The 226,370-nt window shown below is 54.6% G+C and overlaps 4 protein-coding genes, 1 long non-coding RNA gene and 1 other non-coding gene across 21 annotated transcripts; 3 read left to right on the forward strand and 3 right to left on the reverse strand.

Moving 5' to 3' along the window:
• Positions 1-4,698: 4,698 nt before the first annotated feature.
• On the reverse strand, positions 4,699-8,480 carry LOC136792528 (uncharacterized). Of its 2 annotated transcripts, none has more exons than XR_010836447.1 (3): positions 8,380-8,480; positions 7,458-7,567; positions 4,699-4,996 (listed from the first exon to the last, which is right to left on the reverse strand). It is a non-coding gene; the product is annotated as an uncharacterized lncRNA (long non-coding RNA). The 2 variants fall into 2 exon arrangements; XR_010836446.1 differs by lacking the exon at positions 4,699-4,996 and adding an exon at positions 6,796-7,279.
• Positions 8,481-22,516: 14,036 nt separating this feature from the next.
• Positions 22,517-54,366, reverse strand: WIPI2 (WD repeat domain, phosphoinositide interacting 2). Of its 3 annotated transcripts, XM_059037354.2 has the most exons (12): positions 54,065-54,366; positions 47,349-47,431; positions 34,666-34,835; positions 33,216-33,312; positions 32,745-32,842; positions 32,233-32,325; positions 29,076-29,146; positions 26,765-26,872; positions 25,803-25,967; positions 24,891-24,998; positions 23,950-24,080; positions 22,517-23,109 (listed from the first exon to the last, which is right to left on the reverse strand). In XM_059037354.2, exons 1-12 carry the CDS (start codon positions 54,136-54,138, stop codon positions 23,000-23,002), a joined length of 1,308 nt encoding a protein of 435 aa, XP_058893337.1. In that variant the 5' UTR covers positions 54,139-54,366; the 3' UTR covers positions 22,517-22,999. The 3 variants fall into 3 exon arrangements, with proteins under 3 accessions (XP_058893337.1, XP_058893338.1, XP_066868676.1); XM_059037355.2 differs by lacking the exon at positions 47,349-47,431 and having other exon boundaries at positions 54,065-54,343; XM_067012575.1 differs by lacking the exons at positions 47,349-47,431; positions 54,065-54,366 and having other exon boundaries at positions 34,670-34,760.
• Positions 54,367-74,435: 20,069 nt separating this feature from the next.
• Positions 74,436-216,272, forward strand: LOC131740922 (monocyte to macrophage differentiation factor 2). 11 transcript variants are annotated; one of them, XR_010836426.1, is made up of 21 exons: positions 74,585-74,751; positions 105,684-105,765; positions 107,897-108,057; positions 109,718-109,792; positions 114,149-114,250; positions 115,070-115,139; positions 138,599-139,197; positions 171,093-171,340; positions 172,376-173,008; positions 174,998-175,035; positions 180,837-180,997; positions 184,543-184,655; positions 185,267-185,504; positions 186,206-186,378; positions 191,117-191,267; positions 192,162-192,352; positions 193,724-193,863; positions 194,261-194,400; positions 195,019-196,093; positions 196,417-196,563; positions 216,139-216,272. XR_010836426.1 is itself a non-coding variant. In XM_067012598.1 (20 exons), exons 5-20 carry the CDS (start codon positions 114,229-114,231, stop codon positions 195,122-195,124), a joined length of 3,375 nt encoding a protein of 1,124 aa, XP_066868699.1. In that variant the 5' UTR covers positions 74,586-74,751; positions 105,684-105,765; positions 107,897-108,057; positions 109,718-109,792; positions 114,149-114,228; the 3' UTR covers positions 195,125-195,213. The 11 variants fall into 11 exon arrangements, 9 of the variants coding, with proteins under 9 accessions (XP_066868705.1, XP_066868702.1, XP_066868704.1 ...); XR_010836425.1 differs by lacking the exon at positions 216,139-216,272 and adding an exon at positions 198,131-201,853; XM_067012598.1 differs by lacking the exons at positions 196,417-196,563; positions 216,139-216,272 and adding an exon at positions 192,444-192,795 and having other exon boundaries at positions 74,586-74,751; positions 195,019-195,213.
• PAPOLB (poly(A) polymerase beta) lies at positions 148,006-153,562 on the forward strand. Its single transcript, XM_059037349.2, has one exon. It carries the CDS (start codon positions 148,196-148,198, stop codon positions 150,107-150,109), a length of 1,914 nt encoding a protein of 637 aa, XP_058893332.1. The 5' UTR covers positions 148,006-148,195; the 3' UTR covers positions 150,110-153,562.
• LOC131741922 (U6 spliceosomal RNA) lies at positions 167,439-167,545 on the forward strand. Its single transcript, XR_009331275.1, has one exon. It is a non-coding gene; the product is annotated as a U6 spliceosomal RNA (small nuclear RNA).
• Positions 195,234-217,166, reverse strand: AP5Z1 (adaptor related protein complex 5 subunit zeta 1). 3 transcript variants are annotated; one of them, XM_067012605.1, is made up of 17 exons: positions 217,087-217,166; positions 205,087-205,224; positions 204,804-204,990; positions 204,385-204,526; positions 204,143-204,255; positions 203,578-203,746; positions 203,147-203,287; positions 202,923-202,960; positions 202,682-202,844; positions 202,076-202,254; positions 201,114-201,256; positions 200,609-200,749; positions 200,000-200,111; positions 199,644-199,741; positions 199,149-199,272; positions 198,859-199,073; positions 195,234-196,122 (listed from the first exon to the last, which is right to left on the reverse strand). In XM_067012605.1, exons 1-17 carry the CDS (start codon positions 217,125-217,127, stop codon positions 195,897-195,899), a joined length of 2,370 nt encoding a protein of 789 aa, XP_066868706.1. In that variant the 5' UTR covers positions 217,128-217,166; the 3' UTR covers positions 195,234-195,896. The 3 variants fall into 3 exon arrangements, with proteins under 3 accessions (XP_066868706.1, XP_058893310.1, XP_066868707.1); XM_059037327.2 differs by lacking the exon at positions 195,234-196,122 and adding an exon at positions 198,076-198,628; XM_067012606.1 differs by lacking the exons at positions 195,234-196,122; positions 217,087-217,166 and adding an exon at positions 198,076-198,628 and having other exon boundaries at positions 204,804-204,926; positions 205,087-205,162.
• Positions 217,167-226,370: the final 9,204 nt, after the last annotated feature.

Consider the following 226,370-nt stretch of genomic DNA (forward strand, 5'->3'; position numbering starts at 1 on the left):
AGGCTGGGAGGGGGCTGATGGCTTCCAGCCTATCCCGTCTCAGCCCAACTCAGTTTTCTTGGGCTTTGTTCTTTTTTGGGGGCGGGTACACGGGCCTCTCACTGCTGCGGCCTCTCCCGTCGCGGAGCACAGGCTCCGGACGCGCAGGCTCAGCGGCCATGGCTCACGGGCCCAGCCGCTCCGCGGCACGTGGGATCCTCCCGGACCGGGGCTCGAACCCGCGTCCCCTGCATCGGCAGGTGGACTCCCAACCACTGCGCCACCAGGGAAGCCCTTCTTGGGCTTTTAAGGGGTATTTAATAATTGATGGCACGGCTGCCTTTTGAGCCACAGGGAGCCCAGGGAGCTTTGAGTTTCTCCACTTTGACCCGTAAGAGGAGGAAAAGCTGCAGCCGCCCAGAAGCTCCTCTGGGACTCTGTCTCCCAACACCCCAGCCGTGTGACCTCGGGCAGGTCCCACCTCAGCCCCGGGCCTGGTCATCACGTCCCGTGAGATGGGCGTGTTGTCTGGCCAGGGCAGGTGGAGTCCTGATTCTCCGAACGACCGGCCAGCGACGACGTCTTACCGGCCAAATGCTGCTCGTGTGCCCATGTGCTTTCCACCCACGGCTCCCCGTCCCCAGACGCCTCCGCCAGGCCTGCCTGGGGCCCTCTTCTCTGCAAAGCGCTCGCCCTGCTGGGGGATTGGGACTTAGGGAGTTGCGGAGAACACAAGCCCAGCTCAGGTAGTCAAACTGGTGCCGGGGTGGGGCTGGGCCTCAGAAGCGGCTGGACTCAGGGATGAGAATGCTGGCAGCGGGGGTGAGGGTCTCTGTCTCTGGCCCCCCACAGCTCCTGGTCCACCACTACCACTGCCACCTCCCAAGATGCCTGACCCTTCTCTGTCGGGCCAGGAACTCTGGTTGGTCCAGTGCTGGTCACAGGGCCACCGGTGGCTACGAGTAGGACAGTCAGAGGGTCAGACACAAGGCTGGGAGTGCTGGAGGCTCTGCTCTAGAAGGGGTGCTCTTTCAGGACAGTGGAGGGTGCCGGCGTTCAGCACTATAGCATCTAGAATCTGCTGCGGAGGGAGGAGAGAAGAGGCTGAAGTTTAGGGCAGGAAAGCTTCTCAGAGTTAAGTGGGAAACAGAGCCCTTGAGTCTGTTCTGGTCCCTTTGATCCTTATCGGTATTGTCAGTTCCATGACAACGAGGACATGAAGGCTCTTAAGCCTCCAGTGATATTTTGTAAGCAACAAAGTTTATATTTTTATCTCTATGAATCCTCTCCAGTGGTTGTGTTCTCAAGAGCTGGGGTCGGGCACAGAAGGGTCTCGGGGCCCACGGTGCCCCTGGGGGTGGGGGACACTCTACCCAGGCTCTGACCAAGGGGGCTGCCTCGGACTCTGTCGCGTGACTTCATTTCTCGTTTCTGCCAGCCGCGAGCCTGGCCTCTGTCTGGCTCCGGCGCCCTTCCCCCTCCCCACCTCCTGGCTGCGGCCCAGCTGTGTGTCCTTTGTCTCTTCAGGGACATTTGCAAGCAAATTGGAGAGTGTCACCTACTCAATCAGACTGGATTTCACTTGAAACTGCAATCTTCAGCTTGAGAGGTGACACACGGTGACACGCACACAGTGACACACAGTGACACACACAGACATGTGACACTCACACACAGTGACACACAGAGACATGTGACACACAGTGACACACAGAGACATGTGACACACACACAGTGACACACAGTGACACACACAGACATGTGACACACACAGTGACACACAGACATACATGTATAAACACTCCCAACACACAGAGAAACGCATGTACACTCTGACACACACACAGATAACACACAGACACACACAGACATACACATGCACACATAGACACACACAGACATACGCACACACACACTCAGACACACTGACATGCATGAGCCACACACAGACACATGCACAGACACAAACCTACAAAGACACCCACGCACAAACACACACACACGAACACACACACTGTCAACAGTGGCCAGGTACACAGCCAACCAGCTCTCTGATTTGTAGCCATTGCCAATTGCTATGGTGTAAATGGTCCCACCATGGCTGGTGTCCAGCTACCCTTGTGATGTTGCTGGATGTGGAGCTGGGAAGACGGCACATAATCAGCTCCTGAGCTGGTAGGAGCTGCTCCTGTACCCCAGTGATGCTGATGGACCACCACACATGCACGTGCGTACACACACACACACACACACACACACACACACACACACACTCCCTTCCTTCCTCTCTCTGCTGGCCAGTCTCTCCCTGATGGTGTCAAGGCAGCCCTGGATTCAAACCTTGGCTCTGCTGTGTGTCTTTGATCACATATCTCAACCTCTCTGAGCCTCAGATTTCCTGTAAAATGGGAAAAACCCATCTGGTGCTGATGTAAGGACCAATGGTCGCTTGGGAAAGCCCCACACGGAGCCTGGTGCCTGGTGGGCGCTCAGCAAAAATGGAGCTCAGCCCTGCGAGGAAGAGAGAGCTCTCTGTGAGGTCTGCGTGCTCCTAGAGCCCACGGCCCTGGGCCAGTGCCAACCTCAGTCCAACCGCTACAGTCCCAGGGCCACACTGGGCGTGTACCTGCCAGCCCCTTCCTGGCTTGGGCTGTGGATCTCTGCTGCTTGTGAGCAGGACTCGGGGTACATCCAGGGCTGAAATTTGGGGTCCTACCAGCCCCCGCAGCCTGTCCCCTCCCGGGCTGTCCCCCACGCTGCCCAGAGCACCCCCCACACCAGTGATCTGTGCCTCGGGACCTTTGCACAGCTGGCCCTCTGCCTGCCCAGCCTCCCCTTTCTGGACCATCAAAGCCCAGCTGCCTGCTCCTCCTCGTGGGTGTTACTCCCTGACACCCGCCTGCTGGCCTCAAAGCAGGACCTGGGGCGACACTGACGTCGCAGACCGGGCTGGGGTCGTCTCTTTCGTGTGTGTCTTCCCGCGAAACTGCCAGCTCCGGGGCGCAGAGGCTGGGCCCGCTCCCATCGCAGAACCCGACACTCCGCATGGCAGGTAGCAGGCGATCAAGGTTCTCGGGCGGGACTGAACGGGGGTCCGAGACACGGTGACCCGAGCAGCTGCCCGCAGGCCGCTTCGGAGCTGGCGGAAATGATTTCTTCTGAGGTTTTAGACGTAAAAGAGATTTCTCACCTTCCCCACAGGGCGTCCCAGGCCTGCGAGGTGGCCCCAGCTGCCGCGGCCCAGGGGGCGGCACGGCCAGGCCCCCGGCCCCTGGGCAGGCGGGCATCCCCCGCGGCCTCTCCCGGGAGCCCCCGCGAAGCAGGAGCCGGAAACGCCCTCCCACCCCTCGGCTCCGGCCCGCCGAGTGGCTGAGAGGCGAATCCTTCTGCAAACACTTCACGCTTCCTGAGACTGTGAACCCTGAGCGCGGCTGGAGGCGCGGCTTCCCGGTAAGTGCCTCCGACAGACTCGCCAGGTGCCCCTGACCTCGGGAGAGGGCTCGTCAGCTCCGGCTCGGGAAGAAGACGAGCGTGTGCTGTGCAGCCAGAACGGCCTGCCGCGGGGGCGCGGGGGCGCGGGGTCACGGGGGCGCGGGGTCACGGGGTCACGCCCCGCCCCCTCCGGCTCGCCGACCTCGCCTCTGCGGCGGGGAGGGAATAACTCGGTTCGACTGGCCGTGATGAGGGGTAGCCAGCCTGCTGCAGGCGTCTGTCACGCCCTCCAGACACCTTGGCCCCGCCAGCCCTGGAGGCGGACACCGAGCAGAGGGCCTAGGACAGCAGCGGCAGCGGAGGGGACCGGGTGGCTGGGGGTCAGGCCGCCAGGAGACCGCTAATGCCCACAGACCCCGGGAAGCAGAACTTTGGTCTGGTGGACGGGCGACCAGGGATGACAGGACAGCAGGGTTCGGCGACCCGCGCCAGGGTCAACGCTGGGACTCGGAGGGTGCGTTTCGTTTGCTAGGGTGGCAACAGCTCACCCGCTTCTGTCTCTCGCCCCCTCGCCCCTTCGGTCTCCCCCATCTCTCCACCGGCAACCCCTACAGCTGGGGGTACGAGCCCCCTACATCTTAACTTACCTACCCACCTGCAAATGCCTGCACCCTCCACCTCAGGGCGCTCCTGGCCCAGACACACAGGAGAACATGCTGTCCCAGGAGCCGCCTGTCCTGGGAGGGGCCCCAGCCTGAGATGGGTGGCCGTTGGTGGATAAATCTCCCAGGTTCCTTGTCCCTGGGGTGGGAGAGCTCAGAGGGCCCCCCAGGCTGAGCCCTGTGGTGCTGACACCCTCTAGCCCCCAGGGACATTCTTCGCTCCGGTTCTGCCTCTAGAGCAGCCTAAGACAAGCCCCAAGTCACTCTTACAAAATGTTGAAAGAGGGAATTCCCTGGTGGTCCAGTGGTTAGGACTCTGAACTCCCAGGTTCAATCCCTGGTTGGGGAACCAAGATCCTGCATGCTGCGTGGTGCAAGAACAGGGCAGTGAAAACCTATAGACCCTTCCCCTCGAGTCACAACTTGTTAAGATCACCATCTTGCGTTATTGATGTCCAGTGTTTTATTATTGGGTGCACGTCAATTTTTTTTTTTTTTTTTTCCGCACCGCGAGGCTTTCAGGGTCTTAGCTCCCTGACCAGGGATTGAACCCAGGCCACAGCAGTGAAAGCGCGGAGTCCTAACCACTGGACCGCCAGGGAAGTCCCAGGTGTACATCATTTTTTAAATTTATTTATTTATTTATTTTTGGCTGTGGGTGGGTCTTCGCTGCTGCGTGCGGGTTTTCTCTAGATGTGGTGAGCAGGGGTTACTCTTCCTTGCGGTGTACGGGTTTCTCGTTGCGGTGGCTTCTCTTGTTGCGGAGCATGGGCTCTAGGCACGGGCTTCAGTAGTTGTGGCACGTGGGCTCAGTAGTTGTAGCTCATGTGCTCTACAGCGCAGGCTCAGTAGTTGTGGCTCACGGGCTTAGTTGCTCCGCGGCATGTGGGATCTTCCCAGACCAGGGATCGAACCGGTGTCCCCTGACAATTGGCAGGCAGATTCTTAACCACGGCGCCACCAGGGAAGCCCCCATTTTTTTCTTTTATTCTTGGTTTTTAAAAATATCTCTCTGGAGAAATATATAATTGTTCGCTCATTCAACAAGTATTTCTTGGGCAGCTCCAGACATTGTAGCCCTTTTCCTAGAAATCCCACTCATTTCTCATCACATTAAATTAATTACTCAGTGTTTTATATCTTTGCTGCTACTGTGAGTGACAGCCTATTGTAGTGGGTTTCTGTCACCGTTCTATTTTCTAACTAAGTATGCCCCGGACTGTAGAAAACCATTGACTTGTGAGTATTACTTTCATAACCACACACCGAGTTGAGCACCCTTATTGGTCTAACATTCCCATGGTTTTCCAGGTAGACAGTCACATTGTTTGAGGATAATGATAATTCTGTCTCCTCCTTTCCAATAATCTTTGGCTTTTTTTGTTTTTATATTTTATAGTAAAATATACATAACAAAATTTCCCATCTGAGCCATTTTTAAGTGCACCGATCCATGGCATTAAGCATATTCACACGCTGTGTAACCAGCACTGCGATCTATTTCCAGGACCTTGTTATCACTCCAGACAGAAACTCTGTCCCCCTTAAGCAGTCACTCCCCACCACCCCTGCCCCGGGCCCCGGCACCCACTCCAGGCCCCCCAGGCGACGCAAGCGTCCTGAGCCTTCTTCAGGGCTTGTGGCCGGGGCTGTCTTGTCCCTTTTCCCTGGGCAGCTCCTAGTGATTCATCTTTGGAAAAGCAGCCTCTTTTCCTGTCTCCAACCTCAAACGGATTCGAGGTCCAGCCCCGAGTGGGGGTCTGTACCCCAGGCCCCTGTCCCGGAAACCCACTCTCACTGCTTTGCCTTTGAATCTCTCAGCCTGAGAATTTCTCCTTCTTTCTTTGGAGCTCAGTTATGCATTTGCGTTTACAGCCGAGAGCAGGGGTGTGTGTGTCCACAAGTTTATTCCTGTTGCTAAAAGCCTCCACCAGACCACACAGCCTCCTGCTGCCGGCAGCCTTCCATTCACAGAGCAGGACCGACGGAGCCCACACCCCCGCCGTCCGTACACCCCCAGGACACGAGCTGAGGCTCTCAGGGCCTCTCTCTGGACAAGTGAATAGTGTATCTATTCAATGACCAGTCTAGAAACAAAGTAAGGCAAACCCTTGAGAGGATTTGAGGGCTGAACACGAATTCTAGATGATGCCGGCTGGGCAATCGCATCTCTTAACTGGCCTGTTCCTTTACCAGGTTTTATTTTAAGCGCTTCAGAGCATTTGTGTTGCTATTGCGAACATTGGCTGAGAGCTCGTTGGCGGCCCAGCCCTCCCCCGGCTTATGCAGCCATCAAACGCCACCCCCCCCAAGGCGGCTCCCACGAGACTGCAAAGGACAGAGCACGTTCCACAGAGCTCTGGGTCCTCAACCACCGGGGGGCCGTGGTGGTGGGGGTCGGGGCTTGGGGGCGGGGCACCCTCTCCGCCGCCCCCAGAGCCTCGAGGCAGCTCTCCTGCAATGGAGTCGGTGCAGCCTTCTGGACGCAGGGCTGCTGTGAAAGGCTCCTTTTCTTGTGTTTTAAAAACATGAATGTATCCCAGATGTTCAGCGTAGTACGGGGTTGGGGAACACACGTGAATCAATCAAAAGTCTCACATGCTGCAAGTGAGAACTGCTGCAATTCTGGGGTTTCTTCCAAAGACGGTGACCGTCACCCCTTCCTTCCTGCAGGTAACCGCTGGTCAAGGGAGTGGATTTCCCTCCCTTAAACCTGCCCTCATCTCCTGACTGGTTTTGGCCAAGAGAATGAAGTCAAAGTGACACTGCCACTTATTATATTATTATTATTATTAATTTATATTTTTGGCCGTGTGGCGTGGCATGCGGGATCTTTGTTCCCCCACCAGGGATCGAACCTGTCTGTGCCCCCTACAGTGGAAGCGTGGAGTCCTAACCACTGGACTGCCAGGGAAGTCCCTATTATTATTATTTTTAAAGAAACCTGGCAGCTTCCACTTCCACTCTTGGGAGGTCAGCCACGGGGTAAGAAGTCTGGTTCCTGGGGGCCGCCATGCTGTGAGGAAGCCCAGGCAGCCACGTGGAGGGGGAGGGGCTGGCATCTCAGGGCTATTCCAGCCAAGTGAGTGAAGATGCTTCCAGGATGTTCCGGAGAGTGGAGAGCAGCAGGGCCCAGCCAGATCGCAGAGAAACAAGAAATCGTTTAAAGCCAAGTCTGGGGTGACTGGTCATGCAGCAGGAGAGCTCTGCAACAACCGTTTTGGAGAACCGTTTGGCGCTGTCTTCTAAAGCTGGGCGTTTGCATACCTCATGCCCCAGACCCCCGACTCCTTGGCGTTAACCCCACAGGAATGCCCCAAAAGGTACACACAAGAACGTTCGCAGGGACAGAGTTCGTAACAGCCCAAACTGGAAAACACCCACCTGTCCGTCCACAGGACGAAGGCTGCTGCTTTCACACGACGGAGAAATACACAGCAAGGAGAACACACAGATTCCTGCCACGCGCCAGGATGGGCCTCACAGATGTAACGCTGAGTGAAAGAACCAGACACAAGAGCGTGGCGTTGGGTCTCAGTTTCTAGCAACCGGACGCAGTTCCTGAGGGACCAGGGGGCAGCACGGAGGCGGCCCCACAGGCCTCTGCAGCGCCAGGAGGGCGGAGAGGAAGGTTCGCCAGGACAAGCCTGTCTGTCACCGCCCCCTAGAGGACTTCCTGGCCACCGGGCCCCCACCCCACCCCGCACCGCGGAGCACCGGACACGAGGATGAAAGAGCCCGTCCTGAAGAGTCGGGGGGGGGGTGCGGGGGCAGCGGGCACCTCACCGGCGCCAAAGCCGGCCTGACCACTGACTGTGTCCAAAAGCTGCTCCCGCTCCCCGACTCTTTTGAGTTTAAGGCTCGCTCGCTCTCTGGCCCTCAGGACAGAGGTCCTCACCGTGGGCCGAGAGCCGCAGAATCAGCATCTCCTGGGAAATTAGCTAATGCACAGGCTTGGCCCCATGCCAGCCACTGCATCAGAATCTCTCGGGCGGGGTGGGGACGTCCCCGGCGGTCCAGCGGTTAAGACTCCGCGCTTCCACTGCAGGGGACGGGGGTTCGACCCCCGGTTGGGGAAGTAAGATCCCACATGCCGTGCGGCGAGGCCGAAACAAAAACCCCCCAACCCCCAAAACTCTGGAAGGGGTCCTGATGAGCCCTCCAGGCGGCTCTGGTCCATCCTCACCTTCCGAGGCCAGTCTGGGCGGGGGGATCCCACAGAGAGAAGGAAAAATGCAACAACCAGCTTCCCCGGGTACGTTGTCTCGGTTCAGGAAGCTTTGTGGGAAAGGAAAGGGACGCTTACCGAAAGCTGAGGGCCGAGGGCTGGACCAGGTGCTTTCAGTAAATTATTTCGCGTAATGGATGAGCTGCAGGTGTGAAGGAGGACGACCACGCTCGTATCACCTGGAGACCAACGCCATGGGTTTAATCACGTCCACGGCAACCTAGGGGAGGGGTTTGAATAGCTTCCTCCCCCAAATCCATGTCCATCTGGAACCCGAGTTTATTTGGAAAAAGGGTCATATTGCAGAGGTAACTAATTAAGGATCTGGAGGAGATCCTCGAGAAGATCTTGAGAAGGCGTGCTTGCACTCAAGCTGCCAGCCCTCCGACCCCGGCGAGGTGCCCCCCGAGCCCGACGAGGTGACCCCCCGCGCTGTCTTTTGCAGACTCAGAGCACAGATCAGCGGCCCTGCTCTGCCCGGCTCTAGGACAGTGCTCTCCAGGCGGGACCAAGCAGGGAAATGCATCCCTGCCCTTCTTCATTTAAAAAATTTAGTTATTTAATTTATTTATTATTTTTGGCTGCGTTGGGTCTTCATTGCCGCACGCGGGCTTTCTCCAGTTGTGGCGAGCGGGGGCTACTCTTCGTTGCGGTGCGCGGGCTTCTCGTTGCGGTGGCTTCTCTTGCTGCGGAGCACGGGCTCTAGGCGCACGGGCTGCAGTAGTTGCAGCACGCAGGCTCAGTAGTTGTGGCTCCCGGGCTCTAGAGTGAAGGCTCAGTAGTTGTGGCGCACGGGCTTAGCTGCTCTGCGGCATGTGGGATCTTCCCGGACCAGGGATCGAACCCGTCTCCCCTGCATTGGCAGGCGGGTTCTTAACCACGGTGCCACCAGGGAAGTCCCTTTTTCTCTCTTTTTAAGAAGAGCTTTATTGAGGTGGAATTCACACACCATGCAGTTTGGTGGGGGTTTTTTTTGGCGTATTCACAGATATCGGCAACCCTCGCCAGTTGACTTTAGAGCATTTTTATCATCGCAAGAAGAACCCCCCTCCCTTTAGCTGTCAAGCCCATCTCCCTGCTCCTAGGCAACCACGGGTGTACCTTCTGTCTCTGTGGATCTGCCCCTTCTGGACTTTTGCTATAAATGGGATCACACAGCACGTGGCCTCTGTGTCTGGCTTCTTTCACTTTGTAGCGTTTTCAAGGTTCACCCCCGCTGTCAGCACTGCCTGTCTTTTGACGGCTGGATGATACTCCTGGCTGCGGATGGACTGCATCTTGTCCGATCATCGCTGACCTCCCCCCCCACCCCGGCTGGGCCACTCACCGTCCTCCTCCCTCCCCCTCCATCCTCCCACGGCGCCAGAGGCTGGCCTGAAATTTACCTTGCGAGTCTCAGGCCACACCTGACTTTTCTGGCTCCTTTTTTTTTTTTTGTCAGTATGCGAGCCTCTCACTGCTGTGGCCTCTCCCGTTGCGGAGCACAGGCTCCGGACGCGCAGGCTCCGCGGTCGTGGCTCACGGGCCCAGACGCTCCGCGGCACGTGGGATCCTCCCGGACCGGGGCGCGAACCCGCGTCCCCTGCATCGTCAGGCGGACTCTCAACCGCTGCGCCACCAGGGAAGCCCTGGCTCCTTTTTGACATTTATGTATCTAAGGCTAGCAAGGCTCTGCTTTCCTGCAGGGAACATTATTGTGGGAGAAACAGGAAGTGGAAAAAGAAAGGGGAGGAACTGAGCATCTGTGGGAAGCTGCCTGGCAGGGCCGTGGACCAGCCACGGTGACCTTGAGTTTGGTCTTCAGAGTCGTACTGAGCATTGGCTGGTCTCCACTGGGATGAAAATGTAATCGAATCACCATTCACTCAACGATTACCTCCCCGTATGGGTGTCTCCAGGCTCAGAAAGGTCAAGGGGAGCTAAATATGGAAATAATGCAAAGAAACACAAATCAGGTGTGGTCCCTGATGATTTGCTATTAAACAGAGTGAGATCACAGGGCATGGGGGGGGCACCCATGGGGGTCAAGTGTCCCCTATTTTCTCAATAAGGAACGTTCAGCCCAAGCAGAAGATGCAGAAAATTCCCAGGGTTCCCGGGCAGTGACTGCGCTCCGTATAAAACAAACAACCCTGGTCAGAAAAGAGGAGAGAGGGCACTGGATAAGGCCGGGCTTTGAAAGGCAGTGAGGAAAGCAAGTTCAGAGTTTGCCTGAGCAAACGGACGTGAGAATTTATAGGCAAATTGAGTTCATCTGGTTCTATATGGCAGATTATAGGACTTTCCTGAAAAGCCCAAGAGAAAAATGTACTTAGGTGTCATTTTCCAAATTTATCCTCTGCAATAGCATGGCTGTGTCTGCAAAACCTAACAAAACCCTTTTAGTTCCTTTCATCCACTCTTGGAACCTATCGAATATTTACGGAGCGTAAAGGAAATAGCCTCTTCTCGAGGAAACTGCAGGCTGCAAGGGAAGCAGCAGGGCGCAGGGCGCGAGGCCTGAAACGGGACTGGAGGAAAAAGACGGCAAACGTGTCCCCACAGCCGGCCATTAGCCCTAAGGCTGCTAAGGGGACCCGCCTGACCTTGGGGACATTGACCAGGTGATGGAGGAGGTGGCCTGCCGGCTTGCACGTCCAACCGCCCACGGCCACACGGCCACTGAGAGCCCAGACCCGAGTCCCAGTGGCTGGGACACCACACACACAAACGCACACGTGTGCAGACGGACGCGCACGTCTACCCACCGCGTGTCCCAAATTCTCCTGCGTTCAGTCCTCACCCCAAGCAGGTGGGACTCTGGGAGGTGATTAGGTCACGTGGGCAGAGCCCTCATGACGGGATTGGTGTCCCTAACAAAAGAGACCCCAGGGAGCTCCCCACCCCCTCCGCTGCGTGAGAACACGGTGAGAACCAGGACAAGGGTCCTCGCCAGACACGGAGCCCCCGGCGCCTTCCAGCCTGCAGAACTCGGAGTAGTAAACGTCTGTTTTCGAGCCGCCCGGTGCCTGGTTATTTTTTTAACAGCAGCCTGAATGGACCGACCCACAGACACGCACACATGCACGCACACCCGACTCACACACACGCTACACACGTACACACAGGTGCCCAAACACGTCCCTCACAGACTTTAATCACGTACATCACAGACACACGCTACGCACGTGCGCGCACACTCACGGCTTCAGACCGCCCACCCCTGCTCTGAGGCCCTGTGCGCCCACCGCAGAGAAGGCACCGTTTCCAGACCTTGGTGTCCAACCCCCATGTCCGTTGTCAGAGAGCACGTTCCAGTTTGGGGAGGGCTGGAAAAATAAGACCCCCGCTACTAATGCGGGAGAGCACGGGGTTGCTGCAGAGCTGCACGGTCATGTGGAGAAATCAGCTTATAAAGTGACCTCTCTGTTGGAAGGAAACACACCACAATGTCAGCCCTGGGTTACCGGGGGGGATTGGAGGTGACCTTGATCCTCTTGCCGGCATAGCCCTATTTTTTCGGAATGTTCCACGTTGAGCCTCTACGTTTATCGTCAGAAAATGGTTACTGAAGTTTATGTTTGAACCAGGGATCAGCTGAAATGCGCTTGTCTTCAACCAAGACGACCCCTCGTGTTCCTTGTGAATCTGTCCCTACGTGGCCCTCCTGCCCCACGTGTTCCGTTGTGAACCTGCTTCAAATCAGGAGGCGGGCTGGAGAGGCACGGTGCTCCGGGACGCCAAGACCAGCACAAGCCGATCACGGTGGTCCGGAGGCAAACTGCCCCAGTGGAGGTGGGCGGACTGGGAGTCAGAGCCCTTAGAAGCCCTCACGGCGGCTTCCCTGGTGGCGCAGTGGTTAAGAATCCGCCTGCCAATGCAGGGCACACGGGTTCGATCCCTGGTCCGGGAAGATCCCACATGCCGCGGAGCAACTAAGCCCCTGCACCACAACTACTGAGCCTGCGCTTAGAGCCTGTGAGCCACAACTACCCGCGTGCCACAACTACTGAAGCCCACGCACCTGGAGCCCGTGCATCGCGACAAGAGAAGCCACCGCAATGAGAAGCCCGCGCACCGCAACGAGGGGTGGACCCCGCTCGCCGCAACTAGAGAAAGCCTGTGCGCAGCAACGAAGACCCAACACAGCCAAAAATTAAATAAACAAACAAACAAATAAATTTTAAAAATAAATTTAAAAAGAAAAAGAAACCCTCACGGCCTCAGATCTCGTCTAGTCCGGCTGGACCCGAGCCTCATGTTATGGACTGAACCGTGTCCCCTTCCTGCAAACTCGCACGTTGAAGCCCTAACCCCCACGTGGTAGTATTTGGATGTGGGGCCCTCGGGGTCGATCAGGTTCAGATCAGGTCAGGAGGGGCGGGCCCTGGTCTGATGCGATTAGTGCCCTTATCAGAGGAAGAAGACACCAGAGATCTCTGTCTTTGCCACGTGAGAACGTAATGAAGAGGCTGGTCTGCAAGCCAGAGTCCTCCCCAGCAACTGAGTCGGTGGGCATCTTGACCTTGGACTCCCAGCCTCCAGAGTTGCGAGAATAAACGTCTGTTGTTTAAGCCACCCCCGTCTGTGGTATCCAGTTGAGACAGCCCGAGCTGAGACAGCCCATAGCGAGTCATCCCCACCAGGGGTCACCCAGCCCTGCTTCACCTCACCAGCAGTGGGGCCTCACTGCCTCCCCAGCACTGGCTGTTACTTATTCACATCGAGGTGAAGTTCATGTAACACAAAATGAACAACATTAAAGTGCACGACGTAGAACGTTCACGATGTTGCGGAACCGCCATCTCTTTCTAGTTCCGAAATGCTTTCATCTCCCCGGAAGGAAATCCGTCCCCACCAGCAGTCGCTCCTTGCCCTCACCGCCCCCCCCCGCCCCACCCCGAGGCCCTGGCAACCTGCTGTCTGTCTCTGGGGGTTTCCTATAAATGGAATCACACGATATGCAGTCTTCGTGTCTGGCTTCTCTCACTAGCATCGTGTTTTCGAGGTCTTTTTTTATGGCTGAATAATATTCTATCCCGTGGATGTACCACCCTTTGTGTACCCATCCATCCGCCTGTGGACATGTGGGTTGCTTCACTTCTGGAACACTGAGAATAACGCTCCTGCAACCGTTGGTGTACGACCACCTGAGTACCGGTCTCCAGCGCGTGTTGAGGAACCTCCAGACTTTGCATGGTGGGGGCCCCGCCTGGCGCCGCCGCCAGCCCTGCACGAGGGGTCCCGTTTCTCTGCACCCTGGCCGGCACTGTCACCGCCCCTGGTTTTGATGACCGCCCTATCCCAACACGCACGAAGGGGTTGTTTTTAAACAGGTCAAACGATCAGGATTCCAGAACCGATGAGAAAAACAACGGCTTACCGAACCTCTTCCCGCCAGCGGGGTGACGGGGGAGCCTCACCCTCCCGGGACAGCCCTTTGGCTCTCGGACGGGAGGGCGCAGACGCCTCTCGGCCGCGTCTACCTTCCCGGCCAAGCGCCGGTTCCCTCATCACCTCCCGGGCTTTGCGTTCCGTGCGAGGGCGGCCCGTCCACACACAGGTATGACCGGCCCGGTAGCTCAGCCCCTCACTCGGCGGCCGGCATGGCTGAGTCACGTGCTGCCCTGCCGGGTTTCTCCTGGGTCTTGGCCAGCAGGCCCGCGACCACACTCGGGGATGCTGGCCCAGGACCCGGTCGGTCACAGGCTTCCCAGGGACCCCAGCTCGCGCTCTCCGCTCTCACCAGGCCCAGGAAATCTTGTCCCAGGAGTACCGCTCTGCTCCAGCCTCCACCCAGCCCCAGCCTCCCCGCCTCCCCGCGAGGCCGACTGAAGGACAGACTCAGGACAGAGGCGACCGTGGAGCCGGGCCGCAGAGCCACCTTCCTGGTCCCCGGGGGCACTGAGGCCCCTCCCCACCAGCAACGCCAGCTCCCTTCCACCCCCCCCGCCCCAGGGATCCTTCTGCCATGGGCTGTGAGCCGTGGTGACCAGCTGGAAGGCCGACGGGCCTCTTCCCTCCCCGTCCCCGCATCAGTCCTGCCAGCGGGACAGGAGGAGGGAGGACGGAGGCCGCGCACAGGCCTCTGAGTGCCCACTGCTGCCTCTCAGGGGCTAAATGGGGAGAGTGGAGGGATCTTCCAGGCAGAACCAGCCCCCCGAGGCAGCCGCCTGCTGCCTTTGGGGAGAGGGTGCGATTGGGTTCGGCCCTGGGCGGCGGGGTAAAGAGCAGCAGGGCTGGCAGGGAAGGAGAAGTGGTGCCCAGAGGAGGCCCGGCCTTACAGACGCGATCAGCAACCCCACCTGGCACTTACGGCTGTGTGTCCTCACACAGGTTGCTCTCTCGAGTCTGTTCCCACAGCAGGGACAGCAACGCCTCCCACTCGTGACAGCTGAACGAGGAAACATACCTAGTGCCAGCAAGTGTGCTGCACGCAGTAGATGCTCAGTTAGTGGAGGCTGGTGCCATCGGGGTGTCCCCGGTTGGTCCCTTCGGTCCGTGCTCAGTCCGAGGTCTTCTTGCTGGGGTGGTCGGGGCAGTGGCCCTGCGAAGGGCGGGGCGGGTCCTGGGCTGGGCTGCAGGGGCCTCTGAATTCAGGGTGGGGCAGCCCACGCCCCCTGCCCAGGCTGTGTCCGAGGAGCTCCTGCCGGAGGCCCTGCAGCGGTGCCCGCCCGCCAGCTGGGCTGACTCAGCCTCAAGGCGCGCGCACAGGCCCCTGGCCCGGGGACGGCGCTGCGCGTTCCCACCCTCTCTGTGCTCCCGGGGCAGATGGCGCTGGTCATCAGACCAGCCCTGAAGCAGGTGGACGGAGACGCCCACACCCCAATTCCTCACAACGAGGCCGAATCCTCATGGGCCTCTGGGATGGAAATTATCCAATTATCACGTCAAAAACGGCGTCATCATCTCCCCCAGCAGCCTGGTGGCTTTTACAGATTTAGGAACATTTCCTCCACCCCCGCCAAGCCCTCCCTCCTATGTGTGGGACCCCAGAACCTGGGAACTCATCCCGCCTGCTGGAGACGGGAGGGAGGGGGCTGACCGCACACTCTGATCGTGGGCAAAAGGAGCAGGAACTAACCTACGCTAACCAGAACTGAGCCGCGTGAAAGAAAGTGAACCAGAAAAGACTCCCCACACCCCTCCAGCAATGGGACTTGGAACGAAGCAAAGTTTCTCCCCTCAACGGGTGGGGCTCCGGCTCCGCCGCCTTCCCGGCCCACCCGCTGGGCCCGCTTCGCTGGCACTGCACTGCGACAGGTTGCACCTCAGAGCTGGCAGGATGCAGTGGAGTTTCCCAGGATGCATCCGCTCACAGAGCCCAAGATGTAAATGACCACCGAGCTGGCGAGAAGCCAGGATGCAGGGCTGGCGTCAGGCTCCGTGTGACCGAGCCGTCCCCTGGGGGCCTCTCATCAGCAGCCAGAGGCAGCACAGGGCTGGCTGGGAGGGGGGAGCCTGGACCTCGGCCACACGGAGGCCTCACCCTGGGAGAGGTCACCCTGGCTGTGGGTCCCCGGGAGGTGGGTGAGCTGGGCGAGCTGGGCTGGGGGCGGACAGCAGAGGATCTGCATCCTTTAAGGGGCTCAGGGAAGCCCGAGTGGGTGGGGAGTGGGGAGGGTGCCTCAACTAAGGCTCTGGCCTCCTTCTCCAGCCCCGCACCCCGCTTTCCCAGGGTGCCCGGCTCGGCCCCCTGCAGGGGACACTTCACACAGCAGTTCCTGGGGGGTTTGCACAGGGCAGGGGGTGCGCCGTCTGCCTCCAGTCTGAGGTCACAGCAGGCAGCCACGGGGACAACGGGAGGGGTCCTCCTTCATCCGAGGGGCTGGGACCCACGCACCACGTTGCATTTTTAAGTGGCAACAGATCAGGTCCTCTCCTGGGAAGGGCAGGACTGGAGACAGATCACGGTGATGTGAGGGCCGCCACGAGCTTCCACGTGGCCCCTGCCAGCTGCAGGGACAAGGGCGGGGGCGGGGCAACAGCCAGCGGAATGAGGTGACCCTCTCTCAGCGCCGCCAGGGAGGGGAGAGCCGCCTTCAGGAGCACAGTAACGCCGGGCGGCAAGCAGAACAAAGCCGGGTTTCCTCCTGCACTTTGGAAAGCCGGGCACCTCCCGTATCTCCCACTGTGAGTTCTCCCAAACGGGCACCCCACAGACGGGCCACCCCGTGTCCCGCGGCCTGGGGGCCGAGAGGAGGAGGAAGGTGGCGAGGCGGCCTCCCCCTGCGCTTCTCGCTTCTCGAGTTGGGATCTGCGCCGCGGAGGGTGTTAAGGGCGAGCGGCTGGGAGATCGCATCAGGCCCAGCCTCACCTGGGAGATCGCATCAGGCCCTGCCTCACCGAGGGGCTGGGGGTCCACGGGGTGGCGGGGGCGGTGGCTTCTGTTGCCGCCGCTGCCCAGAGGAAAAACCTGGCCCTGAATTCCAAGGAAGAGCCCTTAACTGTAGCCTAACTGTGAGCCAGAAGATTTTCAGTTTCAAAGATACTCACACTTGTTATTTGGAAAAGAGCACAGCAAACGCAGCACTAGAGAACTCAGCACGCGCTGCCCTCGCGGGTGGGCGGAGCCGGCCGAGGGGGGACTGCGCGGCTGCGGGACCCCTAAACACACGGGGCACAGCCGAGCCCCGAACCCGCGGGATAAGGGCGCGCTGCCCGGGCCTGGCGGAAGGGAAGGGACGCAGAAGCAGGTTCCCTTGGAAAGCACAGGTGGCGGGGACCTGCCCACAGCAGCATCGCTCCTTCCGTCTCCGGCACTGGCTGTTTCCCGCCCCCCTCCCCCACAAGAGGTCACAGCCTCCAGATCCCCGAGCCCTCGCCAAACCCAGCTGGTGACAACGCCCACCCGTCCTGGCACCGCCCCCCGGGAGGCCACGCGATGCGAGAACGAGCTGGGAGAGCCGGTGGCCAGCACCACCCGGGGCTGCATGTCGGCGGAGGCGCGGCTGTTTGAAAGCCGCCCGGTTGTTATTCCCCGTTGCTGCGGGGTCAGCGGTGATGACACGGGCAGGGGACCTGCCAAGGGCTTCTGGTTTACTTGATTTTACTGAAGGGCTTGCTCTAGGGCTCTCTGAAAGGATGGTTTGAACAGAGCACCCCAAGGGCACCATCTCAGAAGACGGTGGTTGGAGTTTATAACACCCTCTGCTTCGGACGCACTTTGCCTTCTCATGCCAGGTGCTCTATCCCCCACAAGCCCAGCTCCCAGCTGTGTGCAGATGGCAGTGTGCCCGTGCCCGCGGGGATGAGGCGCTAACTCTGTCGGGGAAGGTGGACGGTGGGGCCAACGGGACCTCCTCCGGGGAGGAAAAGGGCGCCCTTCTCCCCACCCCACCCCCCACCCCCGTCATCCGCCTTCACGCTCCCTTGAGGAAAACACCTGGCTGTTCTGAAGGAACTCGGGTACCTCTCTGTGTTAAGCCTCTAAGGAAAATAACTTAATACAGTAGGAAGAAAATCACAAATGCTCTCCCTTCGACAGGAACCAAAATCAGCACATCAGGAAATCAAGGAAGACTCATGGAGTCTCCTAAGAAGTAGAAGGCTGCCCCAGGCGTCTCCTCCAAGAGGATGGCGGCCACCAGGGGGCCGGCCTCGGAGATCTCAGGCATGGACGCGACTCCAGCAGCTACAGGCAGCTGGCCTGTCAATCTCCCCGGCTGGTGTCGCTGATGCCTGATTCGGCAGCGGACACAACACAGACGTTTCTCGGTTTTGATATAAAAGGAATGGATTCTCCAACCCGGAGGGAGACTTGTGACAGAGCAGTTCCGTGACAGAAGGATGTGCTCCAGGGACTTCCCTGGTCCAGTGGTCAGGACTCGGTGCTCCCACCGCCAGGGTCCGGGTTCAGTCCCCGGTCGGGGAACTAAGACCCTGCAAGACACACAGCACGGCCACAATAAAAAAAAAAAAAAAAAAAAAAAAAGGATGTGCTCCTAAAGGAAGCCACCAAACCAGCCCTTTTAGTCAGCACACGGACGTGAGCAGAGCAGGTTCACCTCGTCTCCGCCCCGTCACTCACAGGCTGATCATCTCCACCAACGAAGTCACACTGCCTCAGGGACGCCGGGAGCACATACCTGCTTAATCCCACCATCCGGTGAGACTCCGGGTTTTTTTTTTTTTTTTTTAATCATCTTTCAGATAAGGCCAAGAATTCCAGTAGAAAGAAGCATATAACCTATTTCACAAAGGACAAAAATCAATTCTGAATGAACAGCTTTACAAGATTTCAGTTGGGCTGCAGGATTCTGCTATTTTGCAATAATATTCTAAGTAGAATGACAGTGCATTTAAATATGGTACAAATGAGCTGTATGGCCTGTGAGTAGGCAATGAATCGATGAAAAAAAAAAAAACAACAACACAGGTTTTTTTTTTTTTTTTTGAAAGCCGAGAATGACAGTCAAGTCATTCTTGCCTTTTTTTAAAAAAAAATTATTTATTTACTTATTTGGTTGCACTGGGTCTTAGTTGCGGCGTGCGAACTCTTAGTTGTGGCATGCACGTGGGATCTAAAGTTCCCTGAGCAGGGACTGAACCCGGTCCCCCTGCATTGGGAGCGTGGGGTCTTAACCACTGTGCCACCAGGGGAGTCTAGGTTTTAATTTCTAAATGCAGTTATGAAATGCTACCAGCATTAATGGGCTTTCTGGGCCAACGTGGTATGGAATGTTACCAGTAAGCCCAACCATGGCTTAGACACGTACAATCACACACATACAAACACCCCCCTCCCCCCATACATACTGGCAGTGCACACAACAGGCTCACCGATAAAGGAAATGTAAGAAGGAATAATTAAATTACATCTCAGTAACGAAGGAAAAGACTGAGGGCTGAGGAATCAAAAGTCTCTTTAAACTCTGAGCTTCAAAAAGATTTAATTCTCCCAAATTAAAGACTTTTCTGGTCAGATACCTTAGGGGAGGCTAAGGGCTGGTCATGCTTCAAAATCCAATTTTTTTGTGTGCTTCACAAAATCCACAGAATAAAAAGGTACAACACGGGCCAAGGATTTTGACCTGGGTAAGAACTAGAATATACAGCAGTGACATCTGTCTGCTCGGCTATTAGTGGTCATTACATAGTTTCAGTAAGAAACAAGTTACTCACGAAGAGGATCCTATGTAAAGCGTCCCCCCAAACCGAATGCCGACGGCTCGCGTGCACTTTGTTTTCACATTTCTGACACCCAAACCCAAGCCCAAGTTTTCAGCCCGCCCGCCTTGAGTTTAAGAATGATTAAGTACACTTGTAAAATAACGTATTTGGATTTTCAGCTGTGCTACCTACGGTTTCACATGTACATTTAAAACCAGAGATCCCGTCATTCCCTGCATGCAAAAGAGGACCTACAGGGCTTCCCTGGTGGCGCAGTGGTTGAAGAGTCCGCCTGCCGATGCAGGGGACGCGGGTTCGTGCCCCGGTCCGGGAGGATCCCACGTGCTGCGGAGCGGCTGGGCCCGTGAGCCGTGGCCGCTGAGCCTGCGCGTCCGGAGCCTGTGCTCCGCAACGGGAGAGGCCACAGCAGTGAGAGGCCCGCGTACCGTAAAAAAAATAAAAACAAAAAAAGAGGACCTACGTTTCTCTTTGTGGGGAGGGACAAACACCACGGCCGAGCACGGCTCACGGGCAGCCCCGCGCCAGCGCGTCACTGGAGCAGCAGCGGCCGGCAGGCAACAGGCCAGGAAGGTGACCCCGTTGCTGGCCGTCCCGCGCTCCCTTGCCAAGCAGGGACCTGGGCTCTTCTCGTCTCCTCAGCACGTGCTCACCGCTGGCCGTGGCAGAGATGAGATTCTCTCTCTTCTCTCCTCCCCAAACGAACCCGTGAGCAGGCAGAGCTCAGTCGCCCACTGCTGGGCCGGGAGCCCTGACACAGGGGCAGGGCTGGAGGCTCCAGGTGACACCAGGAAGGCAGGAGTTCATGTCCCGTCTTGGCCGGAAGGGGGTTCGTGCTGGGACGAGAGCGCAGGCCCCAGGGTCTGGTGGCGAACTGTAGCCACAGGGGTGGAGCTGGCGTCCGAGACTCGGCAAGTCTCCAGACCGATGCCCGCGTCCACCCACTGCTCTGGGCGTCCAGGGGACGAAAGGGAACCACACAGAACCTGGTGTGTGAAAGTGGTTTATACTGATTCCCACCGGCTCTGTGCTCAGGAACCAGAGCTGAAGGAAACGATGCGTTCAGTTCCGAAAGACGGGTTTCTGTTTCAACGCTGGCTGGGTGCCCACGTCGAGTCACACTTCACGAGAGCTGTGAGGCAGGGAAGGCTCCCGCTGTCCAGTCCGGAGCCTAAAGCTCCAGGCGCCACCGCCAGCAGTGGTAGAATCGGGGGCTGAATTCAGTCCTAACTCCAGGTTCAAGCGGACGCCTGGCCCCATCATTCAGAAAGTACAGAAGATCTGGTCCCGATCCATGCAAGTCCGTTACGTTTCCCGGCAGTGACAAGTAATCTTAAGTTTGGAAAACTATGACATAAAAAATTAACACTGGTGTGTAGTTGAGGGGTTCAGCCAACCAGGACACCTGCTCTGCTGGGTCTGGCTGAGTCCCCCCTCGTCCTGGCAGAGTCCTGCCGTCGACCACTCAGCGGCCTCTGCCCCTCCTGTGCGAGCCTCCTGCAGGGGCCTCAGGCCGGTGGCGCTGGGACACGTGGAGCAGAGGAAGGGACCCTCGGGCAGTGGAACAGCCAAAGGGAAGTGCAGGGGCGCCCAGCCCTCCAAAGGCTGCTCAGCAAACACCCACCCATCCTTTCAGTTCTTCGCAACCAAGAATCCTCGGGCCCCCTCTCGGCGGCGCGGGGGTTACAGTGACCCGGACGCGCAAAGGGCTCTCACGGCCGAGAAGACAGCGCCTGGGCCGGCCGGGCCCCACGCCAGGGGGGAACTGACGCCGACCCCTCTGCTGGGGTGACTGACCCCAGAGAACGACGAAACCACGTGCCTTTCACAAGAGAACCCGGCGAAGCAGATCTCATTCCCCCCATCACCCCAAGCGTGGAGTCGACCAGCAGGGCCGGACCGGTTGACAGGGAGGCTGCCCTCTTCCTGGGCGTCACAGCAGCCACGGCGCTCCCGGCACGAAGGAGACGGACCCGAGCCTGCTTCAAGAGGCAGAGAGGGAGGGAGCTCCAGGCATGGCCGGGTGGACAGGGCTGCCGGGCCCCTCTGTCCTGTCCTCGCTCTGGGCTCAGCAGGGGGCCGGGTACCAGACCCATCGCCGGGGCTTCCCGTTTAGTCAGGGATCCAGGACAGATGCGCGGAGGCTTCGGGGGAAAGCTATGTTCCCACCTTCTCCTCTAACACAGCACTTCACATCGCTGCCACAGTGAGCGTTTCTGCAGATTTCTGCTGCAGTCACATGCGCCCCGGGCAGCCCTGGCACCGGGCCAGCCACTGGACAGGCAGCGTGAGGGTCGGGGACTGACCTTGGAGCTGGCCACCGGAAGGGGGCAGTCAGTCTGACAACTGCTTCCCCGTCACAAGCCACTCGACCGCCGCGACCCGGAACAGACACCACAGACCCTTCCCCCGTTCGAAGAAGAGGGAAGGCAGACACTGTCGCTTTTCCGCTTCCATCCTTAACCGTCACCATCCCCAAGAAGGCAGAACCAACTTTCATGCCACCAACTCCTCTTAAAATCCCTCAAAACCTTAACTGCTATGCTTCTTGGTTTGGAATGCAGAGTTCGAGGTATTTGAGGTTGCTTAAATTCTATGAGAATGAGAAGGGAAGCCAGGCAAACACTGAGCTTGTGACCACAATCTCTCATCACTTTTGCTGAACGATTTTGAAGAGGAAAAGAGACAGGCCCAGGTCACCCTGTAAGCAAGGTGTCTCCAGCCAGCTTCCTCTCTCCTCCTCCTGACACAGGTAAGAAGGACCCCCCCCACCCCCAGACAGTGGAGCTCAAGCTAAGAGCACAATTCAGGTGCCTGTCACATCTGAATTCTGTGCTTTATGGGCAAAGAAGCAACTACAAACGTTCCTTAAAAAAATAAGCACAAAAACACACACACACGGTTGTTCAACAGGAAGATCGCAGCAAAGACCAGATGATTTACCCACATGGCCCCCCTCACACTGCTGGGTCCTCGGCGGCCTCTCAAGCGCACATGCTATCAGAGAAAAAGGTTTTCAACGTCGGGAAGAACCTCTCTCTTCTAACACCCACATGGAAAACAAGACCAGAAACAAAAATCCACCGCAGAAGAAACCCCAGAAAAATCCAATTTGGAAAACATTTAATTAACAAAATAAAACGGGGCAAGTGGTCCCGGAGGGGCTCTAGGGAGAGAGGACGCCCCCTCCAGGCCGCCACCTGGCCCCGCCTGAGCCGCTCCGCTCCTCATCCTGCACGGACTGAAAACACAAACGCCTGCAGGTTGTTCGGAAGCGGCTCTAGCTCTCCCAGGCTGGATCGGCACATTGATACATGCAAAGCAAGGCGGTTTCAAGGGCTTCACCAAACAGTTAATTTTGGCAAAATGAGAAAACCAACAAAAAGCTGAAATTCATAAGCAGGACTGAAAGCCACTGAAGTGAAACCAATGTTATTTCTCGACAGTGTGGAAAGAGACTACAGCTACCATCTTGTTTTCCTTTTGAAGAGTCGCTGCCATTCTCTCCCCCACCTCCGGTCCAAGTTCACAGCAGCACATGCCGCACGGCCCTGTCAGCCTGGGGGCCTGGAGAGCTCACAGGTCACGGTCAGTCTGTCCGGAGAATCATGGGAGGGTGCTCGCTGTCCTCCAGCCGCAGGGCGCCGGCCTCGTCCTCCAGGCCCGCGCCGCCCACCGCGCCCAGCTCGTCCGCGTAGGCTGCGGAGAGAGCGGGCGCTTCAGGCCGGGCCGGGGCGGGCAGACCCCAAGGCCACACCCGAGGCGGGACCTGGGCCGGCAGGAAGCTCAGAGCCCACAAGCCTTGGAATTCTCGCCTCTCCCCTGACCAGCAAGCTCTCTGCAGCCTCAGGCACCTGAAGAGGAAGTCGCTGACTTTCCAAGACCCACGAAGGTCAGAAAGGAGCGGGCGTGCTAACAGGGCCCTGGAGGACAGGCTGCAAACCACCCTTGGTGAGTGGTGGGGGAGACGGGGGGACGGACGGACGGGCGCGACGGGACGCTGAGGACAGGGAGAGTGACACTCCGCCTCCTCTAACGGTGAGAGGCCTTCATCTCTAGAGCGCAACAGCGCGAGCAACAACTAAGCGTTATCCGGGTGAGGCCCCGCTGAGCCCGGGGGCAGACGGCTCACAGGGCGCCCCCGTCTCCGCTGTGCGTGTCTGCCCGAGGGCCTCCCCACGCCCTCCTGCCCCCCTCCCGGCAGGGCCTGCGTGCTGAATGACTCCACGGCCGGGAGGGTAAAGACTGAGGGTTTAGGGCAGCTTTCCAGCTGAGGGGCGGCAAGCGGGGAACAGTCCACGCGCACCCAGAACCACGAGGACGGCTGCCTCCTCAGCGATGAGGAAAACGAGCTCGGCCTCCAGAGGCCTTGAAAACCGCACTTGCCAGCAGCTGGCCTGTCTCAGCGGCCCCGGCCCCGCCCCCGCCCTGTCCCCGCGGCACGAGGCAGGCGGGCAGCCCTGGTGGGAGTGAGAGCACGAAGTAGGAGACCCACGGGCCTGGCCTGATCTGCCTTCCAGGCCCGTCCGCAGCCCTTACCCAGCGCCGTCGGGGACGAAGGCACGTGAGGACCCTTGGCCACAGCTGTGCTGTACGTCTGCGTCACCAAGGGGCAGTCGTGGGACGTGGAGTCTAGGATCTCGTTGGTCGTCTCCATGCTGCCGTCCAACCTGGAAGGGGGGAGGAAAAAGTGACAGCAGGGGCAGCAGGGGCAGCAGGACAACACAGCCCGTGGGCCAGCTGGGGTGGACCTGCAGCCACAAGGCAAAGGCCCCTCACGGGAGGGACACGCACGCGCTCGTCACACTGCCCTGCCCGCGGAGTGACCCCGCGAGGCTGTTCACAGGGGCTTCTACACGCTGAGTCTGATGAGAGAAGTTGTACCTAGGAAGGCAATCTCATCGCATTTTTAAAGACTGGACACAAACAGAATACGCTATGGAAAAACCAAAATCACCCCACGTTCACCCTGACTCTAAGAGTATTACGGTCTCGCTGTTTAAGAAAAAAAGCAAAAACAGAAAATCCAACTGCACTACCTTCCCATTGACTAATATTAATTCCTCTCTTCAAAGAGAAAAGCTGCATCTCAGCGAGACAGCCGGCTCTCAGAGAACGTGCCCTACGCTGTGGACAGCACCCTGGGGCCATCCCTTCCGTGCGCGATGCTGAGCTGCGTCCTTAGCGGAGCCGGCTCCAGGGAAGGGGGCCCAGAGGCCCCCCCACAGGGAGAGCAGTGCGCACCGGCCGCTCCTGTCTCTGCCCAGCGACTGAGCCGGAAACGGGCAGAGGCGTGGAGAGCGGGGTCCGCAGCCACGTGGGATTCTGCTTGGCAGAGAGGAGCTCCCACACAGCACAGGCGGCCGCGCTGGGACGCGTCCCTCTGCGTGCCTGGCTTCTGGGGAAGTGAGCAAGCCCCCAACAGGCGCCCGGCAGCAGCCTGACCACTTGGAGGTGTGGCCGGGGCGCAGCTGACTCACTTGTGCTGCTTCATCAAGGTGCACTCGCCTCCCTCCTGGGGGTCCAGGTTGTACATGTATAAGTACCCGTCCGAGGCTCCCACCAGCAATCGGGGAATCTTCTGGATTCTAGTGAGAACAAAAAGCAACCGAGTTCTAAGACGGAAACTTTCACAGAGTTCTTATTAAACTAGCAGCTTTTAGCCTGGCCAGGGAGGAACCCCCTGCCCCAAACGAGCAGCTGTAGTTTCATGGACTCGACATGCTGTCCGTGTGTAAGAGAATGAGGATCGCGCTTCTGCTGGGCTACCTGAGGCCGTTAACACCAACGCCAAGGGGAACTCGGTGTGAATAAACACTGAGGCCCACAGGACAACAGGTGGAAACAAAATCAGTCTCGTGGTTTCTGCGATTACTAACGGTAGATATTTTCATAAACTTTTCAACGATGCTAAGTGGATAAAAAGGATGTAGAAGAGTGTTCCTAAGATCCGTGGAACCGTGCAGATGTGCTCTCACTGAATTTTCAAGACAATCTTTGCTTGCGTGGCTGTACTTGGATTATCACAGTGAGGCTCAGAGAGGCCCCGTGCGTCCTGCAGCTGACTCGGCTACACGGGGGCCTCGTGAGGCTGCCGGCGTTGGGGGACCCAAGGGCTAAATACTGGCACTCTCACGTGGTCTTGACCCGATGATGTTTTTCTAAACGTTCTCAACAGGAACAGCAAGAGGAAGATGTGAGGGTCAGACACCGCAGAGACAGCGCCGGGCCCCACGAACAGCACGGGCCCGCCTCACGGCTCCCCCCGCGCCTGGGACTCCCGCCTAAACCCAAGGTCTACGTGTGCAGCTTACCCCGGCGCCCCGCGCCCCGGCTCACGCTGGATGCGTGGGGGGTGGGGTGGGCCCAGAGGCGGCGCCCACTCTACTCACGTGGCCAGCGCGCAGATGTTCTTGTGGCCGCAGAAAGGCAGGCGGACTGTGGCAAAGGCTCTGCCCTGGTTGAACATCTCTGTCACTTGGGAGGGCAGGTAGCTGGTGGACGCCATGAGCACCTTCCCGAAGTAGCCGGTCCAGGTGGTGGGCTCCTCCTGAGGCCTGCGAGGAGGAAGCGCTGTCAGACATACAAGGCTGGGCCCCTCACCGAGAACGACCACGTCCCACTCTCACCGAGGCGAGAATCAACCCCAAACTCAAGAGAAATTTTCCAGACTCCAGGGAAAAGGGGGCACAGGAAGAGATGACCTCTCAGGACCCTGAGGCCCCTCCCTAGTGGCCACCTTAGACGATGGCAAACGATTAACTCCCTGCTCTGTAGCCTATGTGAGGACACGAGGGCCAAATCCAGAATCCACGCCCCCCCCGCAATCTTTCAACAGGAAGTCTCCAAAAACCTCAGCAGCACAAACCCCGACTGCTACTTGCTTACAGCCCATCTTTGCTGTTATTCCTGTTGTATGTATGCTTGTGAGTCATCCTGAACGTTCCCGAGGGTAAGACACACTACAAACAATACTGATCCTAGTGGGCGCTCATCAAGTGTAGGAGAAAAGGCAGGGACCACGCCCTTTGCCGTGCACGCGCGCCCACCGCAGCAATACATAACTTAAGCCAACCGCTTCACAGATGGAAACGGCCTCTGTGCAGCAGGGGGCAGGCACCCCTCCCGGGGCAGCCCTCTGAGAAGGGCTGGGGAAGAGGCGCCGAGGGGACCGCCCTCGGGGCCTACGGGCCGCCGGTCCGCTCACCGCGCACCCCGTACTCCACCTGCCCCGCCGCTGAGCCCGGACGTGGCGCCGCTCGATCCGGAGCCAGCAGGACAGCACTCACGTGTCCACCCGGTCGGCGTACAAAGCGCTCTGCGTTACCTGGACAAATGCACCTCTGCAACTCACTTTTCTTTCACAGTCTCGAGCTTGAAGATGTGCACAGTCTCCGTGTTGCTGGAGGTGGACAGGAACACGCCGTCCGCGCTGAAGGCCAGGGAGCAGATGCTCACACACCTGGGCGAGGGCGAGGCCCGAGTCACACTGTTTTCTGGGCACCGAGGGCAACCAGCAGTGCCCCCCGGGACCTCACGAAAGTCACAGCGAAGGAAGGGCCCCGTGACAGGCGCGTGGGGGGCTACTGGTATCTTTCTTAGTCCTTTCTAGTCACCCCCTCAAAACGTGTTCAAGGAAGGAGAACGTCTGAAAGGTGACACCACGTACGAGTCACCCTTTAATAGATCCTATGTGGTTAACTCTGAGATTTCACGTACCTAAGGGAATCAGGACTTCACTAAACCATTTTTAGCGGAATGAGGCTGGCTTTATAGCCCTCAGCTTAGTAAAAGAACCCAATAATTGAGATCATAGCAATTCTTAACACGGAAGAGGGTAAACTGGCAACGCTGATAATGTTTAAAAGCAAACTTTCGATAAACTAAGACAGTACAGTTTACCTTAAAAATCACTGTTAAAATCCCAAAGCCACCAAACAAACCTACGTTTCCTCGTAACCCTAGACATACAAGATGTGTTCAGCCCTGTCAATGGTTAGGGGGCTTTACTCAATTCAATACATATTTACGGGAGCTCACGACGCACCGAGCGGCGTGCTAAAGCTCAGGGTATGATTTTTGCCTCAGCGGAGCCTGGAGGGGGGTGTGAGAAGGAACTGAATTCGCCGCAAGCAGGGGACTACGAAGTTGAGGGGAAGGCGCCACGGGAGCCCGGAGGGAAGTGCTGTTCCCGCGGGAGCTCGGAGGGAAATGCTGTTCCCGCGGGAGCCCGGAGGGAAGTGCTGTTCCCGCGGGAGCCCGGAGGGAAGTGCTGTTCCCGCGGGAGCTCGGAGGAAAATGCTGTTTCCGCGGGAGCTCGGAGGGAAATGCTGTTCCCGCGGGACGTGGGGAAAGGCCTCCCCAGGGTCACTCGACAGACTCAGAGGTTAAGGAGCCGGCGGGTCACAGCCAGGACCTCCATGGAGACAGAGGTTCCTCTCCTAAGGAGCCGGGAGCGACGCGGAAGGGAAACAAACCACAGCTGGAAAGGAAGGATGCTGGGAGGCCTTGAAATCCAAGGCCTTTCGGGGTCTGGAGACAATCCCAGGGGCAAGACGACGACCCTGAGAGGCTCCAAACAGGGCTGTGCTCCCATGATACTCCCATCTTCAAAGAACGACAGACGGGGCTCAAGCCTGAAGGACGGAGCCCAGGGAACACGAGCAGAGCCCAAGGTGAGCGCGAGGCTGGACGGTGACCCGGGTGGGGCCGCACGGGGGAGAGGCCGGCCCTGCTGCCTGACCGCCTGCGCCAGCCCGAGCCCCTCTGGCCGGGGCACCGGGTCAAAGGCCGGGATGTTCACTAGGACAAGATGTGTTCGGGATGGTGAGCGGTCGGGGCCACATCCCGGCCGGTGGCTGGAACGGCCAGCACCCAGCGGGCAGGAGCAACGCGGGGAACCTCGGCGGACGGCCTGGGCCACACGGGAGGGTCACCGGTGGCACGCAGACAGACGTCTAGGCTGAGATTGTGGGCTGCGCAGAGCGGGTGGGAGAGGATCCAGGGCAGAGACGCAGAGCCAGGAGGGAGGAGTGAGCAGGGAGCGGCGAGGGCTGCGGCGCGTGGCACTGGAGCCCAGGCATCACCGGTGGGAGGGGCCCTGAGAGGGGCAGGGCCCTGAGAGGGGCGGGGCCGGAGAGGGGCGGCCCCCGGTCCGAGGAGACAGGTACTGCAGATGCGGAAGCGGACGACGGAGCGCCGCACGGGGACTGTGGCTTGGTGTTTCTTTAGCAAGAAGGAAACTACTGTAAGGGCCAAAGCTATCCGCTGGAGTGCTGGCGTGCTGGGGAGCCGGGGGCGCTGGTTACAGGTTTCAGAGCAGAGCCTGAGGGGGAGGAGCTGCTGACCGCATCAGGAGCCCCCGGCTGCACGCGCCCCGCCCGCCTGGGCGAGCTCATCCTTCCACAACCGCGGGCCATCCGGCCACGGCTCTGTGTTCGGGGGAATCACGGACAAACAAAACCTAGTTTGCTCTGATAAAAATGTCTCTCTAACCTCCCACGACAAGACTTCCAACCCCCACCTGACCACTCAGCGGGGCTGAAGATGCTGGTCACTGAACTGGGACCCCCAGTGTTTGCGCTTCCACTGTTGGTCACAGAGAGTATAAAACTGAAAGCTGAACTGAAGCTCCAGAATCAATTTCGGAGATTTATGTACTTTACCTCTTCACTCCTCTCCGGAACTCGAAGAGTTTTTGTCCTTCTGGAATGGAAAATACCCTAATCACGGTCCCCTGTGATAGGGAAAGAAGGAAAGAAAAAGGAATTTTAGCTGGGTAGAATCAGGTTTGTATTTCCTGCACACCAGACCTTAGTGGACGGAGTGATGGCAGCTGCCCTGGGTTGGGTGGCCTCGGGGGCCCCTGCGCCCCCTTCACACCGGACAGGCACTCACTAGAACGCGCCCTGCTCCACCGCTCACACGGTAATACGACGTCAACCCGCTTTAACTCGCTCCTTCTTCTAAACACTACGGGCCTTGAAGTCAAAGCTGGAATACAATGGTTCTATCTTCCCTAAGCCATCTGAGGTTTAAACTAGTAAAAATCCACCCTGGGAATTCCCTGGCAGTCCAACAGTTAAGACTTGGCGCTTTCACTGCCGTGGACCTGAGTTCGATCCCTGTTCAGGGAACTAAGATCCCACAAGCTGCGTGGTGTGGCCAACCCCCCCCCAAAAAAAAAAACCAAAAAAACCGAAAACACCATTAAGCATGACTTGGAGGCCCCCCTGACGCCCCTTCCTCCCACTTTAAGCGGAGCCACTGATCAAGGGCTGAATAGCAACTGAATACCTGGAAATGTTACTTAATTGCCTAAAAAGGAATGAAGCAAACTTACAAAATGGAAGACGACCTACACGAAGAAAAAGGTCTACAGCCAGGACAAAAGGAAATCTGACTAAAGGGGGAGCCGCAGCACATCACACGGGGCGGGGGGATGAAGTGCTGTCAACATGCAGATCCCCCCACCCCTCCCCCCAGATGCCCAGGGCATGTGTGGGTGCAGGGCAGGACCTGGGCACCTGGGAGAGCTGATGAGACAGAAGAGCCAAGTACGTGAAAATGAGTGGTACTTTCAACATCTAGATATTAAAAGAAAACTACAAGCTACAGTAACAGACTAACACAAAGAGACACAGTCTGACAGAGCAGAATGGAAACCCCTTAAAACCGGCAGCATCTTGAATCTATGGGGTAGGAGGGTTACTAGACATTTAACCTCATACTGTACACATTTGAGAACGTTCAAGCTGTTAAATTTAAGAACCACTGAGATTACCTGACATGTTTATAATAAATAGGAAAACAAAAACCAAAACCCCAACCTACAAACAAGCCAAAGGTACAGCACCAAGAACTGTGAAATAAATCGTGGTAAATTCATACAACAGGACACTACACAGCCATTAGAAATCAAGCTGGAGATAAAATGGGTCCCTTTTGGAAAATACTAATAAAGACGATGATTCTCTGGAGAGAAGGACGCCAAGTTTGTAATTTCGGTTATCCAAAAATAACCATAGGGCTTCCCTGGTGGCGCAGTGGTTGGGAGTCCGCCTGCCGATGCAGGGGACGTGGGTTCGTGCCCCGGTCCGGGAGGATCCCGCGTGCCGCGGAGCGGCTGGGCCCGTGAGCCGTGGCCGCTGAGCCTGAGCGTCCGGAGCCTGTGCTCCGCAGCGGGAGAGGCCGCAGCAGTGAGAGGCCCGCATATGGCAAAACAAAAACAAAAACAAAAACAAAAATAACCATGGCAAAGGTTTTGTCCTTTGCAGCCTAAACTTTCAGATTTAGATATATTCTTTTTTTTTTTTTTTTTTTTTTTGCAGTATGCGGGCCTCTCACTGTTGTGGCCTCTCCCGTTGCGGAGCACAGGCTCCGGACGCGCAGGCCTAGCGGCCATGGCTCACGGGCTTAGGTGCTCCGCGGCATGTGGGATCTTCCCGGACCAGGGCACGAACCCGTGTCTCCTGCATCGGCAGGCGGATTCTCAACCACTGCGCCACCAGGGAAGCCCTAGATATATTCTTAACGGCATACCTACTGTGTAAAACTAATGAAGAGCTGTGGGGCACAGCTTGACTGCAGTCCCTCGAAAACAGGATTAAGCCACACACCTCGGTGAGGCCCCAGCACCTAGTACACAGCAGTGCCGAGAAAGCCACTGGTGGTCTAAGGTCACAAACTGAAATTTGTGAAATTAAGCCTTTGCTCTTTAAAGTTCAGAAAAAAAATGTTCTATTTTTACTAGCCTTGAAATCCCATGAAGTGCTTTAGGGCCTCTTAATACCTAATAAAAGGTCATAAAGATTAAGACTGATTAATCAAGGGATAACAGAGTTTCGTGGCTGTCGTGATCCTCCCAGGGGAGAAGAAAAGGACAAGGTGATGCTGTGATCACCCAGCACAGTGTTTAAAACAGTCAGGCTTGGAGTCCAGTTCCTTTGTCGCTGCCCAGCTGGGTGACCCTGGACTGACGACTTAACCTCTCTGAGCCCTCAATATGAAGTAGGGAAAGGTTTACCTCACCGAGGGGGTCAATGAGGTAAACGAACATCAAGGGTCTAGCGAGTGACCCATAAACGGTAGCGCCGTTATCACAGAAAGTGCGTGTGAGGGTCCAGACCCACACGGGAAAGGTAGAGAAGTGAGCCGACGTTTATGTGCCTCATCTGGGCGGCTGGTTCCAGGGAAGAGGTGACTTAGGAGGGGGCTCCTTTAGGTTTTCAGTGAGAAAGCATCAAAGTAAAGTAGGCAGTGGGCACTGAGAAGAGGGGAATGAGCCAGGAGAACGCCGAGCGGGCGGAGGAGGGAGGAGACACAGCAGCTGAGCTGGGAGAGGACAAGGGCCCAGCAGGGTCACGGGGCCAAGAGGAGCGGGCAAACGGAAGGGACGCCCAAGCCGTTCTGTCCTCCGTGCACGGAGCTTAAAAAGGGCCACATCCCCTTACCCCAAAATCCTCCTCACTGGAAACTCATGTCAGTGTTCAGAGATGACCATGGAAAGTTTATGTGTAAGACTTACATACACTATCTATATTCAAATTACTACTATAAATATACAGCTGAAATACTAGACACACTAAACCAACCCAGAAGGATGGCTAAATAAACGACAGCTGAACACGTACAGCCATGACACGTGCTCCACTGAGGCGAACGGCCGTGGAGCCCCGCCCTGTCTCTCCCCGCACCCGCCCTCCAGGCCATGGACTGTGCCTGGCCGTGAGCTAGCTGGTACAAAGCTGCTTTGCTGGTTAGCACAAACTAACTGTGTGAACAGAGGTGACCTAGTTTTCCACAGGGCCGCAGCAGCCTTACCTTCTCGGAAGCAGTGGCGAGCTTGGTTCCGCTGGCGTCGAAGGCCAGTGCGGCTAAAGGGCTGTCATGAGCCGGAATCATGTTTGCCGCTCTCTGGAAGGAAGGGTAAAGTGACACCATGCCCGCCGTGCCCTGCGCTGCCCACTGGCTGTTACCAGAACACCAGCACGGTTAACACAGACGCCAAATCCCCCTGATTAACCAGAGGTGAGGGGTCCAAGGAAATGCTGCTCAAAACGAAATGCTGCTCGAAACTGTTTAAAAAAAAGCAAAGCAGTGTCTCCATGGAGTTTTACGGTTTTCTCCACCGCTTCTAGCACTTGTGCCGCTAAGCGTGCAGCACCGCGGGGACAGGAACACGTCCGGAGGCAGGGTGACTCGGACCTGCTCGGCGACGGAGAGGGCGGCAGCGGAAACCATGCCCAGGAAACGAGGAGGGCAGAGGCTCCTCGGCCCTCCTTTTAGGAAGAAGGGGTGTTGTACAGAGCTCTCCAAGGACCAAAGAACCTCACCAGATTGATCGTGTCGAAGACCTGCACCTCCCCGATGGTCGCGCTGCCTGGATACGCCAGGTAACAGTTGTCGTTGTTGATCGACAGGGCACACAGGCCTGCGAACGACACACGGGGAACAAACGCGGTCAGATCCTCCACGTGTCACCAGAACTCGGCACTTCGCAAGTCCAGGGGACCTCTGATGCGACCCTGGTCGTCGTATCACTGGGTTTTAAGTTCCACACACCCCAAACCGCCACCGTAGGGGACAGCAGGATTGTAAAAACTGACTAAAGCCCTCTGATTGGAACTGGTTAGAAACCTCAAAATTGGAGGCTGACCGAACCAACGGTTTATGTGGTCACAAGACCAGTGTCAGAAGGGCGGTAGCTTGCTTTAAGATCAATCTGTGCAACCTAAAAGGAGAAGAAAATCTCTCTCACTGACAGCTCTTAGAAAGGCAGGCCTGTCCGCTCCCCGCGCACTCACCTGCGGGGTTTGGGGGCGTCTCCCGGATGGTGTGCAGCACCTTCATGTCGCGGATGTTGTGTATGTACAGAGACTCCTCCAGGCACACGATCAGCCTCTGGAAAAGACACGACAAAACGCGGAAAACCAAACGTAAGGCAGAGCCAGCATGACGCTCGCTCCCGACCTCCAGTTAGCGGACTCCTGCACTAAGACGCTATGCCCCTTCCGGAACGCCTGCACTGGGTGCTCATGGAACAGTCCCCGCTCGCCCAGGGTGGCGTCTGTACCCACAACCGCTTCCGCCGGCTCCACCAGGGACTTCTAACTGTACGAGTTAATTCAACCTCATAGAAACTGGTCTCCAGCTAAGAAAAACACGGTTTGCTTTTGTTGCGCTCTCGGCCCTCCCCTCACGAAAACCAGGTCTAGAGCCTGGGACAGGTTTGGTGAAGGTTTCAGAAACCGATGCTGCATGAGGCACGGCAGGATGAAAGTACAAACTAGGGCTTTTAAAAAAGTGTAAAATTCTGCACCCAGACTACTTGGCAGGTGGCGAAGTTCTCGCTCCATTTTAGGGAAGATGGATGTGTAGCTGATGCACCAAGGGGATGATCTCTGTAACAGAGACAACTGGCCGCCCTCGGCTCTGCATGAGCTGGTACGTGAACGGTCACTTGTATGTTACAAGTCCGAAAAAAGTTCAACGTGTTACACTTTCTAATTTACCATTTTAACCAACCTTTCTGTCAACAGACCCAGTTTCAACCATGTCAGGGGTGTCCACTTTAGTCACGCACGGGCCACCCGAGGCCACGTAACGAGCATTCCCTGCGCAGAACTGGCTGTTGACAGAACGTGGTGACAGCCCTTAAGGACAAGGCTGTGTTCTGTAAGCCGAAGCCACGTGACCATCTCATGGAATAAACTCAAGCGCCAGCCACCAGGTCTACACTCCGGGCCAGACATTCTTGTGGGTTTTGGGAGAGACACAAAAAAGTAATAAATCCTTCATCTTAAAAGTTAAATTAACAGTTAAAGGGATAGGGAATTCCCTGGCCGTCCAGTGGTTAGGACACGGTGCTTTCAAATGCCACGGCCCGGGTTCAGTCCCTGGTCAGGGGAACTAAGATCCTGCGAGTCACAAGGGGTGGCAAAAAAAAAAAAAAAAAGATAAAGATGCTCACAGATTTTTTTTTAAAAGTAACATTTATAAAAAGCAAAAGAAGGTTCATGTTGAGGGATGAGTAAAGCAGCTGGCAGAGGCCAGGGAGTCGTCAGGAATGGGGCTATCTCAGCAAAACCGCGGAGACGAGAGAACAGAGTTGAGTCCAGGTGGGGGGTCAGGTGAACAGAAGCACGGCCGGGGGACCAGGAGCACCGCCTGGGGACGGTCGGCTGTGCCCGAGGGGCGCCACTGAGGACTCGGAGACACAGGCGAGAGCCCCCAGCAGGCGAGAGCGCGGCCCACCTGCCTGTTCAGCCTCACGGCCAGGATGGTGTTGGAGTAGCTGTAGTTGCAGATCTCGGTCCCCTTCTTAAAGTGGCAAACCTTCAGCTTCCTGGGGGCCTTGAGGCTGACGATGGCCACCAAGCTGCTCGAGAACAGTCTTTCCACGATGCACACATCTTCAGTGTCAGCTGAAAGGAGGAAAAAAACCCGCATCTGTGTGTACCCCTGTCAACAGGCACAGCGCGCTCGTGTGTGCAAACACGTGTCTACGGGCGGGCTCCCCGCTGCGAGCTCTGGGGCCAACAGAGCGGGTCAAGTTCACTGCTTATGAGGCCTGGACAAGCCGCCGGCAGGCCGCCCTGCACTCGGCAAGGAGGACCCACTCCTCAGAGGCCCCCCCCATTCCACACGTGGCACCCTGTCACTGCCCCCCGGGGGGTCCACCCATAACCGCCTTCATCTGCTCCCTGGCTGCTACCCAAACTCACTGGAATGTGAGCCCCGCCCCGACAGAGGCCTCATTTTCCCCCAAGCGTTCCCTGAATGACTGCATCTCTGGAGGGCTTGCCTTCCTGCCTGTAAAGGGGCTCACGGCTACCCCGGCGTGAGGAGGGACTTACAGACTCCAGCACGCAGTCGGCCCTCGATCCCCTTCGCTCCCTGCTCCCCACCCCCGCTCAGAGGACAGTGGGTTATGAACTGTATGCACAGCAGCCCACACAGACAAGAACAGACACAGTGGGCCCTGCGCGGCTGTTACTTCACCCCCATCTCCCTGGGAGGCCCCCACACCCGCACTCTCCCCTTACCCCCCCCTTGGTTTCATTGGTAATTGCCTGGGGTAAGTTCAGCCGGAGGAGTAAAGAGAATTCTGGGATATGCAGGGAGGGTCCAGAGCCAAGAATCTAGATGATTTTCACGGGCAGCCCGTCTCGACCTGAGCTACGGGAAGTACCGCTGGGCCGGCGTTAAGCACAGACCCATTCACCACCTAACAATGATCTGCGGCCACGCTCCGTCTGGAGCTGAGCAGAGCACAGAGAACAGAGACACCCAGATGGACCACAGCCCAGGGGACCTGCGGGGCCTGACCAGCCGGAGCCTCGAGAGCAGCTCCACCGTGAACACAAGCGCGCGGTGAAAATCCACCCACCACACCAAGTGCGAGGCTACTCGAAGGGGCTGCGCCCACTCAGCTGCCGCCGACCCTAATGGTGTCACTTAAAAACACACGTAGGTTAGTTTCAAAACCAAACTACTACAGCGAGCAGGTGAGCTCCAAAGGCCGCCGCAGGAAGACACAAACTGCTCTAGGAAACGGCGTGGCGTCAGTCACCTCAGCGTGGGTTTGACAGGCCAACGCGCTCAGCACAGGGCCCAACTCCTGGGTGTCAGCCGAGAGGCATATCCGAAGTGACGCACCTCATATTTGTGGGAAAATTAAGACATCGCTACCACATAGACTGGAATAGGCAATGAAATCAAGTGCATGATTCCAAGCTCTTACAGTGGTTTCATCACAGCTGCTTTTACACAAGTGAGAATCACTTCTCTTGCCTGCGGCTACAAACTAACCTTCCTTCAAAAAGAACCACACAAGCCTGAAGCTTGTCTGCCCGGCAGCATCTCAGGGGAGCTGCCAACCCCTTCCAGGATCTGACCCTGGACGGAAGGGCACGGTCACGCGTGACCTCCAGCACAGGGGGACGTGGCCTCGGACTGTCGTCATCGGCTGACTCGACTCCAGCACCTGCACAGGCAGTGTTCCAACATCAGGCCGACCAGACTCGGGAGAGACCAACAGCCACCCAGAACGGCAGTGATGTGCAGTAAAGATTACCTCCCTCAGGCCCACATCCTCCCCTTCTCCCATCAGCCCCTTTCCCACAGGAAGCGGGCGGGGAGACGTAACGCAACCTGAGCAGGACCCGTGGGCTGGGAGGGGCCGGGCCGTGGCTGGGAGAGGCAGGGAGGGCCGTCTCCACAGCCACGCTTGCTCCCACGAGGCTCAGGTCCATCCTGCCCGGCGTCTCACCCTTCGGGCTCCCAGCCCCGAGTCACCTCACTCTCTCCTCAAGATGTGACGACGGTTTGGAGGCACACGGCCCTGATGGATCGCACCCTGCACGTCTCACGCAGCGCTGTCCTGTCATCCCTGGGAACCCGGAGGCCAGCTCAGCAGTGGTGACCCTCCCACCCCCGCCCGGGCCCAGTTTCCAAGGACAGGAGTCTGTCTGCCTGGGCGCACCGCCCCCATCGGGTCTCACGCTGGCGGGCACGCTGAATCTGGTAACACGGACGCCATCCGGAGACCCGACAGACTCTGACGGGGCAGAACAACACGTGAAAGGGAGGTGCGTGAGGAAGCGACCGAGAACCCCAGCAACTGCCAGGAGGGGCTGCGTAACGAGGGGATGCCGAGATGGGGGAAGGGATGGAGGGTCCCGTGTGGGACGCTATGGCCCAAGTGCCTGTCTTGAGATAAGTGAGCAACGAGAGGCACTGATGGAGAGACAGACAATGCGGAAGAGACAGGATGACGTCTGAGAAACCGGAAGGCGTGAGACCCAGCAGGACTGGTTTCAACAGACAGGTACCCCCTCTTCCCCATTTGAAAGGAGGGAGATGAGAAGGCGGCCCAGACCGGGGTGAGGGGGGCGGTCATCCGAGGGAGGAAATACCAGGGAGTTCCACGCTGGAAGCATCCGTTTCTCCTCGAGGCATGCCAGCGGTTATCAGCTCCGCGGGGCACAGAGGTGGGAGGTTTAACGAGGGAGGACAGATATATGAACAGTCACCTCACAGGGTAAGCAAACAGTTATTAGAAAAATGTCGGATCATCAGCAGGCACTGTCAGTCTCCCGCTGGGGCTGCGGTGATCAATTAAAATTCAACCAGTCAGAGGAAAATCCTATCAATGCCAGAGATGCAGAAGAAGCATGAGAAAACTCACCGCCCCTTCACAGTAAAAACTCAGAAACCTAAGGATCAGAAGAAACTTCTTCAATCAATAAAGGACTTCCGTGAAAAATGTCACAGCTAGCACCACACTTCATGGCGGACTTAATATTGAACTCTTTTCCTTTTAAGACTGGAAACAGGGCAGGGCTGCCCCTCTCCTCACCCTGGACTGGAAGCTGGCAGATGGCCACAGGCAAGAAGATGACATCAAAGGCACAAGGACCAGAAAGGAAGACAGCAAACGACTACTCTGCAAGCTCATGGGCTCTACTAAGCACCTATTAAAAGTAATGAATGAATTTAGCAAAGTCACAGGATACGAGGTTAGAATACAAGAATCAACCATATTTTTATACACTCTTAGCAAACAACTGGTAAGTAAAACGAAGAAATTCCATTTACAACAATCTCAAAAACAACCAAAACATCAGGACAAAATTGAACAGAAGATGTAAGACCTCCATACCAAAACCCACAGGATATTACTAAGAGAAATTAAAGAAGATCTTCATAAATGGAGAGATATACCACGTTCACAGACTGGAATACTCAACATTATACGTTAAGATACCAATTCTCACCCAACTGACGTCTAGGTCCAATGCAACCCCAATTACAATCCCAGCAGACTTCTTTTGTAGACACTGACAAGCTGATTTTTTTTTTTTTTCTGCGGTACGCGGGCCTCTCACTGCTGTGGCCTCTCCCGTTGCGGAGCACAGGCTCCGGACGCGCAGGCTCAGCGGCCATGGCTCACGGGCCCAGCCGCTCCGCGGCGCGTGGGATCCTCCCGGACCGGGGCTCGAACCCGTGTCCCCCGCATTGGCAGGCGGACTCTCAACCGCTGCGCCACCAGGGAAGCCCTGACAAGCTGATTTTAAAGTCAGAAAGGCAAAGGATCTAGAATATCCCAGGCTATCTTGAAAAAGAACAAAGTTGAAGGGCTTACACATCATGTGACTTCAAACCTCAGTATACAAACAAAGTGACAGGAAATAAGACAGTATGTTTCCGACATAAAGGCTAATAAACAGACCAACAGAAGAGAATAAAGAGCAGGAACGGACACACACTTATAGGACTGTTTTTAGGCACCAAAGCAATTCAGTGAGGGAAGAAAAATCTTTTTGACAAATGGTGGAGCAGGAATTCCTAAGGAGAAGCTTAAGGTGACTCATAGCTCATACCACACACCAGAATTAATCTGAGAAGGAACCACTGAGCTAAACATAAAAGCTGAAACTATAAAGCTTTCAAAGAAAACATAGGAAAAGATCTTCATGACTTGACAGTAGGCAAAGGTTTCTTAGAAAGGACAGAAAAGGCAAAAATCATAAATGAAAAAAATAAATCATGGGCTTCCCTGGTGGCGCCGTGGTTGTGAGTCTGCCTGCCAATGCGGGGGACGTGGGTTCATGCCCTGGTCCGGGAAGATCCCACATGCCGCGGAGCGGCTGGGCCCATGAGCCATGGCCGCTGAGCCTGCGCGTCCGGAGCCTGTGCTCCACAATGAGAGAGGCCACAACAGTGAGAGGCCCGCGTATCACAAAAAAAGAAAAAAAAAAAATCAGACTTCATCAAAATTCAAAATATTTGCTTAAAAGACAAGTCAAGCCACAGACTGGGAAAAAATATTTACAAAACGTATGTGACAAAGGTCTGGTATCCAGAATATCTAAAGAACTCTGACAACTGGACAGTAAAAAGACAAAACAATCAAATTTTAAAAGGGACGAAAGATCTGAACAGATATTTCACAAAAGATGCACAGAGGCCAACAAGGACATCGATGTGTCCAATATCATTAGCCATCGGGGGAATTTACACTAAAACCACAATGAGACATTATTAGATACACATCAGAACGCCCAAAATGAAAAAGCCCGATATTGCCAAATGCTGGTGAGAACGCAGAGCCACCAGACTGTCATACGGCACTGGTGGAAATGCACAACGGACAGCCACTGGCAGGACCTGAGAGTTTCCTGTAAAAGCGAAACACAGGTGCCGCTCCTATTTACCTAAGACAAATGAAAACATGCGTCCACAAAAAGATTTCTACAAGAATGTTCACAGCACCTTTATTCGTAATAAATAAGTAATAGCTAAAAACTGGAAAAAGCCCAGATGTCCCTCAATAGGAGAATGAACATACAGTCAGTAGTATATTCATATACTGGACAACGGAGATGCAATAATACGGACAAACCTCAAAAACATTCCTCTGAGCAAAAGAAACCTTACTAAGAGGGCATACGCTGCATGTATATGATGCAGAACAGGCAAAACTAACTGCTTGCCTCCTGGCAGGTGGAAGGGAGCTGGGAGTGATGGGGGAAGGGGTATGAGGGAACTTTCTGGAGTGATGGTAAACCTTGATAGGAGTTCAGGTTACACAGATGTCTGTGCATTTGTCAGAACACAGAATGTTGACTTAAGATCTGTGCATTCCACTGTATATAAATATTACCTCAAAAGGAAAAAATGAAAAAAGCACTAGTAACTAATATTCGTGGTATGGTATTTCAGGGAATGTGTACCGATGTCTGCAAGGTACTTAGAAATGCAGACACAAAAAACAGGATGGATGGATGGATGGAGAGATGGACGGATGGACGGAGAGATGGGTAAGTATGGTAAAGTGCTAACAATAGACTCTAAATGCTGGGTACATGGGTACTGGCTGTAAAATACTTACAACTTTTCTGTGTGTTTGAAAATTTCCATTAATAAAATGGTGGAAAAAGAAAAGGGGTGGATCATACATTTGCTTAAACCAGGTGTAGAGAAAGTAAAGAAAATGGGTTTAGGGTGTTGCCATCCAACTATAAGTTTGAAATTTCTTTTTTTTAACTTTAATGAAAACAAGCAGAAGAGACTCCTTTTAGAATTTTAACAACAGGGGAAGTGTGGTGTGGAGGCAGCAAAGCTGTTTTTAGCTGCAAACATTCATAGACGAGAACATTATAATGAACCTCCATAGACCTGCATCACCTGGATTTCACAAATGTTATCTTTCTACCATTTAGCTTCAGCTATCTTTTTCTTTGCTGAAGTTTCAAAGAGAGGCTCATCATCTTGACATTTCACCCCTAAATACTTCAGTAAGCCCCTCTAAATATATCAAGACATAGGAAAAATATCTTTTCCAGCTCATGAGTCAAGTGGAAAATTTCTCACATCAAAATCAACTGCAAGTAGGCAAGTATTTAACGTAAAACACAAACCCAAAGAACCAGAAGATGACATGAGAGGCTATTCATGCACCCCCTGAACAGGAAGAGCCTTCCTAGTACTCAGAAGCCTTACGAGACCAGATGGATATACATCTGAATCTACAGAAAGTCAAGACGTCAGAATGGCAGAGACCATAAGCAAGGTTAAAGAGCAGACAATCCAGAAGAAATATTAGCAACCCACACCAACCGGCTAATTTGCTTTAACTCTGTAAGAGACAAGTAATCCAACAGAAGAGCAGGCAAAGGGGCACAAAAAGCAATCAAGACCAAAAAAAAGCAAATGACTACCAGCAATTCCACTCCTACAGCATCTAGCTACTCAGAGAGAAATGAAAACACACGTCCACACGATAACACAAACACGCACCGCAGCACTATTTACAACAGCCAAAAAGGGGAAACAACCCAAGTGTCCACTGACAAAACACGGAATGTCCAACGAGCAACAAAACGAAAGGAAGAGCCCATCCACGCTCCAACACGGGTGAACCCTGAGAGAGAACATTCCAAGCGAAGGAAGCCAGTCCCCCGTGATTCCGTTTATCTGAAACGTCCAGAGCAGCGAACGGACAGCGGGAGGAAGGAGGTTAGTGGTGGCCAAGGGCTGAGGGGGTGGGGGTGGGAGGCAGTCACCCCCCCAATGGACTGAGGGGCTCTTCGGGGAGCGATACAATGTTTTACAATTAGCTCACGGTAGGCGGCACAACTCAGTCAATACCCGGGAACCCACCGAATTGTACTCTAAACCGGTGATTCTCATGGCGTCCAAATTACATCTCAAAAAAGCTATGAAAAAAAAAATAACCCCCACAGGCAGACAACTGAATAAATTTGAATTCTGGCCAATATATTGAGATCTGATGTATGCAGGGCCCTGAAACATCAAGCTGTGCTCCTATGGGCTTGTGAGTGACGGAGGGCCCTTCACCGCGATCCCCTCCTAGATCACAGGGCCCCGGACCCGGGAGCACACACAGGCTTCCAGGGGTCTCTCCAACTGCCGCAATCATACACTAAATATTGGGGTTTCTCTGGGAAATACCTGCACCTTCCATCAGATGTCCAAAGGAGACAGGAACCAGAAAACGGCTGAGGCTGCCTGCAGAAGGCAGGTGAACTGCTGGTCATCCCAGAGCTACCACATTTTTGTCACTACTTAAGGAAAAAACAACCAACAGGATTCACCTCAGAGACCCTTTAAGCCCTAGGAAGCAACGTGCTTAGATCGTTTCAGGAATACACCTTCAAAAAGCAACCTATTTTTACACACTGCTAGTGGTTTAGGTTGGTTATGTTCTGCGGCGTTGTTTCCAGCTCTTTAACGTTCTTATGTTACACCTCACTCCCAAGAGAACTTTTAAAAACAAGCATCCACAGAACCCACAGATCCAGAGCGGTCACTTTCCACTAACCCGAGGCACGCACAGCTCAGCCCTCCCATGAAATGCCAGCGCGCAGGAATCCGGCTGCTAACTGCGGAGCAGGGCGCCCAAATGAAAAGATGCAGGGCGGTCGGCACACAGCGCGACCACGGAGAAAGCCGGAGCGCAAACCCCAGCGGCCTCCAGCGTCTAAGGCCTTTGCTTCCACGGCCACCGTTTCTGCCACACTCTCTTCCTAGAGAGTGCCTATCCAAAATTTAATTTAAGAAACGACTTCATTTAGGAAAGAATGTTGTCGGGACTTCCCTGGTGGCGCAGTGGTTACGAATCCGCCTGCCGATGCAGGGCACATGGGTTCCAGCCCTGGTCCGGGAAGATCCCACATGCCGCGGAGTAAGCAAGCCCGTGCGCCACAACTATTGCGCCTGCGCTCTAGAGCCCACGAGCCACAACTACTGAGCCCGCGTGCCACAATTACTGAAGCCCATGTGCCTAGAGCCCGTGCTGTGCAACAAGAGAAGCCACCGCAATGAGAAGCCCACGCACCACCACAAAGAGTAGCCCCCGCTCGGTGCAACTAGAGAAAGCCCACACGCAGCACTGGAGACCCAACACAGACAAAAAAAAAAAAGAAAAAAAAAAAAAGAAAAAAAAAAAAAAGGAAAAAAGAAAATGTTGTTTTGCCTCCGCTGGTGCTGTTCGGAGCCGGCGATGATAAAATTTCCCGTGGTGGCAAGAGGGGAGGGACAAAGCCATGAACGAACACAGCACACTCCCCGACCAGGCGTGTCTGCGGATGCCCGGGGCTCTGAAGAGACGCACGTGTACAGCCCACCCGATCTTCCACCACAACAGGCTCAAGAGAGGCTACTGGATTTCTCCCCTGGAAGATCCATCAGTGTAAATCTCACTGCGGTGAACGTTCCAGCCAGTGCAAGGTCTGTCTGCCGAATCAGAACCTAGTCGGCCAGGCTGCTTATGCTGAGTTTCAGAACTAATGCTTTGTGAGGTATGATTTCCTAGCTCAGAACTACAAAATATAAAGATGACACACGATGTAGAATCTGAAAAGGCCAACTTTTCCTTCTGAACTTCTGTGATATTTTACAAGTAATAAAGCTACAACCTTTATTTATATTGTCTAACAGGGTAGGATTTCGTTTCAGTAATGTTTCAGGGAAGAGAGACCACATATTTGCACTTTACATACCTTCAAATACATTTAAAAGGACAGACAGAGAGGCAAAGAGAATGATAAAACAAACAGGGCACACACAGAGGGCAAAGCACACATGGGAGTTCCTGCTACTTTCCTTAAGTTTGAAACCGTGATGCAGAGAGTTGAAAAACAAAAATCTTCCAGTGCTGCTGGGAAAAGGTTTTTTGTTTAAGTAAATGAAACAGAACAAATAGCTGTCAATCTTGCTTCTCCCAAGACCAGCTCTGGCTCATTCTTTCTGCACCAGCAGCAGCCGCCGACAGCAAAGACCTGACGTGACAAGGGACAGTCAAGAGTCACGAGGGGGCAAGCCAACTGAGCCGGGCTGAACATGGAGGCGTTAAGTACTACTCTGCTCGAACCTACATGTAGGAAAATACCGGAAAGTGATCTTAACTCAGTAGCTAACCTGTTTTCTAAGAGACGTTCTTCTATCTACTTCATGATGTTCTAGGGGCAAAAGAATTTCGCAGCTTCAGTGTCACGTGCTAATCCTGAAAGAGCTCTCTGTCCATTCCCACCTATTTTTAGGGCCGAAGCTCACTAAGAACAGCAAAGAAATCTATGTACCACCTCAACACGCTGGTCAGTAAACACCCACTCTTTTATGATGCTATCAAGGCATCACATTTTGTTCCATCAAAAACCTCTGAAAAATGAGGCACCAAAAAACCCACTTGATAAACTCCAAGGAAACAAATTAGTCACCGAACTGATTCAAACTGAGAGGGTGTCAAGACAAGGTGTGGGTATTCTGACACCCTATCTAAGCACTGGGTCTCCATTCTGTGGGTGTCAAACCAGTTAACAGCAGGATCCGGGCGCTCACGGGCATGTAGATTCAATAAATGTTTCAGTCATTCATAAAAGCCCGAAGGAATCCGGTTTCCAGAGACCAGGCGACGCTTCTTCGAAGGAATCCCCGACAGGAAAGCATCCTGTGTGCAATCAAGAGACGGCAGCCAGTCTGGGGGCCCCAGAAGCGCCCTCCTGAGATGAGCCAGCACTCTAGTCCACAGCGGTGTTATCACCCCCATCACCCCTTCCAGCCACACACTAGGAGAAAGGCTTTTTGAGAAGATTTGTAAGATCAGGAGGCAAGTCTGAGGCCAAAAAAGGAGTAAAATCTAAGGCAGGAGCCGTGAGGTGGGGACACTCACTGCAAGAAGCGCTGCCAGCCACCGCCCCGTACAGGGCCCGGTGCCGGCCTCCAGGGGCAGCAACAGACAGGGGCCTTGCTGGGGAACGTCAGACACCATCTGCTGACGGAGGTGAGGGACACCAGAGGGCGGACCTGGAGAGGGGAGGCCAAGGCCTGGAGGGAGCCTGGCGAGCCTCTGAGCCCCAGTGGGCCACAAGAACTCTGCAACTGCAAGTACTGGGCACAGAGAAAGGACTTTCCAAAAGCCTGGGTCCTCCTCACCTTACGTTAATGCAGGAAGGGTGGGGGCCGGTATTTACATCTGTGTTCGCTCCACAGTGTCCCCAGCCTAACCTCCGACACAAATGTATTTCCTTGTTCTTTGTCTGCCTCCATTTAAACATAAGTGTCATGAGAGCAGAAACTTTGTCACCAATGTGTCTCCACAGCCAGAACAGGGCTGGCACATAGCAGGTCCTCAATGAATGTTTACAGAGTGAATGGAACCAGAAATGATTATGAGATGTCTCTTCATATCAACTCACTGAAACCTCCCCTTCTTAAGAGATATTAACAGGCAAAGGAGAATTCCAAAACGGAACACCAAACCACAGTGAAAGCAAAGTTGGTAAGTGTGGAACATTCAGGAAGGAGATACTGGCATCATTAATAAGGAGAAAACTCAATTCCCCCAAACTGCATGCTCACATAGATAATTAAAATGATAAATATTAAATCTCTCCTCGAATCCATACCCCAGTGTGACTAATTACAAGAATACTGACCTCCTCAATCTTATGTAACAAGAATTCTTAATTAGATCACGCCACGGGCCGGCTGCAGGGCTATCATTATGTACAGAGAAAATATTTACAAGCCACGTATGACAAAGGACTAGTATCTAGAATATATAAAGAACTCTCAAAACTCAACATTAAAAAACTCCAAGTAATCCAATTAAAAAGTGGACCAGGGCTTCCCTGGTGGCGCAGTGGTTGGGAGTCCGCCTGTTGATGCGGGGGGCGCGGGTTCGTGCCCCGGTCCGGGAGGATCCCGCGTGCCGTGGAGCGGCTGGGCCCGTGGGCTGTGGCCGCTGGGCCTGTGCATCCGGAGCCTGTGCTCCGCAGCGGGAGAGGCCGCAGCGGTGAGAGGCCCGCGTACCCCAAAAATAAAAAAAGTGGGCCAAAACATGAACAGACATTTCACTGAAGAGAATAGGCAAATAAGCACATGAAAAAATGTTCAACATCGTTAGCCATGAGGGAATTGCAAAGTAAAACCACGAGATAGCACTGCACAAATCCACAAGAACGGCTGAAGGAAAACCCACTGGTAACGCCGGCTGCCGGCAAGGCCCCTGAGGAACTGGCTCCACTCATACATCACTGGTGGGGACGTAAGATGGCGCGGCCGCCCCGTAAAACAGTCCAGGCCTTAAAAAGACAGAGGCAAAACACCACACGCACAACCCGGCAATTACACGGAGACACTAATCCCAGACGTGAAAAGTTACATCCACCCCAAACCCCATACACAGCAGCTATATTTTTAACAGCCCAGATCTGGAATCAGCCCAGACGTGCTTCGCCGGGTGAGGGTCAGACAGCTGGGCTGCGTCCGCACGTGGAACCAGCTTTAGCAACAGAGAAGACGGTGCTACTGACACTCGGCAACGTGGGTGAACTTCCAGGGAAAGATGCTGAGCGAAAAGAGCCAATCTCAAAACATTACGTACTTCCATTTATTCACATTTGTGAAAATATTCTGGAACCAGAGAACAGATCAGTGGCTGCCAGGGATTAGGGACGGTGGGGTGGCAGTGGGGGAGGGGAGGCAGGTGTGGGTACAAGGGCAACAGGGAGGACCCTGCGGTGTCAGACGGCCCAGTGTCTTCATTGTGGTGGGCACGGGAAGCTAGATGGGTGTTCAGACTGTACAGAACTTCATACACACAGGTGGGACTGCATCCACGCAGCCTTCCCGGCTGTGACACTGTACTGCACTTCCGCGAAGCGTTACCACGGGGGGAAACCGGGAGAAGGGTACAGGGATCTGCTCTGCTTCTTGCAACAATAGCAATGAAAACAAAAGATGTACGTGCAGAGTCAAAGCTTTCCATCCTATGCGCACTGGGGGAGGGTCTGTACCTACTACTTACTCTTTATTCAGCAAGTACTCGCGTGCGCTCTCTCTCTCTCTCTCTCTCTCTCTCACACACACACACACACACGAAAAACAAAGAAACTGAGGTCCATGAAGCGGTCTGTGTAAAGTCACAGAAGGTGACTTAGCAAGGTACCGAAGCTCACAGCCCTTCTGCAACCCCACAGGTATCTGACACACAGCCACTTAAACACCATAAAATGCCGAATGGAGAAAATAAATCACTCCTAGGGGGATGTAAACTTTTCAAATTCTGGAAGCCCTCTATGACAGAAATCTAAGTGGTTTAAACAGCATTAAAAAAGGGGAGAAACTATAGAATAATGCATATAGTATGGTATCATGTATTGGAAATGGCAACCCATACAGTATTTCTATGTGTACATTTAAAAGTACGCAAACGCACAGAAAAAGATCTGGGAGAACACATAATTGTTCAGTCATAGCCATCACCTCTCAGTGAGACTAAGGTGAAAGAAGATTACTGGTCAAGGGGCATTTGGATTTTAACCATAATGTGTGAATTTAAGAACGCAACCTAATTCAAGTACAACTTGTCTATTTTAAGAAGGGGGAAAAATAAAGCAAACACTTACTGCATTCATAGATCTGTTCCAGTTTATCCACAGAAGAAAGGGAGAAAAATTTATAACCGGATTTACTACCAACAGCTAGAGACCTGCAAAAAAGCCAAATTCAGAAATAAGAGCTGATACGTGTAGGCAGTGATAACGCACAAACTAGCTCCGCGTTACCAAACGGTCACCATCATCTCTACCCATAATTAGCACAAATAAGTTCACGGAGTTTGCAGCAGCGGAGTGGTGGAAGAGCAGAAAAGAGAGCGGCACGGAAGAAGCCACACCTCACAGCCGGGAAAAGGTGAATGTCAATAAAATAGAGACAGACAATGTTCTTACTGAAAATCTATACAACTTTAAAGGTAAGTCTGACATACAAATAAAAGTAATCAGCCCTAAATTAATGATCCCCTCAAAACACAGTGCGGTTTCTCAGCTAATCTGATATACGTGCCCGGTGTATGGTAGAGTCCAAAAGTTAGGATAACACTGTAAATGTTAAACAAAGATATTTACAGCTTTGGTGGATGATGGTGTCTTTCTGCACTGCAGTCAGGCCGTAACAAAGGCAGCTCAGTCACTTACGTTACGCTATGGCTCAGCCGCAGGACGGAAATCAAACAGACTGAGGAGCTAACTCAGAGCCTGGAATCGCAAGACTACATAACATAGTTGGCCTTGTGTGTGAGATTCCGCAGCCGGCACCCCGCACTGCTGCTGCTGCCCAGAGGCTCGGCGCGAGCTCTGAGCGCTCCAGACCCCTAGCGCAGGACAGCTGTGGCGCCAAAAGAGGTGCTTCCTCAGAGAAGATTACTGCTGCCCAGAGCGTGACTGACCGACAGGGGGAGTACAAAGAAGAAGCATGGCTTTCGGAAACAGAGAGGATGGAGAAGGAAGCACGAAGTGGCGGGACACGCGAAGAGTCAGCTCCTGGGATCACTCTGGAATGTAATGTCTGGGAGAACACGTGGAGACAGAAGGTAAACCAGAAGCCTAGAACTAGCGAAGACTGACGTTTCATATGACGAGCGTGTGTACGCCAAGATAAAAAATTAGGGCTATTTTTAATGACCATTTCATCTGTTAGAAACTCGAGCTTTCCAACCTCTTTCATACTTACGTAGAAGAAGAAACACATTCCAAGAACAGAGCTGCTATAAGCACTACTAAACACTGAAATTGCAACTGGTTCATCCCAGAAGTATAAACAGAAATGGAACTCCTACCAGTTTATATAATTTTTCTCTACAAAAATGCCTCACTGTATTGAATTAATCACATCAATGAAGTAATTAGGCATTGTTACCTGTAAATTTTTTGAAGAGCAATTAAGGAGCCAACAAAAACACAAGAATATCCAAGAAAGCTAAAAGTGAAACAAAATCTCAATAATTCACAACTTCTGGAAAACTGACGTTCAGGAAAATGTTTTCCAGATAACTAAGCGTTGCTGTCTTAAGCACCAAACCCTTATATCCCACCATGTCTGATTTTAAAAGTCGTCCCCATACAGGTTTCTGTGCGGGACGGCAAACCCTCACCGGTGATCTGACTGGACTCACATCGTGAAACGACCTCACTGCCACAGCGAAGTGCCCCCCTCAGACCCTAACAAGGAGGCGAGGGTCTTCCGTACCTCCACCAGGCAGCGGTCTGTTGTGCTGGGTGATCAAATACCCTCTACCCTCTGTTCTGCTGACAGCTGTCACTGTTTCCCAAGCATCCCACTAGCATTAACGGCCCCTCCCTCTTTCAAATTTGTTGACCTGGAAACCAAGTCACCAAGCTTATTAGTTTTATATATAAAATAAGCTTAGAGAGGGCTTTTTCTACAGGCAAAATTAATGAGTTTGAATTAATTAATGAGGACCTGGATTTTGATACACCCAGGATTTCGGCTGTGCTCCAAACGGGCAGAATTTGTTAAAACTGATCAAATATTAGCTCTCTGATGTTCTTCCAGATATTCAGAAACTGATTTAGGATATTAAATACCTCTGCTAGAGTTTTAATCGCATGGCTTCCTACTTGCACACCCCAATCAGTAGGAAATGTAAGCAAAAATACACCAAGTATTTTTTGATATGTACATGTGGTATAGTGTGAGCACAGACTTTATCAATAAAGGCAGACATTTTTAAAGGATGATATGAAATACAAATAGGTTTGATATTTACATCTCGAATATCAATGGTCAGGCTCACACACCCCTCTTTGGAGATTCTGCTTTTAATAACATCTCATGATTTGCCTGACCATATGCTGTATTAATGGGAGAAGTACACAAGCATGAGATTCCCCTAAGAATCTCACTCCCCATTAAGTGTTTACACGGTAAGGTAAGGAGAGCTTTCACTGGCAAAGGGAACGCCCAGCAATAACAGAAAAAAGCACATATCTACTTCATCCCTCACTTCGCTAGCAGGCCCCTGCCTTCAACTGTGCATGGTGCCAAAATCCAGAGGCCCTGCTGTTCCCTCTGGAGACAAGGCCCAAGTCCTTCACCAGCTAGGAACGGTGACTGCTTCTGAAGCATACTCTGGGCCGGTCCTCTGGATCTTCGCCACACGCGACTTTGCTCCGCTGCAGAGCCCCCGAGACCGCCCGTCCTGAGCCTTTGGGGGATTCCGCGGTTCCAAGTAGGTTGGTTCTCTGCTTTCGCCACTAGCAATGGAGGATCCACTTTCCTTTACCACTTGCTGGCTTCCAAAATTTTGTTGCTAGTGTCTCCTCGTTCTATGGGTTTAAGCTTCTTAAAGTATCTTTTTGATATTTCATTGACTGACATTTTATTAGGGTTCTGAGAGGGAGCCAAAATAAATGCTTGTATTTAATCCACCATCTTTAACTGCAAGTCTCTTGTCACTGAATTTAAACTTGAGTGCTCAGTATCTAAAAGACAGTGATTTCTATTAAAAAACAAAAAAAATTTTTTAAGAAAACATTTTATAAATGTTAACAACATTTAAAAAAAAAATCACTTTCTTAACTCCCTTTTTTTTTACCCTCTTACCCATGATCAGCCCACTTGTGTTCTCCCTTTTCATTATCTCCATCAAAGAGCCAAACTCGAGGACGGGGTGAAGCGGAAACAGTCACAGCCATAAAAGGGAGGCCACCCGAACTGCTGCCGAGACCCGGCCGGCCCTGCGGCCCTACTCAGTAAGCTCGCGGCCACCCCAGACCTCCACCTGGACATCCCTAAGGCCCCTCAAACTCCGTCAGATCCAAAGCAGAGTTCACCTTTCTCCCTAAACCGGGTCCCCCTCTGATCTTCCTCCCATGATGTGCTGTCACTGCGCATCTGGAATCTAGGCTGGAGGCTCGGGAGGAGCCTTAACTTCCCCCTTAAGCGCCTCATGCACGTCCCATGGGTCGCACCAAACCCTGACGGCTCAGCCGTCTGTCTACTGGCCACTGCCGCTGGGCAATACCCTCCCCAGTGACTGCCCTGCTGCCTCAAAACACATCCTCCACACGGCAGGCAGAACCACCTAGAACTTTAAGGTGGAAGAATCCTTACTCCCAAGCCCCTCGATTGACTGACGAGGGAAAAGGAGAGAAGTGACCTTCCAGGACAGCTGCTGTATGTAACCTTAGAAGAAACCCGGGTCAAGAAGGCAATCAATTCAGGCCAATGCCTTACTGTCCCTATGCCCGTAACTGTTAGACACTAACAACGTCAAAGCTACAGACAGAAGACTTCGGAAGTCGAGTCCCTGTCCTTATTCCATTTCTTTCAGAAATGTAGTTTCTAAACGATGTAGACATCGCCCAATCAATGACTTCCACAAGCTGGGTGGGGTCCCCTGCAAGTCCTTAGTCCCTGATATTTCCGTTGAAGATCCAAGTGATACTCTGCACTTCTATTAGTTTCTTAACTTCGATATCAAAACACCAAAAATTTGGGGCTTCCCTGGTGGCGCAGTGGTTGAGAGTCCGCCTGTCGAGGCAGGGCACGCGGGTTCGTGCCCCGGTCCGGGAGGATCCCACGTGCCGCGGAGCGGCTGGGCCCGTGAGCCGTGGCCGCTGCGCCTGCGCGTCCGGAGCCTGTGCTCCGCAACGGGAGAGGTCACAACAGTGAGAGGCCCGCGTACCGCAAAAAAAAAAAACCCACCAAAAATTCCTGAAGATAAGCCTTCCAAAGTGTTACTTTCAGAAACCAGGACCGGAACTAACCAGCCAAGAAGAAGGAGACGACGGGGACCAGCTTTTCTTGATGCCTTTTCCCCAATTCTAGTTAAAATAACAAAGAAACAAAAACAAACGGTAAAAACAAAACAAAACAAAAAAACCCCAAATAAACGTTCACACTTTTGGAATAAGAATCACAGAAAAAAATACTACAGTATTTGAAACCTTATTACCAGGAAAAACAGAAAGGACAGATATAGTTTGTTATGAAAGGAACACTGTTGTTCAAGCATTACTGTACAACGTAGAATATATATTCTATTAAGTGAAACGGCTTCCAGATTTTCTCACTGAATACCGTGAATGTGGATCCAATATTCTTTGCCTTGTGAAAAACTTGTGTTCCTCTATCAAAGTAAATGCTGGAGATGGACAAGGGAGGGAAAGGAGTGAACTGTCAAGCCTCTCCCCAGAACTTCTGTATTTCTTTCAGGTGTAGATTTAAAACAAATTAGTCACTTTAATCAATAAACTTTTAGTATAATCCTAACTTACTATTCATTACAATTTATGCTCATTCTATATCAAGGTCTCTTTAGCAAATCAAAATTATGACACACAAATCTTGTCTTGAACTAATAACCTCAGGACTCATGGAGGAATGGGAAAGCACGATTTCCAAGTACAAAAAGACCTTATTTCAGGCCAGAGTGACATTCCTCTATTATATGGGGAAAGTGGTATTTGAACGCCATTTAAAATAAGAGCAAAAGAGAATGCTTTCTCATATATGATTTCCTTTCAATAGAAATGATGAGCAATGAAAAACTTAAAGAATGGTAGGAAATGATTTGGAAATTCTCTAATTTATACAAGACATAAAAAACCATAAAGCTACCATTCTTACTGGTCTCAAAATACTAAGGCCTTAAAAACGGAATCACCGTTGGTTTGAAAGTGTCCTCTCCCCTACTTGGATTAGTATAACATAACCCATCTCAGTCATAACCTCCTGCAACAGGTGGTCCACATTGTTTTTGCTGGATTGGCTTTTGGTCATACAGAACACTAGCATTCGATAGTTTTCACCTTCAAAGATTGCTACGGTCTGCTTTCTACATCCACTGTCCTCCAGATCCTACTCTGTAGGTAGAAACAACAGCACGGCAGGTTGCAAAGGACACTGGAAGACAATTCAGGAAAGCTGCCCCCACCTCCACCGTCAACTGAGGGTAAAGATCCAGGCTCTGCTCCGAACCTTCCTCAGCTTCGGTTTCCTGTCCCTGTAGTTGGAGGAGGTGATCTGCTCCCTTCCAAGTCCCAACAGAGGCCCACTGTGGGGCTGTCCGCACTACTTCCCCAACTTTGTTTTTTTTAGTTTTGGTTTGGTTTTTTGCGGTACGCGGGCCTCTCACTGCTGTGGCCTCTCCCGTTGCGGAGCGCAGGCTCCGGACGCGCAGGCTCAGCGGCCGTGGCTCACGGGCCCAGCCGCTCTGTGGCACGTGGGATCCCCCCGGACCGGGGCACGAACCCGCGTGCCCAGCATTGGCAGGCGGACTCTCAACCGCTGCGCCACCAGGGAAGCCCTACTTTCCCAACTTTGCAAGGTGCTACCGAGCACCCACTGCACGCCACTGACGTGGTGGCTTGCCATTCTACAACTGATTTTTAACTTTTTAAAAAGATCTCATGTTCTACTTTGCTGATTCCATTCAGCCAGGGACAACTCAACCTACTACTTGATCCGAAGCCAATGACCCACTCCTCCTCCCCTCTGACATCACTTCCTCTTACTCACTTCCCAAGATGGCTTTCCTCCCTTCCAGTCCCACAACTTATCCTTCCTTCTCCAGAAACCTCATCTAGTCACTATCCTCACACGTCACAGGAGACAGCCTCCGAAGAATCGGCTTCAAACCCACGTGGGTTGGGACAAACAGCGTTCCAAATCCAAGGGCTGACGTCATGGGCCTCTCTTCCCCTATAAGGATGGCCCATGCCCCGAAGCACCAAGACCTCGGGGGGGGGGGGGGTGTTCTCTGTCACATCCCCCTTGGCTCAGTTTCTCCCCAGGTCAGAGACCACGTTTACTGCTAAGTTTGTTTTTTGCTCGAGAAGGACATCAAAGTTACCTGTCAAAAAGAACAGCGAGACGGGAAGAAAAGGAAATCAAAGGGACCCAAAGATGATGAGGAGATGAGGAGAAGGGCCTGAAGAGGGAAAGACTGGAGCAAGAGAGCTGAGGTACAAGAGGGAGGCGGGTTATAAGGGAGAAACCCACCCCCACCGCCCCAGAGGCGGCCGAGACAACAAGTCAGGCCACAAAGTTCTGCCCCAACTTTGTGAGAAGTGAGGTCCGAAAAGACAAAGCCTTCCCGTGGTGGGTAAAATACCTTCCCTACCTCCCTCGCTTTCCCGGCTCAGAGATCGCAGCTCCCGGGCAGAGCCAAGAGGATCCCCAGGGAGGGCGCCCCTCCCTCCCAGAACGCGCTGGGCCCGCCCCGAGGATGCCTCCGCCCTCCCCGGCCCCAGGCCCCCAGGCTCCGGCCCCCGCCCCGCGGCCCCCGGCTCCGACCCCGGCCCACGCCCGTCCTTACGTGACGTCCTGGTTGAAGTTGGCGAAGAGTAGCTGGCTGGCGCCAGCCTCGCCACTCTGACTCGCCAGGTTCATGGTGGGCGCGCGGCGGGTGGGCCCGGCCCGGAGCTCGCGCGCGGGAGGGCAGGTCGCGGTGAGCTCAGGGTCGGCCCCGGGCCCCGCTCGCCGCCACTCGCCGCTCGAACATCAACAGCCGCCTCATCCCGACCCCGCTCTTGTTTATGCTCCAGAGCCGGGCCGCCAGGCGCGCCTGCGCGGCCCCGCCTCCTCGGCGCACGACCTCCCACGGCGCAGGCGTACTGCGGAGGTCCGCCCCTTCACCTCCGGCCTGGCCCCAGGTTCCGGTCGAACACGCGCACGCGTGGGGACGCGCTGGGGGTTGCGATGGGCTGGCCTTGTGGGCGGATCAGGGGCCGCTCATGCGCGTTGTAAAGAGTAGGCGTTCCGTGTCCCCCGCCCCCATCTTTTTATTAATATTAAAAGGGTCCGCCGCGTGCCAATCATTGTGCCAGATACGTGCGTTATTTGGTGCTTATGGCAATGCTTTGTAAGGAATGTTGCATTCCCATTTTATGAATTTGAAAACTGAGGCTCAAAAATATTAACTTATTTGCTAAGTGTTAGATCTGAGAATGGAAACCCCGTTGCTTCTCCAAGGCCCACGCGTTTTGGGTCTCTGGGGAGGATTCTATTTTACACGTATTCATTCATTCAGTAATATTTAGGGAGTGCCTTCCATGTGAGCTAAACAGGCCTCCTCCTTTCCTTCAGCGAAGTTACAGTGGGAGAGGTAAACACAATTACAAAGCCGGGGTTCATTGAAAGCACATAATGAGGTCGCTTAATCTAGACTTAAGGGACAGGGACTGTGCAGCCCGGAAGGCTTCCTGGAGGAGATGAGGTGTAGTTTGAGTAGCAGGTAACCGACCTCAGGAACGGAAGCGTTCTGTATGGCAAAGGTCCACGGATGACAGACAGTGTGACCTGGCCAAAGAACTCTATGGTGTGTGTCTGAGCTTGGAGTGGGACGGTACACATGACAAAAGATTTGGCTTGAGAAACAGGAGGTGTCCGGATTAGGCTGGGTGTTAAGGTGAGGGACTTCCCTGGTGGTCCAATGACTAAGGCTTCACCTTCCAGTGCAGGGGGTGCTGGTTCCATCCCTGGCGGGGGAGCTAAGATCCCACATGTCTCCTGACCAAAAAACCAAACCAAACCAAAACAAACAGAAGCAGTATTGTAACAAATTCAGTAAAGACTTTTAAAATGGTAAAAAAAAAACAAAACAAAACACAAACCCCCCAAAAAATCTTTAAAAAAAAGGTACATTAGGCAAGAGACTGATCTTTGTACCAAGAACAATATTAAAAAGCATTAAAAATACAGAATGGTGTGATCAAGTTTGTTAATTCTAGCCATGGTGTCAAGAATGCATTGAAAGTCACTGAGGAAAGTAGATCAACTATTCTTCAATTTAAAACAAAACAAAACAAAACAGAACAAAAAAACCTTGGACTGAAAAAAAATATTTTAATCCAAAAAAAAGAAAAAAGAAAATCATTGAGGAAAGAATGGTCTTTTCCATAAAGTATGCAGACCCTCCTACCACATACCGTACTCAAGCATTCATTTGAGATGGATTGTAGACCTAAATGTTGAAAGGTAAAACAATAAAGCTGCTAGAAGAAAACACAGGAGAATGCCTTAATGTCTCTGGTGTAAACAAAGTCCCCTAAACAGGTACTTTAAAAAGTACTAACCACAGGGCTTCCCTGGTGGCACAGTGGTTAAGAATCTGCCTGCCAATGCAGGGGACCCGGGTTCGAGCCCTGATGCGGGAAGATCCCACGTGCCTCGGAGCAACTACGCGCGTTCACCACAACAACTCATCCTGCGCTCGAGAGCCCGCAAGCCACAATTACTGAACCCACGTGCCACAACCACTGAAGCCCGCATACCTAGAGTCCGTGCTGCGCAACAAGAGAAGCCACCGCAATGAGAAGTCCTCGCACCACAACGAAGAGGAGCCCCCACTCCCCTCAACTAGAAAAAGCCCGCGCACAGCAATGAAGACCCAACGCGGCCAAAATTTAAAAAAATATTTTTTCAGTACTAACCACAAAATAAAAGATTGGTCTGCATCAAAATTATGAACATCTGCTCATCAAAAGAGACCATTAAGAGAGGTTGGAATGGGACACATATATTTGTAATACATATTTTTTGACAAAGGACTTATTTCCAGAATATTTGAAGAACTTGTACAAATCACTGAGGAAAATACTGACAACTCATTTTTTTAGGGGGTAAGATACTTGAGCACAGACACTTCACAGAAGAGGATATCAAAAGGGTGAATGAGCACCTGCAAAAGTGGTCACATCGTCAATACTCATCAAGGAAATGCAAATTAAGAGCAAGCAAGATACTACCAAGAATCTGCTAAGTTGTACAAAATTAAAACGACGAATGTGGAGCAACTGGAACTCTGATACACTGTAAGTAGAAGTCTAAATTGTTAAAGCCACTTTGGAAAAGTGTTTGACAGTATCTACTAGTGTTAAACATGCATATTCCCTATGACTCAGCCATTTCACTTCTACGTACATATTCAAAGAAATGAGTGCATATTACCCCCAAAAGACAGGTGTAAGAATATTCATAGCTGCTTTATTCATAACCCCAAACTGGAAATAACCCAAACATTCATCTGCAACAGAATGAATAAGTAAAATGTGGTACCTTCATATAAAAGAATAGTATGCAGCAATGAAAAAGACATACACCCATGGATAATCTCACAGGTGTAATATTGAGTAAAAAAAGGTAGACACAAGAGAATATACACCATATGGGTCCGTTTATACAAAGTCAAAACAGGCGGCATAGTGGTTACTTCTGGTGGGGAATTGTTTGGGAGGGGACATGAGGGGGCTAGAGCTATTTTAGTGGTTGGCTGTGTGGGCATATACATATGCAAATGTATAAATATATGTATATGTGAATGCCTGTCAAGATATAGGCCAAGAGCAATGTCTTTAAGTGGTTCTCTATTAGTTGGCACCCTTTCCTTTGGACCATTATTATTGAACAAAGGCTCATAAAGGGGTCCCCAAGTGAATCCCCTGGGCTCTGGACACAGTCCTTGACTTCATTTTGAAATGCCACCCAGTTTCCCCTTGTCTGTCAGAATCTATCTGTCCATTCAGGATAGTATCTCCTTCTCTCTCTACTGGTTCAGCAAGTGAAGATCCCTGAATGGCCAGGGGTTTGACTGTTTCCAATTTACCAGAACCATGACTCTATTCCCTGGAGTAATAGGTGACGGGATCTCAAAATCTAGTGAACATAGGGTTGTGGGGATGGAACCAAAAATTTCTTAAGTGAATAATTAGATATAATATGCAAGAAAACACTACCCCTTCCACTCCTAGTATGCAGTCATGTACTGCGTATTGTAGGGTGACAATGACCTGGGAGGTCATTGTAGAATGACCTCTACTACTACAACTGAACTACAACTGAACATTCAATAAGCCATTCCATCCTCTACCGAGTAATAGGGGTGCATTCCAAGGGCAAGAGCTCATGGTCAAGCTTCCTTCACCTGTATGTAAATTACTTGGTCAGAAGACACGCAGTAGGGACACCTGAATATTCTTGAAAACAGTCACCTCCACCCTTCTACACATTCCTTATCTCTTTCCTTGCATTATATTTCTGTGTAGCATGTATCACATCCAATGTGTCATATAATGCCCCCTCCCAGTTAGAACATAAGCTCCATGAAGGCAGAATTTTTGTCAGTGTTGTTCACTCTGTGTTCCCAGAGAACTAAATTCTAGGCCCCCGTTCCTTTTGTAAAAAAATTTTTATTGGAGTGTAGTTGATTTACAGTGTTGTGTTAGTTTCTGCTGTACAGCAAAGTGAATCAGTTATACATGTACATATACCCACTCTTTTTCTTTTTTTAACAATTAGGTGTTAGATTTTTATTTTATTTATTTCTTTTGGCTGCACTGCACAACATGCAGGATCTTAGTTCCCCGACCAGGGATTGAACCTGTGCTCCCTGCAGTGGAAGCTTGGAGTCTTGACCACCGGACCACCAGGGAACTCCCCTAGCCACTCTCTTTTGGATTCTTTTCACATGTAAGTCATTACAGAGCACTGAGTAGGGTTCCCTGTGCTCTACAGTAGGTCCTTATATTAGTGATCTCTTTTATGTATAGTAGTGTGTGTACGTCAGTCCCAATCTCCCAAGTTATCCCTCCCCCCACCATCCCAGGCCTCCATTCCTGATGTCTGGGTTGCGCTGGAGCTGAGGGCAGCTGCCCACTCACCCAGCTTTCGTTTCACTGCTTTATTATCTGCTTGGTATTAGGAAACACCGACAAATGTTGTTGGAGAGCAGGCTGGATTTGTGCCAGAGAGCTTGACCTGGGTGTGACTCAGGCATACACCCTCGTGTTCTAGCTCATCGTGGGACAGTATGGGCTGACATTCCTGATGGCACGTAGGGCAGGAAGGATGCTAAGGAATTTCTGTCATCACTTCGGCATTCTTCTAGGTGACTGGCCTGATGCCAATCCCAGGGAGAGGCGCTTCCCTTCCTCTTCTCAACCGTAGAACAGAACCGTCACCTGCAAATGCTTAGAACATTCCTCAAGTAGTCTTCTTATGAGCAACGTTGAGAGATCAGCAATCCTCCCACAAGCAAGTTTCCTAAACAAACTCATAGGATAAGCACCTGGCATGGAGGAGGGAACAGAGGGCTGGAGAGAAAGGATGGTGGAGTGCACCTTGCATGAGGTGAGGCAGTGAGAGAGAGGTCAGGATGTACAGAACCCTGAAGTCAGAAAATGGCTCAGATTCTTACCAGCTTTGTGTCCTTAGGTAAGTCACCTAACCTCTCTGAGCATCAGCTTCCTCAATAATCACAAGGGCTAAAATAACTCACCTCCTGACAATGCTATGAAGAAAGAGCGAATGGATGGGAGAAGCACTTCCAGAATAATGGAGAGAATCTCTGAAAACCATTCCTCCATAAAAGCAAAGAGAACACTGACAAAAATTGTCAAAACCCAACTTTTTCAGAACTCTGGATATGAACTTAGGGCTTGCAACAAGCTAAGAAGCATTTATTCAAGTAACACAACTGAATGTCCGTAAAAAACAGGAAGCTGGGACTTCCCTGGTGACGCAGCGGTTAAGAATCCACCTGCCAAAGCAGGGGACACGGGTTCAAGCCCTTGTCCAGGAAGATCCCACGTGCCGCGGAGCAACTAAGCCCGCGTGCCACAACTACTGAAGCCCGTGCACCTAGAGCCCGTGCTCCACAACAAGAGAAGTTACCACATTGAGAAGCCCGCGCACTGCAACGAAGAGTAGCCCCCGCTCGCCACAACTAGAGAAAGCCTGTGCGCAGCAACAAAGACCCAACACAGCCAAAAAAACCCAAAAAACAAAAAAACCAAGAAAACACCAGTAAACTTTGTGGCATTGTGATTTACCCTAACCTCCTCTGTCTTACCTAGATCCACAGTAGCCTTGAAAACCATCAGCCATGCAACTATGATAGAAGTGAAAACAAGCAGCCTAGCAGCTGCTGGAAGGGTCAGGATGGGCTTGGGGCTCCCCCAAATCCCCATCCCCAGAGAATGGTCACTATATAACCTGTCTGGCAGTTTGCTGAAAAACTCACTTCTCAAAGCTTGTGTTTATTTCATTTGAGTAAGAGTTTACCAGTAGCTGCGTGGATAGCTTGATCTGCAAGATATTTGTCTAAAACAATCTGTGGCAATTGTTTAATAATTGCAACTGCCTGAGGTAGTGCTACAAACTGGGGCTAAAAAGAGACCCCCTCCCCCCAAAAAGAAAGACTACAACGTCAAGTTAAAGGAATAACTGGGAAATGAGATGTGCATGGGAGACATAGAAAGGCTCCTGGAATATTCCTGAGAATCTAGAGGGTTATGTGTATGTGCAGGACTGTGCACATGCCCAAGAAAGACCTGAGAAGGTCCTAGAATCTCACCTATGGCTGATCTTGAGGCCCTGCACAAGTAGGAAGTGAAGGCTGAGGCAGAATTGTAAAATGCCTGCAGCAGTGTTGAAGGCATACCCGGACATGCACACAGAGCCCCTTGGCAAAGGCTGGGAGACATATTGATTCAAGGCACTTAAAGAAATCTCCATTCAATTGTTATCTGACCACTAAGATAAACGAGCAGAGACTTCACTGGTTGCACACAACAAAGAATGCAGACTTTACCGAATTAGTGCAGAAAAGTCACTAAACAAACAAACAAAAACAAGAACCTGAAACCTTAGGTTGGGAAGGGGGATCTGATTTCCAGAGTTGCTGTATTATTTTAAATGTCTAATTTTCAACAAAAAAACTATGACATACAAACAAGAAAACATGGCCCCAAAACAGGGAAAAGCAATTGCCTATGAAGGGGCCCACATGGTATGTTTACTGGACAAGGACTTAAAAGCATTTATTATAGATACATTCAAAGAACTAAAGGAGACCATACCTACAGAATTGAAGGGTATATGATGACAATGCCTCAACAAAGAGAGAACCTCGTTAAAGAGGTAGAAATCGGGCTTCCCTGGTGGCGCAGCGGTTGAGAGTCCGCCTGCCGATGCAGGGGACGCGGGTTCATGCCCCGGTCCGGGAGGATCCCACGTGCCGCAGAGCGGCTGGGCCTGTGAGCCGTGGCCGCTGAGCCTGCGCGTCCGGAGCCTGTGCTCCGCAACGGGAAGAACCTAACAGAAAGCTGGAGTTGAAAATTACAAAAACCAAAAGGAAAAATTCACTAGAGGGGCTCAACAGCAGATTTGAGCAGGTAGAAGAAAGAATCAGCAAACTTCATGATGAATCAACTGAGAAAAATCTAGTTTGAGGAACAGAAAGAAAAAAGATTGAAGAAAAATGAACAGATCCTCAGAGAACTGTGGGACGCCATAAAAAATACAAACTTAGGGACTCCCCTGGTAGCACAATGGTTAAGAATCCGCCCGCCAATGCAGGGGACATGGGTTCAAGCCCTGGTCCGGGAAGATCCCACATGCCGCAGAGCAACTAAGCCTGTGCGCCACAACTACTGAGCCTGCGCCCTAGAGCCCGCGAACCACAACTACTGAGCCTGTGTGCTGCAACTACTGAAGCCCATGGGCTTAGAGCTCATGCAGATCCCTGGACCAGCCTTTCCTGGAGTGACATGACATGCGTGTCACTCCAAGCTCTTCAAGTGAGCACAGGAGGGGGCCGGTGGCAGCCCCTGGTTTCCTCCACATGCACCTCCAGGGGTGGAGAGTGGACCGGGGTTGGGGGGAAGGGTGCCTCAGTGTTCTCAGTCATGCCGTTCACGCAGCTTCCACCTGGTGAGCACTGGGTGGGGAAGAGAGATGGAGTCCTCTAGGCTGGTCACATCGGATGGGACTAGAGCTTCTGCAGCATGGGGTGATGAGAAACGCTGGCAGTCCTCCCCTCCCAGGGTGAAACCATAGCCCTAGACTGAGCTGGAAGGAGGAGGAGCCAGTTTTCTTGACGCCACCAGCCCTCGGTAGAGCTTCTGTCACGTGGCGCTGGGGGTGGGTGATATAGGGGTTCCTGGCTCAAAAGCCACAGACTGCTGCTTTTCCATAGATTTCGTAGACTTCCTTGAAAGAATGTTGCTCTATTTGCTGCATGCCCTGAGGACCATTCCCAGAGATGTTGAATGATTGCTCTGGAACAGTTTCACAGTTATATTGTTGCTTTCCTGGAGAAGGGGTCTGCTGAGTTCCCTACTCCATCGCTATGGAAGTACCACCTCTACCTCTTGCTTTTCCACTTAACCATGTACCCTGGGGACATTTCCAGGCCACTTCGGATTGAAGGCATTCTTTTCTACAAGTTGCTCCGGATTCCACTCTGCGGCTGTCCTACCATGTTTAACACAGCAGTGCCGAGTTGATGGGTGTCTAGGACGTTTCCAGTTCTTCACTATTTCAGGATATGTCATCCCTTCACTGGTACCATCCTATTTCTGACTCCCAGATTTACTCTTTCTGCCCTGACCTCTCTCCTGGGCTCTAGAACGTTGCAGCCAACTCTTCCCTTGACAGGGACTCCATGTGGAGCATCTCCAACTTAAAAACTCAAAGCACGTTCTGGGTTTACCTGAAGCCATTCCTCCCCTAGGCCTTTACCACCTCAGTCAGGGGGCCCTGTCTCTCTCTCGCACCTGTGGGAGTGACCAAAAACCCCCCAAATGAGAACAAGCAGAGGCTATTTATTCCGCACTTGCTATAGCAAGAGCGTGGCCCACCGTCACTTGGGTTTGGCAGAGACTCCAAGGCAGGCAGAGGCAGGGAAGCTTCATGGTGAAAAAAGAGAAGGTTTCAGGTGGGCCCTGCCTGGAGGCCATCACCTGGCAAGGCTGGAGCCGGGCTCACTGGAAGTGGGGCATCCCATGTCACTGGTTAGGGGAGCGTATTTGGTTTTCTCTGGTTGGTCCTAAGTTGGAAGTGGGGACAAAACTGAGGGCAGTCATCAGTTATTGATCGAGTCCCAGTGTTTGGGGCTGATGGCTGCAGGGGTGGTTGTTTGAGGTCTTGGACTTACTGGTCTGGCTATGGTATGTTTGTGTATCCAGTCTGCCACACCCTCAGGAAACAGGGCAGATTCTACTTCCAAAGTACAGTTAGAAACCAAACGCTTCTCCCTCTCCACCCCCCATCAATGTCCTGGGTACCATCATCTCTCACCTTGGGGTGAGAAAAGGCTTTCGTCTGGTTTCCACATTTCTACCCTCACCTCATTTCAAACTATCGGAAGCATCACTCAGAGGAATCCTAAAAGGCGACGGGATCATAGACACTCTCCCCACCCTACCTCCCAACAAAATCCAATTCCTCACCATGGTCTACAAGGGCCTGTTCTGGACAGTCTCTGCTTACCTCTTGCATCTCGCCTGGGGCTACCTGTCCCCTCCCACCACTCTCCAGACCCATCATTCTTCTTCCAAACCCTTTCTTCTCTCTTTCCCACCTTGAAGACTTTCCCTTTGCCTCCAATCTGCCCCACCCCCAACTCCCATCTTTCAAGTCTTGGCTTAAATGGAACCCCTTGGGACCAAGGCCAACCAACCTCCCTGACTGTAACTGAGCAGAACCCTATGAGGACTTTTCCAGAACAGGACCGGGCCCCCATCCCCCCAACCCCGTCCTCCGCCTGCCTCTTGTCTGTAGAAAAACTTTAGCTTCCTAGGCCTTCCCTGAGTTCCAAAGAGTAAATCTAATCAGAGAAATGAGAAAATGCAGAAAGAAAGGAAAACAGTCAAATAAGACAAAATAATATTAGTGTAGCCGTTAAACAAAGTCAAGGACATTTAGTTCCTCCTCAAGGGCTATCGGGTAATATTCTGAGCCGCGTCCGTGGAGCGGTTTTGCAGAGACTGAAGCCCCCGGCAGGTGGAAGAAGTTACCTGCACGCTGCCCACAAGCAGGAAGCCCCCGGAGCAGCTGGAACCACACGGCTGATGATGTCGAGTCCCCGTGACCTCACCACCAACCAATCAGAAGAATGTCCACGAGCTGATCACACACCCCACCACCCATCTGCCTCAGCTGGTCTTCAAAAACATTTCCCCGAAAGCCACTGGGGAATTCAGGCCTTTGAGCACTTAGCTACCTGGACTCCTTGCTTAGCACCCTGCAATAAACGTTGCACTTTCCTTCACCACGACCGAGTGTCGATAGATTGGCTTTACTTTGTGCGGGCGAGCGGACCCAAGTTTGATTTCGTAACGTGACCCTGTCCAGCTGTCTTCTCTGTTCTCCTTTTATTTATTTATTTATTTGGGCTGCACCACGCGGCTTACGGGATCTTAGTCCCCCGACCAGGGATGGAACCTGGGCCCGCGGCAGTGAGAGCGCGGAGTCCTAACCAACGGACCACCAGGGAATTCCTCTGTTCCCCTTTAAGGGCTTAAGTTTTAAAAAACGTATGGATATTTTCACATACACCAGAAGCAGAGAGGAAAGGACGATGCATTTCCACACACCCGTAACCCAGCCTCCATGGTGATCAACACTTCACCCCTGTTTCAGCTACACTCCCTGACATCTGGTAGAAATACTTGAGAAGTAAATCCCAGACATGATTTCATTTCACCCATAGGTGCCTCAGTATACACCTCAGAAAACCCCTTTTTTTCTTTAACATGGCCATAAAGCCATTGTCTCACCTCACAAAATGAACGCTTATTCCTTAATATCATCAAGCACGCTGGCCGGGCTCCATCTCTCCTGGCTGTCTCACAAAAGTCTTTTTTACAGTGGTTTCCTTAGAACCAGGATCCAAACAACGGCTCTGCGTTACATGCATGATGAGCCTGGAAGTCTCATTTTAATCAAAAGAATCCTCCCCCTCCCCGTTTTCATGCCAGGGATTTGTTGAAGAGACAGGATCACTTTTCCTGCTGGCACCCCACGTTCTGGGTTCTGTGGTTTCTTTGACCTCGACATTGAGAATGTTCCTCTTAACTTTTTACTGAGAACCAGAGGAAGTATGTTTCGGCAAGAAAATATCGTCGGTGACTCCCAGAGCTGGGGTCAATGGGTCAAAGGGTCTTCGTATTTCAAATTTCGAGGTGTACCGCTGAGAAGGTTTTCTCAATTTACGCTCCCCCCGTGGCCCCCTCACGCCCACTCTCTACCCCAACCCCGATCAGAGTAAACTCCCAGACTGTCACACTTTTTAATGTGTGATAATTCTACTGGCCACAAGAGGCCAGCAAGGCCCAGATTTTGGACCCAAGGGACCCTCCAAGTCTGGATCCTGGGCTTTGGATCCTCTTGAGGGGCCTGGGATCAGGGGTGTCCAGTAACCAGGAGATGGGTAAGTGGGGTGGATGGGGCAGGTATGGATGACGGGCTAAGCATGTCGGAGAGGCCCGGATGAGAGAAGGGCTGACCTGGCCATCAGGGCTGGCGGTCAGCTCCTGGATATTTGAGCACTGAACATTTCCGTGGTTAAAAACGCATGTAAGTTAAAGTTGATAACCGTCAATTACAGCAGCAAATGGGCGCAAGAGCACCACATATTTGCTCTCTACCTTTCACACACACACACACACACACACACACACACACACACACACACACCAGGTACAAAGATGTGGCTTTTTCCCCCCCTGTACCATTATATGTATTTTAAGTCTTTTCAGTTTAATTACAGTATAATTTACATACAGCAAAATTCACTTGCATGAAGTGTTCAGTTCTATGAGTTTTGACAGATTTATACAGTTGTGTAACCACCTTCACAAGTGAGATATAGAACAGCTCCATCGCCCCCCAAAATTCCCTTGTGTCCCTTCGTCATCAACTTTGGTCATCTACCCTTGCCCCCCAGCCCCTGGAAACCCCTGATGAGCTAATTTCTGTATACGATGTGAGATATGGAAGCAACAGCTTTTTCTGCATATGGATGTCCAATTTTTCCCAGCACCATTTGTTGAAGAGACCATCCTGTGTATCCATTAAATTGCCTTGACCTCTTTGTTAAAAATCGAAGGGTCTGTTTTATCCCATCGGTCTATATGTTTGTTCTTTCCTCGTATTCATGATGTCTTTAAAAAAAATATTTATTTATTTACTTTTGGCTGCGTTGGGTCTTTGTTGCTGTGTGTGGGCTTTTCTCTAGTTGCGGCGAGCGGGGGCTACTCTTCGTTGCGGTGCGCGGGCTTCTCATTGCGGTGGCTTCTCTTGTTGCAAAGCACGGGCTCTAGGCGCGCGGGCTTCAGTACTTGCGGTGCACGGGCTTAGTTGCTCCGCGGCACGTGGGATCTTCCCGGACCAGGGCTCGAACCCGTGTCCCCTGCATCGGCAGGTGGATTCTTAACCACTGTGCCACCAGGGAAGTCCTCTTAATGTTTTGATTACTGTAGCTTTACAGTAAATGGAAATCACATAGTATGATTACTGCAATTTTGTTCTTCTTTTGCTGTTGCTATATTTTAATTTTACAGTTTTAGAGCTGGAATACCTTCTCCTTCTCCCCCTGCTCCCCCTCTCCATCTCCCTGGCCCTCCTCCTCCTCCTCCTCCTCCATCTAAGCCCCCAGGTCATTGGAGAACATAGGTTTGCATTTGGCTTCATCCTCTCAGGAGGGCTCTCCAGCCCTAGTGCCCTCTTTGAAAATGAGACCGGTTTCACTTGAATTAGCGCCCTTGTGCACTTTGCAAACTGAGAGGTAATACTACCGAGCCTCTCCTCCTACAGTATTTGGGCTGTAACTCCTGGGCACAGGTACACTGGGCAGAGACAACAGGTGTCTGCAGGACAAAGACCAGACCCACGATGGGACCCAGACCCACGCACCTCCTCCCGTCCTGGTCTCTGCTGCTTGGGAAGTTTGGGGTTTGGATTCCCAGCTAAGTCAGGAGTGGAGCAGCTGTGTTTGGAGGAGGTGGGAGGCTGGGACGAGAGTCAAGGGGACTCAGGAAGAGCCGGACAGTTTGGAGCAGTTAGGTTCCCAATCAGAGGAAGCTCTCGGCACAAGGGGAGTTACCCTCCAGGCTGTCGGCCCTCCGAGGCTGCCTCGCCCACCCCTGCCCCTTCCCGCAGCTGCACCCGATGACTGATGGATAGGGTGTAAAGGCCCAACCCCCTCACTCCTGGAGGGTCGCCCCAGCTCCAGAACTCGCCTGAGATCTGCAGAAGCCACTGTCAAGAGTGCCCTGCAAGAGAGTGAGAGAGCGGCATGGACGTCTATACACCACCAAATGTAAAACAGATAGCTGGTGGGAAGCAGCCACCTAGCATAGGGAGATCAGCTCGGTGCTCTGGGTCCACCTAGAGGGGTGGGAGGGAGACACGAGAGGGAGGGGATACGCGGATATATGTATACCTACAGCCGATTCACTTTGCTCTACAGCAGAAACTAACACAACACTGTAAAGCAGTTATACTCCAATAAAGATGCCAAACAAATAGCCTGAGACGCGAAACAAACAAACAAGCAAACAAACAGCCCAGCCTCTCAGTCCGTCCCTTCCTGCCCTTTCACCCGACCCTGCTGCCCACCCCAAAAATAGTCCCTTAATAAATCTCCTCAGGCTAATCTCATCTCAGAGCCTGCTTCCGGGGAACCCAACCAGCGCTGAGCTGGCTCCTGGGAGCTGCTCTTTTCCTTTCGGGGAAGATCTGAAGCTGGCTGGTGGGGGAAGGGAGCCAAGGGTGTAAAGGAGGAAGACTCACCCCCCCGCCCCCCCCCCCCCGCCCCTGGCTGCCCTGGCCCAGCAGTTCCATCAGGCTCCGGGGCCCTGGCACGTGGTGGCTGTGGGCGATGACAGACGACGGAGGAGCCCGGTTAGGCTAATACTCCGGTAGTTAATACACACGTATAAGATGAAATCTGGAACATGTACGGGGTAAAGTCTGCAATACATTATAAAATCGGACAGATACATGTATATATAATATACTTGTATATATACATGTTTTATATATATATATAATATATATAATATACATGTATATATAATATACATGTATAAAAATAGTTTCATCCGTATGCATGTATATGCATACACACACATATATACACACGTGTATATACGCACACACACGCACACACTTATATACATAGACACATGCGTGTATACACACATGCACGCACATACATGTATATACACATATACACAATACATATAGAGAGATAAGATATGCGTGGCTCCCAGGGGGCACAAAAGGAAGAAGAAGCTATTTTCCCAAAAGCTCTGGCAGAGCCCTTTGCTCTCAGTCTAAATCTGGAAAAGCAAATAGAGGCCTTCCAGGCAGGCTGGGGTGAAAGAGCATTCCAGGCAGGGGACAGACAGCATCTGCAGAGTCCCCGAGTGGGAGAAAGCAGGGGTGTGTGGGGGAGTTTAGAGTCATCTACCCATTGTGATGGTGGGTGAGGCCCTTTTAGCCTGATTCCACCCTGAGGGCAATGGGGAGAGTATCTTGATCAGGTTTGCATTTTAGAGAGACTGCTCTGGTAGAGGTGGAGGGTCAGGTGGAGGGTCGTGGCCTGGCAGGGACTTTGCTGGGCCTTTGAAGCCCTGGTGGGGGAGGGACAGGTCCCGGGCCCCCTGTTCTTACCCCGTCTGTGTCCTGGGGCGCTGGGATGGGCCTGTGAATTCTGCTCCAGGAGGCTTCCGAGGCTTCCCTCCATGCTAGGGCCCACCTGGCCCACCTGGGGTCTGTAGCAGCCCTCACCAGGCCTGGATCATTGCAGGGCCCTGAGGAAACAAGTGATCAGCAGTGGTGGCCTCTTGGTTTAGGACACAGGCACACTAGGCCGCCCCACTCTCGCCTCCAGGGCGGCTGGCACAGAAGTTAAGCCCTGGACCCATCCTCCCCGGATGTGACTCCGGACTCCAGCTCTGTTTGCTGTTTGACTTTAGGCATGTGATTTAAGCTCTTTCTGCCTCAGTTTCCCCCTTTGTAAAACAGGGGGAGAAACCTCCCAAGGGATGTTGGCAGGATGAAATGAGCGAATGTGTGCAAAGCACGCACCTTGCAGGTAATAAATGCTCAGTTCACGGTGGCTCGAACTGTAATTCCCATCTTAGCCCTGAAATCAGGATGTGTCTTAACATTCGATGACCTCTTAGTGGCCATAACAGCCGAACACTGGAAACAGCCCAGGCGTCCATCAACAGTGGAATGGTTGTGCTAACCCTGGTACGCCCACACGCTGGGGAGCGACTCAGTGATAAAAGGAATGAATTACTGATCCACGAAACAACTTGGATGGATCTCAAAGGCATTATATGCTGAGGATCAAAGGATTACAAAAGACATCAAAGGCATTATGCTGAATACAGACTGTATGATTCCATTTATGGAAAGTTCTAGAACAGGCAAAAGTAACCAGAAGAGTGGTATTCTCTGGGAGCGGGGATGGGGGTTGACTGGCCCAGAAGGAACTTTCTGGGGTTCGATCTCTTTATAGGATTTTGCTTACATATGTGTATGCATTTGTCAAATCTTAGTGCATGTGTCTCTTTTTTTTTTTTTTTGAAGTATAGTTGATTTACAATGTTGTGTTAATTTTTGCTGTACAGCAGTGACTCAATTATACACATATGTACATTCTTTTTAATATTCTTCTCCGGGGAAATAACCTGCTGGTCACGTGGTTAAGAGTCCACACTTCCACTGCATGGAGCACGGGTTTAATACCTGGTTGGGGAACTAAGATCCCGCATATGCCGCGTGGCGTGGCCAAAAAAATAAGTTAAAAAAGAATTCTTTTCCCTGACGGTTTATCCCAGGATATGGAATACGTTTCCTGTGCTCTACAGTAGGGCCTTGTTGTTGATCCATTCTGTATATAAAAGCTGACATCTGCTCACCCCAGCCCCTCCCCCAACCCTCTCCCCCTCGGCAACCACAAGTCCGTTCTCTGTGTCTGTGAGTCTGTTTCTGTTTCATAGATAGGTTCATGTGTGTCATATTTTAGATTCCACATATAAGTGATATCATACGGTATTTTTCTTTCTCTTTTGAGTTACTTCACTTAGGATGAAATATCAGTGAATATTTGCTCAAGACTTGTATTTCACTCTTTGTAGATTTCCTCCTAAAAAAAGAGGACCGTAATAAGATGCGTATGCTAGTGTTTATTATGACGTCTCCAAGCTACTTTGAAATGCACTCAAAAAAAAAAAAAGAAGGTGGAATGATGGATGGATCAAGGCACAGATTCCTGATAGGACCAAATGTTAGCGGTAGATTCCGGGTGGTGTTTGTACGCGTGTTCGCTCTACAATTCTCTGAACTCCTCTGTGTGCTTGAAAAAGCTCACAATACCATGTCGGCGGAATTAATGGCCAGCGATTTATCTTTCTGAGTGGTACACAGAAGTGCACCTTACATGCATGGTGTCTTAGATTTGATGAAATGCGGTACTGTCGTTGAGAAGCTGGGCCCTGGCTGGGAATTGGGGGGGGGGCCACCTCCAATGCCTCCCTTCCCCCCATTTCCACTCGCAGACGTGTGGATTCTCTCCCAGCATCTCTAGTCTCTGCTCCTGCCCTAAATGTCAGCCCATCTTCCGTGAGCATCAGAGCTTCTGTAGCGCGGAGAGTGCCGCTTGCCTACCCCCTGGCTTAAAACCCTTTGCTTCTGCAACGCCTAGACGGTAGAGCCCAGACCCCTCGCTCAAGCTGCTCCATGCCGCTGAGCCTTTGCAGATGCTGTTCCCTCTGCCTGGAAGACGCGTCCGCCGCTGGCTGCCCCTCGTCCTCCTGGCTCCCTTGCAGCCGCCGTACAGCCTCAGCTGGGAAAGCTTCCCGACTTCCTCCCGGCCCTGAGCCCCCAGGCAAAGTTGCTCCCCGTTCTTGGTCCCCAATCCCCCGCCCCGAGACTTTGCCTGCCCCTGGGTTGTTGCTTTCACCACGCCTGCCCCCCATTCACCTGTGTGTCCCCAGCAGGGAGGCTGGGATACTGAAAGAGAAATTCCGCAAACAAGCAGGGCGTTTGCTGCAAGGTCAGCCTGGGTTTGAAACCCGGCTCCACCCTTCCTGCCTGTCACCAGCCACCTCTTCAAGCCTTAGTCGGTCCGCTGGATGGGAATCCTCGTCTGGCTGTTGAAAGGATTTATGAGGTGATGTATGTGAACCATCAGGCACGTGCTATTTAGTCAAATTCACCGACTGATCGAATGAACAGACGGTTTGCAATTGTCCCACGTCCCTTCTGTCACACCAGACCCCAAAGCTCTAGGCGGCCAGGACCGTGGCTCCTTCTAGCTCCCACACCCTGCTAGGCGCATAGTAGGTGCCCATGTCACACCTACTGTTGGAGATCAACGTCAGCGGATCAGGTCAGGGCTTGCTGTGGGGTCCCAGGGAGAGGTGGCCCTGTGAGGCAGGGAGAGCCTGCTGATGGGGTCGGGGCTCCAGGGAAGGGGACAGAAGCATGGGTGCTTGGGCAGCCTTCATCTCACCCACCTACTTCCCGCTCTGCACCTCCGAAGAGCCAGGAACGCGGTAAGTGCATAATCAACGTCTGTGCAATAGTGCAGGGGCTTCCGGCTTAGACAGACCCGGGTCTGATTTTCAGCCTAGCCGTGTGGCTTGCTGCGTGGCTTAACCTGGCTGAGCCTGTCTCCTCACCTGTATATCAGCAATGCCAACGCCCGCCACGTAGAGTTACAGAGAGGATTAAGGGGGAAGCAAACTTTCCATAACCACGTCAGGCCCAGGCCACCTGCGCTCCTCGGCGATCTTGCAAGGTGGGCGCTGTTACCCCGATTTTACAAGTGACGGGACGGAGGCTTGAGCGCTAGCACCTCGCCTTGAGTCCCAGGGAGGCCACTTCAGAGCTTCCTAACCCCTGTCCAATTTGGCCCAGTGGGGTGACGGAGAGGGGATCGCGAGTGGGGTTTTGGCCAGGTGAGGTCGAGGATCTGACCTCCTGTGCCCGAGAGCTGTCACTGTGGCAGGGCCGCAGGTGGAGATGAGGCATGTCACCCAGTCCCAGGATTGGTGAAGTCAGGCTCTGGGGACAAGGCTGAGCCGAGACTGGGACCACAGCGCTAGTAGGAGGTGGGCTTGCACCGAAGGGAGAAGATGTTAGAACCACCTGCCACGGTGAGGTGGGTCAGCGGCGAGCAGGGCTGGACTTCTGATCCGGGGGTCGGGTGGGGCAGACCTGGACCCCAGGCAGGCCCCAAGGTCAGGGGGCCTGAGGCTTGTCCCCCAGCCCCTGCTGCCCCCGGAGCCCACCTGTCTTCTCTCTCATACGCAGTCCAACCCCAACTCCCGTGCGGGAGTCAGGCCCTTGGTTGCTATAACAACTGGATCCCAGCCGTAAAAATAGTAACTTATTTTTTATTCAACTTCTATTGCTCTTGGAGGAAACGAAAATCCATTTCGAGGCTTGTGTTTCCTTTCAGGGGTCTCCTCCGGGGCCCTGCTGAGCCCACAGCCAAGACCTGCTTGAAGGTCGACCGCAGGTGGGGGCCAGGAGGAGACCAGTGGACCAGGAGCCCGGGGAGGCCCAGGAGCCGGGGGGGAGGCCCAGGAGCCGGGGGAGGCCCAGGCCCCCACTGTGTGTGTCTCTGCTCAGCCTCTGGGGAGCTGTGGTTACTGGCGGACCCCCCGAGCCTGGCCTGGCCACCCCAGAAAGTAGGGAGGCTCTCTCCTTTGAAAAGCCAGCAGGGCCCTGTTTTTGGAAGCTGGGGTTGAGGGCTTTGGAGGAGGTCTGGCTTGGGCCTGGGGACAGGTGTGTCCTCGTGCGGCTGACAGTGAGGCCGGGGGCAGAGTTTGGGGGTCAGAGCAATGGCGATGGAGGTCAAGGTCAGGAAAGAAGCCACGACATGCGGAGCTCGGCCTTACCTGACTCAGTTTGACTTCGGGCTCCTGGAGATCTAAGAACTTGTTAGAACAGGGCTTTTGCAGCGGACAATGAGCTCAGAGCCTGCAGGGCCGGGTTCTGGGGTGGGTCCTGCCCCTCGGGCTGTGCGGCCTTGGGAGGGTGCCCTGGCCCCTCAGCCTCCCTCTCCCTCCTCTGTATGAGGGGACAGGAGGTGCCATAGCCACCACAGCCGTGAGCCTCGCACTTCTTTTTTTTTCCCTTGTCCTTCTTAACCATGACTCCCAGTAAGAAACAGATCTTCCATCCCAGCCAGGACCCAGATGTATACAAACAAAAGTTTCTTGAACGTGACTTGTTCTCACTGCATCTTTTCTACTTCACTTTCTTTTGTTTTTTTTTGCAGTACGCGGGCCTCTCACTGCCGTGGCCTCTCCCGTTGCAGAGCACAGGCTCCGGACGCGCAGGCGCAGCGGCCACAGCTCACGGGCCCAGCCGCTCCGCAGCACATGGGATCCTCCCGGACCGGGGCACGAACCCGCGTCGCCTGCATGGGCAGGCGGACTCTCAACCGCTGCGCCACCAGGGAAGCCCTCTACTTCACTTTCGTTTTAAGTGCTGCTCACCATCCCCTAGGTTGACTCCGCAATCTCCTGGTGTCGTGCTGTCCCATGGAACTTTCCATGATGTTGGCAATGGTCCGATAAGGTAGCCCCTTGAAATACGGCTATTAACCAGGGCACTGAATTTTCAATTTTATTTCAATTAACTCAACGTAGACGTAAGTAGTTGCACGAGGCTGGTGGTTATTGTATTGGAAGTCACAGCCCTAGCAAGTCCAGAGAGCAATTCGAAACCCACGGCGCTAAGGGATCTTTCCAGCTTGACCCTGGCAGCCCCTCCTCACCAGCTGGGCTGGGACCCTGCCAGACCCTCGGGCCCACATGTCCATCCCTTGGCCTTCCACTCATGCCAACCTTGACCTCAAGCTCAACTGGCCAAAACCCGACTCATGGTCTCCCCTGCTCCAACTACTCCTGTCACCGCCCCCCTCCCTAGGTGGCACCAGTACCCACCCAGCAGGGCCAGCCAGAAACCCAGGGGTCTCCCCCCACTTCTAGACCTCCATCAACAGGGTCTGGTGGAGTTTTACCTCCTAAGCATCCCTGGATCGCTTCTCTTGACCATCCCACCCCTGAACGCATCTACCTTCAACCCTTCTGGTCCTCACCAATTCCAGGTGTGTGTGCCTAGCATCTGGAGTGCAGAAATGAATTTGATGGAGTCCTTTTGTCTTTCTCCTTCATCTTGTTCTAGCTACCCTGGGGCAGAGGACGTGGGTGGGATAGTTTTCTGACTGTGTAGTAGGATCTCAAATAAAGCTTGTTATAAAAAGTAGCAGGGAGCCGGGGCTTGGGAAGGGAGGGAGGAGAGGGAAGGAGGGGGAGGTGCGTGCGTGGGAAGGAGGGACCTGCCCTTCTACTTGGGGACCTGTCTTTCCACATCAAAGGCTGTCCTGCCTTCCAGCAGCCCCCAAGGTGTCCCCTCTTCCAGTAGATGGTTTCGCAGAGCCCATCACCCAGGCCAAGGTCCCCTAAAGGAGAAAGGCGAATTTTGTAAAGCTGCGGGGCAGGGTCCGGGGGCTGGGGTGGTGGTGGGCACATCCCGGGTACCTGGCGACCAAATGCCCAAATGCGTGTGCCCCTGTCTCAGGGTCGTGAGGGACCCCAGAGTCACAGCCTCTGGGAGTTAGGGGGTTCCCCAGAGACTGCGCCATCCTCTTGGGGCTGTCGCACCTCGCGGGGACGCGAGGCGGGGGCGGAGGGGCGAGCGAGAGCTACAGGTACGCTCTGGGGCTGGCCACGCGGGCAGGGTCCGTCCCCCCACCCCCCCGGCGTCCCAGCCCCCGCCGCGGGGGACAGCGGGGCTCCGTCCAACAGGCAGTCTTCTCGCAGGAGAAACTACGGGAGGAGGGGGCCCGGGGAGCAAAGAAGCAAGGCCTCCACCCCTCCCCCAGGGCTCCCTTCCGGCAGCGAGGCTGGGAGGGGTCGGCCCCGCGCGGACTCAGGCGATTGGCCCGGAGCCCCCCCCGCCCCGCCCGCCGCCAGCTGCTCGGGATTTGGCGTCGGCGGCTCCGGGCTCGGCTCCAGCTCGGCTCCGCGCGCCGCCGGCCGCCCCAGCCACGCGGCCGCCGACCTGCTGCTCCGGCCCCGCGGCCTCTTCAAGTTGCCGCGGTCGGAGTCCCGGGCTGGAGGCCGATGGAACCGCCGCGATGTTCGCCCCGCGGCTCCTGGATTTCCAGAAGACGAAGTACGCGAGGTGAGCGGGGGTGGGGAGCGCGGGCGGCGGGTCCGGCTCCCCCCCGCCGCCCCGAGAATTCAGGGTGATACATGGACCCTGGCCCCGGCCGGAAGAAACCGGACGCGAGACGTCGTGGTCTTTGTGAGTCTCCGCGCGCAGCTCTGCGCCCTGGACCCGGGAGGAGCGCGGGCTCCCCGCGCCTCGGACTTAGCGTGGTGCCCTGGGGCGAGTCGCTTCACCTCTCTGAGCCTCAATTTCCAGGTCTCTAAGGCGGGGATAATGAGAGTCGCCACCCCTGGGGTCCCCGCGAGGATTAAGTGAGATGATCCCTTGAAAGCACTTTGCACGGGCTCAATCGCTATTCGGCGCTTTTGTTAACGATAAAAGGTTTTGGCCCGCACCGCCCCGGCGAACCCCCGACCACCCCTGTCCCCCGCATCACCTCTGACCGCCCTCATAGCAAGCAGGAGGAATGGGTATGGAAACTGAGGTGCAGGACCAGGACCTATACATCTTGGTCTTTTCATAGTGTGAAGTCTGTGGTCCCACCTGAACCTCAGTTTCTTCTTCTAAAGTGATTTCAGATTGCCGAGTGGAAGCCAAGGTCTTGTCGCTTTGATTCCCAATTAAGGGGCTGGGGGGAGGGGAGGGAATATTAAGTTCCTCTAAGATGTTGGCTGGGTGGGCTTGCCTGAAAGCTGGATGGAAACCCTTTTCTAGGATTGCCCCTTCGCCCCTAGGAGTCTTGGGGGAGGACCCACTGCTCTGGGTGTGCAGCCTTAGGCGTCGGCCTCCTGCCTGGGGGAGGACGCCTTCGCCTTCTCTTACCCTCCGGCCAGGCCTCCTGCCTCCGTGGGTGGAGTGGGCAGGTGGTGAGTTGAGCTGGGTTGGTATCCTTTTTGCTGTCACACCTACACAGCTCATTGCCTCCTGGCAATTGCTGAGGGTCCCTGGTCCCATGAAGTCTCCACAAGTTGCTGTCAGCTGGAGCACAGCTTGACCCCAGAGGCCAGGCTGAGCTCGGCTTCAGGGTGGGAAAGTGGGGAGGTAGGACTGGGTCCTTTCCCTCTCAGTCTCATCTCTGTTTTCTCTGGGGGGGGGCGTTGTGTCTCCTTCATGAATTTGGGGCGTCCCGCTGGAAAGGAGTTGTTCGTGGCTACCTGTAAGGGAGGGAGGGAAAGGTACACAGGGTGCTTGTGGGTCCTTGTAATTCTTAACTTGGGAAGAAAAATAAACGGGGTTCGACGCGTCCTAGAAGGCAGCGAGGTCTCCCGTCTCCTGGGAGAGCCCCACGTGGCGCCACCTCACTGCGAGGAAGCTGGGGAGTGTAGCCACCTGTCTGTCTGCCCCCAGCGGCGTCCAGGTCCAGAACAGCACCTGGCTCCTGAGCAGTTACCAATCAGAATCCGTTGCATAATGCTGGCTGTGTGACTTTGGATGAGCGAATTAACCTCTGAAGACATAGGTGCCCTCTTTCGCTTAATGCAATGTGACCTCAAACGCGGGCCATTGTAAAATAACATTATGGTTATAAATGTAACACATGCTCCTTGGAGAAAAGTTTTTAAATCATGGGAAGTAAGTATAAAGATGAAAGCAAAAGACCTTTAATCCCATGGTCTGGAGATCGTCACTGCTAAATGTGTTGACTTCTCTTCCAGTCTTTTTCTGTAGATACTCTATAGCTAGCGTTGTATGTTCTAATTTTTAAAAATTGACCTGCCATCAACCTGTCTCCTTTTGTCTTTCATGATTGCTTGCAACCTCAGCTTAAAGGGGGCTTTTGCTTTTTTTTTTTTTTTTTCCGCGGGATGCGGGCCTCTCACTGCCGTGGCCCCTCCCGCTGCGGAGCGCAGGCTCTGGACGCGCAGGCTCAGCGGCCACGGCTCACGGGCCCAGCCGCTCCGCGGCACATGGGATCCTCCCGGACCGGGGCTCGAACCCGCGTCCCCTGCATCGGCAGGCGGACTCTCAGCCACTGCGTCACCAGGGAAGCCCGGGGCTTTTGCTTAATATTCCGTCTCGTCATCACACCCTGCTTTAGTTTATTATTTCCCACTCCGGGACACTCAGGTTGCTTTCTGGGTTCCGTTCTGTGCACAGCACTGCAGGAGCATCTCTGCAGCGCATACCTGATCCATTGTCAGTTCTGGGTGTTGGCCTGGTGCCGTGGGTCGCCAGGTCCACGTGAGGCTCACCCACGGCCAAGACTGCAATGACTTGGTTGGGGACCTGCCCTCTCCGCCCCCCAGAGCAGTTCCTGCCATGGTGTTTGGAGTTGCTCCTAAGGCCAAAGATCGGGTCCCACTCCTTCCATGGTGGGGTCCTTGGGAAATATAGAAGGAGCCAGGAGCCTGTGCTGTGATTCCGCCCTCCTCTTTGTTGGCTTCTCTTGTGCAGGGGACTTTTCCCCCGAGCCTTGCTTTCCTCCTTGTAAGCGAGGTTAACAGGTGGGGGTGATGGCAGTGGCCCTGGGGAGGCCTTCTGTAGGTTTAGTCCCCGTCCTACTATCTGAGGTCCCTTCACGGCCACTTAGGACCAGCCCTGCTCCAGCCGGGACCCTGAAATTCCGAAGGTCACCGGTTTCGTAAAACGTTTGCGGTTCTTGAGGTGATTAAGATAAGGTACGTGAAGCACGTGGCGAGATACTTGGTCTCCAGCTGGTGCTCCAGAGCGGTGGCTGCTTATGTCATAGTTATTGTCACCCGGTCTGCCTCTTTCCAGAGAGGATTCGAGGCAGTTTGTAGCTAGCACGTTTTCTCAAGATCCATATGGGGCTGTCGGAGAAACCCTTCCATCTTGGCAGAGCTTTCTCTGACGTCAGCAGGTGTCTGCATGGCTGGAGGAGGGGTGGGAGGGGAGATGGGGCTCATGGGCGCTTCTGCCTTGCTGGCCTCCCTGGGACACGGCGGCCCAGGGCTTCGTGGAGGAGGGGGAGATAGGTGACCCACACCTCCTGTACGTCGTCTCCTCTGATGCGTGGCCGCCTGGGAGTGGCTGCGGTTTCTAGTCCTGTCTGGCTTGCCCGAGGCCGTAGAGCAGTTGGTAGGACTCACACCTGGGCATGTCTGGGCCCTGGGGAAGAATCATCACCCGCAGCTGCAGGGTACGCGTCTCCCACGCCCAGTCTCTCCTCCCCACTGGACGCGGGGATTAGAATTCCGAGGCCTCCCTGCTGCCTGCACCCCTGCCGGGACTGGAGGGGCTCCGGCTGAGAACACCCCCTGTCCGTGCGCCCGGCCTCCTTCGTTCATTCACTGACGGCCCCTCCCCACACGCAGTCGGGCCAGAGCAGTGTCCCCGCGGAAGCCCACCTGCCGTATGTCTGGTTATTTCAAGTAAAAAATCAAGCTAACGAGCTTCCCAACAAAATGGGTTCTGTCCTCCTTCCGACAACTGTATTTCTGTGGTGACAGCGCTGAGCGCCGTAAAAGCGGTGGCCGCCGTCTGATTGAAGGCTGGCCAGCAGCAAAGACAGCTGAGGGGGCTTCCCTGGCGGCCCAGTGGTTAGGGCTCCGCGCTTCTGCTGCAGGGGCCACGGGTTCGGTCCCTGGTCAGGGAACTAACATCCCACATGCTGCGTGGCGAGGCCAAAAGAAAAAAAAAAAGAAGATAGAAAGGCAGCTGAGCGTAGTTAATTTTTACACGCGTCTGTGGCATTCGTTGCTGGGCAGCCTTGCTTGGATGAGTAATTAAGACATACATAGTTTATTAATTATTATGTATGTCATATGATTTATTTGATTGACTTCATTGCAGCAAAATCATTATTTATAGTCAAGATTTTCACTTATATTTGGGTTCTTTTAACAGTAACAATCTAAAGGTGTTCTGTCTGGGACTGTAGCCCTTGCCACCTGTAGCTGTTTAAAAGTAAATCTGAGACCTTCCCTGGAGATCCAGTGGTTAAGACTCTGCGCTCCCAATGCAGGCGGCATGGGTTTGATCCCTGGTCGGGGAATTAAGAGCCCATATGCCATACGGCCAAAAAAAAAAAAAAAAAAAGGTAAATCTAATAAAATAAAATTAAAAAGCTAGTTCCTCAGTCACACCAGCCACATTTCAAGTTCTCTGTAGTCACATGTATGGGACAGCACAGACATTTAACATTTCCATCACTGCAGACATTTCTCCGCAAGAGCACTAACGGATTCAAATGAAAAATGTAATTAAAAAACCCCCACAGGGCTTCCCTGGTGGCGCAGTGGTTGAGAATCCGCCTGCCGATGCAGGAGACACGGGTTCGTGCCCCGGTCCGGGAAGATCCCACATGCCGCGGAGCAACTAAGCCCGTGAGCCATGGCCGCTGAGCCTGTGCGTCCGGAGCCTGTGCTCCGCAACGGGAGAGGCCACAACAGTGAGAGGCCCGCATACCGCAAAAAAAAAAAACAAAAAACAAAAAACAAAAAACAAAAAAAAAAACCACCACAAATGTAAATTAAAGCAAGTGTCAGGAACTGAAAAAAGTTAAATCATTTTTAATTCTAAAATATTCAAACACTTCTATTAAATTGAAAAGGCAAAATACAAATTAAGATAATAAGTATAACATTTTAAAGTCAAACAGTATTTAAGTAAAGCTGAAATATTTTATTTGATTTTTTGGAAAATGTAATTGAAACCTATCATGAAAATGAAACTGCTCACATCTGGAGTTCAATGTCCACCTCGCTGCCAACATAAAGAATAGGTAGAAAAAGAAAAAAAAAAGAATAGGTAGAGAGCAGGTTTACGATTGCCAAGGGGTTGGGGGGAGGGAGAGGGATGGACTGAGAACTGGGGGTTGGTAGATGCAAACTATCAACATTTAGAATGGGTGACCAGCGAGGTCCTACTGTAGAGCACACGGGGCTGTATCCAGTGTCCTGGGCTAAACCATCATGGAAAAGGATATGAAAAAAAAGAATGTCCATATGTGTAAAACTGAGTCACTTTGCTGTACAGCAGAGACCGGCACACATTGTAAGTCAACTGCACCGTACTTCAATTAAAAAAAAAAAAGAACAGGAATTATGTCTTATGCAAGTTTCCTCTAGTCCTGCACATATACAAGTTCAGGAGTGATGTGAATTCCTTAATATTTCGCACGTTTCTCAGCTGCCACGTGCACGTAGTGGGAATTCCAAGGCAATTCATGAGCGTCTTTGAAACCTGGAAATGAAACAGGAAGAGAAACAAATCGATGCTTGAGGTTGCTGGACTGTGACTCTTTCTAGGGCATCAGCCTATGGCGTTCGTGCTGTCTTCAGAGCGGGGCTTTCGCGGACGAATGACAGTCGTCCCGTACCCGCGGGGGCGGGGATCCGGGAGCCGATTTCGTTCCAGGACTCCCGCGAATGCTGGGATGTCCGCGGATGCTCAGGTCTCTTGCAGGTGTTCCTCCGTATTCGCGGGTTCTGCGTCCTCGGATTCAATCAGCAGCGGATCACGCAGTAGTTTCCATCCCAGGTTGGTGGAGTCCCTGGGATGTGAAACCCACGGATGGGGAGAATGACTGCAGTTTGTCTTTTCTCTTACCCAAGGCTGCCCGCTGCTCACGTCTTCTGGTGGCACCGTCTGCCGGTGCCAGCAATGGCGTCACCCGCAAACCTTCACAGCATTTGGATGCGGTCAGTTTAAAAAAAATTATGGTAAAATATGCACAATGTAAAATTTACTATTTTGACCATTTTTCAGCGTACGCTTCGGTGGCATGAAGTACCCTCACCTTGTTGTGCAGCCGTCACCGCCATCCGTCTCCAGGAGTTTTTCATCTTCACAGACCGAGACTCTGTCCCCGTTAAACACTAACCGCCCCGTCCCCCTCCTCCGGCCCTTGGCACACACGCTTCTACTTTCTGTCCCGATGGATATGATTACTCTAGGGACCTTGTAGGAGTGGAGTCCTACAGTGCTTGTCCTTTTTCTGTCTGGCTCCTTTCACTCAGCATAATGTCTTCAAGGTTCGTCCATGTTGGAGCAAGTGTCAGAATTTCCTTCCTCTTTAAAAAAAATTAATTTTATTGAAGTATTTTTGATTTACAATGTTGTGTTATTTTCTGCTGTACAGCACAGTGATTCAGTTATACATATATATATATATTATACATACACACACATTCTTTTTCATATTCTTTTCCGTTATAGTTTATCACAGGACCTTGAATATAGTTCCGTGTGCTCGACAGTAGGACCTTGTTGTTTATCCATTCTATGTATACTAGTTTGCATCTGCTAATCCCAAACTCCCAGTCCATCCCTCCCCCACCTACTCTCCCCCTTGGCAACCCCAAGTCTGTTCTCTGTGTCTGTGAGTCTGTTCCTGTTTTGTAGATATGTTCACTTGTGTCATATTTTAGATTCCACATATGAGCGATATCATATTGTAAATGATAGGGTCTTTCTCTCTCTTTTCTCTTACTTCACTTAGTATGATCATCTCTAGGTCCATCCATGGTGCTGCAAATGGCGTTATTTCATTCTTTTTAATGGCTGAGTAATATTCCATTGTATGTATGTGCCATATCTTTATCCATTCATCTGTCAATGGCCATTTAGGTTGCTTCCGTGTCTTGGCTATTGTAAATAGTGCTGCTGTGAACATAGGGGTGCATGTGTCTCTTTGAATTATAGTTTTGTCCAGATACGCCAAGGAGTGGGATTGCTGGATCATATGGTAACTGTGTTTTTACTTTTTTGAGGAACCTCCATGCTGTTTTCCACGGTGGCTGCGCCAACTTACATTCCCACCCACAGTGCAGGAGGGTTCTCTTTTTTTCCGTGTCCTCTCCAGCATTTGTTATTTGTAGACTTTTTAATGGTGGCCATTCTGACCAGTGTGAGGTGATACCTCATTGTAGTACCTTCCTTTTTAAGGCTGAATGATGTTCCATTGTATGGATTTGCCCCCACCTTTTGTTCCACGGACACAGGACAGGAGATGTGAAGCAGTACTTGCCTGGTCCTGCCCGTGTTATTCACAAAGTGAACGTCCAGGGTGACAGCTCACACTGCCAGCGATGAGTGCCGGATCCCCCATGACCAAGGTGCTCAAAGTCTCCTTAACAAATTAGCCTGCGTTTGTGGGAGCAGGACCTCTAAACCCTGATTCACGCATACTCCACAGATCCATAACATTGGCATCAGTTAGCGCTTGTTAGAAATGCAGAATCTTGGGCTCCACCCAGACCTATGGAATCAGAATCTTTATTTTCATAAGATCCTTCAGTGATTCATGTGTGCATGAAAGTTGGAGAAGTAATGGATCTAAAGGGACAGGCTTAGGGACAGAGTCCCTCTTGTTTAAGGGTAGTACTGCCTGAACATTAATAGGATTAATAGTGTAGGATACATAGCACACCTACTGTCATCCTTCCCTTGTGCCCAGGGCAGACATCACTAATCGATCATGGGATTCAAAATCATTCTTCCCATTGAGCAGAGGGAGCCTCTGATGCCTCAACCCGGGACTCCTGGCCAACGGAGACGCAAATCAAGAACATGGCCAGGTAGGTGCAATAAGAAGTGTGGATCGAGATTTGGGTGGACTAATTCGCAGTGTCCCAGACTGCCTCTCTGCCACTAATTTTTTCTTGTTAATTGCCAGCCCAATAATGACATCCACCATTTCCTGAGCATTTGGTATGTTCCAGGCTTTGCTCTAGATGCCGTGTGCATTGATTCTAATCCATTCTGTACCCTGCCAGATAAGTGTTATTGGCCCCATGTTACAGATGAGGCTGACAGGGAGGCTGGTCTGATGGCAGGTGAGAGGGACAGCCAGCTCTAAACTCAGATCTGTCTGACCTCCAGTCTGAGCTTTTGCCGATTCCTCCCTGCAGGGAACCCAGCCCTCCCTGCAAGGACCCCCATGCTGTCAGAGCTCCCAGGCTGAGGTCCAGACCTCTTCAGACCCCTCCCTGGCAGTCCCGGGGGTCCGTAGCCAGATGAGTGGAAGGGCCACTGGAGTTGACCGCGGAGTGCTGGCTCAGCTCACAGAAAGTCTGAGTGTGGACAGTGCTCACCGTGACTAAGCGAAGTCGTTTCTTAAACAGCAGGGCACCTGAGCTTGTTACAGAGTTGAGTGCGTTTAGGGCTGCAAGGGAGCCGGAGCCGGAGGCCAGGTGCCCCCATAGATGCCTCAGGGGCTCCCTGGGTGTTTACCCCGCTCTCCGCCTTCACCATCTCCCTTCCTCACCCTTGTCTCTGTTGGTTTCCTTTGCCTCACAGTTTCTGCTTTCTCGTAACCTCAGTCCCTTCACCTCTGTTGCTTGCTGTCTCCATCCTCCCCCACATTTGAATTGCTCCCTTGGCTGTGTCCCCACGAACCTGGGGCAGAGGAGAGAGCAGGTGTGTCCTCTCCACGTTCCCCGGGAGTGGGTGGCACATAGTAAATACGGTAAGTCCCTTGCGGAAGACTGAGTCCCGTTCCGAGAGTGTGTTCGTAAGTCCAGTTTGTTCATAAGTCCAACGGAGGGAGCCTAGGTACCCAACTAACAATCGGCTACATAGTACCGTACTGTAATAGGTTTATAATACTTTTCCCACAGATAGTACATAAAAAAACAAACACAAAAAATAAAGAAAACTTAAAAAAATATTTATTTCTTTGGTTGTGCTGGGCCTTAGTTGCAGCAGGCGGGCTCCTTAGTTGTGGCATGGAGACCCTTAGTTGCGGCATGCATGTGGGATCTAGTTTCCTGAGCAGGGATCGAACCCAGGCCCCCTGCATTGGGAGCGCGGGGTCTTATCCACTGCGCCACCAGGAAAGTCCCAAGAGAACATTTTTAATCTTACAGCACAGTACCTTGAAAAGTACAGTAGTTCAGCACAGCAGCTGGCACACAGGGGCTGGCATCGCGGGAACAGGCAAGGAGGGTTACTGACTGGAGGAGGGGGAGGAGGTGGGCGATGGTAGAGCCGAAGGGTCGTCAGCAACGGGAGACGGAGGGCGAGCTGCAATTTCACTCACGCCTGCCGTTGATGGCACAGGTTCTGGTTCCTTGCTGGAGTCAATTCTATCTACCCCCTTGAAAAAACGATCCAGTGATGTCTGGGTAGTAGCACATTCGCATCTTTGGAAGCTCGCAGCTCGAAGGTTCGTGTGTAGGGGACTTACTGTACTTGAGGACTGGAAAGTAGAATTTCACCGCGGGTGACTTCTGTTGTTGGACCACCCGGGTCTGCCGCGGGGCCCCTCCCCTTAATGGCTGTGTGATCTCGGGCATGTTACATGGCCTCTCTGTGCCTTGGCTTCCTCTTCTAAAAGACGGGAAATAATAGTAGTACTAATCTCACAGGGTTGACTGAGTCTCCGAGCTTCCGTTTCCTCATCTGTAAAATGGACAAGATAATTGACCCTTATCAGAGAGTTGCTGGAGAACGAGATGCCGAGCATGGCAAGTTCTTGGCCCAGAGCCCAGCATGGACTGAGTGTTCTGGCGGTGTATCGTTCGTCTGGGCTGGTCACTTCGTTTCCCTGGGACTCGGGTCCTCCATCGCTGCAGGAGGGGTGGCCCAGGTGCATACGCTTATCAGGGTGTGGGGTGTGTCCCTCTGGCCGCAGAATGGACCGTGAACAACTCTGAAAGCAGCAGAGTCATTAGGGTTACACTAAGAGAATGACTCGTCTTGGGACCAGGTCCCTGCACCTTCAGTCCTGCCTTTCTGGGAAGCAGGAGCTGCGAGATGGCGAATGTCAGACCCGCGGGGTGGGGTCTGCCCTCGAGCTCCCTTCTTCCACCCGGTGATGAAGTTCCCGCTCCTCCCCAAATGTCCAGCTGAAGGAGTCACCAAGGGCACAAGGGCATCTGGGCTGGGGTTGTCTGGAAGTCGCCGCGGCTCTGCCACGGGGGCGGATCTCACCGACCAGAAGGCGGGAGCGCTGGAGGCCAAGAGGGGGGCTTGGAGGGGTCAGGAGCCCTGGGGTTGTGTGGCTCTGATTTCACTAATTACCGCGTGGGTGGAAGTCTGTATTGGAGGCAGGAGAGGGAGGGGAGGGAGGTTGGCTCTGTAGTGTGGGGCTGGGCCACGGTCAGGACACCGGGAACGCGTTCCCCGCCCTTGCCGAGGACACCTGGCTGCGCCACGTAGAAATCTGCTTCATTTGTTCGTGGATTAAGCAGTAGTTGCCGCGCGTGCTGTGGTGTGCTGGGCGCTGTCCTGGGTGCTGGGGATACAGGGCTGACCCTGTCCTCGCGGAGCTCACATTCTGGTGTGAGAAACAGACAGCAGACGGATGGCTGTATGATAGCATTTCAGGTGGGGACGTGGCCAGGAGAGGGTGTGAGGGGCAGGGTCGGGTGACGCGGGGATAATGATGCTTCCCTCATAGGATTGCTTGGAGGAAATGCATGTAAACTGGCACACGCTGGGTGCGGATTAAATGACAGGTTGGTACAGCGGGATTGGGGTGCTAGCAGCTGGGCTGGGCTCCCAGGGGAGCTGTCCTTTCAGCACCAGCAGATCTCGGTTTATTGCCCTATGCCTGGACTGCAAGCCTAAGCTGACAGATGTGCAGGGAGACTCAGGAAGTGACAGTTGTCCAGAAACCCCACTCCAGCAGCAGCGCAGACACACACCTTCAGATTCATCCAGACGCAGCCCCCACCCCTCCAGGTCTGTCCTAAGTCCCCGTCTCAAGCAGGGGAGAGTCGGGCAGGTCCCGTGTCGTTGATCACCTTTCCCCAGCCAGGCTGCCAGCTGCTTGGAGCAGGCGTGGGCTGGGCGCTGTTCGGGCCCCCCGTGTCCCCCGAGGGGCCAGCGTGTTCTGGCATGTGGTGGGCATGCCTGACGCGTGCACTGGTTGGGCGCCCACAGTTGGTTAGGTGGTTCACTGATTCACTCAGAAACCTTGTTGAGGGACTTCCCTGGTGGCTCAGTGGTTAAGAATCCACCTGCAAATGCAGGGGAAATGGGTTCGAGCCCTGGTCCGGGAAGATCCCACGTGCCGCGGAGCAGCTAAGTCCGTGAGCCACGACTACTGAGCCCGCGCTCTAGAGCCCGCGAGCCACAACTGCTGAGCCCATGTGCTGCAACTACTGAAGCCCGCGTGCCTAGAGCCCGTGCTTTGCAACAAGAGAAGCCACCGCAGTGAGAAGCCCTCACACTGCAACGAAGAGCAGCCCCCGCTCACGGCAACTAGCTTGCCCCCTCCCCTCCAGAAGCTCATGGTTTAGGGGAGGACAGAGTCTGCTAATAATATGTGAACAAGTGCATAATTGAGATATTGATAAATACGCTGGAAATGTAGGTATGGTTTCTGCTTGATTGCCTGGGTAAGAAAGGGTTTGAGGGCGACTTTGGGACTTTCAGTTATAAGTAACAGAAGCCTCAGTTTGAACTGGCTCAAAGCAAAGAGTGAGAGAAGGAGAAAGAGGAGGAAAAGGCAGCAGGGGAGTGAAAAGAAGGGAAAAAAGGTTGGTTCTCAGAAATGAAGAGTATGTGGGTTCAGGTACAGCTGGATCCAGGGTCTCAAAGACGACCGGGCTGTCTCTCTCCATCTCTAGGCTCCGTTTCCTCGGGTGGCCCCATTCTCTGGACTGCCCACAGTGCTTAGGAATGGAGAGTTTCCTGCGGGACCCTTCGGGATGACCGTAGCCCTGGAATTGAGTCTTCTTGTCCTGGCTTGGATTTCATGCCCATTCTCGGACCTGTTGCTGAGGTCAGGGGAAAGACTGTGCCAGATCTAGGTCACAGCCCCTCTTTTGGAGCTTGGAGATGAGGAGTCAGGCATGACTTGGGGTCGAGGTGGGGTGCAGCTCCACCTGAACCTGATGGAGTGAGAGCAGGGAAAGGATGGCTCCAGACGAAAGTGGGGCCATTGACTGCCTGAAGGATAGATGCTAGACAGGCAGAAGCCACCCGTACCCACCGTAGGACAGGAGAGGCTGCAGAGAGGTTGGGGTGTTTGGGTGGACCCTTCAGAATGAATAGGAGTTCTCCAGGGAGGCAGAGGAGGTGATGGAGGGGGAGGCCATTCCTGGAAGAGGGCAGAGCATGGAGGGGGAGATTCAGGGACACCAGGGGAGAGTCGGTGAGGCTGGCCCTCAGGCCATGTGTTGGGGAGGATGCCAGCTCTGGTCCCCAAGGGCCCTGGGGTGCGCCCAGCAGCTGGCCTTTCTCCAGTGGGCTCCGTGGCACCGTCGAGGCTGATTTATGCTGAGAGTGTCATGACTTGGGTTCCGGAAGGGGAAGAACTCAAGGGAGGGAGACTACTTCAGAGGCTGCCGTGGCGATAAAAGCGGGGAGCTTCCTGGGATTCCCAAGGGACTGGGCTGCCGGAGCTTACTGGGGAGGGCTGCTCGTCTCGTTTCCTGGCTACAGGCGGGTTACTCGCCCATAGGCCCCTTTACGCCTAAGGCTTGAGTGCGTCTTTCCTCAGTCCCAGGTACTCTCCTGCGGAATGAGGTTAAAAAATGAAATCTAACCTTAAGGGCATTCTTCCCGTTTAAAATTTGTTTATTTATTTTATTTTTGGCTGCACTGGGTCTGGTCTTCATTGCTGCACGCGGGCTTTCTCTAGTTGCGGCGAGCAGGGGCTACTCTTCGTTGCGGTGCACGGGCTTCTCACTGTGGTGGCTTCTCTTGTTGCGGAGCGTGGGCTCTAGGCGCGCGGGCTTCAGTAGTTGTGGCACGCAGGCTCAGTAGTTGTGGCACGCAGGCTCAGTAGTTGTGGCACGCCGGCTCAGTAACTGTGGCGCACGGGCCTAGTTGCTCCGCGGCATGTGGGATCTTCCCGGACCAGGGTTCGAACCTGTGTCCCCTGCATGGGCAGGCGGATTCTTAACCACTGCGCCACCAGGGAGGTCCCGGGAAGGGCATTCTGATACAGGCTGTAACATGAATGAACCTTGAGGACATTATGCTAGTGGGCATAATAAACAAAATGCGGTTACTGCCTCTGCTAATAAGCTAATAAGCAAAAGGACAAATCTTGTGTGATTCCATTTACATGAGGTCCCTGGAGTCAATTTCATGGAGACGGAAAGTAGAAGGCTGGGTGCCCGGGGCTGGGGGAGGGGGCGGGGGAGTCAGAGTTTAATGGGTACAGAGCCTCAGTTGGGGAAGATGGAAAGGTCTGGAGATGGAATGTGGTGACGTTTGCACAGCAGTGTGAACGTGCTTAATGCCACAAAAAGACACCCTGAAAAATGGTTAAAATGGTAAATTTTATGTTATGAGTATTTTACCACAATTAGAAAATTCATGAAAAATAAAAGCTAGTTGACAATGGTGGGCTTGGGGCTTCCCTGGTGGCGCAGTGGTTAAGAACCCGCCTGCCGATGCAGGGGACACGGGTTCGAGCCCTGGTCCGGGAAGATCCCACATGCCGCGGAGCAACTGAGCCCGTGCGCCACAACTACCGAGCCTGCGCTCTAGAGCCCGCGAGCCACAACTGCTGAGCCCACGTGCCACAACTACTGAAGCCCGTGCGCCTGGAGCCCGTGCTGCACAACAAGAGAAGCCACCGCAATGAGAAGCCCGCGCACCGCAACGAAGAGCAGCCCCCGCTCGCCGCAACTAGAGGAAGCCCGCGCGCGGCAACGAAGACCCAACGCAGCCAGAAATAAATAAATAAAAAAGAAAATGGTGACATAAGCGGGTCATTTATTAAGTGTGAGAGGAAACAAAAATATAAAGGAACATTAGCGTTGATGCAGTCTTATTGAATAAGTGTGCTGCAGACTTTACCAGTCTCCGTATCCCTGTTTCAGTGGCCGCTTGCCGGTAGCAGGATGACGGACCGACCTGTCACTGTGGTGTTTTAACCTTGACCCCTGGTTCAGTCGGCATCCACCGCGTTGCTCTCTGTAAAGTTACCGTTTCTTCTGGGGATGAAAATCATTGCGGGGAGGGGAGTGTTTTGAGATCAGGCACATATTGCATTCCTCCTATTGTGAAAACTTCCATTGGGAAAGTAGAGAGGCTATAGTGTGATGTACCCCATAGCCTAACAGTGACTAACAATTTCTAATCGACAGTTACGACCGTTTTGCCAACACCTGCTTCATCTCTTTGCTTTTTCTCTGCCGATAGTCGAAGGCAGATTGCAGATGATGTGTCAGTCCACGTCTCTGACTGGTGAGGGTTAATTCTTCCGTCGCCACCAGACCCCAGCGCACCTGACGACATGGGCGAAACTTCCTAGCGCCGTCGGGCGCTTGACACGTGGCTGTCGCGTGGCTGAGGAACCGAACTGTACGTTTTAGTTAGTTTTAGCGAGTTTCCGCTGACTTAGCCGCGTATGGCCCGTCACTGCCGGAGGACCGCGCGCAGCTGCAGAGCTTATCACGCGCAGGATCGACGAGCTTGGCAGGAGAGGCGAGAAACTTCGCGTTGCATCTCCCCGGCAGGCAGGAGACATCGGACTGTCCCATTTCTGGTGATGCTGAGGTTGGTCTTGGGCCCAAGAAAGCGATGCTGGGTACCCCGGATTCGCACCCCCCCCCCACCCAGCCTTCTCCGCACCCGTTGGATGCCCTTGTCTGAATCAGTGCTCTCACTAGTGGTTACAGTTTTGTGATTTTCAGGAGCCGCTCTCAAGGAAAAAGATCCTCACCCCAAGCACCTCTGCACTTGGTGTACCAAAGCGGTGGGATGTTCATTATTGTCTAAGACAAAGCCAAGGGGTTCATTTCTCACAAGGAAAGGCCTTGGGGGAAGGAATGGATCGGTCCCTGTTCGTAGTGGAGATACTCTTAGGATGTGTGGGTGGTATTTGCTCCAGAAAGGTGTAGGTCTCTGGGGGAATCCGTTTCTCCCTGAAGGCAGCTGCCTTGCTCAGGAGTTGGTGTCTGAATCCTGGTCACGGGAGATGGAGTTGGGCTGGGAACCAGCTCTGGGGGACCCCAGGGCCCTCTGCCTTGGAATTTGGCTCAGACCTGCCCCGTGATGGCACCCTGGATGCTTGGCCGTGGGCAGGGCTCGGCTATGCCAGGCTGTGTGTGACACTGTGTCGGCGGGGATGGGACATTCCCAGGCCTCTTGCACGTTCCACGAGCCCTCGAGCGGCCCCTCCTCTCACGGGGAACAGTGCTAGCGTGGAGAAAATGATTTCCTGGGCGAGGATCCGCCATTCCAGTCTGCCCTGTCGTGCCGGCCGCGGGCCGATGGAACGGTCTCTGGAGTTAGAGCTGCTTTGGGCTCCTTTTGCCGTGCGCCACGGGCTGAAGGTCCCTTGGGAGTGGTGGGGCTGGGTAGGGGAGGTATTTGCTGAGTTTCTTACAGTTCCTCCTGGTGGATTCGAGGTTCGGGGCGTGTCTCCTAGAAGGCGTGTTCTGGGTGTGGCCCCTGCAGGACGAGGAAGGTTGGGGAAAGCTGCAGACGTGAGATGTGGTGGTGGGGGGGGCCGCGGCACCCCCGGTTTAGGGGATCGTGGGTGGACGGGGCAGTGGCCTGTCCCTTTCCGAGGCGGTGGAAGCCAGCGGGTGTGAGTGAGCCTTGCAAACTGTGAAGTGCTATTCAGATAAGCCTCCTGGGCTTGGCAGCAGCCTCAGCGGGGACGGCGATCGTTCAGGAGCCACACTGTTTCTTGCCCGGAGCACTTGTGGCTGGTACCTTCGGGGTTACCTTCGGGGTTTTACTCTTAGCTGCCGAGAATCTGCCTTCGTGTGGGTTTGCCCAGAATCAGGCCCGGGGGCAAGGATGCAAGGACAAGGGGTGTATCTGGGAGCTGACCCTAGACGCAGCCAGAGGAGAGCGCGCGGCTGAGAACGGGGAAAGGCATGCAGCCGCTGAAGGGTTTGTAAGAAGCGGGTTGCACTGGAGGCACTCGGAGCTTAATTAAATCTGCTTGGGAGACGGTGGGGGACATGGCTTGGAGTCGCCTCGGCTGAGGGCAGAGGAGCGGGGGCACCCGTCAGCTCCTCCCCGAGTCACTGGTGGAGGCTGATTTCTCGGAGCGCTAGCTCCCAGGCTCCTGCAGCTGCAGCACGAACCCCCCAGGTCAGAGCTCTCGGGCTTGGGGTCTGCACGCTGGCGAGGGGGATGGGAATTCAGAGCATTGAGGTAGTGGGTCGAGCACCAGGCTTGCATCGGCCCCTGGTTACAAAGATTGTGGAGATGGAGCCCCCCCAAACCCCCGCCCCCCCCCCCAGGCTTCTGGTTCAGAAGGTCTGGGTTCCCGTGGCATCTCCTCGTCTTGTTATCTTCTGGGAGCTTCCGGTGAGGCAGGGAGGATGGGGCGGTCCCTGCTTCGGAGGCGTGGACCCTCATTATGCCAGAGGGGAAGAGATTCCCCAGGGAGCCCCGGGGAGGGTGCGGGGCTCAGGGTGTCTGGCCTCAGCTGTGTTGGGTCAGTACCACCAGGCACACACCTCCAGGGGGCGCCGTTCACGTGGAATACTGCGTGTCCTCTGCTCCCGGTCTGCCAGAGACCCTGGCCCTTTCCCCTCCTTCCTCAGCTTCCCCTCCTGTCTCCCCCCCCCCCCCGAGATTTTGATCTCACAACGATTCTGAGCTGGCCCCCGCCCACGGACTGTGTCTCCCCGACTCTGTTTCCCAAAGACGGAGCCAAGATGCTGTCTGCCATCCAGGAGGAGCTGTGAATTCATGAATGGACACAAAGAAGTATAGCCCGGGACCAAGCTGGAGAAAGGGAGAGGCTCAGAGGTCCGGGGCCAGCTCTGCCCTGGGCTGCCCTTGCCTCTGTGGGACAGACAGACCCCCCCTTTGTCTCCTGGACAAATCTCTTTAGTCCTCTGTCCTGGGGATTCAGGGCTGCCGCTACCCGGCACTGGCCCAGCCCGGAAGGGGCGGCCGCAGCAGTTTTCCTGAGCCTGGGCTCATCTGGGAGAGCAGGCCTGCTTCTCTCTGGGGGCTGTGCACCCCAGCCTGGCCCAGGCCAGAAGGGCAGGGAGAAATTGCAGAAGCTCTAAGCGTGGGCCTGGCTGCTCCAGACTGCAAGCCGGGGGGCAGGACGGGAGAGGAGCATCTGGGGTGCGCGCGCCGTGCAGGGAGGCCCAGGTGGTCAGCAAGCTCAGGCCCTGCCCGGGGCTGCCCGTAGGGGCCCCAGGGGGTGGTGTAGGAAGCACACCTTTTACAGACCCCTCCCAGACCTGGCTGGACCTGGGGTCCATCTTTTCATCTTTTATCCAAGTGTAATTACAGGAAAGCGTGCGCCTTTCCACTTCGGCGGGAGAACTGAGCACACCCCTGGCGCCAGTAGCCACGGCAAATGACTCAGTGTCACAAGTTGCCGGGAGCCCCGTCACGCCCCCTGGCCACTGCCTCCCCGCTTCCAAGGGTAGCCTCTGTCCTGGCTTTTATCCGCAAAGACTCCTGGTCGGTTCTTGACGTTTATATAAGTGGAATCAGAGGGCCGGTGCCGTTTGGCACCACGACGGCAGCGCGCCCTTGTCTCTGAGCGCAGGGCGCTCGCTGCGTCTCTCTGCGGTCTGGTTCCGCGTGGGACCCTCCGCGGTGCGTTTCCATCCTGCCCTGGACGGGCAGTTGGGGGGTTACCGGAACTCTCTTTGGGACCAGCCTCTCCCCTCTCCCAACTCGAATGCCGTAGGTTGGAGAGCGTCTGGTCTCGAATATTGATTTCAGACATAGACCTGCATATTTAAAACATTTTGTTTTATAGATTTTAACAAAATTATTGAAGTAGTAGATGAACGTCGTAGCCAGTCAAGCAGCACAGAAATAGAAAGAAAAGAAAGAACATTTCCCCCCTTCTCCCAGGCTCTCCAGTGGGGTTTCCATTCATACCTCCTGCTTTTCTAAAGCGGCAAACTGGCCCTGCCCCTGGAATCGTGTGATCTTGGGCGGCCAGGGTCCTGGCTGGATTAACCCATGTCTCTGGAGTCTGTCTATTCCCCAAATTCTGCAGGTTTTAAAAGACTGGAACTGTTCCCACTTGTTACCTCGAGTCTAAAGAACTTAGTAAATGCTCGGAGATGGTGGCTTGCCGAGCATCAGCTGTTGCGTGCAGGCTGTGCATTGGGTCCAGGAAGATGAAGCAGAATCGGGGCCAGTCCCCCGGCTTTTGCAGTCTCGGGGCCGAGGCAGACCCAGAGCGCCCAAATATGTATAATTGTGCTACAGTAGGGGTCGCACAGGCAGCTGTGGGAGTCCAAAGGGGAGAGCCACTCTCTCTGCCTAGGAATGCTCCAGGGAGAGAAAAGAGGGAAGGAGATGCCAAACAGGCAACTTAAGCAGTGGCGTTGTGGTGAGAGAAGGCAGTTTACAACCCAGTCTGGATGGGGTGTGAAGGTAGGGATCAAGGAAGAATTTTCAGGGGAAGAAGGGCTTTTTGACCTGGGCTCTGAAGGCTGAATAGGAGTTTGCCACCTAGAGAAGAGGGAAAGGGGCTTTTAAGCAGAAGGAACGATGTGTGGAAGGCCCAGAGGCATGATGACTGTGGGCCACAGCGAGAGCTTTCCTGGGGTGAGGAGAAACTGAAGGGAGTGCGTCAGGGATAGGAAACAAAGGAAGCAGATCCCCCCTGGAACACAGGGTCTTTTAGCCCATGCAGAAGCTGCCTGGCATTTCTGTTCTTGGCCTTGGCACAGGTGTTTTTGCTCTGGGTCCGCCAAGGCTTTGCCTTGGTCATTGGGATCTGGGAGTCTTGGTGTGGACTGTTCAGCGTGGGAGGGATTGACAAAGCCAGCGTTCAGGGGGACTGGGGGTCACGGATAACTTGTGGCCAGGGCTGCTCTGACCACTGGCCAGTGAGGTGTGGGTTTCAGGAGCTGGGAAAGGGCTCTGTCCCTTCTCTTCCTTCGCCTCCAGCTCCACAGCCAGTCCTCCATCCTGGGGAGGATGATCAGATACTTTACACTATAATGTGAAAGACTGATGGCAGAACCTTTCCCATCAGAACCATGGACAGGGCTGCAAAGGGGAAGTGAGTGGACGGTCTCAACAGGGAGTCAGAAGGTCTGCGTTGCCATCTCAGCTGCACCACTTCTAACTTGTGGCTGCACTTCTCTGAATCCCTGTATAAAATGACAAGTATCATCTCGGCTCTGCTCTGTTTACAGCGTCCTTGTGAGGCTCCAACAGGAGGGGGAGTGAAAGCATTTGGGTAACTCTTACACCAGGGATGGCTGCCTCTCGCCTGCCTGGTGCCCGTGGCAGACATGACTAATCCATCATCTAGATTCGTTCGCAGAATCCTTTTAGCACAGCACTCCAGGCAACCTCTTATCAGTGGACCAGAATTGCCGTGTGAGTTGAAGCCCGTTTGCTGCCCCTGCTCAGCCCGGTGTTCGTTTTGTGGTCCCTGGGGTCCAGGGACATTCCCGTTGTGAAGCACCTGGCACCATCTGGGGGGGGGGCCCATCATCCCCTCCCTGCTGGGCTCTGCCCCCCAGCCCGCTGCTTCTCAGGCTTGCCTGTGCACTGGAATCGCGTGGGAAGTTTAAAAAATACCAATTCCTGGACACCACTCCCCACACCGTGATTCTAATTGTCAGGGATGTGGCCTGGCATTGGGATTTTTCAGATCTCCCTGGTGATTCTTTTTAAAATAAATTTATTTATTTATTTATTCATATTTGGCTGCGTTGGGTCTTTGTTGCTGCGGGCGGGTTTTCTCTAGTTGCGGCGAGCGGGGGCTACTCTTCGGTGCGGTGCGTGGGCTTCTCACTGCAGCGGCTTCTCTTGTTGCGGAGCACGGGCTCTAGGCGCGCGGGCTTCAGTCGTTGTGGCGCGTGGGCTCAGTAGTTGCGGTTCACGGGCTCTAGAGCGCGGGCTCAGTATTTGTGGCGCACGGGCTTAGTTGCCCCGCGGCATGTGGGATCTTCCCGGACCGGGGCTCGAACTCGTGTCCCCTGCATCGGCAGGCGGGCTGTTAACCACTGCGCCACCAGGGAGGTCCCTCCCCAGTGATTATGTGCGGTAATGTGTGCTCTGGCCCCTTTCTCCAACCTGCTAGGTGCTGATGTCGCTGTTGTCCTGGGCAGCACAGGATTCTGGGGAGAGGGTGACGATGGCACAACCCGAGACTCAGCTCGTGTCACTTTTTTGCTGGCATGTTAACAGAGGGTCTTCGTATGCACATGGCTTTGCCTGTGGCCTGATGTGGGGTTTTTTTTGGTAAACTATCCATAACGTAGAACTTACTCTTTAACCATTTTTAAGTGTACAGATCAGTGGGATTAAGCACATTCACATAGTTGTGCAAACATCACCACCGTCATCTCCAGAACGTTTTCTTTTTCCCAAACTAAAGCTCTGTCCCCATTAAACACTAACACCCCCGCCCCCTCTCCCAGCCCCTGGCAACTGCCACGCTACTTCCTGTCTCGATGAATCTAACTCCTCCAGGGACCTCGTTCGTACACGTGGAATCCTACAGTGTCTGTCTTTCTGTGACGGGCTTATTTCGCTCAGCGTCATGTCCTCAAGGCCCATCCATGTCACAGTAGGTGTCAGAACTGCCTTTCTTTTTAAGGCTGAGTCATATCCCCTGGTGTGGATGGACCACATTCTGTCTATGTGCTCAGCTGTCAACGGACACTTGGGTGACTTCCACCTTTTGGCTGCTATGCTTAATGCTGCTCTGAAAATGGGCGAGCAAGTATCACTTCAAATCTCTGCTTCCAGTTCTTTTTTGGGTGTAGAACCGGGAGTGGAACTGCTGGTCATTCTGTGTTCAGTTTTCTGAGGAACCTCCATACTGGTTTCCACAGCAGCTGCACCATTTTACATTCCTATCCGCAGTGCACAGGGCTCCCCGCTTCTCCACACCCTCACCAACGTGTGTTTTCTGTTCATTTCTTTTTAAATAATAGCCACCCTGATGGGTGTGAAGTGATGAGGCCTGATTTTTAAAGCAAAGCTTCTTCTTTCCTTCCTTAGACATGTCATAGCATCCCTTCCAGAGGTGATGGAGGAGGCAGAGACGAATCAACATGTACAAGTGCCTACTGTGCGTGGGGCATTTTGCACGTCATGTCTTCTCCTCTGCGAGGCAGCTGTTGGTATCTCCCTGGAGCCCAGGTCTCAAGCTCGGACAATCCCGGCCTGAAATCCTGGCTCCATCCTTTCCTAGCTGTCATGTGCTGGGCAGGTGATTTGATTTTTCAGGACCTCAGTTTTGTCAGCTGTAAAATGGGTTCAGTAATAGGATGGAGGATTTATAGTAACAGAATCATCAGTTTCGGTCATGTGCCAACATGTGCTGAGTGCTGTGCACAGATTAACCCATTTCATCCTTTTAGAGTCCCCCTGGGTGGAGGCTGATAACGTCCCCATTGCTCAGATAAGAAAACTGAGGCCCCCAAAGCTTGAGTAACTTGTCCCTGGACACGCGGCTGGTAAGGAATGGAGCTGGATTGAAGGAGTGCGGACTGGGAGGGTCTTGAAGTGCGTGCCAGAAAAAGCCGAGAAGGGACTTTTAAGGGTGTTTCTGGTGTGGAGTCAGCAAAAAAGGAGAGGGGTAGAGAAAGCTTCCACCTTCTTGGAGAACTCGTAACAATCGGTAACAGAATGTTGGCAGAAATATGGACCGTAAAGGCCAGCGTGGCGTGATCTCAGGTGGAAACGAGGAGCATGTTATCGGACAATGGAGAGAATATCCTTGGTATAGAGCAGCCGAGAGCTTGCCTGAGTTGTGTTCATGTTCTGGGGAAGGTGAGACTTGTCCGTGGTGGGACTGGACGATGCGTTGAGAAGCTTCCCTAAGCCCGGTGCCGATGGAGCGGCTTGGTCCTCCCAGCCGCTTACAGTGAGATGCGGGAGGAGAGAAATGAATCGAAGAAGGAATTGTTAAGCGAAAAGGAACCGGAATGTGAAGATTTGGAGAATTCTCAGCCTATCTGTAGCGTAAAAAACGAGCAGGTGTTCAGAAGGGAACATCACGGGTGTGGCCCACAGACCGTTCGTAAGGAGATGAGGGCTGATGCCAGGACCTCGGGCCAAATCAGCCTCCCTCTGAAGCCCGGAGCAGAAACGGAATCTTCCCAGCCGGGAGCAAAGGAATGGAGGAGAGCTGCACACACGTGCTACTTCCCTGGAAAAACGGAAGGATGACGATGAAGGCAGTTTCTAGATCTCAGGGCGGGGCCGGCCGCTCCTGTTTCAAAGGGTGGGGCCCTGCCCAGTGTCTCAGAGGCGGGCTGACCTGCTGGGCTGTGGAGGTTATGCTGTCACCCCAGGGGGCCTGGAGGGCAGGGCATCGGATCAAAGAGGACTATTCTTGAGCCTTACGATCTCAAGGAACTTGCCTTGCTACGTTTTGGACTTCACTGGGACCCGTCACCCCTTCCTTCTTTTCGATATATTTTCTCTTTTTTTGGAATGGGAACGTCTGTATGTCTGTCCTGTGCCTGTCCTACCATTGTATTTTGGAAGCACATAATTTATTTGGTTTCCCAGGCTCACAGCTGGAGAGGAATTTTGCCTCAGAATAAATCGTACCTTGAATCTCAGGCATGTCTGATTTAGACGGTCTTTAGGTGAGACTTTGAATTTGGGACTTTAGAGGTAATACTGGATTGAGTTGAGACTTTTGGGCTTCTTGGGATGGAATGAATGCATTTTACATTCAAGAAGTTCATAAATTTGAGGGACCAGTGGTGGCATGCTGTGGACAGAATGTCTGTGTTTCCCTAAAATCCGTATGTTGAAGTCCCCACCCCCAATGTGGTATTTGGAAGTGGGGCCTTTGGGAAGTAATTAGGGTTAGATCAGGTCATGAGGGTGGGACCCTCATGATGGGATTAGTGCCCTTACAGGAAGAGGAAGAGACATCAGAGCTATCTTTGCACTTTGTGAGGACACAGCAACAAGGCGGCCGTCTGCACCAGACACCGAATCTGCTGGCACCTCGATCTTGGACTTCTGAGCCTCCAGAACTCTTAGAAATAAATGTATCTTATTTGAGCCACCCAATCTATGGTATTTTGTTACAGCACCCCAAATGACGGACACCTCCACTCATCTCGCCAATCTCCCATCCTCCACCCATCCTTCCACCCCTCCCAGCATCCCCCACCCCTGATCCATCCATCCATCCATCCTTCCTTGCCTCCTTCCTTCCATCCATCCATCCATCCATCCAACTATCGACTTATTTGTCTAGAAAGCTATTTGCCTGCCTTCTCTCTACTTACCTACCCCACCTACCCATCCATCTAGCGGCACCATCAATACATTGGAGGCATATTGGAAAGTATGGCTGTTGTCCTGTGGGCGATGGGAGAGTCGATGAAAAAGCTTAAATTGATCATGAAAAGCAGAAAATAAAGTCATATTATTTTCTGCTTTTCATGATCAGTTAAGGAATTTCAGGGCTTCCCTGGTGGCACAGTGGTTGAGAGTCTGCCCGCCGATGCGGGGGACACGGGTTCGTGCCCCGGTCCGGGAAGATCCCACGTGCCGCGGAGCGGCTGGGCCCGTGACCCATGGCCGCTGAGCCTGCGCGTCCGGAGCCTGTGCTCCGCAACAGGAGAGGCCACAACAGTGAGAGGCCCGCGTACTACAAAAAAAAAGAAATTTCAAATCGTGGGATCTCTAAAACCGAGGTACATCAATGATGTCTTCAGGGAGTTATGGGCATAAGCTTGAAGTTCCCCTGCTGCCAGAAAGCTTGACGGTCCTACTGTACTTGGGTGATGGTAGGAAGACAGCCTACCTCCAGATGTTTTCCTCGGGCGACTTCCTTTATTCGGGGCATCCGTGTGCCAAGTTAAAGGTCAGCGTTCCCAGGGAAGGAGGGGAGAATGGGTGCTGGGAGATGACTCTCCCCCTGCCCCTTCTGGAAAGCTGGAACCTTGGGATATAGGAACTGGTGTTGCCTTGTGACCCCCTGACCCTTGGCCAGCTCCCACCCCAGCCTCGTGGGTTCCCTCCCAGCCTCGAAACGTGCCTCCTCCTTCCAGCCACCAAACTTTTCCTGATGCCCTTCCGGCTTCCAGAACTTTCCTCTCTGGTCTTCAGTGCCTCTGACCACCATGTCTCTGGGACGCCCCCCCCCCCACCCCTTGCTTCTTGCCTTTTCTGGCAACAGTCATGTGCGATTAAGTCTTTACACTGTAAAAGCATTAGCATAATGACAGGAAAAGAATTCCACCCCCAACGTTTTATTTTGAAAAATTTCAAACTAACATAGAAAGGTTGTGAGAAAAGTTCAGTGAACATCTAGGTGCCAATCATTCACTTCGTCACCGGAGGTTAACATTTTGCAATGCCGGCTTTGCTGCTTTCTCTTCTTTTTGAACCTTTCGAGGATAAGTTGCAGACATCTGGACACTTCATCCTTAAAACACGGCAGCGTGTATTTCCTAAAGCAAAAGCGTTCTCCCGTGTAACCGCAGTATGCTCACTTCTCCCAGAATTTCAGCCCTTGGTACGGTACTGTGATCTGATAGGCAGCCCACCTTTATCTCCCGTCAACTCCCTTAAAAGAGTTTTTAAGAAGAAGTATGTCATCGAAAGTGAATTCTACTAAAAAAAAAAAAAAAAAAAAAAGAATCCTACTGCCTCACCACAAATCTGTATTTCATTTCTGTGTGTTTTCTTCCATCCACAACATAGTTTGACCTTATTATAATCGTAATGAATTACAGATTCTCTCTTTCTCACTTTGTATTATATGGCAAACATTTCCCATGTCATTATACAGTTTTTTTTCTTTTTTCTTTCGGTTTTCTTTTTTTCCCTTTTTTCTTCATTATACAGTTTTAAAGACTTATTTTCAGCTATGCAAGGAAAATTTGAATATAATCTCATAAAAAGTCAAACAATACAGGTCAAATTATCTTCTGCCTCATCCTGAAAATTAAAATATGAGGGAAGTCCTCTGTGACCAGCACCCCCAAATCCACCCGTCTCTCCTTTATTTTTCAGGCCTCTTTTTCTGCATTTACCTCTTACCTGTTGTTAAACATTCGGGTTAATTCCTGTTACTAGTTTTTGTCCGGGTCTGTGTAACTTTTAGTCACAGGCCAGTTTAGCCTCTTGGGTTTCTTTTTTTTTTTTTTTGCGGTACGCGGGCCTCTCACTGTTGTGGCCCCTCCCGTTGCGGAGCGCAGGCTCCGGACGCGCAGGCGCAGCGGCCACGGCTCACGGGCTCAGTCGCTCCGTGGCATGTGGGATCCTCCCGGACCGGGGCACGAACCCGCGACCCCTGCATCGGCAGGCGGACTCCCAACCGCTGCGCCACCAGGGAAGCCCAGCCTCTTGGGTTTCTAATGAACCTACCTCAGTGCTTCTCAGCCTGGGAATTTTATTTATTTTTAAATGTTTATTTACTGATTTGGCCGCTCCGGGTCTTAGTTCCGGCACACGGGATCTTTGTTGCTCTCAGCTGGGGCGTGTGGGATCCAGTTCCCTGAGCAGGGATGGAATCTGGGCCCCCTGCATTGGGAGCGCGGAGCCTTAAGCCTCTGGACCACCAGGGAAGTCCCACCCTGGGAACTCTAGAAATAGCCATGCCTGGGTTCCGGCCCCAGAGATCGCAGCCTCTTTGGTCTGGGGTGTAGCCTGGGCAGATTTAAAAGCTTCCCAGGTGATTCGTTTTCTTAGCTTTTAAAAACATCGAGGTGAAATGGACACAACAGAAAATGAGCCGTTTAAACGTGAACAATTCAGTGGCATGTAGTCCATTCCCAGTGCTGTACAACCAACATCTCCATCCCCCCAAAAGGAACCCCCGTACCCATTAAACAGTTTCTCCCCCTGCCCCCAGCCCTTGGTAACCACTGATCTGCTGTCTGTCTCTATGGATTTGCCTGACTGGATATTTCATATAAATGGGGCCATGCAATGTGGAACCTTCTGTGTCTGGCTTCTTCCACTTTGCATCTTGTCTTGGAGGTTTACCCTCGTTGTAGCAGGTATGGTGGCTCAATAATGTCCTGTTGGATGGCTGGACTGCGTTTTGTTTGTCTCCCCATCCATTTCCCGGATGGTTCTTAATGTGTGGCCAAGATTGAGAAACGCTGGCTGGTCTGACCTCTTCTCTTCTCTTCAGATTGTAATAATAGTAACTCCTTTGCAAGGATGTTGTGGGCTTTAAGGGGGCGCTCTTTGTGAAGTACCAGGATGGGTCCAGTAAGAAAACGGTGCCTGGGCTCCTTAGGGGAGCTCCCCGTGGAGAGGGGAAAAGAACATTTATTCCCCGAGCACCGCTATATGTCAGACATCCCCGTATGGGCTCTTGAACCGTATCGTTTCATGGTACCCGCAGGCTAGGTAATATTATCTCCTTTAACACACAGGGAAGTTGCAGCCCAGAGACGTTAAGACACTTCCCCTATGTCACACAGCGGCTAAGTGATCATACGGAGACTTTCCACCCAGCTGTGCCTGGCTCCAAAGCCCTGCCCCCTCCAGTTCAGGGTGGAAGGCAACCTTCTGTCCTTGTCTCCCTGCCAGCTGAGTCTGGGAGCCCTCCACTTGGCGTTGCCCTCCCCACCCCCATCAAATGCAGCGGCCACATGGTTATCTAAGTGGCCAGGGTTGGCCACAGAATGGAGATTCTGTTCTCCAGAAAGCAGGCCAAAGGCCCATTTCCCTCTTTTAGTTGAACCAGCGGCAGCTTTGCTGGAAATGTCGACTCCCTGAAATTTCCCGCAATCTTGAAGGCTGCCTAGCTGACTGCCAGCTCTGTTCCAGACGGTCTAAACTTTATCTTTGAATTTCAGCTGTTCAGAATGACTCCCTTGCCCCTCTGCTGGCGAATGGATAAACAAGTCATCACACATCCTTATGATGGAATAGTTCTCAGCGATAAAAAGGAAGGAACCGTTGGCCCAGGCAACAGCCTGGGTGAATCTCACCTGCCTTAAACTGAGCGGGAAAAAAAAGCCAAACTCAAAAGGCTGTGCTGGGGGCGGGGGGGCTGGTGGGGGGAAGCCTGGAAGGGTTGAGATGACAGCCAAGAATAGTAATGTTAGGAGGGTTCATCATTTTCTCCTCATAGAAAACAAGAGATAATAAGTTAAATCCCTGTCTGGCATTCAAAGCACAGTTTCTTTTCACCTAAGAATACACTTGATTTTATGCAATCAGTTCTCTTTCGACATTAAAAAAAGGTCTGTAGAGCTTCTGCATGATCCCGTTTATATGATGCTCTGCAAAAGGCAAAGCTATGGGGACAGAGAACAGAGCAGTGGTTACTGGGCTGCGGGAGGGTTTAGGGTACCAGGGGGCAGGAGGGCAGCTGGGGGGGGTGATGGACCTTTTTATTGATCTCGATTATGGTGGCAATTATACAACTCTCTCCATTTGTCAAAACTCATAAAAATGTGTAGCGAAAAGGGAAATTTTACTGAATATAAATTAAAGGGAAAATTAAAAACATAAACAGTGAATTCATTGTCCTCTTCGAACGCCTGCCTAGAGGTTTATGAAGAAAGAAATTAGGCTGCAAGGAGTTAAAGAAAAAGTTCTCTGTTCTTGAGGGCCGTGGGAACTCTTATTTCTTGGGCGTTTGCCCCTGGCCCAGGGGCCCTGGCCCCCGACCCCTGTCTCTCTCTCTCTCTCTCTCTCTCTCTCTCTCTCACTCAATAGCTGCAGTGCTGGGTGAGAGACAAGGAAAGTTTTGTGGAACCCAGAAATAAATAAATAACTGCCCATCCAGGTCGCCATGGCAACCATGACATCACCCTCAGGCCCGAGGGGCTGGCACCACGGGTGGCTTGTTGGTGTTTGTTAAAGGAGCAGGGGAGAGGGCAGCCCAGTAACAGGTGGAGGAGACTTGGTTTCCCGCTGGGGAGAAAGGCGTCCATTGCACCCCTTCACGATTGGCCTCCGACCCCCGCCCCCCAGCCCTAGTGGAGGGAGTGTAAATTAGCACCGCCTCTTTGGGGACTTTCGGGCAGAATCTATCAAAGCTGACACTGTGTGTACCTGTGTTAGTGTCTCCGGGGTTGTGGTAACAAACGAGCACACACTTAGCGGCTTAAAATAAGGGAAATCTGGTCTCTCTCCATTCTGGAGGCCGGAAGTCCAAAGTCAAGATGTGTGCAGGGTTGGTTCCTTCTGGCGGCTTGTCTGCACCAGGCCTCCCTCCCAGCTTCTGGCGGCTGCCAGCATCCTTGGCATGAAGCTGCGTGACTCCAGCCTCTGCCTTTGTCTTCATTCTGTGTCTCTCCTCTTCTTACAAGGACACGTGTCATATTGGATTAGGGGCTCCCCCCCGCCCCCCAGTATGACCTCATCTTAACTCATTACATCTGCAACGACTCTTTTCAAATAAGTCCCACATTCTCAGGTTCTTGGGGTTAGGACTTCAGCATAGGAATTTGGGGAGGACACAATTCAACCCATAACCCTATTTTTGTTTTTATTGTCTTTGCTTTATTGGCATAGATCCAGCATACAGAAGGTACTCAAGAAACGCCAAGTGGACGGCCCGTAGCACGGACACAGCATACAGTGGGCACTTAATAAGTGCATCGTGCATTGTACCGCATTGTGTCCTTTGTTCTGAACCATACACCCATTTCTCATTTGTGTGGGTCTTTATAGTAATAAGCGGGTTCCTGGGGTGTGGGGGAAGGTTTTCGGTGTTTTAGTGGAGTTTAACCCCACCTGGTGGATGATTCTTGGCAAAGTCCGAGCTGAACTGTCCACTTATCTGACTCCGAGCCAGTGTGGTCCTGGCTGCCGCCCGAGAGCCAGGTGTTTGCAGATCTCATCTCCCCCAACGCCAGCCTGACCTGAAGACCCCTGCAGAGAGTTCGGTCAGCCAGGTGTGGCCATGTCCCATCCCACCCGGGTGATGTCACTTCCTAACTCTGCACTGGAGCTTCCCCCCCGTAAACCCGGCATGGTGGTGGCTCCGTGGGTCCACGGTAGCCTGCAGGTACCAGGAGCTCCCGCGAGGGTCAGGTGAGAGAACGGGGCGGAGGCAGTGGCTGGGGCTTGGAAGATTCCGGAACACCAGAGCATCAGGAATGCTTATTGTTGGGACTTCCCTGGTGGTCTAGTGGTTAGGACTCCATGCTTCCACAGTGGTTAGGAACCCATGCAAGGGGCATGGGTTCGATCCCTGGTCCGGGAACAAAGATCCCTCAGGCCACACAGTGCAGCCAAAAAAGAAAAAAAAGAAAAGGTAAGAAAAAAAAGGAACGTTCATTGTCGAGATAGAGTCACCTGGCCATTCCACGTGTGAATCTACGCCCAGCGGAAATGAATGCATATGTTCACTACAATGAATGCTCACAGCAGAGTTACCATAACAGCTCCAAGCTGGAACGTCCGCCTCCTGTAGACGGGATAAATAACTTGTGGTTCACTCACCAGGGGGGATACTGCAACGGAAACAGCCAGTTACTGAGGCCGACAAAAGTCACGCTGAGCCCAAGGAGCCAGACCCAGAGGGTTTGTGCTGTGCGATCCCACTGACGGGGAAGTTCAAGAATAGGCAAAACTAGTCTATGGTGACTGTGTCAGAGGGAGGTGTCCTTGGGGGGCAGTACCCCTGGGAAGGGGTATAAAGGTGAAATGGAGCAGGACGCGATGGTCCTTGCCCCTCCCCCCCGCCCATGTCCTCCGCCTGCCTTCTGTCTGTGGAAAAGATTTAGCCAAAGAATAAGTTTAATCAGAGAAGTGGGAAAATGCAGAAACAGAGGAAAAGAGTCAAAGGAGACCAAATAATAATAGTTTCGTCCTTAAGCAAAGTCAAGGACCTTTAGTTCCTCCTCCAGGGCTATAGGTGATATCCTGAGCCGTGTCCTGTGAGCTGTCCTGTAGGTACTGAAACCCCACCAGCTGGAAGAAGTGGACGACGTGATGACCAGGCTGTAGCCGTGACGTAAGCTGCCACAATTCCAAGAATTGGCCCAAAGACATGGAAACAAACCGGCCCTGGAACTGAAGATGAACTGTACCGAAAATAATCGAGATGACGCTGGTGAGACCGCCGATGACCGATTTCACGACGGCCGGCAGAGCTGACTGTGCTGTTCCTGCGCGGAGCCCCCTCCCTCTACCCGTAAAAGCTCTTGCCCCCCGATTGTCGGGGGGGGGTGGAGTCGGCCTTTGGACAGGCGTCCGCCCTCCCCGCTGATTGCCGGCCTCCAAAATCAAGCAACCTTCCCTTTCCTACCAACACCCGTCTCTCGAGAACTGGCTTTCGAGCGGCGAGCAGCCAGACCTGGGTCCGGTAACCAAGGCGCTTTCTAGGGTGTGGGAAAGAGGCTCTGGCTCTTCTGGTGCTGGTCACGTGGGCATGTGTCTACGTCGAAGTCCATCCAGCTGTACCTTGGGGAGCTATATTGATGTCCGTGACGCTCAAAGAAAATTAAAAGTAAGAAGAGAAGAGGATGCCGCAACCCAATATTTATTTATTTATTTTGGCTGTGCCGTGCAGCTTGCGGGATCTTAGTTCCCCGACCGGGGATCGAACCCAGGCCTCAGCGGTGAAAGCACCGAGTCTTTTAAAAAATTTTTTAAATAAATAAATTTATTTATTTATTTTTGGCTGCGTTGGGTCTTCGTTGCTGCGCGCGGGCTTTCTCTAGTTGCGGCGGGCCAGGGCTACTCTTCGTGGCGGTGCGCGGGCTTCTCATTGCGGTGGCTTCTCTTGTTGCGGAGCACGGGCTCTAGGCACGTGGGCTCAGTAGTTGCGGCCCGCGGGCTCTAGAGCGCAGGCGCAGTAGTTGTGGCGCACGGGCTTAGCTGCCCCGCGGCATGTGGGATCTTCCCAGGCCAGGGCTCCAACCCGTGTGCCCTGCATTGGCAGACGGATTCTTAACCACTGCGCCACCAGGGAAGCCCAGCACCGCGTCTTAACTGCTGGGCCGCCGGGGAATTCCCTGCAACCCTATACTGAGCAAACACCGCTTTGGGGACTAAGCACAAAATGTTGGATAGTCCAAAAAAAGTGTAATAGAGAGAGAGAGGGAGGGAGGGCGGGAGGGAGGGGAGCGTGAGGGGGAGGGGAGGCGAGGGGAGGAGGACCCTCTTCCCACCAGCAGGGGCCGAGGTCCTCAGGCCTCCTGGGAATCCTGTGGCCCGGGCCGCTCCCGGCTTCCCAGCCAAGCTTCCAGGAATTGTGTGTCTCCCTCCAGGTTCATGAACCACCCAGTCCCTGCCCACAGGAGGTACCAGCCCACGGAGTATGAGCATGCCGCCAACTGCGCCACCCATGCTGTGAGTCTTCGGGGGCTGAGAGCTGAAGAGGGGGGGGCTGGGGACGCAGCCTCTTCGCCCTTGGAGAGATTGTGTTTCCGTTCCATGGCAAGGTCCCGGGCGGCCTGTTCTCAAGTCTTCCATGGCCCTTGGAAGAGCGCGTGGGATCTGGAGGGAAGGTCGCCTGGGGAAACTGGCGGCGCCGAGCGTGCCTCTCTTTTGCTTGAAGAACCTTCAGTGGCTCCCTAGTACCTTGTACAGCATCCAGGCTCGGCAGCAAGCTCCCAGATAGGTCTTAGCTTTTGTGTTGCGTTGGCCCACCTTCCACTGCCATGAGCTTGCCCCCAGGCTCCAGCGCCCTGAGCCGCCTGCAGTTTCCGAAATAGAAGGCCTGACCCCGTGCCTTTGCACGTGCTGTTCCCTTTGCCTGGACTACTTGCCGTCTCCCCCCACCCCAGCCTTGTCTAAGAAATCCTTCTCTGGGCGGCGGTCCTTAACCCTTCGGCGCATGGGCCCCTCTGAGGATTTAATGAAGCTCTAGACCTCCGCTGTCCAGCTTGGTAGCCACTGGCCTCGTACAGCTGAAATGCAGCTTGTCTGAATTGACATGTGCTGTGAGTATGAAATACACACCAGCTTTTAAAGACTTAGCATGGAAAGAAAAGAATGTAAGGTATCTTCTTAATACTTTTCATATGAATTACACGTTGAAATGATATTTGGGGTATATTGGACTAAGCAAAATATTAAAATTAATTTCACCTATAAATAATTTCCTTTTCACAACGTGGTGACTACAAAATCTAAAATTACCTGCGCCACCCACGTTGTAGTTCTGTTGGCCGGGGCTGCCGTAGGATCTCTCGCCAGAAAATGTGCTCCTTACGCACGAACTTGGGCAAACCCTTGCAGGGACCCTGTACCCCAGCGCTCTGGAGAGACCTCAGACTTCTCAGAGGGAACGATAGATAAACCAGGATTCGAAGAGTGAGGAGTGTTCCAGGCAGACATGGTAGGGAGGGGTGCCTTCTTCAGAGAGAAGCACAGGTGCAAGAGCACAGAGGCGTGAAGCGGTGTGCCCTGACCGGGAGGCTGCGGGATCAGTGGGCCCAGGGGGTGGGGGGCAGTGGCCAGAGATGCTTCTTGAAGACAGGAGATCTTGGCTTCCTGTTTTACCACGATATTCTCTAGAGTTACGCCGTCCAATATGGTAGCCTCTGGCCTCGTGTAGCTGTTGGAATTGAAATTGAAACCAATTAAAATGACAACTTCAGGTCCTAAGTGGTACAAGTGACATTTCAAGTGCTCAGCGGCTGCGTGTGCTTAGTGGCTCCCATACTGGACAGTGCAAATCTGGAATGTTTCCACCACCGTAGGAAGTTCTGTTGGGCAGTCCAGAGTCTAGAGGCTTCCCTCCATCGTAGAATTTCTGTTGGACAGCGAAGGTCTAGAACCTTCCCACCATCACAGGAAGTTCTCCTGGATGGTGCAGGTCTAGAACCTTCCCTCCATCGTGGGAAGTTCTGTCGGACGGTACAGGCCTAGAACCTTCCCACCATCACAGGAAGTTCTCCTGGATGGTGCAGGTCTAGAACCTTCCCTCCATCGTGGGAAGTTCTGTCGGACGGTACAGGCCTAGAACCTTCCCACCATCACAGGAAGTTCTCCTGGATGGTGCAGGTCTAGAACCTTCCCTCCATCGTGGGAAGTTCTGTCGGACGGTACAGGCCTAGAACCTTCCCACCATCACAGGAAGTTCTCCTGGATGGTGCAGGTCTAGAACCTTCCCTCCATCACGGGAAGTTCTCCTGGATGGTGCAGGTCTAGAACCTTCCCACCATCACAGGAAGTTCTCCTGGATGGTGCAGGTCTAGAACCTTCCCTCCATCGTGGGAAATTCTGTCGGACAGTACAGGCCTAGAACCTTCCCACCATCACAGCATTTCTGTCGGACAGTGCAGGTCTAGAACCTTCCCTCCATCACAGCATTTCTGTCGGACAGTGCAGGTCTAGAACCTTCCCTCCATCACGGGAAGTTCTGTCGGACAGTGCAGGTCTGGAGAAGAGGCTCGGGTTGCCCAGGGGCTCTGTATTTGCCTGGACCCCACTCCAAAGGCTGGCACTGCAGCGCCTCTCCCCACCCTGCTTCCAGCTCTGGATCATTCCCAGCATCCTCGGCAGCTCCAACCTCTACTTCCTGTCGGACGATGACTGGGAGACCATCTCTGCCTGGATCTACGGCCTCGGCCTCTGTGGGCTCTTCTTGGTGTCCACCGTGTTCCACACCGTCTCCTGGAAGAAGAGCCACCTCAGGTGCCTGCTGCCCGGCCCATGGGAGGGGGCGAGTGCCTGGAGGGGTGACCAGGGCTGGGGCCCACGGTGGGCTGAGGGGTGAGGCAGGATACCTCGGGCCATGCTTAGCAGAGCCAGGAGGGGCCCTGGATGGAAGGCCTTGTGCCGTCTTTGCCTCGAGCCGGCGGGGTTGAGTCCCACGTGGGCAGACCACCTCACCCTCCTTTGCCTCGGTTGCTCACTTCTGTGAGTCCGGAAGAACAAGCCCCTCCCAGGGTCATTGTGAGGGACCCTCATAGTCGTCTAATAATCGCCCCCTTCTGGACACCCCCTAGGTTCCAGGCATTCTGCAGAAGTCCCTCTGCATCTTTCCAATAATTCTGCAATGTAGGCATTAGAATCCTGGAATTTAATTTTGATTTGTTTTGTTTTTAATTTTTAAAAAATTGTGATAAATACACATGACATAAAATTTACCATCATAACCTTTTTTTTTTTTTTTTTTGCGGTACGCGGGCCTCTCTCCGCTGTGGCCTCTCCCGTGGCGGAGCACAGGCTCCGGACGCGCAGGCTCAGCGGCCACGGCTCACGGGCCCAGCCGCTCCGCGGCACGTGGGATCCTCCCGGACCGGGGCACGAACCCGCGTCCCCCGCATCGGCAGGCAGACTCTCAACCACTGCGCCACCAGGGAAGCCCTATTTTATTTTTTTAATTGAAGTATAGGTGATTTACAATGTTGTGTTAGTTAACAGGTACACAGCAAAGTGATTCAGTTATACATACATACACATACATGTATATGTATGTGTGTTTGTATATATATATATATATATATATATATATATTCTTTTTCAGATTCTTTTCCAATATAGGTTATTACAAAATACTGAGTATAGTTCCCTGTGCTATACAGTAGGTCCTTGAATTTCTTTCATTGTTTAATTGGAGTATAGTTGATATACAGTATCATATAAGTTATAGGTGTACAACGTGGTGACTCACAATTTTTTTAAAGGTTATATTCCATTTATAGTTACTGCAGAATACTGGCTATATTCCCTGGATTGTACGATACATCCTTGTAGCTTATTTTATTATTTATTCATTTATTTTTTTGGCCGTGCTGCCCGGCTTGCGGAATCTTAGTTCCCCGACCGGGGATCGAACCCAGGCCACTGCAGTGAAAGCGCCGAGTCCTAACCGCTGGACCGCCAGGGAGCCCCCCTTTTAGCCTATTTTATACTTAATGGTTTGTGCCTCTTCATGTCCGCCCTCATGTTGCCCCTCCCCCTTTCCCTCTCCCCACTGGTAACCACCAGTTTGTCCTCTGTATCTGTGAGTCTGTGTCTCACACTTTTTTTTAAAGCTACTGAATTCTGTATCATTTGAAATCTTTCAAAAAGCCCAGTATATAAAACAGAATGCAGACTTTCTCTGATTAAAGTATGGGAGGAGGCTGCCAGGGGGAGGAGGGTCCTCGGTGGTACCCCCGAGGTGTCTCCATTCAACTCCTAGGGTGACAGGGAGGCTGGTTGGAAAACCACTGCTCTGGTCACTCGCAGATGGGGACACCGAGGCCCGAGGGGTCATGGTGGATGGAGGAGCGTCAGCCCCGAGCCCAGGCTCCCCCAAAGCCCGTTGGTCCAGGGCAGGACCTGTAACCCGCCTTCTCTGCCACAGGACGGTGGAGCATTGTCTGCACATGTCCGACCGCATGGTCATCTATTTCTTCATCGCGGCCTCCTACGCGCCCTGGTGAGTGTCTCTGCGGGTCCCCGGGAGGGCCGGCGTCCTCTCTTTCCTTTGTTTGAATTTCTTCGTGTTTGGCTGGGCGTTATGTTGGCACAAAAGCGTGTAGGAAAAAAGTCGCCCACCACCCATTCTCCTTCCTAGAAGCAACTACTTAGTACCAGTTTCCTGTGTATCCTTCCAGAGTGCTTTTGTGTAGGAAAGAGCAAACGTGTATGTATGAATATACATACACACATTTGCGTATATGCATATGTATATATGCAAATACAGGAGCGCGCGCGCACGCACACACACACACACACACACACACACACACCCCTATATTTTATATGTTTATATTTATACTTATACTTTCCTACTTTAATACAAAAGGAGGGATACTGTACAAACTCTGCAGTTTGCTTTCATTCTCTTAGTCATGGACTTGGGGACATCTTTCCATATTAGTACCTTGAAGGTTTCCCCACTCCATTTTCTTTCTTTCTTTCTTTCTTTTTTTTTAACAGCAGTATAATGTTCCCCGGGCCACCCCTATTTATGAATATTTACGATGTTGGCACTCCCCCTTCCTTTGCTGTAACAAACAGGGCTGCAGTGAAAGTCCTTTTGCTGTTGTACCAGTCAGTGCTTGGTTCTGTTGGCTCCCATCAGGTGAAATTGTTGAGGCCACCGTTTTTGATCTACAGAAACAGCAGGTTCACATGGCCAAGCCTGATCTTTGTGGGGTAAATTCGAGGCTTGGACGGCTTGGGGGCAGGAGTGGGCCTTACTCATCTGGCTATAACTGTTGCCAAGTCGCCCTCCACAGATTGTACCGGTTTAAACTCCCCAGCAAGGAACTTCCCTGGTGGTGCAGGGGCTGAGAGTCCGCCTGCCAATGCAGGGGACACGGGTTCGAGCCCTGGTCTGGGACGATCCCACATGCTGCGGAGCCCCTAAGCCCGTGAGCCACAACTACTGAGCCTGCGCTCTAGGGCCCGCGAGCCACAACTCCTGAGCCCGTGTGCCACGACTACTGAAGCCCCCTCAACTAGAGCCTGTGCTCCGCAGCAAGAGAAGCCACTGCAATGAGAAGCCCATGCACCGCAACGAGGAGTAGCCCCCGCTCGCTGCAACTAGAGAAAGCCCGCGCACAGCAGCAAAGACCCAATGCAGCCAAAAATAAATAAATAAATAAATAAATAAATAAACAAAGGTGAAAAAATAAACTCGCCCAGCAAGTGCCTCAGGGTTTTCGAAAGTTCTGGAATAAAGAAACACTCAGGTCACATGCGAAAAGCCGGGAAGTCTGAAGGGCCGTTCCAGTCACAGTTGTTGAATGTGTCTGGGTGGCTGGGCAGTGCTGGGGGTCAGGACGCTGAGGTTCTGGCTGGCAGAGGGGCTCTGTGACAGGACAGTGACAGCACGGTGACACGGGCCTGTGCGCACGCGGCCGTGGAGCTCAGAGGAAGCACCACCCTGCAGAGGCGGCCTCAGGAGGGCTTCCTGGAGGAGGTGTGCCGCTCTGAGAATCTGCACGTTGGCCTCTGAGGAGTGGGAGCCACAGAGGTTTGTTCCATTTTGCCTGGGGAATTCCCATTTTTGGCTGTCATAAACGGAGCGTTCTTTTTCATCACCTCAACTAACCAATGGGTTTTGTCGGTGCGCACGAAGATGACTGCTTTTGAAACACATTTTACTGAGACGTGCCCGGGGGATATGCACAGTGAGTTCCCACACACTGCAGCCAGCACCCAGGTGGAGAAACAAAACATCTCCTGCCCCTCCCAAGTCCGCTGCCCCCCCAGGGGTAACCACAGTCCTGACATCTGCCATCATGGGGTAGTTTTGCCTGATTTCTTACTTCTTGTTAATGGGATCATCGTTCTCTCGGATCTTGCTTCTTTAGGGCAACATTATGTGGTGAGAGTCCTGGAGTCATGATTGCAGGCGTCACTGTCTAGTCTGCCTGCTGGACAGCATTCTGGGCAAATAAACCACAGGTCTCCACCTCCTGTGACCGACATTTGAGGGTGATTATTGCTCCACAGTCCTCTGGTCATTGTAGTGCTGGTGTGGTGGTGAACAGGGTACAGACCTAGGCTGCTGGTCTACACTGAGGAGTGGTTGGGGGTTTGAAACAGGATATTGATGTAGTTTTATTTTTTGGACTGAAAGGTGATGCCTTGGGAGCAGGGAGGTGTGAGGAGGCTGGTGCAAGGACCTGGGAGAGAGGTTGTGATGGCTGGCGCCCTGGTAGTGGCCTTGGAGTCGAGAGGACAGATAGATGGATGGGTGGATGGAAAAGATATTTACAGGAAACTGAGTGGGCTGAGTGACTGAAGGTGGGGGAGAGGGGATGTAGAGCGGGAGATGCCAGGGTTTCCGGCATCAGTTTTCCCCAGGAAATCAGCGACTCTCGGGAGTGTTAGGAAATCAGCCCTGCTGCCGTCAGCCTGGAGACATCGTCAGAGGCAGCCCCATGCCCGGCTGGGCTTTGCGGGAGGCAGGGACGTGCTTCTGTCCTGCCAACCAGGATGCTTCTGGTTGTCGGATGCCAGGTGGACAGGCATACGGAGGCTCCGAGAAGAAGTGTTGGTCCTGGGTGAGGGGCTGCTGCTGGAGTGGGTCGGTGGGAGCCACGGGAGAAGCTGAGAGCAGCGGGGAGAAGCCAGAAGCCGTGGCTGGGCACTCAGTCCACAAGGCCGCCTCCTGATGGCTCCATGTCACCCCCAGGCACCACCTGTAGTCGTTGGGAGCCAGGTGATCTCAGGTTTCTTTTTGGATGTCGCCAGTTAGAGTAAAGCTAGGTTTTGTGCTCAGCTGCCGTAACTATCCTTGATGCAGATTTCTAGCATAGCCCTCTGACTGTCCCCCGCTCGGCTGATTCAATGCCTGGATTTCTACTCTTTATCCCTGGCTGTGACCACTTGGGCACCGGCCCTGTGCCCATCCCGTGCTGGCGTCTGAGGGTACGGCTGTGAGCAAAGACACAGACTCTCTCTCCTTATGGGACTTACAGTCTCACGGAGGATGCAGACGTTGACTGTCCCGAGGATGCTGACACAAGGGATGAACCACAACTGCGCCGTGAAGGAGGGGTGCAGGTGCCGAGGTGGGGAGATGTGCCCTGGCTCGCGGGCTTTGTAGGAGGAAGAGTCGGCAGAATTTGGCGGTTGCTTGGATGTGGGGTTGAGAGAGAGAGAATCAGAGGACAGACATTCACGTGATTCACGAGGCCGGCAGGACCATGTCACGAAGGACGGAAAAAAGTGGCAGGATCCAGTGTGACACAGAATCTTCCTTCCCCAGCGCTTCAGAAAACAAACACGATAGAGTTATAAATATTGAGGTGGGCAAAAGAAAAATCACCATCTTCTGGAACCAGAGTCCCTCTCTGCAGGAATCTGGAGCGTTTCCGTGCAGTTTAGCTGTGCAGAGGGCTGCACGGGCCGAAGACAGTCCGTGTGCTGGACAGGAATGCGTGTGTGTGTGGGGGGGGCTGCAGAGAGGGTGCAGGAGCAGCTCCCTGGCTGGGGCACAGGCCTGCGCTGTCCGGAGCCCCCGACTGTGTACGTAAGCCAACAGCTGGAGAAGACACACAGAGGCCAAAGGCTGGAGAAGGCTGGGACCCGCAGACGCCTGGCCCTGGAGACCCCACCCGTGCCGTGCGCTGGAGAGAAAAGCCCACTTTCCGGGAGCCTGGGGAGAGAGTCACAGGAATCCGGAAGGAAGGAAGGAAGGAATTCCTTCTGCAAAGTCTCTCCTTCACCCTCTACTGACAGACCTGACGCTGTGCCAGCTGCAAAGGAAGAAATTCATGGGGCCCGGCTCGGTTAAAAACCCAGCCGGCAAAAAGGGTGAATGTAGAGCTGAGAGTCAATACATTATTAACCAGCCTGGAAGGATACTCACCTTATATTCCCGTCCCCTTTTGGTGGCCAGTTTGCGTGGTTTTCAGGCGTTTCCTGCAGGGACTGATGTGAGATGAGTGTCCTCTTCTGTGCCTGTGCTCGCTCACAAGCCAGCGTTCCTCTGGCCAGTTCCTGAACTTGGAGTGCCTGGGCCACGGGACACGTGCCCTTCAGAGTCTGATACATTCTCCAGACAGGCTTTCCTTGCTTACATGCCCACTGGCTTGAGATGCCCTTTTCTTTCAATGCTTGGACATTATCAGTTGTGCTAATTTTGCTCTAATAATTGCCTCTTGTTTCAGCTTCTCTTTCTGTCTCTCCACGTGTCCTCCCGTGAGAGGCCGCATCCCACACATGGAGCCGTGGGGACAGGGGTTCTCTGGGGTCAGTGTTGCTGTGACGGGCTGGCTGTGGACGGCTGGATCCCGGTGTCCCCTCAGCCTGTGCCTTTGGCTCTCCCTCCCAGGCTGAACCTTCGCGAGCTGGGCCCCTGGGCCTCCCACATGCGATGGCTGGTCTGGATCATGGCCTCTGTTGGCACCGTCTATGTCTTCTTCTTCCACGAGCGGTAAGCCAGGGCTTGGGGGAGTGGCCTCAGGTGTGTGTGGGGGGTGTGCCTCCATCAGGGCCTCCTCCCTGCCCCCAGTGAGACGAGACCCCAGGATAACCCCAGAAGCATGAGGGCACAGCTGTGCCTGGCGTCCCTGTGTTCAGGTCCATTGATGGCCACCAGGTCCACAGCCCATTGGGGAAATCTGAAGAGTTAAAAAAAAAAAAAAGGGCATTGTAGGTTCCTAGGCCCACTGAATGATGTCAGGTATTACCTGCCTTCCCGAAGCTGTGTTAGCAGACAAGGGGGAGAGGCTCTCAGGGCTGCCCACTCCCTTCCGTCCTGCTGAGTGACAGGCTGGGAATGATTAAGTGTGGGAAAGAAAACGGAGCTACAGAAGCCAAAGGGAATAACAGACTCCTGGAATCTCCAGGGACAGCAAACAGGTGTCAGTTGGTGCAGCCACTCGGATGGATGGAGAGTGGCTGCTTGGGCCATGTGCGGAAAGGTGCTGGGATCGAATAGTAATGTCTGCCCTGGGTTGAGCATGGCAAGCGCCCATAGGCTTGCTACCCCCAGCATTTGCAATCCTCAAATGTCATTTCATGGATGTGCAAACCGAGTCTCAGAGAGGGAAAGAGACCCTCCCATGGGCACCCAACTCTGCCAGCACCTGCTGGGTGTAGCTGGGTAAAACCTGGGCCCAGGAGTGCTGGGCAGAGGGCGACGTCCCTTTCTCTCATGCTTGCGGCCAGGGTGTCCCCTCCTAACCCGAGCGGGGAGCTATCGCTCGTGGGGAGGCTGTCCTGAGGCCAAGACGGCTCGTCCTCCTGGCAGGTACAAGCTCGTGGAGCTGCTCTGCTACGTCGTCGTGGGCTTCTTACCCGCCCTGGTCGTCCTTTCCATGGTAAGTTGCCCGCACCCGGCGTGGGGCCTCCCGTCTGGCTCGAGGGGACCCACAGTGGCTCTGGAGATTGTCAGGTTGAACCTCCTCCTCGGGCAGACGAGGGAACTGAGGCCTGGGGTCAGCGTGACTTGGGGGCTGAGGCAGGAGGACGTGCAGCTCACCCCAGGGCTCGGCGCCCCGGTTCTACGGCACCTCCTCTCTCTGCTTCACCTCCAATGAGTTCGTTAGTCCCTCGGGGCTCCAGTTCCCGCCTATTTAGGGATCAAGTAAGAAAAACCCACGGACAGTGATTAGAATGGTGCCTGGAACAGAGTAAGTACCCGATCGCTAAATTAAATCTATAATAATAACATAGGTGGCCGTGGAGGCCGAGCCGAGTCTCAGACTTCTGACACCCCCTCTGATGCTTCCACGCCCTAAACTGCTTCTTGGCACGTGAAGGTTGACCTCTTTACTGTGCGTCCTGAGCCCTCGTGGCGTGCAGGACGCTTACTCACAGGACCTTACTTCCCCGCCCCGGGCATCCTTGGAGATGGATGTGACCACCTCCGTTTTATGAACAAGGATGCTCAGGTTCTGAGAGAGAAGGTGACTGGCCCGAGGACATGCAGCCCTCGAGGGGCTGAGCTGGGATGTGGCCCCGTAACCTCCAACCCCGAGTACTGGGGTCTTTGGGCTGCACCACCTCGCCCTGTGAGCGGGAGAGCCTTGCAGGGAGAGGCCTCAGGGCCCCAGCCATGGAAGAGCAGCGGCCTGTGTGGCCGTGGGTGGATCCCCTTTCCTCTCTGAGCCTCAGTTGTCCCTTCTGTCAAATGGGCCTGGTCAACTCAGCCTGCTGGTACCTCCCTAGGCCAGGTAACGGTTTCTTACTTTGAAATGGTTATTGTTGGCAGATGTTAAAGATTTATGTAGTCGAGAAGCCACTGGATTGTGAACTTTAAAAGGGTGAATTTTATGGTGTGTCAATTATAGCTAATAAAATTATTTCAAAAGAAGAAAGGACGTATGTCCTATAGATCTTGCTGGAGGAATTTGTGTATAAATAGATATTTCTTTTTTTTTTTCCCCCAAATTAAAATTGACTGTTATCTGTTTGAAATGACCAATAAATAACGTATCCTATAAATTTAAATGACATTACATTCTATATATTTGAGGCATTGATCTTTGTCTAAATTAATCTCTTATCTATGAGTAGCGGTTTGTCTTAAAGTTGAAAATATTTTGAAGTGAAAAATTTCTGAGCGTGTTAATATCCATACAGAGCTCTTAAAGAAAATGTATGTCGTCAAACCCAGCAGGGTTCTTTTTGTTTTTTGTTTTTCGTTTAATTTTATGGCTTTACCTTGGTGTGATGAATAGGAAGGTCTTTCCTTTCCCAAGTTTATATAAGTATTTACCTATATCTTCTCCTGTTTCTTTTACGGTTTAACTTTTAATTTTAAACTCTGCCTTCCCACCGCCGTCTCTTATGTATATGGTGATTCCTCCCCAAATGATTAGGCAGTTATTTATCTACCATTTAAAAATGTTCCTTTTATCATATGTTAGCTGCATATGTGTATATGTGGGTCAGTTTCACAAGTTGGTCTATTCTTATACTGGTACCAAACCGTGTTACTTACTTTAGCTTTTGTTGCATCTTAATCCTTGGCAGTGAAATCTCTCCCCATTAGTTTTCCTGGTCAACATTTTCCCTGTGATTTGTGTTTATTTTTACAGATTACCTTCCCCCTGCCAAGTTGACTTGTCTAAATATGTCTGTTTAAGTTATAGCTATTAATTATATAATGTCCATCAGATTATGTATTACATAATTTAAATACATATACTGTAAGTGTATATTTAAATACGTACTCACTGCAACAAACAAGTCCTGTCTGAAAATGTATAAAGGAGCTGAAACCCCCCCTCTCACCCCCTCCCCGATACGATGCCCCAGCTGCAACCACCATTAATGGTTCATTGTGTATCTTTTCCATTTTTTGTTTTTGGCCACACCACTTGGGTCGTGGGATGTTAGTTCCCTGACCAGGGACTGGACCCCGGCAGTGAAAGCGCCGAGTCCTAACCACTGGACCGTCAGAGGATTCCCTCCATTTTTTATCTATAGGCAAGTCTGTGTGGATATGCGGACATACTGACTTGTTTGTTCTTCTTTTACAAAAATGGGATCCCACTGTTCTCCAACATGCTTTTCTCACTTGGCATGTTGTCGTGGGCGTGTGTCCATGCCCGTCCCAGAGTCACCCTGCCTCGTGAGATTGCTGTGAAGATGGCATTAGATACGTCACGTGACGCCCCTTGTGCTGTGTACGAGGCCTGGCACATAGTAAGCGCTGGGAAGTGTTCCTGTAATATGTCCTTAACACTCAGGTATCACCTCTTGAGAACTGGCTGCGTGACTATACATATGTTCAATGAAACACTACCCAGCTGTTCCAGAGGCTGGCGTGGGTCTCCTGGGCATGTGGTCTGAGCTCCACAAGCCTATGTCGTGGAACCGATGTCTCAGGACGGCAGGGATGGTGTGAGCCCCCTTTTCTCAAGTGATCAGTTCCTCTGCACACGTACACGTATAGGCAGTGCAGACCGTATATCGTGTGCGTCTAGACAGTTCTGGAAGGATACCGTCAGACACCGTTACTGGTGGTAAGCAGTGATCCCTGTGGGAAGTGGGCTCAGGGAGAGGGGGCAGTGGGTTCTTCTTACTCCCCGTCCCCTCTGTCCCTCCTGTTCTCTGAGCCCCCATAACCACCAAAAACCCAGTTAGCGCTCACCTCGGAGGGCTGGGACTGCTGCTTTTTTCTTGCTGCCCTTCATTTTTCTCTAAAATGTTTCGCCATGAGTATGTATTACTTGAAAAAATTGTGATAAAATATGCATAGAATTTATGATTTTAACCATTTTTAAGTGTACGATTCAGGGGCATAAAGTACATTCACCCAGTTGTGCACCCATCACCACCATCGCTCCGCAGAGCTCCCTCATCTTCCCCAACTGAAACTCTGTCCCCGTTACACACTAACTCCCCTCCCCCCACCCTCAGCCCCCAGGAGCCACCCTTCTACTTTTTGACTATGATTTTGACTCCTCCAGGGACCTCACAAAAGTGGAACCCTACAGTACCTGTCCTTTTGTGACCGGCTTATTGCACTTTGCATAACATCCTTGAGGTGCACCCATGTTGTATCATGTGTCGGAGTTTCCTTCCTTTTTAAGGCCGAATAATATTCCATTGTATAAAGTAACACGAATAACACTTTGTTTATCCATTCTTCTCTTGATGGACACTTGGGTTACTTCCGCCTTTTGGCTACTGTGAATAACGCTGCTGTGAACTTGGATGTACAAGTACCTGTTTGAGTCTCTGCTTTCACTTCTTTTGGGATACACCCAGATGTATTGCTTTCTGGAAAAGATAACAAAGCTATAAAATATTCTTTGAGATTTTGGTAGAAATGTGTTACACTGGAGAAGGAATTTGGGGAGAAGTGATGACATCACTGCGTTGAGATGCCCCACCTGGGACCCTGGGCTGCCTCACCATCCACACGTCTTCCCGCCTTGGGTGGTGGGGGAGTGGCTGGGTGATTCTGGTCTTGCTGGCGTTCATCTGACCTGTGTTCACCCTTGTCCTTGCCGACAGCCCAACACCGAGGGCATCTGGGAGCTGGTGACCGGAGGGGTCTTCTACTGCTTGGGCATGGTGTTCTTCAAGAGTGACGGGAGGATCCCCTTTGCCCACGCCATCTGGCATCTCTTTGTGGCATTTGGTGCTGGTACCCACTACTATGCCATCTGGAGGTACCTGTATCTGCCCAGCACCCTGCAGGCCAAGGTGTCCAAATGAGGTGGCTCAGCCTGCACAGGACATTTAGGCTTTTGGAGCAGAGCATCACAGGGAGTGCTTCTGTGGACTCGAGCCCAGAGCCCAGCGCCCAGGCCCCCCGTCTTCCCCCCTATGGGTAGAGCTTTTTGACGGGTCCAAGGTTTGTTCTGGTGACAGCCAGACCACCCCTTGGGTCCTAGGTGAGAAAGAAAGCATTTAGTCATTTTTACAGAGGAGAAATTAACCCTGTAATGTGTTTCTATTCTAGACAAATGTTTCCTAATACAACCAACGTTAACATCGTCAGAAAAGGGGGCAGACGTGGTCCTGGGCAATTGAGGAATGATGGGCCAATATGAGCTTCCTGTGGTCCTGAGAAATCTGTCAGGGAGTCCAGTGGGTTATTTATACCTGGGTGGCCAGGGCCTCCTTCTCTGCTACCAAAGTCCTGGCTGGGGAATTGTCCCCTGCTCAGGGAAAGTCACCCAGCTTGTAGATCGGGGATGGTGAACATCCACGACCACGGCAGACATCACCAATCAACTGCAGCGTGGTGTGGTATCAGGATCCTTCCCAAGACTGCTCTGGGCAGCCACTACCAATCGACTTGGCACCCACGATGGCACCTCTTTGCCTTGCTTGCCCCGTGTGCCCTGCACTGGGGTCATGCCCAGGCCAGTTCAGTGTTTCCATGTCAGGGAGCAGGCTTATCCCCTAGAGGGGGCGGTTTGGGGCCGTGGGGGGAGACCGAGTGTACCCAGAGCAGCCCCTGTCGTTCTACTGCACCGTGGCTGGTCCTCAGGGCAGAGGAATGAGTGGTTGGGGATGGGAAAGCTGTCACTTGGCCATTTCTTCCCGTGCCGAAAAATCCAGAGAAATTATGAGAGCCATCCATTGGGGGTGGGGTGGGGATGGGGAGGGGCAAGCAGATCCCAAGACCTCGTCTGCTTGCTCCCAATTTAGGGTTTGGAATTCAGATTCTTACTGGCTGCCTATCAGCGGCCCTTGGAGGCTCCTCCGATGAGCCCTAGAGAGAAGGCCTAGCTTAATTTGATAGGGATCTGGACAGAGTGAGTGGGGTACCCCAACCTCTGAATCCCCCCGTAGCCCAAAGAAAAGGCTTCCAGGGGCCTGTGCTCGGCCCCCTCCAGGGCTGGGCCAGCGATCTGTACCCGGCACAGGGACGACATTTACTGGGAGGGCTCCAGGCCTAGATCCAGGGTCTGACCTGGAATCTCAAGACTCTCTGGGTCAAGATCTGTCTCATGCTACAGGCTTCATTCTATGACTCCCAACCAGAGTCAAGTGGGCAAAGACAAAGATGCCTTATGCTTAGATCTCGTACATTCCAGGGTATTTCAGGACTCTGGCGTCTGGAATCCCATATCCAAGCCGGTATTAAATCATCCGACACATTCCTCGGGCAGGCAGGCCCTCTTGCCGCGCGCGCGTGTGTGTGTGTGTGTGTGTGCGCGCGCGCCTGTGTGTGTGTGTGTGTCTACACTGACACTCCCAGACCCTGGAGGAGGGGAAGCTTTGCGGGGGGAGGGCAGGCTGGAGGGCAAGGCTTGCCCCTGGTTGGGGGCAGGGACGCTGTGACCTGACCTCTGCCTGAGCCTGAGGTGGGGAGGGTCACGTGGGTTCTGGGATGCTGTTTGGGAAAGCTCCCGAAGCGTGGCACCATGGCAGGCCGAGATGACAGTCCCGTCATCAGGGACCAAAAGGGACATCACAGGGACCAAAGCCCTGTGACAGGGCCAATGCTGGGTGCTTGGGACACTGACCCGGGGCTTTCTTTACTGGTCCCCCAGCCCCTGCTGAACTCCTCTGATACCTGCGTCTCCTCGTGCTTCTCCTCCCGGCTGTTGGGTCTGACATTTTCCCCCTCGACAGCCTGCCCTGTTACCTCCCACACCTTGCGAGGTGCCGGTTCCTCTGACGGGGACTCTGTTCACCCGTCACTCACCCAGCTCCTACACATCCTTCAAAGCCCCACTTGGGCATCAGCACTGAAGAACTTCCGACCTTCCTCTGACTTAGGGGCTGCCCCCTCTGCTTCCCCGAACCCCCTGTGCTCACCTGCCCGCACTCGGAGCCCTGGCCTTTGTCACACTGGTACTTGCACCTGCCACCCAACCCAGGAGCTCCTGGAGGGAGGGACTGCGTCTTGCTAGACTTGGGACCAATTGCGGCGCCCCCCCCTCCCCCCCCCCGTTTCTGAGGGCTTGGGCCAATTCCTTAACCTCTCTGGGCCTCAGTGGCCTCTGCTGTAAGATGGGTGTGATAAGGCTACACCTTGCAGGGTTGCTTGAAGATTCAGCAAGATAACGACTGTAAAACATCAGGCCTGGTATCCTAATTAGGTCCTTTGGTTGGAAAGCAACCCCTGATAATGATAATGAGGGGACAGAGCCTGTGCTGCCCAAAGGAATGAATCACTAATGGTGGAATTTCTGACTGTGGACAGGCTGGTGAGGACACCGGAGGGTATTCTGGGTATTCTGTGCAGCCTTGACCACACTCCCCCACCCCCATTCCAGTTCGGGACCTGCTTCCCATGAACTGTCTGTCTTCCCCAGCATCATTCTGAGAGTGAGTTTCCCAGGATTCCATTCAATCCAAGCCTAGACCCTGGACCTCCTCCAAATAGATCACGAACATTGCAGGGAAGGAAAAGATATTCCTTAGGCTAGTCTCTTCTTAGGTAAGGCCCTGTCCCAGGAGCGTGCTAGGCTGTGCCCCGGGCGTGTGGAGTGGAGAGGGCACGACACTGGAAATCCAGATGCCCTCCAGCTAGCTCCCTCTTCTTGAAGCTGTCACGTGCCAGGATGACCCAGCATGGCGGCTGTTTGGCCCCCAAGGAGCCAGGGGAGCAGTTGGCAGCTGAATGGCCTGTTTGACATTCCGGGCACTTGAGCGAGTGCTCCTGAGCTGGGCGCTGCCAGGGCGAGGTGAGGGGTGGGAGCCCGACGCGGAGGCTGGAGCTGAAGCGGGTGGGGCAGAGGCTCACATTTCAACAGCACGCCTCCCATGGCCCCCCCCACCCCCGTGCTGGCGGACAGGCCTGCGGTTGACCACCTGCTTAGTTAGTCCGTTGGCCATCGTGGGGACAAACCAGAGCAGGCGCGCTTGCCGGCGGAGGCCTGGTCCCCAGCCAGGCAGGGTTTCCCTGAAAGGCCCAGAGCACGGCTTAATCAGGTCTGCCCCGAGGGCCACCGTCCCCAAGGGCCAGGGAGGGGTTTCAATCAATAGCACAGACCAGAGCTGCCTTTCTGTCTTGATTGGAAATTGAACGTATGTTGGGAACAGGGCTGGGCATCCTTCCTTCCGTCAGCCTCAGGCCCAGGCTGGGGATGAGTCCTAGGAAAGCCCTGGCGGGGAGGAGGACGGTGATGGGACTCGCACGTGGGCCTGGGTCTCGAGCTCTACTGGTGCCCCGCACAGTGGGGTGACTTAGAAGGTGGCAGTCCTGGGCTTCAGCTTACCCAGCTCTTTTCCATACCTGTCTGGCAACGCTGAAGCGCTCTGAATGTTTTCCTGCAGCTCCGCCTGAGCCCCGGCACCGGGGCCCAGGCCTCCGTGGGGAGCACGGGGAGGGGCCGCTCTGGCAGCCCACAGACCCACGCTGGCTTCAGGCACCACGGGTGGTCGGGCAGGCGGGGCTCAGAGGCTGGGAGATGGGTCTATGACCTGGTCAGAAAGGCACCTGTCAAATTTGCTGCCACCTACTGCGTAATCAGCTGCTGAGATGTAGGCTCCGGGGATAGCATCGCGGGGTCTGTGGGGTCCGGAAGGTGCCCGTGGAAACCCCAGCGGCCGCTGCCACGTGTGTACACCCGCTCAGGTGTACTCGCAGGTGCGGGGGGAGGAGCAGGAAGCTGAGAGAGGCGGGGCTTACCTGCAGGGCGCTCCTCCCGGGGACCGGGGACCGGTCCCTGGGCCAGTGGCTTCAGAGATGCTCTCTCCACTGACGGACATGCACCCTCACTCCCACGCCGTGAGGCGAGGATTGCCGGCCGGTCTTACAAAGCGGGAAACCAAAGCACGGGGAGGTTTGGCGACTTTCCCAAGGGCACACAGCTTCGAACCAGCAGAGTGAAGCTTTGAAGCCGGGACTCTCTGACCCCCGACCGTCATGGCCCTTGACCAGATCTCCTGCTTCCAAGAAAACCCACTACCCCCAAGTCTTTCCTGCAGGGAGGAGAGAGCCACGCTCAGAATTTTTAACAATAATTAAAAACAAACAAAAACACCTCACACCCTGGCCTGCAGCCAATTTCCATGGTGTAAATACCACCCCCCCCTCCGCCGCCACTGGCCAGTTTCACCCTACGAGAGTGACATTCCTGCAGATGCACCCGGAAGAAATGCGTACAAGCCAGGCCCAGCACACCGCCGCCCCCTGCTTCTCAATGGTGCCCCTCTCGGAGGGTGGCCAGGGATGCAGCTCCGAAGGATCCTGGGGTCAGGCCTGTCACCGAGACGCACAGAAATCCTGTCTCAGGAATCTGGAGCCAGTGCAGCCCTACACTGGCCTGCGTGCAAGGCCCCCGGCCAGTCCTCTTTCTCTCTGTGCCTCAGTTTCCTCATCTGTAAAATGGAGCTTGCGACTGGTGTACGGAACCCCTCTGTCCCGTTAACGGCAGGGCCAAGGCCACGTCTTTGCTGGAAGAAGTCAGAGCAGCTGTTCTCAGCCCTAGGGTTTGGCCAGAAACCCAGCCCGGGCGATGCTAAACTGCAGATCCCAGATCCCCGCCCCCTCCGTGGAATGCGGAAGGGTAGTTGGAACTCTGGAGTCTGAACTTCCAGCAAGCTCCCTGGTGGTTTGGACACTGGTTCCAGAAGCCCTGTTCTGGAGCTCATCTTCTCTGAGGCCGGGCCCTGCTGGTTAGTGGTGAGGTTCTCCAGGGGCCAGAACTCATATATCCAGGGGCTGGGGAACCCACTGCTCTCGCTTTCCGCTGTCTCTTTTACATGTGGTTTCACATGAACCCCCCAGCAGCCTGCGTTTATACACAAGGCCATTCCTTAAATTGGGCCCTGTCACTGATTTTTCCTAAGCTCAGTCCCAAGTCCTGTGTGATTTCCGTGGTCTTTACCGTCACTCTGAGAGATAGGTGTGAGCCCATTTTACTGATCTGGAGACTGTGGCTCAGAGAGGTTAAGTAACTTGTGGAGGGAAAGTAAAAAATAAAGAATCCTGAATGGACAGAGAAATATGAGACCTCGTCATCAGCAATGCTGTCTGGTATGGTAGCTGTTAAATGCAGGTGGCTCTTTAAATTTAAGTCAATTAAAATGAAATAAAGCAAAGAATTCAGTGCCTCAGTCACACTACCCGCATCATAAGTACTCAATAGCCCCACGGGGCCAGTGGCCACCTTTTTGGACAGTCTAGCCATCGATCATTTCCATCATGGCAGAAAGTTCTATTGGATGATGCTGGTAGATCAGTGGCTCTCAGACTCTTTGGTCTTGGAACCCCTTGGAACTCCTAAAAACCACTGAGGACACCCAAGAACTTTTGTGTATGGGCTCTCTCTATGAACATTCATCATACAGGATGAGAAATTAAACCTGACAGTATTCTAAAATGCCTATCAATTCACAAACTCATTACACATGAATGTAAGTGACATGTTTCTATTAAAGAGAACGGTATTGTTTGCAAACACAGGAAGATTTAGGGGGAAGAGAGGCATCATTTGTTTCTGCAAATCTCTTGAATGTCTGGCTTAACGGAGGGCACCAGGGTCTCCCGTCTGCTCTGGCATTTGGCGTCTGACATCACCCGTCCTGTAGCCTCTGGAGAGCTTTGCGTGAAAGCATGAGCGGGAAAGAGGCAAATAACGTCGTTAGGATCGTGATGAAAACAGGTTGACTTTGGGAACCCCCTGGAAGGGTCTTGGGGGGCCTGTGGGCCCAGACTAAACGTTGTTAAGAACCAGGGCTGGATCCGGAGTTGTCCCCTTTGTTTTACATCTGGAGACGCTCCGTCAGGGGAAGTTATCATAGACCATTGCTGTCTAATTTTAGCCCATTTTAGCCGAACCTGGAGACGTGGGCAGGACAGAGAGGCAGGAGGCGTGTGAGCAGTGGTCTGGGGTACCCTCTCGACGTTGAGGGCAGGCCCCGTGGCCGTCGATCGTTGGCAGTGCCCAGTGCCCAGCAGAGCGCCCAGCGCTTAGTAGGTGCTCAGACACGCGTTTGGAAGGAACGGGCGACCTTGAGCTTGGTCTGGCTTGGTGCCCACCTCCTCCTCCTCTCTGAGGCTGGGAAGGCTTGGCGAGGGAGCCTCCTGTAGTCTTGGTCCCTTTACATCTGGGGCCGGAAGAGGCAAGTTCACTACCAGGGTCTGCGGGGACGCTGACCGCCCTGGCCTTTACTCTTGGTGTCTCTGCACATTGGAAGATACCCCGGAGCGCTCCCGGGAGGCTCTCGGGCTAATTTTTCCAACTCAGGTTTGTAGCCAGCTTTGCCTCTGCCCTGAGTGGGTCTGCAGCCCCCAGGGTGAAGGAGACAGGACCCCGGTGAAACAGACAAGGTCTTCACACGTCAGGGTGGCCTTGAGGAGGGACCCTGAGACTCATTTGCGGGAGTGCGTATCCAAGTGACTCGCAAGGGGGTTGTTTCCTTAAAGATGTTTTCATTATAAAAATATATGCTCGCTGGACTTCCCCGGGGGCGCAGTGGTTAAGAGTCCGCCTGCCAATGCGGGGGACACGGGTTTAATCCCTGGTCCGGGAAGATCCCACGTGCCGCGGAGCAACTAAGCCCGTGCGCCACAACTACTGAGCCTGCGCTCTAGAGCCCGCGAGCCACAACTACTGAGCCCGTGCGCCACAACTACTGAAGCCCATGCGCCACAACTACTGAAGCCCATGCGCCTAGAGCCCGTGCCCCGCAACAAAGAGAAGCCACTGAGATGAGAGGCCTGCGCGCCGCAACAAAGAGTAGCCCCCGCTCGCCGCAACTAGAGAAAGCCTGCGCGCAGCGACCAAGACCCAACGCGGCCGAGAATAAATAAATACATTTCAAATAAAGTATCAATAAAAGCTTTGGAAAAAATATATGCTTACTATAAAAGTTTCAGAAAATGCTAGACAGGTAGAAGGTATTTGGCAGTGTCTGCCTCAGTTAATCAACTGCTCCTCACCTTTTTCTTTCTGTTCTCTCCGCTCGATGTGTACTTTTAAACTTTGGTGCTTTCTTCTCTTGTTATAGACACCTTTACACCCTACCTTTTTAAAAACTTTCTGAGCATTTTTTCTTATGTCTTCAAGCCCTTTATAAACATTATTTTAAAAGTCCACATCGAGCGGGTGTGCCACAATTTCTTTAGTCATGCTTTTAATTCAGGTGATAAACATAGCTCTGTTTTCCCTCGTGTCGAGTGTGTTTTCTTTAGGCCACACGAAGACGACAGGTGAAGTTTGCTTCCTGCCCTCGGGCCGCCCAGTCCTGGCCGCCACCTTCCTGCTGGCGTCGGGCTGATGATTTCCTACAATTGGCCACTGTCCCTGTCCCCGAGGGAGTCTGGCCATCTAGGAACCTCCTGCCTGGGTGCTGCCAGAGAGCTGGATTACCTGGGAGGTTAGGAAAAGTCAACCCTGGCGTGAGGTGTGAGCTGTGGAGGAGGGAGGGGGCGTTGTGTCTGTCCGACAGGTGGCCTGGTTGGTGGCACAGGAGGGAGGTGCGTGCGGGCTGTGGAGGGGGTGCTGCAGGGATGCAGACGCCCCCCTGTTTGACGCTGTCAAACCGCCCGTGGGAGGTGAGAAGTCATTGAGGGCACCGGTGTGCTTTGCACGCGTGCGGTGCCCTGGAGACCGAAGGTTAGGTATTCGGGAACTTGGAAAGTCCTTGAGCCACGGCTAGTGTGAGGCTGGTCAGGGTGGGAATATTTACACCGCGGGAGTCGGCAAAGGCTGCACATCAGAGCTTAACGTTTTTGGAAGCCGGTTTACCAGCGGGCTGCAGCCTTCACCCCATGTACGCTTTTCTGTGTTCCATCCCCTCTTGGTAATTAACAGGTCAGATACACACCATGACAAACATGCTCTCATTCTCATCCGTGTTCTCATGTATTTCTCCCTGTAAAACCTGGCAAGATGAAATGACTGTTTGCATATTACACGGGGAGACTGAGACGCTCAGAGAGGCTGAGTGATTTGCCCGGGGTGGTCCAGCGGGGCAGGGCCTGGGGTCCAGGTCGTGGTCCTTGGCTGTTGCATCTTCCTCCTTCCACGGTGCCGGGCTGTCTTGCTCCCGAGTGCCGAGCTCTGGGGCGGCAGGCGAAGGCATCTTCTTAATGTCCTTGTGGGTCCTCGTTGCCACCAGGTTTCAAGAGGAATCTGCCGACTTCTGTGCAGGTGTAGGTCCTGCTGCTTGTTAAGGCCTTTGTCGAGGGGGAAACAGGAGCTCTGAATGTCTTCCCTGCTGACTTTTCTATACCTATCGCGTCTACAATGTTGAGATTGGCTTTTGTGGCACGACTTTAAAACACTGTCCTGCGGGTGTTGGCCCCTTTCTGTGGTTGTGAGGTTGCCATGTTTGTATTAACAAGATATTTGATCAACATTTGTATTAAGAAGAATAATCCTGCTGGTGAATGTGATTGCCTCCAGTGGAGTAGAAAGACCTTAAATAAATAAACATCCAAGATGCCTCACGCTTGCCCAGCTGTCTTCTTAAAAATAAAGTTGGTCGAGTCTTTTTATAAAAGCAGCCACTGTGCATTGCAGAAAACTTGGAATATTTAGAAAAGTATAAAGTAAAAACCCGGTATTAGCTGCCTATTGTGTATAACACATTCTCCTCAAATACAGTCTTAAAACAACAAATCATCATCAGTGTCTCTCATGGCTCCCGTCGGTCAGGAATTCAGAATCTGGGCTTCAGCTGGCGAGGAGAGTCACCTGGAGGTGTATCTGCTCACATGGGGGTCGATGCCAGGAGCCAACTATAGCCCTCACTGGGGAGGTCGGCCAAACACCCTGCTTGAAAACGTAGATTTTATTATTATTCAGGTATGGAGAGGCCAAAAGATCAGGAGATCACTGCCACTGAAAAGATAGTTTGTTACTCACAGATGCCCAAGAGAAGGGGGCCTGTGATACCAGGCAGGGCCACACAGGGAAGCACCAGGGTGGCTCAGGAGGCGGAGGGGGGAAAGATGTGGGCCAGAGCCTTTATTGTGGTTTTCCTGGGAAGAAATGGGAGAGAGGCAGTAGAAGCAGTCTTGGTACTGGCTAGTTTGAATCATTTCCGGGGGCTCTGGGGCGCAGGGGCTGTCCCTAGTCGTGTGGCACTTTTACTGGGGTGATGAGGACAGGAGATACTAGCCTAGAGTATAGAAGTCCTATAGAGAAGGTGGGGAGGTGTGGTCTCCAGGTGGGTTGATTTGCATATGAAAGGTGTGCTCACAGGTGAATTGTTTACTAGCTCCAGGGATGGGTTACTATCTCCACTCTGCAAGGGGCAGTCTCCCCGCGGTCCAAAGGGCCCCATACGTCAAAACATCCCAAGAAAAAGACTTACTTAATACACACCCACAGGTGTCTTCCTCACGTGGCCTGGGCCTCCTTACAACATTGTGGCTGGCTCCCAAGGGCGAGGCAGGCAGGAGACATAATGTCTTTTATGACCTCACGTTGGAATTTTGCATCGTCTGTGCTGCCATGTTCTGTGGCTGGACACAGCCGAAAAGATCCTGCCAAGACCGAGGGGAGGGAAGGCAGACCTCCTGCCCACCACCTGGTCCAGGAGAGTCCTGAGTAAGAAGACCGTGTGGGATGGGGTATGTACCGCTGTGGGTGTGTTGACGGGGCTATCTTTGGAAATTGCAAATCTGCCACAAGCTCCATCGCCCAGAAAGAATCCCTGGGAATATTCCCTACTACCCTGCTTGCCCATGTTTCTGAATGTGATATTACAAGGGAGGAATAATCTGTTGTTAGTGAAATGTCGTGATCTTGGACAAGTCCCTTAGCCTCTCTTGGCTTCTGTTCTGCATCAGTGCAGACGGTGGCTTAAAGTCGGGGCTCTCGTACATTTCTCTCCTTGGGTACTAGAAAAACGTGTCCAGCTGGACCAAGCTCTTTCACCCCAAATTTGAAAAATGGCCACATGTTCTCAGTGGTCAGTTAAAAATAGAAGCTAATATGTAGTATTTTCTCCATCTTAATTATTTTTCGCAAGCATACATCGATCGTAAGCCAAATGGTACCTTCTAAAAAATGCTTCCAGGTAACAAATCAAGTAAACAATACAAAAACGAATTTTCATGGAAGTGTCAGACCCAACCAAGGGTCTGACATTTGGTTCTTCAACAGTGTTTTCTTGAGGCCGTATTTGCTCGTATTTGTGATTTTTGTGTTTATCACATGGTCATGTTTTTGGCTAATGAAATGAATCCTGATTCCTACATGGCTTGAAATATAACTTTTCAACATACTCCCAGTCCCAAGAGCACTAGAAACTAGAACTGAATAGTTTCATAATCACTGGGGCAGATGATTTCTTAAATCCCACCCAGCCTAAAATTTTTAACAGTTAATTAAATGTGATTCGAGGTTCTTTACCACAGACCTGGCATTAACAGGTAAAGTAACTTGACGTGATCTATGTTAATGGTGTGGTCCTGGCACCCTATACGTTACTCTGTAGCTCTGGCACCCCATACTGAGCTAGGCTGGGACCCTCTGCTGCAGGGCCGGCACCTGGACAAAGGTCTCCTCAAACAACAGAATACAAAGAAACTAAAAGGGACTAAAAATAACTGCAGGCATGCGCAAATGGGGCAAATTAGGAACAATGAGATACAAAAGGGCCACAAACCAACCGCCACTTCTGAGGTGCCTGGAGCAAAAGCAGGGCACGATCCCTGCACACGGCGCCACCAAGGCGGTGGGTAGACCCCCTAAGCCGCCCCTCTGCCCCTCCCCCAGCCGTTACTTGCTTTCACTCGCTTGTGCTGCAGCCTGGCCTGAACTCCTCGGCCGGCTTCTTATCAATTTCTGTTGATTAAAGAGCCCAAGGACCCGGGTGGGTAACACTACAACTCGGAAGTCCTGGCATCCCATCCGTTACCAGTGCCGGGAGGTACTCAGCGTCAGCTGGAAGTTGTTCAGCAGAGGTTGTGGGACGAAAAATAACACTTGCAGAGCTTTTGGCTGATGAGCCTACAGGGAATGACCAGGCCCGAAGCACTGCTATTATGGGTAGTGGTGCCGACATCACTGAGAATGAAACGCGAGCGTTAAAACCACTTGCTTCCAGCCCCTTCTAGGGATGGGGATGCAACAGTCTCTGAAAGAAAGGCTGGGATCTAACGTCCTCGCTGTGCCTGCCGCCTCCTTCCCTTCCTCTCTCCCGGCCTCCGAGAGCCCAGTCTCTCCGCCCCTGGACCGGCCATCCCGTGGGAACCTGCCCTTTGACCTTAACCAGATGCTTTTCGTTTGGGCTCATTTGGTTTTTTTCCTAGATTGAGTCCCCGGACTCTGCCGCCCTCTGGTGGCCACAGAGGGCAGCTCAACACTCCATTTTTGTCTTCTGGATTTCCAAAAGATATGCAACCTCACAGTTCAAAAACTTGTTTTGCTCACCTGCCCGTGGGGCAGGTGCAGGAATACAAAGATGAATAAAATTCAGTACTTGCCCTTGAGAAGCTTCCAGTTGAGGGAGGGGGTGAGAGGTTGAGATGGGTGGAAATCTATTCGTTCTTTTGTTTCTTCTTATAACAAATATTTACGGAGACCCTATTTGGCGCCAAGTGTAGCAGTAGACAGATGAGGCGCCTGCCTTTACAGAACTCAAATCCTAGTGTGTGTTAAATACACAGACAAATAGTGATAAAGGCCTGTGAATTAAACGAGACAGGTTATGAGACAGAACGACCACAGCCCTGTGGCCACCATGAGGATGGTCAGGCGATGACAGCAGAGATGGGTTTTAATGAGAGGAAAATGGCACCGTGCCAACACAACGGGACAAGCGTTTGGGGAAGAGGACACAGCAAGGGGAAAGGTTTCAGAGGAGGGAACGAGCTTAGTGTGTTCGAAAACAGAAGTTTGTCGTGCGGGGGCTCTGAGGCGGAGGGAGAGAGCAGGTGGGGTGGTCCGCAGGGGCCAGCTGGAGGAACATGGTTTGATATAGTGTGGACTTGGTTAATAAAAAGGTAAAAAATAAAAAAGTCTGTGGGAGCACAGAGGAGGGCCATGTAGCCAAGTCTGGGGGTCAGGGAGGCCTTTCTGGGTAAGGGGTGTTCGTTTATCTATCGCTGCATAGCAAATTGCCCCCAAACTTAGTGGTGCGAATCAGTAATAAACATTTATCATCTCACATAGTTTCTGAGGGTTGGGAATGTGGAAGCAGCTCTGCTGGGTGGTCCTGGCTGCGGGTCCCTCATTAGATGCAGTCGGGATGTTGGTCAGGGTTGCAGCCCTCTGAAGGTTTTGCTGGGGCTGAGAGACCTGCATCCAGGATGGCTCACGCCGACGGCACGTTGGTGATGTCTGTTTGCGGGAGGCATTGGTTTTCTCACCACGTGTGGACTTCTCTAGGGCTGCTTGAGTGTCCTCCCAGCGTGGCGGCTGGCTCCCCGCAGAGGGAATGGTCCATGAGAGAGCAAGGACAGAAGCCAAGTCTTTTTTTAAAAAAATTAATTAATTTTTATTTTTGGCTGCGTTGGGTTTTCATTGCTGCGCGCGGGCTTTCTCTAGTCACAGCGAGCGGGGGCTACTCTTCGTTGCGGTGCGCGGGCTTCTCATCACGGTGGCTTCTCTTGTTACGGAGCATGGGCTCTAGGTGCACGGGCTTCAGTAGTTGTGGCACGCGGGCTCAGTAGTTGTGGTGCATGGGCTTAGTGGCTCTGCGGCACGTGGGATCTTCCCGGACCAGGGCTCGAACCCGTGTCTTCTGCCTTGGCAGGCTGATTCTTAACCATTGTGCCACCAGGGAAGCCCAGCCAAGTCTTATAATTTTTAATGACACTGTCATTTTGGCAACTACTGTTTACACAGGTTAGCCCTGTTCAGCCTGGGAGGGGACTACACCCGGGTGTGAAAACTAGAAGGTGTGAATCACTGTGGGCCACTTTGGAGGGGAGCAACTACATAAGTAACACCTAATCGGAGTCTTAAAGGATGCGTAGAAATTAGCCAGGTGATGAAGATTGGTGTTAGGGGCTGAATTGTGTTTCCTTAAAATCCGTATGTTGAAGCTCTAACCCCCAGCACCTCCGAATGTGACTGTATTTGGAGATGGGGCCTTTAAAGACGTGATTAAGTTAAAATGAGGTCATTAGGGTGGGCCCTAATCCAGTCTGACTGGTGTCCTTATAAGAGGAGATTAGGACACAGACACACACATAGGAAAGGCTGTGTGAGGACGCAGAGAAAAGCTGACCGTCTAAGCCAAGGAGAGAGGGCTCAGAAGAAATCAACCCTGCCGGCATCTTGATCTCGGACTTCTAGCCTCCAGAACCGTGAGAAAATAAATTTCCACCGTTTAAGCCCCCAGTCTGTGTTATTTTGTTATGGCAGCCTTGGAAAAGGCAGAGGGGGTGGCCTGAGCAAAGACAGAGATGTGTGAAACAGCGTAGTAATGGCAAATAGTTGGCATCACTATATCCTGAAGAGCAGGGGCCCGTGAATTTTTCTGTAAAGGGCCAGATAGTAAATACTTCAGGCTTTGGGGGCTGTAAAGTCTCTGTTTCATGAAGTCAGTTTTAGACGATACGCAAACCAAGGGGTGTGGCTGTGTTCCAATAAAACTTTATTTACAGAAACATCAGCTCAGATTTGGCCCACGGGTGGGAGTTTGCCCACCCCTGCTAAAGAGGGTTGCTGGGAGGGGTGGGCTTTGGGACAGGATCAAGGTGAGGAATGCCTTAGGAGGAAAACACAGGTTTAAATCCAGGCTCTCCTTCCAGCTCTGATATTTGCCTCTTTGGTGTCAGAGTGGGGTAGGTTGTACATGTTTATGGGGAGTCCTGAAAGGATTTTTTTTTCTTCTTCTTTTTTTTTTTGCGGTACGCGGGCCTCTCACTGTTGTGGTTTCTCCCGTTGCGGAGCACAGGCTCCGGATGCGCAGGCTCAGCGGCCGTGGCTCACGGGCCCAGCCGCTCCGCGGCATGTGGGATCCTCCCGGACCGGGGCACGAACCTGTGTCCCCTGCATCGGCAGGCGGACTCTCAACCACTGCGCCACCAGGGAAGCCCCTGAAAGGATTTTTTAAAAATCACACAGTCAGTCCAAGGCTCAATTCTTGGCTCTACCTCTAGCTGTTTGACCTCTCTGGGTGTACAAACATCTGCCTCACAGGAGTTGATGGGAGCTTTAGATGAGATGACCAACGTAAAGCCCCTGGCATAGAGTCTGGCATACAGTAGGTGGTCAATAAATGTCTGTTCCCTCCTCTCCACTTTCCCCTTCGCAAATTTGGGGTCATTACCATATAACTTTATACCCCAATCGCTGTCAACAAAAAGAGTCACTCTCAGGGTCAGAATTCAAGAATTCATCTTTTTATCCGAGGCCACGTGAATCCCCCAGGTCTAGACCTGAGCAGACAAAGGGAGCTGTCTGTGAGAAGCCTTTCTCCAAGGCGAAACTCCAGCCCTACGACCGGTGCCAAAGTGAGCTCTAAGGACACGAACTTCTTTTAAAACAAGTTACCCGAGGAGGGCCGTTGGGCCAGAGCCCCGGAGCTGACCTGGCCCCGTTTTGCATCGTTTTAAGCAGAAGAGTGCCATGATCTGATTTGTCATTTAAGACGCTGGCTGCTGGGTGGGGGACAGATTGTAAGGGAGATGGAACCTGCTCCCCTTGTCCTTTTTCTGTGTTTCGGATGTTCATATATGTCACAGCTCTGTACCGCCCCCTTCTCATCAGCGCTTGCCTTACCCTGCTTCCTCTTTTCCTTGGCCTTGTCCGCCTAGGGACTAGAAGGTGGGGACAAAACAATTTGCCAGTCCCCGCCCCCGGCCTGAGGCTGGAACGTGGCCCCAGAGCTTAGCACTGGCCCCGCCCCCTGCATAGGCCCCGCCCCTCGAGCTGAAGCTTAGGGGTGCGCCGCACAGCCCCGCCTCTCCGCAGCCAACCCCGCCCTTCCCTGCCTTCAAGGCAACGTTCACACCCATTAATTGGTCGGCCGGTGGTGCAGGCTCTTGGCCCTACCCCTCATCAGCTCCGCCCCCTCTAGGCCCCGCCCCTTCCAGGCCTTGTGTTCGTCCGCTGAGTGGCCGCAGGGGGAGCCAGGGCCCAGCCCTTTTCTTATCGCCCCGCCCATCCCCGGAGGCCCCGCCCCCTCGAGGTCTCATCCACGTCCATTGGGCCTGTAGCTCGTCCCTCGGAGGCTCCGTCCCTCCCCAAGGCCCCGCTCCATCTATTGGTTGGCAGCAGGAGGAGCCCGCGGTCTCCTCTTCCAGCCGCTGGCTCCGCCCAGCACGAGGCACCGCCAACATAGGCCCCGCCCTCCCGAGGGCCCGCCTGGTCTGTTGGGCTGCCGGCAGGAGGCGCCGCGCCATGCGCGGGTCCGGAGCACGGGCTCCAGCTGACGGCGGGTGTGGGAGCCGCGCGGGAACGCGGCGGCGGTGGCGGCGGGCTGTGTTGGAGGTGAGTGCGGGGTGCGAGAGGAGCGGCGGCGGAGGCGGGGGTCGCTCCGTGGCGTACGGGGCTCCGGGGCGCAGAGGCTGGCCCGGCGGGGAGGCCGCGGGCGCGCGCTGGGGCAGCTGGGCCCGCACGGGGCATTTCTCCGGCCACCCAGGCTCCGCTTGTCCGGTTGCCCTGGAAACAGGCGGCTCTCCTGGTGGCGGGGGACCCGGGCGCGGCCTCGGGGGGCGGGTCCCAGAGGCTGGCTACATGGGCGAGGGCGGCCCAGCCTGTGGGTTCCAGGGGGTCAGCTGTGGCCAGCCCCCCCCCCTGCGACCCCTGGAGCCTGGCACCTCAACGTCGGGGTCCCCCGGGCCTCCGTCTCTCTGGTCCCCTTGGAGAGAGTTCTGCAGGTGGCCACAAGGCGCCGGAGTCCGTACCTTCCTTCCAGGGTTGTGGGGACATACCCCGGCCCACAGCCTGTCCCGGTTTTCCTGTTCACACAGCAGCGCGTTCCCCACTCGTGTGCCAGCTGAAAGCATTGTCTCCCAGCTATTTCTGTACCACTTCCAGCCGCTGGACAAGTAGTGCATCTAAGGAAACATGCAGAGCTGGGGCTCCTGGGGACCCCTGCAGAAGAAACTGGATTCTTTCCCATTAGGGAGCCAGTCGCTGGGGCTCGGGAGGGGCCGCAGACCCAGACACTCGGGCTCCCAGCACCTGGTCAAGTGTTTGATTAATCTGAATTGCTGAAAAGAATTTTCTGGGTCCCCGCCCACCAGTGATTACAGGTGTCTCTGGTTAGTTACAGGTGTCTCCCGTTAGCACGGGCCACCACCTCTCCTTCATTCCAGAGAGGAGTGGGCCCTTAATCCCACTGGCAGAAAAAGTCCGTCCCCTCTCAAGAGGCTAGCTTGTCAGATTTAAATCTGGTTAAATTATTTTTGTATTTAATTGCGTTGGCTCTGACTGGAGTTGTCAGGATAGGATTTATGGCCGGTGGGGATAAAGCAGAGCCTGTGAATCTACCCTCTTCCCTTCCTGCCCTGGTGGAAATTCTAATGGATCCCACATTGCAGTGTTGGAATGGCCGTGTCCCTCCACCCATTTGGTCAGCCCCACACTGACCTCACTCGCTGCTGTGACTTGAGCTTGTTTTCATCAGAAATCGGACTCTTCCTTGAGAACAAGAGAAAAACATTCTCCAGGAGAAGCAACAGCAAGCGACCTACAGCCTTGGGCCCCTGTTTCTCCGAGTATTTGTGTGAAAGAGGAGAGAACTGAGCAGAAAAGGAAAAGGCAGGTCATGCTTCCTAAAAAACAGATCTGGTGACCCCGGGTGTGCTCCGCTCTGTAGGAAACTGCACTCCTCTTGCCCTTTGCACAAACGCATCTGGCCCATTTTGACGGAGAAGCCGTACTCTGCATTTTGTGCCTGCGGAGGAAGGGCGCACATGAGCAAGTGGCCATGCTCCGTGGTTACTCTCTGAAGATGGCCACAGAGGGAGTGGCCGTGGGGAGAAGAGAGCCTCCTGATAAAACTGATATAGTAGATCAGGGTCTGTGTTTACTGGGACTTCTTTGGGCTTATGAAGCAGTTACTGGAAGGGAGTGAGTCACAGTCTGTCCTACATTTTCTACCCCCTTTTCGTGATGCTGCTAGCTTTGCCCTAGAAAAGGAGGGAGTGGGCTCTCTTCCAAGGCCCTGGGAGGGGACCTGGCAGCTGTGTATTTGTAATTTTCTATTTCTTTTAAAATTAAAGCAGAATTGTGTAAGCTTCAGACCCTACAGAACCTGTAAGCTTCACCCCTGGGTGCAAAATAGCATTTTACTTCTCCGTTGTATCTGAGGGCCTTTTAAATCCCCGTGTTTACTTCGTGGCTTTTCTGGGAGTTGGGCTTCTGCTGAGACCTGGTTTTCTACAGTTTCCACCGTTTTCCACATTGTATTTAAATTTACCCTCAGCATTATCTCCAAAGGCAGAGGTTTCCCAGCCAGACGCTGCCTGGTGGCAGGGGCTGCCCTGGGGGCCCCTGTGGGTTTGGGTCGGGACCGCCGGGGCCGTGCCTGACGTGAGCCAGGTGTCTGTGGAGGGGTCAGGTCCGCCGAGAATGTGTGGTGGCCAGAGGCACGTGCTGGAAATTTCTGAGGCGGGTTGTGTGGCTTTCAGAAGGCGCCGTGGTTTGAAGCTGCTGACGTGGTTTGCGAACCAAAGCCGTGTGCTTTGTCATGTGAGGACTTCTGGAAACGCTTCTGTTGTACGTTCGGCCGGGGCCTTGGACGGGGCCAAGCGGGGAGCCACAGCCAGCTCTGGGCTCCGCAGCATCTGACCGGGAGGCGGGTGCACTTTCCTCGGGGAGGGGAAGCAGCCTCCGGCTAGATACTTCTTTGTAGCTTGACTGCTCCTCTGCCTAGGACACTTGGCTGCTCTCAGCAGGCTCAGGCTTCAGAAGGCTGGTCCACAGTGAAAGGCTCTGCGTGGTCAACGGTGAGCTGTAGGCACAGGAGGAGTGCTCCCCGCCGCCCCCAAGCCATGGGGCAGACCTTAGTGTTCAGAACCCAGTCTTTGGTGCGTGACGTCGTCAGGGCATCTTGAAGAGTGCAGGGTTCGCCGAGGATGGCGGGTGGCTGGTTCTGGAGGAACTGAAGGGCGGGTCCGCCGCTCAGCCTTCGTTCAACAGCCCTGGTGGGAGGGATGACGTCGCAGATGTGACCGAGGCCCAGGGGCCAGCCGGGAAGAGCCCAGTTCAGTGTCAGTGTCGAGGCTGTTGGGTCCCCCGGGGTCGGATCGATCCTTTTCTTTGGGGGGCTCCCTAGACATTTTTCCCGCCCTGGGCAGACCCTCCCCTTCCCGAAAGCCTCTCCCGGTGCCTGTGACCACGAGCGAGTCAGAGCTGACATTCGTCCAGGGCAGGTGCCAGAGCTGCTCTCACCAGGTCCTGGGCCACTGTTTCCAGAGCCTTCTAGAAAATGGCCCTTTCTTCTTTGGTCTGTCTGCCTGGAAGCGGGGCACAGAGGCGGGAGATGGGTGGTGTTCAACCTCCACCAGCTCGCCGTGAAGCCTTAGTTTCTGTGAAGCAGGACATCTTCCTTTTACTCTGCCCGCCTGCTCCCCGAGAGCTTTGGGTGGGGGGGGGGTGTCTGATGAACTCTCTCTCTGGAACCCTACGCCTTTGGGGCATTAAGCGCACGGGAGTCGTGACTTTATGACACACCTTGTTGTCCCCGAGCTGTTTTCTAATTTCCCCGGCAATTTTCCGGCCTGGCCAGCGCCCGAAAGCCAGGCTGGACGCCGTGGGTGGACACACGCATTCCAGCCGTGCCTCCGCTGCTTCTGGAAGGGCTTTTCTGTGTGCACTGTGGTCATGTGTCTATTCTAGTGCTGCCGTCCCAGGGAAGCGGCTCCTCCAAGCCAGGACCAATCATCTGGGAGCAGCGTCCGGGGCTCTGTGTTTCGAATGCCCGGTCGCTTACTGCCCTGCTCGTGTGGCTGCGACTTGGCCCGATTGCCTGGTTCCATGGCTGTTTGTGACGAATTTTCTGTAGCATGCGTAGGCTGTGGTGCGGGGGAGGCGGAGTTTAGGAAGACGCGCCCTTGTGCGCTCGGAGTTGTTTATAACTTTCCTCTGGGAGCGTTGGGATAGATGGGGGCTGACTCAGATGAGGCCAGGCAACCCCGCTGGGACTCTGCCCTGCGAGCCCCACCCAGCCCCACCCAGCCCCACCCTGGCCGGCGGCTTGCTGCGCGTGTGGTACCCAGGCTTCTCGCGTCTTGCCTTTGGGTGACCTCACCGTGCTTCCTAGTAATGGCTTTCCTCGAAGGGCGTTTCAGCCCCTGCACACCTGCTTTGTCCCCAGTGGTCCCACGGCCTGCGGCCGTATCCTCACCGTTGGACCCGACCAGGGTGCTGTGTCCGCGGCTGCTGCTGGGGCGCGGGACCTAGACGGCTGGTCCGGTCTGTCGATGTTCCCCTGAGCCTCGTGGGCGCCTGCTGCTCTGCTGGTCGACGGTAACCCGCCTTTCGTTTTCCCCCAGGACGCGGCCTTTTCCCTGCCGTTGGCCGGAGCCCTCGGTGCTGGTCCATGAAGACGGGCCCACCATGTTCTATGGGACCCACTTCATCATGTCCCCGCCCGCCAAGAGCAAGCTGAGGCGGCAGGGCCAGCTGCTGTCCAGCGTGCTGTCCCGGACGCTGAGCTACAAGTACCGTGACCTGGACGCCACCTGCTCCAGCCTGGGCACCGGCGACGACCCGGCCGAGCTCTCCACCCAGCTCTCGGCCCCTGGGGTCCTGAAGGTGTTTGGGGACAGCGTGTGCACGGGCACCCACTACAAGAGCGTCCTGGCCACCGGCACGTCCAGCGCCCGGGAGCTGGTGAAGGAGGCCCTGGAGCGCTACGCCCTGAGCCCCGAGCGCGCGGGCCAGTACGTGCTGTGCGACGTGGTGGGCCAGGCCGGCGACTCCGGGCGGCAGTGGCAGGCCGAGGGCTTCCGGGTGTTCGGCGACAACGAGAAGCCCCTCCTGATCCAGGAGTTATGGAAACCCCGAGAAGGCTTGTCCCGGAGGTTTGAGCTGAGAAAGAGGTCGGAGGTGGAGGAGCTGGCAGCCAGGGACGTGGACACCGTGACGGCAGGTGAGGAGGGGCGACGAGAAGGCGCGGGGCGGGCGCCGTTCCGGGCGCGTCTGTCGGAGGAGGACAGCGGGCCTCTGCCGCGGCGGCGGCGGCGTTTGAGGACTGACTCTTCTGCACCCCGCTCTGCGGGGCTGTTTGGCGGTGCGGGTTGTTTACACCGCAGGGCGCCTGCTGCTGGTCATTCCGCGTTCCTCGTGGCGTCTTGCAGTGCCGTGGGGCGATTTCTCCTTCCGCTTGAAGATGACCGTCCAGGGGTCTGGCAAGCGTGTCACTGGCCGCAGAGAGGACCTTGTCCCGTGCAGGCGGCACACGCGGTACAGAAAGCCCCTCGGTGCCCGAGGCGCCGGGGCAATCTCGGGGGCCAGCGGACGCGAAGCCGGGGGAGGAAGCGGGTCTCCGGAGGTGCGGTGCGTTGGGGGGCGCGCCGGGGCAGTGGAGGTCGTGCTGGGAGCAGCGCTGAGTCCCTGCCCTGGGCCGGGGCGCTCCAGGCCCTGCGGGACGCTGCTCTGCATCTGGCTTTTATTCACCTGGTGGAAAGAAGCTCATCATCTTAATAGGGAAGCGCCATACAAAATGGGTTTTTTTCAAATGCCCACAGACGCTTAAGTGTATCTCAGGTCATATTTGACTTTTTCTTAGTTTCCTAGAGAAAATGGTGGCTTCACATGAGCAAGTGCACTGGTCTTACGTGTGGCTCAGAGCAGAAGACGTTCAGTGGCCTCAGGAGACTTGTCACTCGGTTTCGTGGTGCTGCGGGGTCGAGGGGCTTGAGCCCTCGCTGACGTTTTGTGTGTGTCCCCAGGTGTCGCGAATGCTCACGTTACGTTCTCGGGTTCTCCTCTGGCGCGAAACCCACCTTGTGCCTTTAGGGTGTGAGGACGAGGGTGTGGCAGGCCGGGGCCTGGCGGGGCCGCCGCGGTTGGCGGTGGGCTCTCGGCGGCCCTTCCGGCCTCAGTCCCGTGATCTGGAGGATCCAGTGATCCCAGGGCCGGTGCAGTGGTGTGTGCAGAGCTCTCTGCTCGGCCATGCGTCCTGACCGCCTCCTGCACTGCACGCGGTTGTTCTCTGCGCTCACAGGCAGGGGTGGACCAAGGACGGGGTTGGGGTCCCTCTGATGGGGGTTGGGGTGTTTTATCACCGACGTTGTGCAGAGTTGCAGGCATGGGGATAAGGAAAATCTGACCAATGAGTAGCTGATGTTACTGGGTTGTTTTTTGTTTGTTTTTTAACTATTTGAAAAAAAGTAATCTTATTGAAGATAGTTGATTTACAACGTTGTGGTTGTGTTATTGTTTTTAACTCTCCTTGGACAAGCGCCCGAACGCCCCGCCCACAGGCCCAGCTGCAGGGGTTTGGATTTTGTCCTGACCCTGCCTCACCGCGCTCTCTGGAGACCTGTAAGGGGCTGCGTCCCGAGGGTGGAGAGGGCGGGTGTTCAGCTCATGGTCGCTGTCGCCCAGTGTTTTCTCTGCTGAGTGGAGAGCAAAGAGCACCAGCCCTGCCTGCCCCGCGGGTTGCTGTGCCTCGGGTCCGGCTGGGCCCTGGAAGGCCTGCGCTGTGTCACGTGGGTGATCGCTCGTGGGGGGCGGGGGAGCAGGGTGACCGCGAGGCTGGACGCCCTCTGCGGGGAGCGGGGCTTTGTTCTCCTGTTCGCAGACCCCTTTTAGACCTGTTCCTTTTACGTTCATTCGTCCAGGCAGGAGAAGGCCCACACCGTGTTCAACTTGGTGGTGGCTTTGCGAACCTTTCAAAGAAAGAGTCTGTTGAACCGGACGGGTCTCACTGACACACTTCTCCGGGCTGGAAGTGGGTCGTGTTACCCGCCTGGAGGAGGCTTCCCGGGCCCCAGGGAGTCGGCCTTCCTGGCCGGCCTCTGACTTGGGCGTGGCCTGGCTGCTCCGTGCCTCCTGGCCGTGCGCAAGCCCAGCACTGGGGACCCTGCAGTCGGCCCGCCCCGTCCAGCCCTGCTCCGCAGGTTGTGGGCGGAGCTTCGCCAGAGCCCGCGACCTTGGACCTTTGCGTTAGGGTCTGTCTGAGGGTCCTGATGATACAAGGATGCACACACATGCTCTGCCCCTCAGGCACGTGAACACACACTCACGCTCTGCCTTGTTCCCCTGTGTAAAGAATCCGATGCGGCCCCTCCCGATCTGCAGATGCCCCCTCATCTCCTAGCGCACCCCCAAGGTCCCAGACCCCCTGCCTCCTCACGACGGTGGGAACCACAGAGAGACTTGGAGGAGGAGGAGTGAAGGCTGTTGGTGTCGGGTGGGTGCCAGCTGCCTTACGGTGATGACGAGAAGGAATCCGCAGCCCCTCTGGCTGCTTTTCCCCCCGGCGGCTTCTGCCCACGTTCCTGACACCTGTGGTCTTGTTTCCAGGGAAGGGGGTTCCTCACCTCCTGGGCGGCCTGTCTGCGATGAGCCCCAAATGCTGCTGGCGCCCCGAGCGGCCCGAGTGTCGCTGTGAGGCGGCGTCGGCTGCGGTGAGCTCGGTGTCCGCGGGATGGGGGGCTTACTGTTGAGGAGGGTGGGGACCCAGTGCGGAGCAGGCTCCGGGCACCCCGATTCCCTCCTCTTTCCCCGAGAGCAGGTCATGTTGTCCCCGTTCCCCGGCAAAGTGTGCAAAAGGAAGGGCCCACCTCTGCAGGCGCGCAGGTGCGCACGCGCCCGTGAACGAACGCCGGCCTCCCCAGGCTTCAGGTTACTCAGCAGCCCCAGTGACCTGCCTCGGTCCCGGATCGCTCCCACGGCAGAAGACCCACCCCGAGTCAGTGGGCTGGGGCTCGCTGATTTCACGTTAAAAGCCCCCTGCGAGCGTCCTCTAGGCCCTTGGGGCCGGGAGCCCACCGCAGGCCCCCTTGGGTGAACTGGGATAGGCCCCACAAGGGCAGGTGGCAGAAGCGGCTGTACCAGGCCCTTCCCGAGGGCACTGAAGGAAAAATCCACCCGGTTCCCCTGAACCGTTTGGGCCATGGTTTTGCGCCCGTGGCAACGCGCTCAGGCACTTTTGGCGTTTGTTTTCGATAAATATTGCCTTTCCCAGCTGCCAGCTTCTCGGTGATCTCCAGAGCATCAGAATATCGCGAGCGAGCCCGGGCCGGCGCGGGCGTGGCCGGGGCTGCAGAGCGGCTCACGTGTTCCCAGAGGGCTGGCTTGTGGGGCCCGTGCCCCTCAGAGCGGGCTCTGGGCCGGTGCCCGAGATAAAGACAGTAATCACTTCTGCTCCCGCTGGGGAGGGAGGGTGGGCCATGTGGTTTTTGTCAGCGGCTGGGGAAGGGTGAGAGGGCAGGGTTTATTTGTGTTCCCAGGATGGAAGAGAGCTTGTAAGCTGGATTCTCAGCCTCAGCCCCATCGACACTTTGGGCCAGCAGTTCCTTGCTGTAGGGGACCGCGCTGTGCCTTGTAGGACGTTTAGCCGTGTCCCAGGCCCGGCCCGCTAGATGCATGCGGCACCCCTACCAGTCGTGACAACCACAGCCGCCTCTGGGCCTTGCTGAGTGTCCTGGGGGCCAGCTCGCCCTCGGGTGGGAACCACCGATTTGGACCCGGTGGCCTGGACCCTTTGGAGGAACTCAGTCTGTTGGCCACGCCCTGCGCCTCCCATAGGGGCCGGTGGCCTTGTGCCCCGGGGCCCGGACCGGACCGTCAGCCCAGGCTGGCTCTCATGGGGGCACCGTCTGAGGGACTTGGGTGCCTTGAGGAGGGGAAGTGCAGGCTTCTTTCTGTGCCAGTGGATGCCTTCCTGGGTGGCCTATCCCGGCCCTCAGAGGCCAGCCTTTTTCCGATGCTGGAAGGCAGGGCCTCCTTGGCTCTGGGTGCCCTCTTCCGAGGAGACAAGGTTAGAGGGTTTCTAAAAGCCGCCGAGGCTTGAGGTTCTCTCTGCAGGGACATCTCTGCGTCAGCACCGGGCTTGTCACAAGTTGCCCTTCAATGCCTGTGTGGTCTGGCGTACAGTGGGTGCTCGTTCGCTGCCTGTTTAAGGGTGGATGCAAATTAGAAGAGCCAGCTCCCCTGTGAGTCTCGGCTTCCGGGTGCATCCAAGACTCCAGGGTTGGAATTGGTTTTCTTTGCGGGGGTGGGGGCGGTGGATGGGGGGAGGGCAGGTGCGAGTGGCGTGCAGACGGGGGCTTGAGCGAGGAGGAGTGCGCCGCTCTGGCGCCGACAGTGTGACCCGCCAGCCCCCCTTCTCCTCCAAGGCCGGCTGGAGTGGTGGCAGGGGTGTCGTCTGAGCGCCCGACCTTGGGTGTGTTTGCCGTCATCCACAGACGGGCAGATGGGCCTGAGCCCCGACCGAACCGGGACGTTCAGGCGCCTCGCGAAGCCTCTGCTGTCTCTGTCTGCTGGTTGTGTGCCGTGAATTCCGTCTCCTTGAGTCCCCCAGCCTCTCTGTGCTGTTTTCTTTGGACGTTTTTCTCCTCCAGCCACGAATCTGATTTTTAATAACACTTATCTCAGGGTGAACGAGGCGATCTGGATTCTTTTCTCCTTTTATTGAAGAGTAGCTGCCTGTTGAGTGAGACTTCCTCCGAGCATATTCTCAGTGATACAGTCATTGAGGGAAATGTTTATTTTATGTAGTCTGGGGGAGACAACACAATGCCCAACTTTTTCCATCAGTCTAAAACTAGAAAACTAAGTGAACTTAAAAAACATTTTTGAGGACTTTCAATTCAAAGAGAACATAAAGTTGAATGATTAGCTGCTAATGGCCAGTTTCATAAAAAAAAAAAAAAAAAAATTCATAGTTTCGGTTTCACGAAGAAGCGCCGTGTTGGAAGGAGCCCTAGCAGCCCTGCTCTCCCAAGCCTGCCGTTGCCCACCTGGGGCCTGGCTGGCAGCGACCCGTCCTCCTTCGGGAGCCTTCTGGCCAAGGAGAACTCCGGAGGCTCGGTGCTGAACACAGGCGGAGGTGAGAACTGGCGTAAAATGTTTGAAAGACACAAAACATAATAGGAATTGGCCGAAGCATGGCCAGGGTGGACATTGCAGGGAAGGAGAAGTCAAGTTGGATCCTTATTCCCAATGCATTAAAAACGTACAAGTCAGAGGTAAATTTATACAGCCAAAAGAAAGATTTCATAAATAAGGCTTCAAAGATGCAAACCGTAGGGGGAAAGGTAGATGAATTTGACTGTATCAAAGTTTAAGCTTTGTTTTTAACTAAGAACATTCTATAGCTAAGATTTAGCTCTACCCATGGCGCTGCATGTAAATCCAGCTTCTTGCTTTTTCTTGAGACATAGTTTCCCATCACTTGCATATACCCCATTATCCATTCTCCTAATCATGGGCTCTCAGGTTGCATCCAGCTCCTTCGTACTACAGACAGTGCCATGATGGACCCTCTCGAGGGCCCGTGCAGAGTTCTCTGGGGGTCGTCTCCAGGGAATGGAGTTTCTGCATTATAGATAAGTCTGTTTCATTTCTTAATAAGCACTGCGGGACAGCAGCTTCTCCAGAAAGGCTGCCACGACCCCAGCGTGCTTTCTTGTGTGGCCCTTCCACATCCTTAAGCACTGGGTATGAGCCCCCGACCCTCGAAAATCTCCCCTGGGACTATGTTAAAATCGAAAGGAGCTGCAGGATAGTGAGGTGCCAGGGAAACTCCCTGCAGCCGACTGGCGCGGGCAGCGTGAATCGAGCCGTGAAGTGATTTCCCCAGAGTCACAGCGTGTGGCTTTGAGACTGTCCCTCTACCTAAACTAAAACGCAAGAGATGGGCCTTTTGGATATTGATTAGCCAGTGATTTGAAGGTGAAAGGATTTTCTTTGTTGTCAGCAAATATTTGTTGAGTGCTACTACGGTAGGTACTTGATCAGGTACTGATCAAGCATAGAGCAGTTGACAAAACAAATAGATCTTGTTCTCATGGTGCTAAGGGTGGCAAATAAAGGCAAAGAGACAATCACTCGAAAAAACGGAGACTTACAAATTGTGATATGTTCTATGAAAGAAAAGTACAGGTGCTAATGAAGCAGGGAGGTTAGGGAAATTCTCTGTGAGGAGGTGAAATTTAAGCCAGTCTCAAAGTTGACAAAACTAAGCAGGTGCAGAGTAGTAGACAGAAGTGGGGCAGGAAGAGCTTTCTGCGCAGAGGGCACAGCATTGTCCCAGAGATGAGAGAGCACGAAATAAATGCAAGGCACCGAAAGGCGATGTGGCTGGAGGGTGGGGGACATTGTGGGAGGTGAAGCTGGAGAGATGGTCGGGGGTTGTTAGGTATTTTGGACTTTAGACTAACGAGAGGCCACTGAAGGGGTTAAAAGACCACTGTGGCTACTGGGTAAAAAATGCTTTGAAAAGCCAGTAATAGATTAATTTATTGTAGGAGTCTAGGTGAAAATTGCTGGTAGCTTGGACTAGAGTTATGAGGAAGCAGGTAGAGAGAAGTTGGTGACTCCCAAATGTATTCTGGAGGCAGAATCATCAATATTTGTGAACGAACCAGATGTTGAAGATGCGAAAGATGGTGGGGGGGGGGGGGCGTCAAGAATGACTCCCGGGTTTCTGACATGAGCAGTTGGGTAGATGGAGATGCCATTTACCAAAGTGGTGACTACCAAGAGAGAGACAAGTTACGGAGGGAAGAGTAAGAGTTCTCTCTAGACTGTTAAGTTGGAGACATCCAAACGGAGGTGGCAGATGGGATGTCAGATGATATGGATCTGGAGCTCAGAAGAGTAAACTTACATTAAGCTGTTAATAGGTGATATTTAAGCTGTGAAAATTGATAGATGACCTGGTAGTAAATATATATACAATGAGAAGAGTTGAGGGCTTAATATGGAAACTGGAAGAACCCCAACTGTAGAGGCAAAGTAATGGGGGAGCAAATGAGACCAAGGGGAGGCCAGAGATGTACGAGACCACAAAAGAGTGTGGTGCCGTGGAGGCCCATGGGAGGCTACTGTAGGTCAAAAAAGGTGCAGCTCATTGGATTGAGCAACATGGAGGCCATCAGATACCTTGCTGAGAGCTGTGCTGCTGGAATGTTAAGCATGCCATGTTGAAATAGGTTGAGAAATTGGTACCGGCAATATGTGGGATTAATTATCCTAGAAGATCTTTCTCTGTGGAGTACCTGGAAGTGCTGGCTGAACTATAACAATTCTCCTTTTAGATGCACAGCTGAGTATCCCCCCCAAAGTAAAGTAATCCCTAAGGGTGAAAAAACAAAACAAAACAAAATGAGGACCTTGAAACGTTAGAATCGTAGCTGATTATGAAGCTACAATTGCCCCCACAGGCTCTTGCCAGTCTTTATAGCCAAGAAATTTAAGTTTAATAGCTGTCCAAGAAAGACACACGGAGCCTTGGGACCTTAGGAAGTAGGAAGTTGGGACTGAGACCCTCACATATATTGGGAAACTGTAAAGGGTGACACACTGAATGAAAAGACAGAATAGGAAGAATCTGCTACCTGGTAAAAGGAGACGACAAAGAGTTATTATCTCTCTTGATCTGGGCCCTGGGTGGGAAAAACTACTCTTTCCTAGAATTGAAAAATCACCTTTCCTCTCAGGTGTTTGGGGTTCAAAATTGCACTACTTAAGTGATCTGGATAATCACTGGATAAGAAATTAAATTACTGTGTGTACATAATTTGATAGTGTACAAGGACATCGGATAGAAACAAAGTAAATTCTCTTTGGAAGGACATCTACACAGGCATCCCAAGCCTGGCCAGAGACGAGCGAACAATCCAAAATTACGAGACACTTGAAGTGATGCTTCTTGAAAAGAGTCAGTAGGAAACCAACTGTAGAATCAGATTCTCAAGAACTTAGGAATTGGAACCATTAGATATAAAATATTGAGTAAGTATTTTAAAAATGTTTAATGAAATCAAAGGTAGAAAGAAAACAGGAAAGAACAGTGTCATCCCAAAAGGCAAGGAAGATTTGGACAAGAACAAGATAATGCTTTTAGTAATAAAAATGCAGGTTTGTAAATGGTTACTTCAACGATGGCTTAAACAGCAGACTAAATATAACTGAAGAGAATTAGAGAACGAGGTAGACCTGGCATCACGCGGCCAGAAACATGGGTTGAGAGACACGGGGAACAGGATGAGAAGGGCTGTCACATGTCCACGTGAAGAGGATCAAGCGAATGGGGTGAGGAGGACATACTCCACGGACATGCCTGAGAGTCATCCGGGAGCGTGGGATGAAAAGCACCAGTCCTCCGATTCAGGAATCACAGGGCTTCCTCTGTAGGATAAACGAAAAGTTTACCCCTTGCTGCCTAGTGGTGATGCGGCAGGACACTTCAGAGATTTTTTACAGTCGCCGAGAAGAAAAGGCAGGCGAGCAGCAGGCTCCCCACCCCGAACCGCAGAAACCAGAGGTCAGCCGATGGGACCTTCAAAGCTGGAGAGAACACGACCGGGAACCCAGAGTTGCGGTCCTGGCTGCCCCACCACCCAGGCGCCGGGCCACGGAGTCTGCCACGGAGCTGCTTCCCACCGACGGACCCTGCCATAGAGGGATTCGAAAGGATGGGCCAGAGGGCAAAGGCCACCTGAAGGTGCCACTGGAGAGGAAGGAGACCCGAGGTGTAGAGAATGGCGAGCAAGGAGTTGGACGGTAGGTCTGGGCAAAGGTCTAAAACAGTTATAACAGGGCGGAACCCGGGGCGCAGCCGTGCCGGCCCCCACCGGCCAGAAGCCGCGGCGGAGACCTGGAAACTACAGCCCCCAGGAGGCTCTGCGCGCGCGCATGCGCCGTGGCATACGTGGCACGCGCGGCGCGTGGCGTGCGTGGCGCGCGGCGCGGCGTGCGTGGGCATTCTAGAACGCAGCAGCTAGGGCCCCGGCGCCATGTTGGGGCCGAGGGGACAGCGGACAGGTTCTTGAAGCTGCGGGAGCAGAGCGGGAGCGGGTCGGACCTGGGCTGGTAGGAGCCCCGCCCCTCCCGCGTCAGCGGATCATGACCCGGGCGGCCGCGGAGGTCGCGGTGGCGGGGTACGCGGCGTGGCGGGGCCAGCGCTAGAGATGATGCCGTTTCCGGTGACCAACCTGGGATCACAACAGACCCCGCCGCCGCCCAAGCACTATGGCATCTCCTCCCCCATCAGTTTAGCAGCCCCCAGGGAGATTGACTGCGTACTTAACCAGAAATTAATTGAAACCCTGAAGCCCTTTGGGGTTTTTGAAGAGGAAGAGGAACTACAGCGCAGGATTTTAATTTTGGAGAAATTAAATAACCTGGTAAAGGAATGGATACGAGAAATCAGTGAAAGCAAGAGTCTTCCACAAGCTGTGATAGAAAACGTTGGAGGGAAAATCTTTACATTCGGTTCTTATAGATTAGGGGTGCATACGAAAGGCGCAGATATCGACGCGTTGTGCGTGGCACCAAGACATGTTGATCGAAGTGATTTTTTCACCTCCTTCTATGGTAAATTGAAACTACATGAAGAAGTAAAGGATTTAAGGGCTGTTGAAGAGGCATTTGTACCAGTTATCAAACTGTGTTTTGATGGGATAGAGATTGATATTTTGTTTGCAAGATTAGCACTGCAGACTATTCCGGACGACTTGGACCTAAGAGATGACAGTCTGCTTAAAAACTTAGATATTAGATGCATAAGAAGTCTTAATGGTTGCCGGGTAACTGATGAGATTTTACATCTAGTACCAAACATTGACAACTTCAGGTTAACTCTGAGAGCCATCAAGTTGTGGGCCAAATGCCGCAATATCTATTCCAATATATTAGGTTTCCTAGGAGGTGTTTCCTGGGCGATGCTAGTAGCAAGAACTTGCCAGCTTTATCCAAATGCAATAGCATCAACTCTTGTACGTAAATTTTTCTTGGTGTTTTCTGAATGGGAATGGCCAAATCCAGTGCTACTGAAAGAGCCTGAAGAACGGAATCTTAATTTGCCTGTCTGGGATCCAAGAGTAAATCCCAGCGATAGGTACCATCTCATGCCTATAATTACACCAGCGTACCCACAGCAGAACTCCACGTACAACGTGTCTGTTTCAACAAGGATGGTCATGATTGAGGAGTTTAAGCAAGGGCTTGCTATCACACATGAGATTTTGCTGAGTAAGGCAGAGTGGTCCAAACTTTTTGAAGCTCCCAGCTTCTTTCAAAAGTACAAGCATTATATTGTACTTCTAGCAAGCGCACCAACAGAAAAACAACATCTGGAATGGGTGGGCTTGGTGGAATCAAAAATCCGAATCCTGGTTGGAAGCTTGGAGAAGAATGAATTTATTACACTGGCACATGTGAATCCTCAGTCGTTTCCAGCACCCAAGGAAAATCCTGACAGGGAAGAATTTCGTACAATGTGGGTGATCGGGTTAGTGTTAAAAAAGCCAGAAAACTCTGACGTTCTCAGTATTGATCTCACCTATGATATCCAGTCTTTCACAGATACAGTTTATAGGCAAGCGATAAATAGTAAGATGTTTGAGATGGATATGAAAATTGCTGCAATGCATTTGAGAAGAAAGGAACTTCATCAACTACTACCTAATCACGTGCTTCAGAAAAAAAAACCACACTCGATGGAAAGAGTCAGACTGACAGCTTTGGATGACGGCAGCCTCGACTTGTCTGTAAACAGTGAAGACAGCACGTCTGTGTCTTCACTTCCTGGCTCTATGAAGACTGGCAGCTCTCAGGGCGGAAACATTCCTGCCCTGGCTGCGATGGCAGCGTCCGTGACCAGCGTACAGGTTCCTGAAGTTTCACAACAAGCAAATCCCAGCGACAGCCCAGGGGGCACGTCCGGCGGAAGCATCCCTCAGACCGCCCCACAACCAGCCGTTTCTCCCCCACCGAAGCCCGTGGTCACCAGAGTTGTTTCCTCAACACGTCTGGTCAGCCATCCGCCCAGGCCTTCAGGGAGCGCAGCAGCAAACATAGCTAATCCCATCATAGGAGTCTAGAGGACATTGTCACGTCACAAAGAAGAAAGGACCAAGGAAACCAAAACAGAAGAGGAACGGTCTTATAAAGAGACAGGTGCGGCTCAATTGGAAACTATTCAGACAGCAGCTTCTCTGTCCGCCTCATGGGGAACATCCAGTGCAGACCTTCCCGGTATCCCTGCAAATCTTATTCCTATTATCGAGAAATCAGTAAAACAGATTGAACTGAGGGAAACAACCTCAAGGGTCCATAAACGGTATTTGCCAACTCAGCCTGCTGGCTTCAAATGCTAAAGGAGAAGAATGAAGGGTTCCAAACTAGATGCGGTTCAAAATAGCTTTGTTAGGCTTGTTGGATGACTTCCTTTATTGGGCTAATCTTGATCAGAAGTCCAGGTTAGTATGTGGAGCCAGAAGTACTGTTAATTAATGTGTCAGATTATTTATGTGTCAGCCACAGTTAAACGCTAACTATTTCAAAGGACTCCTGCCCTTAAAGAGGAAAAAGAGAGAAAAACACACCCCTCCAGCTATGTTTGTACCCATGACTGACATCAGGACTGGATTGATGTTTGATGCATTGTTGGGGAAAGTTTGCAGCACAAACTGGTATCAGAATTCCTTACGCTGATGATGCACTTTATATTTTTATTAGACAGTAGAACAAATTTTAGATTTTTCAGCTTGATGAATTACAGTTTTTTCCTGAAGGGTGTTCTTCATTATTAATCTTCAGATTGGTTACCATTGTGCAGTGGTGTACTGTACTTCAGAAAAAGCATAAAGTACATCCAGCTCAGTTCCTGTGAGATAGCTATAACCCTTTAAAATGAAATGTCAACTCTTAGGGTATATATTTGGCATTGAAACAGTAATTAGCAAGTGTCCGGTTTTGATGGGACAGGATCAAATGATTGGTTTTATCTGAAGAACCGTTTCAGAGTGCATACAATCAGCCGTCAAACAGCAGATACTGTCTTGAGCTAACAAAGCTCCATATTCTCTTGTCCTTAATCATTTGCCCTAAAAGAAAAAAAGCTTTTTGTGTCCCCTGCCCCCGCCGCCTTCTCTTTGCTTGTGTGCACAAGGTATGCTTATATATCGTTTCACAGAAAACTCAGTATGCTAGTATTTTCTTAACCATGATGTGAAACCAACAGTCCTGTGGCCACATGGCTAAGATTTTAGTAAAGCTTTACTAAAAGTAATTCCTGTGAAGCATGTTATCCCTCTTGGATGGCCATTTGGTCTCCACATAAGAGAAGATTTGTATACTCCACAGAATACCTGCTTATAGTAAAGTTAATTTCTAATTTAAACGTGTAAGCAAAACATTTTCTCCAGAATTTTAAACCAATTTTTATTTGTAAATGACTTCCTAAGATTCATCAGTAAAATTTGCGTGTAGAAACGTCAGAAATTTCTAGCAAGCACTTGACATCTAGTCAGCTTTCTACTCTTTTGTTTTATCCTGCAAAAAATTGGGAATAATAACCTTTCTTAAAAAAAAAAAGCTCATAATTAAGCAGCAGAACATTCATGTTTCTCAACAGTTGTAGGTGAATGAAAACTTAGTCTTTCTTAATCTGGACACAGCAAACCTAACAGGTTTTCCAAATAGCCTGATTCTGATCCTTCCTATCCCCCAACAGTGTTCCTTTCTACCACACGTGCGTTTTTCATGTTAAACTGCAGCTTCTTAAACCCTTTCCCTATCCTTTAAAATAATTTCCCCCAAAGTTGGAATATGGTCGTTTCCGTGGCGGGCTGTGCAGTAATTGAGACTCTCTGTTCACCATGACTTTCTGACGCCGAATACACAGTGTTCCCACTACCTGTGCAGCCCCCTTCCACCACAATAAAATCAGGTGAAGTGTGTACAGTACCTGTGTATTTTGAATAGCTATTGTGTCATTGAAACTGCCATGCACAAATTTAGTCTTGTCATCTTGTTCACACATTGGGGAAAAATTAGTTTATTAAATGTTTTGTGTAACTGTACTTGTTTTACCAAGCTGGAAAGTTGGAGCTTTTTAATTCTAGTTTTCGTTACCTGAATATCAGACTATTTTTTTCATATGGTGTGCATAGTATCTCATGACTGGAGTTTGCTTTGTTTTATAGTATCTGTACTCCTTGTATTTTTCAAGCACTATTTTGAAAACAGATGATGTATTTCTCCGTTAAAAAACACAATAAAAATAAGCAAGAAAGAAGCAGAGGGGTTTAAATCTGACGATAACAGCTCAGATGTTCTTACTGTTGTTCTGGTGGGTAGAGTCACCGATGAACGTTTCAACGTACTTGAAGTCTAGAATTCATGTCATAATAGGGAAAAAACATGAAAAGGTTAAAACTTCATATCAATAATGGTACCAAAAAATGGAGTTAAAGAATCTTAATCCAAAAGAAGGCAGGAAAGAGGTGGGGGGGTGGTGGGAAGCACAGAGAAAATGGTGTAGAAAGAAAATGCAATCTAAGGTGGTGGAAATGAAGCGAAATATATCTGTCACTATATACATAATAAATAGGCTAAACTTCCTGAGTAAAATGTGGAGATTGTCAAGAGTTCATGGAAAAGCTAAGTCCAGCTGTAGGCTATTTTATTTACGAGAGACACACCCAAAACGTAAGACATAAAGAATGGAAAAAAGGCCAATGCAGAGCTGTTGCGGTAACAACGTTATCCAAGCGTTTCAAAGCAAAAATAATTACCAGGGACAAAAGGGATCACTGCATTAATGAGAGAAGAAATAGTGCAGCAGGAAAAGGGACCAATTTAATTTTTTTTGCACCTAGTAAAATAACCTCAATGTAAAATAAAGCAAAGATTAACAGAAATTGCCAAAAGCATTATTGTCACAGAAGCGTTTTAAACAACTCCTTTCATTAATTGATACTAAGCAGGCAAAAAGTAGAAGGGAAACGGCTTTGAACACAGCCACAGTGCTTGGCAGGCTTTTCCTGTAAAGGGCCGGATAGGAAATGTTTTCAGCTTTGTGAGGCTGTACGAGCTCCGCCTTTGTCGAGTGAAAGCAGCCCTGGACAATATGTAAACAGATGGCCGGGGCTGCGTTGGTCACCCGTTCCCCCCAGCCGGCATTTGTCGGCCCTCATCTATTGGGCATTTGGTACGGAAACTTCCACTCAACCATTAGAAAACGCATGTTATTCTCAAGCACTTGGACATGTAAAAATAATAATAATAATAATAACCTCATGCTAGCTCCAGAAAGTAAGACTCAGCATAAAGTTATCTGATTTATAGAACATGTTCTCCGACTGCAGAACAGTAAGTTAGGAACAATGAGAAACGGCACAGAGAAGAATTTCCGAAAGAACGCAGAGAAAAGCTCACACCGTGAAGAGACTGATGGACAGAATCTCGTAATTGTATTGAGTAACGAGCAGTGAACATGGAAAAACAGGCTGTTTAAGCAGGGAGATTTCATAATACATAAAACACATGATTACCACCCAGGCTATGTTAAGGATGAAGAAAAAAGTCTATTTGAAAAGATGCAACAACCCAATAGACGGGCAAAAGAGATGTGTAGGTATTTCACAGAGGAGGAACTAAGAATGGGCAAAATAAACATGGAAAAGGATGCTCGGTCTTGTTCGTGAGGAAAATAGGAGTTAAGACCACGGAGCGATTTGTCTTTAACAAAAATGAAGCCGAACGATATTCGGGTTTGGCGCGGAGGCAGGGGAGTACGCGCTGTCTGGTGCCTTCAGGAGAAGGTGGGTGTTGTCCAGTGTGGCCGGCGGGCCCGCGCCCTGTGCTCCGTCCCTTCTGCGCTGGGGGCTCCACTCCCACACGGTGGGGCACCGGTGGGTTTAACCTTACCCGTCTCTTTATCCCTTGAGGCAGCCAAAGTTTGTGGGCCACCGCGGCAGCCGTGTCCAGAGCCCTACACACCCTCTGGTCTACCTGCAGCGTGCCGTGGGGATGTCACCGTTTCCCGCATACGCCATGCTATCAGAAAAGTCAGGAAGCACTTTCCGAGAAAGACCGTCCCACGGGCCGCCAGGAGACGCGTAGGGGAGTGTTTGCGGCAGCATTTTGTAAATGACCCGCATGCCCCTAAACGGGGAGTGGAGAGAGAGTGTGTGTTCGTGCAGCAAACAACGTAAAGCTGTGAGAGCAAATGGACCAAAGCTTCACGCATCGAGGTAGGTGTGTCTCATAATGTTGAGGGGAGAGAGACAATCACAGAAAAAGAGAGAGACGCACCCAAAACGTCAGACATAAAGAATGGAAAAAAAAAAAAAGGCACAATCTACATAAGGTTTTAAAAAAACCAAAATAGGGCAGTATAATTTAGGGTGACAAAAATGTGAGCTATAACTATAAAGGAAAAACAAGGGAATGTGAAAATTCAGGATAGCAAGGGCGAGAGGTGGGGAGAAGCAGGGGAGGTGCAGCTGCAAGAATGCAGACTGGAAATGTTCTACTTTTTGCAGGTTGGGTGGTGGAGGAAATGGTGTTCATTTTATTATTTGTCTCCGTTGTAAATGCTTTCGTGTGCGTGTGTGTGTGTGTGAAGTATTTTGCAATCAAGAAACCAACATCAAAGTGATGAAGACCTCTTTATCGGTTAGGAATTGCATTTGGCCAGATAACAATGACTGAACCCGACACAGGGTGGCTTTCTTTCACATTGCAGAGGGCGCACGTTCAGGGCTGATGGGGGCGCTTTCCTGGTCCCCAGGGACGCAGGTGTCCGCACTTTCAGCCCCACCATTGTAGGCCACGCCTTCCATCCTCAAGATCACCTCAAGGCGCAGGATGATGGAGGGGCCACTGCCATCATAGCCATCATACCTTCATTTAAGGCAGGAAGAAAGCAGGAGGGGGGGAAAGCCGAAGGTGTCCCTGCAGACTGTGTCCTCCTCCTACGGAGCTTTCCTGGAAGCCCCTAGAAGAGGACATTCCCTCGTCTTTCACCGACTGGAACTTAGTCACAAGGCCCTGCCTACCTGTGAGGGAGACCAGAAGTTGTAGTTTGTATCAGCTGGTTACACGACCACCGTTCCCCACCATTATGTGATGGGAGAAGGAGAGGATGGGTGTTGGAAGGCAATGGTAGAGCGAATTACACAGAACTCATATGTTTACGCATTCAGACGCTCCCAAATAAGTCAGGATCAAAAAAGACACTTTAATGTGAATTAGAACTGAACAGTAATGGAAATGCAACTAGGTGGGATGCAGCCAATGTGGTATTTAGAAGAGGAGGGTTATGGCTTTAAATGCTTACCCTAGAAAACAATAAAGGCTGGCAGCTGTTGAGCTGCGTGCCTACAGAACTAGGGTAAAAAGAATATAAATTCAGTGAGAGAAGAAAGGAAATAATACAGAGCAGAAAGTAAAGACAAAATAAACATGCAGTGCAGAGGATCAACAAAGTGAAGAGTAGGTTCTTTGAAAAGACTCATAAAATAGTCAAAACCGGCAAGATTGTCGAGGAAAGCTAAAGATGGTTCACAAGCAATCTTAGGAATTTGAAAGGGGATATAGCTACAAATACAGTAGTTTTTTTAAAAAAATTTTCACTTAAAGGACCTTATAGATAGCTTTTTGTCAGTAAATTTGAAAACTTAGACGAAATGGACAACCTCCTAGAAAAAGATAACCTGCCCAGACTCACTGAAGGATAGAAAACCTGAATGGACTTATAACCTTGAAAAGAAATGGCACGAGTAGTTTGAAAATGTCCCCACCGAACCCAAAGTAAAATCACAAAAACATAAGACCTAGAAGGTCGTACAGGCCAATGCTTACTGATATTCAGTGACAAGGTTATTCCAGTATTTTACATCAGACTATTCCAGAAAATGGAAAAAGAAGAAACTTTTTTTTTTTTTTTTACAACAAAGCTCACCTTCATATCAAAACCAGAGAAAGGGAACATGATAAAGAAAAGTTATCCGCCAAATTCACTTATGAGTGTTGATGATGAAAACTAAAGCCAAACCAGAAATGTATATAAAAACCATCATGACCAAGTTTGATGAATCTCTGGAATGCCGAGATGATTTAACACGTGAGCTGTCGGCTGGCATGTTGACTCTGGCTGTTGGCAGGAGGCCTCAGCTCTCCCTAGGGCTGACCGAGTGTCCTCACAGCATGGCGGCTGACTTAACCCCAGCACGTGATCTGAGAGAGCCAGGCACAAGCCGCAGTGTCTTTCATGACCTGACCGTGGAAGTCACACCGTCACTCCCGCTGTGTCTTTGTGATGAAATGGGCTCTATTCACGGTGGCAGGAGACTACAGAAGGGCTCGAAAAGCAGGAGATCACTAGGGGCCATCTTGGAGACTGACTGCCTCATTGATCAACAGGAAAAATGGGTCCATTTTAATATATTACAATGGAATACCATACAGCACTGAAAACAAATGAGCCGGAGATACACATAGCAAGTGGGTGTGTTCATATCGTATGATACCATTTCATCAGTTTTTTAAAAAATTGCAAATTAAATATATTTTTCAGAGATATTTACTATGTATGTATATAATATCTTGGCCATACTTAATACGTGGAAAAAAATATAAATATACACAGGGGAGTTTATGCCCCCATATCGGCATAGCTGTTATTTCTGGATAGGAGAGAGAAAGCTCAGCCATATCTAGAATGTGCTTTATTTCTTCAGGCTGCAGTGGGTGCATTATTTTGTTCTCCATACCCTTTTGGATGCCAGAAGTGTTTCCTACTTATACAGAAGGGTGAATAGGAGAAAACAGAGGAAGCCTGTGTGTAGACAACTTTCCCACAAAGTTTGGCTGGCAAGGCAGAATTCAGTTCTTTGGGGTTGTAGGACTGAAATCTCCATGTTTTGTTTCCTTTCTTTTTCTTGCTAGCTGTGGACCAGAGCCCACTCTCAGCTCCTTTTCCTGTCGCCCCTCCCATCTGAGCAGGGGCAACCCCTTGTTCAGACCCTTTTCTTCTGTGACCAGCCGGAGAACACTCTCTGCTTTTGAAGTCACTCACATGGTTACGTTGGGCCCACTGGATAATCCCTGTATCTTAAGATCAACTGCTCAGTTACCTTAATTATACCGGCAGAACCTCTCTTGCCCATGTACTTAATCACGGGAGTAACCGTAGGGGCAGAGATCACGGGGTGACCTTAGAATTCTGCTCCCACCGTGACCTTCCATAGTTTTTCTGTGCTCTGATGCTCCTGTACAGATCTGTGTAAACATGTACACATGCAGGCTTTTAGTCAGTTAAAAAAAATTTTTTTTTTTTTAATTTCATTTTATCTTTGGCTGTGTTGGGTCTTCGTTGCTGCGCGCGGGCTTTCTCTAGTCGTGGTGAGCGGGGGCTACTCTTCGTTGCGGTGTGCGGGCTTCTCATTGCGGTGGCTTCTCTTGCTGCAGAGCACGGGCTCTAGGCACGGGGGCTTCAGTAGTTGTGGTGTATAGGCTCGGTAGTTGCAGTGGGGAGGCTCTAGAGCGCAGCAGGCTCAGTAGTTGTGGCCCACAGGCTTAGTTGCCCCGTGACATGTGAGATCTTCCCGGACGAGGGATCGAACCCACGTCCTGCCTGCATTGGCAGGCAGATTCTTAACCACAGCGCACCAGGGAAGTCCCAGTTATTATTATTTTAAAATGGGATCACATACTTAGTTTTCTGTATCTTTTCTTAACAAACTCCTTTTGAAAATCTCCCTACATCATCGGTTATCATTCTAATTCATTCATTCTAGGGCTTATGGAATATTCCATGGTGTGGTCAGAGCACTGTGTGTATTGGGGGGTCATTAAGAACAATTTTGCAATACATATTCCTGTATATACCGTATTTCACCCCATAAAAGATGTTATTGGCTGTAAGATCACCATACCTACTTACCACTAACATAAAAAATAGCGCAAGTTAAACGAGGACACAATGCCTTATTATTATTACTTGGGATTCTTAGTTGTGTACTTACCTAAAGAGCTCTAATAAACCTGAAGATTTATTTAAACACGGACCTTAACCTGTGTTGTTGGTTCTGTGCACATGCACACACGAAAAGATAAATAGGAGCGAAATAAATTCAAAGTCTTCTTTTCGACTCGAGCTGTCAACTGTGCACGTTTCCACACAGCGCCCTTTTTTGTGCCCTCAAGAGTATTGCTGATGCCACATTTCTTGAAGGTGCTCCACTGTTATCCCTGGGATTTTCTCCCAAGCTGTTGGCCCCAAATTCTGCAAGTTTGCACATGACAACCAGAGCTCGTTCGTTCTTCAAATGGCCCTTAAATGACTGGAATATTGAAGAACCTCGCCCCCCAGGAACAATAGCCAGGTTCTCACGTGACAGCTGCTGCCTGGGGCGCTCCACAAGAGCGCAGGATGCGTTCAAAGATGTTAAAATGTGCCAAAAAGTGTGTCTAGGGATTGACGAAATACATACCGTAAGGGCGTGCATTCATTCGTTCATTCATTCGTTTAGGAGGTTGAAAAGTATGTACGTTTAAAAACTTACTTTCACCAGTTATATATACGCGCACAGTTAAAGCGATACTTCCTCATTGCTGACTAGAAATAACAAAACAAGGCAAAAAAGCTGAAGCAGCAGGTGCCTGCGCTAGCCTTCCCTCTTGCCAATTCGCCCTGCCCAGAGGGAACCAGTTTCAGCTGTGAACTGTTCCTTATTTGGCATTTAATTCCACAAAGTAAAGTAACACACTTATCCCATGCTGCTTGGTTTTTACATTTTGAGTGTGATCTAGTGACTTCTTCCATGAAGATGAGAATTCAGCTCTGTTCACCACCCCTCTTTTTTTTTTTTTTTTTTTTGCGGTACGCGGGCCTCTCACTGTCGCGGCCCCTCCCGTTGCGGAGCACAGGCTCTGGACGCGCAGGCCCAGCGGCCACGGCTCACGGGCCCAGCCGCTCCGCGGCACGTGGGATCCTCCCGGACCGGGGCACGAACCCGCGTCCCCCGCATCGGCAGGCGGACTCGCAACTACTGCGCCACCAGGCAAGCCCCCCATCCACTCTTAAAATATCAGCTTCCCTCGCCCTGTCCTCTCAGGACAGTTGTAAATTTCTTTAGATTAGTAATCGGTGTTCACATTTGTAGGACCAGAGACAGCTTTTTACATCCGAGGCCTGGTGTACACAAAGGTCACCTTTCCTTCTAGTCCAGCTTCCAGTTTCTTTGAAATTAGTTATTGGTATTATTTGTTTGCCCCTTTTCTTGGTACTTTTCACGAATTCAGCATTCCTCCATCCTCTGCCAGTATCTCTTTTCAAGATGCTCAGGTGTGAGGCTGGTTTTATCCACTTTGGGTGCCTTCCGCCTGCTCCGGTTGGGCCGGTTGCTCTCAAGCCCGCTCTCAGCCGTCCTCGCCCTGGTGTCTCTGCAGAGGAGACCCCGTCTCTGCTCCCTTTTCCCTGGTTCTCGCTTTACACCTGGTTTACGTGGCCCAGCTCCTCCCGTGGCCTCCTGGGAAAGTGACCATGAGAGGTGAAGTTGCTTAAAAGACCTTTGCCCCACCTTAATGCTCGATTAATAGCTTTAGCTGGGCGTAGAGCTTTAGATGAAAATGCTTTTCTCTCCTGGCATTTTGGAGGCCTCAGTCCATTCCTTTCAGCCCCTAGTGCCTCCAGGAGAGGCTGGGGCGTGCTGGCACTCTCACTTCTTTGGACTTAATCTCTCTCTGCTCCCTCTGGAGACGCAGGTCATTTCTTCACGCCGCCTCATTCTGAAGACTCACAGTGTGTGTCCTGGTTGGGGTGCGTTTGCACCCTTTCCGCTAGACTTTTGTGTTTTTTTAATGTAAAAAGTGATGGTTGTATCTGTTACCATATTTGTTTATAATGTCCATATTCTCTTATCGTATTAAGGTTATTAAAATTTGCTGTTTGCGTATTTTGACCCCTTGGGCGTTTTAAAATTTTTGGCTGTGTTGGGTCTTTGTTGCGGTGCGCGGGGCTTCTCATCGCGGTTTGGCTTCTCGTTGCGGAGCGTGGGCTCTAGGCACGCGGGCTTCAGTAGTTGTGGCACGTGGGCTCAGTAGTTGTGGCTCGCGGGCTTAGTTGCTCCGCGGCATGTGGGATCTTCCCGGACCGGGGCTCGAACCCGTGTCTCCTGCCTTGGCAGGCGGATTCTTAACCGCTGTGCCACCAGGGAAGTCCCCCCTTACGCATTTTTAACCTTTACCGTGTGTCAGACTTTTAAGCTAAAAACGCATGTTCTTCAGTTCTGAAAAATCACGTCCCTCCTTGGATCATTGCTTCTGGTTCGTCTGTTATCCAGGTTGTGCGTCTCCTGGACTGACGTGTCATCCGGATCTTTTCTCTCCTGGTTTCTCTTGTCTTCTTGCCCAGTTCTCAAAGCGCTTTCCGTGCTGTCTCTTCCAGCCTGCAGGAGAGTAGGGAGCTCGCTGCAGGGCAGTGGGCGTCGGGCGGGGCGGCCGTGCGGGCGCCTCGGGATGCAGCCTCCGGGGCAGGGAGGCTCCTCACCGTGGGCGAGAGATGGGAGGTGCTGGCCTTGGCGACAAAGCTGGTTCTCCAGGTGGGCCCAGGAAGGAGCGTCGGCGGCCCCTCCCGTGTGGGTCCTTGAGGCGTGTGAGCAGGGGCGCTGGCTGGGCTGGTGTCGCTCGGTTTACCAGGACCCTCTCCAAGGGAGGGCTCGAGGCATCTCTGGGGGTCACACGGGGGCCTTTGGTTTCAGCTAAAGAAAATTCCTGCTTCTGCCGCACTGCTGTCTCGTTGGCATGGTTCTGGAAGGCTCTATTTCCATCTGTGACTGGCTAACAAACGGCCTAAGCATTTTATCTCCTCAGTTACCCATTATCTTAATTAGGTTATTAGTTCCTTCTAGAGAGCGCTGCTCTTCCCTGATTAAGGCCCTGACTGGCAGGAGAAGGTCCAAGTTTTACCACGGAAATAATGCTCCTTGGTACTTGAAAATGTGACTTCCCCCCACTTAAGAAAATAAGACATATTCATTATTGAAAATTTGGAAAATAAGGGAAAGTATTAGGTAGAGAGTAAAAATCACCTGTAAAGTCACCGCCTGGAGAGAATTGCATTTAACATTTTGGTGCCTTTCATTCTTTTCTCACTATTGCATTACTTTTCTTACCTAATTTAAATCAACCTATGTACATAGTTATATATTCTTTTTTTTAACGTAAAATACTTACTCATATTGTGAACATCATATTTAATGCCAGTGAATGGGTGGGGTGCCTAAGCATGTCTTTATTGGAATTTTAGAATGTTTCCCTTTCTTTTTTCTATTTATGAGTAACGCTTATATAAACATCTTTGTACGGAAGTGTTTGATTCCCTTCTGATTATTTCTGTAGGATAGCAACTTAAAAGTGGAATTCATTTGTGGAGAGATGGAGACCTTTTAAATACAGATGTGTCCAGGTCTAATAGGATGTCGTTGGCGGTATCCCACTGGCTATTTTAAAATTTGGGGGGGACCAGTGCCAGTTTACGTTCCCGCGGGCAGTTTCTGAGCGCGTCCGTCTCTCCTTATCCTCGCGGTCATGTGATGCCATCATTGAAGGATCTTTGCCGGTTTGAAAGGAAAGCGTACCTCATTATTTAGCTTGCGTTTCCTTTAGTATTTGTGAGGTGGAGCTGATTTGGGAATGTTCACGAACATCTCTGTTTGTCAACTGTACCTGCTTCTCGTTGCTTTCCTAATCTTTATTTTGAAATACTTCAAGCGCGCAAGAAACGGATACAGCGTAGTGTAATGAGCTGTTTGCGCGCCCATGACCCAGCTTAAGAAATAAGATGTAGCGGGTGGAGCACGGAGGGTGGGGAGGGGACACAGTCCCCTTGGAGGTGTTCGTGGCTCCCCTCCAGGCCCGTGGAGAGGAGGCTTGGGAAGCTTAGGACATCTGCATTGTGCCCGGGACTTGAACCCTTGGGCCGCTGGCGGGAAGGTGGACGTCGGGCGGCTCCGTGGGGGGTGGACAAGGACTTGTGCTGGGGGGACAGGGCCGGGTGGAAATGGAGCTGCAGAGCTGGCAGCGGGCAGTGGCCGCTCGGGGCACCTCCTCCCGGCAGCATCCAACTTTCGGAGCGGCTGGTGTAGGCAGTGTCCTTATGTGGCCTCTTCCAGGCGGCAGAGCCCTCGGCTGGGTCGGCCGGGGGCCCCGGTCCCCGCCCGGCGTGTCCTCAGGGTGCCCTCCACCTGGACTGGTACGGCGGCGGGTCGTGAGGCTGTGGACGGTTATGTAACTGTGGAAGGGACCCGCCTGCTTGGGTCAGTAGGTCATTACCCAGCACGCCGCCGCCCGGAGCCTCGCTGCGGGCACGTGGACTCCAGTGCACTGTCCCCCTGGGGTCACCCTGAGCTCCACCCTCTCCCCCCGCGCCCCCCCGTCGGAAGGAACCACCATCCCGACTTTGTAATGGCTGTTTTCTCAGTTTCCTTTTAGTGTTATGGCCTGTGCGCTTTGCCGGTTTTGAGTCATGCGGGTGGATTTACGTCTCCGTCGTGTTGTGCCGTGGGGCTCACGCCCGTGCCGCTTGGAGCCGTGTCCCGCCACGTGGGTGCAGAGATGCCGAGCGGCTCTGCAAGTGGGTCTGGGAATCGTGCTGCTCAGAGCATCCTGGTCCCCAAGCGTGCAGGTCCCTCGGGGGTGCGCACCTGGTCGGGATATTGCTGGACATTGAGTGTGCGTACTCCTACTTTACCTGATGGGGTCAAACGGTTTCCTAGTTTACCATTCCACGGGAAACGTCACGTGCCTGGTCTGCTCTTTTGCGTTTTCTATCGTTTGGTCTTTTTCTTATTGATTTGTGGGCATTCTTCTAGATTCTAGTCTTTTTTAAAAAATATATTTAAAAAAATATTTATTTACTTCTTTTGGCTGTGCCGGTCTTAGTTGCGGCATTCGGACTTCTTAGTTGCGGCATGCAAACTCTTAGTTGCGGCCCACATGCGGGATCTTGGTGCCCTACCAGGGATCGAACCTGGGCCCCCTGCATTGGGAGCGTGGAGTCTTACCTACTGGACCACCAGGGGAGTCCCTAGATTCTAGTCTTTTATCAGTAATACGTGTTATAATGATAATGATTTCCTCCCGGTCTGTGAGCTGATTTTTTAAACTCGACTTATCGTTCGTGTCTTTTGATGAATAAAATTGTTAATATAGTTGACTTTGTCGATTCTCTTCTTTATGGTTAATGCTTTTTTTTTTTTTTTTTTTTTTTTGCGGTACGCGGGCCTCTCACCGCTGTGGCCTCTCCCGCTGCGGAGCACAGGCTCCGGACGCACCGGCTCAGCGGCCACGGCTCACGGGCCCAGCCGCTCCGCGGCACGTGGGATCCTCCCGGACCGGGGCACGAACCCGCGTCCCCTGCATCGGCAGGCAGACTCTCAACCACCGCGCCACCAGGGAAGCCCATGGTTAATGCTTTTGATTCTGTTTCGGTTTTGTCTCGCATAAGAGATCCCTGCCTCTGAGGTTGTAGAGATAGTCCCTGCATTCTCTTATGAAAACGTTATAGTTTTGCCTTTCACATTAGGGTCTTTAAAGCCTGACTTTAAAAATGGAAATAAAATTCACATAACATAAAATTCACAATTTTAAAGTGTATAATCCAGTGGCATTTAGTACCTGGCCGTGTCATTTTGGTCTTTTATTGTATCAGTACGGTATATTACAGTGATTGACTGTGTTGTATGTTAGATCACTCTTGCATTCCTGGGATAAATCCCACTTGAACATGGTTTGCTACTATCTCGGAGACTTTTACATCTCTATACATAAGGGATATTGGTCGGTAGTTTTCTTGTGATGTCTCTCTTCTTTCTTTTATTGGACTTCATGAAACTGCAAATTGGTTTCTTCAGTCAGTTCTGAAAAATTCTCACTTATTTTCTTTTCAGATATTGCCTTTGCCCTCTTCTTACTGCTCTCTCCCCAGAGCCGTCTTTTTTTTTTTTCCTGGCCGTGCTACATGGCTTGTGGAATCTGAAGTCCCCAACCAGGGATTGAACCCCGGCCCTCAGCAGTAAAAGCACTGAGTCCTAACCACTGGACTGCCAGGGAATTCCCCCAGAGCTGTCTTAAAACGTGTGTGAGGCCTCTCACTCTCTCTTCCCTATCTCCTAATGTCTTTCATGTCTTCTTTTTTCTTCCTTTTTTGGTCACTTTCTACCACATCCTAGACATTTTAGACTTGTCTTTTAGTTTACTGATCCTCTTTTCCATTGTGTCTGATATGCTGCATAGTTTCCGTTACTGTATTGTTTCATTTCTAGAAGTTCTAGTTGGTTATTTTTCAAAGCTGATTTATTTTTTATAATTTCCTGTTCTCTACATATATTTCAAGGCATGTTTTATCTCTTTAAACAGTGTAAGCCTGGTCTTATAATTTGAGTATGGTAATCTTAAGATCTGAGGTCCTCTTCTTTAAAAGGAAAATTTTCATTGAAAATTAGCGTACAGACAGAAGCGTGCCCACATTGTGAGGGCGCAGCTCAGCGATTTTTCAGAAGATGAGTACACATGTGTGCCAAGAGCTAGAACAGTATCAGGACACCTGCAGCCTCCCCCACACCTCCTTCTGGCCCTCGGCCATTGAGCCAACCTCTCTGACTTCTAAAACCATAGTTCAGTTTTGGCTCTAAGTAAATTTCCTATAAATGGAATCGTATTATTTGTACCTTTTTGTGTCTGGCTTTTTTTTTTTTTTTTTTTTTTTGGCTTATTCTTGCCTTTTAGAAGAGTCCATGCATTACTATTGCTGTGCAGGATTCCATTATGTGAATGGGCCACAGTTGATTTGGTCGACCAGTTGTCGGTAGACACTCGGTGTTTCCGGTTTGGGCCCAGTAGGCGTGATGCTGCCGTGGACGTGTTCCTGTGCACGTCCCGTGGTCCCACGTGTGTTCCTGTCGTGTGTACACTGCGGAGTGGACGTGATGGTTCAGTGGTAGGAGACACCAGCCCACGGTGCTTTCCAGGCCGCTTGTGCCAGTTGACGCCCCCTCCCCCAGCAGCGTGCAAGGGCTCTAACTGTCCCACTTCCTCGCTCACACCTGGCCTGTCTTTTTCACCTAAGCTTCCTTGATTCTGTCAGTGGTGCTTTTGTAGTTTTCAGTGACGTGGTCCTGCCCATCTTCTGGAAGCTTTATTCCTCAGTTTCTTGTTTCTTGACATTATTATAAATGGTATCTTTTTTAAAAAAACATACCCTTTTCTCTTTTTTTCTAGTATTTTAAAATAGTATTGAATTTGCATACTCACCATATCTAGTCCCCTTGCTAAACTCATTTGTTAATTCTAATAATTTGTCCATAGATTCTTTTGCATTTTCTGTATACACAACCACATCGTCTTAAAAATCATCACAAATTTCTTTCTTTCTTTTCAATCCTTCTACCTTTCATTTGTTTTTCTTGCCTTATTGTACTGGCTGGGACCTCCAGGACCTCCAGTACGATGTTGAACAGAAGTGGTCAGCAGGCATCTGTGTCGTGTCCCTAACTGCGGGGGGGGGGGGGGGTACGATATACATTTTTTTTTTAGAATTTTATTTGCCAATGGTAGGATCGATCCTAAAGAGCTAGGTAACATATTCCCACGTCACCGCAGTCCCTTTGAAGGGTTTATCTTGAGAATGAAGTGGAATTGAATGCAAAATACTCAGAATAAAGCTGGCCACGAAGCAGGTAGATGCGGCGTCACCAAATGGTCCTTAGGTAGTTTCTCATCGTTGTTGGACATTTCAAAGACACAAAACCTCAAATTAACGTCAGGGACTGCTCGATTAACTTAGGGCTTCGTTCCGCATCTTTTGCTAACCCAGAAAAGGGCATTCTCGTTACAAGGGACTTGTTTAAGGCAGGTCTGACCTCCGAGTTGTGCAGTGGCTACTGCAGAGTTTGTGTTAGCAGCGCCTCTCCAGCTGTTGTTAGAGATCCACTAAAAGAGTCTCAGTTCCCCCCAGTTTTAGGAAAATTCCCTAATGCAGGAACGTTTGCCTCATCCGACCCCGATCGGAAACCGCACCTCTGAGTTCTCCTGCAGCCCTGGTAGTGGGTGTGATCAACAGGGATTTCTCCGAGTTGTAGACGCTGTTTCACACCCTCTGATCCTGGGAGAGAAGAGCAAACAGGGCCCAGAGGTAAAACCTACAGCTTGAATTTATTGTCCTGAACTTACTGGCGTCCAGGAAGAGAGCTGTGCTGTTCTTTCCAGTGCTGTTCTGGAGCCCATGACGGGAGCCCTGATGACAACTGCCAGCTGCTTTCAGAATTAGCGGGCCCCCCCCGCCCCCCCCGCCCCCGGTATCCCGGCTCCTTTCCTGTCTCCCCGCAGGGGGGATGCCTGCACCGACACGTCAAACACCGTGTGGCCTGCGGTGTCATCCTTCCGCCTCTCCCCCGCTGCCCGACGGCTGCCTGGCCCAGGGGCGTCTGATGGAGGGGACGAGGGACCGCAGATCCCTGCCCTGCAGAGGCAGCCGCTCGCGGGCTTGACTCCGGTGGCGGGAGCTGGGGCAGCTGCCGGGAGAGGGAAGCTCCGGGCTCCTTTCTTCAACCACGCGCGTCCGTTGTGAAGGGCGCCACCGTCGTCTGTGTCGCGGTTGCGCCGCCTGCCGGTTAGGGCCCCTCCCCCAGTTCCCGTGTCAGAGACACGCAGTCCCGGAGCGGCAGGGTCGGCCCTGAGCATCCAAGCCAGGGCCTGTGACTTAACCGTGAGCCTGTTTAGGGGCAGCAAGGGCCGCTTCAGAATCCCTCCCGGTCGTGTTCTCCTCCTAAGATGTGGGAAAGCGGTCACTGTGCTTCTGGGTCTGGGGCCCAGTGTTGGGCGGTCAGGTGGTCTCATGTGTGTCCTGGGTGGGGGGGGGGACACAGAGGCCTCTCCAGGTTCTGGTTACCCAGACCCCTCCTTCTATTCCTCTGCTGGGTGTGTTTCTGCCTTTTCACCGGGGAACAGATACAGGCCCAGCTCTGAGATGTGGCGGGTTCAGGCCCAGACCACTGCAATGAAGCCGGCACGTCGGTAAAGAGAGTCACAGGAACTTTTTGGTTTCCCAGTGCCCAGAAAAATGATGTTTCTGCTCTACTGAGGTCTATTAAGGGTGCGATTGCATTATGTCTAGAAAAACAATATACATACCTTAATTTTAAAATACTTCATTACTGGGCTTCCCTGGTGGCGCAGTGGTTGAGAGTCCGCCTGCCGATGCAGGGGACGCGGGTTCGTGCCCCGGTCTGGGAGGATCCCACGTGCCACGGCCACTGAGCCTGCGCGTCCGGAGCCTGTGCTCCGCAGCGGGAGGGGCCGCGACAGTGAGAGGCCCGCGTGCCGCAAAAAACAAAAAAAGACAAAAAATACTTTATTACTGTGCTTGCTTCGGCAGCACATCTGCTAAAATTGGGACGATACAGAGAAGATTAGCATGGCCCCTGCGCAAGGATGACAAGCAAATTCGTGACGCCTTCCATATTTTTCCAATAAAGATGTTTAAAAAAATAATAAATAAAAAAATACTTTATTACTAAAAAACGTCAAAACAGTTACAAGAGTAACATCAGAGGTCATTGATCACAGATCACCATAACAAATATAATAATAACGAGAAAGTTTGAAATATTGTGAGAGTTACCACGGTGTGATGCAGAGACACGAAGTGAGCACGTGCTGTTGGAAGAAACGTGCCAGTAGACTTGCTCAGCCAGGGTTGCCGCAGACCTTCAGCTTGCAGCACGCCGTATCTGTGAAGCGCAGTAAGACAAGGTGTGCCTTATACAGGAGGGAAGAGGGGAGCCTCCTATCTGCCATCTTCCGGGCAACTGACAAACGTTTTAGTCTAGAGAAGAGCGTTAGAAATCCAGAACGCAAATAAAAACGGTAGGTGCTCGAGTGTCTTTTCCGAGTGCTCGGTGGGTTTCCCTTTCTCCCCCTGTGGGTTTTCTGTAGACAAGGCACTGGGGGAGGGGAGTGCCCTTGGCAGTGGTTCCTGTCCTAGCTGAGTTCCAGAACCTTCTGGGGAGCGTTTACAAAGTACAGATTCCCGGGTGTCCCTCAGACCTGCAGGACCAGGTAAACCTGTGACCTCGCTAACTCCGCCACCCCTAGCGCAGCGGGAAATGTCCCGGGCCGTGCAGCCCAGCTCGCGGGGAGGCGTGATCCAGAAATGGAGCGCGTCTTCTTCACCCAGTGGCAAGGCTGGGCGTTTTCCTCTAAGATGAGTAACTTGGCGCGTGAAATCACCTCCGTACAAGGCCTGGCCGCTCTCGTCACTTTATTCCCTCCGCGCCGCACCCCCGCGGGCCAGGGCTTCTCCGTGGTGTGTCTGTTGCCGAATCTCCATCGTGGTGGCGCTGGAGGGGTCGCAGGGGCGACCTTGCTCTGGACGCGGGCTCCACCGTGACGCCCCAGATCCAGCGCGCAGAGCCTGGACCAGGCCGCGAACCCCAGGCCGCGCCCCGCAGGCCGCTGGCTCGTGGGTGGCGCTGCCCACACGTCCCCCCTCTCGCCGCCGCCCAGCCTCCCCGCCAGGCTTAGGGAGGAGGTTCTGCTCAGAGCCGGACAGACCGCCCTGGGTTTGCACGGCGTTGGGATGTGTGGCTTGTGGTGGCGAAGCTGAGGTGGGATCAGACGCGGGGCGGCACCCGAAGCCGCGACCCCCTCAGGGTGGCTGGCCGAACGGTCTCCGGCGGCCTCATCGGGCGCCCCCCCCAGGCCCCCCTGCCCACCTCGGGGCAGCCGCAGAGTCCTACACACGTGCGAGGACCTCAGAGTGTCCGTGATTTTTACTTTACACCTGAGTACTTGCCCTCCAGAGTTGACATAAACATTTTAAATCACATTTATTTCGAGTTTTAACAATAAAACGAGTAAAACAGCACACAGAGTTATCCATAAAGTATGTGCTATCACGTGCAGTACGTGATGTCACACGTGTCCTGGTGGCTCCAATACGGTATGTGATGTACCTCCCCGGGCTCAGACCCCCACCAGTAAGGGGGCCATTTCTTGAATTTACTGTGTGCCTCTTCTGTCCGTTTTCAAAAACAGCTTTACGTGCACACGTACGCACAGCACGAGCGGTATGTGGTGGGGTCTCATGTGCTCTTTTCGACGTGTAAGCAGAGGTCTCGCACCCTACCCATCGCTCCCCCTCTGCCTTTCCACCCACCACTGGGTACGGGCTCGGCCCGGCTTCCCCTGCCGCATCTCTGCCCTGCGCGAGGATAGGGCCCGTGGGGGGTTGGTTATGTGGGGTCCAGAGGCCTTCCTTGCTCAGGCGTCCACACGTGTGAGGGTCCTCCTGGCTGCGCTGCCCGCGGGGTGTGTGCGGATCTCTCGCCGGACCTTGTGGGTTGCTCTACACGCTGGCCGTGCTGGCGTCGGCGGTCCGGCGGCCCCGGCCTCGAGCTGCCGCCACCTCCCTCCCGACAGCCCTGGCCCTTCAACCCTGAGGGCCCGTGGATGGGCCCTGGGCGCTGTTCCAAACTCCCCAGGTGGCCCTGAGCGAGGGCGGGGTGAGAGCCCCTGCCTTAGCCTGGGAGGGGTCGTTTGCCAGGGGACGCGGGACCCCAGCTGGAGGAGTGGTGTCCAGTCGGCCGAGAGGGCGGGCCCACGCCCGTCTGCCGCAGTCCCGGGGACGCTGGCCCTGGTCGCTCAGGCCTCGTCCAGGGCCTCTGGGGGCCCCCGGGAATCGAAGAGGAAAGGGTGACCTTCTGGGTTCTGCTGCTGCCTGGGGGCCCCAGCACTTGTGGAAGGTGGTTCCGAGGTGCGTCCTCTCCCGCAGCCCCGTCCTAGAGGGAGGAAAGGCCTGGGCTAGAGCGTCGTTTTGCATTGGTTTTTAAATGTCTTCTTTCAGGCAGGGCCCCCGCTTGTGCAGTGATGCCCCAGCCGTGAGAGCAGGCTGTGGGACGGGTGAGGCTGGGGGCTGCCCCCCGCCGCCTGCCCCCACCTCCGCTCCTCTGTCCCTGCCTCCTGCCCTCGCCCTGCTCCTTCCCCTGACCCGCCCCTTCCCCCCCTCCGCGCCTGACGGTCGCTGGCCCGGCTCTGCAGCAGGCGGGGAGCAGCAGGTATCCGGCAAACGGCTGGCACTGCGGCTGAGCCGCCTCCCTCCTGCAGCCCCGGCTCCCTGTGGGCTGCCGGGGACCGGGCTCCCTTCTCCTCCTGGGAGGCAGGTCGGCCTTCCCGGGCGCCCTCGGCCCCCGCTTGCCCACCTCGCTTCCTCTGGCTTTGTCTGGTTTTGTCTGGAGCGGTTATAGGAAGGGATGCTGCGGACAGAGGCTGTGTGGAGGGCCCTCGGCAGGGGCTCAGAGAGGAAGGCCTGGGTCAGCCGGGGAGCGGCGACGGTGACGGGAGACTGGCCCTCTTGAGTTCCATGTGGCTTCTCGGCTTTCACGCGGCATTAGTTTAAAAGAGCGCTTCCTACGTGTAGAAGGGTAAGGCTTTCGTGGGGTGTGCACGGGTGTGCGCGTGTGCATGTGTGCTCGTGTGCATGCGTGTGCCTGGCCGTGTTGGAGGTGCCCCGGGAAGGAGCAGCCGTGTTCTGGATGGAGACCAGCCGGCCCTGTGGGCTGGAGTGACGAGGCGAGCCGACTGCTTCCTCCTTGTAAAACGAGGGGGGATGACGAACGGTTGTCATGTCATCAGCGCGCACGCGCACGTGCACGCGGGCTGCCAGGACGGGACAGGGGATGGGCAGGTTTGGGGGTCGGCGTGGTACCCACGAAGCCCCCAGCACGCTGACTCTGCGGGGGTTGAGGCTGCGGTGGGCTTGGCACCCCGCGGGGAGGCCGTGGAGCTGGCTGGTCTTGGGGCTGGGACGTGCCACGGGCTCCTGTGGGGCGTCTGGGGCCGCGGACGGCCGGGCTGCCTGGCTCGCGGGGCGAGCGCCGGAGGAGCCCTGGCCTTCCGAGGATGCGGTCGGCGGGCAGAGCCCCGCGGCCGCCTGCAGGCCTGCTTGACGGAGCCGCGACCCTTGTCGGGAGCGGCCTCGAGCCGTCTGTTCACCCCGCGCTGCCTCTGCCGCAGGGATAAACGCCCAAGCCCGGAGACTGCAGCGGAGCCGCGCCAAGGGAACCCCAGCCCCGGCCGCGGGGGGCGCCTGGAGCCCCCCTCCACCCCGGCTGCGCCGCACGGTCAGCGAGACCAGCCTGGGCTCGGCCACCGCCCCGCCATCCGCTGCGCGGGGCCCCGAGGAGCCCGGCCGGGACGCCATGCGCTGCTCCCTCTACGAGTCTCCCCACCTGCTGCTCCTGCAGGGCTACAGCCAGCAGCACGTGAGTGCCCGTCCGCGGGGCTGAGGCGGCGGGGGGCGTGGGGGGGCCGTGGCGCGCAGGGCAGGCAGGAGGCTCTCGGCTAGACGCCCCCGCCCCTCTGGTCCTCACTCACCACGTCGGCGGGGCGCTCGGGGGCTGGAGAAGTGGGCTGGGGGGGAGCGCCCCATTGGGTCTGCCCTAGACGCTGGAGGAGGGTGGCGGCTTCCCCGTCCTCTGCTTCCAGAACGTTCTTTGGTGCAGGCTGCAGCGGGCGGCAGCGGCGCCTTGGGAGGGGGTCCCCCCAGCTCCTCACTGACTGATAGCAACATGGGTCTTACCTGGTACTGGGCCCCCTCCCTGCCCGGCCCGGCGGGCCCCTGGGGAACGGCCCCCGTGGGCTGGGGCGCAGGCCTCCCGCGGCCTGGCCTCGAGCGTGTGCAGGGCGGCTCTCTCTGAGGAGCCCCCAGGCCCCCGCCCCGCGCCAGCATTTTGTACCACTTTTGCCGGAGGCCTCTTGGCCTGAAGGGTCTCGCCCTGGCGACCCCACCGACCCTGCCCTGCCGTGCTGCCGCCCCGGGGGGGGGGGGGGTCTGCTGTTCCTCCTGGCCTCTCGCTCGCCCGCGTGTCCTTCCTGCTCCACCCTCCCCGAACGCCGTGTGACCTCGTCAGGGCTCTGCAGCTCAGGGCCTGGGAGGCAGCTTCCCTCCCAGAGCCGGCGCAGCCGAGGAGGGGCGCTTCCCTGGCTCGTCCCTGTCACCTGGCGGAGCGGGCGGGCCCGGCGTGTCTGTCGGCCGGTGTCCCCGCCCAGGTCTGCCCTCGTCTGGCCTCTCACATCCTGAAGCTGGAGCCCCCCACCTGCACCCCCACCCGCACCCCGGGCGTCTGGTCTACCACCGAGGCTGCTCTGGGAGATGGGGGGGCGCCCAGTGTGGGCAGGCAGCGGGTCAGGAAGGGCTCCGGGGGGGCGGGGGGTGTGCTGCCCAGGGTGGCTTAGGTACCAGGGACGGAACTGCCCGAGTGGCGTCCTGCCCCTGAGGTCTGGTGTCTGCGTTTCAGGACAGCCTGGTCTACGTGCTCAACCGGGAGCAGCACACGGTGGGCCAGAGGACCCCCTCCAGCAAGCCCAGCATCAGCCTCTCGGCCCCCGACATCCTGCCCCTGCACTGCACCATCCGCAAGCGCCGGCCATCGGGCCGGGCGCAGGCGGGGGCGCAGCTGGTCCTGGAGCCCATCCCCGGGGCGCCCGTCTCGGTCAACTTCTCGGAGGTGGGGGGCCGCGCCGTGGTGCTGCGCCACGGGGACCTGCTCTCCCTGGGCCTGTACTACCTGCTGCTGCTGAAGGACCCAGCGCAGGCCCAGCCCCTGCCCGCCCAGGCCCTGGCCCGCCTCCGGGCCGTGCCGGAGAGCTGTAGGATGTGCGGCGCCCCGCTCCGGGCCCGGGGCGCCTCAGTCTCCGCGGGGCCCGTCCCGCCCCGGCCGCGGCCGCTGCACCTGGAGTTCGAGCCCGACGTGGAGGACGCGCTGCTGCAGCGGATCCTGACGCTGGTCGAGCCGGGCGGCGGCGACCACAAGCTGACCCCCGCCTTCCTCCTCTGCCTCTGCGTCCAGCACTCGGCCGCCCGCCTCGAGCCGGGCTCCTTCGGGCGGCTCCTGCTCAAGATGGCCACGATGATCCGAGAGACCGTCTGGGTCAGTGGCGGGGGGCGGGGGGGGCGCTGGCTGCCGGCGGCCTCGGCCGGGGGAGGAGCAGGTGGGAGCCGCGGCCGCCCGGGCGGGGGGCGCAAGCTCCCCCTTGACCGAGACCAGGCTTCATCGCCGTTGGGCGAGCAGGGTAGACAGGGCCACCGAGGGGGCTGGGGTGTCCGCTGAGGGTTCAGCTTCGTGAGCTCTGGTCCTGTGTCCCTCCCCACGGCCCGGCCCTGCCGGCGCCCGGGCGGCCTGGGGGCCCCGCGCTTTCTGCCGGGAGCAGGTCGAGCCCCGGCCGACACCCCACCGCAGAGCCCTCGTCGGGTGGGGGGCAGAGCGGGGGCACGGGACCGGTCGATGCCGTACACTGAAACTTGCCCCAGGACGGCCTCTGGACCGCGCGCCACCACGCACGTCCGGGCAGAACTCCTTGCCGGGGGGCTGACCCCTGCGCCACAGGATGTTGAGCAGCAGCCCTGGCCTCCCCCCGCCCCCCGCGGCTGGCAGCGCCCCTCCCCTCACCCCTCTCGGAGGCGGCCTCGGGCACTGCCAGACAGACGTCCCGGGGCCGGAGCACCTGGCGGGCAGCCCCCCCCCCCCCCCCCCCCGTCCTCTCCCGCCCCCCCAGGGGCTGGACTCCCTGGGGACCCAAAGGATGGCCGGTAGTTACACGCAGTCCTTCAGAGAGACTCCCTCAGTCTCGGCCGCGCTCACCTTGAGGCGGACGTGCGCAAAGGAAACCAGTCGGCTGTGTGGACACAGGAGAGATTCCTCAGATTAAAAGCCGCATTTAAAACGTTTGAAACGTTTTAAAAGCAGGAGCCATCCCGGCCGCCCCGCGTCCGAAGGTCTGTGCGCGCCGCGTGCGTCAGAGCCGCGCCCCCCAGCGTCCCGCGTGGCATTTGCTGTGTGCGGTCCCGCCTCCCCTCTGTGCGGCTGACGTCCGTGCAGCGTGGCCCGAGGGGCCTGGCGCTTAGAAGCTCCGAGTTCCACGCGGGTCGCCGTCCTTTTCCGAGTCTGCTCTGTGCCAGACACTTACCAGTAATCAGACGCTGTTGGACTCGATTCCCACAACCTCCCTGACGGCGTAGGTGCGGGGTCCCGCGCCACAGCTGAGAGCTCCGGGCAGAGAACCGGGTCCCCCCGGGCCCGAGCATCGTCCCCGGCTCCCCCGCCGGGCACGTGGGATCGGCCCCCCGCCCCCCCCCCACCCCGTGCAGGCTTGGAAGCAGGCTCGTGGGGATGGGACCCCCCTCAGCCCAGGTCCCGGGCCCCGGTGTCCCCCGTACGGCTTCCCCTCTGGGGTGTGAGAAGCCTCGGCTCTGGTCTGTCTAGAGCCTTGAGGTTCATTTGTCCGTCTGTTTCCTGGGCATCAGCAGCCTCCTCTGCATCCCCCTGTGCTCACGTGTCTCGTCAACTCAGGCCGACGTGAGCCCCTAAGAGGACACGTGAGGGGGTCGCAGTCAGGACCACGCTTAGCCGGGTAACGTCACTAAAGCAAGAATGAGTTCTTGATTAAAAGGGACAGAAAACGTTGTCTAGACCTGAGTCCCTACGGGGACGTTTAAACAAGCTTGTGTACTCAGGCCCACGTGCATCTGCTCCGCGTTACTGGGCTGACTTTTAAAAGTGCGTCTTTGAAGCTTAACCATAAGAGGGTTGCTAGAACGTTCATTCGGACATTTGTCATACGCTTGAGCCATCTTCACTGCTCCCTAAATGGCCGGCTGTTACGTGGGAGAGACGGCTGTGAAATAGGGCTCTTGTAGGAAACGCGTGGATCGTACACAGTAACGGAGTGCCAGGAGGTCAGGTCAAGTGGAAAACAGTCTTCCCAGCGTAGCTTGGAGCAAATCGTCCGGTACGGGACGCCCGGAGCAGTGATGCCATGTTTCGTGTAGACGAGAGCCTGTGTCAGTGGTGTCCTCACTGCTCATTGCCCGTGCTGTCCTGCTTGTCTCATCTTTGCTTTTTTTCCCTTTATAATTGTAGGAGAAAACCAAAGAACTCGCCGAGAAGCAGGCGCACCTGTAAGTACGGCCCCGTCTTCGTACCCGCCCAGTAGGCCACTGGCTCCCCAGGAGCCAAGACCCAGCACCCCTCACCCTGCAACCTCTGGGGTCAGCTCTGTGTCTTTCTGTCTGAGGGCGGCTGTTTCCATGTCTGTAGTCACCACCCCGGCAGCTCTGTGTCGGGGGGGGGGGGGTCTCTCCAGAGCATCTGTGAGACGAGTGGGCACGACCCTCCGGGAAGCCTTCCCCTGTCCCTCCCGTCATTGCTGTGTTAACGCGAACCTGCTGCTTTGGGGAAATGGACGCCTCCCGGCGTAGAGGTAGGGCAGCGGGTCTCCGCTGTCCAACGTCGGTCTTCCTAGAAAGTACGGGTTCTACTCTTACGCGCCGCTGGGGGGACTTGAGGAAACCATTTGGCGTTAACGGTACAGAGGTGCGTAACCTGGGACACCCCCCGCCCGCCCTTGAGCGGACACCACCGAGAACCGCCTTCGCAGAAGGTGGCGGCAGCACCTGTGTTTGTGCGGCGGACGCCTGGCCACGGTGGAGGCGTGAAGGCCACGGCTGTCCGTCCCCTTGAAGGAACACACGCACATGTGGTGACAGCCCGGGCAGAGGCTGCCTGCGGTCACTGCCCGTCTTGGACGAAGGGCTCGCGGGGCCTTAAGTCATGCGGCGGGCGGTCCACGGGGTTTGCCTCATTTCTGTTTATGTGAGGATGACACGTGAAGAAGATACTCCGTTTATGAAGCACGCGGTTGCCGTCCGTGCTTGTGGGGTACCGTGCGCCCGTGGTCCTGTAAGCCAGCGGTCCCCAACCGTTTTGGCACCGGGGACTGGTTTCTCCATGGACGGGGTGGGGGGTGGGAAACGCTTCAGCTGGTGGTGAGGAGAGGCAGGTGAAGCTTCGCCCACTTGCCTGCGGCTCACCTCCTGCTGTGCGGCCCGGGTGGGGACGGGGCACCCCTGCTGTAAGGGAGTCGGGAGGAAGCATCATTATCCCCCCGCTTCCGAAGTGGGGAACTGGAGGCTCAGAGGCGGGGGGGAGCCGGGGTCTGAGCGGCGAAGCTGCCGCCCTGCTCGAGGGTAGTGGGTGGCGGGGTGCTGTTACCGGCCGGGCCCTGGGTGGGGGGGCCCACGGAAGACAGCCCACAGCTGGCCCGGCGTGGAGGGACCGGCTGAGGCCTAGGCAGCTCGGGGGAGCCCTGCATCCTTTAGGCTCCCGCGCCCGGGAGGGGGAGTCCGCGTGAGGGAGCCGGCCTCGCCCCCAGCTTTGCTCCCAGATGGCACAGCCCCGTCCCCAGGGTGAGGCCGGCCTGGAGGTGAGGGGTCCTCAGCGGCACCCGGCCCGCGCCCTCCTGAGCGCGCCCTCCCACCGGAGCCTGTCTGCTGGGGCCTTGGCCCTTAGACGGGAGGAGGCAGCCCCTCCTTCAGCAGCTCCTTGAGTCATCGGGGCCTAAAAACAGCCCTGGGTCCATTTCCCAGCGAATGCTTTTTTTTTTTTTTTTTTTTTTTTTCTTTTTTAAATTATGAATCACTTTCAAAATACAGACGAGAACAGAATGTATCAGTTACCCCTGAGCCCACACCTGAATGTGACGTGATTCACATCTTGCCGCATTTGCTTCAGGTCTGTCTCGTGTGCTGCTTTTAAAATTGTAAGTGGCCCTTGACTCTTGCTGAACGCTTTTTCCGTGTCTGTGATCGTCACACGTTTTCCCCTTGAATCTGTGAGTGTGGGTCCTACATCAGGAGGTTTTCTGGACCGCGATTGGACTCCCGGGATCGAACTTCTCATAACTACTGATTTTGTTATTAGCAAGGCAAGATGCGGTTCGTTGAGACTTTAGGATTTTCTCATCTGAATTCATAAGTAAAATTGGCCTGTGAATTCATTTCTTGTTTCGTATTGTCCTTGTCTGATTTTAATGGCAAGGTTCTCAGAAACGATCTGGGCAGCCTTCTGTGCTTTCAGTTCTCTGAGTCGGTTTGTCCGAACGTGGGGACTCTGGGCCGCGGGGGTTTCCTGGAAGCTGTGGCCAGGAAAGCGTCTGGGCGGTGCCTGGGTTTGCCGATTCCATTTCTTTAAATGTTTATGGTTTATTTAGTTTCTTGTTTCTTCTTGTGTTGATTTTGGTAAGTTTTGCTTTCCTAGGAAATTATCTATTGCCCGTGTTTTCAAAGTTATTCGAATGAAATTGTTCGTTATATTCTCGTAGGACTTTTTTCATCTCTGATATATTTGTAGTGATATCACCTTATATAATTCCTGTTGTGTTCCTATTTTTTCTCTCCCCACCCCCTTTGACTTATCTTCCCAGGCATTTGTCTGTTATCATCTGTTTAAAAGAACCAATTTTGTTGTTTCTGTTTACTTTTCCTTTGATTTCTATTCCATTTACCTCTTTATTATTTCCTTCTCCTTGCATAATTTCTGTTTTAATTTCTTCTTTGACTCCTGAATTGTTTAGAAAGATTTTTGAAATTTTTTTCATTTTCATATTTACTAACAAAAATGTTTTAAATTTTATTTTCAGTAATAATAATATATTAATAATAATAATATAGAAGAGCAATCATTTCTCTTGTACAGGTGTCCCAGATGATTTTTATTTTTATTTAAAAAAATATTTTGGCCGCACCATGCGTCATGAGGGATCAGTTCCCCGACCAGGGATTGAATCTGTGCCCCCTGCCGTGGAAGCGCAGAGTCTTAACCGCCGGGCCACCAGGGAAGTCCCCCAGATGATTTTTTTAAAAAAATTATATCAGAACGTCATTGATTTGATTGGGTTTATTTTTATGTATTTTACTGTGGTGAGAACACTTAACATGAAAGCTGTGCTCTTAAACTATTAAGTGTGCAGTAAAGTATGGTTGACTGTAGGTACGCTGTCGTACAGCAGGTCTCTAGATCTTGCTCATCCTGCATAATTGAGACTTTACGCTCATTGATGAGCAGTTTCTCTTTTCTGCCCTCCCGCCCCCGCCCCCTGGTACCCACCACTCTACTCGCTGATTCTGTGAGTTTGATTCTTTTGGGTCTCTCGCGTAAGCGGAGTCACACAGTATGTGTCCTTCTGTGATTGGTTTATTTCACTGAGCGTCGTGTCTTCAGGGTTCATCCGTATTGTTGCCTATTGCAGGATTTCCTTCTTTATTTAATGCTGGATAATGTCCCATTGTGTTATAAACCAGATTTTCTTAATTCATTCATCCGTCAGTAGACCTTTAGCTTGATTCCACATCTTGGATATTATATGATTAGTGCTGCAGTGAACACTGGGGGTGCTCATATTTCTTGGAGATCCTGATTTCAATTCTTTTGGATAAACACCAAGAAGTGGAATTGCCGGATCATAAGGTAGTTCTATTTTTAGTTTTTTGAGGAACCTCCGTACTGCTTTACACCGTGGCTGCACCAGTTTGCATCCCTACCAGCAGTGCATAAGCGCTCTGATTTTTGCACATCCTCACCAATACTTGTCGACTCTGGTCTTTTTCATGAAGCCATTCTGACGGGTGTGGGGTGGTGGCTCCTCGTGATTTTGACTTGCATTTCCCTGATGATCAGGTATGTTGAGAACCTTTTCATGCTCCTCTGGCTGTCTGTCTACTTTGGAGACACATCTATTCAAGTCTTCAGCACGTTTTTAATAGGGTTATTAGCGGTTTGCTTTTTTTTGTTTTTTGGTGTTTTTTTTGCTTCTGAGTTGTAGGAGTTCCTTGTGTGTATTGGGAGACTCACCCCTTATCCGATATGTGGTGTGCAAATGTTTTCTCCCATTCCGTGGGTTGCCTTCTTATTCTGTTAATGGTTTCCTTTGCTGCACAGAAGCCTTTCGGTTTGGTGTAACCCCACTTGTCTGTCTGTGTTTTTACTTCCTGTGCCTTTGGTGTCATGTCCCTGAAATCGCCGTGCCTACTCGGCGCTTGCCCGGCCGCTGTGCCTTGTTTGTGCCCCACGGCCCGGCAGGCACGGCCGGGGGCGCGTCCTCAGCGCCGACCTCGCTGGGACCCGACACCAAAGCTCCGCTTGGCAGTAGCTGGTGGGTTGCTTTTCCGTGGAGGCCTGTCTGTCCCATTGGGTCCTGGGCGGAATCGAGAAGGGCAGTAAATGTTGAAAACGAAATGGAGCTGTAGGCTCTGACGAGCAGATTCATGCTTTTTTGACGACGTAAAGCTCTTCGTGCATGTGTGTGTGTAATTCAACCAGCAAGGAGAACGGACGAGAGGAACAAGGTGAGCAGCGAAAACCAGGAGACGCGTCTGAAGCCCGTCCCTCCCCGGGAGCAGGACAGAGGGAGGTCGCGTTGTCTGTGGACAAAAGTGAAGCTTCGTCAGAGAGAGGGACAAACTGCAGGCTCAAGGAGAGCGCGCGGGAAGGGGGCCCGAGGCCCGTGGGGCACACGCAGGAGGCTGGGGCTGCAGCCCTCCCGACCCTCACTCAGCAGCCCCGCCACTGACATGGCCCCTCGGCTTCTCCCGTGGGCCCGATCGCCGGGACGCCCGGCACGACGGTCACCGCGACGGCCGGAGTCCCTGAGCTGCTCCGGGCGCCGGCAAGCCCTCCCGGCAGGATGCAGAGCTGGGGCCAGCACCGTCCTTGCGCGATGCCCGCAGACGCCTGCCTCACCCCCGGAATCCGCCAGCAAGAGGCGCAGCCCAGCGTCACCCCCAGCCAGACCGAGTTACCTCTGGGTGGTTTGCTTTGCGTGCCAGCAGACCTCTGCTCACCTGTCAGAGCACCTGGCAGGTGTGGTCGGGGGCCCTCCGCCGTGAGGACGCTCTCAGAGTGCACAGCCTGCCGACGGGCGTGCTGCCAGGATGAGGAGCCGCGCCGGAGAGACACGGACTGGCGTTTAGATGGAGGAATCGCCCGGAGCTCTGCTCGCCGCACCCACCCACCGGCCTCCCCAGGAGGCTGGTGAGGACGGCGCCGCAGCTTCTGTCACATTGCGGGCGACCCGGACATCAGGTCCTCGATGCTGGCGGCTGGGGCCCCGGGGACACCCGGGGGTGTCCCGGGGAGGAGGGGCTTGAGATGGGCGGAGCTGACCTCGCAGGCTGCCATCGAGGGAGGCAGGCGGCCCCCACGTGCCCGTGGAAAGGGAGTGCCGCGGGCCCCCTACCCCAGGCGGCCGTCCCCCAGGGTGGGATGGGATTGGAGGGCCGGGAAGGGCCTAGCTCCGTGCCGGCGCCTGGGAGCTCCTCCTGCCTCGCTCCCCGGGGGGACACGAGCTCCTCTGCGCGCCGCCCGGCCCCAGACATGGCCAGGCAGCCTCCGTGAGTGGGGTCGTCTGTGGGTTTTCTAACCGTATATCTCCGAGTCTTCCAGTAACGCCCGCGATCCCTGCCTCCTGACGCTGCCTTGGCCCTTGTCTTCCGCCTCCTGCCGTGATGAGGTAGCACTTAGCTGCCCTTGTCCCATCACCACCCCAAGCGTTTGCGCCTCTGCTGTCTCCTCTGTTCGTTACGTTCCTAACTTAAGACACCTGCCCGCGTCTCTCTCGCCCTTGGGGACCAGGGGCAGTTCCTGTCGCTTGTCCAAACGGTCACAGCGCGCTGTTCTCTGATTCTCAAAGAGAAGATGTGAAAAGAAGCCATTCGCCAGAGCCCTTTTCCAGCGTGGCCTCGGACGGCCCCGCCTGTGAGGGTTTGTAGGCAACGTGCCTCTAACAGGTTATGGATCCGAATCCAATGCCCAGCCTGACGCCGGCAGGCTGACAGATCGTGGTGGTGTTTTTGAGCGTCCGCCGTTCTCACGCACAGAGCGCGTGCGGCGGGCTCGGCGTGACTCTGGGTCTCTGTCTTGGCAGCCAGGAGCCCCTCTCCACGGCCAGCTTCACCATGGCAGGCCTGGTTCCGGACCTGCAGCACATCCTCTTCTGGATGTCCAACTCGGTCGAGCTTCTGTACTTTATCCAGCAGAAGTGCCCACTCTACATGCAGAGCCTGGAGGAGGAGCTGGACGTCACAGGTACGGCCGTGCTGCCGCTTCCAGGTGGTGAGCGTCCCCGGGCGCTCTCAGGGGAGAGGTGGCCCCCGGAGCAGAGATGGGTGTGTGTCGGGGGCGTCCCCCAAGAGCTGGTCGGGCTAAGCCGGTGCCTCTCGGCCATGACGCGTCGGCGCTGCATGTCCCCGTCATTTCACGCGGCCCCACTGTGTTCTGCCTGGGGAGGCCCGGGAGACAGAGGTCACTCACTGCATGCTGTCAGCCCCTGGCCGCCAGCCCCTCCAGAACGCACCGCAGCCTCAGAAGGGAGGCGCGTTGCTCGTGAGAGTGACGAGAACGTGTGACGCGTGTTGACTTCAGAGACTAAAACGTAGGAGAACGTGCCTCGGAGAGCTGATGCGACGCAGCGTACAGCGCTGAAAACGCTCAGTGAGAGGGTGACTCTGACTGGGGCGGTCCAGGAGGGCTTCGTGGAGAAGGGGGCGTTCGGCCAGGCCCTGAGGGCGTGTGAGATGTCAGCTGGCGTGTGTCTGATGGGGCCTTGGCGGGGCCTGGCACAGAGCCGGGACGGCGCAGCGGGGCTGCGTGCAGCGGGACCGGGTGTGGCGGCCGGGGGACCAGGGCTCGGTTTCGCCCCGCACGGCCTCGCCCTGCCCTGCGAGGACAGAGCCGCCCGCTTCGCTCCCTCCCGTCCGGGCGGGTGTGCGGCCCTGCCCCGGGGGCCTGGCCGCCCCGGGGAGCCGTGGGGAGGCCGCGCGGCAGGACGGCGCGGCCGTGTGTCCCGGGACACGGGCTCACAGTCGGCCTGAGGCCCTGGGCCCTGCCGTCCCCCGATGCCCACCGGCTAGGTTCCTAGGGGAGGGGCTCGTGGCGGCCGCCGGCGAGGGGGCTGGTCTGCCCAGGGCCGGCTGTCCCATCACGCTCAATTGGCCACCGGGGAGCCGGCCGCGGAGACGGGGTGGCGGGGCCGAGGCCCTGGGGCGTCCCGGCCGGGCCTGGGGCGACGGGGTCCGCCTACCTTCCTCTCGTCAGTTGTGGTTTCTGAGTCTTTTCTCCCCGCGACTTCCCAGGGAAGGGGTGGTGGGGACTGTCTTGGGCTCCCGGGGCCTCCGTGGGTACGTGGCGGAAGCAGGGGCTCCTCTGTGCCCCAGTGGCCATTCGTTGCGGGCCCACTGGCCAGTCGCTCCCTCCCTTGTCCCCCTTGGGTGGACACTGAACGCCGTCCCGTAGACCCCCAGGACGGGGCGGCTGCCGTCTGTCCACCGGGCCTGCGCTGGAGGCAGACTGTCACCCGCCTTTCCCCCGAACGTGACGCGAGGGCTACACCTCCCGGGTCTCCGTCGCCAGCACGCCTTGCCCTGCCCGGCAGCCGGGGCCCAGCCGCGCTCGGTGCCGCCGGGGTCCAGCGCCGCGGAGCCGCTCCCTCTCCCCGCGAGGCTTCCTGTCACCTCTCCCCCAGACCCTGCTGAGCTCCTTTCGGGGGGCTGGGCCTCCAGGCGCCCAGGACCGAGGCCGCGGTGCTCAGCGGGCTCTGAGTGGAGGGGGGACTCTTGTGCACGTGGCGTCGGCCGGCGAGCACCCCGCCTCTGGCTGGTCCTTCCGTGCGGAAGCCGGGAGGCCGGCACAGGTCGGGTGGCGGCACCCCGTCACCCCGAGGTCGGGCACGGCGCTCATGGGCGAGTCCCGCGGTGCCCCTCCTCGTCTGGACGTGTTGCAGACGCTGTGTTGAGAGGCTGCAGGCCTGGGGTTAGCGTGTCCCTCGCGGGGACCCTGAGTCGGGCTGATTTTCATGAAAAAAGCTGCCGGCGGCGCTGCTCTTAGGAAGATATTCTTGGTCCGAGGCCCGGATGTCGTGGGGCCCAGGCGACATTGGGAGGAGTGAGCGTGTGGGCGGCTGGGGCCCCACCCCTGCCCGCCCCGGGGACCGCAGGGCTGGGGAGGCCACGGCCGGGCCTGGGCGTCCCCGAAACAATGTCCGGGGCGGTGCGGGCTCTGCTCTGGAGAGCTCAGGGGAAAAAACCATCAACCAGGGGGCCAAGGAAGGGTCAGAGTTGGCGTGTTTGGCCTCCTGACCTTCAGCAGGAAATATCTGTGGGAAGAATTCTAAAAACAGAGATGTCATGTCCTGAAAACTGGAAAAAGAGCTTTTTCTTCCCCAAGCAACCTTTTCTGTCTGAAGCTCTTATCCAGGAAGCCCATTCACATGGGAAGATAAAAGATTAGCCCATCAGGGGGGAGGTTTATTTTATTCATTTAAAATTCTCCTGTAAGCCTTTGGGGCTCTGCCTCGGCGCCTGCAGACGTGGGGTCCCGGGGGCGGTCCTTAGTCCCGGGGCCTGGGTCCGCTGACAGGCGCGCGTGGGCTAAAGCGGAGTCGGAAACCCTCGCGGAGCGTGCGGCCAGGAGGGCTTCAGGGCCCTTGCTGGGAGCCGCCCGTGGTTGTGCTGTGCGGGTCCCCGGCCTCTTCCCTCTGTGTCCGCCCCCTCCTCCCGCTCTCCAGAGCCCCCGGGCCCGCACGAGGGGGGTAGGTCTGCCGTCTCAGACAGGCTGGCGCCGCCAGAGCCTGCGGCCCCTCCAGCCGCCCGACTGGCTTCTCCCCCAAAGCCCCGGGAGGCTGCGGGGAGCAGCCAGACCCTGCAGCCAGGCTGTGGGAGGGGCCCTGGGGGGTCAGGGCGCCCCGAGCCCCCGACGGGGCATCCTGGCGTCTGCAGGGCGGGTCTCTGACGGCCGCGCACGCCGTTTCCATTGGCCGGGTAGCCGGGCGCCCCGTCCCTGTGCTCCTGGGAGGCCCAGCTTAGCGCTCAGGGCGATTCCTGGCCTCCCTCCCTCCCTGAAAGGAGGTTCCCAGACGTGGGGCCCACTCTGTGCATTAAGCCAAAGGCCGCGCCAGACGGGCAGCGCAGGAAAGCCCTGCTGCCGGCTGAGCGGGCGAAGGACGGAGGCGGGCGTCCCGTCCGGTCCCTCCCCAGGTGCCACCGGGGCCGCCGGCATCAGGCACCTCATGCCTCCCGAGTTCGGGAAGGCCCCTCGGGATGGCCCCTCCCTGTTGGGCCCCTGGTCTTGGGGGCCCTGTGGCCAGCCTGGCCTCTTGGCCGTACAGGAGCCCCACCCAGGGGGAGGGAGCCTCCTGGCGTCGCTCACACGCCCCAGCCGCAGCCACAGCCCCCTGGCCGCTGCCCGGCCTGGGAGGCTCATCTCCCCGGCCTGTTGTCCCAGGTGCCCGTCCCCCACTGTGCCGAGCGCCCGGGGTCTCCACTCTGTGCCTGAGACACGGCAGCGTCTCCCCTGGGGGCGCTAGTGGGGGGGGAACGGGGCACGAGGGCCGGTGTCCATGGGCCTGGAAGCTCGGGGCCTGGGGTCCTGGCCACCTCAGCAAGCACCCCGGGACCCCTGGGCCCGGGGGCCCCGTGGCTTGGGTTTGTCACGTTTTCCAAACCCAAGAGGAGGGTGCTGGGCGGAAACCTCAGGAGGCGTCGGGTGGGGGTTTGAAGTCGCGGCGGTTCCAGAAGGTTCCTGCCTGAGCCCCGCCTCCCCCGGCCCTGCAGTGACGACGCCATGTCCCCCCGCAGGCTCGAAGGAGTCCCTGTTCTCCTGTGCCCTCACGGCCAGTGAGGAGGCCATGGCAGTGCTGGAGGAGGTCGTCCTGTACGCCTTCCAGCAGTGCGTGTACTACGTCTCCAAGGTACGGCCTCTGCGTGCGCGTTCTCCCGGGGGACCTGGGTGCCGGCCCGGCCGCCTCTGCCCACCCGGACCCCGGCCTCGGGCCCCTCACCTGCTGTTGCTCTCATCGAACGAGTCCTCTGCCCCAGCGCGGGGCCAGCGGGCGAGAGAGACGGGGCCGGCGGCTCTGGGGAGGCGACTCGGACGGCGGGACAGCCGTGCGGTGGTGCCGGCTGCCGTGGCCCCGGCTCCCCTGCCCGCACCGTCCCGCACGCTGGTGGGGGCAGCCGTGCGGCCACATCTCGGGACTCAGAGCCGAGCGGGGGACCCCGGGGCGCACTCGCCCCCCTCCGTCCAGTAAAACCCTTCTGATAAAAGAAGAAGAGGGCGAAGCCCCTGCCCTCAGGGCCCTCAGGGCGCCGTCCGGCCCCTTTGCCGGAGCCCCCGGAGCCCGTGTCATCTGCGCCTTCGCTGGGAGCTTTACTGACCCCCCTCCCCGCCGCAGCTCCCGCCGGGGAGCCCGGCGCTCACACGCGGGTCGCTGACCCACGTGGTCTGGCCGAGGCAGGAGCGGGACGGGTCAGGCCCGGGGCCCCCTGCCCACAGCAGCCCGTGTTCTCCTCTCGCCCCCAGTCCCTGTACGTGTGCCTCCCGGCCCTGCTGGAGTGCCCCCCCTTCCAGCTGGAGTGCCGCGAGAGCTGGGGCTCAGCCCCTCAGCTGCCCGAGGAGCTGCACCGCGTCGTGTCCATCTACCAGGCCACCCTGGACCTCCTTCGGCTGCTGCAGGTGCACCCCGAGATCGCCGCCCAGGTGCTGGCTTACCTCTTCTTCTTCTCCGGCACGCTGCTCTTCAACCAGCTCCTGGACAAGGGTGAGGGTCGGGGCGGACGGCCCGCGGGGCTGCGAGCGTGTCCTCCCTGAGGCCGACGGGCTGAGCCGTCCTGCTCCGTGGCGTCTGGGCGGGTGCCGCGGGGGGAGGCCGTGCTGCAGGGCCTGTCCCCGCGGGAGCGGGAGCCGCCCGTCCGTGTCGGCACGGGGTCCCTCCGGCCTCTCCTGGTTCATTTTATCCCCACGTGGCCTGGGGCCCCTGTGAGCGAGGGGGCGGCAGGCTCAGGGAAGTGACGTGGCCTTTGACCCTGCCTCACTGCCACCCAGATCTCCTCCGTCGCCCTGCCCAGTGCTCAGGGCCGAGGCAGTGCAGGGGTGCGGGGCAGGGAGAGCAGGGCCAGCCCACAGCACGTGCGAAGCCTGGACCACGGCCCTCTGCACTTGGGGTCGTGTGGCTGTCACCGCCCCTCCCTGCCCTGCCACCTTCACCTCCCACCTCCATACCCGCCTACCCATATGCCCAGAGAGGGGTCTGGAAGCAGGTAGTTGTCTTAGAAACTGACGTAAGGTCTTCCGTCTGTCCAGAGACCTGGGGTGGGGGTGGGGGTGGGGGTGTGGGTGGGGGGCGGGAGGAGGACAGGGCTAGGGCCCAGCTGGGCCTGGCTCCCTCGGGGGTGGGCGGGCAGCATACCTGCCCTGCAAGGGCTGCCCGACTTCACCCTCTTTTCTTCCCTCCGTTCCCAGGGCCCTCTCTGAGCTGCTTCCACTGGCCCAGAGGCGTCCAGGCCTGTGCCCGCCTGCAGCAGCTCCTGGAGTGGACAAGGAGCGCCGGCTTTGGCGAGGCTGGAGAGCGCTTCTTCCGGAAGCTTTCCTGCACGCTCAACCTGCTGGCCACGCCCAGCGCCCAGCTCGTCCAGGTGGGAGGGGTGCAGAGGGTCGGGGGCAGCGGGCGCAGCTAGGATGGGTCGCCCGGGGGTCGGCTGCTTGCCGTCCAGGAGGGGCTCGGTGGGCTTGCAGTGGCTTAGTCCACAGCTGTCCCCACCTGCAGGCAGGATAACGGCCCCAGGATGTCTGTGTCTGGTCTCTGACCTGCAGCTGTGGCCACAGGGGGCCCTGCTGATGTGGGGAGGTCACCCCGGGGCACCTGGTGGCCCCGTCTGAGCACACGAGTCCTTAAGACTGGGAAAATATTTGCAAACGATGAGACCAACAAGGGCTTAATTTCCAAAATCTACAAATAACTCATACAGCTCGACATCAGAAAACAACACAATAAAAAAATGGGCAAAAGACCTAACAGACATTTCTCCAAAGAAGACATACGGATGGCCCAAAGGAGGCACATGAAAAGATGCTCAGCATTGCTGATTACCAGAGAAATGCAAATTGAAACTACAGTGAGGTATCACCTCACACCGGTTGGAATGGCCATCATTAAAAGCCTACAAATAACAAATGCTGGAGATGGTGTGGACAGAAGGGAGCCCTCCCACCCTGTTGGTGGGAATGTAAACTGGACGGCCACCGTGGAGAACAGCATGGAGGTTCCTCAGAAAACTAAAGATGGAGCTACCATATGATCCAGCAATCCCACTCCTGGGCATATATCCAGAGAAAACTCTAATTCGAAAAGACATATGCGCCCCACTGTTCATAGCACTATCTTCAATAACACGGAAGCAACCTAAGTGTCCATCGACAGACGACTGGCGTAAGGAGATTGTGGTGCATGTATACGATGGAGTACTACTCAGCCATAAAAAAGAATGAGATAATGCCATTTGCAGTGATATGGATGGACCTAGAGATTGTTACGCTAAGTGAAGTAAGTCAGGCAGAGAAGGAGAAAGACATACCATTTGATACGACTTCTGTGTGAAATCTAAAAATATGATACAAATGAATTTATTTACAAAACAGAAACAGGCTCTCACAGGCATAGAAAACAAACTTATGGTTACCAGAGGGGAAAGGGGGGGGAGAGAGAAATTAGGAATTCGGGATTAACAGATACAAACTACTGTACATAAAACAAGTAAACAACAAGGTCCTACTGTAGAGCACAGGGAACTATATTCAGTATCCCGTGATAAACCATAATGGAAAAGAATCTGAAGGAGGATCATATATATTTAAAATCACTTTACCATATACCAGTAACAGAATGTTGTAAATCAGCTGTACTTCAATAAAAGAAAAAAGAGGGAAGCAGAAGAGTGGGTCAGAGAGACGGAGAGAACGAAGCAGAGGGTTGGCTCTGAAGGTGGAGGACGGGGCCACGGGGCAAGGGGTACAGTGGCCTCCAGGAGTTGGGAGTGGCCCTTGGCTGGAGGCCAGCACAGGGATGGGACCTCAGTCCTACAACCACAGGGAAACGGATCCTGCTCTGGAGCTGCCGGGAGGAACACAGCCCTGCAACTCTTGGTTCTAGCCTGTACGACCTGTGCTGGACATCCGACCCCCAGAACTGTAAGACTGTGGGCTCGTGTTGACCTCGCTGCCACGTTTGTGGTCACTTGTTGGAACGGCAGCAGGAAACAAAGACACCAGCTCACCTGCCTCCCTCACCTGCTGTGTGACGTGGTCGTCACAGGTAACCAGCGAGGCCAAGCTACCCAGGCCCTTCTCTGCCGGGCAGTGACACGGAACCCGCCCCGGTGATGGCCAGCGTGTTTGCAGGGCGGCCCCTTGGACTCCGCTTCCCACGCCCTGGGGAGCTGCTCCGTGTTTGAACCGCGTAGGGGACCGGCTGCCCTGTCTGCCCCCAGGTGAGGTCCCAGCTGACGTGAGCGCAGCCAGGAAGCCCCACACGGCAGTGACGGCGCCCAGAGCCACGGCCACCACGGGCAGCCGCGAGCCACTGCGTGGAGCTCAGCCTTGGGCAGAGCATCCGCCTGCGGAGGGCGAGGCGAGATGGGGTCCCCTTGGGGCGCTGCTGTGCACACTGCTCTTGCCCTGGGCCTGGCGCACAGGCGTGTGCCCTGGTGAACGGTTACCGCAGGGTCCAGTAGCGGTCCGTGGCCTGGTGGGCAGCGGGCCGCACAGCAGGAGGTGAGCGGCGGGCGGGTGGGCGGGCGAAGCTCCGTCTGTATTTCCAGCCTCTCCCCGTTGCTCGCGTTACCGCCTGAGCCCCGCCTCCTGTCGGACCAGCGGCGGGATCAGGGTCTCGTGGGAGCGCGAACCCTACCGTGAACCGCGCGTGCGAGGGACCCAGGTGGCCCGCTCCGTACGAGCATCTGATGCCTGGTGGTCTGAGGCGGTGACGCTGGCGCTGGGGAGGGGCCGCCAGTACAGATGGTCAGCGGCAGAGAGGTGTGACTGCCCAGAGACCACAATAAATCAAGCGCTTGCAGACTCATATCAAAACCCTGTCAGCGGGCGGCAAGTGAAAATGAGCTCAGGGCTCCCACTGATTCTGCGTGATGGTGAGTTGTATAATTGTTTCATTATACATTACAGTGTGACGATAATGGAAGTAAAGTGCACAATAAACGTAACGTGCCCGAATCATCCCCAAACCATCCCCCCCCCCCGCCCCGCCGCGGCGCCCAATCCGAGGAACACTCGTCTTCCACAAAACCGGTCCCTGGATCCAAAAGCGTTGGGGACCGCTGAGTTACCAAGCTGGGTGCTTCGAGTCTGCACGGTCTCCTGTGGTTTTCCGTGGTGTTTGTACTTCAGTACAAAATGCACAGCGGGGAAGGAGCAGCAACGCGTTAGCTGCTCAGCTGGGGGCTGCCCGCGTCTTACTCTGGCAGGAGACGGGGGTCTATTTCTAGAGCACTCGAGACTGAGGGTCTCCAGGTTGGGACACGGGGTCTCATGCTGAAGGGGGAGCACCCCGGCGGCAGAGCCCCCTTCGCGTGCTGGAGCCCCGCGCTCTCGCCCGCCAGGCCCGGGCCTGTGCCCTCCAAGCAGGGGGCGGCCAACTTGGCCGGGCCGGGCTGGAGGTCAGCGACAGCCCAGGGCAGGACGGAGGATGCTGAGCTGGGCCTCCACAGCCAACCAGCCAGGAGAGGGAGAGAGAGGCAGGGAGTGAGGCAAAGAGGCCTCAGGCCGTAGATTGCCACCCTCAAAACGGACTCTTCAGGGAGAAGAGTGGTTAAAAAACCATTTGTATCCCCATAAAGATACGGGAAGATACAGTATCCGTAACATGATAACAGGACGCTATAAATCAGAGAACAAAAAGAATTCTTGGAAGTTAAAACTACGACAGCAGAGATGAAAAGTTCAGTAGCAGGGTTGGAAGCTAAAGTCCGGGAAATCACCCAGAAAGCAGAGCCAGCAAGATGGAAGAGGAGGTGTCCCCTCTTGCTGGGCGACTGCACAGTGCCGTCGGGGCGCCCGCCCACAGCGGCCTCGGAGGAGCCCAGACGTGGCGAAGCGTGGCTTCTAGGATGGGAGTCAAAACCACCTCCGGGCAGACGAGGCTGCGCTGCGCTGGCACGTGTTTGGGGTGGGGGTGTCAGGAAGAGGCCGCTCCCCCCCCTTCCCCACGTAGCTTAGCACGTTGTCTGTCCCTTCAGCGTAGATACTCGACAACCACCGCCCAGGCCTCTTGACGTGGGCAGTAAAATCAAACGTGGGAGGAGCAGAGAGGAAGGAAGAAAGAAGGAAATTAAGGCACAGGTCAAGCGAGGCCCCGCATCCAAGCACCATGAGGCCAGTGAGGGCACGGCAAACAGGGAGTAAAGACAAACCAAGAGCGTCCCCAGCCCGCTCGACCCGAGTGTCCAGACTGCAGGCGCAGCCGGTGGGTGAAAAGCACAGTGGCTGAAACAGACCCGCACCAAGACCCGCTCGCGGGATTGCAGAGGCGCCGCCGAGCTTCCAGAGAAGGAGGAGAGCCGCTCGGGTCCTGGAGGTGAGCGGTCAGGATGGTTTCCGACTTCTCAGGAGCGAATGCAGGAGCTGCCTCCCCAACTCCCTGCGAGGCCGACTCCAGCCTGGGGCCCTGATGCCTGACGGCGGGGACACTGGCCTGAGGACGCCCTCCCACGCCAGGCCCCCAGCGTCCCCCTCGCACAGGCCTCCCTGGGAAGCTCCTCGAGAGCAGGAGGAAGGGGTTCCGGGAAGCAAGACGGACGGAGACGGCAAGTCTGACCTGAGCACACCTTCTCCTACGGCTGCCGTGGCTCTTCCTCCAGGGCGCCTTCCCTGCCCCCCGCTCCCAGGCCAGTCTCGTGTGACACCTAATGCTACAGCTGTGCCTTCGTGCAGGTCTTTGACCTGCTTGATTTCTTTCACACGGTACGAGGCATGGGTCCTATTCACGGCCCCCTACCTTCCAAGTACTCTTCCGCCGTTTCTCAGCCCCTCGAGGTGGTGTGACAGGGCTTGTTCGGTGGGCAGGGCACTGGGTGTGGTGCCTGCTGGCCTCTCCTGGGAACGCCCCCCGCCACCTGACCCGGCTGTCAGCCTGGACGCCCACAGGCGGTGTGTGTGTGGGGGCGGTGAGCTGCCCTCCGCACCGGCCTTGACCTTGACCTTGGCCTCGCTGACCTCACTCTCGCGCACGGACACCCCAGGGCGGAGCGCGTGCTGGCCCGGGGAGCCCTGGCCCCTGCCCCCGGAGCTCCCAGAAGGCAGGCCCTCCCTGGGGGGGCGGGCTGGGCCCCCGGCCTTTGACTAGGAGCCCCTTCTTTTCAGCAGATGAGCTGGGCGAACCTGCGGGCCGCGTTCCCTGACCTGAGCCCCGCGCAGCTGCACCGCCTGCTGACCCAGTACCAGCTGGCCTCGGCCATGGGCCCCATGAGCGCCTGGGAGCCGTGTGCCCAGGACAGCCCCGCAGCCTTCAAGTCAGGTGAGGCCTCTCCTCCGGGTGGAGCTCCGAACTCGGGCGTGGCCCGGGGGCTCCTTGACCTCCAGGTCCCTGGGTCCCCAGGTGGGGGGCAGGGCAGGACACCCGAGGAGGAAGATGGCCCAGGGCGGAGGCTCCCCTTTGCCCCCAGGCTCTTGGCTCAGGTCACAGGTCCCCACGGCCCCTCACGGGGCCTCGCTGGGTGCACGGCCACCGGGAAGAGAGCAGGGTCTCCACACCGGGCGCCGTGGCACAGCCCGTCGGGGACGGTGCTGAGCTCGCCTGCCCTGTGTGTATCACGTGTGGAGACAGACGTACACGCGTATGTGTGTGTGGTTCTGTGAGTTAGTTGTGCATCTCCTCATCAGCAGGGTGTACGTTATAGCGAAGCAAAAACACAAAGTAAAGGACGGGGGACGATCCAGATAGAAGTAGGGCTTCCGACGCCTGGTCACCTGGGGCTTGGACCCTGGGCGCCGTCCCCGCCCCGTTTACTGGTTCACGTCCAAGGCCTTCCGCGGGGGGAGGCCGCTCTGTGCTGGGCTCCAGGAGCAAGGCGGGGGCTGCCGTCTTCCCTCCGTGTGGAAGGCGCGTGTGTCCTCGTGCGGAGGCCGGCACGCGGGCAGCCTGTGCTCAGCCCGGCAGGAGCAGGTGGCGGCCTGCGGTGCCGGCGTCCGGGCCGGGTGAGCTGGGCTCCAGGCGGGGTGTGCGGTGGGCCCGGGGGCCGAATGGTGGCGCCGGGGCTTCGCGCCGGGCACTCGCTGGGACTCGGGAGGCGTGAGAGCGCCGTACGGACTTGTGCGGCCCTTCCCGTGTCCCCGGGGTCCCACGGCGTCAGGCGGGGGCGGCCGGGCAGTTGCCTCCTGGCCGGGGGTCACGCCGCCCTCGCCCCCGCAGAGGAGGTCCTGGAGTCCTATGAAAACCCCCCACCCATCGTTTTGCCGAGCGAGGGCTTCCAGGTGGATCTGGAGGCCGACTGCCCAGACGACAGCCTCCACCAGCACCTCCTCTACATCCGCCACTTCCTGTGGAGCCTGCGGAGCAAGCCCAGCCCCGGCGGCGGGCCCGCCCAGCCGGAGTGTCTCCAGGTACCGGGGTGGACGCGGAGGCTCGGGGGGCCCCTCTGTCCTCCCAGCACGTCGGGCTGCTCGGTGCTGAGTTCTGTCCCCCGTCCCCCAGGGCCCGCACCACACCAGCCCCGAGGGCCACCCTGAGGACCAGAGCCGCCCCCTGGCTTCCAGGGAGCCCGGCAGGGGAGCCCGTGAGGCCGGCCCGGAGCGCCCTCCTCCTTCCGCGGGGGACCCGCAGGCACACGGCCCTCTGGGAAGGCCGCCCGGCCGCGTGAGCCGCGGGGGCCCCCAGGCCGGGGACCCACATGGGGACCCCTCGTGCCTGCTGACGCCGCCCGGCACCCCGCTCAGCCTGGAGCCCACTGTCCCCGACTGGCCGGAAGCCAGCGGTGCCTGCGGGGAAGTGCTTCTGGGAGGGAGGAGGAGCGGGCTGAGCGGCCCGAGGTGCACAGCCCCAGAAGGTGAGCCCCGAGCCAGGCCTGCGCCCGCACCCCGCTCCTGGCCCTGCTGGCGCCTGGGCGGCTGCCTCGGGGTCCTTCCCCCGCGGGGTCCTGGCGTTGTGTCTGGCTCGGGCTGTCAGAGCTGCCCACGGACGCGTGTTGCCCTGGACACAGGACGGCTCCTGGGGCAGCCGGGGAGGGCACCGCGTGGCTCAGGCCTGGGCAGCTGGGGACTCGGAGAGCCACTCCGCCCCGGGGGAGAGGAAGGATGGCCCCACGACATGTGTTGAGCCCCCGAGCTGATGTGAGGCCAGCGGGATCGGGTGGCGGGGAGCCGGAGCCCTGGGCGTGTGGGCGCCGGGCTGGAGGGCAACGGAGGGCGAGCATCCCCAGCCCCGCCCGGCCCCCGGGAGTCCTCAGTGCTCTCGCCGAGCTTAGAGGGTGTGCCCTGAGGGCAGCGGTCACGGCCCCCCAGCTGGGCCCGAGGCAGGACACCTCTCAGCGACCTGGGTGGCGCCCGGCAGGGCGACTGACTCGTGGGGGGCGGGCGGCGCGGGGCCCTCGGGGTGGGGAGCAGCTGAAAAGAGCCCCAGCTCCGGAGGGACAGACGTGGGGGCACCACTGAGGGGTGCGGTGGGAGAGGGCAGGGGAGGGAAAGCGGAGCCCCCTCCTCAACCTTCTGGAAGCAGCCGGGGGCCGGTGTCCCGGGGCAGCACAGGGTGGCCCGAGCCCCATCACCCTGATGGTGGCCCGTTCTGGCTGTTCCCCTTCTACCCAGACGGGCATCTTGCGGGACCTCTGTGAGCACGTGTCCCTTTGGAGCAGCCAAGCCAGGACGTCCCTGGGTCCGGACTCCTGGGCAGGCGCAGGCCCCCGGGGCAGAGCCTGGACGGAGCACTGAGCCGCGGGCCCCTGACCTGACCCCGCTGCGCTTTTCTCGCCCGCCCAGGAGACTGTGCGGCCGCGGCGGCCGAGCCCCCGCCGGCGCCCTCCAGCCACAGCTCTGGCACGGACGACTTCTGCTACATGTTCGTGGTGGAGCTAGAGCGCGGCCCCTCTGGGCTGGGCATGGGCCTGATGGACGGGATGGTGAGTGACCCGCCCCGCCGCTTCCTGCAGGCCCCCGGGCTCCTCCTCTTCCCAGAGACGGGCCCACGGCTGGGGGGGGGGGTCACAGGCAGGCAGCGGGCGGAGGCCCACGGCCCTGGGGACCAGGGGCTGGCGGGGGCGACTCCTGGGATCTGTGGGAAGGGAAAGGGCCTGAGCAGCAGCTGCTTCCACCGCCTGCTGCACCCTCAGGCCTCGGGGCGTCTGTCCTGGGCCTGCGGGGACGCTGGTGGTGACCAGCGCGGTCCTTGAAGACACACTGGTGACCATACAGGGAGCCCCGCCCGGCCAGGCTGGGGGAGGGGCGGAGGTGGCCCTGTCTGGAGGCCGCTGCGTGTGAGGGGCCCACGGAGCCCTGAGGCTTCCGCTTCTCCCCCAGCACACGCCCCTGGGCGCCCCAGGGCTCTACATCCAGACCCTGCTCCCGGGGAGCCCCGCAGCGTCCGACGGGCGGCTGTCGCTGGGAGACCGCATCCTGGAGGTGAACGGCAGCAGCCTGCTGGGCGTCAGCTACCTGAGGTACCGCGCCCGGCCCCCCCCCCCCCGCGGCCTCCTCTGCGCCCGGCCCCCCCGCGCCGCCCGGCCCCCCCCCCCCGCGCCCTCCGCCCCCGCGCCCTCCGCCCCCGCGGCCTCCCCCGCCCCCCGTGCCCTCCCCCCCCCCCCCCCGCACCCTCCTCTGCGCCCGGACCCCCGCGGCCTCCCCCACCCTTCCCCTCCCCCAGCCCTCCCCTCCCCCACCCCTCAGCCTGTGGGAGGCCACGTCCGCCCTTGGGACATTGGAGCTGAGTAAGTGGAGGCACAGCCGTGCGGCCTGGCCCCGCATGGCCACCTCCCGCCCTTCCTTCCCCCCACTGGCCCTCCGATGACACACCAGTCCCCGCGGGGGCTCAGGCACCTTGGGGTGGGGCGGGCTCTGGACCAGGCCGCGAGAGCGCAGGCTCCGTGATCCCGAAGCTCTGTCACAGTGCGGGGGGCTCAGGGCTGCTGACTGTAAGTGTCCACTTAGCGTGACAGCTGGGGGGTGGGGGGTTGGGTCGCCCCCCCCGGCACCTCCAGGAGGCTCTGCCCGCTGGACCGGCAGTGAGTCCTCAGCCGGAGGGCCCTTCTACACCGTCCCCATCCCTTCTCTGCTTTCAGAGCTGTGGATCTGATCCGGCACGGGGGAAAGAAGGTGCGGTTTCTGGTTGCCAAGTCAGACGTGGAGACGGCCAAGAAGATCCGCTTCCGCACGCCCCCTCCCTAGGCGCCGTGCAGGGGCGGCCCGGGCACCTACACCTGTGGCTCCCAGGTTACGGCCCTTCTGCCAGGCTGTTGGGGTGGCTGCGTCACCCACAGGACACTAGCCGCAGCCCTTAGTGTACATTTTATTTTATTGACATGACAGATAACGTTAAGTTGTGATGCTTGTCACAGAGCCTTTACGTTTGAAGATTTGAGTGTTAAAGTATAGATTCAATAAACTCTCTTTCGTATTGTAGAGGGTGGCGGGCGTGGAGTCTGGGTGGGCACCGTGCCGGCCCCCTAGAAGGGCTGCCGGCGGTGGGCCGGTGCCCTCCGAGGAACTGCTCCCGCCCTGCCAGCGCGGGAGAGACCCCGGGGGCACACGGGGCTCGCTGGGGTGCCGGGATGGCTCTAACTCGCGCCTCGCCTGCCCGCCAACAAGGAGCGGCGGCGGAGACGCAGGCAGCCCCCGGCCGGCCGCCATCAGAGGGGCTGCGCCCTCGGTGATGCCACACTCAGCACGGTCCCAGAGAAAGGGTCTGGAACCCCCCAGAAGGTTATAAAGTGAGAGTCTTGACCCACCGCAGGTATCCAGGCTTCCTCCCCCAGACTCACACCCCTCCCGATGTCCTCTCTGGTCGCTAAAGCCACGGCTGGGCCCTAATACCAGGCTGGCCGGTCCCAGGCTCTCAGTCTGCGGCCCGGCTGGCGTCCACCTGGTGGCCGTTGCTTCACCCTGGTGGGAGGCCCGTCTCCTGCACCAGCCGCTGACCGTGCGCGGGGCCGTGTTGGTGTCACGGTGGCAGCGGGTGCGGGCCCCTCCGGCTGGCTGTCTTCGGCAGGTTCGGCAGCGTCCGCCTCCCTGCTCTGGGCTGGGGTCCTCCTCTTTGGCAGGAACGCAGACTCTGGGGACGAGAGGGTCCCGGCCGGGCAGCTGCAGACACACCCCTTACGCAGAAAGGGCTCTCGTGGAGGGACCAGCGGCCGGAAGGTGTGTCCCAGGCACTGGGCCTCGGGCAGCTGTGGGTGCAGAAGAGCGTGCAGGTGGGGGCCCGGCCCTGCGGGCGCTCAGTGCCAGGTGTCCGGATTCCACCTGCCCTGAAGCAGAGCTGCACGGAGCTGGGGGGCCCCGCGTACCGCAGAGTTCCCGCAGGGAAGGGCTGGGGCCCCGGGGAAGGGGGAGACCTCCGAGCTCTGCTCTCGCTGGCAGGGAGCCAGTGCGGAGAGCCCTCGGAGCCCTCTGCAGGGAAGGACACACTTCATTCCCGGGATGTTCTTCGAGGTCAGCACTGTGACTCTCCCCATTATTTGCAGACGAGGAAAGTGGAGCACAATTCTGTCATTTTCTACGTCAGTCGGCCAGCGCCCTAAATGCTGTGAGGACAATCCGACAGAACCCAAGCTCTGGAAGCGGCCACCCTCGCCCGCCCTCGGCGCGGCTGCGGTGCGCGCCCGGCCCAGGTGAGTGCGCCCTGCTCGCGCGCCATCCTCCGGGCCGCAGCCCAGCCCGTGTCCTCCCGGCCTCCGAGGCCCCGGCGGCCCTGCCGCTGCGGCCGACACGCCTGGGACAGCCCGGCCCCGCCGGATTCGAGCTCGGGTCGTTGGACTGGACTCAGCCCCCACAGAAGTCTACCCTGCAAAGACAATGGTAAGGGAACGTTTCTAGAGCGGCCTTGGCTCTGTGTGAAGCTGGGAAAAAAGTCCCCTCAAAGTCCGTATTCTCAAACTGGTTCGTAGGAACGTTTAAGACCCGAACTTGCAATATCTGAACGAACGACGTGAAAAAACTGAAAGCTGAGCATTAATTGGCATTTGGCAAATTGAAAAAAAGCATTTTCTCTAAGTGTCACATCCTCAGCCCTGGCCTCCCTGGACCCAAGTCCGGAGGGCCAGGCAGGCCCGGGCCGGGGCGGGAGAAGGGCGTCGCCGGGGCTCGCAGGGCTGGGTTGGTCCCATCCTGGGAGGGTCAGGTGTCCTTTGGCACGCCCCGCACCCGCGCACCACCTGTCGCTTCTCGGAAAGCATCCTGGGGCCGGGACGCCAGCCAGAGGCGCCCGCCCCGGTCCCCATCAGCCTCCTCGGCGGCGGGCGTTTCTTAGGGCGTCTGGGGGCGCAAAACCGCTGGGGGCGGAGGCAGCGGACCGCGGGAGCGTGGGCCGGAGCCTGGGGGCGTGGCTAGGAGCGTGGCCGGAGTTGGGGCGTGGCGGAGCCCGCGAGGGGCGTGGCTAGGAGCAGGCCTGGATGGGCGCGGCGGAGCCGGCGGGCTGGGACTCTCGGAGCAGCAGCACCACCTAGTGGCCGAGCCCCGCCAGGCGCCCGGAGAGCTGGGGTGCGGCCTTGGGGGTTGGTTTACAAGCGGGGCGGGGCCTGACTTGAACCGAACAGTGGTAGAAAGCGCTTGACAGGAGTGGGTATGTGTCTCGCCCACTTGGTGTAAGAGCAAAGCGCACCCGGACTTGCGCCCAGCAAGGCTTCTGGCGGCAGGTATCCTGGTCACTGGGAGCAGTCCGCTGGGTGCCCTGCCCGTCCTCCTGCTCGCAGGAGGCTGCAGTCTGCGAAGGTGACGGCACCTCCAGCCCACCCCGCGGGGGCCCCAGAGCCCCAGCCTTACCGTCTTCAACTTAGGAGCGGGACAAGATTTAAGAAATGTCACTGACCAAACCCATTTTCCCAGTGGCCGCGGCCACCTCGGGGAGGTTGACACTGCTTCCTGACTGACCGCGCGTGTGTGTGAGTGGGCTGTGGTTTCTGTGCCACCTGGGACACGCGCTGAATGGGGCTCGGCCCTGACACGTGGGGGTTAGGCGAGAAGGAAGAGCACCAGGTGAAGGCCCCTCCCAGCCCCGGGGCCAGCTCTCCGAGCCCCGCAGCACTGCATCCCCTGGACCCCGCAGCAGCTACGCGGCTGCCTGTGGGGCTCCCTGCTTCCCGGTGGAGGGAAAAAGAACGCACCCCGCCGTGTTCACGCAGCCATTTTGTAAAGGAGGTTTATTTTCGCCGTGTCTCTTCTTGCCCCCAAACAAACAAGGACCGCAAGACACAAACCAAGCAGCTTCCACCCAGTCCCAAGAGGAGCTAAAGCCGAGAATCAGTGCCGTGTCACTACACAGCTCAGCGTGGTCACGAGAGAAAGGGGTTAAGAGAAAAACACAGAGGCCAAAGGCTGAGACTGTGACAGCCTCCCTGACCCCCGAAGCCATGGTTGGTAATACCAGGCTCTCAACGGGCAGCCCTGCCCGGCGTCTACCGGTCCCTTCACCCCGGCAGCAGGCCCGCCTCCCTCTCCAGCAGCCGGCTGACCGTGCGCAGGGCCAGGGGCAGGGCCGTGTTGGTGTCGCGGTGATAGCGGGGCTCGGACGCGGCCACGCTGGGCGTGAACACGAACTGGGCCACGCTGGGCATCTTCAGCAGGTTCAGCAGCTCGGTGGCCCGCGTGCGGACGGCCCCCGCGTCCTCCTCGCTGCACGCGGAGCCCGGGGCTGCGCTCTGGGCCAGGCTCCTCATCTTGGACAGGAGCAGGGAGGCCCTGGGGACGAGGGAGGCCCAGCCCGTCAGCTGCAGGCGCTCCCCTCGCGTGGGCAGGGGCGTCTTGGGGGACCAGCTGCCAGGAGCACACGGCTGGCGTGGTCTTAGCTGGGAGGGGAGGTGGCAGCGCTGACCCAGCCCACGCCACCTGCACCCAACCGGAAGGCCTGTGCGGCTCTGGGGGGCGGGACAGCCTCCAAAGCCGTTCCCTTTCCCGCCGGGAACTGGTACCTGGGAATCAGGTCTTGGCTCCGGGAGGCCAGCTTGGTCAGTGTGGTCATGAGCACGGAGATGACCTGCGGAGGACACTTGGGAAGGGTGGTGGAGGGCCGCGACTGGGTGACCTCGAAGAGCAGGGCCTCCAGGGCTTCGAAGAAGTTGTTGATCTGCTCCACGGTGCACCGCCGGTCCCAGGACACCGACAGGTACTCGCCGATGGCCCACACCTGGGTGGGGGACAGCGCTTCAGCCCTGTGACAGGCCCGCCCGTGACGCGCGGGGCGGGGCGGCGGCTGCCTTACCACGGACGTGAGCACGTGCCCGCCGCCGCGGGGGCCGCCCACAAACTCCAGCAGCTCCTTCGCCTGCTCGACCACCAGCGGGGGATGCAGCTTGCACAAGGCCGGGAACTGGGAGCCCAGCACCCTGCCAGAGAGGACACGCGGGCTGTGCTCGCCCCGCACGGACCCCAGCCCTGCGGCCCGCCCCGAGAAGCGCTGGGCGGTGGCGGGAAGCCCCCGAGCAGCAGGGGAGGCGGCCGGGCTGCGGCGGGATGCGCCCGCATGAACTGGGCCTCCAGCGAGGGGGACGGATGCGCCGGAAGGCTCCGTGGAAGAGGGGCTTGGGTGGGCAGAGAGGGGTCCGTGCGGTGGCCGAGGAAGTGCCGAGGCTGGGGTGGGGTCTGTGGCAGCCGGGGAACCGTAGCCGCGAGGGGCGGAGAGCACAGGGTCAGTGAACCCGTCCAGGGCTGGGCCGTGGAGCTGCAGGAGGGGCGAAGCCCGCCAGGAGGGACCCACCTGTGCACAGCGGCTTCGTACCCCGGGACCTGGTAAAGCGAGTCGCTTCGCTCCAGGAGCAGCAGTGCCAGCTGGCTGGCCAGGGCCCCGTTAGCAAACTGTGGGGAGAAAGAGAGAGAGAGACTGCGTCCCACCCCCAGGGAACACCTCTGCTCTGGCCCTGGCCGGCTGCTGCCCTGTGGGCTTCTCTTGGCCCCGGTTCTGGGAGGGACAGGAGCTGGGCCGGGGCTGGTGTGAGCAGCCCTGTCTGCTGTGACGGACCGGCCCCTTGACCACGGAGGAAGCTGGGGCCCTGTGGGTCCTGGCGCCGGCCGGCCCTCTGCTGCAGGGACAGAGGCCCCAGGAAGCGGGCTCACCTGCGTCACCGCCGAGAAGAACGCCCGGAGCAGGGTGGGCACGGCCTCTGCGCACTGGACCACCCGGGCGCAGCCGGCCAGGGGCTGCAGCAGCCGGTAGAGCGGCGTCAACCTGGGGACACACGGCCCGGCCCTGAGCACACGCCGGTTCCCCGTCCGCCTGGGGACCCGGCTCTGGGAGCGCCTGCTCTGCCCTTACCAGAGGCTCCCCTGCGCATCTCCTAACCCACGGCCTGCTCCCTCCGCGGCCGGCCAGCCCTGCTCCCGGGGCACACGGGAGGGCTGGAGTGCAGCTGGGGGCAGGAGGCTGTGGTCCAGTCCTGGCCCTCCCGCCCCCAGGATGTGCTAAGCCTCCCTTTCCCCACCCGCGGAAAGGAGTCAGCACAGGGCGACAAGGACGGGATCAGGAAACTGAACAAGCAGACCGCAAGCCAGGTGCCCGGGAAGCGCCTGGCCACGTGGCCAGCGCCTGTTGGGTGGGGGTCACCAGAGCCGTCTCTCCAGGTCAGAAGGCACCAGGCCTGGGGCGGATGCCAGGGCCCAGCCTCAAGGTCTCAGGGAGCTCTCGTGTCCCGTGTGGGGCCTGGGACGCCCGGCGGCGAGCCCTACCTCTCCGCGGTCCCACTGGCCTGGGCACGCAGCAGGTGCTGGAAGAGACCCTGGACCTGCGAGTCCCGGAAGGCCTCCAGGCAGCCGGGGGCCCTGACGGAGACGTCCCAGGGCGGCCTCTCGGATGCGGCCTGCAGCGACCTGCGAGCAGAGAGACGCCCGAGGCCGGGCTCGGGTGTGGGCTCTGGCCCAGGCCAGAAGAAGCTGGAGCTGGACTGGGCCCTTGCCCTCGCGGTACCCACTGGCCAGGGAGAGACTAGAGTGGACGTCACCGTGACATCACTGTGCCCTGACCCAGCCAGGGGCTGCAGGATGACCCGAAGGGGCCTGGGGGCCGGCCCCTGGGAGGCTGCGGGGCTGAGTGAAAGACAGGCTGGGCTCCAGGGCTGCCGTCAGGGGGCGGCAAAGAGGTGCAGAGACACACTCTGCTTGGGAGAGAGCAGGAGGGGCCGGGCCAGGGCAGACACGGTCAGACAGAGAGCAGCGGGGCCGCGCAGGGGCTCACCTGAGCTGCAGGTCCAAGGCTGCTGTCAGGCAAGGCAGGTCCAGCAGCAGGTGGAGCATCTCCACGGCCGTCCCCGCGTCGACCAGCGATGGGAGGAGCGCCACGAAGTCGGAGGTGAGGGGCGGGCTGTTCCAAGCCAGGAACTGCGGGGACAAGCGGGGCAGTTCCAGTGGGAGCCCGGCAGGCAGGACGCCAGCCCTGCCACCGCCTCATGTTTCACTGTGACTCGGGAATTGGAAAATATGTTCTTCAGCTGTCTTCCCCCCTATTCTTTTTGCTTCTGCACTCACTTTTGTACCAACCATCAAATCACTTTCCATTTATCATCGTTTATCTTCCTGATCGATTTTGGAAAGGCCATGCAGCGACACGCCAATCACAAAAGACACATCAGGGCTTCCCTGGTGGCGCAGTGGTTAAGAATCCACCTGCCAGTGCAGGGGACATGGGTTCGAGCCCTGGTCCGGGAAGATCCCACATGCCGCGGAGCAACTAAGCCCGTCAGCCACAAGTACGGAGCCTGCACTCTGGAGCCTGTGAGCCACAACTATGGAGCCCGCGTACCACAACTACGGAGCCTGCACGCCTAGAGCTGTGATCCACAACAAGCCACCGCAATGAGAAGCCCGCGCACCCCAACAAATAGCCCCCGCCTGCCGCAACTAGAGAAAGCCCACACGCAGCAACGAAGACCCAACGCAGCAAAATTAAAAAAAAAAAAAAAAAAAAAAAAAGAAAAACCCATCAGAGACAAAGGTGCCAAATGGCTGAACACAGCCGGCAACGCTCCCCAGTGAAGAGATGCTAACCTGAACCAACTCTGCGAGCCCAGCCACCAAGCCAGGCCCGCCCTCGCCTTCCCGAGGGCACAGGCACAGCCCCTCCTCCATGCCAGGACACTGGCCCAGGGGCCCTGCACGCCCCAGGCCCCCCAGCCCCTGCTCACGGGTGACCGAGCGTGCCTTGAAGAGGTTGGGGAAGCTCGTCCTGAGAACGCCAAGGTTTCTGCCGAGCAGAGGCAGGCTGTCCCTGCAGAACTGGATGAACTCGAAGGCCAGCATCGGGCTGTGGAAATGTTCGGCGGGGATTCTGGTGAAGAGGTGCTGGTAGACGGCTTCCGCGTCCACTGCGGCGGCCTCCCCTGAAAGGCAGCAGGCTCCGTCAGGCCACAAGGCCTCGGGTGCTGCCAGGGGCCCCCCGAGCCTCGGGCCAGGCCTCCAGGGCCACACGTGGCTGCGGGACACCAAAGGCAGACGTGTCTGCCCTTCGCGAGCACGGGAAGAGCCAGCTGAGCCGGATCGGGCTCTCCCCAGGCGTCTCTGGCCACAGACCTGGTTACGCTGACGGGGACAGTTCCTTGGAAAGGGCTGGTTTCACGGCACCTTCCAGGAAACTCTCATGGCAGAGAGTTCAAGCTCAACACAGGCTTGGTAACGTTTTAATTTGCTACTTAAATCCACTTAGAAGTTCCCACCGTCGAAGTGCTCCGCGCTGCTCCACAGACGAGTGCAGGGGAACGCCGCCCTCCCTGCGAGCGGGCCTGCTCCCACGGGAGGGCGGGGGCTCACCGTGGCGCAGGAAGAACTGGGCGACGGGCAGCAGCGCGCGCACCCAGGCTGGGTCCCCGCGCAGGCGCGTGTACAGGGGCTTCAGGCAGGAGAGGGTGCGGTACAGGAAGGAGGGGTCCTGCCGGCAGAGCACGTCCAGCACCAGCACGGCCTCCACCAGACACTGCGGGGACCCGAGGCGGCTGCTCAGACGGAGCTGTGAGCGCGCGCCCGCCCGCCCGCCCGCCCGCCGGGCACTCACTGCTTTCTGCAGGTCCGAGTCTGCCTTCCTCAGGGCTCCTGGGGGAGGGAAGAAAGCCACCTGGTCTCTGCGTCCCCATCAGAAGAGCCGAACAAGCAGGTGCCCCGTGTTCTGGAAGCTGGAGGAGAGGCCGGGGAGCCCACAGCTGGGAGCGGCCCCAGCGCAGGCGCGAGGTGGGGCCCGAGCGCCGTGGGCCGCGGACGGGGAGGGTGCCCGGGACTCACGGCGGCTGCTCTGCTCGAGCAGGCGCTGGCAGTACTCGAAGGCCTTCTCCTGCAGCCATTCCTGGGGCGGCAGCGGGTGGCCGGCGGCGGAGGCGGCTGAGAGCACGGACAAGGTGGAGCCCTCCAGCTCCGACCTGTCGTCTGGAAGAGAGAACGAGGGCTCAGCAGGACAGAGAAGGACCGTCCGCGGGGTCCGTGCCGTCGCCGACTGCCAAGGCCTGCGCCCTGTCCCGCATGCTGCCACCCCAACTGGACACGGTGGTGTAGATGAGCCCAGGCTGTCTGCTTGCAGAGGAGGCCGCGTCTGGAGGAGCTGTCTGAGCAGTCCTGTCGACATCTGGCTTCTCAGCACATCTGGGAAAGGCCTGCTGGAGCCCACGAGGCTCAGCCGACGTTGCCCAGGGGCCCAGCACGTCCTGCCTGCGTCCTACCTGCATCCGGGGCGCTGGAGCCCCCGGGGCTGCTGTCCAGCAGCCAGGCCCGCAGCATGGAGAAGGCCTGCACGTTCAGCCACTGGTCCTCCGTGAAGCGCTGGCCCGTGGACAGCACCGTGAAGAAGTCCGTGGCCACTGCCCCGTCCACCTCGGTGACAGGGCCCAGCTGCAGGAGGCAAGGAAGGTCAGCCGGTGCCGCAGGGCCCGGGAAGGGCCGAGAACAGGCGGCATGGGGCGTGAGCCACCGCCCCGGCCGTCCATGCCCCTCTGGGACCACGGGCACCCCGTCCCCCACCCCCCCCCCCAGGGTGCGTGAGTGCAGGCCCTTGAGCTGAAAGCACGGCCCTCGGTCAAACACGAGCCCTGCCCGCGTGTTCTGGGCCTCAACCCCCAGAGCGCGTCCCAGGCTTGGGAGCTGTGACCCAAGGCGCCCCCGCATGCCCGAGTGGAGCAAGGAGAGAGTGCTTGTTCTGGAACCAGGGAGGAGGAGTGGGTGGCAGCCTGCAGGCCAGGCCGGCTGAGGCGGCCCGGGGACGGGGGGCTCCGAGTCCCCCAGCCTCACCTGCCGGGCCCTGGGCGTGGAGAAGAAGCCCCCGGAGGAGTGGGCGACGCCCTGCTGGACGCTGGCGTAGCGGAGCCAGTCCCCCAGCCGCTTGCTGAGCGCCCGGGTCTGCCCTGTGCGGGGCGGGGGTGACACCGCAGGAACCGAGTCAAGTCCCGCAGGCCCGGGCTGCCGCAGGTCTTCCCAGGAACCGGCAGCAGCCCCAGCGGCCCCTCACCCCCGGTGGCAGGGCATGTGCAGACCTTCATGGAGGGCGTCCGGGGCCACGCTGGTGACTTTGGACACGACAGGGAGGAGGTGCCTCAGGCCGGGCCCCTCGGGCTGCCGGCTCTCCAGGACCTTGAGGACGCACCGGCCCAAGCTCCTGACCTGCTGCTGGTCACCCTGTGGAACGTGTTCCTGCGCGTCACCAACGCCACCCGGTTCGGGCGTCCAGAACGCCACGAGAGCGGCCCCGGCCCCGCGGCCTGAATCAGCCTCACAGCCCCGGCTCATGCCCCCGACCCGGAATGGGGGCGGAGGGGGGAGGCGCCCGGGCGGCGCCGAGGGCTGCTGGGTGACGGGGGCCCAGCGGAGCCCGCCCACCCCCGGGGAGCATGTGGCCTGCTGGTCCACCGAGGCCCCGGGGCCGCCAAGGGCAGGGCGGCGGCAGTCACGTTACCTGAGCCAAGAGCACAGAGGCCACGAGGTCCAGCTGCCGCGTGTTCTGGATGTGGTCGCAGGAGAGGCTCAGGCCGTCGCAGGGTGACATCTCTCTCAGGACGGCGGCGCAGAGGAGCTGGAGCTGCTCGGGGCAGGTGGGCGAGCAGAGGGTGGTCTGCAGCAGCGCCACGCAGGGCTTCTCCAGCCTGGGGGGAGGGGGCGTGTCACCCGTCCGGGGACGGGCCGGGGCAGGCGGCGCCCCCCCCCCCGCCCCGCGATGCCCCAGGGACCCGTGCGCTCACCTCCTGTTGTATTTCGTGGCCGAGACGATGAGGAAGAGCCTCCGCAGGGCGTCCACGGCGTCGGGACCCCAGTCCTCCTTCCGCAGTAGCGCACAGACCCGGGCACAGAACTTCCCCAGCTCCTCGTCCCGGATCTCCCTAAACAAAGATGACAGCATTGGCGACCCGGCAGCGAGGGACCCGGAAACGCCACCCTGAGCTGTGACGGGACGGCTCTCGGGCTGGGGACCGTCCCTGCTGAGCAGAGGACAACCCAGGTGTCATGGAGGAAGGTGGCTCCAGCACCACCAGGCCTCTTGTGACGAACCCGCTGACTGGGTGCCCGAGCTGGGTCCGTGCCGCCCCGCCGCCAGGCAGGGGACCCTCACTCCAGCAGTTACTCCAGCGAACCTCCACGCATTCGGATTGTTATTCCAGGACCGGAAGCACAAAGCGATTGGTTTACGAGTCAAAAGGAAGGGGGACTTAGGCCGAAGCCAGCTGCTTTTCAAAGGATTCCTGCAGTGAGCCTTTAACTTCCGGGAACAAGAATTAAAAATGAAAGGTCAGATATTATGACACATTAATACTTAATTTAAAAGTTGATCCATTGAGCATTTATAACAGGTAAGATGCTGAACCAAGTCTCAAAACGGAAGCCTGGTTCTAGGCTTACTTCAGCCCAAAAGGCAAGAAAAAGCAATGTGGCCACAAGTCACGGCGCTGGGAGCTTCTGGGGGGCTCTTGGCAGGGCCCTTCCACAGCCGGCCCCCCGCCGCGGGTCCCCGCCCCCAAGGCCGTGGCTGAAGACCACCGCGTCCGCTCTGCTCGAGCTCGGGGTCTGCACTTCTGACCCGAGAGAGACGGCGCGCCCCCAGGCTGTGGGGCTGAGGAGAAGGTCCGAGAACCACGTGGGCTGGGGGTCCCGGGCGGCGGCTTGGGTTTCCCGTTCTTACCCGAAGGCTGGCAGACAAACCCCAATGGCTTCCCCACCACGCCTCGCCCCCCCCCGCCCCGTTTCCATTTTTGCACTTAATCCAGCCAGAGTGGGATTCGGCCACCTACAGACACCAGCAGAGGCGCGTGTGGGACGGGGACGAGACGGAGTTGAGAGGCCGGGTCCGCTCTGCTGCTCGCCGGGGCGACGACCCCGGCAGAAGCTGCCAGCACGTCCCGCGCTTAACTGTAACTGAGGAGACGCCCTCCCAGAGGGTGGTGCCCCTCGCCACGTATTCTCCACGTCACAGGGTTCCGCCTCAAGGCGGTCTGCCTCCCCCCTTCAGCAGCTCTCCCCTGCCTTCCGACCCACACGCCCGGCTGCTGGCCGTGCTCGCCGGCCGTCTCGTCCCGTTTCTCCTGCTTCTGCCCCTGGCGCGGACCCTCTGCCTGGAACGCTCTTGCCCGCTTCCCTCGCGGCTGGGTAGCTGTCGGGTCCTCCAGGAGCCCCCCCCGGGCCTGGCTGCCCCCCTCCCCCCGTACCCAGGTCCCACGTTCTTCGCTTGTTTGCAGTTCACAAGCCACGCTTCCGGTAACCTCCCCCAGCCTTGCTTTCCATCTCTGAAAAATACAGAGACAAACTAAAATTTACTCCAAATCCTAACTCCCAAACTTTAGTAATCTGTTTTAAAGTGCCACCAAAAATCACCGGCTTAATTAAAGAAAAATAGTGAAAACTAGTAAGACTCAACTGATAGTTATTACCTTTCCTCAAATCCCACCAGAGAGGGAGGGGCTCCCACCCACCCGAGACAGAGAAACAGGAATGACATAGCGAAGGCTGTTGCTTCTGCCTTGCAGCCTGTACATTTATGACCTTGAAGAGAAGGTGAGCTGGGTGTTCTGAGTGGGTCTCAGTTCTCACACGTCCCCTGGCAAGAACTCTAGGCTAAGCATGTCACATGCTGAGTGCGACGCTAGCATTTAAAGATACTGTGTTTTCAGGGAGACGAGATCAAGATGACAAAGTAGGACACAAAGCTCACCTCCCACCACGAACACATAAAAAAATACATCCACACTGAAAACAAACTGGAGACGGGCAGAAACGCTCCTGGGCAACCAAGGCTGTGAGGAAGATCCGTGCGGGCTTGGGGAGGCGCGGCGATCGGTTGGACCTGCAGCCCTAGTAGGGGACGCAGAAGAGGAGGGGCGTGTACTCGGGCTCAGCGACCTCCCTGGGGAGGTTAGGGGTTCAAACCACATACTGGGCATCCCAGCCTCGGGGTCTGACACCAAGAAGATGAGTTCCCTTGGCTGGTTTGAAAACCAGTGGGGCCAACAGAGGGGCTGTAAGAGACCTAGACTCCACTCGTGAAGCGTGGGCGCCGGCTTGCTGGCTCCCGAGATAAGGCAGAGCAAGCAGACTGCGACTGCCCGGGGCTCTGGCTGGTTGCCTGTGGCCACCCAGCACCCGCCCCAGCCCCTCTTGCTTCAGCACTGCTTCCCCTTTGGGGGCAAAGATGCTGCTGCTGGGAGCGGGGAGAGCACACACGTGGAACAGAACCAGCTTGGACCCGACCCTCAGGACAGCTGCTCCAGCAAACTGGGACCCGCCCTGACAGGGCAGTGATGGCCACTCAACAGACGAGAAGCTCCAGCTCACACCTGGCTCTGGCTCCAGCCCCTTTACATCTCCAGCCACACCTCCTACCAAGGCGACAGCTGCCAGCACACCCTGGGGGAAGATGTGACTTCTGCTCCCCCACCAAAGCCACTGGGCACATGCAGACTGTATGTACAGGGACGCTCCCACACGAGGACACCCCTTCAAGACCACGATGGGTGACTGTTTCACCTACTTTCACAGAGACAAAAAAAGCCAAGCAAAATGAGAAGACAGAGGAATTTGTTTCAAATGAAAGAACAAGAAAAAAAAAAACCTGAAAAAAAACAACCAATGGAACAGAGATAAATAATTTACCAGATAAAGAGTTGAAAGCATTAGTAATAAGAAACCTACTCGAACTAGGAAAAAGAATAGATAAACATGGGACTTTCCTGGTGGCGCAATGGTTAAGAATCCACCTGCCAGTTCAGGGGACATGGGTTTGAGCCCTGGTCCAGAACAGAGCAACTAAGCCCGTGCGCCACAACTACTGAGCCTGCACTCTAGAGCCTGCGTGCCACAACTACAGAAGCCCACGCATGTGGAGCCCATGCTGCACAATGAGAAACTGCCGCAAAGAGAAGCCTGTGCACCGCAACGAAGAGTAGCTCCCCTCGCTGCAACTAGAGAGGCTGCGTGCAGCAACAAAGACCCAATGCAGCCAAAAATAAATAAATAAACAAACAAACAAAAGGATCCACCTGCCAATGCAGGGGACATGGGTTCGAGCCCTGGTCCAGGAAGATCCCACATGCCACGGAGCAGCTAAGCCTGTGTGCCACAGCTACTGAACCCACGTTCCACAACCACTGAAGCCCGCGCGCCTAGAACCGGTGCTCCACAACAAGAGAAGCCACTGCAATGAGAAACCCACGTGCCGCAAAGATGAGTAGCCCCCCGCTCGCCGCAACTAGAGAAAGCCCGCGTGCAGCAACAAAGACCCAACATAGCCAAAAATAAGTAAATAAAAATAAATTAATTAAAAAGAAAAACGGGGCTTCCCTGGTGGCACAGTGGTTGAGAGTCCGCCTGCTGATGCAGGGGACACGGGCTTGTGACCCGGTCCGGGAAGATCCCACATGCCGTGGAGCGGCTAGGCCTGTGAGCCATGGCCACTGAGCCTGCGCTCCACAACGGGAGAGGCCACAACAGTGAGAGGCCCACATACCGCAAAAAAAAAAAAAAAAAAAAAAAAAAAAAACAATTCTAAAGGCAGCAAGAGAAAAACAATCACATACAAGGGAACCCCCATAAGTCTATCAGTGGATTTTTCTGCAGAAACTTTTCAGACGAGAAGGGAGTGTCATGAAATATATTTAAAGTGCTGCAAGGAAAAACCTACAATCTAGGATACTCTACCCAGCAATGTTATCATTCAGAATTAAAGGAGAGATAAAGAACTTCTCAGACAAGCAAAAACTAAAAGAGTTCATCAATATTACACTGACGCTAAGAGTTAAAGGATCTCCTCTATGTGGAAAAGGCTAGAACAAGAATTTACAGAAAAGGAAAAAGTCCCACCAGTAAAGGCAAATATATAGTAAAGGCTGTGGGTCAAATATATAGTAAAGGCTGTGGGTCAACTAGTTAAATAAGCTAGTACAAAGGTCACCATGTATGAACCCCATGGTAACCACAAATCAAAATCGATATCGTGAAAATGACTATATTACCCAAAGCAATCTACAGGTTCAACGCAATCTCTATCAAATCACCAATGGGATTTTTCACAGAACTGGGACAAGAAATTTTACAGTTTATATGGAAACACAAAAGACCTCAAAAAGCCAAAGCAATCTTGAGAAAGAAAAATGGAGCTGGAGGAATCAGACTTGCTGACTTCAGACTATACTACAAAGCTACAGTAATAAAGACAGTATGGTACTAGAACAACAACAGAAATACAGATCAGTGGAACAGGACAGAAAGCCTAGAGATAAACCCACACACATATGGTCACCTTATCTTTGACAAAGGAGGCAAGAATATACAGGGGAGAAAAGACAGCCTCTTCAATAAGTGGTGCTGGGAAAACTGGACAGCTACATGTAAAAGAGTGAAATTAGAACACTCCCTAACACCATACAAAAAAATAAACTCAAAATGGATTAAAGACCTAAATGTAAGGCCAGACACTATAAAACTCTCAGAGGAAAACATAGGCAGAACACCCTATGACATAAATCACAGCAATATCCTTTCTCACCCACCTCCTAGAGTACTGGAAATAAAAACAAAAATAAACAAATGGGACCTAATGAAACTTAAAAGCTTTTGCACAGCAAAGGAAACCATAAACAAGACAAAAAGACAACCCTCAGAATGGGAAAAAATATTTGCAAATGAAGCAACTGACAAAGGATTAATCTCCAAAATATACAAGCAGCTCATGCAGTTCAATATAAAAAAAACAAACAACCTAATCCAAAAATGGGCAGAAGACCTAAATAGACATTTTTCCAAAGAAGACATACAGATGGCCAACAAATACATAAAACGATGCTCAACATCACTAATCATTAGAGAAATGCAAATCAAAACCACAATGAGGTATCACCTCACACTGGTCAGAATGGCCATGATCAAAAATCTAGAAACAATAAATGCTGGAGAGGGTGTAGAGAAAAGGGAACCCTCATGCACTGTTGGTGGGAATGTAAATTGCTACAGCCACTATGGAGAACAGTATGGAGGTTCCTTAAAAAAACTAAATCAGAACTACCATATGACCCAGCAATCCCACTACTGGGCATATACCCTGCGGAAACCATAATTCAGAAAGAGTCATGTACCACAATGTTCACTGCAGCACTATTTACAATAGCCAGGACATGGAAGCAACCTAGTTGTCCATCGACAGATGAATGGATAAAGAAGATGTGGCACATACATACAATGGAATACTACTCAGCCACAAAAAGAAATGAAATTGAGTTATTTGTAGTGAGGTGGATGGACCTAGAGTCTGTCATACAGAGTGAAGTAAGTCAGAAAGAGAAAAACAAATACTGTATGCTAACACATATATATATATGGAAACTAAAAAAGCAGCACTGATGAACCTAGTGGCAGGGCAGGAATAAAAACGCAATGTAGGGAATGACATTGAGGACATGGTGGGGAAGGGGAAACTGGGATGACGTGAGAGAGTAACACTGACATATATACACGACAAAATGTAAAATGAATGGCTAGTGGGAAGCTGCTGAATAGAACAGGGAGATCAACTCAATGCTTTGTGACCACCTAGAGGGGTTGGGTAGGGAGGGTGGGAGGGAGGCTCAAGAGGGAAGGGATATGGGGATATATGTATACATATGGCTGATTCACATTGTTGTACACAGACACAACACTGTGAAGCAATTGTACTCCAATAAACATGTGAAAAAAACAAAACAAAAAACCCTCAAGGTAAGAAAGAAAAGAAAAACGGAGAAGAACTATAAAAAACAACTAGAAAACAAGCAACAACATGGCAATAAGTACATACCCGTCAATAGTCACCTTAAATATCAATGGACTAAACACTCCAATCAAAAGACATAAGGTGACTGATTGGATAATAAAACAAGGCCTATCTATATGGTGCTTAAAAGAGACTCACTTCAGAACTAAAGACACACACAGACTGAAAGCAAGGGGATGGAGAAAGATATTTCATGTAAATAGAAACAAGAAAGCTGGGGCAGCAATACCATATTAGACAAAGTAGACTTTAAAACAAAGTCTAACAAAAGCCAAAGAAGGGCATTATATAATGATAAAAATAGTGGGGGACTTTAACACTCCACTTACATCAATGGACAGATCACCCAGACAAAGTCAGTAAAGAAACAGTGGTCTTAAATGACACATTAGACCAGTTGGACTTAATTCAATTGGCCATCAATACCTACAGGACATTCCATCCAAAAACAGCAGAATACACATTCTTTTTAAGTGCACATGGAATGTTCTACAGGATAGATCACATGCTAGACAACAAAACAAGTCTCAACAAATTTAAGAGGACAGAAATTGTATCCAGCATTTTTTCTGACCACAACTGTACGAAACTAGAAGTCAATTACAGGAAGAAAAATGGGGTAAACACAAACATGTAGACACTCAACAACATGGTACTAAAAAACGAATGGGTCCATAAAAGAAATCAAAAAGGAAATAAAAAATACCTCAACACAAATGAAAATAAAAACACATTCCCAAATCTATGGGATGCAACAAAAGAAATTCTAAGAGAGAAATTTATAGCAGTACAGGCGTACCTCAAGAAACAAGAAAAATCTCAAACATCCTAACTACCTACGATCTAAAGGAATCAGAAAAAGAAGAAGAAACAAAGCCCAAAGTCAGCAGAAGGAAGGAAATAATAAAGATCAGAGAAGAAACAAACTAGAGACAAAAAAAAAAAAAAAACCCAATAAAGAAGACCAACGAGGGCTTCCCTGGTGGCGCAGTGGTTGAGAGTCCGCCTGCCAATGCAGGGAACATGGGTTCGTGCCCCGGTCTGGGAAGATCCCGCGTGCCGCGGAGTGGCTGGGCCCATGAGCCATGGCCTCTGAGCCTGCACGTGCGGAGCCTGTGCTCTGCGACGGGAGAGGCCACAACAGTGAGAGGCCCGCGTACCGCAAAAAAAAAAAAAAAAAAAAAAAACAAAGAAAAACAAAAACAAAAAAACAAACAAAAAAAGACCAATGAAACCAAGAGCTGTTTTTTAAAAATATAAAATTGGGGGCTTCCCTGGTGGTGCAGTGGTTGAGAGTCCACCTGCTGATGCAGGGGACACGGTTCGTGCCCCGGTCCGGGAAGATCCCACATGCTGCGGAGCGGCTGGGCCCGTGAGCCATGGCCGCTGAGCCTACACGTCTGGAGCCTGTGCTCTGCAACGAGAGAGGCCAAAACAGTGAGAGGCCTGCGTACCGCCAAAAAAAATATATATATATATATATATGTATATATATACATATATATATACATATATATATAAATATATAAAATTGGTAAGCCTTTAGTCAGGCTGATCAATTAAAAAAAAAAGAGAGGATCCAAATAAAATAAGATACGAAAGAGGAGAAATGAAAACTGATATCGCAGAGACACAAAAAACTATAAGAAAATACTACCAACAGTTATATGCCAACAAATTTGACAATCCAGAAGAAACTGCTACATTTCTAGAAACACACCAGTCCAAGACTGAATCAAGAAGAAATAGACAATCTGAACAGACCTATCACTAGTAGTGAAATTGAATTAGTAATTAAAAAAACTCCCTGGGCTTCCTCGGTGGCGCAGTGGTTAAGAATCTGCCTGCCAATGCAGGGGACACGGGTTCAAGCCCTGGTCCGGGAAGATACCACATGCCGCGGAGTAACTAAGCCTGTGTGCCACAACTGCTGAGCCTGCACTCTGGAGCCTGAGAGCCACAACTACTGAAGTCCGTGCGCCTAGAGCCTGTGCTCTGCAGCAAGAGAAGCCACCACAATAAGCCCGCGCACCACAACGAAGAGTAGCCCCCCCATCACCACAACTAGAGAGAGTACGGGCACAGCAATGAAGACCCAACTCAGCCACAAATAAACAGAACAAATAAATTTATAAAAATACCAAAAACCAAAACTCCCAGTGAACAAAAGTCCAGGACCAGACAGCTTCATGAGGGAATTCTGCCAGACATATAAAGAAGAGATAATACCCATCCTTCTCAAACTATTCCAAATAACTGAAGAGGACGAAATACTCCCAAATTGATTCTATGAGGCCATTTTGATACCAAAACAAGACAAAGACACTACAAAAAAAGAAAATTATAGGCCAATATATTTGATGAATATAGATGCAAAAATCCTCAACAGAACATTAGCAAACCAAATTCAACAATAAAAAAAAGATCATAGGGAATTCCCTGGAGGTCCAGTGGTTAGGACTCTGCACTTTCACTGCTGAGGGCGAGGGCTCAATCCCTGGTCAGGGAACTAAAATCCTGCAAGCCATTCAGCACAGCCCCCCCCCCCAAAAAAAAAAATCATACACCATGATCAAGTGGGATTTATTCCAGGGTCACAAGGATGGTTCAATATCTGTGAATCAGTGTAATACACCACATTAACAAAAGAAAGGATAAAATTCACATGATCATCTCAATATATGCAGAAAAATCATTTGACAAAGTTCAACATCCATTCGTGATAAAAACTCTCATCAAACATCTCTCAGAGGGAACATCTCTCAACATAATAAAGACCATTTATGACAAACCCACAGCTAACATCATACTCAACAGTGAAAAGCTAAAAGCTTTTCCTCTAATATCAGAAACAAGACAAGATGCCCACTCTCACCACGTCTATTTAACACACTATTGGAAGTCCTAGTCACAGCAATCAGACTAGTAAAATAAATAAAAGGCATAAAACTTGGAAGGGAAGTAAAACTGTCACTATTTGCAGATGACATAATACCATATATAGAAAACCCTAAATTTTCCACCAGAAAACTATTAGAATAAATAAATTCAGTAAAGTTGCAGGATACAAGATTAATATTCAGAAACCTGTTGTTTTTCTATGTTAGTAAAGAACTATCAGAAAGAGAAAGCAAGAAAACAATCCTATTAAAACCATGTCAAAAAGAATACAATACTTAGGAATAAACTTAACGAAAGAGGTGAAAGACCTATACTCTGAAAGCTATAAAACACTGATAGAGGAAACTGAAGATACAAAGAAATGGAAAGATATCCTATGTCCATGAATTGGAAGAATTAATATTGTTAAACTCTCCGTACTACCCAAAGCTACAGATTTAATGCAATCCCTCCCAAAATACTCACGACATTTTTCACAGAACTAGAACAAATAATCCTAAAATTTATATGGAACTACAAAAGACCATGAATAGCCAAAGCAATCTTGAGAAAAAAGGACAAAGCTGGAGAGAGGTATCATGCTCCCTGATTTCAGACTATACTCTACTACAAAACTACAGTAATTGAAACAGTATGGTACTGGCACAAAAACACACATAGATCAATGGGACAGAAAAGAGAGCCCAGAAATAAACCCACACACTTACAATTAATCTATGACAAAGGAGGCAAGAATACACACACATACACACACACACACAATGAGGAAAAGACAGTCTCTTCAATAAGTGGTGCTGGCAAAACTGGACAGCTACATGTAAAAGAAAGAAATTGGAACATTCTCTAACATCATATACAATAGTAAACTCAAAATGGATTAAAGACCTAGATGTAAGATCGGAAACCATAAAACTCCTAGAAGAAAACACAGGCAGAACACTCTTTGACATAAATCATGGCAATATTTTTTTTGGATCTATCTCCTAAGGCAAAGGAAGCAAAAGCAAAAATAGACAAATAGGACCTAATTAAACTTAAAAGCTTTTGCACAGCACAGGAACCCTACTGAATGGGAGAGAATTTTTTCAAGTGATATGACTGATAAGGGATTAATAACCAAAATATATAAACAGCTCATACAACTCAATATAAAAGAAAACTCAATTAAAAATGGGCATAAGACCTGAAGAGACATTTTTCCAGAGAAGACATACAGATGGCCAATAGACACATTAAGAGATGCTCAACACAGCTAACCGTCAGAGAAATACAAATCAAAACCACAATGAGATAACACCTCACACCTGTCAGAATGGCCATCATCAAAAAGACCACAATAACAAATGCTGGTGAGAATGTGGAGAAAAGACAACCCTAGTTCACTGTTGGTGGGAATGTAAATTGGTGCAGTCACTATGGAAAACTGTGGAAGTTCCTCAAAAAACTAAAAATTGAACTACTATATACCATCCAGCAGCTCCATTCCTGGGTATATATCCTAAGAAAACAAAAACACTAATTTGAAAAGGTACATGCACCCCAATGTTCATAGCATTATTTACAACAGCCAAGATATGGAAGCAACCTAAGTGTCCATCAACAGATGAATGGATAAAGATGCGATTATAGATATATACACACAATGAAATATTACTCAGCCATAAAAAAGTGAAATTCTGCCATTTGCAACAGCATGGATGAAACTGGACGATATTATGCATAGTGAAATGAGTCAGACAGAGAAAGACAAATACTGTATGTTACCATTTATAGTGCAGAATCTAAAAAATGGAATTAACGAATACAACAAAACAGAAACAGACTTATAGACACAGAGCACATACTAGTGGCTATCAGTGGAGAGTGGGAATTGGGGAGGGGCAAGATAGGCGTAGGGTGTTAAAAGGTACAAACTATGTATTAAACAAGCTATAGATATATTGTATAGCACAGGGAATATAGCCAATATTTTAGAATAATTTTAAATGGAGTGTAATTTATAAAAATATTGAATCACTATCTTGTACACCTGAAACTAAGATTGTAAATCAACTATACTTCAATTTTTGAAAAAAGATATCTATTTTTTTAAAAAATACAGCTCTCCTAAATTCAAGTGAACTTGAATTGGAATACTGGAACTTGAATATTGGAATATGCATCCAAGATTGAAAGAAATACAGACTTTTTTGGACTTGGTGGGGAGACGGTGCTACAAGTCCTCACAACACTTGCTTAACAGACTTTCAGAGGTTATTCTGACCATATCAAACGTTTACCCTGTTTGCAGCCTTTTGAAACTAATATGCATTCAAGATCTTGCTTCCCTAAGATCAGAGGAGCCTCAACCAGCCTAATCTTTCCCACCAACTGGTCCAGCTCCGAATCCAGTTTTTGTTTTGTTTTGTTTTGTTTTTTAAACCATGGTTCTGGCCGCATTTTCTTCTCTTAAGTAGCGTCAAGTCTTACACTGTCTGATGGACTATGGGGATTTACTCCGAGCTTACATCTAATTTCTCCCATGAGTGGCTAGTTGGTGAGGAAGGGGCTACCGACTTAGTGAGAGTCCAGAGCCAGCTCGGGGTCCTAAGACGCTGGGTAATTTCTCAATACATCCAAAGCATCCACAAGAGAGCGGATCTTTCTATATCACAAAATCCTCCATGGCTCCCCAAAGCCCTCGCAAGGTATCGAACTCATGGGCTTTGCACAGGGCTCGCCATGGCTCAACCCAGCAGGTTCTCCAGCGTCTCTGGACCCCACTTCCTGCCAGACGTGGGGTCCGCAGCCGCCAAGCCTTTGGCCAAACCGTCAGCAGAGTCCCACCCCACTTCACTTCCACTCATCCTTCAGAGCGCTCTCAAGAGCCACCTCCTCCAGGGACCAGCTCGACCCTCCCCGGACCTCCTCACCCCGTGCCTGGCCCGCGTGGCCTCCCCGACCTCAGAGTCTCTAAAGTGGGTTCAAAGGGGGCTTTTTCGAGTCGCCGCGCGCGGGCCCGGCTCCGAGACCCACCACCAAGTGCCCGAAGGGGAAAGCTCGGGTGCACCTGGCCTGGAGCAGCAGACTCTCCGCCCCCGTCGTGAACATCCTGCCGCCGCCGCCGCCTCCGCAGCCGCCGCCTCCGCAGCCGCCGCCGCCGCCGCCTCCACAGCCGCAGCCGCCGCCGCCTCCGCCGCCTCCGCAGCCGCAGCCGCCGCCGCCGCCGCCGCCTCCACAGTCGCCGCCTCCGCAGCCGACCGGAGAGCAGCTCTCGCAACCCGCACGCCGGCGACTCCGGGAGAAAAGCCCGCAGCAACGCCGGCTTCCGGGTCGCGTCACGTGCAGCGTCCCGTGGCGCATCACGTGAGCAGGGCGCACAGGCCGCCGACCAATGAATGGGCTTTGACGGAGCGCCTCAGCCGGGGGCGGGGCCGTCAGCGCGAGGGCTGCCGGTCAGGGCTGGGTTTGGGTCGCGTTCCGGCACTTTGGACCGCGGGATTCCGGGACCTCGAGACCCCGGAACCTCCGCAACCCGGAACCATGGCACCCGGCACCCCGGTGCAGCTCCGGGCGCTGGGCGCCCGGGAGCCGTTAGGAGCGGCCTGTCACCGCTGGGCCTCAGCTCATCGCCCCAGTTCTAGGTTCTGTTGCATGAACACAGTCCGCTCCGCCGCCTGCAGGTCCCGTGTTCAGTGCGGCCTGAAAATACTACACAGACTGCGGTTGTGGTCTGGGTCCGTGCCCTGCAGTTTGCAAGGAACAGCTGCAGCTCTCAGCAGTTCTTTTTTTAAAGCTCCCGTTTCATTTTGCACCCAACGTAGGCTGTACCTGCTGCTTTAAAAATCTTATTCAATCCCCACCATAATCACAGACTATCGGTATCTCGTTTTACAGATGAGGCAACATGCTCAGAGAGGGAAGGTCAATTTCTAGTAATTCTGAGAGGTGTGTTGGCCACAGTATTTCCACCCTGCAGACTGCGCGCGGACACAGGGCGGTCCTCTGGGCAGTGACAATCCAGCGTGATAAATGCTGTTACAGCCTAAAACAGGAGGAATACTTCGGGAGGGACAGGTGCCTAAGATAAGCCCAGAGGGTGTCAGACCAAGGGCTGGGAGGGGATGGACTAGGCGAAGGTCGTGAAGGCAGCACGAAGGCCTGCTTCCTGTGGCTTACATGCACCTCAGGGGGAAACCTGCTGTTTGGCAGCAGAGTAGAGAATGGACTGGGGGGCCGTGGGGTGGGTGGGTGGAGAGAAGGGGCTGGTCCAGGAGAGGGAGGGAGGTTCCCTGAGCTAGGTAAGGGCCACGGGAATGGAGACGCAGGCTGATTCAGGGGGGATTTGTAGCACCTGGTAACAGGGATTTGGGTGAGAGGAAGAACAGGTTAAAACAAGGGCAGCAGCGGGTTTCTGCCTATGCGGTGGTACCATTCACTCGACCTCGGGGCCGGAGAGGCTGAGGAGGTTTGTGGAGTCATTCATTCAAGGAACAAGCAATGCCCGAGTCCCTGTGCTGTGCTCGTAGGGTTTTAGGTTCTGGGGACTGGGGACCGCGAGAGGCCAAGTCCCTGCGCTCATGGAGTTTACAGCCAACAGAAACGACCATTATCAAATATACAATCACACACGTAAGCCTAGGAGTGAAATGCTCTGAAGGGGTCATAAAGCAGGGTAAGGGAAGAGGGGAGGGATGGGAACCCGCACCTGGAGTCCAGGTCAACGCCTGTAGCCGCTCTGCCCGCTGCCTGCTGGGCGGTGGCCAGCCAAGCAGGCGTCCCAGGTGCTGCAGGGAGGCCTGAGCGACGTTAGCACGGAGTCCGTGCACCTGGCGTCCGTCGGAGGCCCGTCTGGAGATGGAAAGCGGGGATTTCATTAGAAGATTCAATATAAAGAATTGCAACCAGGTGTGGGAGAACGGAAGGGGCACTAATGCTGAATGCTGGGGGAACAAGGGGAAGAGGGTGGAATGGTGAGAGCCTAGGGCTGGGCCGAAGGGTCCCGCAGAGCTGAAACTGACCTGGGAGGAGGCCCCCACGGGCTGGGACAACCCACTTCTGTCAGCTGCCGTTGCCAGGACGTTTCCTGGAGCTGAAGCGAGCCTTGGAGAACAGGAAGCAGCCTCCGGCCTTCCAGGCCCCGCCATCGCCCCGCGTCAGGCCGCCGGACCAGGGAGGAGCCGGCAGAGCAGAGGCCCAGGCCTGGAATCACGAAACAGCACAGAAAGTTGGGTCTGAAGCTACCGGACAGTCACTTAATAACGACACATGGTTTTGGTGGGAATTTGCTGGTTTACTCGAGCCGTGGCCTACAAATCCAATCCAAACGTAGCTGCCTTTGAACCTACAAAATGTGAGGCTTGGAAAGGAGTTCAAATACCAGTTTCACAGTCACACACACACAGAGTTTATTAAAGTAAAACATACATAAAGCACACAAACCTTAAATGGACTCGGTGATGTGTCACGTTTCTATAACTCAGTGGTATGCTGGTCCACCTTTAACTGGCTCTGCTGCGGGTGTGGGGAGGCTGATTTGTAGTGTTTGGTAAGTTCCGTGGTGTGGACACTCCCACAGTGGCGGATTTCCAGCTGCCAACGTGCTGTCACTGGCCGGTTGGGAGCAGATCCACGGTAAGCAGCACCCCATTGGGCTCCGTTCACCACGCAGGCCCAATCCACGCAAACAACCTCGACGGCGTCGGTAACAGTAAAATAATAGTGAGCTATGAATTGAGTATTTATCACCTTGGGGCTGAACGTAAGTTTTTACATTATTAAGTTTGTGTGACTAAAACTTTAATGAGGCCTTTGGTGAACAGTTAGCTCTCAGAATTCCTGAAAAAACATGCAGCTCTGGCAAGCTGGCTGCCGTAAGCCTGAGCGGCCAGGGCCAAGATCCAGGATTCAGGACGCCTCCCCCTCCCCGCTGGCTTCCCGCACCCCTCGCGGCCCACACCCACTCCCCTCCCCAGAGGCAGCCGCTAGCCTCGCTCTCATCACCAGAGATCACGTTTGCCTCTTTTCACATGTCACACAAATGGAACCCATGGTACTGCATTTTGCCTTCACGGTGACGCCGTGAGGCTCATCTGTGCTGTAGGGTGGCAGCAGCTCTTACCGCCGTGTGCTGATCAGTGTGTGACTGTGTGAGTTTCACCACAACTTCTCCATTCTACTCTTGACGAATAGTTGGCTTGTTTCCAAATTTCGGCAACGATGATCTCACGGCTGCGACGCACAACCTGGCTTCCGGTGGGGACACGCACTCACTTGTCTTTGGTTCCCAGGTTCACACGGTAGCTTAGCTTTCATTGAGAACTCTGTGCTCTCACACACTCACACACACACCCCAAGTGATACTGCCAAGGGTAATATTTGACTATTTCTTACAAAATGTACATTTGTGTAAAACGCTATTTTAAGGTCTTACTAGTGAGAAATGATTGTCTTAAACACTTAAAAAAATGCTAATTGGGGACTTCCCTGGTGGCAGAGTGGTTAAGAATCCGCCTGCCAATGCAGGGGACACGGGTTCGAGCCCTGGTCCGGGAAGATCCCACATGCCGCGGAGCAACTAAGCCCGCGAGCCACAACTACTGAGCCTGCGCTCTAGGGCCCGCGAGCCACAACTACTGAGCCCCTGAGGCACAGCTACTGAAGCCCGCGCGCCTAGAGCCCGTGCTCCACAACGAGAGGAGCCGCCACAATGAGAAGTCCGCGCACCGCACTGAAGAGTAGCCCCCGCTCGCCGCAACTTAAGAGAAAGCCCGCGCGCAGCAACGAAGACCCAACGCAGCCAAAAATCAATAACTAAAGAGGAAACTGTTTTTTGAAAAAGATGTTAATTAGCCAACGTGGCTCCTAAAACTCATTATTCTCTCTCTGGCTAAAACCCTAACCCGTGATTCATCTGTTACTGCCGTATGAAGGCTTCAGCTGGAGCGGGGACGGAGCACCAGAGGAAGAGACGTGCTCAAACCTTAGCGCCGTGGACCCCTGTGAAATCCGAAAGAGGCACGTTATCAGCTGAACGAGGGGATGAGTCCCACGCACAAACATGAGGGAACCTCGAAGATGGTGGCTTTGTGACAAACGCCAGGTCAGGGCCAGTCTGCGGCACCGACGCCCTAGCGCCCCCTTCTGGTGACTGTGAGTCCAGCAGCTCCCCGAAAAGAGCAGGCGGCGGTTTCCCCGCAGCTGAGGGGGCGGAGCTGCTGCTCCCAAGACCACACAGAGCCCGGTGCCGTTTCTGTAATATATAATTTTATTTCTGGTTATAGAAACAAATGCTAAGAGGAGAAACAAAACTTCCCCATCCACATACGACAATTTAATAGATAAAAGAACAGTTAAAATAAATGAGAAACAAAAAGTAGAAATTTTAAACTTTGTTATAGCTTTAAAACATTAACGTCTGGTACAATTAGAAATCACATTCAGATCTCAAACTTAAAAAAAAAAAAAAAGTATGGCTCCTTATTAAAAAAATACTGTATCCCATTTGAAATGAAAACGCAGGCCGGCCCAGCTGCGGTGGGCCCCGCCCCGCCCTCTCGTCCCCGTGCCGGGGTTTGCGTGGTCCCTCCTGGGTGTCCCACAGGCCCGATCACACTCACAGGTGGTGAAACACGGCCACGTGACGTGACCTCAGCTTCCCGTCCAACGCTCTGGGACCTAATTCACTGTACAGGATACCACCACTTTTTAAAGCACTGATGATTAGACGTATTGTGAAAAATACTCTAGACAGCCACCATTAAAAAAAAAAAAAAAAAAAAAAAAAAAAACCACTCACACACAGACACGCCCCTAACAACACCCGCCCCCCCCAAATGATCTTTACAGGAGAATTCTCAGTCGGAGAAGAAGGGACAATCCGTGCTGGGTTTCACCCTGCCCCACGTGTGCCAAGCTGCCCGAGGTCAGGGCCTGGGTGTGAGCCACGAGCAGGGACACGCTTTCTTCTTTCCTCCGGGATCCCCGTCCTGAGCTAGAAATCGAGCCAGGTCAGTTCTGGGCTACCAGGGATTCAGAAAGGCCTTCCTGAAAGGAAGCTGGGAGGGGAGGAGGTAAGGGCCAAACTTAAAGTGTTGGGAGTTTTAAATACTATTTTTACTTATTAAAAAAAAGTTTTTTGGACCAGTTAACCCAGCAATTTAGAGGCTAAGATCTTAAGAGGACACAGGTGTAGTTCGATCCTCTTTAGGTCAGTTGACTTCATGCACAAAAAGTCCATTTCAGAGTCACCGGCCTCATTCCAGCTCAGCCAATACGTTCAGAATTTGGGGACAGGTCACAGCGCTCCTCGTGGCTCTGGGCAGCAGCTCCGAGGAGCAAGTCCTATTACTGCAGGTGAGAAAACCTTTACACAGGAAGCACAGAGTCTTCTGAAAGTGTCAGACCACTGGAACGTTAACCCCGGCAGCGGCGAGGGGTGGTGGTGGGGGTGGTGTCGCAGGTCTAAATGGACATGTCCCTCTCGGGTCTGGCCTCCCCTGCACTTCTGACTGTTTCTGACACAGAGTAAACCACCCATAAATATCTGGATGAATCCAATGAGCCAACGATCCGGAAAAGATTCTCAACTAAAGAATAATGAACTCGAATTCTTCCAATTCTATCTTGACTCTTAAAATTTAACTGCGTTGGGGCAAAAAGGCGAGAGGAGCTTGGAGACCTCTCACGCCTCCCTTGGGAGCGAAAGGGAGACTAAAACCCGGAGGCATAAACTGAAGACACCCTGGCTCGTCCGGCCGGGGCTGCGGGCCCCGTGCGGCCAGCCTCTGGCGCGTCAGCCCGAGAAGAGAAGCGCGTCTGCTTCGTCTCCTCTCGACCTCGTCCCAGTCGCTACCAGCATGATCAGCAGGTACAAGGAATGAATGAAATCCTCTGAGTGGGGCTCCTCCCTGGAGAGAAAGAGAGAAGCCTAGAAACAAAGTGACTGCTGCCTTCGCTCTCCTCTAACGCACTGAGCAGCGACAACCGTTCGGGAAAGGAAAGGACACGGACGACCCTGAGGCTCGCTCGCTCGCCCGCAGAAGCGTTCATTCCAGCCCCGCGCGGCGACGCAGCACAAGCGCCCTGCCCCTGGCCGGCGGTCAGGCCGCAGGAGGCCTCCCGTCGGCAGGCGGCAGGGCCACCGTGCTGCTCAGGGCGGGAACAGGGACAGTTTTCCCGACAGATCGGACCTCCCACGGCGGCTGCTCAGACACCCACTCGGAGGTGATGGGGACACGGGGGTCTCGCCACACCTAGAGACACGGATCCTTCCGACCTCTCTCCTCTGCTGGCTGGGGGGCGGGGGGGGGCGCAGCAGGACGCGGTCTGGTGGCAGGAGGGGACCGTCCCTGCGGAGGCAGGGCTGAGCTGCGGCCTGAGCCCGGCTGGGAGGCCTTCCGCAGGGACGCCCCCGACAGCCCGGCGGTGCTGGGGGGCACGACACCTCGGCAAGGGACCGTCCTTTGCAGCGTTAAGAGTAAAACTGCTCTCCCTAAACACACTGCGCAGACGGCCCGTCGTCTCTTTCCGTTCGGAGGAAATGCGGGTGGTGTGTCACACACCCCGCGCCGCAGAGCGGCTGTGACTCCGGGGCTGGACAGAGCGGGCGGCCGCTCGCCGCAGAGACCCTCACGGTCGGACAAGGTCACCCGAGGGGCCGCGCGGTTACCGATGGCCGAGGACACCTGCAGGCATCGGGCCCAGACCCGCCGCCCCTGGACCCAGAGGGAGCAGCTTCTGCTGGTAAAAGAAAATGCAAGAAGCGGGGCCCCGGCAGGAAGGGCGGGTACACACGCCACGGCGAGCGCCGTGTCCTGAGCATTTTGAACCCTGACGTGGGAAACAAGGCCTCGAGAAAGGAACCTGTGAGATGAGAGTAGTTTCTAAAACATGGGGAAGCAACCTGAGGACCACGGACAGAACCACTGCTGTGCCCACCGCACCCCAGCCCCGGGCCTCCCTCCCTCCCTCCCTCCCTCTCGGGCCCTCCCACCTTTACAGCAGCACGTGTGAATGGTTTTTAAATGGTGCTTTTATTAAACACCATCTTCTCGTATCACGAGGGCGGCCGTGGAGAAGCCACTTTCACTGTCAGCCACGCAGGGACGGGGCCTCAGTTTAGCAGCTCTGGCCGTTTCTACTTGTAAAGCCTCATGATCATTCTGGGTAAGTTATTCTAGAACAAGCAGCGCACCGTTTACTCGGCACTGAGGCCAGGGGCGGCCGCCACGGCCCGTGGCGCCCGAAGCCCGTTCCCGGGGGCACGACAGTCCCTCATCCCACATGAAGCCATCCCAGGGCAGAGCAGAACTTGAGGCTTTCGGAGAAAAACAGCTCATTCCCCTGCATCAACTGTACCTAAGTCTAAACCCTAAAAGCCCCACGAACAAACCTCTCTTCTCTAACATGCTCTCACATTTGGTCTGTTCTTTGTCTGCATAAAGGAAGAAACTGACCAAAGTAAAAAGCCAAAAAAAAAAAAAAAAAAAAAAAAGTCGTTCTCCTCCTTCTGAACTCCAAGCGGCCCAAGAAAGGGGTTTCTGTCTACAGAGATCTCACAACACGCCCCAGAAGATGCACAGCTCCCTCTGAAGGGTCCACGCAGAGCTACCTTTAGAAGAAGCAAGAGCATTAGCTAGCTGAACGATGTCTGCGACCTTGAACTAGTCTTTCACCAGGACCAGTGAGGTCCACAAAAGGGGCCAGGCAGCCCGGGGGTCCCCCACAAACCCATTCCCTTCCAGCTTGAGAATCACTGATGCACGTTTAGCAACTCAGAAATCCACTTTCACCAAACTCCCACAGACAGCGAGCCCCAAACATGAACCAATCAATCAGGCCCCGGGAGGGAGACCGAGGGCCCCCTGCAGCGAGGGAGTCAGAGACGACGGCGTCCGGCCTAGGAGGCCCCCACCCAGGCACGACTCTGACCTCACGGGGAATGCGCGCTGTGTACCCTTTACGGACCTAAGAAGAAGTGAAGCTGGGTAGACTGTCTGAGCACTGGTCACAGGTTCCGCCCTCGACAGCGCTGCGTGACTGTGAGCTTCGCAGGGAGCGGAAGCTGCAGGTGGCGGGCGGGCGAGGGACGCGCGGTGTCCACTCCGGGGCAGCTGATGAGCTCCTAGGTGCAGCCCTCCCACTGCCGACGCGGGACCCGACTGTCTTGGGGGAGATACTCAACTGCTTAAGGGCAGTGATTTTCGTGACTTCCTTCCTGTGCAGAGAGCATGTTTTCCTGTATCTGGCACTGGTAAAGGTGATGACTCGTCAAGCACAGCCAGACAGGTGGACCCAGGTACCCGGATAGAGAGGGAGCCACTGTGAGGACAGGGGCCCAAGTGCCCTGCCCCGAGCCGCACCCGCCTGGCTGATCCTCTGCGCGGATTCCAGCCCCTGGGTGCCCTGAGGCTGCAGTGACACGACCATCAGGCCAGGTCGACTTACTTGCACTTATTTTCCCAGCCTCGGCTGGGCCAGCCCACGTGCCGCAACCCATGCTTGTGGCGGCTCATGGCTGCCAGGCCCTGGGGGCGGTGGTCCTCCTGTCACTCGGGCCTGGTGTTCTTGCTCCCGTGGACGGATCTGGCGGGGGGAGGGGGTGTGGAACCATCTGAGGACATCGGCGATCCTTCTGGACCCGACGTGCATCTTCCTTGGGGAGCTGGCCACTCCTGGACCTCGTGGGTACCGGCCCCCGGACAAGTGCTGGCAGGAGCCACGCATGCCATCTGGTCAGGTGACCAAAGCCCCACCCGGAAGCATACCGTGAACCTGCTGTGATAGGTCCCCCGAGGCCGGGCTGCACAGGGTCCCTTCTCCTTCTTCCCAGAAGGAGCTACAAAGGCACAAGCTCTCCACGTGGCAGAACGCCTCCCTTCCGGTTCCGGTCACCCCTCCCCTCCACTCCCTTCGCCCTGAACCACGGCCAGAATACACAGTGGGGTCGCCGCTGATAACAGACACAAAGCAAAGAACCTCGGAAGTCAGGGAAGCACAGGCTCGGGGCCAGACTGGCCGGACCAGGCAGCGGGGCCCGGAGCTGAGGCGCCCTGTGGCCTCAGCCGTCGTGGGCGTCCGTCCTCCGTGGTGGCGCCAGCTCCGCCGAGGAGGCGAGCCTGCGGCATCGAGGACAGCCCGCGAGCAGAAAGCCCCTGCGGGAGGCCTGCGCAGCCCCGGGACCGAGCAGCAACGAAGGGGAAGGAAGCGACGGCCGCCCCGGAGCCCCGGCCGCGGACCCGCAGGCCCAGGCCACCGGCGTCGGGGCGCCCGCCTCGGCCTCACTCGCTCTCACACTCGCCCACGCACGCCAGGCGCGGCCAAACACGCGATCCACGCGACACGACGCACAAC

Source organism: Kogia breviceps, chromosome 14 (assembly GCF_026419965.1).
Source record: "Kogia breviceps isolate mKogBre1 chromosome 14, mKogBre1 haplotype 1, whole genome shotgun sequence".
NCBI classification, from domain to species: domain Eukaryota; kingdom Metazoa; phylum Chordata; class Mammalia; order Artiodactyla; family Physeteridae; genus Kogia; species Kogia breviceps.

What these genes read in the sequence shown, in the direction of transcription:
- WIPI2 (XM_059037354.2), bottom strand. Translation starts at nt 54,138, where the DNA reads ATGAACCTGGCGAGTCAGAGTGGCGAGGCTGGCGCCAGCCAGCTACTC. An exon ending in CCGTGAGGCTGAACAGGCAG is followed by an intron (nt 33,313 to 34,665) that starts GTGGGCCGCGCT and finishes TGTCTTTTCCAG; the next exon opens with AGGCTGATCGTGTGCCTGGA. An exon ending in TTCGTCCCCGACGGCGCTGG is followed by an intron (nt 23,110 to 23,949) that starts GTAAGGGCTGCG and finishes CTCTCTCCGCAG; the next exon opens with CCTACGCGGACGAGCTGGGC.
- LOC131740922 (XM_067012598.1), top strand. Translation starts at nt 114,229, where the DNA reads ATGTCTTCTTCTTCCACGAGCG. An exon ending in CAACCAGCTCCTGGACAAGG is followed by an intron (nt 185,505 to 186,205) that starts GTGAGGGTCGGG and finishes CTCCGTTCCCAG; the next exon opens with GGCCCTCTCTGAGCTGCTTC. An exon ending in CCAGCGCCCAGCTCGTCCAG is followed by an intron (nt 186,379 to 191,116) that starts GTGGGAGGGGTG and finishes TCTTTTCAGCAG; the next exon opens with ATGAGCTGGGCGAACCTGCG.
- PAPOLB (XM_059037349.2), top strand. Translation starts at nt 148,196, where the DNA reads ATGATGCCGTTTCCGGTGACCAACCTGGGATCACAACAGACCCCGCCG.
- AP5Z1 (XM_059037327.2), bottom strand. Translation starts at nt 217,127, where the DNA reads ATGTTCACGACGGGGGCGGAGAGTCTGCTGCTCCAGGCCAG. An exon ending in AGTCTGCTGCTCCAGGCCAG is followed by an intron (nt 205,225 to 217,086) that starts GTGCACCCGAGC and finishes ATCTTTGTTTAG; the next exon opens with GGAGATCCGGGACGAGGAGC. An exon ending in GCCAGTGGGACCGCGGAGAG is followed by an intron (nt 200,112 to 200,608) that starts GTAGGGCTCGCC and finishes GTGTGTCCCCAG; the next exon opens with GTTGACGCCGCTCTACCGGC.